Source organism: Convolutriloba macropyga, chromosome 10 (assembly GCF_964194025.1).
Source record: "Convolutriloba macropyga chromosome 10, txConMacr16.3, whole genome shotgun sequence".
In the NCBI taxonomy this organism is placed as follows: Eukaryota; Metazoa; Xenacoelomorpha; order Acoela; family Convolutidae; genus Convolutriloba; species Convolutriloba macropyga.
Genome location: NC_134477.1, coordinates 21491347 through 21729459, shown reverse-complemented (window position 1 = coordinate 21729459; position 238113 = coordinate 21491347). Strand labels below are relative to the sequence as shown.

Here is a 238113-nt window from a genome sequence, read left to right as displayed (position 1 = left end):
CATTAAAATCATTAGCTATTATCTGAATTTTATTTAATTTTATTTCAGTTTACATTTATACTCATTCAGCTAAAATTATAATGAAAGAGAAAAGAAGCTCGTTCATTTGGGCCACATTTGAAAATCATTGGGATCTGTTATTACCTGAATAAGCTAAAAGAAGAGAAAAAAAGAAACACAATTATACCACTCACAATATTTTTTATGAAAATGCATAATGTCCACCAAACAAAACATCAGTTTCGACATAATATTAGTAAACAAATTGTTTTTTGAAATTCAAGGAATTGGAGTGGACTTCTCAATGACGAGAATAAGTTGACGAAAAGAACAAAAAAATTGAAAAGTTTGAAAAATCTTTGAAGATGTATAGTATCATAATTTTTAAGACTATTGGCTTTGAACTGACTGCTTCGGATAACATCACTCACTACAGGTTTACGGGCAACATTACAGGCAACATTACAGGTTTATGAGACCGATCAGAATTTCACGGCTACCTAAAAACAAAAAAAAACAAAAACAGCAAACTCACAAATAAGCGAGAAAAGTTTCAAAGCCAATAGAGAATGAACTTTTCAGTATAAACTCTTTTATTTTCAATTAATTTTTTAACAGCATGGTTTTTGTTTCTATTGTTACAAAATGACTTGAAAAACAACAAATATAAACAAAGATATTAAGACCACGAAGTTTTTGAGAAAAGCCCTAGTATCAAAGACATTAAATTCAATTATTTTCAACGCAGTTAATTAAACACACTAAATTCTGCCTCGATGAAATAGCAATCACAGGTTTCATTCATGTGACATCAATAACTCATCACAATAAGTCGTATGGCAAAGAAAAAATACATCAAAACCACGAAATTTTTGAGGAAACCCATAGTATCAAAGTCATAAAATTCTACAGCTTTCAACGGAAGGCATTTAATACGCTAACTTATGCCAAGATGATGTGACGACTAGGATGTTTGTCATTCAAAATTTATCAATAAGACATTACAACAAGTCATTGACTATGAAAACAACAACAAAAACCGGCAAAATCCAACAGTTCGTTAGAAAATTGAGAGAAGAAAGTGTCGAAGCTATTTAAACCATAAGCTTTTTTCTCTCAAAACTTTTTCAGCGATCTATTGATGGTCTTCACTAAGCCAATGGGAGCTATCAATATTAGGATAATGTAATACGATTTCAAAAGGAACCAAAATTACTAAAAAATATCCAAAAATTATAAAAATTATGAAAACTCCAATAGTTAGAAGTCAAAAAAACCAATGGTTAGAAGACAAAACCGCTAACTAGATAAATTGTTGTTGAAACTGAATAAATTGTTAAAAAAGCGGTTCTGTCATTACCGAGACTGACTTACAATCCACGAAAATAAGCTTAAGATTGATTTATGTTCAAAAAAATTTCAAAAAAAGAATATTTTTAAAGACTTAACAGCCATTAAACTCAAAAGCTTTCATAGGAATTCAATGAATACGCTCAGCTATGCCACGTTTTGAATACAATGATGTTTATCATGCCTAGGTAATCAATAAGACATTACAATATGTCTTAGTCTTATCACTATGAAAAAAAAAAACAACAAATACAGGCAAAAACCAAAATTTCTTTAGAAAAATGGGAGAAGAAAGTGCTGAAGCCATTTAAACCATATTTTTCTCCCAGAAAATTTTATCTACAATCTTTTGGACGTCTTCACTAAAAGAAGATATAGCCATCAATATTAGGATGACGTGATAAGATTTCAAAATGAACCAATAAAACGAAATGTCCAAAAAAATTTTTTTAAAATTTGAAATCTTGTGGCATTGAAGACGTATAACCAATGGTTATTTGATAAAGCCGCCAATGAGATTAACTTATGTTGCAGGGATATGAAGGAGTTCTTACTGAGACGAACCTACAGTTCACAAAAATAAGTTTATGATTTACTAATTTAAAAAAAAATTCGAAAATTAATTTTCAAAGTCTTAACAGCCATTAGCTCTCCACTCACAGCACTAGATAGGTTCACTTAATGCTCATTAGCAAATCTATTTCACCTTTAGGCAACAAGTTTATGCCATAGGATTATAAAACTTTAGTAAAACTTCAAAAAATAAATCAAAATTTCATTTGAAATTACGAAAATTGAGATACGAATCCAAAAAAAAACATGAGCGATCCCTTTGAAACAAATTTTTTGTTCATTGGGCTTCATTTGATCTCAAAAGAGGTTTGTCATTAACGGAACTGCGATATTAAAAGTGTCTAGTAGTCTCTAGGTGACTTGAAAAAACAAAAAAATTGCAAACTTTTCTAAAAAAAAAAAAAGAGCTCCCAAACCTAATTCGAATTTTTTTTATATATTAAACTTCCCTCTAAGACTAGAACTAGTCTTTATTATCTCCTTTCGTCTATTAAAAACCTAAAATTGATTTACTTTTTGGCGTGAAATCTAGTTTTCAATTAAATTTTTCGTAGAAAAACGTTAATTCGAACGAAAATTACGGTAAAAGTGAACAAAAGTGAACCAAATATCAAGTGTTCACATGAAAATTTAAACCTCGATAACTCCTCGAAAAAAACGAAACTCTAAAAAATCTTTTTAATTTTGAATTCTACGCTGGACGAGCTTTTTAATGATACCATGCACATTTCTCTACGATGAATATATCGGTCGGCCAAAATTCACGGAACAAAAAAAAACCCATTTGAGTATATAGTTCCTCCCCCCACAAGTGGGGTCGGAACAATAAATTTGAAAATTTTCTGAATGAATATAATAGAATTGAGACGCCATTAAGTTGCAGTTCGTTGTATTTTTCGCCAGAACAGAGCAAACATTTACCACAGCTTTCTATTTTGCAAGATGAAAGTTCATTTTGCGAGATCTTCAATCTAAAAAAAGTCTTTCAAGAGAGCCGTCAAAAAAGACAAATCTTTATGAAACCTCGCTAGATCTTACAAGGTAGCAAGCTCTCAACTTGAATTGTCTAGAAATGCTATCAAAATGCAAAGAAATTTTGTGAAGCGTTGTACTTTTAACAGGAAATCTTCAAAATTTCATACTATGGTCGAAAAAAGAACTAATATACCTCAAATATAAATTTAAAAATTGTTTCACTGTTCGACAATAATTACAATAAATGATAATAGCAAGATTGCGAGCGGCAATTCAATTCCTGCTATTAATATTAGTATAATTTGCTCATTTGGAGATCTTATGCTTTTTTTCGTTATTTTTGCAATCCAAATACAGTAGGCATTCACGCTTTGCTTTTTGACCCGGTCTCGGCCATGTAGCGGGGAAGTCAGGAAAATTTGCAATGTTATGTCATGTTTTGTCATCCAGTGAGATTGCTAATATGTTAATATAAATTTAAAACATAAAATATAATTATAGTTCATCTCAACCAATGAGCGGGCACATATCCGAGAACAACAAAAAAATACTGCGAAAAAGAGTCGGCTGTTTCACCCTTAACACTTATTGAATGCCTGCTGCTTCCTTCAACCCTCATACGTTTGCCGCTCCGGAAAACTTCTTTTTAAGTCTGCGCTGGCTGGCATCAATAACTGATTGAAAACTGCAGATGTAACAAATTGAGCATTTGGGTGTCCTCTTTAAAAAGTAAATATTTTATATCTTTTCAGCTTCGTCTGCTGAAGTGTTGCCTTATTCATTTCCTAACCCATTAAACTTAACACCTGGATTGACGATTGTAACAAAACTAATCAAAGTTGAATGAAGCGATACCAGTTGGACCGTCGCTTTCCACTGATTTTTGTTTTCAGAGAACTTTTCGTGTTATTTTTCTGAACGCTAAAATTTCATTTTGGTTTTTTTTGTTGTTTAGGTTTATTTTACTTCGGTTTTTCTCAAAGGCGCAATCGGCGATAAGTTTCCAACTGGCGTAATGCTAAAAGTAATTTTATTTTCCAGTTTTGCTTCGTTGAAAATCGTTTTACTTCTACTGTTTCAATTAATTAGTAATTTGACCCAAAATTTACCTTTTGCCAGAAGATCGCTCACATTTAATTGTTTTCGTCCACAATTACAAATTACGACAGTTTCTGGATATTTCATAAATCAACAAGGCGGCTCGTTAATGTGCGTTCGCACATGATGTTCCGACCCGAGCTCATCTACATTTTTGACTAAAATGTCAACCAAATCAAGAGATAACAAAAATAGATGTTTGAGTTTAAAACAATCGTTACACATTCTATCTACTAATTGAATTACTAATGCCATGCTTCATTACAGCACCAACGTGACCTGACATTGAAGAGACTAGAAAAAAAATAGCACCAACAAAATTTTGGCGGCAAAAAATGAATATCTAAATTTAAAAGCACCTGGTAACAACGTCAAAATGCAGTCAGATAAAACCTTAACTACACAAGTTTACCTTTTACTAACTATACAGCAGATGAAAAGTTTTCTTAACGAGACTAGGTAACAAGCCGACAAAAAGAACGAACAGTGAGGCGAAACTTAAAAATTAATCAACATTTTTTGCACCAAGAAAATTCAAAAATCTTAAAAAACATTGGTTTTTAATAAAAAAATCCTTGATAAATTACTAAAAAGTCATTACAAAACCAAAAGCACCCGTCTGTGGTCAGACTATGCCATAGAAACAAACTAAAGAGAAACTCAAAAAATTACAAACGATTTGCGAAAACACAAACCTTTGCTACCATTAAAATCAATACCTATCATCTGAATATGTATTTTTAATTCAGTTGTTATTTCTGCTATTTCAGTTGAAGGATTTATACTGAAAGATTAAATAAGTTTACTTGGGCCACATTTAAAAACCATTGGGATCTGTTATTACGCGATTGTTCTGAAGGAAGAGAAAAAGAAACGCAAAAAATGGCCATTCAATAAACGTTCAGAAAAACGAAACAACAGTGGCACATAATATCAATATATTTGTTATTTCTTGAAATACACGAAATTCGATGGGACATCTGATTGATGAATAGAAGTTAAATTTGACGAAAGGAACCTATTCGCTATATACTGAGTGTTTCGAGCAACATCATTCATTCAGTCCTCAATTACAAGCCTATGAGATCTGTGAGCAATTTACGGCTACCTAAAGAACAAAAACAGCGAATTCAGGAAAAAAAATTGAGCGACAAAAGGGTCGAAGGCATTAAAAAAAATGAACTTTTCACTAAACACTCTTCAATTTTAAATTAATTTTTCAGGAGCAATGGGAAAACCTTTTTTATCAATATAATTTCAAAAAATCAACAAATATAAACAAATACATTAGACGCACGAAAATTGCGGGAAAACACGTATTATCAACGCCATTAAATTCATTAGCCTTCAACGGAAGCCAGTATATACAATAAATGATGCCTCGAGGGGACAATAAGTTTTTTTGCCAATCGTATTTCATCAATAAGACCTTACAACAAGTTAATGACTATGAAAACAACAACAGAGAGAGGCAAAAACCACAAATTCAGTAGAAAAGTGCCTGAAGAAAATGTCGAAGCAACTCAAATCATAAGCTCTTCCCTGAAAACTTTATTTATGATCCGTTGAACTTCTTCCCTAAACCAATAGGGACTCTCAGCAGTAAGATGATGTGATAAGATTTCAAAAGGATCGAAAAACAAAATAAAGTACCCAAAAAAAATATGAATTCTCGTGGCATTGATGTTTTAAAACTAATAGGTAGAAGATAAAACCGCTAACCAGATTAATTTTGGCTATAGTAGAACGGAAATGGATTCTGTTAGAACCAACAATGACCAAGAGTATTCACGAAAAAAAATTAGGAATGGTTGAATTTCAAAAAAGTTTCGAAAAATTATTTTTAAACCCTTAACAGCCAGTAAACTCAATCTTTCATCGGAGCTCAATGACGATGCTCAGATATAACCCATAGGGAGGAAAATGATGTCTGTCATGCATAGATAGTTAAAAAGACATCACAATAAGTCTTATGACAGAAAACAATAACAAAAACAGCAAAAACTAAAATTCAGTAGAAAAATGCGAGAAGAAAGTGTCGAAGACAATTAAACCATTAGCTATTCTCTGAAAACTTTCTCTGTGATCCACTGAACGTCCTCTCTAAGCCAATTGGATTACAATAATCTTTGGATAATGTGATAAAGAGTTCAAAAGTGACCAATAATTCAAAAAATCCAAAAAAAAAATTTAAAAAAATTGAAATCTTTGTCATTGAAGTCATATAACCAATAGCTAGAAGATAAAACAGCTAAACAGAATATTTTTAGTCGCAGTAAAAAGCAAGTGGGTCCAGTCAATACTGAAACTCACTAACAGTTCAAGAAAAATTTAGGAATTGTTATTGTTCAAATAAAATTTTGAAAAATGATTTTTATTTTAACAGACATTAAATTCAATAGCTTTCAACGGAAGTCAATAAAAACGCTCAAAGATGCCCCGGTGGCAGTACATTTATGTTTGTCATGCATAGGTATTCATTATGAGATCACAGTAAGTATAATGACTATTAAAACAACAAAAAAAAAACAGGAGAAAACCAAAAAATCAGTAGAAAAGTGCAAGAAGAACGTGTCGAAGCCACTTAAACCATAAATTTTTGTTTAAAATTTTTATTGGTCATCCACAGAACATCGTTTTTAAGCTAATGGGAACTGTCAATATTTGGATAATGTGATAAGATTTCAAAAGTAACCAATAATACGTAAAAATCCAAAAAAAATTTTAAAAAATTGAAATTTTTTGTCATTGAAGTCATATAACCAATAGATAGAAGATAAAAGCGCTAACCAGTTTAATTTTGGTTGCAGTAGGAAGGAAGAGGGTGCTCTCACCCCTTGACTGACTTACAATTCACTATAATAAGATTATGATTCTTTAATATTCAAAAAAAAATTCGAAAAATTATTTTTTAAGTCTTAACAGCCATTAGCCGCCCCCTCAATGAAATAGACATGTTCACTTAATGCTCATTATGGAAAATATTGCACTGTTAGTCAATGAATCCCTACCATAGGACTCCAAAAAAAATAGTAAAACTTCAAAAAAAAAATCAAAATTTCATTCAAAATTACGAAAACTCAGAATCGAAGCCAAAAAAAAAACATGAGCAATTCCTTGAAAACGACGTTTTTTGTTCATTGCGCTTCATTCGACTATAAAGGAGTTTTGTCATTAATAGAACGTCGATATAAAATGTGACTTGTCTCTAGGTGACTTAAAAAAGCAAAAAAGAGAAAAGTTTTATTAAAAAAAGGGCTCTCAATTAGAGTTCGATTTTTTTTTGATAGTGAACTTCCCTATGAGACCAGAACTAGTCTTTCTATCGCCTTGCATTCAACTTTTACGAACTCAAAATTTATTCTTTTTATAGAAATTTGAATTAATGTTTTCGTAAAAAAGATCTTAGTTTGAAGAAAATTGTACTAAAAGTGAACAATCATGCTAAAGATCCCATTGTTCACACAAAACTTCAATCCTCGATAACTCCTCGAAAAAAAACGAAATTCAAAAAAATCTTTTTACTTTTGAATTCTACGCTGGACCAGCTTTTTAATGATACCACTCACATTTCTCTACGACGAATATATCGATCGGCCAAAATTCACTGAACAAAAAAAAAAACCCATTTGAGTATATAGTTCCTTCCCCCACAAGTGGGGTCGGAACAACAAATACACACCAGAAACCGTCTCCAATGTGCTGTTAAATGCCTGAAGTTGCCAGAATGTAAATCGTACTCTTTTTGTAACAGATACTGTTATTTGAACAGTATTGGCTTGTATGAACTGCAACGAAATGAAAAATACACGTGGTTCATATCTTCAGATCCAAACTGCGGTCTTTTGAACATGAACAGGAGTTTTGTTCCTCAATGCGAACATTTCGGCACCAAACGCTCAATTCGGAACGATTCAGATCCTAACTATTGTAATATTAACAAGAAAAGAGTGGATGGATCATTTTTAGCTCGCGAATATTTCAACGCATCAATTGATTCACCCGAAGAATTCAAAGGCTTCACTACACGGAAATGTTTGCCCGAAACTGCTATCAATGGAGGATTCTGTAAAAACGAAAACGAAACAAAGGCTGTATGGGTCAAATGGATAGACTCTAGGCTTACTTTTGCCCAGTGTTTGAAAGCGTGCGAGGATTTAGGAGGAATTTTGTACCCAGATTTAGACGGAGATAGCAAACAAATCTACTTTTTAACAAGATACACAAATAAGGCGTACTGGGTGGGTGTCACAACCGATGGAAAATGGTATTTATGGAAAAACTTGAGAGGCGAAAGAATGACACCAGATCGATTGGCGTGGAATAAGTTTGAATATAGAGTGGACTCAGAAGCTGTCAGAACTCGATTTATGTATCCTAATGTCGTAATGAGAGAGCTTTCTGACGAAGGGCGTGTTGTTTGTCAAATGCTGGTGTAGAAACTGTTCTTAAACGGTTGAAAATTTTTTTCATGAATGTATGAAAAAATTTTCCTATTAAAAAATTTAAACTGGTTGCGCAAAGCTCATGAAATATGTGGTTAATTTAAATAACGAATATTTTTCACGATTTAATTCTTTTCATTTGTTGAATCAGCCATCTCTTTTAATTGAGTTTTTTTCTAAACTGGTCTCAAATTCCATAAGTATTATTACGATGCCGACAGTACCAATGTTTTGAAGGTTTATAAAGCCTTTCATGGACAACAGTGGCAATACCTCCTTAAATATTTTTATTTTCAGTTATTGTTTACCGAGTTGGAAAAACCAGAAAATGTCTGAGGCAACAGTGCTAAAATCAGAATAGTTTTCATCACTCGTGTTTGTGGTGTATCCTATCCTTTTTGAGAATTTAACTTTAAAAACAACACATCAATTTATCCTGAAAATTTATTGTCAAATTGTCTCTAGTAAAAATTGAAGCCCAGTTAATAGTCTTAATTGCTTTCGTGAGCCGTGATATGGCTAGCTGATGATTGCGTTTTTTATCCAAAATCCGAATTGCAAGAGCCATTCTGTGATTAATAGCCAATTGCCCTTTCAATTACGCTTTTGTCTAGTCGCGATTGATTACTCTCACCGAAAATAAATACTGTCCGGTTGTCTGTATGCTGCATAATATGCTGTTTTTACTAGTGCTTCTATTCTCAGAGCTGTATATTAAATTGTTTATTTACTAAGATTTTGAATTTTTGTTGTAACAAAACTCTGGCTTGTTTTTTCTGAATCACATCTGCAACTTCTTCACACAATTTATTCCAATTGAGTTTTATTGCAGCTGGTAGTGTTGATTATCATTTTTGTGCAGGTCAGCGTATGAAATTTAAGTTTTTCTTTTTACTTTCTACTGATGATGCGATGGTTTAGTAACTGGTTCGTTACAATTAGTAAATATCATTGCAGCTACTAGCCTAGAGAGGTATTCCTCTAAAGTATTATGTGTAATCTTGGACAACAGTGGCGTTGTTGGCAAAAATGACTTAATTTTACTCGAAAACAGACATCTCGGACCAATATGACAGATATTACAAACCTTGAAGCAAATCTGAAATAGGTTCATTTAATTTTGTTGTCCAGGCATACTTACAACGAACGTGCTCGTAAAAACATTGACATTATTGAAAAATTTGCTTGACTTTATTTGGGCGTGTTTCAATACAAAATATATTATTTTCAAACGGAGATGAAAACTGGTTGCTGTTTAAATCTCGTTCTTAACAAGGTGACCTTGTCTACCACACCAATGTAACCTTGTCTAGCCTAAGAAATCTGCCACACCAAAGAAAATATCCATTATGCTCAGCGTTCATTGAGATTTTTCAAAAACGAATTTTTGGTTTCTGTTGGTCGCTGTGGGTTTTTAATAATTCACCCAGTTGAGAGCATCCATTCCATTAAACAGTTTTTCAGCGGATAAATTTTTGTCTGACTATTTTTTCGTTCTGGTTAACTTCACGCGCATAGAATCGTTTTATCTGATTCGGTAGAGATTTCTTGGTGTTATCTGTAATGATATCTCTAGTTTACAGAGCGATTCTTATAATGAGTTGAATTTTTCTTGTTTTCGTTTTATTTTTTTTGTGCCTAATAATACTAGACTTCATACATAGTTTTATCTTCGCATTTGCACGTTTCATCAAAATTTCTGCTAAAGTGACTGAAAGCATTTTTAATTGGAAAAACAATTGGCAAAAAAAATTACGGGTTCGGGTTTTACTCTGTTTTGATACTAGTTGACTCTCCTGGTGAACGACAATTGCAAAAAAACTTAAAAAATGAGACATTGTTAGTTTTAACAGAATTTAAACAAAATTTAAAATTTTAGGAATAACGCTATATTCTCACAACTAGAAATATTTTGTTTTACTGAATTAGTTATATTCTACAATTTCGACCCAAAAAAACAGAGAGATTTCAATTTTTGCTTGTCTAGTTCATCTCTTGCCAGCTTTTATTTATGTTCATAAAAAAGCAACGACCATTTTGCATGTTCATATGTTAACAAATGAAGCTGACTATAAAGTCACATCCTATGAAGTCAGAGCAATTCCATCTCATATATTCACAAGACCTAAAATCAGAGATTTTGATTTAAACTCAGACTTTTACTGACCATGCAAGAAGAAACTTCTTAAGTAAACTGTAAGCTAAGCAGTTTACTTAAATGTTTTCTTACAGATCTGCGCATTTTTACAATTTAAATGGTCCTGCTGATGGTGTTTAGGTCTGTTGGCCATCAACATCTGTTGGTCTTTTATCTTTATTCCAGATTAAGTTCTTTTTAGATCCTGTTGTTTAATCCTATTCTACTAGATTTCTAAAGGTCATTTATGGTTCACATAGAGATTCTTTGTGATTCCCGTGTTTTTAAGTGCTGCTTTCGATAAGTCTGTATCTAAACATCTAATCAATTTAGTGTTCATCACATTGTTTTCACAATCTTCTGTATATTGTTGAATGTGCCAGTTTTACTAATGTTTCTATTCGGAGCTAGAGATTAAATTGTTTCATCACTATTTTTTTGTATTTGTTGTAATAAAACTCTTGCTCGTCTTTTTCTGAATCAAACATATCTGAAAATTCTATACAAAATTGATTCCAATTGAGCTTTTTTTCAGATGGTAGTGCTGATTACCAATTTTGTGCAGGTCCTGTAAGAATTGCAAACATCAAAAAGACACATACAACCTCTGAACTGACTGAGAGATGAAATCTTCTGCTTTTAAGGGAGTCATGGGCCCTAGCTTCCTTTTTTATGTAATTTCAAGCCTCCCTCTAAGTGCTCCGCCAGATGCGCTTTCTTTACATCGGAATTACGAATATTAGTTGAAAATAAAACTCGTCGCTCTGATCTGGATAGCTTAGATCATACTGTTTCGCAGATAAAACTAACGTCAGATTTTAAGTTGTGTGCTTGAACGCTACTTGACTTTGAATTCTCTTTAGCGATCGAGTTGAAGTTATGTTTTCATTACATTGGCTCTGCTCTGCTTTTAGTCGAATAATGAAAGATTAGCTGCAAAATTTTTGCCATTTAGTTTACGTTGTCCACCTTCTGATGATCTAAACAAAATTCGCAAACAAAACAGAGAAGCCCATTTGGAGGTTTTTTGAAGAAACTAAAGAACACCAAAGTGAATTTTCATTTTCTGCCAAAGTAAACGCTTTGAAATACTTGCCTTGGCAAGTTGGAAACTTTGGTCCTGTGTGGACATTTTCCAGTATGATGTTAAAGTCAGCCAAATACCTGCTCAATTGAAAGTTCGCCGGCACAGTGAATCACCTCTCCCTGCTGGTTGAATGATATCATTGTGAAAATTCATCTCAAAAAGCACGCATGCAGGAAAATAATCAATTTTGGGAAATCTGTTTGAGGTCGCGTGGCAAAAAGTTGTTCAAAAAGGAATATTTTTTTCCAGATCAAACGCATCTTGAACTCACAAGAAGGAAAGCATTTTTATCGCTAAAACATTTTTGAAAACTTTGCTTTAGAAGTGCGCAATAAGCTGCGTTTTTCTACGTTGCAAGAACTTCTTTACTCGTGCCTCTGCTCAACCCTTTTGAACATGACTGACATGAGCTACGAACTGTGTCAGATAAACTTTTGAATTTGATTATTATAAACATGACCCTTGTTTATAGCTGATGAAGGCTCAATGAAAAAAGATTAAACTTACTAAGTTTTCATTGTTCATTAATTGGTGTTCTTTGCTATACTGTGTTTTCATCAAGCTATGACCTATGTCAGATGAAATTACAATTTTGACGAATATAAACTTGAAGAGCTGATTGAGGTTTTTGACACAAAATGAAATTTACTATTTTTGTCATTTTTTAATAAGTGGTGTTCATTGCAATCCACTGTTTTGGTGGGGATAACAACTATATCAAAATTATTTTTGAGCTTAATCATGATATTTTTTTTGTTTTTCGAGGCTTGTAACACAAATTTAAACTTATTAGTTTTTTCATTGAATCCTAATCAGTGTTCTTTGCTGTCCAGAGTTTTTGTCAATTGTACAACAGATTGTTTCTTGCGTGTTGAATCGATTTCGTGAGTGTGATCAAAAACTTCGATTGATTCGCGGCCTCTTAAATTGCTAATTTTTTCATAGGTCTCATTTTATTCAGAGCTCAAGAAAAATTTTATTCGTGGTTTCTTACAAGTATTTACAGGGATCATACATTAATTCTTATTTGTCATACAAAGATCACATATGATTACTTTGTAGTACTTAAACGGCTTTCAGCAGTATCAATTCACCGTTGATGAGTTCTCCGACGCTTGCTTTTTACGTACAGTGTTATCGATTATATAGGATTCCTTAGTAGTCATACAAGAATCATAAATGATTTCATACAAGTCGAAGATAAGCTTGCAGCGGTTTCAATTAACCAACTATGCGTTATCGAAAGCTTGTAATCTACGAGCAGTAGTATCTATCAGTTTTGATTTATTGAATTCATACAAGGGTTATGTATTATCAGTCTGATGTCATACAAGGATCATACTAGTAAATACGTTATGATTTGTATGAAATTATATATGATCCTTGTATGACTAGTAAGAAATTTCAACCCGGGAGGTTTCGCTTGTTGGGCTATAATGGGACAGACTTTAAAAATCAATTTGATTTCGAAATTCAATTGAAATAATTTAATTGTAACATGAAACGATTAAAGTAAACTCGCGACTGCATTCATATGTCTGCCAGAATGATTATGCGCCTGTGTTTAACAACCCGGTCACCACTTACAGTATAATGTAGCCAGAGAGTATACTAAGTATATTGCATTTTTTTCATTCGACTGTTTGACTCTCTCCGATATTATTTAAAAAAAACAGTTTGCAGGGTCAAAGGTTCATCGAAAATTCAATCATTAAGGCAACTTCATGTTTCTTCACCTACATGTATCAAAGTTTTTTTTGATGATGAGACAATATGATTTGTTAAGTCAAAGGGACACATAGAGATCTAAACTCTTGACAACCAGACAAGAAAATAGAAATGAATTAATAATTAAAACTTATCGGCTGCGTGTGGCTTTCAGTTCTCATATATTATATCCCGTCAAGCAAAAACTAATAATGTAGCTTTAATCAATTTTTGAACAGTTCATGTTTACATTGGCCTACATCAATAACAGCTGAGAGCAATTCTTCAACTTTGCAGAAAATAATAATCAATTATGAATACTATTCCGCGTGCATGGCTTGTCTGCGAACTTGTCTGACCTCATTTCAGGAAAGCCAATTAATTTGTTTGACATTGCGCATCAAATGTAAATATAACAATAATCAGAATGAAAAAAGCCATTTTTGGAACCATTCTTATTCTGTTATTCGGAAAGAATGTTTGCCTCGCAAGCAGTTCTCCAAAAAGCAGAAGATTTATCACCTTCAACAGCTTAGAGTCAAACATTCAAATTACAGCAACATCAGGGTACGTAATTACAACCATAAAAACCCAAAACAGGCTCCAATGTGCAGATATGTGTCTGCAAAAGTTGGAGTGCAAATCTTACAGTTTTTGCCAGAGATTCTGCTACTTGAACAGTATTGGTTTGCATGAATTACTGCGAAATGAACACCACGCCTGGTTCACAGCTTCAGACCAAAATTGTCATCTTCAGAACATGAACAGGAATTTTGTTCCTGAATGCGAAGAGTTCGGCACCAAACGCTCAATTAGGAACGATTCAGATCCTAACTATTGTAATATTAACAAGAAAAGAGTGGATGGATCATTTTTAGCTCGCGAATATTTCAACGCATCAATTGATTCACCCGAAGAATTCAAAGGCTTCACTACACGGAAATGTTTGCCCGAAACTGCTATCAATGGAGGATTCTGTAAAAACGAAAACGAAACAGAGGCAGTATGGGTGAAATGGAATTACGTAATAGGAAACTTCACAAATGCACTGCAATCCTGTGAAAAAATCGGGGGACTTTTGTACCCAGATTTAGTTGGCGATGGAGAACAAATTGAGTTTTTAAAGAAATATTCAAATAAACAAATGTGGCTGGGTGTAACAGTGGATACAGAATGGTACCTATGGAAAAACTTGAGAGGTGAATACATGAAACCGGATAGAATGCGATGGTTCCATCATCGTCATAAACAGCTGGCAGATGTTGCGCGAACAGCGTTGAGAGATCCATATATCACTATGACGGCTTCTCATCACGGCGGCAGAGCTGTTTGTCAAATGCTGGTTTAGATAATGTTCATATGAAAAAAAAAACAACTGAAGGCAGAAACTTTTCACGCGCAGAAACGATGAAAATTCAAACAGAAAATTTCGGCGAAAAAAAATTTCAATGAAAATTTGCAAACTTAAGGCCACTTTAGTTGCTTAGAAATCTATACAATCTGATTGATAATACAACTTTTACTAACATCCTCGATGAGTGATCCAACCTTTTAAAAAGAAGTTTGATGCTCTTATGTTTTATTCTGTTAACAAATTGTATATTGACATGATTTCCTATTAAGGAAATCTAAGAATCACTGTTTCTTCTATTTTTTCTTTGACGATCGTTGAGTTGAAGCTGGATTAATTATACAGACAGCGGCCCGAAATACTTTGAGATCTTTGTTGTAAAAAATTTTTACTGTCAAATATCAGTGGGAGGCTCAAATAACCCCGAGTGATGGGCTGATTCGAAACTTGCATTGTTGTAAGCTTTGTTGTAACGCCTTAAAATTAACGTTTGATTAAATATATCAACTCAATGCTCTGATTAAACTTTCCTGCAACCCGAAAAATTGCAAGACATTTGCAACCTGATTTTCTGAAAAAATCCCAGGCTGAGATGCAGACCCAAATTGCTTTATGATCAAGCTCTGATCCCAAATTGATTTCCGATAGCTCTGATCAGAAAAAAGGAGTCCAGCTGATAGCAAAGGTCGGTCTTCTTCAGAGGAAATTTTGATTAACTGGAGACCACGATGTTTCTTATGGAAAGCTGTCTAAACTCATCCATTGGGTAAGAAATATACACTAAACGATATACTCAATAAAATTTGTTCTCAACAGTTGGATTTCGGTTTTTATAGCAATACTTTTATAATTGGTTTTTCCTTAGATGAATTAAATACTGGAAACATCAGTTTTTATTAAATAAAATAATTATAGCAAAATTAAAATATTTGTTCAGAAGTAAAACCTTGCTCTGGTCAGACTATATTGAGCACACTTCAATCTGATCATAACCTCTTCGAGCACACTTGAGTCTGATCATAGTTTGATTAAAGTCTGGGCAATGGTCTGTATTTGAGTCTGGACCATGGTCTGAAGATTATCTTATCAGAACGCCTTCAGTCTGAAAAATCTGATCAGACCCTCTGTGTCTGGAAAGTCTGATCAGAGGTAATTTGGGTCTGGAAAGTCTTTTGAGGATTTACTTATGTCTGGAAACTCTGATCAAGGGCTATATGGGTCGGGAAATCTGATCAGACAAAAATTGGGGTCTGGACCTCAATCTGGGATGTAAAAGCATTTTTACTCCATCTTGACCCTATGAAAAAGCTTTACAGGCTTTCAAGGTGAAACGAAACATTCTTAAAAAGAGGTTTTTAAGATATGGCTTAGAGGTTAAGGTCCAGACCCAAAACAAGCTATGATCACACTAGCCAAACTGAATTGACCTCTGATCAGATTTTCCAGACAACATGAACTCAGATAAGAGTTTTCAGACAAAATGATGTCTGATCAGACTTTCCAGACAAAATGAACTCTGATTAGACATTCCTGACCAAGATGACTTCTGATCAGACGGTGTCCAGACTATGGTCCGGAATATAATGCGCTTATCATGAGACTCAAAGTCAAACAATTGCCCAGACTATAAACAGATTAAGATCAGACCTTTCAGAGCGAACTGACTTCTGATCAGACCTTCCAAACCAAGGTGAACTCTGATCAGAGACTATACTTAAATACACACGTGACCATAAGTATCGTTATAATATATGCCTTTCAAAAAAACTGATATCTCCAGCAGAAATTTCTATGAAGTCAATTCAAAATCAAAAGTAATTTTTTGTGAAATAAAAGCCTTACAATAATTCTTAAATTAAAAAACTTTGCACGCCATTGTTTAAGTTTGCCGGCACAATAGATGAAGTTTGACAGCTATTTATAAGAAAAGTTTGAACTTACAGTTGTTTTTCCATTTTGTAAAGGGACCAACCACTTGTTTGCGGTTTGACTCTTTTGTCCTGATCGTTCTGATCTGAGGCTGGGGACTCCAAATATGTTTCTGGTCAAAACAGATATCTTTTTGTGGCTCTTATCACCTACTATAAGAAAAAAGTTAAAAAAAAATGTTAAGACTCAAATGCTCGTGACACGCCCTCTGATAAGTGCGCTGAATGCGGCCTGTGCTCAAACCCAGGTGCGTCAAATCCACCTCTGATCAGATTTTTTTGGACCAAAGTGACCTATAATTACACCTTTCAGACCGAAGTGGCCTCTGACCAGACCTTCAAGACCGAATTGACCTCTGATCAGACCTAAATCAGACCATCGCCCAGGAGCTCAAACTTTCTTGAGCTCAAACTGCTGCCCAAACCCTGTAGTTTTGGTCTGGGAACACATGGGCGTGCGTTCGAGTGCGTCTGAGCATAGCTCACTTTTGGGTCTGAACCTCAACCTGGGTCTGTAGTATCGATAAATGCTTTGTTACTAAAACTGCTCAAGCTATTTCAGTTTGAAAGAAACTGAAATAAAAAACGTGTTTTTTATTGACGATATCGGATCTAAAATTCGAAAAGATCTGTAAAAGAGCAAGCTGGAAACCTTAATAGCAAAGATATTCAGTGACTGAGGTTTATGTCTTGTACCTTCAGCTGCTAGTTTTGTGGAGTTTCATCTCTATCGTATATTTTCAATTGCTTTTTGTCAACTTTATCCGTTAGATTAGGATCGTATGCTGTTTAATTTCATAGATTTGTCTGCGTTTTTTTTTAAATTCATGAAACTACAAGTGTCAAAATCTCTTGTTAAGTAATTGTGTAAGCAAGGAGGCTCGGTAATGTGCGTTTACACATACTGTTCCGAACCCGCTTCAACCACGTTTTTTGAATTCATTGTCAACCAAGTTATGAAGAGATCAATAAATTAATACGACTAAAAAGAACAAGCACACTCAAGAATCAAAAAGGAATTCAATGTTGCGAAAAAAACGCTGTCGATGCCTATAAAATAATAAAATTTTCACAAAAAATTTTCAATTTAATCAATTGCGTCCTTTTCAACTCCAATAAAATCATACATGACCTTTAAATAATGTGACAATGTGACTGGTCGGATAATCGTTTCAGCAAACGAGAACCTCGAAAATTGGAAAATGTGCAATGAATAATATTTAAAAAAAATTATTAGTTTTAGCACCAAAAAAATATTTCAATTATTAAACAACAAAAAGCACCAAAAAAATATTTCAATTATTAAACAACAAAAAGTCTACATTTTATATCACTTAAACGAAAAGGCAATCACTCCGGTTGCTGAAACTACGCTGAAAGGTGACAGAAATAAGATTAAGAGGGGCAAATCCCAAAAAATAGAAACAATTTTTTAAAACAATAAGTCAACGCAACCATAAGCTTTCAGCTAAAAAAAGCATAAATTAACTTTTTTCTGCTTCGGAAGCCAATTGGACAGGCCATTAGTGACAATAATTCAAAAGATTACAAAAAGAACAACGAAATCAGGTAGATCTCAAAATTTCACAAACAATTTTACGCAAACCAATTTATAACCAAAGGAAAACATATCAACATTCGCAGAAACTATCACCCATATTCAGTGGCACCTAACTTTTGCCTGTCACTTTTAGCGTTCTGATTGTAAAATTAACATTAGAGTGTAAAATTTTATAGTGTAAAATTAACATTAAAAAACAAAAAAAGGAAAATTTTTTTTAACGATATGTTCTGAAACCCATTACAATCCAAATAATGATTTACAGTAAAAGCAATAAAAAAGCACTTAAGCGGAGTACACAAATCATAGTAGAATCGTACAGCATTCTGACTAAATTGATGCGCGTGACAAACCAATCGGGTCCTTCATAAACAAAAATACCATATAAGAAATGTTGAGAAACTCAACTGACCATAACAATGTTTTGAATTACAGAGGAAATCAAAAGAGAAGAAAAATGCTTTAAAAAAGCTTTTGCTGATTGTGTAATCTGTTCTAAAGAAAAGTGAAAATCTGTTCAATTAGTGAAAATGGGTGATATTTTTGCAATTTCAAACAGGAGTCAGTGCACTACTCACTTAGCTGGTCTGAAAAACTTTTAACATGCGTTTCACTTGGGATCTTAGACGAAACAGGAATTACAAGTCATTCTCCCGCTCAACCCAGAGAAACATATTGATGTGCCAGTTAATTCCTTGTGAGCTCCACGATAAGGTGCTAAAATCTTCTTACCCATCTATTTTAGTAAACAAAGCATATACAAAATTAATTTTCCTGCTGGTCTAAAAACTTTCTTTACTCTTGTAAACAAGAAAGGCTGAATGAATCATACAGAAAATTACCGATCAACCCCATGAACTTGTGCACTTCCTAAAATTTTTGGAAAACTACTATTCATCCAAATAATTATCGTACAGCTTTCTTGGAAAAGCCACAAATTTTCTCCTGAGCACACTTGTTTTTAATGTATATAATCCACAAAACATGCTTTAATCTATTTAAAGAAAAAGTGCGTTCCAGTATTGATCAGAGAAGAATGTACCAATTGCTGTAGTAGACCTCAAATTTATCTGATTCGTTTACACCAAAAGCTGATATGACAACCCGGGCAGAGGTGTCAACGCTAAAAAACGCAAAACTATGTAAGATTCGCGTTGAATGCGTTGAATTTATGTAAGATCTACGCTTGAGCGTAGAACTTACATAAATTCAACGCATTCAACGCCAACCTTACAAAATTTGCGCTGAATTTTGGCGTAGATCTTACATATTTAGAGTTGAATTTTTGCGTTGATCTTTCATATTTAGCGTTGAATTTAGCGTAGATCTTACATAAATTCAACGCATTCAACGCCAATCTTACATATTTTGTGTTGAAAATTGGCGTAGATCTTACATATTTAGCGTTGAATTTTAGCGTAGATCTTACATATTTAGCGTTGAATTTAGCGTAGATCTTACATAAATGCAACGCATTCAATGCCAATCTTACATATTTTGTGTTGAAAATTGGCGTAGATCTTACATATTTAGCGTTGAATTTTAGCGTAGATCTTACATAATTTGCGTTTAATTTAGCGTAGATCTTACATAAATTCAACGCATTCAACGCCAATCTTACTTAATTTGCGTTGAGTTTTGGCCTAGATCTTACATATTTAGTGTTGAATTTAGCGTTGATCTTACATAAATTCAACGCATTCAACGCCAATCTTGCATATTTAGCGTTGAATTTTAGCGTAGATCTTACATATTTAGCGTTGAATTTAGCGTAGAACTTACATAAATTCAACGCAAAAAACGCCAATCTTACATGTTTTGCGTTGATTTTTGGCGTAGATCTTACATATTTAGCGTTGAATTTAGCGTAGATCTTACATAAATTCAACGCATTCAACGCCAATCTCACTTAATTTGCGTTGAGTTTTGGCGTAGATCTTACATATTTAGTGTTGAATTAAGCGTAGAAGTTACATAAATTCAACAAAGTCAACACCAATCTTACATATTTTGCGTTGAATTTTAGCGCAGATCTTACATATTTAGCGTTGAATTTTTTACATTCCATTTCAGACCACTTTACAATTTCAAAACTTCTCCAAGTTTTTTTTCGAAAAATCAAATTTTTTCACTGTTTCGACCCCTATACTGTAAAGGTGAGAAACATGAAGTCAAAAATCAATTTTTAGTGATCTTTTATAGTGCAAAATCCAATCCAGACCATTTTACAATTTCAAATTTTTCAAGATTTTTTTTTCAAAATTTTTTTTTACTGTTTCGACCCCCTATACTGCACATTTTTTTTACTGTTTCGACCCCCTATTTATTTTAAGATTTCAAACTTTTCAAGATATTTTTTCCAAAATTAGTTTTTATACTGTTTCAACCGCTATACTGAACAGGTGAGATCTTTCATAGTGCAAAATCCATTTCAAATCATTTTACGATTTCAAAACTTTTTTCGAATAGGTAAAAAACATGAAGTCAGAAAAAATTATTTTTTAATGCTCTTTTATAGTGCAAAATCCAACTCAGACCAATTTAAGATTTCAAAATTTTCAAGATATTTTTCAAAAAAATTTTCTTTTCTGTTTCGACCCCCTATACTGCACAGGTGAGAAACGTGAAGTCAGCAAAAATCACTTTTTAGTGCTCTTTTATAGTGCAAAATCCATTTCAAACCATTTTACGATTTCAAAACTTTTTTCAAAAAGGAAATAAAAATGAAGTCAGAAAAAAGCAATTTTTAGTGCTCTTTTATAGTGCGAAATCCAATTCAGACAATTTTACGATTTCAAATTTTTCCAGTTTTTTTTTTCGAAAAATTAATTTTTATACTGTTTCGACTCCTATACTGCACAAGTGAGATAAATGAAGTCAGCAAAAAAACCTTTGAGTGTTCTCTTACGGTGCAAAAACCATTTCAGAGCGTTTTAGGAATTCAAATTTTTTCATAACTTTAAAAAAATTTAAATACGCCTCACATGGTAAATGCGCTGAATACGTTGAATTTATGTAAGATCTCGGCTAAGTTCAACACAAAACGTGTAAGATCTAGGCTAAATTCAACGAAATGTATTCCATTTCTACGCTAAATTCAATGCAAAATATGTAAGATATACGCTAAAATCAACGCAAAATACGCATGATCTACGCTAAATTCAACGCAAAATATGTAAGGTCTACACTTTATAAGGATTGCGGCTCTTAAGGAAACCAAGGTGCTGTGGCACAATGATAGAAGAGGCGACAAGCAAGCAGGAGGTCAGTAGTTCGACTCCCATACGCAATTGGAGGTTAATAGTTCAAATGAACGCATTGATTTTATGTAATATCAACGCTAAATTCAACGCAAAAATATTTTCAACGCTAGATTCAACGCTAAATATGTAAGATCAGCGGCAACTAGCGTTGACAAGTTGGAAAATTCACCGCCATTTCTTACATAATTTTGCGTTGAATCCGTTGAATTTTTGTCTTTAAATTCAACGCATTCAACGCAAAAATTCAGTGAATTTTCCAACTTGTCAACGCTTGTTGCCGCTGATCTTACATAGTTTTGGCCAATTTCCTCGGCCCGGGAAGGTAAACAAAAATAGGTTTTGACAAAAAGGATAGAATTGATTGGATAGTTTTACCAATTGTTCCCCACAACACGTTGCTTGGTCAACTGCTGTTCAACTTTTATATAACTGGCCTTGGTACTCTCTTTAATCAACAAGGAGGCTCGGTAATGTGCCTTTGCACGTAAATTTCCGATCCCGCTCATCACCTTTTTGGCATAATTTTCTACCAAATGAGGAACAGCTAAAAAACCCTAAAATTCACGGATTTTTCAGAACAAAATTTCGTGTACGAACAAAAATATCGCCTCAATCACAAATAATTTGGAGAAGTAAAACATGCTGCGTTAGATTCATAAATTCTGCCACTATAAGGAATGAGAGGCAAGACGAAAAACAAAATAAAAAAACAACAACAACGAACAATAATTACAACAAAAAGTTTATGTCCCTTAAAAAAACTTAATAAAAAGTCAAGATAGCGTCAGATAAAACCAAAACTAAACAAAATATCTTTCTTATACTTAACTAGAAAAGATATGGACCAATACATAATAAGGCTCGGTAACAATTAGACAAAAAAGAACAAAAACAGCAATTTTAAAAAAACATTTCGCTTGTTTTTTATAAAAAAGTATTAATTTGAAAGTAGAAAAACTATTATACATCAACTGAAAACAATCAAATGTTTTAAAATGGCCCTCGCCTCTGTAGGAGGGCATTAAGACTTGTCATTATTCAGTTTTTTATGAGGTTACAAAAAGAACAACGAATAGAAACAACAAACAAAAATTCAATCAAAACTAGCGAGAAAACGCTGTCGAAGCCGTATAGCCACAGTTTGCCCCTCAAAATATATTCCATTGCACATTTTCAAACAAATCCAATAATGTGGTTTTAATTAGACTAGGTAAAAAGAAGACAAAAAGAAAGAAAAAGGCATAAAATTAGGAAATAATTTTGATTTTTTTTGAAAACAATTAGTTTAGAAATCATGAAGGCCAATAGCTACACAATGAAATAACCAAATAGGTTCCTTTATTCGTCCTAGCGAAGTCTTTTTCACATTGTTCTTTACTAAAAACAAATGTTTTCAAAGTCATGAAAGCCATCAAGACTCAAATCATACTATAGGCTAATCTAATGCTCTATACAAAGCCAATGAGACTTGTTTTTCTCCAGGAAATTTTATGCGACAAAAATACAAAGTAAAAACGACATTTAGAGACAAAGTAATAAATTTCAACTAAATTCTTCAAGAAATTGATGTTGAAGCCGTTAAAACCATAATCCATACCTTTAAGGTCTTGATATGGTCAATTTTGACCTATTTTGCGCTCATATTATGATAAGTGGGCTGTTGATAATGTAATGATGTGAAAAAAAAAACAAATGCCTAACAATTAAAAAGAATTGTGATATCTGGTAGTATCAAAGACAGAAAACCATAACTTAACGCCTAGAACTGCAATAAATAATAAGTTTTTACTCAGTAGAAAGATAAAGCATTTTTTCTCTGCTGGCACTAATCTACAAATTGACCAAATAGTGGCAAAGTTGAAAAAAACCTTGGTTTATTAAAAAATCAAATTTTTTGAAAGTCAAAACGATTATAAGCTTTTGAGTAAAAAAATAGATACATTAAATTGGAACTTCTTAGGAAGCCAATTAGACCTATCACTATTGAGCTTTGATTTGAATAGTTCTGGTCTCTAATTACCAAAAAAAGATTGACTTTTTAACAAAAAAGACGGACTGATTACAACCGGGTTTTTGTTGGATTATTATTGGATTGCCACAATCCAAGATTGGACCAAAACGAGCCCTGATATTGCTGTTCATCCATTAAGATCACTTAATTGATTCGAGTGTCATAGGTATAGATAAATTGTTAATTAAAAAGTCAAAAATAAATGCTGCGTTTCTGATAATCATCGATCAAAAATGGCAAAATTTTAATTTCCGGGCAATCTTAAGGGAAGTGGAAGTTTGACTAGCCCCCTTTGGAGTTTACAAAGATTGTTTTAGTGGTTTTTGGGTGTGTACTTCCGGAAAACTTAATCAAAGTGGATTAAAAAAGCATATTTTGTGAAATTTTTGATGAAGTAGGCTAATTTTTGAAAAATTTAGCCGAAATTTTATTAAAAAATGGATCAAAATAGTCAACAATCTTTTTCTGTTTATGAAAATAAAACCAACAACACTATATTAAACAGTTTTAGCAAAAATCACGAAAATTTAGGCAAAACCTCCGGAAAAAGTGAATAGAGATAACGCAAATGGGTCTAAAATTCACAAAAGTTAAACCTCAATAACTCGCTCTACAAAACGAAAACCAAAAAAAAACTTTCCAATTCCATATTTTAAGCTGAACGGGCTTTTAATGATACCACTCACAACTCTCTACGATGAATACATCGATCGGCCAAAATTAACTGAACAAAAGAACCCATTAGAGTGTATAAACCCTCCCCCTCAAGAGGAGTCGGCACAACAAATTTATCTTGTTAGATAGACTAATTGTGAATGTTCTTTTAGCTGCAAATTAAAATCTAAGTAATTCATTAGGTGATCTTGCATATTGTTTTGATACTCTACAGAGGATGAAAAATATTCAAGCAGAAAGGACCCATATCAATTGTGGTGAAGTTCCGGAGCTAATTTTTGGGATTACGTCTTGTAATTGGGACTGTTTCTCAATCATAATCTCAACTATTGGGAGATAGTGAGAAATCTTTCGAGAAAAATTACCTGCGGATTGAATTCGTGAGCTATATTTCGGAGAGAGAGTGAGAGAGTTTTGAGCCAGGTTTTTTACCTAGAGCTCTGCTCAATTCTCCTATAGTTATTCAATGTAACTCCGCCTCTGCCTGTCCCAGCCCGAATGAAAAAGGAGGAAGATAAACAATAGATAATACTCGAGAATCTCAAAAAATCGTTTTCTCAATTTGACATTGAGAGTTTTCCGACAAAATGGTAGCCATATTTTGTTCAAAAAACAAATTTTATGCAACCTATGATCCGACCTTACAGCGACCATTGTCGAGACTTTCGTGCGACTTTTGATGAGACTTTCGTGCGCCCTATGATCAAACTAAAGTTCAACTTTGCCCTCTGATCAGTCGAATTTGCCCTCAAAATAATGTAAGAATTGCTGTGAAAAGCAGTGAAAAAAATTCTCTTCGAAGCGCCCGCATCATTGCGATGAATGCTAAGAAAACTTGGAATTTTTTAAAGATTTGCAGTGAACTTATTGGTGAATTTTTGCAAGATTTGCGGCTCTTGGTGGTATTTTCTTCACCACATTCGAGTGTTAACGGTGTTTTTTTAACCGCTCCTAGGCAAATGCGGTGAAAAAAATTCACCGCTCAGAATCGCAAGTCGTACAAAAATTCACCGCTAAAATCACCCTGAAACTTTAGAAAAATTCACATCTTTCAACGCATTTGTCGGTTAAAGACGCGGGGCTTTTGGGTGAAAATTATATCTTTGACCGCTAATCACGTTATTTCCTACATTATTTTTTTTCACAAATCCTCAACCCGGGAAGGCAACAGACGCCGTTGTTAGCGTTTTCCCTGTTCATCTAAAGTTAAATACTTTGACACCCGGGTCGAGGTTAGGAGGTGAACTTTCGTAAGGAATGCGGTGAAATTTTTCACTTACCGCTTTCACCTCAATCACCGCATTTCATACAAAAATTCAACGCATTCGCCGCATAAATCACAAAAAATCAACTCATTCACCGCAATTTTTTAGCGATATCCACAACAATCACCTCATTTTTTGCAAATAATTAACGTATTCACCAATTTTCTTCCAAAATTTTGCCGCATTCGCCGTTTTTCTCACAAAAATTCAACCAAAATCTCGAACCGAGCAGTATTAGTGCTCAGTGATATACATCATAGTGTCTTTTTAATCTAACCGAGCAGTATTAGTGCTCAGTTATATACATCATAGTGTTTTTTTAATAAATTCCCTCAACCAATCTCTATTACTTTTGATTCTTAACAATGGAATTGGTCTATCAAATCTTGCTTCAGTCAGAAACAAAACGAATCCCATTGTAATTTACGAAGTAATTCCCAAAGAACGTCCCCCTTGAAATGTTTTTAAAGATTGGCAATTTTTTACTGTTGAGCGCACCAATGAAGCGAAAATGATAACACATAACAAATAGAATGTCCAGACAAATTCAAAAATTCATATGGAGACACATAATGGAGAAAATTCAAATTTATCTAATTTAAGTTTAGATTGTGCTCCACTTGACAGATAAAAATCTCGCGTCTCTAATTTACAAATCACCCACTTTCTACCAAGTTTCTTGCTCTGCGCTACTACAATTCAATCTACTATTTCCTAACACAAAATTATGTCTAACTGCAGAGAAAATTGTCCAGACTCTCACGCGACCTATGATCAAACTAAAGTGCGACTTTGGGATCTGATCAGTCGGCTTTGACCTCAGAAGAATGTAAAAATTGCATTAAATAGCGGTGAAAAAAAATTTCCCGCAAAACGCCCGCATATTAGCGATGAACGCGGTGAATGCGTTGAATTTTTGTAAGAATTGCGATGAGTTTAGCGGTGAATTTATGTGAAATTTGCTATCCTTAGCGGCGATTTTTCTCTCGCATTCGACTGGTAGCGGTTAAATCTTTTTTATTCGCTCCTAGCCAAATGCGGTTTAAAAAATTCTCCGCTAAGAATTGCATAACGTACAAAAAATCACCGCTAAATTTAACGCAACTCTTAAAAAAATTCACCGCTTTCACCGCATTTGTTGCTGAAAGCTGCGGGTGCTTTGCCATGAAAAACGTTTTTCACCGCAATTCACCGCATTTCTTACATTTTTTTGACAAATCCTCGACCCGGAAAGCCAACTCAAGCCTTTGTTAGCACGTTCCGTGCTCACCTAAAATTTAATATGTTGACACCTGGTTGATGTTTGGTGGTGAAATTCTATAAGAAATGCGGTGAAATGCAGTGAAAAAAGATACTTTTCACCGATCTTCCTTTCATCTTTCTGCAATGAATACGGAAAAATGCGGTTAATTCTTTGTTTTCGGGGTTAATTTTATTCTTCCAAAAAGAACCTCACGTAAATGGGTTCGAACTTGTCAACTTCTTTATGTCTTCATCTTCTTATTCCACTTACTTCTATGATAGTTTGGTGAAATTAAGTCAGATTCAATAAACGTTGAAAAACAAATAAATTGAATTTTTGTAAGAAATGCGGTAAATGCGGAGAATTTCTGTAAGAAAAGCGGTGATTGCGATGAAAGTGCTTACAGAAAAAAATCACGTCATTACTTTCAAATATTCAACGCAAAATTCAAAGCGATAGTTACAAAAATTCAACGCAAAAATCACCGCATTTCTTACAAAAATTCAAGGCATTTGTTTTTTTAACGTTTATTGAATTTGATTTAATTTCACCAAACTATCACAGAATTAAGTGACAATTGGCGCAGTGGAGTAAAAATTTGAAAACATGAAGGATGTGTGGTGTTCCCGTCCATTTTCGGGAGGATCCTTTTTGTAGGTACACCAAGAATTTGTTAAAAAAGAAAAATTAACCGCGATTCATCGTATTCATCGCAGAAAGATAAAAGCAAAACCCGGTGAAATTATCTTGTTTTCACCGCATTTCTACGCATTTTTTTTTCAACGCATTTCTACGCATTTCTACAAATTTCACTATCAAACATCAGCCCAGGTGTCAAAATAGCAAATTTTATGTGAACACGGAAAGCGCTAACAGCGGCGTGTGTTGGCTTTCCGGGTCGAGGATTTGTCAAAAAATAATGTAAGAAATGCTGTGAATGGCGGTGAAAATACGTTTTTCATGGCTTTCATCGACAAATGCGGTGAAGCGATGAGTTTTTGTAAGAGTTGCGTTGAATTTAGCGGTGAATTTTTGTACGATTTGCAATTCTTAGCGGTGAATTTTTTAAACCGCATTTGGCTAGGAAGGAATAAAAAAAATTACCGCTACCAGTCGAATGCAATGGATAAAAATCACCACTAAGAACCGCAAATATTACAAAAATCCTCGCTAAACTCAGCGCGAATCTTACAAAAAGCTAACTTTCTACGCTATTCTTTTTTCAACGCTATTCACTGCAATTTTCTTTTTTCAACGCTATTCACTGCAATTGTTACACTTTTCTGAAGTCAAAGTCCACTTATCAGATTTCAAAGTCGCACTTTAGTTTGGTCATAGGTCGCGTGAGTGTCTGGACAAAATTCGCATTACCATTTGATCATTGGGTCGTAAGATATGCGTTTTTTGAACATCATATAGCTAACATTATGTCGGAAAAGTCTCAATGTCAAGTTAAAAAACGTCTCTTTGAGATTCTCCAGTACGATATGTTTTTTTCGCTCTCCTCCTTTTCCATTCGGACTTGAACAGGCGGTGGCGGAGATACATTAAATAATTATAGGAGAATTGAGCAGAGCACTAGGTAAAAAAGATGTGGCACATGAAATGACCAGAATTTTGTGAGGAACGTTCAATTTGAAGACCCGGCGATGAACTCAACATAGTCTGAAAGAAAACGCACGCCCCATGGAAGTTTACTTTTCACTGATAAATGTAAAACCCGTATAAATTAAAGAAGCGTTTAAAATCCGTGCCTTTTTCTCAGAGCCTGTAACCACATGCAATTTGGTTTTCTGAGGTAAAATCAATAGAAAATACTTCATATGCTCAATAAAATCCTATATTTAATAATCACGCGTTCAAAGTTTTGAGATTCTCCACTATGATATGTTTTTTTCGCCTTCCTCCATATTCATTCCGGGCTTGCACAGTTTGTGGCGGAGATGCATTAAATAACTATAGGAGAATTGAGCAGAAAACTCGGTAAAAAAAATCTGGCACATGAAAAGACAAGAATTTGGTAACGAAAGTACAACTTGAAGACACGGCGAATAACTCAACATAGACAAAAAGAAAACGCACGCCCCATGGAGTTTGGTTTTTCACAGATAAATATAAAACCGGTATAAATTATGGAAGCATTTAAAAATCTTTGCTTTTTTCTCGGAACCTGTGAACACGTATGCAATTTGGTTTTTCTGATGTAAAAGCAATAGAAAATGGTTTATGTGCTCAGTAAAAAGTCAAATAATTGATAATCACGCGTTCAAAGTTTTATCTGAGATAAACTTTCTAAGAAGCTGCCGTTCCGATATTCATTCACAACAAACGTGGAACAGGAAATAATTTTGATGAATAAGGAAAGTTGACGGAAACACTTCAAAGCCAATTGCGACACCTTTCTCTCAGTTTTTCACAGCTTTTGAAAATAACAATGAACACATTTTTACAATCTTAATCTTTGAAAATAAAATTATACACATTACAACAATTTTTGAAAACAACATTAAAGGTATTTGACTAATTTTTGAGCAATGTTGATCCAAACATAAGCCTCGCATGAGAACGGTGAATCGCGGTTATTTTTTCGTTTTTATCGGGTTCTCGGTATCCTTACAAAAAAGAGCTTCCCGTTCATGGGTTCGAACCCCACATATCTTTCATGTCTTGAACTTTTTATTCCATGGCGCCAACTGTCATCTACCTCTATGATTTTTTGTGTGAAAATAAACTGGATTCAATAAAAATTGAAAAAAAAATGCGATGAACGCTTTTAAGAACCGGAGTTAGTTTCGCTGTGAACTGTTAAAAGAAATGAAATGTAATTTTTCTTTTACCGCTTTCACCTCAATCACCGCAATTCTTATCAAAATTCACCGCATTTACAGCATTTCGTACAAAAAGTCAACGCATTCACCGCATTTCTTACAAAAATTCACCGCATTCAACGCATTTATTACAAAAAATCAACGCATTCACCGCATTTCTTACAGAATTTTACTCCAATAACCGCATTTTTTTGCAAAAATTCAAAGCAATCACCAAATTTTTTCTAGAGTTTTGCCGCATTCAGCGAATTTCTTTTGAAAATTCAACCAAAAAACCTCGACACGGGCAGTATTAGCGCTCAGTGATGTACATCATAGTGTCTTTTAAATAAGTTCCCTCCACCACTCCTTTTTTACTTTTGATTTGAAAAAATTGATTCGGTCTATCAAATCTTGCTTCAGTCATAAACAAAACGAATCACATTGTAATTTTCCAATGTAATTCCCAATGAACTTCATCCTTTAATTCTTTTTAAAGAATGACACGTTCTTTACTGCTGATTGCTCCTATCTATCTGCAACATTGAAACAATTGTCTTTCCTTTTGGCAAATAAAAGAGAAACTTATAACACATAGCAAACAGAATGTCCAGAAAAGTTTTAAAAAAATATATGGAGACCCATCATAGAGAACCTTCAAACTTACTTAATTCCATTTTAGATTGTGCTCCACTTGACGGAAAAAATTGGCATGTCACAAATTTAAAAATCACTCATTTTCCATCATGATTCTTGCTTTGCGCTCCTACAGCTCAATCTATGTTTTTGTAACAAAAAATTATGTCAAAATGCAGAGGCCGTTTTTTTTATTTTGCCTAAACGTTTCGTTATTTTTTCCTCAATTTTTGTCAACTGTTTTTTGCAACATTTGGTCCTTTTTATACATTTATACAAGGCGCTAAGTTTGGATCAATATCGCTCAAAAATCAAACAAGTGCATTTGTTGTTGTTTTCAAAAATTATTGTAATGTGTATAATTTTGTTTTCAAGGATTGAAAAAAAATAAGTTCATTGTTGTTTTCAGAAGCTGTGCAAAATTGAGAGAAAAGTGTCGCAAATAGCCTTGAAGATTTCCCATAACCTTTTATTAATTATCAAAATTATTTCTTGTTCCACTTGTGTTGTGAATGAATGTCGGAACGGCAGTTTCTTAGAAAGTTTTCCTCAGTCAAAATTTTGAACGCCTGATTAATAATTATTTGATTTTTTTAGCTTAAATCTGTGAAAATTAAAACTCCATTGGGCTTGCGTTGTTTTCAGACTATGTTGAGTTCACCGCCGTGTCTTCAAGCTGAACTTTCGTTACCAAATTCTTGTCTTTTCATGTGCCAGATTTTTTTTACCCAGTGCTCTGCTCAATTCTCCTATAGTTATTTAATGCATTTCCAAGCCTGTCCAAGCCCGGAACGAAAATGGAGGAAGGTGAAAAAAACATATCATACAGGATAATCTCAAAATTCGTTTTCTAACTTGACTTTCACACTTTTCCGACAAAATGTTATCTCTATGTTGTTCAAAACATGCATAACATACGAGCTATGGTCAGAACGTAGTGGGACCATTGTCCAGACTTTTACGCGATCTATGATCAGACTAAACTGCAATTTTGGCCTCTGATCAGTCGAGATTGACCTCAAAATAAAGTAACAATTGCAGTGAACAGCGCTGAAAAGAAAATTATTTTGCGCAAAGCGCCCGCATCTTAGCAATGAACGCGGCGAAAGCGTTGAATTTTTGTAAGATTTGCGGTAAGTTAAGCGGTGAATTTAAGTAAGATTTGCGGTTCTTAGCGGTTGTTTTTTTTTATCGCATTCGACTGGTAGCTGTGAATTTTTTTATCCAAATGCGTTTTAAAAAAATCACCACTACGAATTGCAATTCGTACAAAAACCACCGTTAGATTCACCGCAAATTATTCAGAAATCCACCGCTTCAACCGTTTTGTCGCTAAAAGCTGCGGGCGCTTTGCGGTGAAAAAACTTTTGGCATCGCAATTCACTGCATTTCTTACATTTTTTTTTGAAAAATCCGGAATCCGGGAAGGCAACAGACGCAGTTGTTAGCGCTTTCCCTATTCCTCTAAAGCTAAGTCTGTTGACAGCCAAGTCGGGGTTCTTTGGTGAGAATCTTTGGTGGATTCGTTGTAAGAATTGTGGTGAAATGCGGTGAAAAAAGATAATTTTCATTGCGTATTTCTTTTATCTTTCTGTGATGAATACGATGAATCGCGGCTAACTATTCGTTTTTAACGAGTTCTCGGTATCATTACAAAAAAGAGCCTCCCGTACATGGGTTCGAACCCCACACATCCTTCATGACTTCAACTTTTTATTCCATGGCGCCAACTGTCACTTACCCCTACGATAATTCTTTTAATTTGAAATTAAATTTGATTCAATAAACGTTGAAAAACAAATGCGAAGAACGTTTTTAAGAACTGCGGTGAGTTTCGAGGTGATTTTTTGAAAAAAATGACGCGAAATATTTCTGTCACCGCTATCACCTTAATCACCGCATTTCTTACAGAAATTCACCGCATTCGCAGCATTTCGTACAAAAAGTAAACGCATTCACAGCATTTCTTACAAAATTTTATCGAATTCACCGCATTCTTTCCAAAAATTTGCCGCATTCACCGAGTTGCTTCTAAAAATTTGTTGCATTCACCGCATTTCTTACAAAAATTCAACAAAAATCTCGAACCGAGCAGTATTAGTGCTCAGTGATATACATCATAGTGTTTTTTTAATAAATTCCCTCAACCAACCTCTATTACTTTTGATTTTTAACAATTGAATTGGTCTATCAAATCTTGCTTCAGTCAGAAATAAAACGAATCCCATTGTAATTTACGAAGTAATTCCCAATGAACGTCCCCCTTGAAATGTTTTTAAAGAATGGCAATTTTTTACTGTTGAGCGCACCAATGAAGCGAAAATGATTACACATAACAAACAGAATGTCCAGACAAATTCAAAAATTTATATGGAGACCCATCATGGAGAGCCTTCAAACTTACTTAATTTCAAGTTTAGATTGTGCTCCACTTGACAGATGAAAAATGGCATGTCTCTTACTTACAAATCACTCCCTTTCCATCACGTTTCTTGCTTTGCGCCCCTACAATTCAATGTATTATTTATTAACACAAAGATGCAGAGGCCCTTTTTTGATTTTGCCTAAACGTTTTGTTACTTTTTTCCTCAATTCTTGTTAATTATTTTCCGCAAAAATCGTTCCGTTTATTTATACATACATACAAGGTGATAAGTTAGGTTAAACAGCGCTCAAAAATCAATCAAGTGCACATAATTTTGTTGAAATGTGTTCAATGTTGTTTTCAAAAATTGCTATAATGTGTTTTCAAAAGCTTTCAAAAATTGTCAGAAAGGCGTCTCAAATGGTCATCGAGAGTTTCTTTAACGACATTTTTTATTCATCAAAACAATTTCCTGTTCCACGTGTGCTGTGAATGAATATCTGAGCAGCAACTTCTTAGCAAGTTTTCTTCAGTCAATACTTTGAACGCGTGATTATCAATTTATGGACTTTTATTGAGCATTTTTATAAAGCATTTTCTATTGATTATACCTCAGAAAACCAAATTGCATACGTGTTTGAAGGTTCCTAGAAAAAAGGCAGAGATTCTCAACGCTTTTTTAATTCATAAATGTTATTCATTTATTTATTAATACTAAAAATTCGTGGGGCGTGCGTTTTCCTTCAGACTATGTTGAGTTCATCGCCGTTCTTCAAGTTGAACTTTTCTTACCGAATTCTGTTCATTTCATTAATTAGCTTTTCTCTTAGTGCAGAAAATTATCCCAGAGCAAAGAGAGCTATAACATTTAATCATTTCTCGTCACAGTTCAAAATACTCCCAGAATCAGGTTATAATATTGAGAAGTTAGCTACCCAAAACCGGCGTGAATGTGCTATAAAATGCCTTAAGAATTCACAGTGTAAATCGTACAGTTACTGTAGAACCCATTGTTATCTAAACAGCATTGGTTTGTTCGAATTACAAAGAAATGAACAACACAAGTGGTTTACATCTTCAGATAAAAATTGCGATCTTTTCAGCATGGAGAGAAATTTTGTTCCTCAATGTCAGGAATTTGGCTCAGTTCGTTCTATCCGAGACGATTCTGATCCGAACTACTGCGTCATAAACAAGAAACGAGTTGACGGAGCTTTTCTCGAAAGAGAATATTTCAATGCGTCAATTGACGTTATTAAGGAATTCAAAGGCTTTTCGACCAGAAAATGTTTACCCGAAACAGCTCTCAACGGTGGATATTGCAAATCGAAAAACGAAACTGAAGCTGTTTGGATACAGTGGAAAAACACATGGAGGAATTACACGGACTGTGCTAAAGTTTGCGAGGATTATGGAGGAATTCTTTTCCCAGATTTAGACGGAGATAGAAAACAGATTGATTTTTTGAAGAGAGGTCGTACATGGCAGGTTTGGTTTGGTGTAAAAACGGATCAAAAGTGGTACTTGTGGAAAAACTCGAGAGGCGAAAGAATGACTCCCGATAGAATTTTTTGGTACCAGTTCAAAGACAATGGAATTGGTCAAGTTTTAAAAGCTAGAAGAAACGAGTTGTCAATCCAAAGCCGATCACCTTCAGAAAAAGGAAAAGTAGTTTGTCAAATGATTGTGTAGAACAACTAATATGCGGAGGTCTTCTTTTTAATAAATATGATAATAATCCAATTTGCTGTGTGCCTAATAATCTGACCTATCTAAAACATAAGGACCTATAGTTATACCTGGACTTGCTCTCCATATTTGGACAATTCTATGCACAAGTTTTTTTTTGTTCCAATCAGTGTATGATCAGATCAAAACATGCCTAGTTCATTTTTTACACCTTCTTCGGGCCCCTCTCATAGGGGCTGACTTAATATTAGATCTTTCAATTTTTTCACTGTATTTTTTTCTTGTTCGTGAACTTTTCACTGACTAGGCAGGTAAACAGTTGGAAGGACGGCTAAATTTAGCTTATTTCACAAATGAGAGCTTTTCATGTTGAAAGAAGGCTCGGTATAATGTACGTCCGCACATTACATTCCAACCACTCTCATCTTAAAACTTGTTAAACCCAAAAAACTTGAGCCACCATGGCTGAACACTGAATTTGATAGGGTTTTTCAATTTGTCACAAGTTACAATAGAAATTTAAGGCGTCAATTTTACAATATTGTCTCAAATAAATGGTCGCTTAATTGTTGAGCAAAATATTGAAAAGTTTGTCGCAGCAACAACTAAAAAGGAAATAACCCTTAACCTAATGATAAAACTAACAGTAAAAGCTTTATACTCTGTAAAAAGTTTGCGAAAGAAACAGTAGGAAGGCATCTTACATTCGAGAAATCCGTCTTCTAAAGTTCATCATATCAAGCAAAAAAATACAAAACATAGGTTTCAGTTTTTGTTTTTTACAACGAGACTTGAAAAGCTAAACTCTGATATCTAAAAATGTATAGTGCAAACTTACAAAAGACGTAAAGAAAAACGTTTTATGAGAAACCAACGAAATGAACTTGAAACAATCTAAAAAATTTCGTTTTCATTACCTTCGTCAACTTTAACAATGATTTTAAAATAAATCAAACTGTTGAACAAATTTGTCGAAATCAAAAAAAATATCCAAAATAGAATTATATCCGTTGTCTTTTTATGCGCTGAAAACAGAGAAATGTAGATACAAATCAGAGTAATCGTTGCTAGCAACCAAAAATCAAAAACTCACACACTAACAGCGCTTAACACTTTGGTTTGTCTATTGTTTTTGTGTCTGCACAAAAACAATTGGCTCAGATAATTAGAGCTACAATATAAGAATTGGAAAATATATCAAAGCGCTAGAAATCTGCTTAGCACGGTTCAAATGATTTGGCATTGAAATTTGTGGAGTCATTCACAATTTTTTGGAACGTTGGCTAATCGATACATTTGGCATATCTTCTTGGACAAGTCTGTGATTCAGTTTTTGACGAAATAGCTTCAAAGTACTTGGCAATTGAAATACAAACAAATTGAAAAATTCGTAACAATTTGTCTGAGATTACTCCAGAAAATTATTTTTTTATTCCTTAATAAGTAAATTTCTAACAGCCGTAAAACCAAAAATTTTTACTATTATATTATTTTTGCTCTATTCAGCTACACTGTAATGCGCCCGCAATTTCATAAATCTTTCAATAAAACTCTATTACAAATCGTTTGAACCAATTAATTTTTCAAACAAATCTTGGATGCAGATAGCTGAGACAAAAGTTTTTGTGTAGACACAAAACGCAGAGGCAAAACAAAACAGTAAGCGCTGAACTTTCTTTTTTTCATTTACATTTCCTTATTCTTTTCAGCGCTTGAGAACGATTGATATAATTCTATTTCCGCAAAAATTTCTCTTTTAGAAAAATTGTCCTGTTTGTTTTGGCTGTGAAAATTAGAACAAGGATTTTTCTCATTTGAAAAATATCATATTCTTCTTTCGTCAGTAGATTTTACCAAATCTCCCTTACTCCGATTACCAGCAAAAAAATATTAGCTAACTTTACACGTATTAGATGAAGGAATGAGCACAGGAGCAGTAAAACCAGGAAAAAAACTAAAAATGGCCAAACTCAAAGACTTACGTGAGGAGAGATATGTCTGAAAATTCTGTCAAATCGTAATTTACACAGCAATGCAAGAAAACTAGACTAGCTGTTGTTCTATCTAGAAAATGAGACTTGACCTGGCTCTCATAAACTAAAATTCAAAAACAATTTTTGTAAATGTTTTCAAAGCCGCATTGAATTTTACAAAAAAAAAACAATAAAGTTAATTTAAGCTTCACATGATTTTTCTAATTAAACCTTATAAATTGAATGCCATAAATTGAATGGTTTGTTTACCCCATGTTTTTTGCGTTATTCTTGTTTGATGTTTTCTCCTAGAGTCAAATTAAGAAACTAATTAAATTAATAATTTATTCAACTTTCTCATTTTGTGTCTTCGAGCAATTTTTTTTCAAATTTAGCTTTCACAACTTAAATTTTATGTCTCAAGATTCTTGTACGTTTCTTCTAACTTGACAAAAAAGCTACAACGCGAAAGCCATTTGATTCTGTATAGATTAAATGCCATATTAATCTCTTTAAGAAAAGAGATAAACTCAGTCCGTGTTTTCATTGACATTCGTTTCAGTCTCCTAAGAATTACAAAAACAAAACAAGATTGTCATGACAATCGAGAAAATTACACTCGAGAAAATAGTAGCATTTTTGAACTTTTTTGCAGTTTTAATAAAAATCTACAAAGCTCCTAGTGAATCGCCTTATCGTGCATTATTGTATCATCTAATAAATGTGATAAATATATGAGATTTTTTCTGCAGTTCACGACTAAATTTCACAAAATCAACTCAACATGGCTAACGCTATTACATTGCGCGATATTAAACTGCCGGGTGTTGACTGGAGTCTTTTAAATTTTAGAAACTTCTATGCAAAAGCCCTCTTTCAAACTTTGAGAAGATACAGTTTTTGCGCGCTTACACAGGACAGAAACATTAAAAATGACTCCCTGCTTCCATCGTTTTCAGATTCGACTGCTGTTGCATCAAGTCAGGTCTGTTTTTTATCATGATTTGATTAGCACTGACATAAAATTGGGACGCTGTCAACTGGAACCCACTGTATCTTTTTATTATTATTAGCTTTGTTGCAAACAATTTGCGCCGAACAAGACACAAAGGCGAGAAGCACCAATTTATAAATCCTTGCATTACATTCCTGCTGAGAACATTGCAAAAACAGCTGAGCATATTGGAGATGACTTGTATTGTATTTAGGAATTGGAAAAGTTATCAAATTCTCTTTAATTGGAGCGAAAAATTTAATTGAATTCTTTCTTCAGTTTGAGATTTCTACAAGTTATTCAGAAATTCAATACCTTTCATCAAACAGCTGCATAAAATGTTTTCTGAGAATACAGGTATCTCTGTTTTTTGCTTGCTGCAAACCCATTTATTGAGCATTTTGCTTCTGGGTTCAGAAGGGATTTGAATCCATTTAAAAATCGTGATTTGTTAATCGACTCATATATTTGTTTAGAAAACATGGATTTCTCATCAAAAGAGGTACACGCCAAACTTTAAAATGTCATTGGAGATTTGACTTTTTGACGAGATTCACACTAAATTCTAAATTACTGAGAATTTTTGTCAGCGTTATGGCCCCTACTAACACTAAAAAGTTCAACAAATTGAAAGAAGAAGGAAAATTTTCAAATAGCTGGAAGAAAGCAGTAAAAAAGCGGCCACATAAAAAACATGACCAGCTGAAAACTATAGACCAATTTCTACGTTTACGTTACGTTCAATCTCTTTATTCTTTGAAAATCTATGTAAATGAAATTTAGAGATTGTTTATTGAAAAGATTGAATCGGCGACAGCATGGTTTAGTTTATTCTTTTTATCAGTGCAAATGCTAGAATACTGTCGAAACACGTTCAGACGTTTGAATTCGAAAGAGTGCGCAACTATTATTTACTTGGACCACGCAAAAGCGTTTGATACTCTAATACTCAATGCAATCCCTTAAACTTGGGGTCTTGCCTTTGATTGCGGATTTATCAGGTGTTTTCGCTAAGTTTTTGACAGTTGGAACTCAGCGCGTTTTAATCACACACGAAACTTCATCTGAAATAGCTGTAACAAGTGTGTGTCCTCGGGGATTGTCGTTTGCAGTTTCCTCCACTCGATACTCGGTAACTGTTCTCTTCCTTTTTTCAAATGACGCAAAAAATATGGGAAATCAAATTGAATTGTTTTCTGTTCCAATTGATATGAAACAATGAATCTGACGGACCATTGACAGCAAAATGGAATTCAATGTATCCAAGTATGAGGCTATTCGTTTTGACTTAAAGAGATTGACCAAATGGAATTAAAGTTTTGTTCAAAAGAAATTGCATTTCCTTTTACATCGAGTGCATATTATCTGGGTTTATTTCTTGAAAATCAGGCTAATTGGATGAATCGCATCAGCCAGAGATTCTACAAAGCTCAAATGAAACTTTTTTGAACAGAAAAGTTCCCTTTCCTACAAACCTTCATATTAAAGTAAATTAATACAAAAGCTTTTCTTTATTGGTCCTTTTTTGTTTCCAACGTTTAGCTTTTTACTTAACCGAATGGGCGGGCACCAAAAAACTTCAGAAACAAGCTCTGAAATGGGCTTTAAACAAACAATTTGTCAGTGACAACGAATACAAGCAAGGCATTGCTCGATATAAATTGATGTCAATCAGTTTGATGTTGGTTCGAATTGGCCGGCTCATGTTATATAAAACATTCCATTCTGAAACAGTTCTTACGAAAATGATCATTGGCTTATCGTCAGGGGTCTTCTGCAAAATCACTCCTCTGGAAAATGATTCTTAAAGACGAATTTTAAAATTTTAAAAGTTATAATAATTCAGTTTTTTAGTGAAGTCTTTTTTAAAAGGTATATTAATTTAAAGTTTTTTGGTGAATTCTGATCTTTTCCTGTTATAATATGACTATTTGTAATTGAAATTACAAGCTGAAATGTTTATTGATCTAATGATGACATAATAATGGTATTGTAAAAAGAAAAACTCTAACAACTACTACTAACCTTTGATGATTTAAATACCATGGCGTTAAAAATTCAGCTGTGTCAGCAAAAAAGTACAAAAGAAACAGTTTCAATGATTTTTTAGTTTTTAAAAGTCTCTGTTTGTGTGTTCCAAACGTAACCCTTTAACAATATGAATTCAGTTACAATTCAAGCTATATCAATGATAAAAGCTAAACAAACGCTGCGCAACAACCTGACCTACGAATTCAAATTTTCAGCTGCATAAAGGTACAAAGTTTCGCTGTGAAAAAAACCAACAATTTGTTTGCAAACCTCCTAAATATTTAGATGCCAACAAAATGCATAATTTTAATGCATAAAAGAATGCCACACATTTTTCCTTCAATCTAAAAGTTCACAATAAACAAAACCCGAGAACGTAAACGCCATAAAAAGTCGGATGCTTAGACCACACATACTTGGTCTCTTGGTTCACAAATTCACGTCATTGACAGCAAAAAAATTACGTCAACTTACCGAAAATTACATCAAGCCGGTTGTAACTATGATTGGTTCAATTCATTACTGTTATTAGTGTTGTTACAATATTGTTATCTAAGATTAGCAACGCGGACTAAAACTTACCGCTAAATTTACCCAATATCTTGCCAGCCAAAAGGAGTATACGCCAAACTTTAAAATGTCTTTCGAGATTTGACAAGATTTTCCCTATATTACTGACAAATTTTTCCAGCATTATTATCCCTACGATCAAGAAAATTTTCGACAAAATTAAATATGATGGAAATTTTCCAATTTTCTGGAAGGAAGCATTATTAAAACCGCTACATAAAAAACATTCAAAGCTGAAATTTGTAGACCATTTTCTACGTTAAGTGCAACTCCTTTAGTCTTTGAAAATCTATTAACAGGAAATTTAGAGATTGTTTCTTGAAAAGATTGGATCGACGACAGCATGCTTTAGGCGAAAACATTCTTTAGCGGCGTAAAAGATAGAATACTGTGGGAACACGTTCAAACGTTCAAAAAGTGCGAAAAGATTATTTACTTGGACCAAGGAGTAGTGTTCAATACCGAAAATACTCAATTCAAATTTTTTTAATTCAAATTTAAAATATCATAAGTAAATTTGATTAGCAACATTTTTGATATTATCAGATCAACTGGCAGAATTTTTGTCTGTGTTAGAAGATCTCTCGCTTTGTCGTACATTTTTGCGTAGAAAGCACAACTTCATACCCCAGTTATTCTGTCTATTATGGCGTTTTAGGTTTTCTTTCTAGGTAAGTTTTGAAAGAAATTGCTGAAAACCATAAATATGAAAGCACAAGTGATTTTATAAGAAGAATGCGCGTGTTCAGGGGAATTTGATTACTTATTAATTATATTGATTTTATAGCATGAGCCATCTTTTAAAGATTTTATTCAGCAGTTCATCGAACTTAAGTTTCCTGTCAATTTGAAAGCCAAGGTATCTGCAAAAATTTTGTGTTGTGAGATCTTCGTTTTTATAAAAAAGAGATCCGAAATCAGAATTTTTGCGCAAGAAGAAGATTAATTCGGTTTTTTGTAATCAAAGTTAGTTTGTTCATCTCTACATGTTGTTCAGTTTTTGTAAAATTTCCTTGAAATTTCCTTGTAAGATACTTTTCTTTCCACAACAGACAACACTTGTGTCATCTGAGAATAGACTTATGTTCTCCGTTGTGTTTATAAAAGATGACAAAAAAGGTTCACATTTGAAAAAAATGAGTGGTCCTATAAAAGTTCTCTGTGGCGCAACGTGATTCATAATTTCACAATAAGGGAACGTGCCGTTTAAATTTTTGTCTGCGGTTGGCGGGAAATGAAAACAGCAATTCTTTCGCTTCCTGGGAAAACCACATCTTTCAAAAGTTTTCAGAAAATGGTTATGCGAAACAGAGTTACAATTTTTTGCAAGATCTAGAAAAATAGCAACAGTTTTTTCTATATGATCTTTTTTAGACGAAACTGTTTCAACCGTTTGTACAAATGTATCGGTTGCGGATTTTTTTCTCAAATCCAAATTGCTCTTTGTTTATAATTTTGTGCGTATAAATGAAATCAGTCATCTGCGTCAGAAGGAGGCGCTCAAAAAAATGGCAAAATTCTGAGTTACAGAAATTGGTCAATAGTTTGTACTATCCAATTTATCACGTTTTTTGAAAACTGGTGTAACAAAATATTTCAATGCCTGAGCTAACCAGGGCTTAGAATTCTTGAAATTTGCATTACTCATTTTAACAGACTGAATCGGTGCGTATTTTTCAATAATTTTCTCAGAAACATCGATGAATGAATCAAACATACCAATGCCATTCTTACATTTGTACATTTTCCACAACTCTGCAAGGGCAGGATCTCTTTTAATTTTAAGACGTTGGAGGAGTCGAAAACTTCTTGTCGTAATCATGTTTTTACTCTCAGAATCCAATGAGAGTTTTTATTCGAAGATAACAAGAAATTGGACGGAGTTAAAAGGGGTTGTTGTGACCTTGTATGTAGGCAATTATCTGATTGAAACAAAACAGTGATCACTCGAAATGAAACACTGATCAATAAGTGTAAATGTTTTATCAGTGCATCTTGTTCCATCCCCGAAGTTGACAATTTCTAATCGTGAATGTGACGCAAAAATTTCAAGCTTTTTTTTGTCGTACTCAGAGAATTCAAGGTGTAATCTCCAAACAAAATTACTTTGTCTGCTATACCCCCGATAGTTCGTTACCTAACTGATCAAGAAAATATCCCCAAGGTTTTTGTTTGAGCGATAGGAAACGTTAACAAGTAATTGTTATTTCAGAGGGTCTTTTTTTCATCCAACATTTGAATGCTTTATTTAATACTGGCGGTAAAGTTTTTCGGAACAAAAAACCTACTCCTACAACCTTGGATTCCCTTGTTTTGTCTGATCTACATTTCCCAAAAAAATCATGCGCTGACGTCAACAAAATTGTTTCCACTATTTAAATTGGTGTCCAACCAGGTTTCAGTTGCCGCCAAAACGTTAATGGGTGCTGTTTAAACATGTTTTTCAAGCTTTGGTTTTCAATAAAGACAAATAAGGGCAAATTGTCTGAAATTCTGTTTTTTAAGTAACTCTGTTTGAGCGATAGGAAACGTTAACAAGTAATTGTTATTTCAGAGGGTCTTTTTTTTCATCCAACATTTGAATGCTTTATTTAATACTGGCGGTAAAGTTTTTCGGAACAAAAAACCTACTCCTACAACCTTGGATTCCCTTGTTTTGTCTGATCTACATTTCCCAAAAAAATCATGCGTTGACGTCAACAAAATTGTTTCCACTATTTAAATTGGTGTCCAACCAGGTTTCAGTTGCCGCCAAAACGTTAATGGGTGCTGTTTAAACTTGTTTTTCAAGCTTTGGTTTTCAATAAAGACAAATAAGGGCAAATTGTCTGAAATTCTGTTTTTTAAGTAACTGGAATAATCAATTAATTTGACCCTTTGAGGCCCTGGGTTCAATTCAATGACACATGACAGCATGAGACGTACAAGTGAATAAAAAACTAACAATTAACGAACAAAACAAAAATATATGAAACAAAGGTTTTAAAAAAATAACAAACATTAATTTTGCTAGAATAATACTTTTCGAATGTTTGTTGATAAATTTCATTATGATTTTCTTTTCCCACAGGTATAGAGCAATTTAAAAATATCAAGCAAGGCCGCATTGTTCTATATTTCAACAAACCATCAGCCAAATTTATAATGATTTTGAGGTAAAAACCCATGATGAAGGTAGAAATTCCGAACCTTGCCCACAAGTTTAGATATACCATGACTGACTGATGGTTGTGCTCCATCATTGTTGATATCTTTCGTTTTCAGTTTATTTTTCAAAAAAACTATATCAATGGCAAGAACACCACTCAACTCCGTTGCCAGATTCTCTAATGCTTCTTTATATTTGTCTATATTTCCGTTAATTTTGCTGCAACCAAAAAAAACATCTTTAACTGGTTGAATTTTGCAAAGTGCAACATTGAGAGGTGAGAATTTCTTTATAATTTCTGAAACAGGTTCCATTAGGATAATTGCTGTTTCAAAAGCGCTATATCCTAAATCAATATTGTTATGCCCAACATAAGGTAACCGTTGTATTGTTTCAAAATATTTGATATTTCTTGAATTTTTGATGAATTATAGGAGTGTATAGTTGCACTTGGGCTTCTATTTTTTGCGTGAAAATTTTTGTATGTGCAACCCCAGAGAATAAGTGTCTTTGCCGATCTTGTTATAAACTTTGGATAAAAAATCTTGCTTTTTTGTTGATACTGTTCAACATTGTTGTTGTCATGGATTTGTTTCAATTTTTTTTTCGTTTACTTTGTCAATTGATTATCAACCCTTTTGTTGTTTTGTTGTAGGAGGAAAGCATTTTCTTCTTTTAGTTGTAATAAAATATTATTCATTTTAAAACATCAACTTATCAAGTCTTCTTTTGTGTTTTCTCAAAAACTTTCCTCTTTTTCTGTACTTCTATCATTGTTTTCAAAAATGCTTTGTTTGTGTTTAATACAAAAAGCGCATGTGACTGAGTTCTTTGACTTCTATGCTGTCTTTGATTACTTTGCCTTTGATTACCGCCTTATCTAGTGTCTCGCTGAATTTACGATCATTGGATCTCAGCGCATTTTTATTCACACATGAAACTTCATCTGAAAGAGCTGTAACAAATGTGTGCCCCTAGGGATTATCGTTTGCAATTTGCTCCAATCGGTACTCGATAACTGTTCTCTTCCTTTATGCAGATGACGAAAAAATTATGAGAAATCAAACTGAATTGTTTTCAATTCAAATTGATATGAACAGATCAATCTGACGGATCATTGACAACAAAAGGGAATTAAATGCATCCAAGTTGGAGGCTATTTGCTTCGACTTAAAGAGATTGACCAGGTGGAAGTTAAGTTCTGTTGAAAAGATTGCATTTTCTTTTACATTGAGTGCTTTCTATCTGGGTTTAATTCGTGGAATCAGGCTTATTGGATGAGTCGCATTAACCAAAGATTCTACAAGGCTAAACAGAAAATTTTCCCGAACAGAATTGTGCCGTTTCCTACAAACGATGATATTAAACTAAATTAATACAAAAGCTTTCTTTTATTGGTTCTTTTTTGTGTTTCAAGACGAGTTTTAAATTTTAAAAATTATAAAAATTCAAAGTTTTCTAGTGACGTTTTTGTTTAAAAGTTAAATTAATTCAAAGTTTTTTAGTGAATTCTGATCTTTTGCCGTTAGATTACGAATATTTGCAATCGATTTTACGAGCGAAAATTTTAATCAATCTAATAATTGCCTGGTAATGGTATTATAATACGAAAAACTTTAACAACTACTATTAACCTTTGATGATTTAAATACCATGCAATAAAAAGTCAGCTGTGTCAGCGAAACAGTACAAAAGAAACAGTTGAATTGATTTTTTTCAGTTTTAAAATTCTCTGTTTGTGTGTTCAAAACTTAAACCATTAACAATATGAATTCGGTTGCAATTCAAGCTATATCAATGATAAAACTTAACACAAAAACTGAGCAACAATCTGACCTACATACTCAATTTTTCATAAAACTTAAATGCATCGCAGTAAAGAAACAGCTTACTCAAATTTTCGTACAACTGAAATGTTTCGCAGTAAAAAAATTGTTGTATACTGTAACCACAATGTGTTTAAGACTATTACAAAGAGCAGTTCGCTCTCAGATTAGACTATAATTTGATTCTTCAACAACTTCAGTCTTTTTTATTCAGTTTTGCTAGATCTTAAGATTTTCCCAGTTTTAGGTTATTTTAGTTTTCTTCACAAGAAATTAGCAACATAACTAACACTGGCTGAAGCCTTTCAAATATCAGCATTAACACTAAAAATTTTCTTAACTTCAATCAAAATTAATGTTACAGTTTTTGAAAACGTCCGAACGACTAATTGTTTCTATGAGATTATAAGTCGATCGAACCCCGTGAAGAATCAAGCCGGCGTAATACCCGAGAACCAGGCTGCCATAATTCGAATCCGATGAGTTTTTTGAGCAGCCTCGACACATAAACATGAAAAAAAAATTTGCTCCGCTTTGTCTCATCTCTCTAGCGTAAATCAAAACTTTACCAGCTGTTTTTCTAATGCAGTTGTTTGATATGATCTTCCAGAAATGAAATTGATTCAGAATTGGCCGTCCACTAACCAGTTTATTCAAAGGAATGAGATCAGCGAGGAACAATCGGAAGAAGACCTTGGTTAGTCGGATTTAAGACATATTCTGAAAACGCATATATTTAACAAGAACACATTTAACACTCGCTTTTGAGTCAGCAGGCAACACTCGTCAAATACGAGCTAGCTTTAAGTCTTTTCCTTTAAATGAGATTAGAATCCCAATGAAATCTTGGTGAGAAATATACCCCAAGACCTCTTATCGACCTAACCCGTACAGTTTATGTTCTCTTGCCTTAAAAGTCAATTCCTGGTCAGCGCAATTATGTAAAGAAGACTTCATAAATTTGAACTTCTTGAAATTAAAATTCTGATATAGGGTGATATTACTATCAATAACTGTAGAATAGGTTGCTGGGTTACTGGGCCAGCAATTTTAATGTCGACCACATATAAGAAACTTTTCAATCACAAAAACGTCTGGGAAATCATTTATATTAAACGAAAACAGGACGATTGCAAAATTTGACCCTTGCGGTACGCCGCTGATTACCTTTAAAAAATCGACGAAGAACAGGAGAAACTTTTCGTCAAAGACATATTGAGATAATTGGTGAATAAAAATTCTGAACTTAAATATGTCGAACGCTTTCGCTGCATCGAGGAAGACAGATAGTGGTTCCTTTTGAGCCCGTAGCTCAGAATATAGTTTATCGCAAAAAACAAGGAGTTGAGTTATGATGGACCGACCAATGCGAAAACCATGCTCTGTGTTTCCTAGTTGCTTTCGAATCAACTGCTCAAAATGTTTAGTAACCATACTCTAAAGCACTAATGACAAGGACTTGAGCATTGCATTAAGTTGGTAATTTTTAAAAGCAAGCTTACTACCCTTCTGAAAAAGAGTTCTGACATGAATTATTCTCCATATGTCTCGGAACAGGCATTTGTTAATCGAACAACTGAAGTTCAATAAAGTTTTGGTTCATCTTGAATGGTGCAGTTTCTTTTAGGAAACCAGGTGACATCTCGCCAGCATAATTTGGACCCCATTTGATTTTGGAGATTTTGACCCAGGATTCTGTTTTAGAAAAAAGGGATATCATCTAAGCAAATTAAATTTCTAGATGTTTTTAGTACTTCCATTACCGATTACCTCGAATGAGTGATTGTTGAAAGTTTCATATATGTTTGGAAGTCTATTGATTTGTTGCAACTATACATCATCCTCTCTGGAATTGCGCTTTCATTTGAGATACTTTTAAGTACTTTGTAACCTTCAATTGGATTCAGCTTTTTGATTCTTCAACGAACTTTTGTCTATCTGTCTCAAGAGAGCTATTGCGTTCATTAGCTAAAATGCTAAATTTAGATGCATTTTTTGACGTTTGGCAATTTAAAAGTTGTTTTTTTTAAGTGAATGGAACGAGAAGACATTCAAAGAGTTGCCACAGTTCCATGACGAGTTTCAAAAATCTGACTGCCTCAGCATACAGTAATAATCTTTGCACAATTATTACGAACTACAGTTCACAGAATAAAAATCAGTGAACAGTATAAAGCCGGAAGACTTAAAAAATCTACCCGAAGTAAAACTTGACTTTAATCTCAGGCAACAGTAAAAAACTGGATAAATTACTTAGCCATTACAGCCAGTCATTAGAGCCAGTCATTAGAGCAAACGTTGGAGGAGATTAAGTAAAACAGAAGCGAGGACTGATATCTGCTGTTAAGATAGATGGAAAGTTTTTGCTTCAGGATAGAAAGTTTTCGAGAAAAATTAAATTTTGAATATTTTTTTCCCATAACCTGGGCACAACCAATCTGGTTCTAACTACGTTTGGTTCAATTATTTACCATTATAATCATTGTTGTAATGCAGTGAAAAAGTCATTGTGAACAATCGCAAATCCTACACTGCTAAGAATTGCAAATCACCGCGAAATTTATCAAATTTCTCCATCGCAGAGATTATGGCAAAAAATGTAAGGATAGCTGTGAATGCATTGAAAGCGGTTAAAAACAATTGCCCGCTAAAATAGCAAAGCTGACAAAAACTTACCGCTAAATTTACTCAATATCTTCGCCGCAGAAATTTAAAAAATCCATGTAAAAACAGCGGTGAATGAGCTGAGAGAGGTGAACGGAAAACTCAAAACTGAAAACTGCAAACCGTACGAAATTTAACCACTAAGCAAGCATATTTATCAATCGAATCAAAATTTAAAAAAAAACTATGTAAGATTTGAAGTAATTGCGTTGAAAGCGCACATAGCTGCAGTCCACAATCACTGAAACGCGCAATACTAGACAACCTGTGAAACGCGCACAAAGCTCCAGTAGTGGTAGCAAAAGTTGTTTTTCGTAATGATTGATACTAAGTTTTTGATTTCTCATTACTACAGTTAACTTGCCATTTCTATTGCGGACAGCAGATAAGATGGAATCCTTTTTATCCTCTAAAAAATTTTAATTATTAACGCAAAGAGCAAATAAGATGGAATCCTTTCATCCTCTAAAATTTTCTATAAAAACAACCTACAAGATTCACGAAATTGCATGAAAAAATTACGAAAATTTCAATTTAATTTCAAACTCATAATCAAAGATTCCTTTTGTATGGGAGGTCAAAACGTCAACATTTTTTGGTTGAGCATATCTAGAAAGAAGTTAGATTTTCATTGATTTTTAATTGCATTTAAGCAAATAAATTTTTTCAAAAAAAGTTGCTCCTAAATGGGACAAGGATTCATTCAATTCAATTCAAGCTCAGTAGGCGGTACTCAATGTAGGGGGAGTCTAAAATATCAATTGGTTTTGGTGCAGTTTTTCTAGAAAGAATGTTATATTCTGATCGGTGAAAACGGTGAGAAAACATTTCACTCAGCACATCTTACGTCAATTCAACTGTAACAATTTTAATGGTGAAATGCGCTTAAGCGGTGAAAATAAAGTTTTCGATGCTAAAATTACTAATCTTACCAAAATTTGTTTTCCATACAGTTCATTGAATTTGATCTTAAAGTCGAGAGAATCATAGAAAAACTAAGTGATTGATGGCGCAGTTGAAGATAAAGTGGGTGATAGGCAGGAGGTGAGAGGGTCGAACCAGTGTACGGAAATTTTTTTTTTAGAAGAAGTCAGGCGAATGCGATGAAAAGCTCTTTCCGCTTGAAACTGAATATCTTACATAAATTCATTGCTTTCAAAATATTCGTCGCTGAAAATTGCAGGAGCTTTGCTAAGAAAATTTTTTTCCATCGCTGTTCACCGCAATTCTTGCATTATTTTTCGACAAAACCCGAACTTGGGTTCTCCTAAAACCTGAAACTTTAAAAAGGTAATTTGTGACAGCTTTAGTTGTGGAGTTACTTTTTGTCCAATCAGATATGTACGACATGAGAAGCAAAATAATCAATATTATATATTACGGGAAATAAGATATGAAGAATTGAAAGTTAGAAATATGTGTTTTTAAAGAAAAAACCAACAGATGTTGCGACATCTCAAAAACTGTTATCTCGAAAACTGGCAAAAGCTCGTCTGCTCAGTAAATAACAGATCAAACACTTTAAACGACAGCGAACAAAGAAAAAACACAAAAGCAAAATGAAGCCTTGGGAAATAAAAATGAATCCGAAAAATCAATAATAATCAAAATTTTCTGCCGCCTATGAACAATCAGAAAAAGGATTCATTCAATTCAATTCAAGCTCAGTAGGCGGTACTCAATGTAGGGGGAGTCTAAAATATCAATTGGTTTTGGTGCAGTTTTTCTAGAAAGAATGTTATATTCTGATCGGTGAAAACGGTGAGAAAACATTTCACTCAGCACATCTTACGTCAATTCAACTGTAACAATTTTAATGGTGAAATGCGCTTAAGCGGTGAAAATAAAGTTTTCGATGCTAAAATTACTAATCTTACCAAAATTTGTTTTCCATACAGTTCATTGAATTTGATCTTAAAGTCGAGAGAATCATAGAAAAACTAAGTGATTGATGGCGCAGTTGAAGATAAAGTGGGTGATAGGCAGGAGGTGAGAGGGTCGAACCAGTGTACGGAAATTTTTTTTTTAGAAGAAGTCAGGCGAATGCGATGAAAAGCTCTTTCCGCTTGAAACTGAATATCTTACATAAATTCATTGCTTTCAAAATATTCGTCGCTGAAAATTGCAGGAGCTTTGCTAAGAAAATTTTTTTCCATCGCTGTTCACCGCAATTCTTGCATTATTTTTCGACAAAACCCGAACTTGGGTTCTCCTAAAACCTGAAACTTTAAAAAGGTAATTTGTGACAGCTTTAGTTGTGGAGTTACTTTTTGTCCAATCAGATATGTACGACATGAGAAGCAAAATAATCAATATTATATATTACGGGAAATAAGATATGAAGAATTGAAAGTTAGAAATATGTGTTTTTAAAGAAAAAACCAACAGATGTTGCGACATCTCAAAAACTGTTATCTCGAAAACTGGCAAAAGCTCGTCTGCTCAGTAAATAACAGATCAAACACTTTAAACGACAGCGAACAAAGAAAAAACACAAAAGCAAAATGAAGCCTTGGGAAATAAAAATGAATCCGAAAAATCAATAATAATCAAAATTTTCTGCCGCCTATGAACAATCAGAAAAATACAACAGTTCTAGATAATTTAATGGACTAGACAATACCTTGAAGCAAAAAAATATAGAAAAACATCAAATTTTCACAAATAGACAAAAACTGGCCAAAATATAGCTTAAATTACTTAAAAGTTAGAAATTTAATTTGAATTAGGAAAATTTATTTCAGATCTACGCTTAAAAAAGCCAAATTTAAGTAAGAAGGCGCATAATTATGTAATTCTGTTTTTAGAAACGCAAAAAAAATGAAAGATCTATGTTGTCGAAAACCAAAATTATGTCAGATCTACGCTTAGAAAAGCAAAACTATGCAAAGTCAGACAAACACAAAACTAAGTAAGACTGTCGTTGTTGAGATACGCAGAATTATATACGATCTAGGCTTACAAGCGCAAATTTAACTGTAGATAACCGCTCAGAAACCTGAAAATTATACAAATCTTACGCTTAGAAATGCCATATTTTTCGCTTAAGATATACGCTTAAAAATGCAAAACTATGAAAATGTCAAAAACATAATAGATATGCACCTCTAAACGCAAAATTATTTAAAATCTACGCTTAGAGACGCAAATTAAAATAATATCTACCCTGAAAAACGTCAAAATTATGTAGTATCTACGATTAGTAGCGGAAAATTAGGTAAAATCTCCGTTTTGGAACGCCAAAATTAAGTAAGATCTACGCTTAGAAACAAAAATTTATGTACTATCTGCCGTCAGAGTTGTCATAAGTATAATCTACCCTTAGAAACGGAAAATTTTGCTAGATCTAAGCTTCGAAAGGCAAAATATGGAAAATCTACGCTTAGAAAAGGACAATTTTGTCAGATCTACGCTTCCAAAACGCAAATTATGTATTTTTTGCTTAGGAAAGCAAAGATTCTTTAAGACAAGTGGAAATTAGCAGACAAGTGGAAAAGACAGAAAATTTGCCGATATTTTCATATAAATAGAACGCTGAGAACGTTGACTTTTTGTCTCTAAAGTCAACGCAATCATCGCAAAATTTTATACGCAATTTGCAGTAATTTTTCTAGCTTGTCAACACTAGTTGCCGCTTGTCTTACATAACGTAAATTACTCGGCCCGGGGAGGAGTATAAATTGAGGAGATAAAATATCGGAGTGTTCACTTTTTTACAACAACCACAAGAAGATGCGTCTACTCAGTAAATTACTGTCTAAACCACGGAGAATAACAATTGAAACACAACCTTACAGAATTAAAACTAAATCAAAACGTCAGAAGACAGATCAAATATTCTTTCGCCTCCTCTAAGGGGACTCAGGTTGAGGTCCAAATTTGTGTCTGGACCTCAACCTGGGGACACATGCAACAGTTCTCAATGATCAATAGAACCATAGAACTATTTCGAAGCCATAGAAAATAAGGAAAAACTTTAAATTTTAAAATACAAAAATTGACCGAAAAGTTACCTAAGATTTTTCAAAATTAATTCTTAATTTACATTTGTTAAAACAACTACAACTAGAACTACAAACACAACTACAGGATTATAACCAATCAATTCAATTGGAAAACACCCCTCATTAAACTAATAATAACTGATAAATATCCAGATGAATGTCAATCTGAAATCGAAAAAATTCTTTAAAATAATTCTTAAATGATACTAATAAATGATTCAAACGGTCAAGTGCTAGTAAACGCATTATGCCTTCATAGTGTGCCTGAAGCAAACCAATTTGGCCATAACAGTTTGCATTGCGACTAAAAGTGAGAGGCTTTTCACACACGTATAACACAGCTTTAAACACAGCTGACGTAAAATCTCAATCGAACGTTCGAAACAACAAATTTAAATAGCTTCACACTAAACAGGGAGCTTTTGCTTTTTTAATGCTACTCTTTGTCCTAGAAAAAAATAATCATTAATCCTTAAAAAAACATCATGTTATCTGAAGAAGAATGCATGTCCCTTACGAAAACCCAAACTTGGAAAATACGAAGAACTTGATAGAATGAAAAAAATTTGACAATTATGTTTCCTTGGTTTAAGACAAGCTATCAAGTGAAGTCAATGGATATTCAACGTCATCATTGTCATCAACAACAGAAACAAAATAGGTTGAGGCTGAATCGGTAAGGGAGAATGAATTAATCGGTTTTCAGGACAATTGCACAAATTTAATTTTGGTCAGCAGTATAAAAGAACCTTTGAGCAGTAAGACTACAAACTAATAATACGTTTCCTAGTGATAATGCTATTCAACCGTACCATGGGTCAACAACAAAGGAATAAACTGCTACTGTCGAAAAAAGAGTGAACGAAAAATGAATTCTGTAGTTCTGCAGCACGTTGCTAATAGTTTCATAAAATATGACAGAAAACCTGCAGAAGTCTTTGAGTCCTTCAAAAACATGTCAACACATGCCTTTAAAAGTTCAAGCAGCACCAATTTATCATTTGCCAAGTCATTCCAATGACAAACGGAAGCCAATATACTACCGAAAAGGTTGCACTGGTGAGTTCAGTGCAATGATTCATTGTCAATCTGGAGGGAATAGCGACAAAATTAAGATCTTGAAACTGAATCGAAAGACCAAAAACGTTGAAAACTACAGCTCAGCTTATCATGGGATGTGCATCTCATTTTTCGGACACGTGTACCATTTCTCAAAAATAAATTATTAGCGCAAGTTCTACTGTTTTTGAAAGTACTCATTACTAGTAAACAAGACAATATTAAACGAACTTTTGCAGAAGGAATCAAAAGGGGCCACAGTTATCAACGGCAAAATTATCAGGCTACAGCACAAGTACATAGATTGTCCTCTCGTAACCAACTTTTTGGCAACCATTTTAACACGAATGGACAGGACTATCAAAAGACAACAGAACCATACAACCAAGTTGTCGGTCAAAGGAACAACAGAAACTGCTCTTATTAAGGTTCGTTTTGACAAATTGTGTCTCATTTTATTTTCTTCTAGACTTAGTTGTTCACAAAAAGCAAAACTAAAACTTTTTCTTTCTGATTTTATTGAATCCCTATGAGAAAAATGTTCTTGTTGCTTGCAATTCTACTGCTGCTGGTCAGCAATCGTCCTGCGTCCGCAGCAGCAATCTTGCCGGTAATTTTTAAGGTAGCAGAAATTTATCTCAAAGATGAGTTCTTCTATTTGGTGAAAAAAAATTTTTTAAATCTAAATATTGAACTTTTGTTTACAAAATGGAAAATGCAGGAAAAATGTATTCACAATTCAAATCAGCGATCTCTTTATGAATCGTATATCAAGAAATAAAGAATGGCGTGTCATAAAGGATATTCGAAACGAAACAGTCTCTAACAACAAGAATTTTAGCCTATTAAAATTTATTTGGTAAAATCCTGTATGACAACAAACAATTAGCAAGTTTATTCAATTATCATTTCTTTAAATTAGCTGATTAATTCGGCAAGGTCAAGCCTTACGAAAAATAAGATCAAACGAATGACGGAAAAACATTTTGTTTCCGATTTGTCGCAATGAAAGAAGTTTTGCTTCATCTTAAAACACTGAATACCTCAAAACGGTTTGAAACCACACAGATACCCGTTTGGGCTCTCGAAGAGGGCAAAGGCTTTTCAATGCAACCCATCTCCTATATGTTTAAAATTTTTTGAGAGACAAAAAACTTTACGGTGATCTCTAAAAAGCCAACAATATCCCGCTTTTTGAAAACGCACCATGTGAGCCACAGGCAGATATCAATAACTAGATCACAATCCAAAACAATTGACAGATTAATTAGAAATTAAATAGCTGAGATTCTAATGAAAAAAGGAAAAAAAAGATTAGTTTCCAACCAAAAAATGTCCACAAAGAATGCACTAGTTTTCAGCGCTGAAAGTTTCAGATATATGATTGAAAAAATATGAAACATATTAACAACACAACAAGATCTGTGTAAAGCGTTTGACTCAATCAATCACATCATTTTCATCCAAAAACTTGACAAATCAGGATTCCGCACCAGTGCTCAAATGTTAATATTTGACTATTTGTCTAATCGTCTTCAGAAACAAAGACCGAAAGCACCGAATGAACTTAGATTCAATTTTTGTAGGGTTTGCCCCCCAAGAACCTTAATGGGCTATTTCTATACAATTTTTACATCAACGACCTAAAATCAAAAATTTAAAAAGGTTTTTAACAAGTACAACATGCAATGACACACTGTTCTTTGTGTCCAACCATGATTCGCTAGATGCAAAAAACGAACAAGAAAAAGCCTTGACTTTAATCATTGCATATTAAAAATGCATAGTCTAAAACTGAAAGCAACAAAAACACAGTACAAAACCATTACTTTAAAAAAATACTGATGTAAAACTCCAAAAGAAAACTGTTGCATTTGTAAATCTAAAAAATAAATCAATAAAATACTTGGATTTTACATAGATTAAGTGTTCAGATGAAGTGCAAAATATACTGCGTTAAATGGCATGTGATTTAAAAACCCTGTTTTCATTACGAGAGCTAATGTCAGATAACTACAAAATTCTGACACTGAATGCATTCAATAATGCTCTTCGTTACTCTGTGGTTCTCTTGAATGGAATCAACAACAGTCTAATATCATCACTCGAAAAACAATTACCCTGGGGCGTGAAAGCTTGTTTTCATAGAAAGAAATAAGATAGAACTCTAGATCTCAAACTAAAGACAAAATTTTATCGATCACGCTTTTTAGTTTTTTAGATCAAAAATCACTTGCTTTTTTAGAAAAAGTCTCAAAAAATTTCTAGTATATCAAATGTTAGAATATACTACACTAAATATAACAAAACAAGAACGGACAAAAACACTTTTAATATCAAAACTCAATCCACCTACTTAGAGGTACAAAAATTTATTACAAATATTTAATGAATGAGCAATATACTCAATATCTCAAAAATGATCGTAATTGTGATACAGCTACGGCAATTTTAAAACATTACTTCTTTCAATTGTTTTTATAGAAGCCAATTGTAACATCAAAATCTCCATCTTGGAAAGGCATTAAGTTTGAGTAAAAATTTTTCTCTTTTGTAAAAAGGCTCTACACTAACTCTGATATTTGATCCAAATGATTAAAAACAGATGGAACAGCGTTCTATCTTTATTAAATTAGTTTAAAAAGCCACTCGTAAACAAAAAATTTTGCTCGCCTAGAGAAAAAAAACCTTTTACTCCCACTTTTTAAGACCACTGAGTCATAAAATCTTCGTTTTTACGGGTCGTACAAAAACATAAAACATCCAATACCAAGTTACAATCGAACTATCATCAAAATTGGTACACAATAGCAAACAAAATTTTCAATCTGGTATAAATTTGTGCCTAAAGCTTTTCCGCTCTTCGCTGTTTCCGTCAAGTAAAGTTGACCTGTACAACAAAACACAAAATTTCGTTTCGACTACAAACAGGAATCAAAATGCGTGGCAATTAAATGTTAATGTAGAATATTATTTTTTTTTCAAAAGCCGTTATTTCGAGTTGGGCTCAGTTTGTTCCAAAATGCTTTATTTTTCTTTAAAATGTCGTTTATTTGAGGCTCTTTTAGGTCACAAATTAAATGTAGCTGTCACAAAATTGTGGAATCGAAGTTGTTGAAGCGTCAATGTTTTCTCATACTATAGAGACCAATATAAAGAATTCACAACTGTCAAACAACCATTAGATACTTCCATTATTAATTTACTCCTCCAAGCTTAGAAATTCAATTGTTTCAAATCCAATCATAGGAGCAACTGAATAAACAAAAATCAACAGAGGATCAGCGTTGATTTGAAGCTGCCAAAATTTCTACAGGGGAAATTTTTTTAATCTTTTATTCAAATCATTTGGCTGAAGAAAAGAAACGGACTGCTGATATTTGATTAATTGAACTGCTAATCTGCTGTGTTGATGAGAATATCATGTTAACCAAGTTAATTGTCAGTTGATTTTGAACTAAGATTTTGTTGCAATTTATGACTTGTAACGATTTTTGGCTATTAGCTCGCAGATGTTACCAAACCATCAATATGCTTAAGTTTTTTGTTTTTCTATATAACTCAGCTTCAAATGTTTTTGTTTTATTATCTCTCACTGAATTAGCCTCTACAAACAATATGGAGAGAGCCAAGCGGGTGGTAGCATTTTCCGACATCACAAATCAATTTAAATTAAGGTTACCTTCGGGATACGTAATTTCTGAATTGCCAATAAAAAGACAACTCGATTGTGCGATGAAGTGTCTAAAAACGCCAGAATGCAAATCATACAGTTTTTGCCACCGGTTCTGTTCTCTGAACAGTATTGGTTTCAGTGAATTACAGCAAAAGAAACCGCATATCGTAGCAAGATCTTCAAATGAGATTTGCGATCTTTTCAGCATGGAGAGAAATTTTATTCCTCAATGTCAGGAATTTGGCTCAGTTCGTTCTATCCGAGACGATTCTGATCCGAACTATTGCGCAATCAACAAGAAACGAGTTGACGGAGCTTTTCTCGAAAGAGAGTATTTCAATGCGTCAATTGACACCGATGAAGAATTTAAAGGATTCACAACTAAAAAATGTTTGCCCGATACAACACTAAATGGCGGTTTCTGTAAAAGTGAAAATGAAACGCAGGAAGTTTGGGTAAAATGGAAAGATGAATGGCTGAATTATTCTCAGAGCGCTGAAGTTTGCAAAAACTTCGGAGGAATTCTTTTTCCCGATCTTGATGGTGATGGAAAACAGATTGAATTCTTAAAGCGATTTACAGATAGATTTGCATGGCTGGGCGTCGAAGTTGACACAAAATGGTTTATTTGGAAAAATTTGAGGGGTGAAAGGCTTTACCCTGATCGAGTTCGTTGGGAAATTTTTGAAGATGAAGGATTTGGGAACGTTGCTCGAACACACCGATTTGAACCGTTCATCAAGAATATATCACCTTCGCTTGGTGGAAAGCCCGTTTGTCAAATGATCGTCTAGAAAACATTTTGCTGTAAGACACGATTAATGAAATACTGGACTAAAACGGATAGTTCATTCATTTACTGATAGATGGCATTTTTTTCTTATTCAGTTGCTATTGTAGTGTACATTCTTATGATGAGCCATCTTTTTCGCTACTAAAAGTTAAATTTTCGGTGGTATACAGCGTTCCGAAATAACGTTAAACGCGCTCATCAACTCTTTCAATTTTGCTTCTCCGAAAGTTGGTGGCAACCGCTTTTAAACCAGCATAATTCTTCAGTCAAAAAATTGTAAGAGAGAGAGAGAGAGACTGAGTAAAATTGTTTATTTTTATTGCTCCGACCCCACTTGTGGTTTTTTATACTCAAATGGGTTTTTTTGTTCAGACAATTTCGGCCGATCGATATATTCATCGTAGAGAAATGTGAGTGGTATCATTAAAAAGCTCGTCCAGCGTGAAATTCGAAATTAAAAAGATTTTTTTGAATTTAGATTTTTTCCGTGGTTAGGTTTTTTAGATTTTCGAGTTATCGAGGTTTAAAATTTTGTTGTGATATTTTGTTCACTTTTAGCATAATTTTGTTCAATTTATTGCAACTTTTGTTCAAATTAAGGCTTTTTGATAAAATATTATTCCAAAATTACATTTCAAGCTACAAAAGGAAATAATTTTGTGTTACCAGTAGACCGATAAATTGGTTTTATCATAAAAACTATTGGTTTTATGACTTCGATGCCACGAGTTTTCATATTTTCTTTTAATTTTTGAATTTTTTTGTAATTTTGGTTTCTTTTGAAATCTTATCTCATTATCGTAATATTGATAGTTCCCATTGGCTTAATGAAGACGTCCAATGGGTCCTAGATAAAGTTTTCGGAGAAAAGCTTCTGGTTTAAATGGCTTCGACACTTTCTTCACGCATTTTCTTCTGAATTTTTGGTTTTTGCGTGTAATTGTTGTTGTTTTCATAAACATAAGTCTTACTCGGATGTTCTTTTGATGACTTATATGCTTGCTTTCTCATTGAGGCATAACAGCGTATTTTTTGTCTTCCGTTGAAAGCTATTGAATTTAGCGTTGTTGATATAACGGGTTATCTCAAAAATTTCGTGGTTATATTATAAATGTTCATACTTGTTGATTTCTTGAAGTCAAATTGTTAAAAATAAAAGAACCATTTTGCTGCTAAAAGTTTATATGAAATTAGAAAACTTTTTACCCAAAATTCCTTTTTTATTGGCTTTGGCACTTTTTCTCGCTCAAGTTTTTTTGAATTTGCTGTTTTTGCCTTTTTTTAATTCTTCAAGCAGTCGTACAATGCTGACTGGTATCAAAGGCTTCTAATTGAGAAGTGAATGAATGATGTTGTTCAATGCACTCATTTTATTGCAAATAGTATAAAAGTTTACGATATTGTTTGTTCGCAATGATTTTTTATACTTTTCAGTTTTTGCTCTTTTCGTCAGCTTGTAATTTATTCTCATCATTGAAAGGTTCCATCCAATTTTTTGTAATTCAAACTTATTTCCATTGATGTCGTGTCGCAACTCATGTTTTTTTGTTGGGCAAAATGCGTTTTCATAAAATATTGTGAGCGGTCAATATTTGTGTTTTCTCTTCTTTTAGCACATTCTCTTCTTTTTCTCTTCTTTTAGCACATTTGCTGAAAAATTTTCGTTTTTGCTTACTTTCGTGTTTGTTTTTTCTCGTAGTTAGATCTTGCGAGCGCTGTCACAAGGCATGGTATTATGCAATTCAATTAGTAGTTCGGTTTAGTAACGATTTTTCAAAACTCAAACATCCATTTTTATTTATCTCATCATTAGGTTGACAATTAAGTCAAAAATGTAGATGAGCTCGGGTCGGAACATCATGTGCAAACGCGCATTAACGAGCATTCTCTGTTTCTCACTGATTGTTTAACTTCCATTGTTGTTATTGGTCAATTGCCGTTACTAACTCACTTCATTAATTTATGGCGTAAATTAGAAATTTTTCTCAGAAAAAATTTTGCCAAATTGAAGTCGTTTTTATATCTGGCCTTCCTTGTTTTTCGCACTCATTTTATTTTTGATCTCCATTGCATAACTTTTGAAATAAACATCAAACAATTCCTCTCCCGATTATGAGACGCTTGAAAATGGACTTTGTGGTCTAATGGCGATCTATCTGGCACTCTGCTTTTATAAGATTTGAAGTGTGTAAGTGCTATTTATTCTTTAAATACAACACTAAATAATTTATTATTAATATGCATGGTTGTTTGCGACAACAATGGTGCAATTCCTTTAGAAGCTTCTATTTTACATACCTTTACTTCTTTGTTGTGCATGTTAATTTTTTTCAACCACATTTAAATATGGTGAGCCAAATCAAACCAAAGTTTTTAAGTTTGACACAATCGAGTTCGTTTTTTGCATGAGATAAAATCTGCTCTGCTTATATTTACTGAACCGGACTTTATTACACAGCTGCCGTCCAATTGAATAAAAAATCTGCGTAAAATCAATCCACAGGTAAAACTGAATTTTCTATTAGCTTAATAATCTCAGCAGCAAAAATGTTTCTTGATGAGGGACATTTATTGAAATCTAACTGAATAAGGACGGACGACTAGCTCTGAAGCATAACCGAATTGGTGCTAATTTAAAGGCTGCTTCAGCTTTTATTATTTCAAACTTCATAAGAGCAGTTGCGCTTTCTTTCTGTCAAATTGAACTTTAATTGCACATTAAGCGTGCCGTTTTGCGTAACAAGTTGAACGTTTAGAATCAACTCAAGAGTGAATATATCTGGACTCCAAAGAATTTTATGCAATTACATAGCGAAACAAGCAACGGAACAGTTCATCAAATGCTTTCCAGTCACCATATTGATACATGAAAAGACCGCTGTCATATTTCAAATGTCTTTAGTTGCGGAATTTTCATCTTTTGCAAATTTTGATTTGATTTTTTTTGCTGGTGTTTGTGTATCATCTTAATTTACTTGTGAACAATTCAAATACAGGGGAGATTGGAAATCGAAGGGGATGTAAGTCAGCTCAAGAAACAAGTGGAATAATTGCGATGATCGGCATCAGGTTTAATTGCAAAAAAATCAAGAGGGAGACGGTAACACTCAAAAAACAGGAAAAAAAGCTATTCGATCTGAGCAGTCAACTTAGAGCACAAGAAAGGTAAACGAGTCGCGATTTTCTGATACTATGCAACCTGCCTTTGACCCAATGGAAAGCAAATACGTTCTAAAAAACACTTTGAGATTTCTTAATGACTATCTTTAATACCCTAAGATAAATCTTACAGAAAGCCCTATTAAAACATGTCACACATTACCAGTGATAGCTACTAATAAACAGTTTGATTCAGTTATTTATAAGTTCGTCTGTTTTAAAGAATAAGTCCAAATTTTGTTGCTCCATTTCGTTGCTAAAAAGTGCGCCGTTTCGGTGCTAGTAAAATGAAACAACAAGGATACGGGATTTTAGTATTTTAATCCTTATAGAAATCTGGAAACGGAAAACCAAAAAAAAATAGTATAATATTAGTGAGAGGAAAACTGACGGTGAACTGGTGACATCACATGGCTTCAAGAAACTTTTCAGTCCTTAAAATTTAAATAAAATTGATAAACTGTTGAGATAAACTCAGCTCTGCTTATATTTACTGAATCGAACTTCATAACACAGCTCCCGACCAACTGAAAAAAAAATTGGCGTAAAATCAAACTACAGGTTAACTGAATTTTCGATTAGCTCAATAATCTCAGCAGCAAAAATGTTTGTTGACGAGGGAAACTTATTGAAACCTAATTGAATAACGTCGGGCGACCTGCTCTGAAAAATATAAACGGATATGTGCCAATTTAAAAGCTGCTTCAGCTATTATTATTTCAAAACTTATAAGAGCAGTCGCGCTTTCTTTCTGTAAAGTTGAACTTCAATAGCACATTAAGCGTGCTGTTTTGCGTAACAAGTTGAACGTTTAGAGTCAACTCAAGAGTGAAACATATCTAGACTTCGAAGATTTTTCTGCAATTTTATCAAATCTAGCAAAGGAACAGTTCATCAGATGCTTTCCGGTCACTAAAAAGATCGCTGTCATATTTCATATTTTTCTAGTGGCGGAAATTTCATCTTTTGCAACTTTTGATTTGATTATTTTTTGCTGGTGCTTCTATATCATCCTAATTTACCTGTGAACAATTCAAATACAGAGGAGATTGGAATTCTAAGGGGATGCAAGTCAGCTCAAGAAGCAAGTGGAATAATTGCGATGCTCGGCATCAGGTTTAATTGCAATAAATCAAGAGCGAGACGGTAAAACTCAAAAACTGAAAAAAGCTTTTCGATCTGAAAAGTCAACTTAGAACACAAGAAGAGTAAACGAGTCACGATTGTCTGATACTATGCAACCCGCCTTTGACCCAATGGAAAGCAAATTCGTTCTAAAAAACACTTTGAGATTTCTTAATGACTATCTTTAATACCTTAAAATAAATCTTACAGAAGGTCCTATTAAAGCATGTCCCATATTATCAGTGACAGCTACCATAAATCAGTTCGGTTCAGTTATTTATAAGTTTGTCTTTTTTGAAGAAAATGTCCAAATTTTGTGGCTCCATTTCGGTGCTAGTAAAATGCGGTTTCAGTGCTAGTAAAAAGAAACAACAATGATACGAGATTTTAGTATATTAATCATGATAGCAATCTGGAAACGGAAAACCAAAAAAGAAAATAGTATAATGTCAGTGAGCGCAAAACTGACGGTGAAGAAGTGACATCACATGGCCTCAAGAAACGTTTCATTGGCTAAAATTTAAATAAAACTGATAAACTGTTGATAAAACCTTTTAAATAACTACTTGAGTTTTTCGTGTGTTTTGTTCCTACAATCTTCAATATCTGTTCAAGCTTGGGAAGCAGTTGTCCTTCAGAACTTTCCTTCCAGAATATCTCAAATAAAATAATAAAGCTTTACGGATTTTTTTTCTCTTTTGAAGTTTTGACTAAGCTGTCAGGCAGCAATGACAAATTTTCAGCTCTTGCTGAACAGCTGTTTTGAAAAAATTAGATCTGAAAAAGGTTCTGAGAGAATAAACAACAAAAGTCATTAGCGCAAAATGGAATAAAACATTTTGCACTCAAAAACGACAGATATCAACTGTTTCTGACGAAAAAAGACATAAAATATTCATCTGATTTTCAATGCACTGAAAAACAAACCCCAAATTTTGCTTGAAAGGAGAAAGAAGGAAATCGTAAACTTCCGTCAATTAAGTCAATCTGCTTGAAATTCTTTAAGAGCTGTTTTATTTTCCAGAATACCGAATTCCAAGTGAAAAAATAACCTGGAGAAAATTTAGTCAGAAGAAAGCGGCCAAAAGAAAACTTTGTTGCACAAAAAATTGCACAGAAAAATCAAGAGCAAGAAAGTAAAAATCAAAATCCAGAAAAAAGCTATTCTATCTAAACAGGCAACTTAGAACACAAGAAAAGTATACGAGTCACAATCGTTTGATAATATGCAACCCGCGTTTCGACTCAATGGAAAGCAAATACGTTCTGAAAAACACTAACTTTTTTAATGAATATCGTTTCTATGTTAAGATAAATGTTAGGGAAGGACGTATTAAAACGTGGCACGTGTTAACAAGAACAGCTACTAATAATCAGTTCGACTCAAATATTTATAAGTTTGTCTTCATTGAACAAAAAGACCAATTTTTGTTGCTGAACGCAAACTAAAAACTGCAAAAAATTACCCTGAACAGTAAGCCATTTTTCTTACACAAACGATTGCAAAAATTGAAACAGAGCAGAGAACGGAAGCCAATAAAGGGTTTCAATTCTAAAAAATTGCGCCGGTTCAGTGCTAGTAAAAAGAAACAATTGATGCGGAATTTTAGTATATTATTCAAGATAGCAACCTGCAAACGTTAAGAAACCCAATTGAGAGAGACAACCAAAAGAAATGTCATAATGACAGTCAGGTTAAAACTGACGGTGAACAAGAGACACCACATGGCCTCAAAAAGCTTTTCAGCAGCAAAAAAATTTTTTTAAAAAAGATAAACTATTGATAAAATCTTTTAAAGAACAATTTGAATTTTTTCGTGTATTTTGTTGCTACAATATTCAATTTGCGTTCAAGCCGGGTAAGCATTTGTACTTTAGAGCTATCCTTCCTAAATATGTCAAGTGAAAAAAAGTGTAAAAGAAATCCGTAAAAAGTAAAAAAATTTTACGGATTTCTTTTACTTTTTTGAAGTTTTGACTGAATCTTAAGAAAATCGTGTCTCCGATTACGCGTCACAATCAGACAAAACAGACAAAGCTTTTTTGAAAACAAAAATTGATTGCGATTAGGCGTCACAATTACAGAAATAAAAAAGACACTTTCTTCAATCATCAAAAACCGGTGACTACGAATCACTAAGCGTCACTTTTTTAATTAGAAGATTAAATGGTGACTGTAGTTACGCGTCAGAGTTTTTCTCATTAAAAAATCTGGTAAATTTCTGTAATTAGAAATAACTGGTTTTTATTCTCTGCAAAATCCTCTTCGAATAGCTTGGATAACAAATGTTTCTTGTCCCCTGTTTCATTTTTAAAAAAAGAAATTTATTACGATAGTAATTGCAGGAGATTTTCAGAGCTGCCTTGTTGATGAATTACTAAGACATTACCACTTAGAAGAAAACTCTCAGTGCCCTCTGATTTCAATAATGAAATTTCAAAACTTAGGAATAACATTTCATTTTTGAAATCAGACGGCACTGATTTTTTTTCTAAGTGGTAATGTCTCAGTTAGAAAAAACAGCGCAACTTAACAGCTAATTCTCCTAAGGTCGAGCAGTCAATCATTACAGAAAAAGCATCCAAAAATGGAATAAACTTCCGCGTGAATTCCGGACCAACAGATCACGATCAAAGTTTAAATGCATGTCAAAGCAGCATCTGCTCCAACAATTCAAATTTGTACTGTTGGAAAGGAACGTTGGTGGCTTCAAAAGTTATTTTTACTTTTAAAAAAACGAAACCACTAATTTTGATTTTTAACATTGTACTTATTTTGTATATAACATTTCAAATTTGTAATACTTAACCACTGGGTTATATTTTCAATTTACTTGTTTAAAAAAACTTAAAAAAAAACAGCAAAGTCGAAGAAAAAGTTAAAATCGTTAACTAAGTAAAACAAAAGATAATAGTTCAACAATTAAAACAGCACTTTACGGTAGCAACGCTGCGTCACGATTTGCGAGCAACAAAAAGAGGCCAAATGCTAAAATGTGAAGCTAACCAAAAATATTGTAAAAACAAAGTAGCCAGAATTTAAAAACAAATTGAAAGAAATCAAGAAAAAAAATAATTAATTATACAACATCCAAGTTTGTAAAATTACTTTCCGTCCTTCTGTCAAAACAAAAAACAGTAGTCTAAACCGAACTCAAAAAATTGAAACAGCAGAAAAATTTTTCAAAAAACCTTAACAAACTGAAAACAAAACTGAGACCACAACTGAGACTTCCTTAACTTTAGATCAAACGTCTGAACATACTATTCAAATAAACAAAAAATAACAAAATAAAACCAGTAGAAAATTGAAAGTGCTGTTCATAAAGACTACTAAAAGTCTAAAACAGCTGCTCAACGTTTTATTGCCAAAAAGGTCAAGAACATTCAGACAATAAATCGCATTAAACAACCCATAGAATAGCGAAAAATCTCGAAGACTTGTGCAACATGATATTCTAGCCAGCCTGATCTAAATCACAAATGTCAAAACAACACTTTACTTGCCTAATAAAACTATAGCAAGTGTTTTAAAAAAGGCAGAAGATAATTTAAATGGGCATGATGGTGGGTGTCGGCCACGTTGCTGTGTGTGCGGGGAGGGGATTCCAACTGTTATGGCTGTGGCAGTTTCGCCACTGTTATGTGACTTAAGTCTTTGTTGGCGACTCGAAGACGTATCTGTTATGATCAAAAAACGATTTAACTGCTTAATAAAATTATTAAGAGGTTTTTAAGAAATTCAGACACAAATTAATCGACTGGAGGTTAGAGTATGTTAGGCGGTGGGGGCTAAAATTTTAGTTCAGATGTCGGAATGCGTAGCTGGGTTTGGGGATAGGTATGTAGCTTGGGAGTGGGGTTAGATGGATTCGGATGTTTGTCTGTAAGTTGGATATTGGCACTAATATGGGATCAAAACTACTTCTGACCTTGATTTTCAACATCATCTCCTATTTACTATATATTCGAAAATAATTTACTTTAGAGGCCCATTTTGAAAGTAGAAAAAAAACGTTCTAAGGGGGGAGGGTTTTCCCCAACTGTTATGGCTGTGGCAGTTTCGCCACTGTTATGTGACCTAAATCTCTGTTGGCGACTCCGAGAAGTATCCGTTATAAAGTAGCAGTTATCCTCTCCTGAATCAAATTTCAAAGAAAAAATTGCATTAACTGCTTAATAAAATTATTAAGATGTTTTTAAATTTTCAGACACAAATTAATCGACTGGAGGTTAGAGTATGTTAGGCTGTGGGGGGAAAAATTTTAGTTCAGATGACGGAATGCGCAGTTAGGTTTGGGGATGAGTATGTAGCTTGGGCGTGGTGGTAGATGGAGCGGGATATAAAACTGAAGATATAGCAAATAATAACCTAAATTTATCTCGGTGTCAAACGGAAATTGTTCTTTTTCCAAAACAAAAACAGGGGACAAGAATCATTTATTACCAAAGCTATTCGAACAGGATTCTGCAGAGAATAAAAACCAGTTACTGCAGTCAAATAAATCAGTCAAAATTACGATAGTATTTGCAGGAGATTTTCAGAGCTGCCTTGTTGATGAATTTCGACATTACCACTTAGAAAAAAACTCTCAGTGCCCTCTGATTTCAATAATGAAATTTCAAAACTTAGGAATGATATTTCATTATTGAAATCATACGGCACTGATATTTTTTAAGTGGTAATGTCTTAGTAAGAAAAAACAACAGAACTGAACAGCTAATTCTCCTAATGTCGAGCAGTCGATCATTACAAATAAGAAGCAAACAAAAATGGAATAAACTTCCGCGTGAATTCCGGACCAACAGATCACGCTCAGTTTAAACGCATGTTAAAACAGCATATGCTCCAAAAATTCAAACTGGTACCGTTAGAAAGGAACGTTGGTGGCTTCAAAAAAATATTTTTACCTTTAAAGAATGGAACCACTAATTTTGATTATTAACATTGTACTAATTTTGTATATAACAAATTAACTTGTAATAGTTAACCCCTGGGTTATTTTTTCATTTTACTTGTATAAAAAAATTTAAACAAAAAAACAGCGAAGTCCAAGACAAAGTTAAAATCGTTAACTAAGTAAAACAAACGATTATGGTTCAACAAGTGAAACAACACTTTACGGCACCAACTCAGCGTCACGATTTGCGAGCAACAAAAAGATGCCCAAATGCTAAAATGTGAAGCTTACCAAATATATTGTAAAATCAAAGTAACGAGAATTTAAAAACAAATTGAAAGAAATCAAGAAAAAAATAATTCATTATTCAACATCCGAGGTTGTAAAATTACTTTCCGTCCTTATGTCAAAACGAAAAACAGTAATCCAAACCGAATTCAAAAAGTTTAAACAGCAGAAAATTTCACAAAAAAACTCAACAAACTGAAAACAAAACTGAGACCACAACTGAAACTTCCTTAACTTTAGATCAAACGTCTGAACATACGGTTCGTGTAAACAAAAAAAAAACAAAATAAAAGCAGTAGAAAATTGAAAGGGTTATTCATAAAGACAACTAAAAGTCTAAAAGAGCTGCTCAACGCTTTATTGCCAAAAACGTCAAGAAGAGTCAGACAAAAAATCGCATTAAACAACCCCTAGAATGGCGAAAAATCTCGAAGTGTTGTGCATTATGATATTCTAGCCAACCTGATCTAAATCACAAATGTCAAAACAACATTTTACTTGCCTAATAAATCTATAGCACGTGTTTTAAAAAAGGCAGAAAATAATTTAATTAGGCATGATGGTGGGTGTCGGCCACGTTGCTGTGTGTGTGGGGTGGAGGGGATTCCCAACTATTATGGCTGTGGCAGTTTCGCTACTGCTATGTGACTTAAGTCTTTGTTGGCGACTCCACGAAGTATCTGTTATAATCAAAGAAAAAAACGATTTAACTGCTTAATAAAATTATTAAGAGGTTTTTAAGAAATTCAGACACAAATTAATCGACTGGAGGTTAGAGTATGTTAGGCGGTGGGGGCTAAAATTTTAGTTCAGATGTCGGAATGCGTAGCTGGGTTTGGGGATAGGTATGTAGCTTGGGAGTGGGGTTAGATGGATTGGGATGTTTGTCTGTAAGTTGGATATTGGCACTAATATGGGATCAAAACTACTTCTGACCTTGATTTTCAACATCATCTCCTATTTACTATATATTCGAAAATAATTTACTTTAGAGGCCCATTTTGAAAGTAGAAAAAAAACGTTCTAAGGGGGGAGGGTTTTCCCCAACTGTTATGGCTGTGGCAGTTTCGCCACTGTTATGTGACCTAAATCCCTGTTGGCGACTCCGAGAAGTATCCGTTATAAAGTAGCAGTTATCCTCTCCTGAATCAAATTTCAAAGAAAAAATTGCTTTAACTGCTTAATAAAATTATTAAGATGTTTTTAAATTTTCAGACACAAATTAATCGACTGGAGGTTAGAGTATGTTAGGCTGTGGGGGGAAAAATTTTAGTTCAGATGACGGAATGCGCAGTTAGGTTTGGAGATGAGTATGTAGATTGGGCGTGGTGGTAGATGGAGCGGGATATTTGTCTGTAAGTTGGATAAAACTGAAGATATAGCAAATAATAACCTAAATTTATCTCAGTGTCAAACGGAAATTGTTCTTTTTCCAAAACAAAAACAGGGGACAAGAATCATTTATTACCAAAGCTATTCGAACAGGATTCTGCAGAGAATAAAAACCAGTTACTGCAGTCAAATAAATCAGTCAAAATTACGATAGTATTTGCAGGAGATTTTCAGAGCTGCCTTGTTGATGAATTTCGACATTACCACTTAGAAAAAAACTCTCAGTGCCCTCTGATTTCAATAATGAAATTTCAAAACTTAGGAATGATATTTCATTATTGAAATCATACGGCACTGATATTTTTTAAGTGGTAATGTCTTAGTAAGAAAAAACAACAGAACTGAACAGCTAATTCTCCTAATGTCGAGCAGTCGATCATTACAAATAAGAAGCAAACAAAAATGGAATAAACTTCCGCGTGAATTCCGGACCAACAGATCACGCTCAGTTTAAACGCATGTTAAAACAGCATATGCTCCAAAAATTCAAACTGGTACCGTTAGAAAGGAACGTTGGTGGCTTCAAAAAAATATTTTTACCTTTAAAGAATGGAACCACTAATTTTGATTATTAACATTGTACTAATTTTGTATATAACAATTTAACTTGTAATAGTTAACCCCTGGGTTATTTTTTCATTTTACTTGTATAAAAAAATTTAAACAAAAAAACAGCGAAGTCCAAGACAAAGTTAAAATCGTTAACTAAGAAAAACAAACGATTATGGTTCAACAAGTGAAACAAAACTTTACGGCACCAACTCAGCGTCACGATTTGCGAGCAACAAAAAGATGCCCAAAAGCTAAAATGTGAAGCTTACCAAATATATTGTAAAATCAAAGTAACGAGAATTTAAAAACAAATTGAAAGAAATCAAGAAAAAAATAATTCATTATTCAACATCCGAGGTTGTAAAATTACTTTCCGTCCTTATGTCAAAACGAAAAACAGTAATCCAAACCGAATTCAAAAAGTTTAAACAGCAGAAAATTTCACAAAAAAACTCAACAAACTGAAAACAAAACTGAGACCACAACTGAAACTTCCTTAACTTTAGATCAAACGTCTGAACATACGGTTCGTGTAAACAAAAAAAAAACAAAATAAAAGCAGTAGAAAATTGAAAGGGTTATTCATAAAGACAACTAAAAGTCTAAAAGAGCTGCTCAACGCTTTATTGCCAAAAACGTCGAGAAGAGTCAGACAAAAAATCGCATTAAACAACCCCTAGAATGGCGAAAAATCTCGAAGTGTTGTGCATTATGATATTCTAGCCAACCTGATCTAAATCACAAATGTCAAAACAACATTTTACTTGCCTAATAAATCTATAGCACGTGTTTTAAAAAAGGCAGAAAATAATTTAATTAGGCATGATGGTGGGTGTCGGCCACGTTGCTGTGTGTGTGGGGTGGAGGGGATTCCCAACTATTATGGCTGTGGCAGTTTCGCTACTGCTATGTGACTTAAGTCTTTGTTGGCGACTCCAAGAAGTATCTGTTATAATCAAAGAAAAAAACGATTTAACTGCTTAATAAAATTATTAAGAGGTTTTTAAGAAATTCAGACACAAATTAATCGACTGGAGGTTAGAGTATGTTAGGCGGTGGGGGCTAAAATTTTAGTTCAGATGTCGGAATGCGTAGCTGGGTTTGGGGATAGGTATGTAGCTTGGGAGTGGGGTTAGATGGATTGGGATGTTTGTCTGTAAGTTGGATATTGGCACTAATATGGGATCAAAACTACTTCTGACCTTGATTTTCAACATCATCTCCTGATTACTATGTATTCGATAATAATCTAGTTCAGAGGCCCATTTTGAAAGTAGAAAAAAATGTTCTAAGGGGGAGGGTTTTCCCCAACTTCTATGGCTGTGGCAGTTTCGCCACTGATATGTGACTTAAATCTTTGTTGGCGACTCGAAGAAGTATCCGTTATAAAGTAGCAGTTATCCTCTCCTGAAGCAAATTTCAAAAGATAAAAACGATTTAACTGCTTAATAAAATTATTAAGAGGTTTTTAATTTTTCAGACACAAATTAATCGACTGGAGATTAGAGTATGTTAAGCAGCGGGGGGTAAAATTTTAATTCAGATGTCGGAATGCGTAGTTAGGTTTGGGGATGGGTATCTAGCTGGGGAGTGGGGGTAGATGGAGCGGGATATTTGTCTGTAAGTTGGATAAAGCTGAAGCTATAGCAAATAATAACCTAAATTTATCTCGGTGTCAAACAAAAATTGTTTTTTTTAATTAAAACAGGGGACAAGAATCATTTGTTGCCAAAGCTATCGAAGAGGATTTTGCAGAGAATAAAAACTAGTTATTGCAGTCAAATATATCAGTCAAAATTACGATAGTATTTGCAGGAAATTTTCAGAGCTGCCATGTTGATGAATTTTGACAGTACTAAGACATTACCACTTAGAAAAAACTCTCAGTGCCCTCTGATTTCAATGAAATTCAAAAAAAAAAATAGGAATAATATTTCATTATTGAAATCATACGGCACGGATATTTTTTTAAGTGGTAATGCCTTAGTAAGAAAAAAATACAGAACTGAACAGCTAATTCTTATGTCGAGCAGTCGATCATTACAAAAAAAGAAGCACCCAAAATTGGAAAAAACTTTTGCGTGAAGTCCGGACTATCAGATTACGCTCACAGTTTAAACGCATGTTGAAGCAGCATCTGCTCCAAAAATTCAAACTTGTACCGTTGGAAAGGAACGTTGGTAGCTGCAAAAGTTATTTTTACCTTAAAAAAACGGAACCACTAACTTTGATTATTAACATTGTACTAATTTTGTATATAACATTTTAATTAATAATAGTAACCCCTGGGTTATATTCTCAATTTACTTGTTTAAAAAAACTTAAACAAAAAAACAGCAAAGTCGAAGAAAAAGTTAAAATCTTTAACTAAGTAAAACAAACGATTATGGTTCAACAAGTGAAACAACACTTTACGGCACCAACTCAGCGTCACGATTTGCGAGCAACAAAAAGATGCCCAAATGCTAAAATGTGAAGCTTACCAAATATATTGTAAAATCAAAGTAACGAGAATTTAAAAACAAATTGAAAGAAATCAAGAAAATAATTCGTTATTCAACATCCGAGGTTGTAAAATTACCTCCGTCCTTCTGTCAAAACAAAAAACAGTAGTCTAAACCGAATTCAAAAAATTGAAACAGCAGAAAATTTAACAAAAAATTTCAACAAACTGAAAACAAAACTGAAACCAAAACTGAGACTTTCTTAACTTTAGATCAAACGTCTGAACATACGATTCTTGTAAACAAAAAATAGCAAAATAAAACCAGTAGAAAATTGAAAGTGCTGTGCATAAAGACTACTAAAAGTCTAAAAGAGCTGCTCAACGCCTTATTGCCAAAAAAAGTCAAAAATAGTCAGACAAAAAATCGCATTAAACAAACCCTAGAATACCGGAAAAAACTCAAAGAGTTGTGCAATATGATATTCTAGCTAGCCTGATCTAAATCACAAATGTCAAAACAACACACTTTACATGCCTAATAAAACTATAGCAAGTGTTTCAAAAAAAGCAGAAGATAATTTAATTAGGCATGATGGTGGTTGTCGGCCACGTTGCTGTGTTTGTGGGGAGGGGATTCCAACTGTTATGGCTGTGGCAGTTTCGCCACTGTTATGTGACTTAAATCTTTGTTGGCGACTCGAAGTATCCGTTATAATTTAGCAGTTATCCTCTCCTAAATCAGAAATTTGAAAGGAAAAAACAATTAACTGCTTAATAAAATTATAGAGGTTTTTAAACAAATTAAGACACAAATTAATCGACTGGAGGTTAGAGTATGTTAGGCGGTGGGGGCTAAAATTTTAGTTCAGATGTCGGAATGCGTAGCTGGGTTTGGGGATAGGTATGTAGCTTGGGAGTGGGGTTAGATGGATTGGGATGTTTGTCTGTAAGTTGGATATTGGCACTAATATGGGATCAAAACTACTTCTGACCTTGATTTTCAACATCATCTCCTATTTACTATATATTCGAAAATAATTTACTTTAGAGGCCCATTTTTAAAGTAGAAAAAAAAACGTTTTAAGGGGGGAGGGTTTTCCCCAACTGTTATGGCTGTGGCAGTTTCGCCACTGTTATGTGACCTAAATCTCTGTTGGGGACTCGGAGAAGTATCCGTTATAAAGTAGCAGTTATCCTCTCCTGAATCAAATTTCAAAAAAAATTGCATTAACTGCTTAATAAAAATTATTAAGATGTTTTTAAATGTTCAGACACAAATTAATCGACTGGAGGTTAGAGTATGTTAGGCAGCGGGGGGTAAAATTTTAATTCAGATGTCGGAATGCGTAGTTAGGTTTGGGGATGGGTTATTAGCTGGGGAGTGGGGGTAGATGGAGCGGGATATTTGTCTGTAAGTTGGATAAAACTGAAGCTATAGCAAATAATAACCTAAATTTCTCTCGGTGTCAAACATAAATTGTTTTTTTTTAATTAAAACAGGGGACAAGAATCATTTGTTACCAAAGCTATTCGAAGAGGATTCTGCAGAGAATAAAAACTAGTTATTGCAGTCAAATATATCAGTCAAAATTACGATAGTATTTGCAGGAATTTTTCAGAGCTGCCATGTTGATGAATTTTGACAGTACTAAGACATTACCACTTAGAAAAAAACTCTCAGTGCCCTCTGATTTCAATGAAGTTTCAAAACTTAGGAATGATATTTCATTATTGAAATCATACGGCACGATATTTTTTTAAGTGGTAATGCCTTAGTAAGAAAAAGATACAGAACTGAACAGCTAATTCTTATGTAGAGCAGTCGATCATTACAAAAAAAGAAGCATCCAAAATTGGAGTAAACTTTTGCGTGAAGTCCGGACTATCAGATTACGCTCACAGTTTAAACGCATGTTAAAACAGCATATGCTCCAAAAATTCAAACTGGTACCGTTAGAAAGGAACGTTGGTGGCTTCAAAAGTTATTTTTACCTTTAAAGAATGGAACCACTAATTTTGATTATTAACATTGTACTAATTTTGTATATAACATTTTAATTTATAATAGTTAACCCCTGGGTTATTTTTTCATTTTACTTGTTTAAAAAAATTTAAACAAAAAAACAGCGAAGTCCAAGACAAAGTTAAAATCGTTAACTAAGTAAAACAAACGATTTTGGTTCAACAAGTGAAACAACACTTTACGGCACCAACTCAGCGTCACGATTTGCGAGCAACAAAAAGATGCCCAAATGCTAAAATGTGAAGCTTACCAAATATATTGTAAAATCAAAGTAACGAGAATTTAAAAACAAATTGAAAGAAATCAAGAAAAAAATAATTAATTATACAACATCCGAGGTTGTAAAATTACTTTCCGTCCTTCTGTCAAAACAAAAAACAGTAGTCTAAACCGAACTCAAAAAATTGAAACAGCAGAAACATTTTTCAAAAAATTTTAACAAACTGAAAACAAAACTGAGACCACAACTGAAACTTCCTTAACTTTAGATCAAACGTCTGAACATACGATTCTTGTAAACAAAAAAAAACAAAATAAAACCAGCGAAAATTGAAAGGGTTATTCATAAAGACAACTAAAAGTCTAAAAGAGCTGCTCAACGCTTTATTGCCAAAAAGGTCAAGAAGAGTCAGACAAAAAATCGCATTAAACAACCCCTAGAATAGCGAAAAATCTCGAAGTGTTGTGCATTATGATATTCTAGCCAACCTGATCTAAATCACAAATGTCAAAACAACACTTTACTTGCCTAATAAATCTATAGCACGTGTTTTAAAAAAGGCAGAATATAATTTAATTAGGCATGATGGTGGGTGTCGGCCACGTTGCTGTGTGTGTGGGGTGGAGGGGATTCCCAACTATTATGGCTGTGGCAGTTTCGCTACTGCTATGTGACTTAAGTTTTTGTTGGCGACTCCAAGAAGTATCTGTTATAATCAAAGGAAAAAACGATTTACCTGCTTGTTAAAATTATAGAGGTTTTTGAAGAAATTCAGACACAAATTATCAGACTGGAGGTTAGAGTATGTTAGGCGGCGGGGGGTAAAATTTTAGTTCAAATGTCGGAATGCGTAGTTAGGTTTGGGAATGGGTATGTAGCTTGGGAGTGGGGCTAGATGAAGCGGGATGTGGATTGTGGCACTAATATGGGATCAAAACTACTTTTGACCCTGCTTTTCAACAGCATCTCCTAATTACTATATATTCGAAAATAATTTACTTTGAGAGGCCCATTTTTGAAAGTAGAAAAAAACGTTCTAAAGCAGAATTTACGATCTAAACGAAAGTTTTAGTCATTAACAAAATTGCTGTAGGCTTAAAAAATCCTCAACAATTCCTGTACTCCTCGATTCGCAAAAAGATCACAGGGCTAATTTAATTTCAACAAATTGCGTTTGAGAGCAATTAAAAAGAAAAACCAGTAGTGCATGTAATTGCAAAAACTAGTAGATAATTCCTTAGACAAAGTTGTAAGAGTGCAAATAAATTTTTGCTCTTTTAACAACAATGTTGGGCGGTGCCTCACGAGGTAGATGTGGAATCGGCAAATTGTGGGTTGGGGAGCAAGAGTTGTTCTGTTGGCGGGCGGGGTACGGTTTCGAGGGGAGGGGCGATTTACTTCCGAGTTGTCAAAATTCAATGACTCACGTTTTAAATTATCCGCCAGTACTGCAAACTGCATTAGCAACCAACTGCGTTTGCTCCAAAAAGTAAGTTTATACCAGAAGGTAAAAAAGAAGTCGTTGGCAGATGTAGTTGAAAAACACACGCGCAACGCCAATAATCATTTTTAAAATAATAACACTCAAGTTATTTGGTTGATCGCTATCATGACTGGTTCATCTCCATGATCAACTAACTGCGATTTTAAGTTATCGTTCGCACAGATTATGTCTCGCTTTTTCTTTCTGCATTGATACCTTCAGTTTTAAGCAAATTTTGCTACTCACCTCTAGTGAATAAATAAATGCACTCTGGGAGATTTGCTGGAAGAAGTTTTCACAATTCGATCAAATGTAAATCTGATCAGTTTTGGAGAGTAAATTTAAACGTTCATCAAGTTTCCTCGTTTGGGTGGCAAGGAGGATCTCCGTTCAACAATTCAAAACAAAATATTCCATTACCTCTTGAACAAAGGCAATTTTTCAAATTGAACTCACCGCCTTTTCCATCCAGTTCTTCCAATGATAGGTTTGTTTTCTTGTAAAGTGAAAACCAAAATTTTATTTTGGAACAATTCATGGTTGCTGCTGCGAAAAGTTTCCTCCATTTTCACGACAATCTGCTAGCTAGTCTTATGCAGAAAATTTTGACTATCTCCAACCGTTGTCCTTTACACTGATTATCGGTGCGAAAAAGAATTGTTTCCCCGAGATATGCTTTCAACCTTTTCCGCCGCGCAGCTTTTCCGCCCTTTTAGTGTTTTTGTTGCAATAAGAACTGGCCTCATTGTTGGTGACAAGGATATCGAAAATACGTGCTGCTCTCTGAAAGTTCACTAATTACAGGTTCTCATTGAGTTTAGGGCCGGGCATTTCTAGGTGTCTCCTAGTACGTATTCTATTTTCTTTTGACTTTAATTGTATACCTAGACCCAGTTTCACTGGTAAGCTATATTAATCACGCTTCCTGTTGCTGATCCTTTGAATCCGGACCGTCACCGGGATAAACTTTTCATGTTTCTCCTAATTACTCTAATTCTTCATTACAGGCATAAGAGAAACCTATGAGAACACATTGGCAAAGGATCACCTTTGTGTTCTACCCTGTTGTTTATTTTGGTACTTTGGAGTTACTACGCACAATGTGTGCCTCTTCCTGATAAACAGATAAACAGTTCACACAAGTCCTGGCCGGTTAAATCAAGTGACAGCTTTGCCAAGTAGGCCAAGTTTTTTTTCCAGTTGCCTTAAGGCTTCTTTGAACTTTATGGTACAAATTCCTTATCAATGAAATTACCAATTCAATAAACTATTCAAGTTTGAACTAAAAAAAGAACAAACATAACCAAAGCATTGAACCAAAGATGTACACCTGCACCAGATGTCTTTGAGCTTCGGAACAATTTTCAATAGTGGTACAGGTACTATTCAGTTTCTCCGCCAAACATGGATCGGAAACATTGACGATACCTAGCCAGAGTTGCAGGTTTTGGATGCTTCTCTTGACAATTTTTAGCAACTGTACGATTTTGTATGATTTAGGACTAAATTTGTACGATTGCAAAATGGATGCAAAGTTCTCAACCGACCACTCATTCAGCATAGTTTGCTTTGTGTACTTCACATCAACTTTTTGTCTTTGCGAAAAACGATTTTAGTCTTTCAAAAACAGCTTCAATATCTGCTTGTCACTTTGTTAGAGAACAAATAAAAATTTGCTTCGATTTACGCATTCACATAACGGTTCATTAGAAAAGTTATGTCAATTAATAATTTGACAGAAATTTACAAGACCAATTTGGATTACATAAAAGAATAACAAGTGCATTTCACATTTGTACAAATATTGAGCAGTAATCTTTCACAACATTAAGATGCTGAATATACAAATACACTGTTAGGTTGATGCTAGATTCTGCATGGTTAAATATGTCGCACAATTTGACACTCAAGACAAAACTTATTAGCAATATTGAGAATGATAAATTCAAAAAGTTCCCTAATATGATACTTCCACACAAAACTAACACATCAGCTTGAAAACGCGAAGCAGTAATGAAAGTTTTGATACAACAGTGCTGTTAATTAACGAATTGCACCACAAAAACTATGTACCAACATAAACATACCCGGCAGATTGCCGGAAAATAGCCGCCGTTGATTCCAATAAGCATGATTGGGATTGAAATAACAGAAGATATTGAAAAAGAAAGATTTTTGTACAAAAACATTTTTTTAAGTCCGATTTATTTTGAAGGCATTTCGTAGTTGAACATACTTCTGTTTCTTAGAGAGAGGCTACAGGGGCTCCTATCAATAACAATAAGCATTAGAGATGGTAAATAAGACTTATAGGAACGACGTTCAAATAGCGGGCATCTAAAATTGGGCTTTATGGGTTTATCCCGTTTCTATTTCTGACATCCATTTTTGTACTAACTCTGTTCATTTTGAATTGCTTTGCTGAGCAACTGATGTTCAAAATCACTTTTAGCAGAATGAGAGAAGAGAGAAACTAGCCTAGAGAAGTCAAAAAGATTTCACGCAAAATGTTGAAAAGGCGGCAAAATGAGGTAAAGCGAAACATTTTTTTATTCGACGAAGTAAAAAAAACATAGCAGGACAAGTCCTGACGTACAATTCAAAGAATTTTCATTGACTAAACAGAAAACTAGACCTAGAACGGACTATGAATGGTTTGGAAAAACCATTTAGAAAAAAATCCGATCCAAAAAATCGAAAAAACAGTAAAAATCAAAGTGAAATTGCCGCATGTGAACAAAAAACCACTACCGATAAAGCGAATTTTTGTTCAAACACCGTATTCTCACTCTACTTTAAAATTAGAGCGAAAAAATTTCACGCCGCAAAACCACTCGCTTTTTCGCTCCATTTCCTGTTTCGGCGTGACCAAAATCACTACTCCAATTTGACTTCAAAAATCATGAAAATGTGTGAACAGACCTTAAAAAAAAAAAAAAGACAGCGCCCCAATACAATTCAAATTCTTTGAATTGTAAAAAAAAAATAGGAGCGCTATAATAGCCGGCTGAATAGATGAGGGCGGCTATTAACAACTATTCGTTCTATGTGGGAAAACTTTTCCAGAAGATCTCACGCACCAGTTTAGTACACCTCGCTTGTGATAGCACAGTAAATATAAATGACATTTTTTTCTAAAGATTCGAGGAACTTGATTGGATTTCAGAATAAACAATTAATGAGATAAAGCCATTTGATATCAAAAATAATGTTTGCTCATTAATATATAAGTTAGCGAGACAGTTATTTATACAAATTATTACAAAATTTAGCTTCAGTACATTTGCTGGTAATTATTTGGCCCGCCCCTTTGAGGCGTATTGTTATACTGCTGCGGAAAGTTTCCGCCTTGTGAGCTAGGATAGTACCCTTGTTGATTGTAGCCGACATTTCCGGCCCCGCTTTGTTGATTCATCATGTACTGTTGTTGATTACCTCCCACACTTGGCTGGTATCCACCACCTGAATATTTAAAATTGGGATCATGTTATTAAACATAGCCGACAGATAGTCTCAATAGCTGCGAGATGGACTTGTGTTCCGTAGAATAAAGATTAAAACAAATACAGAAATGAATTGATGAAGTTATAGACACCGCTTAAAAAATTACGGAAACTTCAAGCGAAAAATTTACATTGCTTGCTCAAATTAATTCCCCAGAAGCCGTTTCATTGGTGACTTCTATTATAAAAATTCTTAGAAAAACTTCGTACCAGTGCTTTATCGGTTTAAACCGTTTTTTTTTCGATTTGTCTATTTTCGACCTCATCAGTATTTGCTAAATTGCATAACTCAATGAGTGATAAAATTGAAAATCGACTACATTGATACAGTGCAACTGTTTCAATCAAGCGTGAAGTTTTGACTTGTGTAAAACAAAAAAAAAGTCAAACTAGGACGAATTAAATAAACACAGCAAGACAAGTATGGAAAAACAATCCAAAGAATTAAACGAACTTAAGACCTACATCATTCGAAGAACAGCCATCCTTAGTCCAAAGAGCATATAAAAAGGGTATACAAAAAGAAACAAGAAACAACTAATGTCGGAAGAATTGCTCTCGAACAACAGGCGGGTCAAAAACGTTTGACCCCTCTGAATTCGAACTACTGACCTCCCGATCCATAACCAGTTGCACTGACCACTCGGCTATCAGGCCATCATTTTCCTTTGCTGTAACCGACTTTATATATATTATCAAACATAAACCGACTAATGTCGAAAGAATTGCTCTCGAAAGACAGGCGGGTCGAAAAACATTTGACCCCGCCGGGATTCGAACCATTGACATCCGATTTCCTTATCATAAGCACTGCTGACTTTGCTATTTGGCCCTTAATTTTGCCTTACTGTAACCAACTTTATATTAGCAACAAGCTTTACTTCGGAGTGAGAGCAATAGAGATCACTCAAAAATGAAGAAATAAAGCGCGAATAAGTCACTTGAGAAGTCAAAGAATGTTCTTAAAGAAAAGCGCAAAACGATGAAGCGAAAAACTTGCATGAAAAGATCAAAACATTTACAAAAATAATCGACTAACGTCATGCGTATCGCTCTCAAATGACCGGCGGGCGATTGCTTCAACAGTAGCTAGCCGCGTTTAGTGAGGCTAGCTTTAGCTTGATTCGACTATGTAACTTTGTTTTCTAGCTTTGTTAGTACATAAATCAAATAAAATACTGATATTTTAAAAATTTGCAATATTGCAACATTTTAAAAAAGCTTCCACATTTCGCAGTAAAAATATCCACAACTGTCTCTGGAGTTATGTCAAGTAACCCATCTGCTAAATCTTCAAAACAATTTCATTGTCTCAAGAGACTTTCCAGTGTCCGTATTTCAAGCTTTAAATAGTTTCAATGGCTCACAAAGATCCACAAACTTGGAACATGATAATGATTTTCCGAAAATTTGAAAAATAAATTTTATCAAAAAATTGCTTAAGCTGGAGTCATTAAAACATTGATACCCATTCCATTAACTCTAGAAACTATGCGACAGCTTATCATCAAACTTTGGAGGAGGTCTCTAAGACCCTGGTGCCGGAAGAAATGTTAAAAAAATTCAAAAAGATTCAAAAAACTTTGCAGATATTTTTAGAAATTGATTAAAATATTGAAAAACATTTCATTACACCTAGAAGCTACGCAGTAACCTATAATCAAACCCTAGAGGAGGCTATGTGGATCTTGAGGCTGAAGAAACCTAAAAAATGACCAATTTTCAACAGAAATGCAAGTTTTATAAAAAAAAATCGATAAAATTTGTGATATTAAAGAGTTGAAAACTAATTCATAGACAAAAATAACTTACCAGTAAATTATTATCAAATCCTAACCAAGATTTTGTGTTAGCCTGAAAAACCTGAATAATGAATATAAATGTCGATAAAATTGAAAATAGCAAGTTTTGTAAAAAAAAAATGCTATAATATATAAAACCCTACACACCAAGGGCTGAAAGAATTCAAAATAACAAAAATTTTTTTAAAAAATCTTGAAAAAAAAAATGTGAAAATTAGTATAAAATTGCGTGCTTTTATCAATAGATTGTTCGTCAGTAGCCAGGGGGGATTGCACGGATGGGCTGATGGGAAGGGGGAACAGAGCTGTGGGGGGTTAGGGCAATAGTGGGGGCTCAACAGTGGGGCAGTCTTCAACCTCTAAGAACCGCCCTTCACACCATAAGTATAAGTCTCTAGAACAGCTTGAGCTGAAACAGAGCTGAAAGGATCTAAGAGCACTTAATGCTCGCCCGGCGCTAAATGTTTATCCAGTTTTTAAGGAGGAAAAGTCAAAGCGTCAGACGAATGGTCAAGCGAAAAATTTGCATGAGAGACCAACACGTTTACAAAAATTTTTATGAACTTCAATCAAGAGCAATTAAAAACCTTTGATAGTAAACGAAACAGTTTAAAACAAACGTATGAAAACAATATTCAAAAAGAGAATGCCATTAATAAGACCATTAAGCTATTTAAAAAATCTTGAATAATTCTCAGAAACTTTATGCAAAAAGTCTCTGAACATTAAATCCTAGTGTTCGCGTTTTATTGGTTTAACCTGTTTTTTATTTTGGATTTTGACATTGATAAAATTTGCGTAAATATACTGAAGGAATTCTAAATTCAATTCCGCCGAAACAGTGAGGGGTAAGACAGAAGTCAAGCGTGAAAGTGGCGGCTGATGTAAATCGAAGTCCTGAAACACAATCCAAAGAAATAAAAAAATAATAATCTGACAATTACTACAAAACTAGCCTTTGTTAGTCAACAAAGCATATGACGAAGTGCTGACACTTGGATATGAGAGCGAAATTTAAAGCATGCAAAACGAAAAAGTCGAAGGCTAAAAAGTCACTCGAAAATCAAACCGGTCAAGCAAAAATTTTGCATTCAAAAGACCACCACGTTTACAATAGTTGCTTCAAACTTCGTCAGATAGCAATTAAACGGGAAATAGAAACGTCGCAACAGAAAAATTTTAAATGAAATTTTTTAAGTCAATAAAACAGGTAACTTTTTATCTTTTACCCCCAATCCATTTAGCACATCATACTTTTTAACCTATGAAAGCACACACGTTCTTTTAATAAATAGACCAAGGGACAACCTCACAAAAACATAGCCGGCAGATTGCCGGAATAGCTGCGGAAGAAAAGACTTGCGTGCCATATAATAGAGATAGAAACAGATACAGATCTAAATCGAAAAAAAAATCGGCGCAACTCAAAAAACTAGGTAAAAAACAGTCAGCGATAAATTAATTAAGCTTGTTGAAATTCATTCCACAGAAGCCTCTTATACGGGACCTTTACTACACAAATGAGTTCCTTTGACCTTAAACAAATTTAAACTAAACTTAAGTTTTAAAGTGCAAAAGTCATTTTATTGAGTGATGTAAGTCACCTATGATCAAAATCTAATCACGCAAATAACCTAAAAACTTTTGCTAAAGCGAGTGAGAAATGACGTCACGCGCGCAAATTCCTTTAGTGAGAGGAAGAAGTCACTCAGAAAATTTGACTTTTTCAGCTTTGCTGCATGAACAAATGTAAAACGAAAAAAGAGCGTCAGACGACGAAACAAAAAAAAACATAGCCAGAGAATTCCGGAAGCGACTCGAAGCTTCAAAACTTCGCTAACAAAACCTCAATTGCAGCGCAAGCCTCTACCTTTTGTATTAAACCATTAACTCACTACCTCTCCAGGTCTGCTCTATACGACGAAACAAAAAAAAACATAGCCGGAGAATTCCGGAAGCGACTCGAAGCTTCAAAACTTCGCTAACAAAACCTCAATTGCAGCGCAAGCCTCTACCTTTTGTATTAAACCATTAACTCACTACCTCTCCAGGTCTGCTCTAAAAATTGGTGAAACTTAAACCACTGTCAACAAGAGAAACAAAATGCAGCAAAATTTTATATTATTGAAAACGTTTGATAAAGTTAAAAAATCCAAAATAATTAAGGTGTTCAAAAACCTGATAGTCTGAAAAAGCTGACAAGGTTATCAATAGCCCTCAAATAATTTATGATTCCAACCTTAAAAAGATCGCGAAAGCAAACGGCGGATAATAATCTTCGAAACTAAGTTAAATCTTTTCAAAAAAGAAAGCTCAAATTTAAGAACCAGAAAACACATACAATTACACTTCCACTCACTGCGATTAAAACAATAAACAACACACAAATACTGTTCCTTTTTGTACATAAGCTAGACAACATGATTTCCAACTAAATCAAAAATAAAATTGATCATAGAAAAGACATAAGCAGCAGAAGAATATTCAAAAGCAAAAAATCGTTTAAATTAACACCAAGGCCGGAAGAAAGCTGCAGTAAATAGTCATAAAGGGAAACTTCGGAAGAAGCTTGCTACCAAACTCTCAGTACTGCCTTTTTTTGAATGAAATCAATTGCACACCAAAAAAATGACGAAAATCTAAGAAAAAGCTGAAATCGTTCATTTTTTAAAACTAAAAAAAAAATCAATATACCGAAAAAAAAATTAGGTAACAGGACAAAGCTAGAATGATACTAACTAGAATGAGATGAATATGGGCACAATGTAAGCAACACCGTAACAAAAAGACTTTCTTGATTTTGAAAGTTTAAAATCAATTTAAAAAATTCAAGAACGAATACATTTCATTGTTCAGCATTCAAGACAGAGAAAAAAAACTAGTCATCCGATACAAAGATCTATCCTCCTGAAGAGACCAAAAAATAGGAAAAAGCAGAATTCATAAATCAGAAACATTGAAACATTTTGCAAAAAAAAATTGGTCAAAGAACTTTTAAGTTAAGACTGCATTTATGAAAGTTTTAAATGTTTTCTAAAAACTTAATACCAAAAAATGATTGAATTTTTATTGAAACAAAATAAAAGTCCCTCAAGTTACACAAAAAACTATTTCTAGCAATTACAACCAAAATACAAACGAAAAACTGACGAAAATCGGAAAAAACTACCAAAATCGGATTAGCATATGTACAATTTTATGGAACAAAATTACATCGAGGTACAAAGAGGCGTTGAGTATAGGAGTTATCAAAGCCAAATTGCCATATTAACTAATTTTTGACAAAAACACGGTTAAAAGATCCAAAAAAGCAGAAATTAAAAGAAAAAAGCCAAAAATTAAATAAAAAATCAAGAATTATGTGCCAATGTTCAACTTGGAACGCATTTTCAGGCTCTGCAAAACACTGTGGCATCAATTTCCGAGGTTGACATTTCAATATAGTATCGCATAAAATTTAGTTCTACAAGGAACCAAATTAAAAGCAAAAAATTGGGCCACTTAGACAAAAAAAACGGCTAAAAACAGTTATCTATATGTGCAATTCAGTCAAAAACTACTTTTCAAAGTCAAAAAAACATTCACTAAACGCAGCGCATGATCAAAAAACTTCTCTCGCTTAGTGAAAATCGGATCACCAAGACAGCTTTTCCCACTTTCGCTTTTAGGTCAAAATGCCGCGTGAACAAATCTACTTCCTGTAAAAAAAACATAGCCGGAAGAATTCCGGAAACGACTCGAAGTGAAAATGTATTTAACGCCATCCAGAAAAAAATTTGCCTCCACTAGTTTATGATTCTCTCGAAACCAAACCATACAACAAAAAAGTAAAAACAAAAAAATCAAATCTGTTGAAATATGATAAAAAATCTGATCAAATTTTGTCATAACTTGAGATCCCGAAATAACTATCTCTGCCACAAATACTTCAACAAAACAACTAGTACTTACTAAAACCACTTAAGTGAAGGTTTTAAAATACTTGAGGCCAAATTATGAAAAAAAGCTCTTAAAAACAACTTGCACTAAAAAGCTGGAAAAAGTTAGTAAATTTTTTAATATTACAAAAGCATATAAATCCAAAGAAAAATTCTTTTCAGCCAATAGGGAATCGAGATGCTCGCAAAACAAAAGACAAGTCATAATAGTCTATGAAACTTGTCTCAAAAAAACAGAAAAAAAACCCGAAAAAAAATTAAGAAAAATAGTTTCAATGTTCGCCATTATTTGTCATATTTCTCAACAAAATGATTCATATCCAAAATTGCCCATTCTTTACTAAACAACTAGAACAACTATTATAAACCCTAAACCTCCACAAATGCCATAAAAAATTAAGGAACAGAAACGGCATTCAAAAACAAATTCAACAAAAAAACTACAAAAACTAAATGATTTTTTTAATAGTACAAGGAAACATAAAGCCAAATAAGGTTCATTTGCAATTAGAGCAATGAAAAACTCGCAAAATAATGGGCAAATTCATAATAGGGTGGGTACGACACTTGTGTAAGATTAAAAAAAAGAAAACTGCAAAAAATGAGAAAAATGGTTTAAAATTTCTCAATTTTTCGGTCATTTTTCCTTAGAAAAAAATGATTTATACCAACAAAACTTTAGTCAATTGGTATCGGACAATTCCTTAAGTAACAAGCTTCTATTCAAATCCAACTTAAAGCAGTAAAACAAAAAAAAAACAGGTAAAAAATCATTAAATTTCGTCTAAAAATCAGCAAACTGATCAAAAACCTCCAAATTAGCATTAAAAATTAAATTAACTACTTGAAACCTTCAATTCCTATCAAAACAAACCTAAAACTAATACAATATCATAATCAAACCTCATAACCATCAAAAGTTGCAAAAAAACCTGCTTTTAAAAGCCGCACGTGAACAAAAAAAAATTCGCTCGCTTAGAAAAAATTTTTTCACACATCAATTTCTCGCTCTCTCAAAAACAGCGGTATGAACAAAAACCACTCTCTTTTCGCTCCGCTCTTCACTTTTGTTCAGCACCAAAATCACTCCAAATTTTTTCACGCGTTTCATTTCCCGCTTCAAAATTCACTCCAAAAATTGATTTAAAAAAAGGACTTCTCCAATACTCCTCTTCGAGTCGTAATAAAAACCGAGAGAAAACCAATACTCCTCTTCGAGTCGTAAAAAACCAAGAGCACCGCAATATAGCTACGCTCAGCTTACAGCTTCGCAGCTATAATCAACAAAGTGACAAAATCAACAGAATAAGCAGGGAAAATCCGCGCTGTTATTATAATTTCAATTCACAAGTTTCAAAAAATCGACATTACCCATTGAGTAGTCTGTTCCTCCACCTTGATTCACTGGTTGGTTGTTCTCCATGGACTGGAGAGCGTCATATCCAGATGAAGCCCCTCCTGGACCAGACTGTGGACCCGCAGATAGTTTGTTCAGCAGTTCACCTCCCTTCTGCTTATCACTAGATGGGGCCTGGGCACTAGACCAGATTCCATAGCCAAAGTAAATCGCAAAGCCTAGAAAAATCAAGTTCTAATTCGTCCAAGTAATTTGTACTCGAGTACACTGGAATTAAGAAATTATTTGTCCGGATGCATAGCCACTTCAGGTGCAAGAAATTATACATGGAATGGTTCGCATTTCACGCTTTTGTAACTATACCATACATTCTACATCTCAAAACAAAATTTTAGAGTTCACGCTTTTGTAACTATAACATACATTCTACATCGCAAAATAAAATTGGGTTTTGGAGATTAGTACAAAAAAATCTGTTACCAGTGGGCATGATATAACTATGTAGAGAATTTGACATCTTCAATAGCAATGCAACATCACCTGATTATTATTTTTCTTTCAATGATGCTTTATTGCATTAAAAAAAAATCCGACTGATTTTAATTTTTCTTTAAATGCATGCTGATGTTCTCACACAGAAAAAGCATTCAATAGAATTAGACAGAACAAATTGGGCAAGCATTTGAAACAGCCGCCATAGCTCATCTATCATACATGGAAACACGCTCACTTTGCAGCACATTCCTCGGCAAGGAGGCGGGGTGAACTAGGGAAGCATTTAATCTCAAGGGCATTGAAATTATAAATTCAGAAGTTCAATTTCCCTTTTAAGCTCCATGGCTGAGGTTCAAATTAGAGCACATCATACCATCGCCGCATTTTATGGATCTTTAGTCTTTAATGTAACTGGTATTCTAGAAACCAAAATTCATAATCAAAATACGTTAGATTTAAAACGTAACCTTTAAATCGAAATGCACTTTTGCCACGCGCCATTTAAACAGCCTATTTGGCACAAGATAGATTGTTCATTCTTATGCTGCATTAAAGATTTTCTTCGATTTTTCATCTCTTTCTCTCGCTTCTTAATTGGATCGAAATGACTTCTTGTCATTATTAACGCAGAAGGTTAAAAACTTAACTTGATATTTTGACAACATCATTGGCTAAAACAAATTAAAGATCAAATTTTCGTGCCTACTGATAACAATTTTTAAGACTTCTGAGCCAACCCACTACAGTTCTTACTAATCAGCATAAGCCAAAAAAAATCAATAATGCTAAATTCTGACAATGTTAACCTTCAAACAAATTGCTCCCTAACTGTACAAGGTCGAAATAACTTTCGAGGTCTCAATAAAAATGTAACCAAGAAATACCACGTGCCTTAACAAAGTCACAAGAATTTTAACTTTCACAACGACAAGTTTGTTTCCGTTTGGATTCAAAAAGCTATACATAAGTAAAAAAGCCTTGAAGCAGAGCTTCTTTTGAAATCAAAATTATTGAAATGAACTTGTATTCACAAACTCAAGCTTGGAGCTGTTTCCGTGCCGCCAAATTCCCTCTTTAGAAAACTAAACATAGCCGGAAAATTGCCGAAAAATAGCCGCCGTTGACCCGCTTGACGCACATTGAGATTGAAACAGAAAAAGAGAAAAATAAGAGATAAAAATTGCCAAAATTTTCTCCATATTTCAATTTTTTTATTTGGTGTGCGAATACACCTAATTTCAGCTTCTAAACTGAACGCTATTCAGCGTAAAAATAATGTTTAATGAATTTTGATAACCTAATGCACTATGACTTAATGACCGGGCATTATATGATTATCCTGTATTTTGATCTTTTGAATTTGCTCTTTTGACTTTGAACGTACTCACTACATTCCATAATTTAATGCGTCAAATTGTTGAAACAGTGAGTGAGGTAAGTGAGAGGTCAAACGTGAAAATGTAAAGCGAAAAACGTGATCAAAAGGTAAAGCGAATTTTAACAAGGAGAGCGCCGAAATAATAGCCCTTGAGAGGCTGACGTTGGCTATTAAAAATAACCGACTGACGTGGAGAGAATTGCTCTCAAACGATAGGCGAGCGGTTAGCTTCTGTAGTACCAGTTCGGGCTTGGGGATGCTACCATTAGGATGGAGGAGCGTTGGGGGGAGTGGGTAGGGTTGCGAAGGCTAGATAAGCGGGGGGTTCAAATCGACCGCAGGAGGAGGGTGTACAAGGCGAGTGTTGGGGGGGGGGGCTGAGGTGACTGAAGGGGGTGGTCAAACTTTTAAGATTACGAACCACCCTTCACACCATGAAATTGTGTCCTGAATACAGTTTTGATGAATTGCATTCTTCCAGTATAATAAGGCTTTAGGCTCTAAGAGAACTTAATGCCCTCCGAGCGTACCTGTTTATCCCGTTTTTATAGGAGAAAAGCTAAATGGGTCTGTCAAAAAATCGGTCAATTGAAAAATCACACTAAAAAATTAAAAAAAAGTTCAAAGAACAAATATAAGTGCTAGAAACTTCGACTTAGAATAAATAAACATTCAGGTTCCCGCTCCAATTAAGGAGCACGTGTCATTGAATAATAAATCTAAGAAAAAATATGGCATGTGCTATTGGCGAAAGCAAATGAACGATCTATTCTGTTTCATAGAGGATCGGTAGAAATCATTTGCACATTAACCTCTTAGCCAACCCAGTCTTTAAACTCTACGTCTCTTCCATGATTGGAATCCAAAACAAATACAGTAGATTACCGAAAAACAGCCGCCTCTGACCCCTGATAGCCATCAAAATATAGAAAATTCAGCTGAAATTTGGAGGGAAATAAGCTCTATACTAATACCTGTCAGCATTAATTTTAAAACATTTGGCGGCGCAACAATGTCTTAATGACTGGGCAATAACTTATCAGTACAGGAAAAAAAGCAACTGTTACTTAAACAAGAAGGCTCGCTTGTTCTGGGCGTGCCACAGGATGTTACCACATACGCATTTGGAAGCATAAGATATATCAATATATCTGAAATGGTATCGGCGAAACATTTGTTGTAACGCTAAAAATGTTTTTATCAAGCTGCTGCCAAAAAAGTCAATATAATTTAGCTGACTCTTGGGAAAAACAACAGAAAAAAATTGAGTTTTACAGAGGAACCAAAAGCCTAAATAACCTTCAAATTCGAAAAAAATATTTAGTTGCAGTTAACTTATTGATAAATACTAACATGGTTTTCCTCAAACGTGTTTTTTGTATAAAAAACATTTAAGTTCCAAGTTTCATCAGTTTGTCTAAAATCATTGTGAAAATGATTCCTGGCTTGCGGTCCAGCAATTACTAATTTCAATACGCTCTTTTTTGGCGTAGGAAGAAGCATCATGGACAAAAAGCTTGGCAAATTTAGCTGTATAAGTCAAAAAAAATTCGATTTACATACGTTTGCATGTTTTTTCTAGAGAATCGAAAGCGAAACCAAAATCATCGACGAAAAAAGGATTCAAATCACCTGTATTCATTGAAACACGTCTCATTTCAACTTATTCGTAGCCATGAGATTTTGTTTCCGAACACAAAATTTCTGGGAGCTGAAACATTTGTATTTGTATTAACTGCCATAATTAGTTCGAATAGTTGGCTAACATTATAAACGAGACAGAAATGTCTCCACTTTTCGCAAGTTGATATTAGTAACGTCTCTTTAAATGAGTCTTCGGTAAAACAAACGGAAAAAAACGCATCAAAAGTGGAAATGAACTTAGGCACTTGGGATTTTTGTGTTTGTTCTTCCACCTCAGTTAGAGCATATTATTTGCAGCCCCAGAAGCACGTGCGAAATTTTTAATAATGATTTACTACGTAATACCAAAGGCTGGGTGACCGGGGCTCGAAAACGTACTGGGGGCACAAACGGAAAGAATCCGGCAATTACAAAAAAAATCAGCAAAAGTAAACAAAATGAAATGAATCAAACTGTGTACGAAAAAGAAAAACAAGTAGAAGTGGAAAACCCGAAATAGAAGTGGAAAAAACCAGAAAAACGCCATTTTTACTATCTAGTTGATCTTAAAACTATTAAATTGCTAAGGATAAAGCAAATGAAGCTGCACAATTTAAAAAAAAAGTCAAATAAAAGTATTATTTCAAACTTCGTTTTGCATTAAAGGTATCTCAATGCGAGTTAGGACACAGGTTAACAATGGCACAATAATGAAGCACACACCATGAGGCAATCAATAAATTCTTTGGAATAAAAAAATGGCAACCTCAAATGAGATTTTCAGTAGCTTATATACCTCTGAAGTTAAATACAAGCTGCTTTTTGAGTCAAGCTTGAAAAATAGAAGTAGGTCTATGGTGTACTTTTGGTTTTAAAACTCCATGCCAAACTTTATCATTTTTATAAAAGAGTATCATAGCCTAAAAATATTCTCAATTCTTAAAATTGAAAGAATCTTAAGCTACGTACACGAAGCATCCAAACTAGGATCATATTTATTATTAGAGAGCAATTGAGACCTTTCATTTATTTTTTGGAAGCAGGGACAAATTGCGCATTATCAGTGAATTAATGCTGATTCATTAGGGATAATAGTACTTTGTACAAAAAATTTTGGGCTGACAGTAAAAGCAGTCACAGCACCACACATCAAAACTCGCAATTTTTTTCACAGCAAAAAAGCCACTCGGACCATAAGCTCATTTTTTTCCAACCTGTTAAGACCCAGTGCAATTAAAATCGCGCTGCAAAAATTGTCAATTGATCTCAAGGTCATGATAATGTATGAAGTGTTCTTTAAAAAGTTTGCACCCAAAAACAATATAAACTATATGAAATGGTAAATCATTAACAACTGACTCAGTACATCAAGCTCCTCGTAACTACTAATACTGGTTGTTTTTTTAATGATGGACAAAAATAAGAAATAAAGAACTTGAAAATTGTTCAAAATGTGATAAAATTTTTTGAAAAATTATAAGTTTTTATTCAAATCAGTGTAGCCCAAAAAATGACGCAATGCATAATCAGTCAGTGCTGGTCCATTTTCAGTCAAGGGTGCATGCAGAAAAAGTGCGCGATTTTGCTATTGCTCAACTTTCCCAAGCTGTTTTCATGGCCGATTTGAAATAAAATCATAATTTTTTTTTTTTTTTCAAAAATCCGTATTGACAATTAACCAACAATAGACAGATCTCAGATAATTTTCTAGCTAATTTTCAAGAATATTACAGCTTACCCAACTGAAGAAACATTGGACAGAGAATTATGTTAGAAGGTGGTGAGAAACAATCCAAAATTCGAAAATTTCTAAAAGTTGACATTTGTCAAATTTAAAAAAAATATATTTCTAATGTTTTTGTGCATTTTTTGTTTTTCCTCTAGATGGGAACATTGAAAAAACCGTAAGATATATGTTTCAGGATACCGTTAGAAAACCGCTCGTTGTCTCAGATTACTGAATTTTGACCGAATTTTGGCCAAATCTGATCAAAAAAGAGGCTAAATTGCGTAACTGTTCTCACCTTTTTTTTGGGAAAAAAATTGGAAACTTTATGCTAGCCCCACTTTTTTTGCTCAGATATTCTTTTGTTTTTCAATGCATCCCAGACCAACATAATTGGTATCAATTTCAAGCTACAAAAAGAAATTTAAGGAATTTTAATTGTTTGAAAAAATGTCAACAGTTTTGACTCACAGTCAAAACTGTTGACATTTTTTCAAACAATTAAAATTCCTTAAATTTCTTTTTCTAGCTTGAAATTGATACCAATTATGTTGGTCTGGGATGTCCTGAAAAAAACAAAGAATATCTGAGCAAAAAAGTGGGGCTAGCATAAAGTTCTCCAATATTTATCAAAAAAAGGTGGGAACAATTACAACAGAAAAGTTAGCCAAAGAAAAAAAATATACGAAATCAGTCAATTCAATTATTTGCCAGATAACAACCGTTTATTTTTTCTGCCTCGAAAACATAGCCAGCAGATTGTCGAATACGAGCCAACGAATAATAGATATCATACTTTTTAACCTATGAAAGGACAAAAGTGCTTTTTATAACCAACAAGGGAAGGAAAGATTTAAAATTAACTGCAACGTTTTGGAAACTAACTAAGCGTAGAAACTATTAGCTGCTTTACTAACGTTACGAACGAAACAGTCAGAGAAAAGACCAAATCTTCTTAAGATTAAAACGAATTTGAAATTGCTCCCCAGTTTCATAAGATTTGATAGCTTCTAAATTCAGACAAAAATCTAATATTAATAACAGTTAGATGTATACTCTTAGAAAATTCATGCAAGAAGTCTTTAAATATTAACTCCTAGTTCACACGCTTGATTGGTTTATCCCGTTTCATTTTACTTGGATTCTGACCTTGATAGAAATTCAGTTGAAACAGTGAGTGAGGTAACCCAGAAGTCAAACTTGAAAGTGGTGACTTGTATAAAACGAAAAAAAAATTAATTTAAGAACAGAATCCTAAAAAAACTAATAACTTCATTTTGAACATTACTTAAAGCATAGCATTTGATTGTAAACAAAGCAAATAACCAAAACAAACACGAAATAGAAACAAAGGAACATAAAAACGATTTTAGAAAGTTTTTTCCCATAAAAGTCAATAATACCCCAACCATTTAGAACATCATACGTTTTAACCTATGAAGGCACAAAAGTTCTTTTTATAACAGCGCAAACGAACAGTGAAAAACCGACAATGGAAGGAACGATTTATAATTCACTGCAACGTTTTGGAAACAAACTAAGCGTAGAAACTATTAGCTGCTTTACTGACGTTACGAATGAAACAGTCAGAGAAAAGACCAAATCTTCTTAAGATTAAAAAAAATTGAAATTGCTCCCCAGTTTCATAAGATTTGATAGCTTCTAAATTCAGACAAAAATCTAATATTAATAACAGTTAGATGTATGCTCTTAGGAAATTCATGCAAGAAGTCTTTAAATATTAACTCCTAGTTCACACGCTTGATTGGTTTATCCCGTTTCATTTTACTTCGATTCTGACCTTGATAGAAATTCAGTTGAAACAGTGAGTGAGGTAACCCAGAAGTCAAACTTGAAAGTGGTGACTTGTATAAAATGAAAAAAAAATTAATTTAAGAACAGAATCCTAAAAAAACTAATAACTTCATTTTGAACATTACTTAAAGCATAGCATTTGATTGTAAACAAAGCAAATAACCAAAACAAACACGAAATAGAAACAAAGGAACATAAAAACGATTTTAGAAAGTTTTTTCCCATAAAAGTCAATAATACCCCAACCATTTAGAACATCATACGTTTTAACCTATGAAGGCACAAAAGTTCTTTTTATAACAGCGCAAACGAACAGTGAAAAACCGACAATGGAAGGAACGATTTATAATTCACTGCAACGTTTTGGAAACAAACTAAGCGTAGAAACTATTAGCTGCTTTACTGACGTTACGAATGAAACAGTCAGAGAAAAGACCAAATCTTCTTAAGATTAAAAAAAATTGAAATTGCTCCCCAGTTTCATAAGATTTGATAGCTTCTAAATTCAGACAAAAATCTAATATTAATAACAGTTAGATGTATGCTCTTAGGAAATTCATGCAAGAAGTCTTTAAATATTAACTCCTAGTTCACACGCTTGATTGGTTTATCCCGTTTCATTTTACTTCGATTCTGACCTTGATAGAAATTCAGTTGAAACAGTGAGTGAGGTAACCCAGAAGTCAAACTTGAAAGTGGTGACTTGTATAAAACGAAAAAAAAATTAATTTAAGAACAGAATCCTAAAAAAACTAATAACTTCATTTTGAACATTACTTAAAGCATAGCATTTGATTGTAAACAAAGCAAATAACCAAAACAAACACGAAATAGAAACAAAGGAACATAAAAACGATTTTAGAAAGTTTTTTCCCATAAAAGTCAATAATACCCCAACCATTTAGAACATCATACGTTTTAACCTATGAAGGCACAAAAGTTCTTTTTATAACAGCGCAAACGAACAGTGAAAAACCGACAATGGAAGGAACGATTTATAATTCACTGCAACGTTTTGGAAACAAACTAAGCGTAGAAACTATTAGCTGCTTTACTGACGTTACGAATGAAACAGTCAGAGAAAAGACCAAATCTTCTTAAGATTAAAAAAAATTGAAATTGCTCCCCAGTTTCATAAGATTTGATAGCTTCTAAATTCAGACAAAAATCTAATATTAATAACAGTTAGATGTATGCTCTTAGGAAATTCATGCAAGAAGTCTTTAAATATTAACTCCTAGTTCACACGCTTGATTGGTTTATCCCGTTTCATTTTACTTCGATTCTGACCTTGATAGAAATTCAGTTGAAACAGTGAGTGAGGTAACCCAGAAGTCAAACTTGAAAGTGGTGACTTGTATAAAACGAAAAAAAAATTAATTTAAGAACAGAATCCTAAAAAAACTAATAACTTCATTTTGAACATTACTTAAAGCATAGCATTTGATTGTAAACAAAGCAAATAACCAAAACAAACACGAAATAGAAACAAAGGAACATAAAAACGATTTTAGAAAGTTTTTTCCCATAAAAGTCAATAATACCCCAACCATTTAGAACATCATACGTTTTAACCTATGAAGGCACAAAAGTTTTTTTTATAACAGCGCAAATGAACAGTGAAAAACCGACAATGGAAGGAACGATTTATAATTCACTGCAACGTTTTGGAAACAAACTAAGCGTAGAAACTATTAGCTGCTTTACTGACGTTACGAATGAAACAGTCAGAGAAAAGACCAAATCTTCTTAAGATTAAAAAAAATTGAAATTGCTCCCCAGTTTCATAAGATTTGATAGCTTCTAAATTCAGACAAAAATCTAATATTAATAACAGTTAGATGTATGCTCTTAGGAAATTCATGCAAGAAGTCTTTAAATATTAACTCCTAGTTCACACGCTTGATTGGTTTATCCCGTTTCATTTTACTTCGATTCTGACCTTGATAGAAATTCAGTTGAAACAGTGAGTGAGGTAACCCAGAAGTCAAACTTGAAAGTGGTGACTTGTATAAAACGAAAAAAAAAATTAATTTAAGAACAGAATCCTAAAAAAACTAATAACTTCATTTTGAACATTACTTAAAGCATAGCATTTGATTGTAAACAAAGCAAATAACCAAAACAAACACGAAATAGAAACAAAGGAACATAAAAACGATTTTAGAAAGTTTTTTCCCATAAAAGTCAATAATACCCCAACCATTTAGAACATCATACGTTTTAACCTATGAAGGCACAAAAGTTCTTTTTATAACAGCGCAAACGAACAGTGAAAAACCGACAATGGAAGGAACGATTTATAATTCACTGCAACGTTTTGGAAACAAACTAAGCGTAGAAACTATTAGCTGCTTTACTGACGTTACGAATGAAACAGTCAGAGAAAAGACCAAATCTTCTTAAGATTAAAAAAAATTGAAATTGCTCCCCAGTTTCATAAGATTTGATAGCTTCTAAATTCAGACAAAAATCTAATATTAATAACAGTTAGATGTATGCTCTTAGGAAATTCATGCAAGAAGTCTTTAAATATTAACTCCTAGTTCACACGCTTGATTGGTTTATCCCGTTTCATTTTACTTCGATTCTGACCTTGATAGAAATTCAGTTGAAACAGTGAGTGAGGTAACCCAGAAGTCAAACTTGAAAGTGGTGACTTGTATAAAACAAAAAAAAAATTAATTTAAGAACAGAATCCTAAAAAAAATAATAACTTCATTTTGAACATTACTTAAAGCATAGCATTTGATTGTAAACAAAGCAAATAACCAAAACAAACACGAAATAGAAACAAAGGAACATAAAAACGATTTTAGAAAGTTTTTTCCCATAAAAGTCAATAATACCCCAACCATTTAGAACATCATACGTTTTAACCTATGAAGGCACAAAAGTTCTTTTTATAACAGCGCAAACGAACAGTGAAAAACCGACAATGGAAGGAACGATTTATAATTCACTGCAACGTTTTGGAAACAAACTAAGCGTAGAAACTATTAGCTGCTTTACTGACGTTACGAATGAAACAGTCAGAGAAAAGACCAAATCTTCTTAAGATTAAAAAAAATTGAAATTGCTCCCCAGTTTCATAAGATTTGATAGCTTCTAAATTCAGACAAAAATCTAATATTAATAACAGTTAGATGTATGCTCTTAGGAAATTCATGCAAGAAGTCTTTAAATATTAACTCCTAGTTCACACGCTTGATTGGTTTATCCCGTTTCATTTTACTTGGATTCTGACCTTGATAGAAATTCAGTTGAAACAGTGAGTGAGGTAACCCAGAAGTCAAACTTGAAAGTGGTGACTTGTATAAAACGAAAAAAAAAATTAATTTAAGAACCGAATCCTAAAAAAAACAAATAACTTCATTTTGAACATTACTTAAAGCATAGCATTTGATTGTAAACAAAGCAAATAACCAAAACACACACGAAATAGAAACAAAGGAACATAAAAACGATTTTAGAAAGTTTTTTCCCATAAAAGTCAATAATACCCCAACCATTTAGAACATCATACGTTTTAACCTATGAAGGCACAAAAGTTCTTTTTATAACAGCGCAAACGAACAGTGAAAAACCGACAATGGAAGGAACGATTTATAATTCACTGCAACGTTTTGGAAACAAACTAAGCGTAGAAACTATTAGCTGCTTTACTGACGTTACGAATGAAACAGTCAGAGAAAAGACCAAATCTTATTAAGATTAAAAAAATTGAAATTGCTCCCCAGTTTCATAAGATTTGATAGCTTCTAAATTCAGACAAAAATCTAATATTAATAACAGTTAGATGTATGCTCTTAGGAAATTCATGCAAGAAGTCTTTAAATATTAACTCCTAGTTCACACGCTTGATTGGTTTATCCCGTTTCATTTTACTTCGATTCTGACCTTGATAGAAATTCAGTTGAAACAGTGAGTGAGGTAACCCAGAAGTCAAACTTGAAAGTGGTGACTTGTATAAAACAAAAAAAAATTAATTTAAGAACAGAATCCTAAAAAAAATAATAACTTCATTTTGAACATTACTTAAAGCATAGCATTTGATTGTAAACAAAGCAAATAACCAAAAAAAACACGAAATAGAAACAAAGGAACATAAAAACGATTTTAGAAAGTTTTTTCCCATAAAAGTCAATAATACCCCAACCATTTAGAACATCATACGTTTTAACCTATGAAGGCACAAAAGTTCTTTTTATAACAGCGCAAACGAACAGTGAAAAACCGACAATGGAAGGAACGATTTATAATTCACTGCAACGTTTTGGAAACAAACTAAGCGTAGAAACTATTAGCTGCTTTACTGACGTTACGAATGAAACAGTCAGAGAAAAGACCAAATCTTCTTAAGATTAAAAAAAATTGAAATTGCTCCCCAGTTTCATAAGATTTGATAGCTTCTAAATTCAGACAAAAATCTAATATTAATAACAGTTAGATGTATGCTCTTAGGAAATTCATGCAAGAAGTCTTTAAATATTAACTCCTAGTTCACACGCTTGATTGGTTTATCCCCGTTTCATTTTACTTGGATTCTGACCTTGATAGAAATTCAGTTGAAACAGTGAGTGAGGTAACCCAGAAGTCAAACTTGAAAGTGGTGACTTGTATAAAACGAAAAAAAAAATTAATTTAAGAACCGAATCCTAAAAAAAACAAATAACTTCATTTTGAACATTACTTAAAGCATAGCATTTGATTGTAAACAAAGCAAATAACCAAAAAAAACACGAAATAGAAACAAAGGAACATAAAAACGATTTTAGAAAGTTTTTTCCCATAAAAGTCAATAATACCCCAACCATTTAGAACATCATACGTTTTAACCTATGAAGGCACAAAAGTTCTTTTTATAACAGCGCAAACGAACAGTGAAAAACCGACAATGGAAGGAACGATTTATAATTCACTGCAACGTTTTGGAAACAAACTAAGCGTAGAAACTATTAGCTGCTTTACTGACGTTACGAATGAAACAGTCAGAGAAAAGACCAAATCTTCTTAAGATTAAAAAAAATTGAAATTGCTCCCCAGTTTCATAAGATTTGATAGCTTCTAAATTCAGACAAAAATCTAATATTAATAACAGTTAGATGTATGCTCTTAGGAAATTCATGCAAGAAGTCTTTAAATATTAACTCCTAGTTCACACGCTTGATTGGTTTATCCCCGTTTCATTTTACTTGGATTCTGACCTTGATAGAAATTCAGTTGAAACAGTGAGTGAGGTAACCCAGAAGTCAAACTTGAAAGTGGTGACTTGTATAAAACGAAAAAAAAAATTAATTTAAGAACCGAATCCTAAAAAAAACAAATAACTTCATTTTGAACATTACTTAAAGCATAGCATTTGATTGTAAACAAAGCAAATAACCAAAACAAACACGAAATAGAAACAAAGGAACATAAAAACGATTTTAGAAAGTTTTTTCCCATAAAAGTCAATAATACCCCAACCATTTAGAACATCATACGTTTTAACCTATGAAGGCACAAAAGTTCTTTTTATAACAGCGCAAACGAACAGTGAAAAACCGACAATGGAAGGAACGATTTATAATTCACTGCAACGTTTTGGAAACAAACTAAGCGTAAAAACTATTAGCTGCTTTACTGACGTTACGAATGAAACAGTCAGAGAAAAGACCAAATCTTCTTAAGATTAAAAAAAACTGAAATTGCTCCCCAGTTTCATAAGATTTGATAGCTTCTAAATTCAGACAAAAATCTAATATTAATAACAGTTAGATGTATGCTCTTAGGAAATTCATGCAAGAAGTCTTTAAATATTAACTCCTAGTTCACACGCTTGATTGGTTTATCCCGTTTCATTTTACTTCGATTCTGACCTTGATAGAAATTCAGTTGAAACAGTGAGTGAGGTAACCCAGAAGTCAAACTTGAAAGTGATGACTTGTATAAAACGAAAAAAAAATTTATTTAAGAACAGAATCCTAAAAAAACTAAAAACTTCATTTTGAACATTACTTAAAGCATAGCATTTGATTGTAAACAAAGCAAATAACCAAAACAAACACGAAATAGAAACAAAGGAACATAAAAACGATTTTAGAAAGTTTTTTCCCATAAAAGTCAATAATACCCCAACCATTTAGAACATCATACGTTTTAACCTATGAAGGCACAAAAGTTCTTTTTATAACAGCGCAAACGAACAGTGAAAAACCGACAATGGAAGGAACGATTTATAATTCACTGCAACGTTTTGGAAACAAACTAAGCGTAGAAACTATTAGCTGCTTTACTGACGTTACGAATGAAACAGTCAGAGAAAAGACCAAATCTTCTTAAGATTAAAAAAAACTGAAATTGCTCCCCAGTTTCATAAGATTTGATAGCTTCTAAATTCAGACAAAAATCTAATATTAATAACAGTTAGATGTATGCTCTTAGGAAATTCATGCAAGAAGTCTTTAAATATTAACTCCTAGTTCACACGCTTGATTGGTTTATCCCGTTTCATTTTACTTCGATTCTGACCTTGATAGAAATTCAGTTGAAACAGTGAGTGAGGTAACCCAGAAGTCAAACTTGAAAGTGATGACTTGTATAAAACGAAAAAAAAATTTATTTAAGAACAGAATCCTAAAAAAACTAAAAACTTCATTTTGAACATTACTTAAAGCATAGCATTTGATTGTAAACAAAGCAAATAACCAAAACAAACACGAAATAGAAACAAAGGAACATAAAAACGATTTTAGAAAGTTTTTTCCCATAAAAGTCAATAATACCCCAACCATTTAGAACATCATACTTTTTAACCTATGAAGGCACAAAAGTTCTTTTTATAACAGCGCAAACGAACAGTGAAAAACCGACAATGGAACGAAATATTTGTAATTCACTGCAAGGTTTTGGAAACAAACTAAGTGTGAAAACTATTAGCTACAAACTGAACAAAATGATGACACAAATTGTGGCAAGAGGGAAAATGAAAACAATAAACACTGTGGGCAAATTTAAAAAACGCCAATAATTAACCGAAACACGGTTGCAAAAACAACTAACTATCACCTGAATTAATTAATAACATCAATCGGGTTTCATCCCGATATTGTCTGTCATAAAGGAGCCAAAATTCTAACACAAAGAATAAACATAACCGACTAACTTCGGGCGAATTGCTCTCAAACGACCGGCGAGCGGTTGGCTTCGGCGGTAGCTAGGTTTAGTGAGGCTAGCATTCGCTTAATTCAAGGGGCGTAAGTGAGCGCAGCGGGGGAGTACCGGGGGCTGTTGGGGTAGTAACAGTATGGGGGGGGGGGGTCAATCTCTAAAAACCGCCCTTCGCACCATAAGTATAAGTCTCCAAAACAGATTCTGTGAATCGCATACTTGAAGATTAGTGAGCCCAAAGGCTCCGAGAGCACTTAATACCCGCTGGGCGCCAACTGTTTATCCCGTTATTGAGGATGAAAAGTCAAATGGGCCAGACGAAAAATCGGTCAAGCGAAAAATTGCATAAAAAAGACCGACAGGACTAATATAATTGCTACAAACTTCGCTTGACAGCAATTAACAAATTCCGCTAACACTTTCCAAAAAATTAAAGAATTCTAAAATCAAAAACACAAAAACCTTTGTTGTTTTTGATGTTTTAAAACTCCAAAAAACAGAAAAAGGAAAATTTCCTCATATACGGATCAATTCAACTGAAAAAGTTAAAACGATATCCACATATGCTTCAAAAAATCCAATTAAATGTTTCATTATTGAGACTGACTAAATGATAAAACAAACGAGCAAAATTGAAAAAAAATCACTATTGTTTCATGTAAAGTCATAAAAATATTTGACAATCAAACATTAAAGAGATTCATTACTGGTTTTAGGAAGGCACTTAGTAGCGTTACTAAAAAACTACAGAAGAATCAGTAGAAAAAAAGTCAAACTGCAACCCGTGTAGCAAAAAGTCTCAACAGCCGAAAATAAATTTAAATTTCTCATTTCACTTTGAAAGCTGATTGAAAAACCAAAAAACCCAACTCTACATTTTGCTCTATTTTATATCCCCATTCAACTAAAATTAATACTCATTTGACTTATCATTCACATCAAAAAGTCGACAAAGTCTAAGGCCTAAATGGGACTAAGAAGTTCAATAGTGGGCTTCGAATAACCACATTAGAGGTTAAGATATACCACTATTAAAAAAAACTATACCACTAAGTGAAAAATGGTACCAGTTTCGGCGCACATTTCGTTTGACTTTTAGTCTTAAATTGCCGCCAATTGAGTTCAGCTGCTTGAAATTGTGATTGAGAGAATTTTAGACCACGCGAAACGCAAAAAGTCAAGGGCGTAAAAGTCACTCGAAAATTCAAAACCGAAAAGCAAAAATTTTGCATAAAAAGGACACACGTTTACAATAACTGCTAAACTGCTATGAACTTCGTCCAAGAGCAATTGGAAACTTACAGAAGCTGCCATATCTTAAAATCAAGTGCTTTTTCGTAGTCGAAAAACTCGCAGAAATGTTAACAGCGCTGGGATGAGCTGAGTCGGGGGGCGGGGGGGGGGGGGCTAATCAAGCGATGGGGGTGTCAGTGGCGGGGATGGTAAGTGGGGTCGATTGAGTGGGCGGCGGGGGTGACTTCGTCCAAAATTCAAGATTAAGAACAGCCCTTCAGACCATAAATTTGTATCATCAAAAGTTTTGGTTGAATTACATTCCTAGGAGACTGTTTAGGCTTAAGGCGTGTCTATCACGTTTTTTAAGCACGAAAGTCGAATGGTTCACCCAAAAAATTGGACAATAAAAAAATCGCCTATAAGACCACAGGACTAATATAATTGCCACAAACTTCGTTTGAGAGCAATTAATTACTGGTAAATGTTAGTCAAGAAAAACCACGGACTGACAAAAACCCTGGTAAATGTTAGTCAAGAAAAATGGCTCTCACGGTAAAAAAAATCGCTCAGTTGGCAGAAATTTTTCCACGCCAGCTTTTCCTGCTCGCTCTCTCTCTCTCTCTCTCTCTCTCTCTCTCTCTCTACAACCTGTGTAAATTAAATCCACCAACTTTAAAATACACGTCACCATTACTCTTCGAGTCGCAAGAAACAGCGCCTCCATTACAAATCAAATGCTTTGGATTAAAACAAAAAAAATAGATCGCCTAAATAATAGCATCTGAGAGGCTTACAATGGCATTAATGAACATGAACATAACGGAGAAACGTCAGCGGAATTGCCCTCAAACGCCGGGTGAGAGGTTGAAGTTGGTAGTACCCAGCTTGGGCTTAGGGAGGATAGCAGCAGGTGGCGCATTAGGAAGGGTTTGTAGCGGGGATCCAACCAACGAAAAACTGCTTTTGCGCTATGTCTTCTCAGAAGATTCAATTCTTCTCAGCAATTCAATAGTAGATAGTAGAGCTCTAACAGAGCTGCCCAGTGACTTAATACCTCAGGATTTTAGCACTTTCGCGTTTTAGTGGACAAAAGAAAAGTTGGAGTTGTCAGAGGGAAAATTGGTCCAGCGAAAAATCGAATAAAAACTACTGTAGGATGGCTACAAAAATTTTTACACACTTTGTAAAGAGAAAGTAATAACTGTTCAGCTACAAACTTAGCCTGCTTTGTTTTAAAATCACAAAAAATTTATTTGAAGAAAACCCTTTCATTACTCATCTTTGGGCCGTGAAAACAACAGTTTGTAAAGTCAACTTGGTTTGTAACAGTACAGCACCCCAATAAGATTCAATTTTTCTGAGCCATAAAACGTAGCCGGCAGTTTGAGGAATAGCTGCAAAATAGACTTGCGTGCCGTACAATACAGATAAATACAGAAATGCGTTGGGAAAGTTCAAAAACTTAATCACGCAAATGACGTCACGAACTGAATCACGCAAAACTAGTCACGAAATGAGTGCAAAATGACGTCACCTACGCAATTGAGTTCCCGTTGCCTGAATGCATGAACAAAAAAAGCAAATTTGAACTGATCGCGACGTCATATTGTTTCAAGAAAAATCTTGACGACGAAAATGAAACCGAATTACAATCCAAAGAAATTAATCAACTAAGGACTTGACAAGAAAAATTTTTCAAGCGAAATTTGTCAAACTATGACATTCAAAAAAACATGTCATCTTATGCTGAAACAATAAAAAAAAATCTTAAAACAATTGTAATTTGTCTTTAAAATCAATTAACTCATTACATTAAATAAACACTGACACTACCCGTCCTTAAAATTATAACAACAGTATTTAAAATCCAATTCAATCCAATTAATGCTTGGTAACGCAAATATGATAATTACCCGATTCGCCTAACTAATGACAACAGATGCTTGTCCCTGATTAGTGCAGTTTTCTCATTAAATGCACCCTTCTCACCCAACTGGAGGGGAGTAAGGGTTTCTTTTCTCCATAAATGAGTGGTGACCATAACCGATTGTGTGGTTATGTGAGCGGAAATACTTGTATAAACCAATTAGATTTATGTTACAAAACTCTGCAAAATACGATAGATATCAAATGAAGAACGGGAAATGTCCAAAGCAGTGATATGCTGCCCAATTACTTTGACTGATTATTTGCCCGTTTACCCAAGATTCAATTGTCCAATTAAGATACATGCCAAAATTAACTAGGATCCAGCCTGAATACAGACAAAAACGTCAACAGCAACAGAAAATTGGCAAAAATCAGAAATTAGCGGAAATCGGTGCCGACAAACTGAGAATAACACAAAACAACACTTAATCACATGAAAACATGCAACTTTAGAAGTCACACAACAGCATTAGCAGTCCTTTTAGGTAAAAACGGTACCAAAATTCACCAGAAACCTTTCCAAAAAATGTAACCTAAGTCAATGAAAAGGATAGGTAAAAGTTGAAGCCAATGAAATCGAGGAAAAATATTCCACACTAGAGGACCATTGGGAACTATTTTAGGACTAAGCAACAAAACCACAAAAAAGCAAAAAAAGACTCAAAAATCTACTACTATTAAATTGAACATGAATTCGTGAAAACCAACGCTATGAACTCCAGTCACTAAATAGGTTGAATAACTCCTCATTATAAACCGGTGACAATAGTTATTACTGAAACTAAGCTATATGACTACAAAACGAACAATAAAAAGGGCAAAAACTGGAAAAAAAATTAAAAATGCGTCAGAGTCAAAGAAAGCATTAGCTACAAACAGAAACAATTGAATCGATTAAAGCAGCGAAAAAAATGGCCCGCAAAATTTTGGAGAAAAGTCGCCGCTGACGCGTTTGACTCTCATCAGGATTTAAAATTTAATTGCCGAAAAATAGCCGCCGTTGACTCCCAAAAACAGGATTGCGATTGATAGAAGAGAAAACACTAACAAAAAAAAAGATTTTTGCTGCGAACTAGTTTGATGTCACTTTTGAGCTGAACATACTCCTGTTTCAAAGTGAGACAACATAGGGGCTAGTATGAATACCAATAAGCATCAGAAATGGTAACTAAGAACAAAACTCGAGTAACGGGCATCTAAAGTTGGGCTTTATGGATTAATCCCGTTCCTATTTGATTTCGCTTTAAAAAAAAACTGACGCTGTTCATTTGAATTGCTTTGCTGAGCAACTGCTGTCTAAAACACTTTAAAAAGAATGAGAGAAAATGAAACTAGCCTAGAGAAGCCAAAACGAATTCACGCAGAATGTTTAACAAGCTATGAACTAAGGTAAAGCGAAAAAAAATTACAAATAGTACAAAGAAGTAAAAAAGGACCCCTAATATAGCCGGCTGAGAAGCTGAGGCCGGTTATTAAAAATGAAAATAGAGAATTTTTTTATAAGAGACAAAGTGTTCTAATTTGGTGCGCAGTTTCAGATTCTCAGATTATACTTAATTCGGTCGGCTTCAAAACTGATGGCTTTAAGCTTAATACTGATGCCAGCGAATTGGCAATCACTCAAACGAACATTGATAACCTAACACACAATGACCGGGCTCTATCGGTTTATCCTGTGTCTTTTTATTCCTCTCATTTGAAATTGAGCATTCACTACATTGCGTATTTCTGTGAGTGAAAGAAACTTAAATTCGTTTAGTTGAAACAGTGAGTGCCGTAAGTCAGGAGTCAAACTTGAGCAGCAAGTTATGTAAAACGAAAAACCTGAAAGAAAAGTAATGCCAACTAAAAACTGAAGGCACCTAAATAATAGCGACTGAGGCTTTCTTTTGATTCTTAAAATTTGCAAATAGTTTTTGAAAACGCAGTGTCAAAGTCATGAAAAACATTAACTATGAACCCAAACCGTCAATTATCTTTAAGTTTACTCAACTATCCAGCTATCAGAACTGTCATTATTGAGACTAAAAGATAGGACATCAAAAAAACTTAAAAACAGAGCAAGACCCAAACATAGACTGCAAATTGCTGGAAAATAGCCACCGTTGACCCGCTTGACGCATATTAAGATTGAAACAGAAAAAGAAAAAATAAGAGATTTTTAAACTTAACGCTAATTAACTTACGCAGAATACCAATTCCAGCTAGCAATCGCTTCAATGAACTTTGATTACCTAAAGCACTATGAGTTAATGACCGGGCTTTATATGCTTACCCTGTTTCTTTCGATCATGTTCTTTTCCACTTTTACAGTATTCACGACATTGCGTAATTCAAAGCACGAAAGAATTTAAAATCCGTTCAGTTGAAACAGCGAGTGAAGTACGTCAGAAGTCAGGCGTAAAAATCGTGACTTATGTAAAAAGAAAAACTTGATCAAAAGCTGAAGCGAATATTAAAAAAGAGCGCCTAAATAGTAGCCGTTTAGAGGCTGACGGCGTCTATTCAAAAATACTGATACTTTTTGAAAACAAGTTGTGACAAAGTAGTTAAAACCTTTAGATATCATTTGAAACAATTACATAGCTTCGATTGCGCCTCATTAGTGACCGTAGTGACCGTCATTGTTGATTAAAGAAACAGGACAAAAAGTTACAAAAAACGTGCAATTTAATTTTAAAAAAGGTCTAAGTCATATAAACCACTGATGAAATAAAAACATTATGCAAGAATAAAACACATGTATGAGCATTTCAAACCGATAGTTGAAAACAAACCGACAAACATTGGACAAATTCTTCTCCACCGATAGGCGCGGCAATTCAATTCAGAATTTTATTCTGGAGAATTTTTTATGAATGCAAAAACATTCTGACCACGTCGGGGTCCGAACCCCCAAGCTCTGGCGTAAAAGACCGAAGCATAAACCACTCAGATTTGAGGGCCTTATGATAATGGATCTTAATTTCTCCTTTGTTTTAGCAACAGGCCTAATTTTTGAAGAAGAGCAATCTTGGTCCCTCAAAAATCAAGCACTCAAGCGCGAAAAAGCACTCGAGAAGTGAAATCGAAAGAATGTTCTCGAAAACTGTCCAGCACAAAAATTGCATAAAAAGACTCGTTTACAATAATTGCTTCCAACTTCGTTCGAGAGCAATTAAAAACATACCCGGCAGATTGCAGGAAAATAGCCTGCATTTATTCCCATAACACCAATTGTTTCCCCATTGTGCGCCATTTATCCCCATAATACCAATTTGATTGGATTTCGTTGTTATGCATACCCGTTTCCTAATGAGAGGACGCAGGGGCTAGTAGCAATGCCAAAACGAATTAGAGAAGTTAAATAAGACCTATAGGAACAAAGATCAAGTGGCTGGCATCTAAAATTGGGCTTTATGGGTTTATTCTGTTTCTATTATGAAACGTTTTTCGATACTGATTCTTGTTCACTTTAGATTGCTTTGTTGAGAAACTGCATTTTAAAAGCACTTGGAGCACAAAGATTTTATGCAAAATGTTGAACAAGCTGTGAGCCAAGATAAAGCGAAAAAATTTAGTACAAAGAAGTAAAAAAAGGAACGCTAATATAGCCGGCTGGGAAGCTGAGAGTGGCTATTAAAAATGAGTATTCACTACATAGCGTATTTCTGTGAGTGAGAAACTTAAATTCCATTAGTTAAAACAGTGAGTGCCGTAAGTCAGGGGTCAAACGTGAGTAGCAACTTATGTAAAACGAAAAACCTGAAAGAAAAGTAATGCGAACTAAAAACTGAACGCACCTAAATAATAGCGGCTGAGGCTATCTTGTGATTTTTAAAATTTGCATATAGTTTTTGAAAACGCAGTGTCAAAGTCATGAAGACACACACTAATTATCCAGCTATCAGAACTGTCATTATTGAGACTAAATGATAGGATTCTTGTTTTTTCGATACAAATTCTTCTTCACTTTATATTGGTTTGTTGAGAAACTGCATTTTAAAAGGACTTTGAGCACAAAGAAGATTTTATGCAAAATGTTGAACAAGCTGTGAACTAAGATAAACCGAAACAAGGTTTTGTTCAACGAATAAAACAGAGCATGCTACGTCTGAAACGTACCCGGCAGATTGCCGGAAAAAAGCCGCCGTTGATTTCCATAACTCTATGGGGATTGAAGGAAAAGAAAATATCAACAAAAATTGATTTTTGTATAAAAACATTTTTAAGTGCGATTTATTTTGATGTCATTTTGTAATTGACATCCTGTCTCTCAGTGAGAGGCTACAGGGTCTAGTATCAATACCAATAATATTATAGATAGTAACTAAAACTCATGAGAACGAAGTTCAAGTATCGGGCATCTAAAAATGGGCGTTATGGGTTTATCCGTTTCTATTTTTGACTTTGATTTTTTTATACTGACTCTCTTCATTTTGAATTGCTTTGCTGAGAAGCTGTTGTTTAAAAGGATTTTTTAAATAGTTTAAGGAAACGTAAAGTCAAATAACGTTCTTTTGCAATTAGAGCAATGAAAAACTCGCAAAATAATGGGCAAGTCATAATAAGCAAAGAAACTTGTCTAAGATTTTAAAAAAAAGTGCGAAAAAAATAAGAAAAATGGTTTAAAATTTCTCAATTTTTCTGTCAATTTTCAAAGAAAAAAATGATATATACCAAGAAAACTTTAGCCAATTGGTATCGGAATATTTTAAGTAACAAGCTTCTATTCAAATCCCACTTGAAGCATTAAAACAAAAAACAGCCAAAAAATCTTTAAAAAATTCCTCTAAAAATCAGCAAAACTAATCAAAAACCTCCAAATTAGCGTTAAACTCAAATTAACTACTTGAAAACTTCAATTCCTATCGAAAACATAGCCGGCAGATTGCCGGAAAATAGCCGCGATAGACGCTTGTGGCCTTCCATGAATTGAAACAACTAAAGAAATAAGATAGACCAGCAGTTCTTTAATAGACCACTAGACTTTTTAGGTTAGATTCGGCCTGTCAATTTTATGACAAATACGGTCTATAAGGGGAGCTTTTTCAAAATTGATATTCGAAACCAAAAACTCAAGACTGATATTAAAGAATTAGGGCATATAAGTTTGCAACTACTTAGATGCACACTTGATTTTTAATTAAAATGTTCATAAAATTTAAAGTTTCATAAGTGAGTTCAGAAGTCATTTTTTCGAGTGAGGTAAGTCACGCAATTGACCTAAAAGCAGAAATGACGTCACGTACACAAATTTTAATTGCAAAGGAATAGAAGTCAATTCCAAGAAGTCAGGTCGTAAGAATCATCGATGGAGACGACGAATTAAATAAAAACATACCCGGCAGATTGCCGGAAAAAAGCCGCGATAGACGCTCGTGGCCTTCCATGAATTGAAACACCTAAAGAAATAAGATAGACAGATCGACCACCAGTCCTTTAATAGACCACAAGACTTTTTGGGTTAGCTTTGGACTGTCAATTTTTTGACATACGTTCTATAAGGAAAAAGCCCTTAAATAGCTATTTCAAAATTGATATTCGAAATCAAAAACTCAAGACTAATAATCACGAATTAGGGCATACAAGATTGGCACTACTTAGATGCACACTATTAACTAGTAAATCTTCATAAAAAATTAAAGTTCCATAAGTGAGTTCAGAAGTCATTTTTTGAGTGAGGTAAGTCACGCAATTGACCTAAAAGCAGAAACGACGTCACGTACATAAATTTTAACTGCAAAGCAATAGAAGTCACTGAAGTCAATTCCAAGAAGTCAATTCAAAGAAGTCAGGTCGTAAGAATCATCGATGGAGACGACGAATTAAAAACATAGCCGGTAGAATACCGGAAACGACTCGAATCGTCGTGCAAAATAATCTCTACCATAAATTGGCCAAAATTAGAATATCGAAAAAAACACTAGAAATAACAAAAATAGCAGACCAATATAACATAAAAATCGTTAAAATTTTTTCAGTTCAGGGGTGTGGGTAGGTGCTGTTGGGGGGGGGGGGGTGTTGGTAGGTGGGGGCAGGTAGGTGGTGGTAAAGGGTGAAGGGTTGGACTGTCAATTTTTTGACATACGTTCTATAAGGAAAAAGCCCTAAATAGCTATTTCAAAATTGATATTCGAAATCAAAAACTCAAGACTAATAATCACGAATTAGGGCATACAAGATTGGCACTACTTAGATGCACACTATTAACTAGTAAATCTTCATAAAAAATTAAAGTTCCATAAGTGAGTTCAGAAGTCATTTTTTGAGTGAGGTAAAATTTCGCTCGCTTAGAGAAAATTTTTTCACACATCAATTTCTCACTCTCTCAAAAACAGCGGTATGAACAAAAACCACTTTTTTCGCTCCGCTCCTCACTTTTGTTCAGCACCAAAATCACTCCAAATTTTTTCACGCGTTTCATTTCCCGCTTCAAAATTCACTCCAATTGAAATTCACTCCACTTCAAAATTGATTTTAAAAAAACGACTTCAATACTCCTCTTCGAGACGTAATAATTAAAATAGGAGCGCTATAATAGCTGGCTGAGAAGATAAGGGCGGTTATTAATAACAATCGAAGAGATTGAAAACTCTCTCAGCAAAGCATATAGACTCACCTATAGCCATCCAGATGACGAATCGAAGCCAGGTGAGGGGAGAGAGTTTGAGCATGAGATAGATGTTGGCAAAAACTGCCATGACTGGAAGGAAAGGAACCCACGGGGTCATGAAGCGCAACTTGGTCTTGTTCTGGGGTTCACGCATGATCAGATACAGCAGGAAGATTCTAAAATATCACAAACATTGTCAACTTGAGAGCCATCTGTTAATATCACAGCTGCGATCTAACCTTGTTCGGAACGTCCAGTTACAAATTACGCGTTGTTATATACTACATTACAATGTAAACGAAAGCACGTGCCGATGGGCGTAAAAGTTTTATGCCCATGAAACGGGTGGGGAGTCCGAAATCGATCCGACATACAAAAAAAGAACACTGAATTCCGAACCATGCCAAGGAGTATACAACTGGTGTTAGTCCGGTATTTACAAATTAATAATTACTTTAACACTTTAACATTAAAACAGAAAATCTAAGTGAATTGCATTTTCGTGGCATATTAAATGAACAAAAAAAACGTTTCAAAATTTATACGTTTTATTACGTCAACCCAAAAACAGTAAGTCTAGTTCATAATTCCAAATTTAAAGTCACGCCATGTTGAACACGTAATCTTCCACAAACAGGGGGTTCAATTAAAAACTGAGCAGAAGAAGATTCTAAGCAGCTTAGGGAATTTTTTGTCTTGTTTGATTTTAATTTCACTGAGTAGTTCATTCAAATCTTACAAACGATTTCTGCATTTTGCTGGAAACAAATTTCAGGTTCAACAACAATTTTTTTGTACTGTTAGACTCATGAAGACTCCAAGTGACTAACGGACATCCAGTTGGTGGTGTACAAGCAGGTCGTAACTATTTTTTTATTTTACAAAAAAATAATCTTTCGCAAAAATAGTTTAACGTGGAGTAGGTTCCGACTGTGTTATCTTGAACAGATTCGCAGTTTTGTCTAAAATATGTTGCCCTTAACGCCCCGTTTAGCTGTTTCTCCAAGAATACTATTAGATTCTGCTCAATTGCGTGAAAGACAACTGTAGCGTAGTGCAAATGACAAAACCAGTGCATTTAGGACGAGTCTCATTAGTTTTTGTGGGACAATTTTTCTAATAGCGCAAAATATTTTTATTCCTTGGGCTATTTTTAGTAGATGTTTAACTTCCCCTTGAAATGTTTAATTGCTGTCTATATAAACCCCCTAATACTTTACCGCATGTTTCTCGTCAATTGGAATTGAATTTATAAGGATCTGTTCATTAAAGTCTTTCCTTTTGCATTTACCAAATATCATGAATTCAGTTTGTGAGTTGTTTACTGTGAATTGTTGTTCATGAAAATATTGAACTAGTTTGTTGGCATTATATTCTCTTTTCGCCTTGCTTCCGTCAATGGATGTACCAGAAGTTAAAATAACAGTATCGTCAGCATATTGTATAAGTTCAGTTTCTTCGTCAACTCGTGTTGCCATATCTTAAAAATAGATATAAAAAAGTGGTACAAGTACTGTTGCTTGTGGTACAACTCTAAGAAGCGTTATTTCTTCTGATTTACAGTCATGTAGAATAACAGATTGGCGACGGTTTGTACGGAAACTTATTGGATTCTTTGAGCTTTCATCAAACCCTCTCAACTTGATATTAAAAAATTGGTAATTGATTTAGTAAAAAGCTTTTGAAAGATCAAAGAAAGTGGCTATGACGAAATTCCTTATGTCAATTTTGCTTTTGATGAATTCTGTGAAAAAAAATAGGGAAGCAAGTGTTGAGTAATTTCTCCGAAAATGATATCGATTTTTACAAGTAAGTTGTTGTAGTTAAGGTACCGCCGAATTTGATTCCTCAACATGGTTTCAATAATCTATGATAGTTATTAGGCTCTTCAAGGTCCTCTTTCTTGTACAGTAGAACAACGTAAGCATGTTCAAGTTCTTTGGGAAAGCAAGATAAAAATTTAGATGAACACTTACAGAACTTGAGTCTTTAATGCCCATGCTGGTATGTGCGACGATCCGATTGGTTTATTTCTTCCCCGTGCTTTAATGGCATGACAGTCTTTTCCGTAGCAAAGTTTTTTGGTTTAGAATTGCACGCGCTTGACATCTGTAGTGGAAACTAGGGGTCATGAAACTTTCCAAGTGTCGAGAAACGATAGTTTAGTAGAGTAGCATTTTTTTCTTTGCGCTACGTAATCACCAATACATTTCTATTACTGAAAGTTCTGAGTTTTATTTTTTTCAGAGTTTCTTAACTCATTTATCAGCATCCACTTCTTCCTGTCATTTTCTGCTGCTTCAATAAGATTTCTCAGAAATTTATTGAAATCCTTGTCATTAGAAATACTGAATTTGTTTTTAAGATCGAAGAACTTTTCGTAGTCTTTATCATTAAAAAAACCTATCTCGATCAAACATCAATTGTCTTGATTAACCATTTGTCTACTAATGAAAAAGATTTGTCATTTCTAATCAAAACAATTTTCAGTGGAGCACTTTGTGACAATGCTGCCCTATAAGTTAAAGTAAGAACATTTAGCATGGAATCCAAGCTGCTCTGAACGTAATATTTTTCTGCCAGTTTTGTTCTAGGCAATTTTTAAAATCAGATAGATAGTAGATCTTTTTATCGTAGAAAATTTTCTGAGCTGGCATCTTTATAGTTTCTAGACGAAGCCCCAACATACTTAAAGAAGCAACTTGATCACTTTTTACAATGCTATCACAAATTAGAGTGTCGTATAAGTGAGCAGTCAGTGGAAAAGTAATCAATAAAGCTTTCGGTATTGTTCGCCTGGCTTAAACGAGTAGGAATGGTTTTGTTCTTGACATACAAGTCATACGGAAGTACTACTGTTTCGAGCTGAGATCTTTCCAATTTATAAGTAGTTACTGTTATAATCAGCCAGAAGAATTAATTTTCCTTTTTTCGTAATTGCATTATCGATGTTATTTATTTGCTAGTTGGTCCAAAAAAGCATCGCTATTTTGTTTATTGGGATTATAGGTAACATTCAATAATACAGACGCGCAAGTTGGTAATTTCAATGAGACCCAAAAACTCAAATTCATCCGTGAAAACAATCAAATCATTATGAACTTTTGGAGAAAAAATTTTTGGTACAAGCATTATAACTCCAACTTTTTTGTTTTTCATTCCAACCGAAGAAATAAGGTCAGTTCTAAAACAACAGAGTCGTTCTTTGTCAGGATTGAGAAGATAGAACCAGGTTTCTGTGAAACAAAAATTGCAGTTTCGTCCTAGATCGTGCACAAGCGTGAATTGTTCTTTCTTGCTGAAAATGCTTTGTACATTTAGGTGAAAAATTTTCATTTCCGACCCTCTTCTCTGAGTCATTCTGATAGATTCACTGTATGTTACCACAGGTCCTGGAATTATTTCTATGTCACAATCCCTTAGCAGCAGTGTTAAGCTAATGAAAAGATGAATTAGAATAACAAAAAACTCAAAACCTATAATTACTAACCTTGCTTGAGGAAGGCACCTTAAAGATTTATCAAGGCTTTTGATAAAAGTGTTGTTTTTTAGGTAGTAATATTGCCACTGTTGCCTCGGGAATTCTTGAGGCCAAAAGTAGCAAAACCAAAATACATTTAGATTGGGTTGACGAACAGAAAATATCCAATGCCATTTATTATGAATAATTGCAACAACAGATCCCAAAATCATCAGTATTACAATAATAAATCTTTGATAGGATTGGGTATAATAGTTTGAAGCACCCCTATAGTTTAGCGCAGAGTATATTATTGGAAGTTTCTCATCTGTTTGTGGGTAGTGTAAACTGAAACTGTAAGTTTATGAAGGAGCTTTATTAGTTAAGTTATTGTTTTGGTAGAGTCCCTTGGGACTGATGCTCACATTTGATGTTAATAGATGAGAAAACTACAAGATTTTTAGAAGAGGCACTCCATGCTGGTAGTTTAAATACACTATCAAAAAACAACGGATTAATCCATTGGTATCACTATCTTTGTTTAAAGTATTATTTACATTTCTGATATTAGCCGTCAGAAATGATATCTTGAAGTAGGGTTGATTATTGATTTCGTCATTTTTTAAATTTTTATCCCGATTTTTATCCCTGTCGGTTGGGGAGCAGCAATATACAAACCGGACTCCATCTTGCTAAATTTTGTAATTGTTCCCTCCATAAATTTCTCCTTTTCCTCCAATTTTTTGGAAGTTTTAACATTGGTAAATATCTTGCGTTGCAAATATCTTAACGTTGGTAAATATCTCGCTTGTTTAGAGAGGAATACTGCTTTTCATCAATCATTTTGGTTTACTAAAGGTTTATATTGCTTTACAGTGTGATTAGAGAGCTGTTAATAGTTTAGAAATGCATCAATAGTGTTAAGATTCAAGTGTTTTCAAAAACAATTCTTTAAGCTCAAAAAGGAGATTTGTTCTAAAGTTCAGAGAAACCTGTTAAACTGAGAAAAAAAATCTGTTGTTATATATACATTTTCCTTTTCCCATTAGTTGCGACTGGAGTTGACGTCAAGTCAGTTCACTTAAAACCCGTTGAAATAAAATTGATCACCTAAAAACCGTTGAAATAAAAACACGCTGCATGAAAACTCAGCATTGAGTAAGTTGCCTGAATAACAAAATACGGACACCTACTGGTAATAAATTTTCATTATATTGCGGGAAAAATTGTACTGACCCAATTGCCAGGAAGACGAGCGCCGAAATTGAGAAGTACCATGTCCAGCTAGGGCTAAACACTGTGACTAGATGCAGGAAAAGGAAGTCGATTGAGATCAACAACATCAGCGTCGCAACTCTGCTGCTGGATTCCTTAGTCGGAACCACAGTATCATCAGGCAACCCAATGAACACCCTCGCAACCCTCCACTTGGGCTCTATTAGGGCAACTAAGGAATCGTAGCACATTGCCAGAGGTCTGGGCAGAAGTCCAATATCGCCTTCATCAAAATTTCCAGGACCCGATTCGTAGTCCCCGGATCCAACAAGGTTTTCTCGGGAGCCCCCTAGGCCTCCAGATGAATCGTGGTATCCTCCCGCAGGTCCATAAGACTGCTGATTGGTTCCAGGTTGGCCGTTTTGAGTAGTTGTTGAGCCGTATCCTTGCGAAGGCAGTTTTCCATTTTGTTGGTCCTCAATTTGAGGTGCTGGACTGAAGGGCGAAGAGGGCTCGTATCTATAATAGCAAATCAGAAATTTAATAATATTAAAAATTTGACCTCTCTACTAATACACCTGAAAAATTCAAGTCCGGTAAAGCTTGGCTGATCACAACAAACACCTGTTTTCATCAAGTTACTTCATCAAACGAAATTAAGGTAAATGTACAGGTGGAACAAACGAAAGGCAGATAAAATAGCAGCGAACTAGATTTAAGTCCAGTCGCACTGCGGTAGCAACAAATATTGCGACTTGATTGCTATTGAGTTAATCATGCAACCCAAAAAAACTATTAAAGATTTGCTCGTTGAAGCAAAGCTTTTTTTGCTTAAAATCAAAATTCCTTGTATCGTTTCACTCATGAGGCTTTAATTTTACCAGCCTTTATTAGATAGCTTGACGCAAATCGGGATTGAAACAGAAAACAAAAAGAAGGGATAAAAATTGACCAGGAGTTTAAAAAAGCTCTAATTTGGCGTGCAGTTTCAGTTAGATTCTACAATTAAACGTAATTTAGCTTCTAAACTGAGGCTATTTAGCTTACTCCTAATGCCAGCTAGCAATCACTAATGAACTTTGATAACATAATGCACTATGACACAATTACAGGGCTTTATCGATGTATCCCGTTTCTTCAGACCCTGACAGTCTTCACTACATTGCGTAACTCAATGAAAAATTTAGAATCCATTTGAAACAGTTGAAACAGTGAGTGAAGTAAATCAGTAGTCAAACATGGACGTCTTGACTCGTTGCTCAAAATGAAAAACGCTATCGAAAAATTAAACAAAACAAGAATATAGCAGGACCATTCGTGAATAACATTTCAAAGAATTGAAGACAACACAATTAACCTCGTCAAAAAGACAGCCTCCAACAGTAAACAAATATACGACGACGTCGACCGAAATCTAAAAACATAGCAGGCAAAGTGCCGGAAAATAACCGCCGTTGAGGCACATCGAGATTGAAACAGAAAAAGAAAACATGAGAGAGAAAGTGACCGATTTTTTTTTATCTATAAGTCAAGAAATCGTCTAATTTGGCGTGCCGTTTCAGCTAGAGTCTAAAATTATACTTAACTGAGCTTCTCAACTGAAAACTATTTAGCTTAATACTAAAGTCAGCTAGAAATCACTCTGATGAACTTTGATTACCTAATGCACTAAGACTTGATGGCCGGTCTTTATTGGTTTATCCCTGCTTTTTGATTTTGCTATTCTGACATTGACCTTATTCACTACATTACGTATTACAATGCGTGAAAGGCCTAATGTTTGGAATTTATGTTCGGTTCATACCGTTTCATTTGATTTTTCTTTCACCTCAGCAGTATTCACTATATTGCGTAATTCGATTGGTGAATAGAAATAAAATCCATTCAGTTAAAACAATGAGTGAGGAAAGTCACGAGTCAAACAAGAAAATCGTGACTTATGTAAAACCAAAAACGTGATCCAAAATGTAAAGCCAATTTAAAAAAGAGCGTCTAAATATTAATCATTGAAAAGCTGACAGCGGTTGTTAAACAAATTTATTTCATATCCCTTTCAGGAAAAAAAAGAGTTATCGAGTTCATTATGTCCAACAACGTCAAAACATAGTTGCACGATGTGGTTTAGACAGCAAAGGCCAACATTCTAAGAACCCCTGAGAGACAAAGTAAAAGGAATATAGCAGATTGCCAGAAAAAAGCCCAACAGATTTTTTTTAAACGCGATATTTTAAATCAGAATCTGTTTAACGTATTGCTGCTTCTATTAGCTGCCCCTAAATACCCTTCAGAGTGACAGACAATTTGACCTTATCTCTGACTTAAAGTAACGAAAACTCAATTTCACAGCGAGGAAGTCTTTTTTGAGAGTCAGGATAGTCACGTGTGACCAAAACCAAAAATTTAATCATGCGAATGAACAAAACAGCACTCTCTACTAAGAGTGAAAACGAGGTCACGCATGCAATTCAATGAAATTTCATGAACAAATGAACAGAAAGCAGTTTTGAAGTGGTGAATGCGACGTCATACGGTTTTAACAAAGAACCTATTGATAAAATGAAAATTCAAGAGAAGGCCAATAATAGTCTCAGCTATCGCTTTGCGGCTATAAATAACAAGCATTTGGCAAAATCTGTTTTTACAATGTCACTGAAAACAAGTGGCAACAAACTCATTGAAATAATTAAAATTGAACTCATCAAAATTCATCGCACGATTTATAGACAGGAAACACATGTCGACATTAATCAAAAATGAGGTACAACCAATAAATCGTAGCAACAAACGCGCGCAAAAATCACAAGTTCTTAAATTTTCGAAAAAAACATGATGTCGAAGTCAAAAAACTAATCAGCAATGAACTGAAAAACTTGAGCGGATTCAATTATGATTAAGCAGAGAGCAAATGCGAATCATTAATGCGAATCATCATTTAGTCTCAATAGAGGGGCATTGAGACTAAATGAGATTAAATAACAAAACAAAAAATCTACAAAAAAACGCACAACTCAAAAGATCACCGATTTTTCATGAAGACAAGAAGTCTTGAAAAACCATTAGTTACACTTTAAGAATTTTTTAAAAATTGCAACTGTGCATTATTAGAACACAACCGAGTAACGTCGCGCGAATTGCTCTAAAGCGAACAGCGAGCGGTTGGCTTCGTCAGTGGATAGCCACGGTTTAGTGAGGCTAGATTTAGCTTTATTGAGGAGCGCGAGGTGAGTGTAGCGGAAGGGGGCAACGGTGGGAAGAGGATCTTTGGCTGCATGGGGCCCTTACGGCCTGAATGATGTGCAATGGTGGGGATTGAGGGGAGACTGTTGTGGGGGTGTGTGATCATTTTCTAAGAGCCGCCCTTCATGCCATAAGTATAAGTCTCCAAAACAGTTTCTGTGAGACGCACACTTGGAGACTAGTGAGCTGAAACGCTCAACGATATTTTAATGCCCACTGACCGCTACCTCTTTATCCAGTTTCTGAGACGAAAAGTCAAATGGGTCAGACGAAGAATGAGTCAAGCAAAAAATCGCATAAAAAAGACCGACAGGACTAGTATAAATGCTACAAACTTCATTTAAGAGCAATTAATAAACAAATTGACGCTCAAGTGCATGTTTTGACGTTTTTCGGCCGTCCGCTGATTTCAACTTATTTCACTTTCAAAAATTTGAAACTGCAAATTCGAACGAAAAGTTTCCTCATTTCGCAGTGATGCTCAAACCAATTTTCATCTCTGAACTCCTATCAAGTAACCCATCTGCAAGAACTAAAGAGTTTCGTTGGCATATAATGATCGTTAAACATTGAATAGGACAAAAATCAAAAAATTTAGAAACAATAGCAAATTTGAACAAATTCTGCTAAAACATGTGATATTTACATCTTCAGAACCATTTCATTGACTCAAGAGACTATCCAGTATCCCTATTTCAAGCCTTAAATAGTTTTACTGGCTCAAAAATCCGTAAATTTGGAAGATGATAATAATTTTCCAAAAATTTGAAAAAACTAAATTCTATCAATAAATTGGTAAAACTTGAGTCAATGAAATCTTGATAAACATGCCTATACAGCAGCTTATTATCAAAATTTGGAGGAGGTCCCTGAGCTCCTGGTGCCAGAGAAATAAAAAATAAGAGAAGTTGAAATTGAAAATATTTTTAAAAATGCAAAAATTCGTGATATTAAAAATCTTGAAAAACATTGCACTAAAACTAGAAATTATACATTGACCTGTTATCAAACACTAGAAAGGTTCCTTGACTCTTCAGGCTGGAGAAACCTAAAAATAACAAATTTTGAAAGACTTGAAAAAAATGCAAAAAAATGCTAAACCTTGTGATATTAAGAAGTTGAAAACTAATCCATGGCCAAAAAAAATGTTCCAGTAACTTATTATCAAACTCTAACGGAGGTTTTCTCAAACCCGAGGCTGAAAAACCTTAATAATTACAATAAACATCAAAAAATGAAAAATTGCAATTTTGTCAAAAAAGTGCTAAAATTTGTGATGTTTGAATCATTGAAAACATTCCTTTACATCAAGTAACTAAACAGTAAACTAATATCAAACCCTAGAGGAGATTCGTTGACTCTTGAGGCAGGAGAAAACCAAAAAGGACAAAAAATCGAAAGACAAAAAATTGCAATTTTTATCAAAAAATTGCTACAATTTGTGATTAATTTGTGATTAAAAAGCTGAAAATTATTACCTGGCCAAAAAAAATTCAACACTTATTATCAAACTTTTAAGAAGCTTCCATGGCCCTGGGTCTGGAAAATCTTGAATAATGACGGTGTCAAAAAAATGAACAAAATTGCAAGTTTTGTCAAAACATGCTAAAACTTGTGATGTTAAAATGTTGAAAACCATTCCATTACCCCTAGAAACTATGTAGTAACCTATTGTCAAACCTTAGGAGGTTCTGGGCTTTTGAGTCTGGAGAAACCTAAAAAGTGACGGGAGTTTTTCAAAATAAACTGAAAAAAATTGCAATTTTTATCAAAAAAATTGCTAAAAATTGTGATATTAAAAAGTTGAAAGTTATTACATGGCGGATAAAAAATTTTTATAACTTAATATCAAGCCTTTAAGGAGGTTCTCTGGCCTTGCTTCTGTAAAAACTTGAATAATGACAACAAAGGTAAAATACTATTCCATTACCACCAGAAAATATGTAACCTATTATCAAATCCTAGATGAGGTTCCTTTACACCTACGGCTAAAAAACTCAAATAAAAAAACTTCCAAAAAGCGTGAAAAAGATCAGCATAAATTGAAAATACTTAAAATATTGACAATTACTATAAATTTTTGGTGTTTTTGTTTGAATTATAAAAAAATGGAGCTCTCAAAAGGTCCTAAAAAGTACTGATGTCTTGCAAAAGACCTTTATCAACTTTAAACCGCCTTAATTTTAGACTGGTCCAACAAAAAAAAAACTGAAAGAAAAAAAACCAAAAATTGCAACATTTTGGGCTCAAAACTTCCTAAAAATGACCTTCAAACCCTAAACTACGGCCTTCCCAGGAGCTTCACCACACTAAGCACTTGAAAGAAAAGTAAACGCGGCTAGGGGCCTCTGATGAAACTTCATGCCCGCTGGGCGCTACCTGTTTATCCCATTTTTAAGGACGAAAAGTCAAATGGGTCAGACGAAAAATCGGACATTCAAAAAAATCGCATGAAAAGACGAACATGACTAATATAATTGCTGCAAACTTTGTTTGAGAGCAATTTAACACACGTATCATCTTTTAAAAGAATTCCTCAAAATAAACAACAATCAGCAAAACCAGAGTTCAAATTGACACACCTAAAAAACACTCGCTCTCAAACATGAAAAGTTGAAAATACAATTCGCATTCTAACCAATACAAATCATATTCTTTGAAATGAAATGAAAAATAAAGTCAAATTGCCGCATGGTAACAGAAAATCACAACCAAGAATGCGAATTTTTGTTCAAACACCGATCTTTCACTATTGTATTGTCACTATTGTCCACAAAAGGCCTCAAATTACAAAATTTAGTATTTGAACTACAAATTCTAAACTTTTCTGGGATCTCTTCTGTTTCGGCCCCCAGCTTAGCGGGAATATATGTTTTATGACCCCCACGCGCACGTGCATTACTTTTACATAGTAATGTGCTATAAACCAACACAATTTGTAAGTGGGGGTCATAAAAACATTGGGGGCCGAAACAGAATAGATCCCTTTTCTGAAATATATGCACTCCTTTGTCAACTGACCCATTGAAGTTTGCGAAAGAGTAAAATGTATGACCTGAGAAGAAGGACGGAGATAGAGACAAGACTGTAAGCGAGGAGAGTGCCAATGGACATCATCTCTACAAGTGCTTGGAGAGGCAGAAGAAGTGCGAGTAGAGCAGCACACAGTCCACTCACAAGGGTGGCTATGATTGGAGTGTTGGTCCACGCACTCACGTTGTCAAAGTAGCTGAAACAATTACAAACAGAAATGAACTACGGCAATTTCAAGATTGATTTTTCATTGACAAAGATAAATTCAAAGATAATTGCACTAACAAAGAAACGTATTACACTGATGTCCGACGTAACGACGATTCTCTTGTAATGACGTCATTAGGGGTCGTTATTGCTCAATAAGTCAATATATTGTAGCTTTGTAGAACTCTAGTCTCAAATTACCAATGAAAAGAATATGGCCTAAGGAATCTTTAAAATAATTTTTCTATTAAATGTTGAGATATATTTGATAGATTTAGACTTATGTACAGAAAAGCTGCCTTCAAATGCCCTTCAGTTTGTGATATATCCTTACTTGTCTTCAAATCAACCAATTACAGTTAGAAAAAGAAGAAAAGTGGAAGTTGAGATGAGTTTGGGAGTAAGGCAAGCATGACCAAAGTTTATTCACGCTAATGAACAGAAATATTGCTTCAAAATGTGTGAAAAATGACCTCACGAAATGCTGCCGAATTGCATAAATGAATAAATAGAAACTTGTTTTGAAGTGAGCTTGACGTTACTCGTCGCAGAACATTGACTACGAAATAATAACAGCAGCACGAGTCCTGGAAAAAAGAATTAGTGTCCCAGCTTAGTGGGTGCTAACTATTCGCATCCCTAAAGTGCATATGAAATATTTTTATCAGACGCTTCATATGTAATGGCATGTGCTCTGTACTGGCGGTCAAAAACGTACTGAGGGGCACCAAAAAGATGCAAATTTTCACTGAGAAAACCAATACACTAAACCTAGAAATGACTAGGAATGAAATTTGATAGAAAACAGAACAGATAAACATATCCGGCAGATTGCCGGAAAATATCCGCCGTTGATTCCAATAAGCATGATTGGGATTGAAAGAATAGAAGACATCGAAAAAAAAAGATTTTGTACAAAAAGATTTTTTTAAGTCCGATTTATTTTGATGGCATTTTGTAGTTGAACATACTTCTGTTTCTTAGAGAGAGGCCACAGGGGCTACTATCAATACCAATAAGCATAAGAGATGGTAACTAAGACCTATAGGAACGACGTTCAAATGGCGGGCATCTAAAATTGGGCTTTATGGGTTTATCCCGTTTCTACTTCTGACTTCAATTTTTTATACTGACTCTGTTCATTTTGAATTGCTTTGCTGAGCAATTGATGTTCAAATTAACTTCTAGCGAAAGAAGAGAGAAACTAGCCTAGAGAATTCAAAAAGAATTCATGCAAATTGTCGAAAAAGTTGCAAAATGGTAAAGCGAAAAAAAGTTCGACGAAGTAAAAAACATAGCAGTACAAGTCCTGAAATACAATTCAAAGAATTGAATGAAAAACTCAGACGTACTCTACCTGGCCAGCAGATCAATTGAACAATGCCAGCCAGAACACAAACAAAATCATCACAAAAGCTTGAGAAATTAAAAGAATCAAAACCAAACAAAAATATACTCATTTCTCAAACTCTTGAAGCTTTTCGACTTAAGGCGAAATTTTTTCCCTTTAATAATACCTATTTCACAAATATGTTCAAAACCCATTTTGTTTCTGAAATACGTCACATATTATACCTGCAAGACCTGAAAAATATTCATTTGCCCTAGAAGATTGATTAACTCGAAAATGAACACAATTTAGAAAAAATCAATTGCAAATGATAGGGAAATGCTGCTGAAAATCGCAATATAAATATCTTCAGAATCATTTTTGTGTCTCTAGAGGCTATCCAGTAACCCAATTCCAAGCTTTAAAAGATCATTGGCTCATAGATCGATAAGTAATAATTTTGAAAGGCCTGAAAAAATCATTGGCCCTTAAAGATCGATTAACACGAAAATGACCGATTTTTAAAATGAAATCATTTGCAAATTTTATTGAAATGTTGCTGAAAATCGTGATATTAATATTTTATGAATCTCTTCTGTGTCTCTTGAGGCTATCCAATAACCCATTTCCTTAAAACCCATAAGCCTTAAAAATTTATCGGTTCAAAGATTGATCGGCAATAATTTTTGTAAAAAATTTCAAGTTTCGAAAAATAGAAATTCGTTCTCCTAAAATGTTGAAAGCCATTCAATTGCCCCCTAGCAACTATTTAATAGCATACTATCGAACCCTGGATGAGGTTACCTGGCTACTGAGGCAAGAAAAATAAATAAAAGGCAAATGTTTTGAAAAAACTTGAAAAACCAAATTTTATAAAAAAAACTTCTAGTCGAAAGGTTAAATTGTTGAAAACAAATCCATTGAAACTCAAAACCATGCATTAACTTTTTAACAGAACGTGGAAAATGTTTTCTTGCACTTGAGAACGGAGTAATATCAACAAATGACAAAAACTTACGGAAGCCTTAAAAAAATTGAAGAGTTTATCAAAAAAAAAATGCTAAAATTCGAGACACTAAAATGTTAAAAACCATTCCATTGTCACTAAAAACTATGCAGTGCCCTATTAACAAACCTCAAAGGAGAAGGCCTGGTCCTTGAAGCTTGAAAAACTAAAAAAAAATGAAGAAAGTTTTCAAAAACCTGAAAAAATGCAAATTTAAAAAAAAAATGCTAAAATTTGTAACATTCAAAAGTTGAAACCTATTCCATGGCAACTAAAAAATTTTCAATACCTTATTATCAAACTCCTGATGAAATTTTCTGGACCCTGGGAATCAAACAACTTGAATAATGCCAACAAATGTCAAAAAATATGAAAAAATATGAAAAGTTTCGTCAAAAAATGCTAAAATTCAGGATGGCAAACACTAAAAACCATTCCATTACCACTAGAAAATATACAGCAATCAATCATCAAACCCTTTATCGCACCCTAGAGGAGGTTTCGTGACACCTAGGGCCAAAAAACCTCAAAAAATGACAAAAATTTTCAAAAAACCTGAAAAAAATTGCAAAAATTAGTATCATTTTTCGTGTTTGTGTTTGTAGTAACAAAACATATAGCTCATAAAATGGTCATAACAAGCTATTTTTTCTCGCAAAAGACCTTCATCAAAAACTTCAACCTAAGACTCATCAAGACAAAAAATCACAAAAAACATGAAAAATTGCACCATTTTGAGCCCAAAAACTTCTAAAAATGACCTTTTAACCGTAAATTAAGGCCATCCCAGCAGCTGCACCACTATATGAAAGACTACTAAAGCACACTTTGGGCCTCTAATGAAACTTAATGCCCGCTGGGCTTTACCTGTTTATCCCGTTTTGAAAGATCAAAGTCATTGAAAAATGTGTGAACACATCTTAAAAAAGCACAGCGCACCAATACAATTCAAATTCTTTGAATTGTAAAAAAATAGGAGCGCTATAATAGCCGCCTGAGAAGTTGAGGGCGGCTATTAAAAAATACTAACTAACAGTGAAATTAAAATCAAATTGACGGACGGTAACAAAAAATCTCTGCAAGGAAAACGAGTTTTTTCTTCAAACACTGTTCTTTCGTTCTACTTAAAAAAAGAGAATTTACACCAATAACTACACTTTTCAGCTCCATATCTTTACGGCCCAGCCAAATTAATACTTAAGTCGAGTTCAAAAATCAACAAAAAAGTTTATCAGATCATAAAAACCAATCAGGACAAGTCATGAACTACAATTGAAAAAAAAATGACTTATAAAATTTCCTACAAAGGGCTATGATTAGATATAAAAATCCATTGAGAAAAACTCAAACATAGAATGAAAACGTTAAATACTTTCACTTATTAAAAACCAAATGTGGCCTGTCATTCCTTCCTGTGAATATATGCAGAGACGAAAAGAACAAACTCGAACAAACTATATATAGGTTAAATTAGGCTTTATTAACAACCAATGCGCCTGTCATTACTGACACTAGGTTATAAGACCACAAAAAGAACAAAAACGTGCAAAAATGAAAAATCTACTAAAGCTTTAGGAAAATGGGAAAATTATAACTAACAACTACAAACGAAAAAGAGATTCTATTTGTCTCAAAAGAACCCAGTTCGACCAGCTATTAAGGCGACTAAAAAGACGACAACGAAAAAGACACGAGCGAAACAAAAAAGCACTAATGCTTTTTGGAACAAAAATACTGTTGAAAAGCCCATTTGGGAATTCACGAAAACTCAACCGACCACGATTTGAACACATGTATCTCTTTTAATATTAACTCCCAGAAAATCTAGAGAAAGACCAGTAAAACAGAAGTCAAAGTACGTCACGCAAAAAAAATCTCTAACAAAAAAACCTCGGGTTAAAAACCAATTTCTCGCTAATTTAAAAACAGACCCATAAAATCACGCTTTCATACACTCGCTTTTTCACTCTTATTACTACTTCAGTATGACGACAATAGAAACCCTACTTTCACTTCTCCTTGACAAGAAAAGTCAAAATGTTACCAGATCATGGAAAAATCAGCGCTCCAATTCAATCCTGACCCCTTGGACTGTAAAAGAGGAGCGCCTAAAAATAGCCTTAAAATTCCATTCAGTTGGAAAAATAGCCTACAAATTTCCATTCAGTGAAAAAAACAGCCTACAATATTCCATTCAGTTGTAACATTGAGTGAGGTAAGTCAGAAATCGAACGCGAAAGTCGTGACTGACCTGTGTAATCAAAAGGTAAAACTAAAAACAAAACAAGACAAGTTAATTTGAACTAAAATAAATTAACCAACTTGAGAAAAATTCTCAACACAGGATTGTAAACAAATCATATTCCACGACGACCAACAAAACAATACAAAATCTCAAAAATCTAAAAAAAATATTTTCAACTCTCTTTTTTGTTGTGCTATAAAAAGTTATTAGATCGAACCACGTAATAAAAAAACCTGTACACAATGGTGGCTCAGACAGCAAACACAAACATTGTAAAAAACAGACAAAGTAAAAGGACAACACACATTTGGCAAAACCAAATTTTTACTAGTGTTTTTGAAAAAAACGTGACATCAAATTCATTCAAACGCACAACTAAAAGCAATAGAAATTACAAACCAAGCTTAACGGATGCAATTCAGGGAGCACGTAGCAAAAATGGCAAATGCAGCCAACAACCTAAAATTCGAAAATTTTGATGAACAAGGGATGTCACAACTCCCATAAAATGATTGGCAATAACTAAATCTTAAAATGATTTTATTTTGCCTCATTAGATGTCAAATGGGAATTGCCATTAACGAGACTAGCGACAGAAAAACAGTATCAACTTCAAAAAAAAAAAATTGCACATTTTTCAAAAACTAGTGTCAAAATTTTTCAAAATCACTTGATGCAAAAAAAATTAGATTTCAATATGTCTCAATTGAGAGACCAATAACTTTTCCAATCAATTACCAAAAACAACAAACACTAAGAACTGGCAAAATTCAGAAACTCAGACCTTAAATACAAGTCGAGAAAACTTAGATATGATAAGAAGCGATTAAGTATATTCAAAAACTGCTAAGCAGAGAGCCTAGAGACCTGTGATACACGAGATTGCGAATTTTTAGAAAAAAAAATAAAACAAACGGGCAAAATCGAAACAGCGCCCTATTCGTTAAAATCGTTGATTTCAATTCATATCATTACATTAGTTTAAATATGCCTCATTAGAAAACCACTGGGAATTATCGTTAAGGAGACTAAGTAATAGCACAGTTAAAACTACTGAAAACAGGCAATCTCCAAAAAATAAAAATTGTTTCATGAAAAACATACCCGGAAAATAGCCGCCATTGGTTCCCATAACCCATATTGGGATTGAATGAAGAGAAAAAAAACTAGTGGTAATTGATTTTTGTAAAAAACAATTTTAAAGTGCGAACTATTTTGATGTCATTTCGGAGCTGAACATACTCCTTTTTCGTAGTGAGACCACACAGGGGCTAGTATCAACAGCAATAAGCATTAGAGATGGTAAGGAAGATCGAAGTTCGAGTAACGGGCATCTAAAGTTGGGCTTTATGGATTAAGCCCGTTTATATTTGATTTCGTTTTTTTAAAAACTGACGCTGTTCATTTTGAGTTGCTTTGCTGAGCAACTGCTGTCTAAAAGATTGAGAACAAAGTTCAAGTACCGGGCATCTAAAATCGGGCTTTATGGGTTTATCCCGTTTCTATTTCTGACTTCGTTTTTTCGATACTGACTCGATACGAGAGAAAAGTGAAATCAGCCTAGAGAAGTCAAAAAGATTTCACGCAAAATGTCGAAAAGGCGGCAAAAAGAGGTAAAGCGAAAAAATTTTATCCGACAAAGTTAAAAAACATAGCAAAACAAGTCCTGAAAAACAATTCAAAGAATTGAATGAAAAACTTAAAAGAACTCTACCTGCCCAGCAGATCAATTAAACGATGCCAGCCAAAACACAAACAAAATCATCTAAAAAATTGAGAAACAAACAAACTAAACAAAAATATAATCATTGATAAAAGTTTGAAGCATTTACCCCTAAATTTGATCACTTCAAATATACCAATTTCAAAAATATGTTCAAAACCAATTTTTGTTTCTGAAATTGGTGCAGTATTATATCTGAACGGCCTGAAAAAATTCATTGGCCCTTGAAGATCGATTAACACGAAAATGACCAATTTTTTTTAATGAAATCAATTGCAAACTTTATTGGAAAGTTGCTGAAAATTGTGATATTAATATTTTAGGAATCTCTTCTGTGTCTCTTGAGGCTATCCAATAACCCATTTCCTTAAAACCCATAAGCCTTAAAAAATTAATTGGTTCAAAGATTGATAGGCAATAATTTTTATAAAAATTTTCAAGTTTCAAAAAATAGATATTCGTTCTTTTAAAATGTTGAAAACCATTCAATTGCCCCCTAGGAACTATTAAATAACATACTATCAATTTTTGTATGATGTTATCTGTCCACTTAGGCAAGAAAAACTGAAAAAAAAGACAAATGTTTTGAAAAAACTCAAAATTGCAAACTTTATCATAAAATTTTTAAAATTCGAAAAGTTGAATTGTTGAAAACAAATTCATTGGAACTAAGAACCATGCAGTCACTTTTTTCAGACCGTGGAATAGGTTTCCTGGCACTTGAGAATGAACAAAAACCAAAAATTGACAAAAACTTTAGGAAACGTTAAAAAAAATTGCAGATTTTATCAAAAAATAATCCTAAAATTCGAGACATTAAAAAGTTGAAAACCATGCCATAGTTACAAAAAACAATGCAGTGCCCTATTATCAAACCTTAAAGGATATTCACTGGCCCCGCAGCCTGAAAAACTCAAAAATTGACAAAAATTTCCAAAAAAAAAATTTAAAAAAGTCCAAAAATTAGTATTATTTTGCGTGTTTGTGTTTGTAGTACCAAAACACATAACTCATAAAATGGTCATAACATGTAATTTTGTCTCACAAAATGCCTTCATCAACTTTTAAAAACTTTAACCTAAGACTAATCAAACAAAACTCTAAACAATTCGCAAAGAACATGAAATTTTGCACCATTTTCAGCCCAAAAACTCCTAAAAATGACCTTTTAGCCTTTAATTGAGGCCATCCCAGCAGCTCCACCACTCTAAGCACTTGACGGACTACTTTGTTCCTATAATGAAACTTAATGCCCGCCGGGCTTTACTTGTTTAAGTCTTTTGAAAGATCAAAGTCATTGAAAAATGTGTGAACCTATCTTGAAAAAAAAACGCAGCGCCCCAATACAATTCAAATTTTTTGAACTGTAAAAAAAGGAGCACTAAAATAGCCGAATGAGATACTGAGGCGGCTATTAATAAAGAAACAAAACTGTCGCGACTGAAATTTCACTCAACAAAACTGTTTAAACACCAATTTTTCAAAGCTTTAGATGCAGTTTCAAACAATTTATTGCCCTAAAACTACTTGCTTTACGTTCTTCTTACTCCTCCGGCATGTTTAGAATCACTACGCTAACTTGCCTTCTCATTAACAAGAAAAAAGGTGTAAACAGATCTTAAAAAACTGAGCCAGAAAAATCCAAAAACGACTCATGTAATACAACTTAAGCCCCAGCCAAACATTAACTGAACTAATCAAACATTTAAACCTTTACGCCATTCAATTTGAAACGGCAAACGAAGCAAACAAATTAGACGGAAAAAGATATTAGGCTCTTGGCGACTTTTCACTCGACTGTTGTCTATATAGTTATTTTAAGTTCGCCACATAAGAAATCGTGGAGTATGCTTCAAGGAAGGCATAAAACCATACAAAAAGGGGAATTGAAAATGAATATAAACAATTTAAATTTTTTACGACATTCACTTGAGCACTCACACGACACGCATTGCCACCCGAAAACCCTTCAAACATGAGAAAATTGCAGATATTTTCAATTATTTTACGTCAATCTGGAGTATCAAACCTCTAATTCTTTTTCAATTAATAACACCGCTCATAGGAAAATAATAAAGATACAATTGAATATTAACAACTATTCCGAAAGGCGGGATTAGACAAATTCAAAAATAGAAATGAGCAAAATAATGACTGAATTTAGCAAACTAAAATTGATAAAATAGCTCAAGATTGCACATAAAAGTCTAATAATACATTATTGAGAGGTCAAAAACACTCCCAAATGTAAATCTATGTTAAAATAGTTGGAAAAAACCGCGTTACGCAAGAAGATTAGGTTAAAATCGTTCAGAGCTTTGCCTTAAAGACTTAGTTTTCACGCACGGCATTGATATTTTCATCTTTTTCAATATGCTCAATAAAATTATCGCTCAAAAAAGACAGATCAACTCTTGAGTCGTTAAAAGATACCACGCCAATTTAATTCAAATTCCTTGAACTGTAAAAACGGAGAGCGCCTAAATAATAGCATTTGAGACGACTAACGTCGGACGATATGTTCTCAAACGACTGACGAAGGAAAGGCTTTGGTAATCGCTAGTTTAGGGTCTTCACTGGTTGAGGGTGACTTGGGGAAGAAAATGGTAGTGAGTTGCAAAAAATGGCAGGGGCATAAAAGGGAGAGGTATCCAAAATTTATTTTTTTTGTACCGTGAAACTACTACACAGTTCTTGTGGGGGGGCTCTTTATTTTCGTTTCCCATCGCTTACAAATTGTCACAATCTGTGCACAAATTCGTTAATTTAATACACTTAATCTAAAAAGAACTGCGCATATTATGAATGATAGCGAATTAAAATATTTCTATAATGCGTGAATCAATTTGGAAAAGAAAATAAGAAAAAACCAGAACCAAATGGCATACAGTACCGTATTACCGTGTTATGTCATACAGAAATGTCTACCTGAAGAGAAGTCCGTCGTGTGACATGGCGTAAATGATTCTAGCCATGGGGAACTGGCTGCCTAAGAGACTCGCAGTCAAGGAAGAGATAGCACCAAAAGCCACAAAGTACTTGGCAGCATTGGCACCTCTGTACACAAAGCTAGTAGTCAATGCACTCTCTGGGTCTATCTGGTCATAAGGCACCTGAAATAAAAAAATTTTATAATGATTGATTTCATTATGAGAACGACTGTTTTTGCCTAGCTAAAACCAATTTACAATTATATTCATTTTTACGTTCAGTAAGTTAGTTGTCTTATAAAATAGCTCATTTAGTACAATTCTTATTCAAATTGAACATTATTTTGGCGTTTTAGAACGATCTTCACCTCTGAAGTAAAAATTGAAAAATATTTAATAACTACCCTCTCATTAGACAAGTTAGAAGTAACATGAACTTTGACAGTTGTCTCCTCTCTTTGGTAGCAGGAGTTGCCAATTTTTGATGATCGTAAATAAAAAGTCAGTTGACTTAGTTTGCTTAAGTCAAAATCACATGATAAATTCTCTGAGAACGGGTTAAATAAATTTACATCTTTCTCTATAGCGTATTCTGATCAAATGACTAAAATGTGGTCCCAATGGGTGCCTAAGAATCCTGCTGCTCCTCAAGGAAGTCTTAGCAATTCAAAGAAAAAGTATAAAATTAGTCAAATTCTGCTTGCTCCAAGAAAAATTCTGCCTAAGAAAACATAGCTGAGTTGGAAAAAAAAACAGAAAAGAGAGTAATCTCAGAAAACGAGAACGGCATTTTGAACGAGAACGGCAGATTGGTTGATGAAACAGCAGCAACAAGCGCTACTGTTCTCCGGGGTGACAAAATGTTGAAAAATATTTGCGCAGTTTTTTAGAATCTGTATTACAGGGAAATTTACGTATGAACCTGCAAAAAACAGAGGAATACAAGTTTGCGTCAAAACAAAAAATATGCGGTAACGCGTGATCTAATGAAATCAGATATACTACCATTGAAAATTTAAACAATTAATATTTAAAAATTTAGACAATAGAATGTTTCGCCAATTTCAAACAAAAGTTTGAAGAATATCAAATTAAAAAAGCAAATTCCATTGGTTAGGTATAGTGAGGTTTCATTTGTTTACCAGAATCTTTACATTGATTTCGAGTATCAGGAAAAAAAATGTGGAATGGTGAAAAATTTGCCTTCCAAAACGTAACCCCCGAAGGGTTTTTAAAAAAAACCCTCAGCTATCGCAGCTATCAACAAAAATCTTGAAAGACAGAAATTTCTTCGAAATCCAATGCTCTTACAAAATTCGCGAGCAGCGGATACTGAAACATAGCCAACAAAAACTGCCAAGAATAGCCACTCTTGGCCACACTAACCAAGGTTGGGACTAAAACAGAGCAAAACACAGCTGCAGATTGCAAGAAAATAGCCTGCAGATCACCAGAAAAAAAAAGATAATAAACAGACAAAAAAAACTTTTCTTATAAATTGTCGAGATGTAAAATTTTGATTTGAAATCTGTAAAATTTATTATCACTTCTATTAGCAGCTCTCAGATAACCTTCAATTAGATTGACACATGCTCAGTTGAACTTATTTCCTTGAATTTGATCGTGAGAAGAACCATTTGAGAGCGACATAACGCGTGTGACTTACGCGAAACCTGACTGCACCAAAAACTCGCCCCAAGAAGAGTGAAAAAAGACAACATGCACGCATTTCATTCAAAATTGCATGAATGAACGAACAGGAAGCAGATTTGAAGTGATCGTGACATCATGTGGTCGGGACAAAAAACTTAACAATAAAGACATAGCAGGAGGACACATTTTAAACTTAAAGTTAAGTTAAATTTAAGTTTTTGACAGAAAAATCGCACTGTAAAATCTTGATACCGCAAATTCTCGTATTATTAAAATACCACCTGGTAGCGTTGAAAAAGGGCCCAAGTTCTTAGATTGGACAAATGCTGAGTGACTCAAACGGACCCAGCTAAAAATTATCATAAAAAACTAGTGATAATGGTTTCGAATTTTGCAGCTCTGCAATAAGCTCTGCGATCCAAAGGACACATTGTGATAGGCTAAGGCAGATAATATTCTTCGACACTTAAAAATTCGAGAACTGAAAAACTCTTGATTCAAAAAAAGAAAGAATATATTTTAAAAATTTTTGGCTTCACGGCCATTAAGACAATATCAGATATACTTCTCACTTGTTGGAGATATCAATGACAAAAAAGAAATCACACTATAGCAAAATCAAAGATAAGAAAGACAAAGAAGACAGAAAAATTCTCAAAGGCTAAAAATGCTTTATTACCAACGCCTAGCTCCAAAAAAATTGCAGAAAATAAAAATCGGTCAAAGAATTCAAAAGTAATTCCAGCAATTTCTCAGCGCAGAATTGTATTATACGAAATCCATAGCAAACAAAAAATTGAACCAATTGCAAGAAAAAGGCTAGAATCTTGGAATCTGTTCGAAAACGGATAAAATCAAAGTGAAAACAGCCTTTGGTCATAGTATAATATAGCAGTACTAACCATTAATATCTGTTACCAGCCAAATTTACACTCTTGCTATTTTGAATAGTACTAACCATGAGAGTGACTATGAGACTGCAGCTCTCGTATGCCACGAAGCAGATGACCAGAGTGAGAACTATGGCCAGGGGGATGGAGCGAGAGGGGTTCCTGGACTCTTCTCCGGTTGTGGCTATTATGTCGAAGCCTATGAACGCGTAGAAACACGTAGCTGCACCCGCAAACACCTGCATGGAATAAAACATACTATTAGAATAGCACAAAATAGAAGCCAAAAGTTACCAGCCATAAAAGTTTCCTAGATTACATGTGTACAACAGCGTTACGAACAAAATGATCGTGGTAAACTATTGATGCCTCAGGCCATTTGATAAATGAAGTAATAATTTGTCTCTCTTTGGTGCCCCCTCCAGCTTAGAAGGGGTACATTAATTTCAAGCCACCAAGTGCACGTGCCGTATTTTAAAATAATGTTTAATATATATATGAAATGTCACATGTTTTATAAGGGGACTAGTGCTTCGTCTAAATTATTAATTGTTTCTAAAAGCTCTACAAGCCCTCAAATAACCATCAATTACAGCGAGATATCCTAAGAGGATATCAAACCTCAAGTAGCAAAACTCATGTTGAGATTGAGGTTCACGTGTGTGACCAAAAAAAAACATTCAAGCCAATGAACAAAAAATTAATCCAATAAGAGTGTAAAAGAATAAAAGAATAAGAGCACGCCGCAATTAGTAGAAAAATATAACCGTCTTCAATGAAAATACCATCCAAAATCAAAGACAATTTACTGACAAAACAAAAGATGGTTTGATATGCCAAGGAGTATCCCTTACAAAACAATGTAAAAGAGAGAACGATTCAGCTGCGTTATTGAGAAATACATCAACAAAAAGCGAGGACAGATAACGAGATCAACTTAGCAGCCCGTGGGACTAGATATGAACCTATCAGAGCCGAACACGTTGTCATTTTATAAGCTGTATAATAAATGAGCGCTCAAATCTGATTAGCCAATAGGCACATCAAATTCTATTTTGATCCCCAATTTTTGCTTTTGATCTAGTGTCATAGCACCTGTTTGTTAGTTATCAGTTGGCTCGTTTAGAGCGCTTTTAGACACACAGTATTCACGTTATGGCTACTAATTATGCTAAATAATAACTTTGTTCTAAAATAGTAAATATCCATTCAATCATAACATTATTTTATTGAATTGAAAAAAAAACTCAACAAAAATAGAGACCATTGTTCAAAGCGGTCAAAACAGCATGTGTATGTACAAAATGATAAATACCATTTGGCAAAAATTTTTTTAAAAAACGCAAATTTAATCTGAGAGATTTAATCTTGATAAATACATTTTAGCAATTTTTTTTTAAAAAACGCAAAAATAATCTGAGATCCGTTGCTATTGAACTGCTCACTAAAACAGTCGATTTAAGATAAACATAAATTTTAGTAGGAAATGGTTTAAAATTTTGTCATTGAAAACTTTAATGGGTTCTCCAAAACAAATATTCAATCAAATCTTTGTTGGGATAGCTCTGAGGACTCAAATTTCAGATTTAAGAAATCAACGTTAACAACTGAAAAATGACCAGTGGAAATAAACGCTTGGTAGGTCTAATTTATTCATTTATCTAACAAAGAGCATTTTTGGAAAGAAAAAAATACATTGAAATGAATCGCAGCAAGTTATTTACCTTCAGCTTTAGGTCAGACAACCGTTAAGAAAAAAAACTTCCGCTTTCAATGAACCTGAAGGAAAACAATGCACCATTTCAAGTCGTAAAAACACAGAAAAGGTCAATTATGGCACTCCTCGGCTATCGCAGCTATTAAAACCAAACGGAGTAAACTGTACGCCGCGCGCATCATGTAGAGTCAGAAATCTGCCACCGTTCAACCGCAAACAACAAAACCAACTTCTGTCAAAGTTTTCTATAAAACTATTTGAGCGAACTTCGTTATTTTAAAAAACTTATTTCTCTCAAAGTGCTGGCGGTGACAAGTCATTTGTTGCCTGCTTCTTCCAAAACCTGTACTTCAGCTTTGAAAAGCTACAAGCGTATTCTAAGTCACATATAGCACGAGTTAACGTAAAAATATTGCCGGCAAACAGCCACCATTGAACCCTTTGAAACACATCGGGATTGACACAAAAAAGAACAAGTCATTGATAGAATTTTACCAAGTTTCAAGAAGTGTTCCAATTTGCTGTCCAGTTTGTTAGATCCTAAAACTATACTTAATTTAGATTCTAAACTGATGGTTATTAAAATTAATACTAATGCACGTTAGCAACCACCCTGATGAACCTGACACTATTTGTTTTAACTCCTGAACTGCATTCCAAAGAAATGAGCAAACCGAAGAAATCACTACAAGACCCTTTGTAAAAACAGCAATATACAGCAAGTAAAACGTAAATAAACAGAACACCAGAAAATTATTTAAAAATTTATTCCATTTCTCTTTTTAGAATAACAAGGTCAACAAATCAATTATGTGTCAAATAACGTGAATCCCAAAAAACGTTTACACAATGCGAGTATTCTTACTAACAATGTAAAAAGGAAAATTCAATTGCGTCATTGAGAAACATCAACAAAAAGCGAGGTCAGGTAACAAAATCACCTTAGCAGCCCGTGGGACTTGATATGAACCTATCACAGCCGAACAACTATCAAGATTGAACATGTTAAACGCTCGAATCTGATTAGCCAATACGCACTTGATAGATTTTATATTTGATCTATTGTCCTCAATTTTTGCTCAAATAACTTGTGTGTACATATTGATCAATACATTTAAGCAATTTAAAAAAAAACGCAAAAATAATCTGAGATACGTTGCTAGTAAACTGCTCACAAAAACAGTCGATTTAAGATAAACATAAATTATAGAAGGAAATGGTTTAAAATTTTGTCATTGAAAACTTAAATGGGTTCTTCAAAACAATTATTCAATCAAATCCTAGTTGAGATAGCTCTGAAATAAATCAACGTAACTAAAAACTGAAAAAATGACCAGTGGAAGTAAACGCTTGGTACGTCTAATTCATTTATTTATCTGTTAAAGAGAATTTGTCGAAAGCAAAAACACACTGAAACGAACCGCGGCAGATTATTTACTTTTAGCTTCAGGCCAGACAATCGCCAAAAAATACTTCCGGTTTCAATGAACCTGCAGGAAAACCTTTTCAAGTCGTAAAAACAGAAGAGGTCATTTATGTCACTCCTCGCTTGTCGAAGCTATTAAAACCAAACGGAGTAAACTGTAATCGGCGCCCATCATGTAAAGTCAGAAATCTGCCACCGTTCAACTGCAAACAACAAAACCAACTTTTTCAAAATTATTTGAGTGAACCTCGCTATTATAAAAAAACTAATTTCTTTCAAACTGCTGGCGCTGACAAGTCATTTGTCGTCTGCTTTTGCCAGTACCTTTTTGAGCCTTTAAAAAGCTACACGCGTATTCTAAGTAATATATATCACGAGTTAAAGCAAAAACATAGCCGATAAATTGCCGGAAAACAGCCAGCGTTGATCCCCTTAAAACACATCGGGATTGAAAAAAAGAATCAACTGCTCTGATAAAACTAACTATTTTTTCAGAGTGTTAAAAGGGGTGTTCTGATATGCAGTGCGGTTTCAGTTAGATTCTGAAATTATGCTTAACTCAACAAAAATGAAGGCCATTAAGCTTAATAGCCTTCCAACATACGCTCCAATCAACTCTGACAAACCAATGCTCTCACTTTATGATCAGGCTTTATTGGTTCACCCCGTTGTATTTGATTTTTCGTCTTTCACCTCGGCAGCATTGGCTATACTACTTATTTCAAAAGATGATTAGAAATAAAATAGATTCAGTTGAATCAGTGAGTGAGGTAAGTAAGGAACTATACGTGAAAGCAGTGACTAAAGTAAAACAAAAGGCTATCAAAAGGTAAAACGTAGCATTTAAAAAAGTAACAAGACAACTCCTGAACTGCATTCCAAAGAAATGAGCAAACCGAAGAAATCACTATCAGTCCCTTTGAAAAAAAACAACATTTTACAGCAAAAAAAACGTAAATTAACAGAACACTAAAAAAACCTTTAAAAACGTATTCCTTTTGTCTTTTGAAAGTAACAAGGTCACTAAAGCAATTATGTGTCAAACAACGTGAGCCTCGAAAAACGTTTACACAATGGGAGTATCCCTTACAAAAATGTAAAAAAAAATTCAATTGCGTTATTGAGAAACTCATCAACAAAAAGCAAAGACAGATAACGAGATCAACTTAGCAGCCCATGGGACTTGATATGAACCTATCACAGCCGAACAACTATCAAGATTGAACATGTTAAACTCTCGAATCTGATTAGACAATACGCACTTGATAGATTATATATTTGATATTTTCTCCTCAATTTTTGCTCAAATAACTTGTGTGTACATATTGATAAATACATTTAAGCAATTTAAAAAAAACGCAAAAATAATCTGAGATCCGTTGCTATTAAACTGCTCACAAAAACAGTCGATTTAGGATAAACATAAATTATAGAAGGAAATGGTTTAAAATTTTGTCATTGAAAACTTAAATGGGTTCTTCAAAACAATTATTCAATCAAATCCTAGTTGAGATAGCTCTGAAATAAATCAACTTAACTAAAAACTGAAAAAATGACCAGTGGAAGTAAACGCTTGGTACGTCTAATTCATTTATTTATCTGTAAAAGAGAATTTGTCGAAAGCAAAAACACATTGAAACGAACCGCGGCAGATTATTTACTTTTAGCTTCAGGCCAGACAATCGCCAAAAAATACTTCCGGTTTCAATGAACCTGCAGGAAAACCTTTTCAAGTCGTAAAAACAGAAGAGGTCATTTATGTCAATCCTCGCTTGTCGAAGCTATTAAAACCAAACGGAGTAAACTGTAATCGGCGCCCATCAAGTAAAGTCAGAAATCTGCCACCGTTCAACTGCAAACAACAAAACCAACTTTTTCAAAACTATTTGAGTGAACCTCGCTATTTTTAAAAAACTAATTTCTCTCAAACTGCTGGCGCTGACAAGTCATTTGTTGTCTGCTTTTGCCAGTACCTTTTTGAGCCTTTAAAAAGCTACACGCGTATTCTAAGTAGTATATATCACGAGTTAAAGCAAAAACATAGCCGATAAATTGCCGGAAAACAGCCACCGTTGATCCCTTTAAAACAGCTCGGGATTGAAAAAAAAGAATCAATAGAAATTGATGGACTTTTACTAAGTGCCAAGAAGTTTTCCAAATTGCTGTCCAGTTTGTTAAATTCTAAAGCTATACTTAATTTAGATTCTAAACTGATGTTTATTAAACTTTATACTAATGCACGCTAGCAACTGCCCTGATAAAACTAACTATTTTTTCAGAGTGTCAAAAGGGGTGTTCTGATATGCAGTGCGGTTTCAGTTAGATTCTGAAATTATGCTTAACTCAACAAAAATGAAGGCCATTAAGCTTAATAGCCTTCCAACATACGCTCCAATCAACTCTGACAAACCAATGCTCTCACTTTATGATCAGGCTTTATTGGTTCACCCCGTTGTATTTGATTTTTCGTCTTTCACCTCGGCAGCATTGGCTATACTACTTATTTCAAAAGATGATTAGAAATAAAATAGATTCAGTTGAATCAGTGAGTGAGGTAAGTAAGGAACTATACGTGAAAGCAGTGACTAAAGTAAAACAAAAGGCTATCAAAAGGTAAAACGTAGCATTTAAAAAAGTAACAAGACAACTCCTGAACTGCACTCCAAAGAAATGAGCAAACCGAAGAAATCACTATCAGTCCCTTTGAAAAAAAACAACATTTTACAGCAAATAAAACGTAAATTAACAGAACACTAAAAAAATCTTTAAAAACGTATTCCTTTTGTCTTTTGAAAGTAACAATGTCACTAAAGCAATTATGTGTCAAACAACGTGAGCCTCGAAAAACGTTTACACAATGGGAGTATCCCTTACAAAAATGTAAAAAAAAAATTCAATTGCGTTATTGAGAAACTCATCAACAAAAAGCAAAGACAGATAACGAGATCAACTTAGCAGCCCGTGGGACTTGATATGAACCTATCACAGCCGAACAACTATCAAGATTGAACATGTTAAACTCTCGAATCTGATTAGACAATACGCACTTGATAGATTTTATATTTGATCTATTGTCCTAAATTTTTGCTCAAATAACTTGTGTGTACATATTGATCAATACATTTAAGCAATTTAAAAAAAAACGCAAAAATAATCTGAGATACTTTGCTATTAAACTGCTCACAAAAACAGTCGATTTAAGATAAACATAAATTATAGAAGGAAATGGTTTAAAATTTTGTCATTGAAAACTTAAATGGGTTCTTCAAAACAATTATTCAATCAAATCCTAGTTGAGATAGCTCTGAAATAAATCAACGTAACTAAAAACTGAAAAAATGACCAGTGGAAGTAAACGCTTGGTACGTCTAATTCATTTACTTAAGTCAAAGAGCATTTGTCCAAAGTAAAAAACATTGAAATGAACCACGGTAGATTATTTACCTTCAACTTTAGGTCAGACAATCGCCAAGAAAAAGTATTTCAGGTTTCAATGAACCTGCAGGAAAACCTTTTCAAGTCGTAAAAACAGAAGAGGTCATTTATGTCACTCCTCGCTTGTCGAAGCTATTAAAACCAAACGGAGTAAACTGTAATCGGCGCCCATCATGTAAAGTCAGAAATCTGCCACCGTTCAACTGCAAACAACAAAACCAACTTTTTCAAAACTATTTGAGTGAACCTTGCTATTTTTAAAAAAACTAATTTCTTTCAAACTGCTGGCGCTGACAAGTCATTTGTCGTCTGCTTTTGCCAGTACCTTTTTGAGCCTTTAAAAAGCTACACGCGTATTCTAAGTAATATATATCACGAGTTAAAGCAAAAACATAGCCGATAAATTGCCGGAAAACAGCCACCGCTGATCCCTTTAAAACACATCGGAATTGAAAAAAAGGAATCAATAGAAATTGATGGACTTTTACTAAATGCCAAGAAGTTTTCCAAATTAATGTCCAGTTTGTTAAATTCTAAAACTATACTTAATTTAGATTCTAAACTGATGTTTATTAAACTTTATACTAATGCACGCCAGCAACCGCTCTGATAAAAATAACTATTTTTTCAGAGTGTCAAAAGGGGTGTTCTGATACGCAGTGCGGTTTCAGTTAGATTCTGAAATTATGCTTAGCTCAACAAAAATGAAGGCCATTAAGCTTAATAGCCTTCCAGCATACGCTCCAATCAACTCTGACAAACTAATGCTCTCACTTTATGATCGGGCTTTATTGGTTCACCCCGTTGTATTTGACTTTTCGTCTTTCACCTCGGCAGCATTGGCTATACTACTTATTTCAAAAGATGATTAGAAATAAAATAGATTCAGTTGAATCAGTGAGTGAGGTAAGTAAGGAACTATACGTGAAAGCAGTGACTAAAGTAAAACAAAAGGCTATCAAAAGGTAAAACGTAGCATTTAAAAAAGTAACAAGACAACTCCTGAACTGCATTCCAAAGAAATGAGCAAACCGAAGAAATCACTATCAGTCCCTTTGAAAAAAAACAACATTATACAGCAAATAAAACGTAAATTAACAGAACACTAAAAAAATCTTTAAAAACGTATTCCTTTTGTCTTTTTAAAGTAACAAGGTCACTAAAGCAATTATGTGTCAAACAACGTGAGCCTCGAAAAACGTTTACACAATGGGAGTATCCCTTACAAAAAATATTTAAAAAAAATTCAATTGCGTTATTGAGAAATTCATCAACAAAAAGCAAATACAGATAACGACATCACCTTAGCAGACCGTGGGACTTGATATGAACCTATCACAGCCGAACAAACTATCACGATTGAACATGTTATACGCTGTATAATAAATGAGCGCTCAAATCTGATTAGCTAATACGCACTTGAAAAATTTCATTGTTGATCTACTGTCCCCAATTTTTGCCTTCGATCTATTGTCCTAGCAACGGCATTTTGGTTATCAGTCAGCTTGTTTAGAGCGGTTTCAGATACGCAGTATCCACGTTATGGCTACTAAATATTCTAAATAATTTTTTTGTTCTAATATAGTAAATATGCATTCAACCATAACATTTTTCATTGAATTAAAACAGAACAACAAAATTAGAGACCACTGTTCAGAAACAGTCAAAACAGCATGTTAATGTACACATTGATAAATACCATTGAACACAAACCACGCAAATTTAATCTGAGATCCTTTGCTATTTAACTGAATACAAGAACAGTCGATTTAAGATAAACAAATTATAAAAAATTGGTTGGAAATTTTCTCTTTGAAAACTTTAATGCGTTCTCCAAAAACAGTATTCAATCAAATACTTGTTGAGATAGCTCTGAAGACTCAAGAAATCAACGTAACTAACTGAAATGACCAGTGGAAATAGACGCTTGGTACGTCTAACTCATTTACTTATGTCAAAGAGCATTTGTCCAAAGTAAAAAACATTGAAATGAACCACGGTAGATTATTTACCTTCAACTTTAGGTCAGACAATCGCCAAGAAAAAGTATTTCAGGTTTCAAGGAACCTGCAGGAAAACAATTTTAAATTTCAGGTCGTAAAAAACACAGAAGAGGTCAATTATGGCACTCCTCGCCTATCGCAGCTATTAAAAACCAAACGGAGTAAACTGTACTCCGCGCCCATTATGTAAAGTCAGAAATCTGCCACCGTTCAACCGCAAACAACAAAACCCACTTTTGTCAGTTTTCTTTGAAACTATTTGAGTGCACCTCGCTATTTTAAAAAACTTATTTCTTTCAAACTGCTGGCGGTGACGAGTCATTTGTCTGCTTCTGCCAATACTTGTACTTGAATCCTTAAAAAGCTACACGCGTATTCTAAGTCACATATAAAACGAGTTAAAGCAAAAACATAGCCGGTAATTTGCTGGAAAACAGCCGCCGTTGACCCCTTTGATACACATAGGGATTGAAAAAAAGAATAAATACAAAGATGAAATTTTACTAAGTGCCAAGTTGCTGTTCTCTTTGTTAGATCCTAAAACTATAATCAATTTAGATCCTTAAGTAATGGTTATTAAACTTAATACTAAGGCACGCTAGCAACGGCTCTGCTGAAATTGATACCATTTGTTGTAAGTGTCAAAAGTGGTGTTCTGATATGCAGTGCAGTTTCAGTTTCAACTCATCTTCGAAAATGAAGGCTATTAAGCTTAATAGCCTTCCAGCATACGCTCCAATGAACTCTGACAACCTAATGCACTGACTTTATGATCGGGCTTTATCGGTTCACAGCATTTCATTTGATTTTTCGTCTTTCACCTCGTCAGTATTCGCTATATTGTTCAACTCAATAGATGAATAGAAACAAAATCGATTCAGTTGAAACTGTGATTGAGGTAAGTCAGGAATCAAACGTGAAAGTACCGACTAAAGTAAAACAAAAAACGTAATCAAAAGCTAAAACGTAGCACAATAAAACAGACAACTCCTAAACTGCTTTTCAAAAAAATGAGCAAACCAAAATCACTATCAGTCCCTTTGAAAGAACAGCATAATACACCAAAAACGCAAATTAAAAGAACACTAGAAAATTCTTTAAAAACTTTTTCCATTTCCCTTTTTAGAATAATAACGTCAACAAAGTAATTTTGTGTCAAACAACGTGAGCCTCAAAAAACGTTTAAACAATGTCATTATAAAACTTAACTAAAAATTTTATCTTTATGATCTACCGCACTTTCCATCAATAGAAAACATATGTCCAAAACAATTAAAGCAATTTAGTGACCACATAACAAAAGTAACAAACTCAGGTAACAATCAAAAGTTCAAAAATGTTAAAAATCTCTGAAAGCCAAAAAATTAGAACTAAAAAAAAATCCTTAACTGCATTAATTTTTTCCCATTAGAGATCAATTGAGACCTGTCATTAATGGCATTAGCAACAGGACAATAACGGGCGAATATCATTAACTTTCAAAAACGGGCCAATTCTAAAAATTGCTAATTTTAAATAAATTGGGCCAAAAATCTGCAAATTGTTATCTCTGAAAAGATATAAAAAAGCCAAACATGGGTCATGAGATAGCCCATGACACCTGTATTGTGCGAGAATAAGTAAAGACAACAAACAAAAATGCAAGAAAGACCCAATCTTGAAAATCTTGTCCATTTTGATAGCCTTTACATAGATGATTAAAAGCTTAAAACAGATGCAAAATTGGTTCAGAAGGGGGGCGGGGGTTTGAAAGATAAACAACAACTGACAGATCAACAAAGACAACTACAACTGGCATAACACAAAAATCACTATGTTTTTTGAAAACAATTGGTCAGAATCGTGAAAACACGTCCATATAAGCAAAAACCATTTTATAAAGTCAAAAAAAACTCATCAAAGAGCCTAGAGGACTGTCATTAGGTTATAGTTGTGTCGGGGTCAATAAAACAGTTACTTTTTCAATGAAATCATTAGACAAACTCAAAAATGCCGAATAAAAGGGCCAATGAGACCTATCAATTTTGAAACTAAGTGACAGAACAAAGGAAAAAAGGCAAACATATTTTTTAAAAAAAAAGTCGTGGAGAAACATTTATATATGAAGAAAAACCTTCAAACAGATCAAAAAGTCTCAAAAACCATTAGGTTCTTTTTGAGGGATTTAAAAAACTAAAACTACGCATAATTGGAACACACTTATCACCTTTTAAAGAGTTCGTCAGTAAAGAAAAAAATTGCGGCACGTTGAAATTTGCTCTGAAAAACAAAAGCTGTTTGAATACCGATTTCTCAAATCAATGTAAAAGGAGTTTGAAAAAATTTCATGTTATAAAACTTCTCGCTTCCTGCTTTTACTACTACCCTAGCTTGATTAAATCACAACTCAAATTTGACTTCTCATTGACAAGAAAGGCTCGAAAAAAGTGTGAACAGATCTCAAAAATACATAACCGGAAAAATCCGGAATCTACTCGCAGTAGATGTTCAATTAGGCCCCAGCCAGCTACTCACTAAACAAAATGTGCCTCTAACCATTGTTGATATTTTCAAAGAATAATAGTAAAAAAAACATTAGAAAAACAAAATTTGTTTGTTTTGTTTTTCAAAACAAAAACAAAAAAAAACAGAAAAAAACAAAACAAAAAAAAATCTGATAAACTATCAGCTTAAGTTGAGACCACCGAAACAAAATTTTGTAAAAAAATCTTGCAATAAAAACAGTTCTCATTCAATAAAGAATAACCAACTGTAAATAAAAATACAAAATGGTACACACTGTGAAACGAAAAAGAAACAACACAAATTTTACAAATTTCCCAATAAAATGCTGCTCCCCGATAACTATTCTAGGAAAGCATTTGATTTTTTTTCTGCTCAATCACTGTCATACAATTTGTCTCTTACATACATCCTGACCAACAATTTAAAAAAGGTGAAAAAAACTAAAAAAAAACAACAAAGTTGTACTATTTATAATATTTAAAATTCGCTGTATAACACTAAAGTGTGAAAATGAAAAAGAAATACCTATTAAATAGCTCTTGATTAAATATTGAAACAAAAAACCTATTGAAAAAAGCTCAAGTGGACGAAAAAAAAAGAAAAAATCTTGAAACAGACGAAAATGAAACAGAGTTTGATCAAAATTACTCCATTTTCTGCAACAAACACAACACAAAATCAAAATCAATCAAATTAGATCATCAAATACACTATAACAACTAACGTCAACCTAAGAAAGACCCCAAAATTCAAAGAAATTTGCAAAGTTTCAAAAATTTATTAAAAAGGGCAAAAAATAGCAGGTAGAAGTCTTAACATTTTCCTCAGATGGTCAAAAATGCTTCCAAACATACCATTACTCGCCGAAATAATAGAGACAAACACTTTTAGCTAAAAAAAATTAGATTTAAACAAAATGGTTTGAAGCCACGCGTGATCAAAAAATATTGCTCACTTAGCAAAGAAAAAAATTACACTAAATTGGTCTGACGCTCTTAGTATGCTGCATGAAAAACACTCTTCGCTCTGATTTTGACTTTTATTTAGCGGATTACCACAAACACATAAATTACCGCGCGGAATTTGACTTTGCATCATACGAAACGAAAAGTGACCGATTTCAAAACAATATATGCAGGAATTTCATGAAAACATAACTAGCGTCGGGCGAATTGCTCTTCCGTAATACCCAGCTGAGGTTGAGATGCTAGATTAAGAACCGCCATTCACAGCAAGATATTGTCGCCTCCAGTTTTGGTGAATCGAGAAATTTGGTGTTTTGAGGACGTCAAGTCAAATGGATCAGAGGAAAGAGGTCAAGCGAAAAATCGCACAAAAAGGCCGCAAAACTAATATAATTGTTACAAACGTCGTTTGAGAGCAAATAGAAACAAGCTTGTAAACAACTTCAACCAAAAAAAAATAGATTAATTCTATGCTATTACAAAGGCACATAAAACCAAAGAAAGATCTTTTAAGCAAGTATGGGTATTAAAAGGCAAGTCATAAAAGGCTACAAAATTAGTCTAAATTTAATGAAACACAGCAAAAAAAATGAGAAAATAGTTTAAAATTTCTGTTTGTCATATTTGCCAGCAAAAAAAAGTTTTATACCAACGAAAATAATATCAATTGTTATCTAAACACTCCTTAAGTAATAGGTTTCATTTCAAATCCGAATTAAAGCAGTAAAACAAAAGGCAAAAAATCGCTACGATTCGCGTAAAAATCAGCAAATTAGCTGAAACACCACATTAGCATAAATCTCTGCCAAAAATTTAAAAAATATCATAATCAAACCTCTAAACCAAAAAAAAAATAAAAAACTCTTTTTTAAGAGGCCGCATAAACTGTTCTTCGAGTCGTAATAAATCACTAACTCCTAACTTGACTTTTAAGAAAAACCACCACGTCCTAACTTAACTTTTTATGAACATTAATAGCCTTAAAAAGAGTTCAAAAACTATGCTCGGTCCATAAACTGTTCCAATGCTTAATATTTCGAGGTTTTCAAGTACAGAAAGCAAGTAATTTGAAAAAAAATAACATTCCGCGCACACAAAAATGAGAGATCAAAAGACTCCACAGAAATGAGTGACCACAAAACCAGCCAAACCTTCTTTTTGATAAGTTTAAGAAAACGCTACATTGTGACATCACGTAATCTGATAAATCTTACCCCTGATGCTCCGTAGGGCAAAACTCCTTCCGTCTTCCAAATCTCTGGCTCGACATAGAACAACCCACAGATGACTACAAACACCCAGGCAGCAAAGTTCACCAGATTGAGTGCGTTGTTGAACCAAACAGAAGATTTGACGCCTGCCGCTAGAAGGATGGTCATTGCGATTACTATGATGAACGCCACCACATCAGGAAAGCCACGACCTGAAAATAGTCAATCAGATAAGTTCAAACCGCAGTAACAAAACATAACCGACTAACGTCGGGCGAATTGCTCTCAAACGACCCGCGAGCGGTTGGCTTCGTCAGTAGCTAGCCACGGGGGGGTGCACTTGATGGGCTGGGGCAACAGTAGGGCGGGGGGCAACAGCGGGGGTTCTTCGACCTCTAAGAACCGCCCTTCACACCATAAGTATAAGTCTCCAAAACAGTTTCTGTGCATAGCATACTTGGAGACTAGTGAGCTGAAAGGCTCTAAGAGCACTTAATACCCGCTGGGCGCTAAATCTTTATCCCGTTTTTAAGGATGAAAAGTCAAATGGGTCAGACGAAAAATCGGTCAAGCGAAAAATTGCATAGAAAAGGCCGACATTACCAATATAATTGCTACAAACTTCGTTTGAGAGCAATTAAATAACTGTACAACGTTATCGGCACGCTGCTATCAAGAGCGTTCCTTTAGGCATTTCTTCTTAAAGTAGAAAATCTATTGCACTTCAGGTACATTCGCATTTAAAACAAGAAAATAAACCAACTAATGTCGGACGAATTGCTCTTTAATGACTGGCGCGTCAAACATTTCAGAACGTGGGAAATGCTAGAGAAACTTCTATGTTGCAAAAACTTCTAACGTCGGAGGGTTTGAAGCACCGACCTGTCGCCTGAGAGCCAGTGACAATACCCACTATCAACAAAAATTGATTTTTGTATAAAAACTTTTTAAGTGCGATTTATTTTCATGTCATTTCGTAATTGAACATATTCCTGTCTCTCCGTGAGAGGCTACAGGGTCTAGTATCAAAACCAATAAGCATTATAGATAGTAACTAAAACTTATGAGAACAAAGCTCAAGTACCGGGCATCTAAAAATGGGCTTTATGGGTTTATCCCGTTTCTAATTCTGACATAAATGGAATTTGCACACCAAATAGTACAGATCCCGAAATTGGACAACCACAATGAAGACAGATGTCAAATTGTTGCACGTACACAAAAAACACAATCGAGAAAACAAAATTTTGTTTTTGTTCAAATAGCGTTTTCTCACTAAAATTTAAATTTGAGTGGGAAAATTTCACGCCAAAAGACCATTTGCTTTTTTGATGTTAATAATAACTCGACTCATATTAGGGTCCTAAATGATAGATTAACTCAACATGTGCTGCCCCAAGAAGCTGTGTCAAGCCAAAAATTGGTCAACTAGCCTGAAAATATGCAAAAATAACATAGCTGGCAGATTGCCAGAAAATAGCCGCAATAGATTCGTAGATCTGCAGTCTCAAAAAAAACAATAAAAAAGACAGACCAAAAAAATTCGTCTTTTCATTGAAGGCTGATATGTTATATTTTGTTTAAAAATCTGTATACGGTTTTGCTGCTTCTATTAGCGGCTCTCAAATAACCTTCATTTAGAGTGGCACACACCCATTTGACCTTATCTCTTTGAAATAAAGTAAATAAAAGTCAACTTCAAAGTGAGGAAGTCATTTTTGAGAGTGAGGTAAGTCAAGTGTGACCAAAAATTTAATCACGCGAATGAACAAAAAAACTCGCTCCACTAAGAGCGAAAAATGACGTCACACATGCATTTCAGTTGAAATTGCATGAACGAATGAAAAAAAGTGGCTGTGACGTCATATGGTCGTAACAAAAATCGCGACGACGAAATAAAAAACATAGCAGGACAAGTACTGACGTACAATTCAAAGAATTTTCATTGACTAAACAGAAAACTAGACCTAGAAAGGACTGAATGGATTGCGAAAAAAATCCGATCCAAAAAATCGAAAAAACAGAAAAAATCAAAGCGAAATTGCCGCATGTGAACAAAAAACCACTAGCGAGAAAGCGAATTTTTGTTCAAACACCGTTTTCTCACTCTACTTTAAATGTAGAGCGAAAAAATCACTACTCCAATTTGACTTCAAAAATCATGAAAATGTGTGAACAGATCTTAACAAAAAAAGACAGCGCCCCAATACAATTCAAATTCTTTGAATTGTAAAAAACCAAGAGAAGGCCAATAATAGCCCCAGCTATCGCTGTGCGGCTATTAATAACTCCAAATTGGTATACAACTCTTTTAAATGTCAGAAAATCTTCAAATTGGCTATTTAAAAACAATATCGTAAAAAAACCTATCGCTAACAAACCTTTAGAACACGATAACAAACAAAGAAAGCCGCACATAAAAACAACTATGTCTTCACTCCTTTAAATTTAGCCATCAGCGAAACCCCATTATTAATTATCTTTACATCCTGTTCCAATAATACTTCAGAGAGCATTTTTTCTAAAAAGACATTTCTCCAATACTAAAAACCACGATGAGACCGATAATAACCTTGCTATCGCTAAGCCGCAAGTAAAAATAAAAACGTCTTTGTGCCAGTTATGTGACGAATTGGCAGCCCACGTATTTCGAAAATTGTCAGAAAACTGATGCGATAGTTTTGCTCCGCAAGCTTAGAGACAAAATAAATCTAAAAACAGGAATTGAAACTGGACAAAATCTTCTTTTCGCTTGCCTTATTGTTAGATTGAATGAAGGAGTTAATTTCACGTTAAAATATGTATAATTTGCCCCCTTTACCTTTAGCTGATACAATATACAATCAAAACAACGGAAAGCCAACGGAGGAATTAAAGATAACTCATACAGCCCTAGTATCAGAACAGTGTCTAGTAACGCTAGACAATTACAAAAATCAATAAAAACAGCAAGTAGCGTTCAAAAACAGCAAACGCCCAATCTGAATCAAAACTACTTGCAAAAACTAGTAAAAACCTTCTTGCATTTGATGAAAGCTATGACGATGCTAAATTTTGATTGGTTGAAAAAGACTTTTATAAATTCATACAGCACGCATTTTATTATCTTGAAATTCAGACAGACGATTGTGCTCAGTACAGTTCAGTTGCTTTCCATATTACTTGAATTGAAAAACTTTTAGCAGAAAAAGAGCGTTTTTACCGAACCCGCGCTTCGAATAGCACTTAGCAAAAACTTGCAATTAAAAGCCTTTATTAGAAAGGATATTGCAACGATAACTCTGTCTTCATACAATATAGTACTTGGCACTAGCACCTACATAGCTGCTTCTAAAAAGATAAAAAAGGAAGAAGCAAACAATAAGAAGAGAGTTATCATATGGCGACAGAGATGTTGAACGCTTACTTCTGTTAAAAAGAAAGAAAAATTTGAAACTCATGGAATTAGCCATTAACGGAAAAACTTACAATCTTCGAATCATTAGAAAAACAAACAGCGGAATTAGCCTTTATTTTATCGCACAAGAAGACAATCAAACCGACATCAAACGGATCCGTATTACAAAAAACTCAGAACTTTACAATTTCTTTCAAAACTACCGAATTCGAGAAATTAACCAAACCACAAGCACAAACCAACTTTACCCATTCAAAATTATTTGAGCATCAACCTCTTTGTTTTGCTAGCAAAGAAAAAAATACAACGCAAGCCACAACAGTCCTTCTATGACACTATTGGAAGGCTATCATCCTAGAAACCCGTTCGTATTCTTCAACGACAAAACAATCGACAGAAAAGTAAGTAAAAAACTTGCAGCGAAGAAAAAAAAAGACCAACCAAATAGCCTAAACTGCAAACTCTGTGACACAGCTAAATTGGAGAAGCGCACAAATTGCTCTTTCCACAGAAACACTTCAACAACAAACTGACTAAAAGAAAATGGCAGATCCAAGTCCGCCTCACGTACATCTGAAAAGGTTCTCAGGATTACCAAACGAAAACTGGCCTGAATTTGAAGGACTACTGAGAGCAAGCATTGCTGTATCTAGAATTCCTGAAGCGAACCACCAACGTGCAAGATATCTTCACCTACACTTAGCCGGTAATGCACTCAACTATTACCTTCGACTCGCCGAAAACACAAGAAACGATCTAGACGATTCGCTTGAACAACTACGCAACCGATATGCAGGAGCAGACCAAAGAAGAAACTTTGAGCTCGATCTGCAATCGAGAAAGTTTGATCCAGTGAAAGAACAACCAGATGACTTCCTCACAGATCTGCAACGCCTCGCCAACCTCGCAATTGTGGACGATCCTGCAGCTCACATAGACCGCACTGACGAAAGAACAAGACGAATAAGAGAACAATTCATTCAAGGCATGCCCTTCAAGTACAAGAAAGTGTTGCTGAAAGAGAATGACAACATCACTGTAAACGAACTATGCGCTATCATCAAACGACGAGTCAGAATTGATCAGATAAACCCCGAACCACAATACACCACGGCATTCAATACACTAAACGCATCGGGAAACCCTGCTGTGGCCCAAGCCATAGAAAGCATAATGGCGGCAGGCATAGCATCAATGCAAGTAGCACAGCCACCGCATCAACGCGTGGAGAGTACTCAGTACCCTAGCTACAGAAGAGCAAATAACTACAGAGGCTACAACTACAACAGACAAACATACTAGTACAATGGAAACCAAAATGGCCGAGGATACAGTAACAACTACAACAGCAGAGGACGTAACCGTGGAAGCTTTCAGAGAGGTCGAGGAAATTATTCGAGAGGAAGGTCAAACTTCCAACAAAACGACCGAAGTAATGGACGTACCGAAAGATCTCCTACACCAATGAGGACATTTTGCAGAACATGTGCTAGCAATGAGCACACTGCCCGAGATTGTCCAGAACGTCAACCAGCATACCGCGATGGAAATATGCCATTCAATCACCAATCAAAATTTAGCATCGTCATAAAAGCTAAAACTGCAAGCCATACCAGTAAGGCTCTACACAATCAGTCATCCGAATCAACCACTTTCTTGGATAAAAGAAGTGACAAAACACAAAATTCAGATAGTTGCTTATGCTCTGTAAATAAACAAACCAGAAAAAAGTGTCACTTGCTTCTCTTCATGGCAAGCACATAGTGGTAACTGATACCATGATCTCTCAGAGATATATCATTCAACAAGCAGCCACCTTTCATGCCTAAGCAACATCGTTTGGGAATTCCCGATGCCACCAGTTCCAGCTAGCAAGCTGATTGAAATCTACAAGGACAATCCTCTCTTGCAGCTCACTTGCAGAAGATCGTCATCTCACTTCCGACCATCAGTCACAAACGACTCGAATTTTGATTGATGTGACGCAGTGACATTAACAGTTATTGGCACACTAAACACCCTCTATATTAATTGACTGCAATCATGACAGGTCTCATTCTGCAGTACATGCAAAAATGAGAGAGGAGAATTTCGAACGAGAACATGACATTGTCCAAATACATCAAAAGGCAAAAGAGTTGATCTTTAGTGATTTGGACATTAGAGAAAGGAAAATACAGCCGAAGTGCCTCTAACGTACAGTCCACAGACGACAAATGAGCAGTGTTTATACTAAATAAATCAGAAAAGGCACACTGGTGTCAGAACAGATTGATCTACAGTGGACGAAGGATTTGAACCTTTCTTTGGTGAAGATCTAAGCTCTCGTCTCGTCCTGGTGTTCCGGTTGTGACTCTCCGGAGCACTGCTTCTAATGATCAGCTGGGGCGCATTTTCCTTGCCGCTGGTCAATGCAAAGGAAACCCTGGTTTTCTGAGGAGGCCCAGTTTCTCCTTGGCAAGTTTACGTCGCACCCTCTCTGCTATCTGCCGGAGCACGAGACCCTGGTTTGGCGTTGAGAGACCGAGTATCTCTCTATATCCCCCGAGTTTAAAAAGTTCACTGCTTCATTCGGATTGTTCCAGAGGTCTGCAATTTTCAGGCTAGTTGTATTCTTTGGACATTCAAAATGCTGTTTCACAGTGTGTTCTTCGTTGTTACAGAGGGTGCAGCTGTTCTGGATTTCTTCATCTATTGGACTCAGATAGCTGTTCAGAAGTGGGCAGTAGCCGGATCTTAGTTGGGCTAATCTGGTGCGTTCGAGCCTTGATAATTTCTCTTCTTCAACTTGGTTGATTTCGGGGGGAATCTCTCCCAGCAGCTTCAATTTTACGGCTGCTGCTTTCTTCACTTCTCTGTAATGCAACACCTTTAGTCCACTTTTTTATTGTTCTGCCGTTACTGTCTTGATTCCATTTGTCACTTCAACTTCTCCAAATTCACTATAAAGGCTGGCCCTGATGTTTCTGTTGTTATCATCATTGGCAACAGTATGATGGTCTACTGTGGTTTGTTGAAAGCTGCCCAGGAGAAACTGTTTTGACAACAGTTGGTTATGCTCCTTCTCAGGTATCATCTTCATTTCTTCGTGAAGGTGCTCCACTGGGGTCATTCAAACGCAACCAGTTACTGTGCGCAACGCTGCATTTTGTTTTGCTTGAAGAGAGTTCCTGTTGCTTTGGCTCAAGTCTGGTGTCCAGATTGGTGGAGCGTAGTTGGTAACAGATCTTCCTATTGCTTTATAGCTGGTACTTAACGTTTCATTGGTGCACCCCCAGCTAGTACCAGCCAGCTTCTTCGGGACATGGTTTCGATTCTGGACTTTTTCCGCATGTTGAGTGAACGTAAGCACAATGCCAGAGACATCTACAAGAACTTTTAGTGTTTTTGTGACTGGGATTTTCTCTTCGTTTATGTAAACCTCTGACTCAAAACCGACTTCTTTTGACCAAGTTGTGAAGATGGTGGCTGTTGACTTCCCCGCTGAGAGCACTAACTTCCTGCTTTTCAGCCAATCGCTGACCTTCACTGCCAACTTTTTGACATCTGGTCCCGAAGTGTTTATTGGTATGTCTGCATAGGTGATGATCTTGACATCTTCCGGTGGACTGGGAAGTGATCTCAAAAACAGGTTGAACAAGAACGGTGAAAGTACTCGACCTTGAGCAACTCCTTGCTTCACTTTCCTTCTTTTGATTTAATCTCTCTGAATTCTGTATCCGTAGATCCATCTTGCATGTACGACAGTAGCCATCGTTTGAGGTAGTTTGATAGACATGTATTGAGGATATCCGTGAGAATTGAACCATGGCAAGCCGTATCGAACGCCGCTTTAAGGTCCAGCGCTACCATCAAGGTTTGATGACATGGTTTGCACTTATTGAGTCCATTCTTGATGTTATGACTCAGACAGTTCAGTGCTGTCGTAGTGGATCTCAATTTCCTGAATCCATGTTGGTGACCTTCTAGTTGAAGGGACTTCTCAAAGTCTGGCAGTATCAACTTTTCAATAAGTTTTGCCACTGGGGAAAGTAGAGCAATTGGCCTGTAGCTCCAGGTCCTTGCCTGGTTTAGGCAGTGGGATCACTTTCGACTTCCCATAGAGCTGGGATCACCAATGGGTTTAAGGACAGGTTGATCAGTTTCGTGAAAGCTAACTGCAGCTGGACCAATGTAATGCAGGAGGATGGGGGCTATGCGATCTGGCCCTAGGGCCTTACTTTTCTTGGATGCCTTAATCGCTTCTGTACCATCTTCGGAGTTAGCTCGACCTTTGCTTTCCTTAGTTGTCTGATATTCCTAACTGCTGCTCAACGTTCGATATCGCCTACGCTGAGGTGGGGCGTAAACTGTTGCTTGAACCAATTTACGCACTTCATCGGTTTGTATGCAATCTTCCCTTCAAACTCGATTGGCCTGTTTCCTAGTTTCTGCTTCGATCCATTTAGCGATTGGATGGTGGACCATAACTTGCTTGTTCCTCTTTTATGGTCAACACCTTCTAGAAACTTGACCCAGGTTTCGCGCTCATGGTTCTGAACGACTTTGTCAGTTTGTCAATTTCACTGGTGAGATCAGCTATTTTAGGGTCTCCGGGTTGATGTTCTTGTAGCACGTCTTTCTTTGATCAACTTAATGGTTTCAGTAGGGAAGTTTGGAATTACACTTTTTACTCTACCTTGCGGGATATGTCTGCTCGCGGCCTTGGTTACGAGCTAACGAAAGGTTTCCTGACCTTTTCCTGCTGATTTGAAGCTCGCCTTTGCAAGAGTGAAACCCAGTTCTTCCCTGAAGCTGGGCCAGTCTGCCTTCTTGAAGTAGATGAAAGTCCTCTTTGGTGCCTCAATTAGGGGGATCTCTCTTTCCAAAGCAATGAAGATTGGTCTGTGGTCAGAACCGAGTGCCGCCTCAGTTGTCCATTCAAGGTTCATCGCTAGATAGTTGCTGGCTAGCGAGATATCTGGTGAGCTCTTGGTTTCCTTCAAAACTCTTGTTAGGCAGTCTTCGATCAAAACCATCAGGTTTGATTCATCAATCTCCTCCGCAAGCTTTTGTTCTCGTGGGTTGACTCGGCAGAACCACAGGTTGCTGTGAGCATTGAAGTCACCTAGTATTATTCCATCTTTTAGGGATACTAGGTGTTTAATCGAGGATGTAAATCCTGCTTGAAAACTGGATTGAGCTGGAATTTAGATGTTGACCACCTTAATGGCCGATGTTCCAGAAGTCACTTCAATTGCTTTCTGTTAGATGTGAGAGCCGATTGCCTTTGGGAGTTGAAAAGTTCGGAATTGGACAGAATTGTCGACAAGAAAGGCTACTCCACCGCATTTCCCGCGTTCCCTGGGTTGGTTTTCTGCTATCAGCGAAATGCCCATGGGGACATTGACGGTGTTGCTGAAGATCGTTTCTTAGATAGTTGCGATCTTCACATTTCTGTCTCTCATGAACTTGACAACAGAATCCATTTTCGCTTTGAGGCCATTCGCATTGAATTTGAGGATTGCGAAGGCTTGGTTACGGTTGATGTTCTTGTTTGTTTATTGATCTTCTTTGTTCTTCTCGATTCCAATCTTCTTCTTGGTTCCATTAAAATTCTTCTTGGTTGGTAAAACAGTGTCAGTTGCAACTGGCACTGAGGGAGCTTTTGCCTGGGTGCAGAACAAGCAATTGTTGCAAAACTCATTGGTCCACTGTTAAACTGATTTCAGAGAGCTGCATTTCAGGTGAATCCATTTGCCACTGTGGCACCATATTGCCGTTTGTCTTTTGGTACACAGGCTATCGCAAAGGCCACAAAAATCATCTGGCTTTGGCCCTGGGTTCAATTCAATGCCGCCTCTCATCAGAAGAATCTTGATGGTCAGTCCAGCCAGCACTTTGGGAGGCAAGTGGGCTGGTTCATCTTGTCTCCACTTCGAAAACCCGCTCGGATTGCTTTTGGGGTGATTGGATCTTGGGCCCGGCCGTAAGGCAGGGTGTGGGTTCCGCTGCATAGAAGCGTCGAATCCAAGAACCCATTTCGTTGGTTTTTCGCGTGTTAGAAAAGTGCCAGAATCAGCGACAGTGGGAATGTCACCGACCAAAATCTCATTCCTTCGTGGCTTATTTCCAGAGCGAATTCTAGCGAGGGATCACTTCAGTTCATTTTTGAGGAATGATAACGAGTCACAGACAACTCAAAGGCTGGGTCTATTTTTCAAGCCAGATACTCACACATGTGAAACATAGTGCGCAGCAGACAAAAATTAACAAAAGCTATATTTGTTCACTCAGATTCTGCAGATTCTACATGGATGACTTCTACATGCATAGGTCTCGCTGTAGATTGAGCACACAAAAGTGTTAAAGAGATCAATAAGGCTCACAAGACAGATGAGAAAAAAAACTTTCTTTCGATCGAGAAACTACCAGAAGACAGCACTGTGACACTTGGATGTATTAGATCTAAAAGCCGAAATTCGACAGTTACCCATCTCTTGGCCGAAATTTATCGGTAGACAGTTGCTGGCTAGCGAGATATCTGGTGAGCTCTTGGTTTCCTTCAAAACTCTTGTTGGGCGGTCTTCGTTCAAAACCATCAGGTTTGATTCATCAATCTCCTCCGCAAGCTTTTGTTCTCGTGGGTCCTCGTTGACTCGGGAGAACCACAGGTTGCTCTGAGCATTGAAGTCACCTAGTATTATTACATCTTCCAGGGTTACTACGTGTTTAATCGAGGATGTAAATCCTGCTTGAAAACTGGATTTAGGTGGAATTTAGATGTTGACCACCTTAATGGCCGATGTTCCAGAAGTCACTTCAATTCCTTTCTGTTCGATGTGAGAGTCGATTGCCTTTGGGAGTTGAAAAGTTTGAAATCGGACAGAATTGTCGACAAGAAAGGCTACTCCACCGCATTTCCCGCGTTCCTTGGGTCGGTTTTCTGCTATCAGCGAGATGCCCATGGGGACCTTCACGGTGTTGCTGAAGATCGTTTCTTAGATAGTTGCGATCTTCACATTTCTGTCTCTCATGAACTTGACAACAGAATCCATTTTCGCTTTGAGGCCATTCGCATTGAATTTGAGGATTGCGAAGGCTTGGTTACGGTTGATGTTCTTGTTTGTTTATTGATCTTCTTTGTTCTTCTCGATTCCAATCTTCTTCTTGGTTCCATTAAAATTCTTCTTGGTTGGTAAAACAGTGTCAGTTGCAACTGGCACTGAGGGAGCTTTTGCCTGGGTGCAGAACAAGCAATTGTTGCAAAACTCATTGGTCCACTGTTAAACTGATTTCAGAGAGCTGCATTTCAGGTGAATCCATTTGCCACTGTGGCACCATATTGCCGTTTGTCTTTTGGTACACAGGCTATCGCATAGGCCACAAAAATCATCTGGCTTTGGCCCTGGGTTCAATTCAATGCCGCCTCTCATCAGAAGAATCTTGATGGTCAGTCCAGCCAGCACTTTGGGAGGCAAGTGGGCTGGTTCATCTTGTCTCCACTTCGAAAACCCGCTCGGATTGCTTTTGGGGTGATTGGATCTTGGGCCCGGCCGTAAGGCAGGGTGTGGGTTCCGCTGCATAGAAGCGTCGAATCCAAGAACCCATTTCGTTGGTTTTTCGCGTGTTAGAAAAGTGCCAGAATCAGCGACAGTGGGAATGTCACCGACCAAAATCTCATTCCTTCGTGGCTTATTTCCAGAGCGAATTCTAGCGAGGGATCACTTCAGTTCATTTTTGAGGAATGATAACGAGTCACAGACAATTCAAAGGCTGGATCTATCTTTCAAGCCAGATACTCACACATGTGAAACATAGTGCGCAGCAGACAAAAATCAACAAAAGCTAGATTTGTTCACTCAGATTCTGCAGATTCTCTACATGCATAGGTCTCGCTGTAGATTGAGCACACAAAAGTGTTTAAGAGATCAATAAGGCTCACAAGACAGATGAGAAAAAAACTTTCTTTCGCTCGAGAAATTACCTGAAGACAGCACTGTGACACTTGGATGTATTCGATCTAAAAGCCGAAATTCGACAGTTGCCAATCTCTTGGCCGAAATTTGTCAAATTTCAAACTGATAAGTGGAATGAACCACGTGCAGATCATGGCACACGATTCTGAGCACCTCGCACATTTCCGATATTCTTGAACACACTACAGAATTCAGGGAGTTTCTCAGAAAAGAACACGAATCAAATCTGTAAATGACACAGCAACCATCGAAAGTCACTGCATAAACAAGACTGCGAATATCACTGCATAAACAAGACGACTCACTCAAAATCGGAAAAATCAGAAAATAAATGTTCATTTAAAATAGCTTTGACTTGCAAGACCTCAGCCGAGGAGCATAACCAACAAAAACGTCTCAACTGAGCACGAAAATTTTCAAAATTTTTTTAAATAATGTTATTATAAAATTTAAATAACAGAGCAAATCAAACCTAGATAACATATAACCATAAAACTTTGAACCTGGTTCATTGAACCAAGTGTGTTTTTAAGAAGCTGAAAACTAAACTTTAAAATTTAATTTTGAGGTGTTTGAAATGGGGCTTTTGTCACTCCTTGCACAAAAGGTGAAAAAGTCAAAATTTGGGGAGGAACTAACTAATAACGAAAAAATTGAAAAACAAAAGTATATGTCCAATGACTTCAATATATGAGAATATATGACACCAATCTTAAATATGAAACCAATGCAATAAATCTCAATTATTTCCAAAATCAAATTTTGGCCTTTGTTTTTAAGGAAACTTCTGATAAAGTGACTATCGATTTCGTAGAAAAGACTTTGATAGCCTCGGATAATTCGGCTTCTTGTTTATGAAATCGCCAGTCTCTATTTAATAAGGGTCCTTCCCGTGTTACCTTCCTGTTTCACTTCGCTCAACTCACCTTCTTGTGTTCCCGCACCTATGCTGTGCATGAAACTGCTAATCGCATGGTGTGACAGAGAGTCAAAGCACGAGCTTAGTGCGCTAGCTCCTGCAGCTGTGCCTATCATGTACTCCAAAATAAGGTTCCATCCAATGATGAAGGCAAAGAACTCGCCCACTGTGACATAACTGTACATGTAAGCCGATCCGGTGGTCTTCGGAGCCCGGACTCCAAATTCGGCGTAACATATGCCTAGAATAAAGACTAATGTAAGATATAAAAAAATTGGTTGCGCCGTTTAGCCAAATGAATCTTTAATACCAAGGACGCTGGAATTAAGGTTTGAAGGCTGTTTCGAGGGTGAAATCAAAAATGTTTCTCAGCGAATTAGTTCTTTACTTGTTTATACTTCTTTCGTACCTGACAAAAGAGAGGCGACAGCTGCAATTAGGAATGAGAATATGACACCCGGACCAGCCATCTGCCTTGCTACCATACCCGCCACTACATACATCCCCGTACCGACGCAACTTCCCACTCCAAGAGAAACCAAGTCGAGAGTTGTCAGACATCTGAAATATAATTGTCAGAGGGTAAAAATAAGTGAGAAATTGGTGCCAGGAAAATTAGCCGACAGCGCGTTCAGTCGACAAGGAAAAAATGAGAAATTTAGCCGATAGTTTTATAATTTTTCTTCAAAAAAGTCTTCCTTGTGAAACTTGGATGGAACTCAACTTTATATTTTTTATACAGTACATTATGAACCCCCAAATACAGAGCACGTGCCATTACATAGTAAATCATTATGTAAAAATATGGCACGTGCGTCTGGGGGGACGCAAATAATAAGCACCCACTAAGCTGGGGGACACAAACGGACTAGATCTCAACTTTATATTGGGATGCCTGGTAAGTTACCAAAGATGTCTATTTATCAGACCACCGTGCGCAATAAACGTTATGTCCTCTATTGAGCGCTGTACCTAATGAAAAAAATAAATAATAATAGGTAGTAACATCTTGGAAGGAAGGTACAATTTCGACTTTTCGAAAGAATTCAACATCACCAACAGCGGTAGAAGGAGACGTGTTGTGCTTCCAGACACTAGATTTGAAATACAGAGGCAAAATTTTTGGTATAGGACTGGATTCAGAATAAACGTCGTGCAAAGAGCTCTTGATTTCTTTAACCCGGAGAATCTGAAGAACAAACTTATTGAACACATGTGGAGTTATTTTAATAGACATTGGACTGAAAACAATCCCTGTACTTGGATTTTTATTTGTTTATGTACAAACTGTCGTGCCAATCCTAGATTGTAAACGCGGGGTGTGATTCCCCAGTGGCATATCCACGAATTCATAATAATAATAATAATAATAATAATAATAGGTAGTTTAAGTACTAAAAAGGTAGTTTAAGCACCAAAAATCAAACGAACGATACCCAGAAGTCATTAATTTTTATCCGTACCCGTGTCAGCTTCAGTCTTCTAAATAGCACTATTTTATGCATTCGTGGATGTAGAGGTCAAAAGTCCAAAACGCCAGGAGACATCAGCATACACTCTCAACGTAGAAGTCAGATCCTAATTATCCCAAATTTTTATTTCATTGCAACCATATGACCTCTAATGACAGACGCAGTATTCGCATTCAATGCCAAAACGACCTCTAAATGACCTCATGTTGACCTCTAAAGACTGAAGCCAAGCTGCTTGTTCCAAAACCATATCATAAATTACTTATACTTTTCATGGTTGGTGCTGCTGCGCGCACATTATTCTTTTTATTTGCTTTTGCTCTCGCCTCAACCGTCTCGCATTCATTGCCATTCCGTTTGATCTTTGTTTCTTTCATGTTATTCTGAAATTTGTTAGCCATTATGACATTCATAATTCAAGTTTTTCCACAATACGGTAGTTTAAGTAGAGAGAAGATTTTGACAAACTAAAAAGATTTAAGTCAGCGCTTTAATCAGATGGTAAGAATGGTTGATAATGACTGCAAAAAAAAAATATTTTGATTCTGTTACAATGTCAAAATGTCGGTTCTATCACCAAAGAAAATTACCTAAGTCAACACTAATATCAGTTTTGTTTACAAAGTCTAAGTTAACTTTTCTTTCATTTGTCAACCTTTTGCAAGCCGTAAATCAGATTATAAGTTATCAATTGATCTTTATCTTTGACATTGAAGAGCAAGATTCCATGTTTAATCTTATACCATTAAGCTCTTATGCAGCTCTTATGAAGCTCTTATGCTGTCACGCATGGGGGGCGCAGGACCGTCCGCAACGCGCACTATAAATCAACTAGCTAGCAAAATTGCTGCAAAGACGAATCATACTCGGAAGTAATAACGTACATACGCACGAGAATAAATTTTGCTCTTCTGCGCAGCGATAACATATGCCTCAGAGGGAATCACCAACTGAAAATGGTTCGCAATCGCCAACTGAAAATGATAGTTCGTGCAGTTGTAATATCCGTGCACTGTGTACGGTTACGGCTTGGGTTGAGGATTTTTCTAAAGCACTTTAAAACCTCGTGGTTACCTTTGAAAATCTTCTAAGTCTAAGACTTTAATTAATTATGAAGCTGTAAATATAAAAGCTGTTCAATATAGAGTTAGACTTATTGGTCGAAAATGCAATAAGTTTCAAAAGATTACAAGGTGTAAAGCTAAAAAGAGAAAGGCAGCTTAATTTTAAGAGGTTTAGTTTTGAATATGGTCTTTGGTTTTGGTCCTATCAATGGTTGATTAATCTTAGGTTATTTTTACCCGTTTTCTTTAATCTCTTTGGGATTTTCTCAAAGTTATTTTCTACCGCACGGGTCCCTGTTAGTTAAAATAACAGATAACAGGTGTACCTGCCTGACCAATCCCGTCAAGAACAAACATTCCTTGACAACTCCCGTCAAGATGACACTTCGTGATGATTCCCATCATTATTTATGATGCTTTCTTTATGTTGTTAAAATCCAGTTTACTCTTAGTAACCATATCTTTTTGTTCTCCCATTTATTGTGAAAATTTCGAATTGTGCGTTCACTATGCATTTTATGAGCATGTCATACATTAAATTTTATGGTGTACTACACTGCCTCCCTCTCAGAAAATTTGAGTGTTCCACTCACTCACAAGCAAGAGTTTCAAATGTGCATTTCATTTTCGAGTTCATATATTCCTCTGCTTTTTCAATCCCGTGCTTGTCATAAATATTGCAGGCCTCCCCATCTTCCATAATTTTCTTTGCCTGAAGAATAATTTTGAACAGGTCCTCCCGACCACCCTAGTCCGGATGACAGAGCATTGCCAACGTTTTGAAATGTTTCTGGGTAGTACTCGTTGTGGCCCCCTTTGGCAGGAATAGAAGCTCAAAAAAGTTTGGAGGTCGACTGAACGGGCTCTGCGCGTTGATCGCCTCCAGTCTCCTCTGGATGACCTTCTTTGAGGTCTGTTCTGTTCTTACCCTAGTCCTTAGTTTTCTAATATCTATCTCGGCATTCTCCAACTCCCAAGCTAAACACTCCCGCTCATCCACCAGAGCGATACATTCTCTTGTCTTTGTTTCGGCTACATTCGTAACCTCCGCCAACTTTTTCTTCAATGTTTCCACCTGCCTCCTGCAGGACTCCCGCTGATTCCCAGCGTATTCAAGCAGTCGTTTGGTCTCAAGCAATTGATCGCGTAAACTTTGACTTTCAAGTTTTAACTGCCGGACATAGTGCAAGAGGTGAGAATCGATTCAAAGTGAGACTCGTTTCAAACAAATTAGTTCAAATAGAAATCAAATTCTCAGGACGCAGCTCTAAAGGAGTTATAGTGCCGCACCTTTTAAACATTACACGGTGCAGTGATGACTCATACTAGGGGATCACTACTCATCCGTTGGATTGTCCTACGAGGCTTTAGAGCAAACCCCTTTCTTTTAAAAATTTTTAGTTTCGAAACCCGGGTCTTTCCCATTATAGCCCCCCCCCGCTTAGTGGTCAGATGTCCTATAACCCATCCAATTAGGCTAAAATACCATAATGGGGGACTATATTTTTGTGGGGGGGGGGCTAAAATGGTAAAGATTAGATAATATAAGATGTCAACAATATGGATTAGAAAAACTAGGAATTAGCAATAAAAGTTTAGGAGTGGAACCAAAAAAAAACTCAGTTTCGTCCAGTTTGTCTCACTAAAATTAGTATTTTAATTTCTGTTGGGCGAAATGCGCTTTTATTTGGGCATTCCGGATTTTTTGAAATTTCGTATTCCATAAAACAAAGTTTTTTCAGAGTATGCGGTCCAGAGTTTTCAGATTAAGCTCTAAAGTAAAAAAAATTGTGCGTTGGTTGTGCGAGGAAGAATTTAAGGACGATAGGGACAATCTCAGAAAAGATGTGAAAAAGAACTTCTACAATCAATTGAGTACATTTGAATAAAAATCAAAAATATAGAAAAGGTTTTCTCTTAAGCCGTGCAGGTCAATCCAAGGCGACGAATACTTATCGCCTACTATTAGAAATTAGTCCATCATATATAATTTTAAAGAAAAGCCTTGATAACCATTTCGAGCTTTGTCATGAGAATTTAAATTCTATATGAACTAAATTGTTATGAATCTGGTCTCCTTTCCCGCACTATTGAACTGCATGAGCTATCAATCTCAATTGGCCCCTATCAATGGAAACACGGCAGCTTTTGAGGCATTTGATAGCGCTAAGCAGGTTAGCAGAACTTATTCTGGTGCGTGTCTATGTTTTTGCGTCCAAGTATGGTTCGTCTTTCTTTTCAGCAATCTTGCTCGCCAGTTGTTCTACAATGCGCGTTGCAGAAGCTCCTGCGCCCCCTTGCGGAAAAACACGAGCGGAACGAAGTTACTGTTCTCGACGAAAAGTATTTTTGCTCCTGCATGTAGCACTTCGACGACCCATGATATTTGCACGCTACAACGCAATTTTTTTGCGCATGATTTGGCGAGTGGGTATATATCTTCACGTCGAAGAAATAACGGCTAAACCAACACCCCCACAGGCCATTCGCTTTAATGTATAGTCCCGCTTTATCATCAATGCTAGTAGTTTTGGGTAAAAAAGACTCGCCTTGAAGCAACTGAAACGTAGGCTCAACCTCGACATCATACAACAGCCATGCATGATCTTAGCAAAAATGTCTCGGGTTTCACTATGTCTCATGTGCGCATACGCAACTTCTGCACAGTGGAGAGCATTGTGTTATGGTGAACTTTTCACCGCATGGAAAATTAAGGGGCGTCTTTTTGGTCTGGATATATCTAATGCAAAGCTGGGCTCTAAAATCGGACATTGTTAGCGTGAAACCCTAACGTTTAATCGGTAGAACGGTAAGCCAGTTCGAGACTCCCTTATTCGAAGCCAGATCTAATGCGTGGCATTGCTTCATCTGAAGGCTGCGGCTCGTTGGTCTTGTGTTAAGCGGTCTTGGGTGAGATGAGCAGTTTATCGATCCTCATCTTCAAGAGGAGCGCATGCGTTCAGCGATGCGGCATACTCCGTTTCGTAATCCATTGGCACCATGATGATAACTCCGCTCTTCAGGGATGGAAATCAATACAATCGCCGTTCTAATTGAGACACCGGATAGTCCAAAAAGGACTGTAGGACGTGCGTTTGGATATTGGCTTTCGCGTCCGTGAAGCTGTTTCATGAGTTTTGCGTTGTCTTAGAAATGAATATTAATTTTTATTAAGCGCCATTTGTGAAGCATGCGTAAGCGTCTTGAGAGGATGCTTTTGTCACTTGCTCTAATATTTTAAACGAGTTGGCATAATTGCCAGCTGTGGCTACCATATATTAAAAGAATCATAGGCTTTGTAGTTGCCTATTACAGATCTTAGAACGCGGCAGCCGTCAACACCTTCAACTCCTATCCCAGAAACTGTTGATCTTTGAAGGTTCTTTTCTTCTAATTGACACTTTGAGGCATTCACGTTATAGCCAATATAGCTAACATAACGTTCTACGGTGCTGCCATCGTCCGCATCCCATTTTTGCGACACGGGCGTGCTCAAGAAAAGCCTGAGGAAGTGAAGGGTTGCAACTTCATGCGTAGCCAAAGCAATGGGGTCCCTTTGAATTGTTCCCTCTAGAGACTGCAGTTTTTTGCCTGCGATGGATAAATTGGAGGGACTGACATTGAATTTTGAATAATATAATGAAAGACGGGGCAGATTTGCCTGACATTTCTAGCTGCTAATTTACCGTTGAGAAAGTTGAAGGCGTTTTTTTGCGTCTATTATGAGAACAACTTCATTTTCATTATTTAATATTGTGAATGCAGAGAGTGAATTTTATGTTCAATCCGGCACTTTTGGCCGAAGCCAAGTTATGTGTTGATCCCTATGAAGAGTAGGTTGTTTTCTCTACTCTTGGTGGTGGTTTTCTTGCGATGCCAAGAAGAGCTTCTTCTACGCCAATAGGTGGAAAACTGGATTTTGTTTAAGGGCTACAGTCTGCATGATTTTTACGCTTCGAGAGATTTTTCAGATACTTTTTTAGTTGCCAGATGAATAGCAATTTCAGCTACCATTTTAACTATATTTGGTGAAAATTTTTTAAAAGAAAGGAAAATTCGTCTCCAGTTGTTTGCGTCTAAACCGGACGATCTGTGGCTACCATGTGTTTTCCATACTACCTTTTCAACTGCCGATGCTTCTATGAAGGGAGATTTCGGGGTGGTACTGGATTGACTCAAATGAGTTATTGTCAACTATGTAATTGAGGTTTACGTAGGAATAAATAGGGTTTCTCTCTGTGAGGAGCTCATATTAAGAGTTTTTCTGCCAATTGTATTGTTTGGTGATATTATCCCGGATGATATGTCTCCAGTGAGATACGGGATGGCGTTCAAAACTTTTTCCAGCCTCCATGAAATTGTTGCATTGTTTCATGTCTTCAGTTTTTTGTTTTCATGGGTCTTACGCAGTATAAACTCCAGCTTCCAGATAAGTTAAAACAGCTTTGGATAAGTAAAACAATGACTGCATTCAATTTGATCTTCAAAAAAATTGCAAGAAGTGTCACATCCATAGACGAGGGACAGTAGGAGAGAAGAAATTGAAATTAGTAAGATCAAAGCTATAAATCACGAAATGGAGCATTCGAGCAAATGACTGCCATAGTATGCGTAGTGTACACCCTCTGCAGAGAAGAAAAAAAGTCCTAGATATTGTCAAAGCTAAATGTGATTACACAGAAATAAAAGTTAAAATGCACAAATTCCAGAGAACTATGTAGAGCAATGAGCTTTTTGTTGATATGGTGTTGAGTAACTGAAGAAAAGTTTTCCGCACAATTAAAGTTGAGGTATTGATTTTCAAATATATTATATCTCTGAGATTTTGCCAATCATTAGCAAACTGTTGTGAAGTACTTCGATCATCGATAAACCCGGCAAAACAACATTAGAAAGAAAATGAGATATCATTCCGAATTGATTGATAAGAGACTTACCAACAAAATGGCAAAGCTGTCCGCGAGACAGAGGACAGGCCAATGCCGAATGAATCTCAAAATAATGTTGTTGAATATGACGGTGTGGAACTGCCAAAATTTGTCCTGGACATCTTATCATTAGGTCCAAAGCATTCAATGAGAGACAGATCTGATGAAGTGCACCTCCTTGCGAACGAAGACAGATTAGTGCGTGAGTTTCGGGACAACAACACCGACCGTGAACGGTTACGTGAAATAGAATTGTCGGTAAAGTGGTACTCCGAAATTTTAAGTGAAAACCAATGAATAGAGAGGTTTAAAAATTCATGCACTTTTGAAGGATGAAAAACTTTTAGGTGTAACAATTGAAAAAAGTTTGGTTGTTGTCTGACGAAGGGTACAACACAATCGGATAAACTAAATGAAATCTTTAGTGCCGGTCAGACTCGAAAAACTCACGATCTCACCAGAATTACTTAGAAACAGATAAATAGCAGTTTGCATCAGCTAATGAAGCAAAGACAGGTAAGTAGAACGATTCATCACAAGCTCAGAACAACTCAATTGCAACTGGTCAAGCTTTATCGTCTTGCTAAAATACGTAACAACGGTACTCTGCTTCGACCTGTTCTGTCGATAACCAGTAGTAGTTAAAAGTACCTCAATAAACTTTTGTCTCGCTGTCTGCAGGCGTTATCAGGTAAGAAAAATTGATGCCACCTCGAAAGATGCCAGAGCCGCTTTGGAGGTTACAAATTTGGAGGAGGACGAGTTAATGGTGTCCCCCGATGATAAAGCTTGTACAACAATGTAACAGTTGAGGAGGCAAATAAAATTGCGCTTAAAGAATCTTACTACAGTGACAAGAGTCCTGATATTCCGACGTCAGCTACGAAGAGTCTTTTGCGACTAACTGTAACGAATATTTACTTAAAGTGTAAAAAAAATAGACTCAATGGGATGTTCTAGCGATGAGTGCTTCGCTGGCGGTATTTTGGTAAACTTGCCGATCAAAGGTTTGAAAAATACTTGCAGAAACCAAATGAAGAGAATGAGAACATAACTCCTGACATAAACGGAATGTGCTTTGATTGTAACAACGCACCACTTTCCCGGAACAATATCCCAATCCTGTAAAAACAGATTCCATGCAAAATGCCAAGGTATTACTGACACGGAGTACAAAAAACTTGCACAAAATTGATTGGATCTGTTGTTACTGTGCAGAAAAACGATCAACGGATGACGCACAGGGATTTAAACTATTCTAGAAGTACGTGGATGACATAGTGTGCAATGAAGGGGAATCCTCTAGGGTACCTTGAGTATGCAAATTCTCTTCACAAAAACTTACAATTCACTTTTGAGACACGCAACCGTAATGGAAACCTGGCGTTCCAAGATCTGATCATAAACGTAGCCGATTAAAGAAAAAGATTAGCTGTCATTGTATCAGAAATCTACTGATACTGGCATAATCATACTTTTCAGTAGCTTTGCACCGTTACACGCTACAACACACAAAAATGTCTCTCACTTGTTTGTACATAGGTTTTTCAATGCAACCAGTGTTTGGCAATTTTTGGTGTAGCTCTTAAGAAAAATCAAGAAATTTGGACTGAAAATCAGCATGCAACTTCAAGTATTGATAATGAGACGTTGAATAAAATGGTCACAAAAGAAAAGGTTACAAGAAAACGCCAAAAATCAACAAAATCCCAAAACAAATAGAAGTCTTAACAAAATTTCTCTTAAACCGAAGTTGTTTTTTTTTGTTCAACACATAAAAAATAACGCAAACTTTTGCTAGTAGAATAAAAAAACTGTGTGATATTCAAATAGTTTTCACAACAAGACAATTAAGAACTTGCTTGCCCACACCGAAATCAAAACTTTTTGATAAAACCTCAAATAGCATGTGGTATATAAAAATAGATGTAATGGATGCAATTGCGTCTATGTCAACCAAACCAGCCGACATGTTAGCACTAGAAATTCGATACATAAAAAACTGTGGGACCTGTGGGAAAACACCTCGTTGAATGTTGTGGTATAGAGTATAATACTAAATGACACATTCCCGACGAATGCTGCGGGGTTGAAAAACTCATGACAATAGAAGCGATCTACATCAAAAAGCGGAAACCGCAACTAAATACGCGCAAAGAGTACTGGGGTGGATTTAACATGGAAGTTTTGGTTCAAATACAAAAAAAATGACTTTTGAAAGCAAAATTTATTCCTATACAAGCTAACTCGAAATTTTGTTAACCCCAACAAGCAACGGAAAAATACAGATCGAAAAGGAAGTAAAGGATCTTTCCAGGATTTGAAAACAAAATACCCGGGAATTCCAAATCTCAGGAAAAAAGATTTTAAATTTTTTTTGGTGTATTAAATGTAACTAAAATGTTTTCTAACTGTGAATAAATTCAAAAATTGGTTGTTATATTGTGTAATACTAGAAGGAAAAAACACCCATTATAGTGAAGAGTCTCCTCAACACCGGAATATTGGAGCTCTAGGTGACGGATTACATAATCTTCAGGAGAAAGCAGAAGTTGATTTTTGTCCTGGAGCATTATCGACAACTCCATCACGATCCGAATCAAGAACTGTACTCCCTGGATGTCATTTGGCGAAACAAGGAGAATTTTGAGAAGCATGCTCAGCAAAAAATAGGAAAAACAAAAATATACTGTGTAAGATTTATTCACTATTGCGCAAACTTTTACTCTTCGCCGTAATATCTGTAGTCGGTTCTTTTTTCGGAGGTGTCTTTAACGTTTTTTTTGAAGGTTCCTCGGACCACGTTGTATTTTTTTAGGATAAGCGCATAGCTACAATATTTAAGATACTGTCTCACCCGGCCCTCCCGGCACATTATGAGCCCCCATTTACAGAGCACATGCCATTACTTAGTAAATTATAGTTGCTGTTGTAGCTGTCACAAAGAGCTTTCATGTCGTAGGTAATTAAGGCGGAATACCGATGCTTATTGGCGTTTTTAACTGGTAACTCAGTTGCACTGTACCTCTAGTAGTATTGTGACTGCCTATCCACAACCTGCTTATGGTGCGGCGACCTTTCTGTATCTACGATAATAATGAAAGACATCCAGTATGAAGTTCATGGGGCCAGGAGGGGAATCGTCAACATCGCAAGAAAAATGCAAAGAATGCGAATTATTCTGTGCAGCGTGGTCGTGTTGGACTTATGGCATTAGCATGTTGGCTACATTTATTCCTCTTTCCCACAGAACAATTGCTTTCAGATGAAAATGTGTTTTACTACATGTGTTGTGTTGCTTCACATTTGAGACAGCGGTTAACAACATTGTTACAGATCCGACTCAAGTAAGAGTTTAGCAGACGCAAGTGTCAGTTCTCAGTTGTGCTAATCGGATACTTGCAGTTTGTGGCAGCGTCAGTTCTTCTTATGCTATCTCAGGTGGAGGTGTGCCAAGTTGCTTGCTGTCTTTGTTCAAGTGAGTGCGGACCGTGTGTCGGTGGATGTTTTAGAGCAAATTGTTGTATTCTTTGCGACTTATTTGCTCCGTTTTGTTTGTGGGTTGTTTCATGCGGTTTTCATGAGTAACATTTAGCATCTGTCTTATAGGACAAAAACTGGTTGTAGAGGCTGTTTTATGATGAACACGCTGGCTCTGATAACTGCCGGCTAGAAATTGCTCTCTTAATAGTTCTGTGGGAGCATTTCACACTCGTTTTTCAGCCATTGATGACAGACATTTTTTCAACGCAGGTAGTTGTGCAAAAATCAATGTTTGAAGCTTGCAGGTTGTTACAGTTCGTATTCCTGACGCTTCCCTTGGGATTGTGGAAGCACAAATGGGAGCACCTACCGTTAGGTTCAGGACGCTCCTACCGATAGCTTTGTAAGTCACTGCGAGTCGCTCTTTTGCGCAGCCCCAGTGGCTACCAGCAATCGTTTTTAATATATCGTTGCGCTTTATTAGTGTATCATTGGTGCTCCATACATGTTAACCAACATTGAGCTTACTGTCGAAGATGACAACAGGTACTTTGATTTTGGACCTTACTGGTATTGGTGAATTGTTGATAGTGAAATGTGAATCAAACGCTTCTGGATGTGAACTCATTTGTACTGGATTTATCAACTGATGCTTCAGTTCTCGAGTATGGACGACGCGGTTGAACTACGAAAGGACAACCGCTCCCAGGATCCATAAACTTTGCAAACAGATTGTGACAAAAGGGTTTTCGCGGAGGGACCAGACAAGCCCAGTCTCTTTGGTCCCCCGTAAATCATTATCTCAAACCAGGGCATGTATGTCAGGGTGCAAATAATATGCACCCAATAATTTGAGGGGGAACAAACCGAAAGTATCCGATTATTTATAACGAGCGCATTTTTTCTCAACACTCTTTGTTTCTTTTCAACAATAGCCTAATCCTTAAAAAACCTGTTTGTCAAAAATAAAACTCCAATAGACATTCAAGTAATGCCTCTGTCCAACTACGATATCAAAGTCAATTTGCAGCCCAAGAATTTTTATGCATGTCTTTTCTGTTTTCTATAGCAAACTAGAATGCCTAACTTGCTAGAATTTGAGCAAATTTAGGGTGTTGATCAAGAAATCCTCCAGTTAAGGGGATCAAACGCAACAACTAAACAATTAGTTATGACTAGTTTTCAAAAAACCAGTAACAACAAGTTATTGGTAACAAAGATTAGAAGAACCACTGGAAAGGCAAAGCAATGAAAATTTTAGAATCCATTTCAAAGAAAATTTTCACGCTTTTACCTACATCTTTTATAACAATAAGCGGGGTGTGCTGTTCCATATCATTACGGTACCAGGACAAAATTTAAATACGTTTTCGATTGAAAAACATCCCATATTTTGTGCATTTAAGCAGCTCACTAAAGACAAGAAGAGATCTGGTACTCTGGCATGATGCAATCAACAACACTCTGACACAACACAAATCGAACTCGAAACCCTGCAGCACCAACGAACTCTGAGTATTTGACAACAAATAATTTCCAGTTTTGAGCGATTGTGTAATAGTAGAAGGAAAAAACACACATTATAGTGAAGAGTCTCCTCAAAACCGGAATATTGGAGCTCTAGGTGACGGAATACATAATCTTCAGGAGAAAGCAGAAGTTGAATTTTGTCCTGGGGCATTATCGCCAACTCCATCACGATCCGAATCAAGAACTGTACTCCCTGGATGTCATTAGGCGAAACAAGGACAATTTGAGAAGCTTGCTCAGCAAAAAATAGGAAAAACAAAATTGGGCAAGAATCCAGGCAGAGGGACACAGAACCGTCTTGTGAGGGAAGCAAACTTGCTACTTAGGGACGTGAATTTCCGTAATTCGAGCGACCTTCCCAAACATAGTGCTTTTGTCCAGCATAGACCTATCCCCCCGCTGGCTACGCCACAAGTTGAGTCGGAGTAATGGTGAATGGGAAGTCCATATCATAATATAAATTTTGTACTCCATTATTTGAAAAATTACTGGGAGTTAATGCCGAAACTTCGCGACTGATGGCATGTCAAAAAATTTTGAGCTTAAGGCAGTTTTACAAGATGTCTTTATTACTTGCTATCAAATTTTTATAGGCTACTGTTCCCGTCTCGTAAGCCAACGAAATTGCCCTGCGGTGTCTCTACTCCAATGCCACCACTCCCTATTTTGAAGATCAACACTTAAGTTCCTACACACAGGCTGTCACAAATGTTTATTTTAAAATTAATATTAGCTGATACTGCCAAAGTTTGGCAAGGGGCTTTCCTGGGCGTCATCTTGTCCTAAATCTGGATAAAGGAATTGGAGACAAAAAATGCGGGGAACAAGATGATCTCCGGAGAAACAAAATCTGCGAAACAAAGATCTCCTGAATGTTTTCGAAAAATTGAGTTGAAACAGCAATGTCGTTGAATGCGAGAAAAGTGAAACTTGGTATCAAATAAAATATCAAGATAAAATTGAGGAGCAGTAAGAACAATTAGAGGTTTTGTTCGGAAATGTTGTAATATGAAAAAAATTCAACTGAAAAAAAACTAGATTAAATTTATTTGAAAGATTTGTAGACAAAAATTTTTTCAGCCTAGTAAAGGACGACCCGAAAAACTGGGGAATAATTTCCCAAAAAATTTGGAGTTCACAAGGGAAAAAATGAATGGAGAAAGTGAACCAGCTTTTCTCGATATAGCAGTCTACTTTGACGAACAGAGAAAAATCTTTTAAACATTACCAAAAGCCAACAGAAACCGGAAGAATTCTCAAATTTCTGTAGCTGCGCACCACTCCAGCATAAAAAAATACTGTAGAGGGTACTATTTATAGGCTTTTTCAATCTACAACCAACTGACTTACTTTGATGATGCCCTTAAAGTCAGCAAAAACTTATGGCGCAAAAAAAATCTATATCCAGAAATTGGTAGTCAAGCATTGTAAATCGGACAATTTGAAAAAATTTAGTGACTCTAAAAATAACTCGAAAACTGTAGCGGAAAACAATTCGAAAGTTAAATTCGATTAAATCAGTAAAAAGATGACTTCAACGAGTTTAAATCAGTGAAAATAATGACTTCGAGTTTTGACATTTTTTAAAAACAAAGTTACTTTGACATCAATAGAACCAAAGGGGCACCAAAATATTTGAAGTCTCATTTTGTCACAAAAAGTACCACAGACATTATAAATTTGAAAAACATACGAAACTGCTAAAATATAGGAAAAAGAGAATATCCCAGATAGCTCATTATTGCATTTAGTAGTGGAATATGCAATTGCTCCCATTGGTACAAATGCTTGCTAAAAAGATTTAAAAACTCTTGTAGAGTAAATTAATAAAAACAATTAAAACAAAATACTGCTTCGAAAAACCGTAAGTGGTCATAAGGATCTTTTCCCCCGTTTGCGCCCCTCCTCAAGATTATTGGGTCGATATTATTTGAACCCAAGATGCACGTGCTATATTGTACATAATGATTTACTATATAATGACACGAGCTCTGTAATAAGGGGATGCCTAACGTGCTGGGGGGACAGAAAAGATCCTATCAAAAAATCATTTATTTTACACCGACTTTTTCCGCTCTCTTTCCGAAATGAGGTTTGATTTAAAAAGCTGCTCTCTTATCTCTGCTCTTCAATCTATTCAGTCAGTTGAACTAAACAATTCGGTTTTGCGGGCGAGATTAACTTTTTGATTCTTTTAGATATGAAATTATCGCTAAAAAAGACGCTCCACCAATACTCTCTCCGAGTCATAAAAACGACAAAGCCCCAATACCTTCCAATTTCTTTGGGTTGTGAAACAAATGGTTGCACCTCACATTGGGTGACCGGAATATCCAACAATTCTTGGTGAACAACTAATTAAGTTGGATCCTATCGGTCTTTTTAAAAGTGCCTAAAATCTTACATGTCTTGCAATCACTATTATTCTAAGCATGGTATTGCAGTCGAATTAAGGCTACCAAGGTGGAGGTCCGCGTCCCAAGATAGATATTAACCAGAACTTTGACATTATTAAAAAAAGGAACATTGTTAATTTCCTCTGGTACACATAAGTATAAAAAGCAAATGGTAAAAGAGGCAATGTAAAGTTAAGAATATAACATTATGCAAAATTATAAAATCATTAAATTACTTAATTAAAAATTTGACCTTACATTATTAAAAAAACGGCCTAAAATGCGAGCATAAAATGTTCTCACAATTTTATATGTACATCGTGAAGATTAAAAATTAAAATTAAAATCTAATGCTCTCAATGTCATCTTTTATATCTGTTACTTTTGGGTCCTTCAAAAATTCTTTCCAAAAATATTCTTTAAGTTCTTCTTCTAAGGAAGCTTTCGATGTTGTTTTCAGTCTAATATTAGAAGGCAGACTATTAAAAATTGGAATGGCTTGTGCAATAAAAGAATCAGTTAAAAACTTATTGTTCTTTCTTATATCGAACGTTACTTTTTTTGACCTGTCATGTTGTTTTATTCTCATGGTAGAGAGAGGTTCAATTTTATATGCTGGAAGATCGTTGCTGAGTAAGCGAATAAAATATTTGAGCAATGATATTTCAAGAGAAAAGAAACTGGTAGTATTTTATTGCAAAGTTTGAGATCTGTAGACCGATCGTATTTTCTCCTATCAAAAAAGGATTTTATTCTCCAATTCAATTGTTTTTCTAAAGTTGTGAGTAATGACTTTTGCAACCCTATTAGAATTAGCGCGGAATAATGTAGATGACTTATTACCATTGCATTAACTAATAAGACTTTCGTTTTCTCTGGTAAACTTTTACTTAGTGTATTCAAAATTTTTATTCCACCAGCCATTCTCTGAAGAATCTTTTTCACTTCTCCATCAAATTTTAGTTTTCTGTCTATAATTACGCCAAGATACTTCACACTATTTTATTCTGCTATTCTTTCATTGTCAACATTCAGAACAGTATTTGTTAACCTCTTCCTGGTGCTGAACACAATATATTCTGTTTTTTGTTTGTTCACTACTAACTGGGACTTTGCAAAAAAATCAATAATTTTTGAGATGTTATGTTCAAGTTTTGTTTTTGCCAATATTTCATCAGTGTCGGATGTAAAAAGAAAAGTATCTTCTGCGTACTGGACAACCGTGCAATCCTCTTCAACAATCTTTGCTACATCGTTGACGTAAATGTTAAATAATAGAGGTCCTAAAATAGTACCTTGTGGAACTCCCCTCTTCAAATTTATCCAGTCCGATTCAATTCCATTCAGAACAACTCTTTGCGTTCTTTTACTCAAATAATTTTCTATTAAATTGGTATCATGTTCATCGAAACCTATATTTTCAAGTCTCCGTAACAGTATTTTGTGGTTTATAGAATCAAAAGCCTTTGAAAGATCTAAAAACGCCCCTGTAACATTTTTTTGTTGTTGAGTTCTAAACTTATTTGTTCTGTCGATTTCAGGATAACATCAATTGTTGAAATTTGTTTTCTATAACCAAATTGACTGGCCGACAATAATTGCTCCCTTTCTAGGAAACTTGTGATTTGTGAACTGAACGCCTTTTCAAAAATTTTTGACAAAGCAGAAGTGACAGAAATAGGTCTGTAATTGAGTGGGTCTTCGGGATTCCCTTTTTTGAAGAGTGGAGTTACACAAGCTTTTTTAAGATCTTCTGGAAATTTTCCTTCTGTAATGAATTGATTAATGAGATAACATAGTGGTTCCGCTAGCGCTGCTTTAGCATCTTTTATCGCCCAGGCTGGTATTTTTGAAGGACCGACCGGTTTACTTGTATTCAATGAATCTATGAGCACATTTGTTTCCTTGGTTGTTATATATCGGAAATTGAAACACTTTCTCGGAGCAGTTTTAGGAGGAATGTGGTTAGTCTGTTGCAAGCCAATAAACTCTCCTAGAGTTGAAAATCTGTAATTTAGAAGATTTGCGATTTCCATGGGAATTGTTATCTTATCACCCAAACTGTTTAATAAAGATTGAATTCTTGCTTGAGTCTTTTCTTTATTACGAAGATCTTGAATGAATTTCCATCTGGCTTTTTCACTGTTTAACTCCATAAAACTTGAAAAAAGTTGTTTTTCTTTTTGACGGATTAAATCGTTTTTAGTTTCATCTTCGCTAATTCTTGAAAACTGTCTTTTTGTTTCCTCACATAACCATTTTTCTTGAAGCAAGAATTTTGGTTTATCTGTTCTAATATAACAGGCTTTAATTGGAGCATGTAGTGCTAAAGCTCTTTCAATAATTCTTTGAAATTCTAATAACATCATATCTCCTGTCACTGCACCGTAAAAGTGTCTCCAGTCTGAATTTTCAATAAAATTTTGGAATGCTATGGCTGAAATTTTTTTTTTGTCAAAAAACTTTTTCTTTGTTGTTTTTGACTTTAGCATCACAGATTTAAGAACTGCGATTGTTGCAAAATGATCAGTTTTCAAAATCGTATCCGCAACTATGCCAGTTTTGTAATCGTCTGTTATGATATAATCGATAAGTGTTGAAGAAGAGGTAGTCATTCTTGTAGCTGTATTATTATTCGTTGGTTTAAGATCATATGGAGAAATTACAGATTGCAGCAGACTTCTGTCGCGCTTTGCAAAATAGTTTAAGTTGTAGTCTCCAGCAAGTATGTCAGATTTTCCTTCAGCCATAGCAAGATCAATTCCCAGGACCAATTTTTCCAAAAACATCTTAACAATTTTTTTTTAGGACGGTATGATAAATTCAAAACGCATTTCTTTTTTTGTATGCACAACTCAACCCATAAACGTTCAAAATTTGTATCCGGAAAGCAGTTGAAATCATCGCGGAGACGAGGTTTTAACGATTTCGGAATGTACATGATAATACCACCACCTTTTGTTTTTGTTGTTTGGATGCGATCTTTTCGAAAACAGTCAAAGTTTTGCTTATCTACATGCCAAAATTCTTCCGGATGATTTTGTGACAACCATGTTTCACTTAACGCATATATGCAGTTGTAACCAATGTCTTGATTGAGTTCTTTCAACAGCAGATGTTGTCCTGCTAAACTTCTGGCGTTTTTATGTAGAATTTTTATTCTGGAATCAAATAATTTTATTTATTTCATCATAATCGCATATGGTAAAACTTGTCCAGGGTTTATTTCGATATTACCACTTTTTAGTAGAAGATACCATATAACAACCAAGAAAAAGGAAAGGTTGAATTTGGATGGTAAAGCACATTGTTTGAGGTTAAATCATTACACGTTGCAAAATAGCTTAAAAACAGCAGAAACTGGAGCTAAAATCCATTTGTATAACGATATGTTTGTCTCCATGGTTTATAAGTGTTAGCCCTACTCACGTATGCGCTTTGAGAATTTTGCAAAGGTTGTAAACGAACAAGATTACAAGAAGTTAAAAGAAAATGACTTAAAACTGCATTTTTAATGAACGGAATTCCCTGCCGAAAGTTAAAATGTATGTCATCGTAAAAGAGAGCATTGTAATTTGCCATTTGACTCAACATGTTGCACACAGGAATTATTTTGATCTTTTCAGTGTTTTCTTGTGTAATATACTCTCGCAGTTTTTCATTGAATTCGTAAATTTTGTTGTTTGTCTGTTCGTTTTTCGGCGTTAAGGGAGGCACTTCCATCAATACTAATGTTTCTGGGCTGAACTTTTTCTTTATTGCAGAGACAAGAACTTTGTAATCTGAGAATATTGTTTCTAAATGATCACTTTTTTGTTTTAGAATAGCATTGGTCCCATCCTGTAAAATGACTGTTTTCATCTTTTTTTGATCGTAACCCTGTAATAATTGCAGTTTTTCCTTTGTCGTCGAGCCTGGGTAAGCATGTATACTGCAGTCCTGAGGAAATGTCCGATCTCTTGCCAGGTGTTTGATGATACTACTACCAATTAAAAAATTTTCTGGTTTTCCCTCGATCTTTAATGTTTCAAACTTTCGAATAAAAACGTCATTTTTTGCACTCGTGTTAATCTTTGGTGTTATAATAGCTGAAGTACCTGTGCCGATTTTTTAAGGAATTCACTCACGGTTACCACATGCTCGGCGATGAGATTGTCCTTCTCTTCTAATTTTTGATAAAGTTCGCAATAAATTTTATAAAGATCCGCTTTTGAATAACTATTAAACTTTTCTGCAGTCATCATCATGATTGGAATATATTACAGGAGGATATTTACAGGAGTAATTTACAATTATTGATATTTACAATTAGAACTTTGTTACAGAATCTGTCGCTTAAAAAGAACTATTGTGCTAACGTTATAAGAACTATTGTGCTAACGTTATTAGAACTATTGTGCTAACCTTACACAAAATTGAGAACTTTTCTCAACTCATAATTTTCAAAATGTGTTTTTGTACGTTTTGTTTTTCTTTTGCACCGGAAGTTTTTTTTGATAATTTTGATCTTTTCAATCCTTTGGGATCTTTTCCATCGTTATTTCATCTACGCATTCTTACAACGCAACCGTTGAGAAACGAAAGTGAAAAATTGTCTGCAAACGTGTCTATACGAGAAATATTTGATAAAAGATGATTGCTGAAAAAAAAGTTTGTCGCTAAAAAAATGTTCATGAATTTACAGTGGAAGCGATACCTTTTTGCTAGAAGCAAAATTGTGTGCACTTAACGCCACTTCGAGGTGCAAAACGTTGATCCTTCGATTTCCCTTTTTTACCACTTTTTGCTACTTTTTTTCAAATCCTTGCCAACGATGAATGAAACTGCACTAGCAGGAATAGCGTTAAAAGTACACATAACAGACCATGTAATTCTAGCGCACCTAGAACATATGTGCACTCGAAGATGGTCTGATCAGAGGTCACTTTGGTCTGGCCACCTCGACCTTGGCCTGGTTAGAGACACATTCACCGCAAATTCTTGAAAATGTTTTTCTTGAAAAATCCAATTTATTGCCGCTAGTTATCCCAGGTTGAGATCTCAACTTACGAAAAGACCATGCTGGACCGAAAAGACCATGATCGACCCAAACAAACCATGAAAAAAACTTTAGCTCGCCTTTATTGAACCGGGACGTCTTAATTCGGATATTTTAGCGATTACTCTCTAGCCCATTTGAGATTTCACTTTATCAAAGCAGATTGACTAGAAAATTGCCATAAAACTTAAGGAGAAAAGTAAGTCAGTCTAATGTTCTGAAATTAATGACAGAATGGCTGAGCTGTCTGTGGGCACTGGGCATCTAAAACGTCACTGGCATAATTTTGATCATGACCCGGTTATCCGCGCGATAAATTTAGGCGATTAAACTGTAAGAGTCGATTGTAGTTAATGGAAATCTTAATAATCATCAGACGATTATTAAGATATATGCATTCGGGTCATCCATAATTTGACACTTTTTCCGATCACTTAATGACATTTTCACACCTCCGCCTTGTGGGAACCCGCGCTGTTTTTGACAAACAATTTTTTTGTTACTTTTATTTCTCATTTCCATATCTGGAAACCTACTTGTTTCATTTTTCAACTAATGTCTGAATTTTTATGACTAATTGCACATGTTTTTAAGATCTTCTGGAAATTTTCCTTCTGTAATGAATTGATTAATGAGATAACATAGTGGTTCCGCTAGCGCTGCTTTAGCATCTTTTATCGCCCAGGCTGGTATTTTTGAAGGACCGACTGGTTTACTTGTATTCAATGAATCTATGAGCACATTTGTTTCCTTGGTTGTTATATATCGGAAATTGAAACACTTTCTCGGAGCAGTTTTAGGAGGAATGTGGTTAGTCTGTTGCAAGCCAATAAACTCTCCTAGAGTTGAAAATCTGTAATTTAGAAGATTTGCGATTTCCATGGGCTTTGTTATCTTATCACCCAAACTGTTTAATAAAGATTGAATTCTTGCTTGAGTCTTTTCTTTATTACGAAGATCTTGAATGAATTTCCATCTGGCTTTTTCACTGTTTAACTCCATAAAACTTGAAAAAAGTTGTTTTTCTTTTTGACGGATTAAATCGTTTTTAGTTTCATCTTCGCTAATTCTTGAAAACTGTCTTTTTGTTTCCTCACATAACCATTTTTCTTGAAGCAAGAATTTTGGTTTATCTGTTCTAATATAACAGGCTTTAATTGGAGCATGTAGTGCTAAAGCTCTTTCAATAATTCTTTGAAATTCTAATAACATCATATCTCCTGTCACTGCACCGTAAAAGTGTCTCCAGTCTGAATTTTCAATAAAATTTTGGAATGCTATGGCTGAATAGTTTTTTTTGTCAAAAAACTTTTTCTTTGTTGTTTTTGACTTTAGCATCACAGATTTAAGAACTGCGATTGTTGCAAAATGATGAGTTTTCAAAATCGTATCCGCAACTATGCCAGTTTTGTAATCGTCTGTTATAATATAATCGAAAAGTGTTGAAGAAGAGGTAGTCATTCTTGTAGCTGTATTATTATTCGTTGGTTTAAGATCATATGGAGAAATTACAGATTGCAGCAGACTTCTGTCGCGCTTTGCAAAATAGTTTAAGTTGTAGTCTCCAGCAAGTATGTCAGATTTTCCTTCAGCCATAGCAAGATCAATTCCTAGGACCAATTTTTCCAAAAACATCTTAACAATTTTTTTTAGGACGGTATGATAAATTCAAAACGCATTTCTTTTTTTGTATGCACAACTCAACCCATAAACGTTCAAAATTTGTATCCGGAAAGCAGTTGAAATCATCGCGGAGACGAGGTTTTAACGATTTTGGAATGTACATGATAATACCACCACCTTTTGTTTTTGTTGTTTGGATGCGATCTTTTCGAAAACAGTCAAAGTTTTGCTTATCTACATGCCAAAATTCTTCCGGATGATTTTGTGACAACCATGTTTCACTTAACGCATATATGCAGTTGTAACCAATGTCTTGATTGAGTCCTTTCAACAGCAGATGTTGTCCTGCTAAACTTCTGGCGTTTTTATGTAGAATTTTTATTCTGGAATCAAATAATTTTATTTATTTCATCATAATCGCATATGGTAAAACTTGTCCAGAGTTTATTTCGATATTACCACTTTTTAGGAGAAGATACCATATAACAACCAAGAAAAAGGAAAGGTTGAATTTGGATGGTAAAGCACATTGTTTGAGGTTAAATCATTACACGTTGCAAAATAGCTTAAAAACAGCAGAAACTGGAGCTAAAATCCATTTGTATAACGATATGTTTGTCTCCATGGTTTGTAAGTGTTAGCCCTACTCACGTATGCGCTTTGAGAATTTTGCAAAGGTTGTAAACGAACAAGATTACAAGAAGTTAAAAGAAAATGACTTAAAACTGCATTTTTAATGAACGGAATTCCCTGCCGAAAGTTAAAATGTATGTCATCGTAAAAGAGAGCATTGTAATTTGCCATTTGACTCAACATGTTGCACACAGGAATTATTTTGATTTTTTCAGTGTTTTCTTGTGTAATATACTCTCGCAGTTTTTCATTGAATTCGTAAATTTTGTTGTTTGTCTGTTCGTTTTTCGGCATTTTTTTAAGGGAGGCACTTCCATCAATACTAATGTTTCTGGGCTGAACTTTTTCTTTATTGCAGAGACAAGAACTTTGTAATCTGAGAATATTGTTTCTAAATGATCACTTTTTTGTTTTAGAATAGCATTGGTTCCATCCTGTAAAATGACTGTTTTCATCTTTTTTTGATCGTAACCCTGTAATAATTGCAGTTTTTCCTTTGTCGTCGAGCCTGGGTAAGCATGTATACTGCAGTCCTGAGGAAATGTCCGATCTCTTGCCAGGTGTTTGATGATACTACTACCAATTAAAAAATTTTCTGTTTTTCCCTCGATCTTTAATGTTTCAAACTTTCGAATAAAAACGTCATTTTTTGCACTCGTGTTAATCTTTGGTGTTATAATAGCTGAAGTACCTGTGCCGATTTTTTAAGGAATTCACTCACGGTTACCACATGCTCGGCGATGAGATTGTCCTTCTCTTCTAATTTTTGATAAAGTTCGCAATAAATTTTATAAAGATCCGCTTTTGAATAACTATTAAACTTTTCTGCAGTCATCATCATGATTGGAATATATTACAGGAGGATATTTACAGGAGTAATTTACAATTATTGATATTTACAATTAGAACTTTGTTACAGAATCTGTCGCTTAAAAAGAACTATTGTGCTAACGTTATAAGAACTATTGTGCTAACGTTATTAGAACTATTGTGCTAACCTTACACAAAATTGAGAACTTTTCTCAACTCATAATTTTCAAAATGTGTTTTTGTCCGTTTTGTTTTTCTTTTGCACCGGAAGTTTTTTTTGATAATTTTGATCTTTTCAATCCTTTGGGATCTTTTCCATCGTTATTTCATCTACGCATTCTTACAACGCAACCGTTGAGAAACGAAAGTGAAAAATTGTCTGCAAACGTGTCTATACGAGAAATATTTGATAAAAGATGATTGCTGAAAAAAAAGTTTGTCGCTAAAAAAATGTTCATGAATTTACAGTGGAAGCGATACCTTTTTGCTAGAAGCAAAATTGTGTGCACTTAACGCCACTTCGAGGTGCAAAACGTTGATCCTTCGATTTCCCTTTTTTACCACTTTTTGCTACTTTTTTTCAAATCCTTGCCAACGATGAATGAAACTGCACTAGCAGGAATAGCGTTAAAAGTACACATAACAGACCATGTAATTCTAGCGCACCTAGAACATATGTGCACTCGAAGATGGTCTGATCAGAGGTCACTTTGGTCTGGCCACCTCGACCTTGGCCTGGTTAGAGACACATTCACCGCAAATTCTTGAAAATGTTTTTCTTGAAAAATCCAATTTATTGCCGCTAGTTATCCCAGGTTGAGATCTCAACTTACGAAAAGACCATGCTGGACCGAAAAGACCATGATCGACCCAAACAAACCATGAAAAAACTTTAGCTCGCCTTTATTGAACCGGGACGTCTTAATTCGGATATTTTAGCGATTACTCTCTAGCCCATTTGAGATTTCACTTTATCAAAGCAGATTGACTAGAAAATTGCCATAAAACTTAAGGAGAAAAGTAAGTCAGTCTAATGTTCTGAAATTAATGACAGAATGGCTGAGCTGTCTGTGGGCACTGGGCATCTAAAACGTCACTGGCATAATTTTGATCATGACCCGGTTATCCGCGCGATAAATTTAGGCGATTAAACTGTAAGAGTCGATTGTAGTTAATGGAAATCTTAATAATCATCAGACGATTATTAAGATATATGCATTCGGGTCATCCATAATTTGACACTTTTTCCGATCACTTAATGACATTTTCACACCTCCGCCTTGTGGGAACCCGCGCTGTTTTTGACAAACAATTTTTTTGTTACTTTTATTTCTCATTTCCATATCTGGAAACCTACTTGTTTCATTTTTCAACTAATGTCTGAATTTTTATGACTAATTGCACATGTTTCATGCGTGTCCGGACAAAACAGTCCCAGACAAAACAGTCCCAGACAAAACAGTCCCAAATTGCAAAATCTTACCAGACAAAACAGTCCCAGACAAAATAGTCCCAAGAAACCAGACAAAACAGTCCCAGACAAAATAGTCCCAACTAAAATGTACCCAATGCCATTATACCCAATGTACTTTGAAATGTTCGTTCAATAATCCGACAACAAATTAGCAGTCGCTATTACCCGCATGTTTTAACATACTTAATGGCCATGGCCATGCCTCAGCGGCCCGTGGGACTTGATATGAAACTATCACAACCGAACATGGGATTAAATTATCCGCTTGTTAAATCATACGTGTGAGAGCTATTATAATGGCCTTGGGACTATTTTGTCTGGGACTGTTTTGTCTGGTTTCTGGGACTATTTTGTCTGGGACTGTTTTGTCTGGGAATATTTTGCTATTTGGGACTGTTTTGTCCGGGACTGTTTTGTCTGGGACTGTTTTGTCTGTTCACCGTTTCATGGCATATTTTTCTTAAAATTATCTGAATCCTAAAATTGTGAAAAATTAATCAGCTCGTAACTTTTGCCCAATGCCTTCTATTTGATGCGCAACTTTTTTTTACATTTCCAAGAGAGTGAGAAAAGCTAAATTTTTGAAACTAGCTGCTGTTGATGAACACGGATAGAAGTTCGATCACTTTCATTTACAGTTTTTGGGTCATTAACTTTTTAGCCGGTCAGTTTTTGAGTAATTTTGGTTTTATTATATTTTTGTCATTTCCTACTTTTAAAGCTATTCATATCCCGTCTTTCCTGCCATATTTACAATAGTTGGTTTTGGACCGCAATTGTTCCAAATTAATATGCAGAGTAGACATCGGAATAAACGTTCATGTCCTTTTCTGCAGAGGCATTTGAGTTGGATAAAACACAGAGTTGAATTTATAACTATGTCTTAATATCACGGCTAAAAGAAATAATTTGCAATTAAAAGTTATCAGAAAATTTAGAAAAAGAATCACACACGCCGAGATGACCTCAACATTTCCCGTGAGCAAAATCTGAAAGTTTTATGCGAATTTGTAGTTTTTTTGAGTTTGTTCATTCCTTCAACCATGGTTAAAAGGAAACCAATACGATAAGAGCTTACGGAATCTTAAAGCACATCCGAGAATATATTTGTACTTTTTTTCGATCTGGCATTGAAAAGGTAGAAAAAATCGGTCAGACACTATGATTTTCTACGTGTAAATAACTGTCATCAAAAATTGTAATGCCAGTCATAAAATGCGTAAGAATTTTTTCCATTTTCCCATTGAAATTTCTCTCAAAAAGAGACAATTCCAAAATTTCAACTGGTGATGCAAACAAGTGGCCTATATTTTCAGTACCAAAAAAAAACATTTTCGTCCTCAGATTCCTAGAGTCAAAAACCCATAGTAGATAGAAAGTGGCCTAAAGTGCCACTATATCATTTATGCATGGGCGCTCAAACACAATTTTATTACAACCGCCATGCTTAGATTCACATGCTTAAATTGAAAGCGTTTTCTTAATTGAGTTACAGCTTATCCCGCACCCTTCGTGCCGTGCGAAATTTTATAACCTTCAACAGCTCAATTTGCGACAGTCTCAAAATCAATTACGCAATTGTGCACCCATCTCAAGTAATGCCGCCGCACTGGGAAGTAATCTATTACGCAACACAATGTGATTACGTAATCGAAGAAGAAAAGGAGACTTGAACACATGAAAGAATTGTAGCCAGCAGGCTGATAAGTGAACATCAAATCTGTAGTCGCTTTTATCTCTTTGGCTGTTACCTTGTTGAAGGCTACAAAGTCCCAACACCCCCCCCCCCCCCCATCACCCCCACCACCATCAACCCCTTTCTGATTCCTAATTTTCCCAAGAGGGCTGTTGCGTGGAGGAGAGGTTGTCGGGTACACCTGGTCTTGATTGGAGGGTGAGATGACAGTTAGAATAGGATGCTGTGTGTTGTATACAGAATTTGAACTTGTGCCTTTATAGCCTGGGAAAGATTATACGCATACTTGACGCAGACGATAAAATATTTTGTATCACATGCGGAGTATTAGGGGAAACGCAGCTACGCTAAAAATAACAAAAATTGTTCTCTAAGGTCTGCATAGGTCAAGAGTGACGAATTTGATCACTTAAAAAAGGGCAGGTGTTTGGTCTGGATAATTACACACGTCTGTCTATATATTCCCTAGCTTTAGCAACTAAGTTACACGTGTATACGATCGCATTTTATTGTGACATAGCAATTTGAGAATAAACGAAGAGAATTTTAATAACAATAATATGAGTTAACAGGTTGATAGCTTGTCAACAACCACAACATATTATTCATCTTGTAGCGTATTTTCGTCCGATTCAAATGAGCACTTTCATATGCAGATAAATTTAATGAATCCCGATTAGAAATTCATAAAGCAAAACTAAAAAATTGTAAAGAAAAACATAAATGGAAAGGATACCATTTATGTTTTACATAAAAAGCGTTAACCAGTCAAGTATGGCCAGGCCTCTAAATGCATTTCAGTACCGGGCCAGTATAAATTTAATTCCTCGTCATTACTGAATTATAGACTGACTCATGTCACTTTTTTTTACTTCTCAGACTCGAGTTCAGTCTGATTTTACAATGGTTAGACTTGGGTCAAGTGCAAAAACAAATTTCCATGCGGGGAGCAACCCCACGATCTACCACTCTCTAGACGTTTGCTCTCCTTTCTGCGCCACCATGACTGTTGAAAGTTTCTCTTTTGCGCCGTTAATATGCATTTGAAAGAAACAAATTTCAAGCGAGAAAGCGGGCAAAAAATATTACATGGGAGACTTGCATTTACAATCACTCAGTACTGATTTACAGTTGGAGTCCGGTACGGGTAGTCAAAGGTTATGACAGAGCTCTATTTTCAGCAAACTTAATTAGATTTACACAACTTTTTTGAAAGAATTCGCAAAACGGTTGAAGCTTCTTATTTTGCTCGTTGACAAAAAAGTTCATCAAACATGATTTTTCATTTAAATTTGCATTTAAAAATGTACCAGACTTATTCAACAATGACAGGAATTTGTTTCATTATTTTGCCTTCACAGATGTTTGGAAAAATGAGGAAAAACGATGTACCTAACTAAATTTCTCGTGGTTTAACATTGTGACCATTTTTGTACCTGCAACCGAAAATACCAATAAATTTCTACGTTTTCTACGTCATTGACAATATCAAAAAGAAACGCGTGGGCTTTGCGCAACACTTCTAAATTATTTATCGGCAAAAACTTAAACAGAAAAATTTTTGGATATTTTTGCAAAATGTTTAATCAGTTACCATTGCGCCACTTATTTCTTTCATAAGGAAATCCTCAAGAACTTAGCGCAAAATCTTTCTCTAAAAATTGTGTGACATGATAAGTGAGCCTGTAAAAAACTTCATTTCTTTTTTCATGTAGCAGCACTGTTGTAAATTGCGGTATTGATTTCTTAGCATTTCTTCAAAAATTGATTGATTTTTATGCAATTAATATTTTAGGAGATAAGATCAAAAGTTTTTCACAATTATATTGGGTCCCTCCGTTGTTGAATAAAAAACAGAGTATCTGAAAATATCTTGATCGCATCGACAAAATTGACTTGATTTGATCTTCAGATTTTATGAATTAAATGTAAAAGAATCCATCAACAAATGCTGGTTCGTTCTGCGAGCAGAAAATGCTTGCAGGAAAAATAATTTGCATGTGTCCGATAAGTGTAAAAAAAACTCATATTCTTCGGAGGAAAAAATTTGATAGTAATGAAGAGTGAACTCACTCAAATTATCAAAAAAATGCCAAGTCTGCAACCTGATTGCTGATAAATATTTTTAAATATTCGTTTCCACCAGTCAACGTGTTCGATCGAAATAATTGGATTTAGGATCACCAGTAGTCAGTTTTAAAGTTTTTCAAATACACATGCTCGCTTCAAAAAATAATTACTTTTTGTTTTTTTTATTACTATTCTCATTGAAACACAATATTTTGCGTCAAACACTCGATGTATAAATTTTGCTCCCACGATAACACAACATGATGACGCAGAAGCCATGTCGTTTGTGACACAAGAATAAAAAAATCGACGGTCAAAATGTGTTTATACTTTTAAACATTAGCTAAAACAAATGATGCACTTTATTCGATTATCTGATATCGTCTTGCTTTTATGGCCTCAGTTTTCTGCAGAAATCTTCGTAAATTTTGGTCAAAGATCAAAAGTTTTTTAAAATGAGCAAATAAAAAGCGCAAAAATCTTTATAAAACCCATTTCATTTTTTCCTGATTAATGGACAATAAAGTCAAATTGTATTTAACTGAAGTTTTGGAGCCCCTTGAGCATTTTTAGTGACAAAATTTTATCATTGAAAAAGTAATACCAACGTTTTTTTTTTCGAGAACTGTAGAAGCTGGATTTGAGTTGACAAATTACTTGGTTATTGTACTCATGGTCACAAAAAAGAAAGAAACCTGTTTTGAAATCACCGAACAAAACCCTTCTCAAGATGCTTTTAGTTATGACATCAAAAATAATTATAAATGTTCGGGTTTCAGATGTTTTGTTCAGAAATTTAGGTAAAAATGTCAGCTAACGCAAAAAAAAGGGGCTAAGGGGGCAAAAAAGTGTGGGAATAAATTCAGTGCAGTTTAAAAATGGCCGTACACATTTTAACCGTTCTTTTATCAATTGAACAGAAAAATAATTATCGGCTTTTGTGATGAAAAATAAGTTTGTCTGAACACGGGTTGCAGTTCGTACAGGAATCATGCTAATCATACAACGAGATATATCGTTTGTATCATTTGTAAGCAGCGATCATAACAGGATTATAAAAGTGAGAGGTGATGTGATATATTTTGAGTTAATTTAGCTCGACCAGGGTATTGTAAAGATTATAAGATTAAACAGGGGTTGCTAACTTGTTGAACTTAGTACTGGCATTCAATGGAGCTTCCTCAGCAACATCATTCATCGGTTTCTTCCTCAGAAGTCGACTTCTGATTGCACGCACTCCCTCAGAGTTCAAAGCAGAAGTCACAGCAGCCATTCTCTAATTGGCCTTTTCTTTGTTTGCTTGCTTGTTGTTTGTTTGTTTTTTTATGCTCCTGACGTCACACTGTGATCAAACTAAAATCAGCAAACGTTACCCGTATAAAGTGTTACTGGTTCAAACAAAAGGCCGTATTAGAATATTGAATTCTGAAAATTTCGTTGAAAATGAGACAGAAGCAAATCATGAAATAGGGTTTTGATATTGTCAGATATCTAATAGTTAAAACAAGTAAACAGCCTTGTTATTGGTAACGGCTCAAGTGAATGAAACAACGTGAGGTTAACAGGGTCGATTTCTCTCATTTATAGACATCATGATTTACTAAATGAAAATCATTTTATTTACCATCATTTAATTGCCATCTTAATCGCCTTAACCTCTGTATGGCTATTTTTGTCTAGAATTTCACTGCAAAGAGAATTTTCAGGAAGTTGCCTTTTTGGAAAAATAGTTCCATCCTTTTCTACCCACAATTTCAGGCAAATTAGCCTAATTTTTGATCAAATTTAGTTAAATTGTTGGTTGGAATTCAACATTAACGATAACTAGCAGGCTTTTTTGTGTGTAACTCTGAAAACCAAGTACCTTGCCTTTTTTCCATGGCTCTATATCGTACAGAAAACAAAAAAAAAGTTAACGTCTTTTGTGAAAAAATTTGCGAATAGTTTTCAGCAAATTTCTACACATTTTTTAATGAATTTTTAACCCTTCACTCTCATCAAACTTTCACAAATGTCCATTTTGCTTTAAATATTTGTTTAAGTCTAGATAAAAAGCGAGAGAAACATTTGAGATCTGTCTATTGATAGTTAATGGTAAAAATTTTTATATTCAAATTAATTACAAAGATTTTTAATTATCGAACCTGATAAAATAAGATAAACTTTAGAGAAAACTTAAACAACAGAAATTCAATTGTTCTCAACTAAAAAGCAGATAAAAACTGTTAAAAATGGAACTTATTCAGCAGTCGAAAAGAGCAAAACAAAAAGAAAAAAAGCGGCAACGTTCAAAAAACCATAGAATTATTTAAAACAAATAAATTCAAAGGTAAAAAAAACCATTAGCTTTAAATAAAATTTCTTTATACACATACCTAAAGGTCTTCAAAGGATTCATTTTTGATAACACTAAACTATAAGACAGGACAAAAACAACTAAAGGTAAAAAAGTACAGAAAAATTTACAAACTCTTTAAAAAAGCAAAGTATCGAAGCCATTAACGTCATCTGCAATTATCTGAAAATAATAATAAATATTCTTCTAATTTTTATAAATATTATTGCCGTTAAAATATGACAGAATATTTGCAGCTATGCATTTCGGCCTCATTTGAAATCAATTGGACTTGTTATTAAGCGGAATATTTTAAAAGACAACAAAAAAACTTAATTTTACCACTGACAAAGTTTTTGAGAAAACGCTTGGTGTTCAAGATCTAAAATATCACCTGTAACATAAATTCTATAAAAAGGTTGACGTTTAAACCTTAGGAAAGCAGATAGCACAACTCAATGGTGAGACTAATATTTAGGTTGACAAAACAAACAAAAAAGGAAAAGTTCGAAGAGTTTTCTAATAATCATGAAAATCAGAATGCGAGAGGAAAGTGTCGAATACAATAAAAAATTAGAGTATTCATCATCACCATTGTATAAATCTCTCAGTGTTGTGATAATGTAACCTAAAACAAAAATTTAGAGACAACTCGAAGTATAAAAACAGTCAAAACCAGTAGCTCTCAACAAAAACCATTAAACACGTTAAACTAGAAATTGATTGAAAGCCAATGCGATCATTCATTGATCGGAAAAGATTTAATGACTCAAAAAACTTCAAATAAAGAAAAAACACAAAAACTTAATATAGTAGTGCCAGAAGAAAGCGGCAAGGCCTTAAAACCATAAGCTGATCGCTGACAACATTTTGTATATTCTCATATAATAACTCTCAATATTGTTATAAGGGTAAAATTCATATTGTTTTACGGTAAAAAAAGATTTCAAAAGAGAACCACAATTCTGAACAATTATCAGAAAATCACAAAAAATTTGTGAAAACTCGTGGCACCAAAGTAAAAAGCAACAATCAGAAGATAATATCTCTAACCAAACCATTACTGAGTCACTAAGCAAACTCAGCCTGTCGTTAGTGATACAGGCCTACAAGTTCACAGAAAAGAGTTTTAAAACGGTCAACGTTCAAAATTTGCTTTCATAATTTTGGAGGCTGAAGAACCAATAGGTATGCCTTCAAAGCACTAGGTAGGTTCTATTATTTTTTTCAAGATAATAATTGCAATTTTAACTATGTTGTTTTATAGGACTATAAATGCAGCAAATATAGGCAAGAAAAAAACAAAAAGCAGATAAACATTATAAAAACCCTGAGCAATGATTCCTTGAAAACAAAATAAATGTTCATCGGGACCCATTGCGTAGAAATATGGTTTTCATTAATAGAACTTTGGCTCTAAATGTCACAAGAAAAACGAAAAAAAATGTTAACATAAATTCAAAAATCAGCTCGCCAATAGAAATTGGGTCATTTAGATATAATAATTCCCCATGATGACAAAAATAGATTTTTTGCCTCTCGGAACACAAAATTATTCCTTGCTTTATTGTATAATACAATTTCTTAAGTTTTTGACACCAAAAAATCAGAAATTTTGCAAAAGTTACAGTGAGATTGAACAAGATCATACCCAATTTTTATCTGTTTTAAAAAAAGTTAAACCTGGATAACTCTTCAAAAAAAACAGGAAATTCGAAAAAAATTCCAGTTTCAAATCACCCTTTCACGAATTAATGTTTTGATATTTCTTAATAATAATCAAATTGAGGAGTTATACTGTAATCAATCCGCCGCACATTTTTTTCTGGAATGTTCTTCCACAAAACGTATTTAGCGGCGGAAAGTAGATTCCACTTTTGAACTTCGAGTTTAAAATTGAAAAACTTTGACTGAATTTTCCATTGTGGTCCCACCTTTTCATCCTCGAAGTTTGTAAGTTTGAAGTTTGTTACAAGAAGTCATTAATTTCTCAAAGGGTTATCAAAAACTTTTGGAATCAAAATTGTCACTAATGCAAAATAATTTGGACTTATAGGGCCCGTGTGTATTTACAACACGTCTCAGGAAATCATTTGATAACAGTAATCATATATTATGTACGTATATTATGTAAATTGTGTTTCGTACTTAAAAGTGACTCAAGTTTTCCGCGTCCGGTGAAAACTCAAGTACTCAATTACTTCCCTGTTGTTTCTGTTTCAGACTTCAGCTAAATAACTTGATCTCTTTCGCAATAGCTTGATAAAAACAATGTTTGGTGCGAAAACAAACATTTCTGAAATATCATTTTTGACATATTGATTTCTGTTATGTTTTCAAGTGCAAAGGTAGAATTATTCTGTACCACGCACAGAACAAGCGAGCCTACTTGTTGTTTCCCTTATATGTTAACAACGGCTCAACGGACACAAAAATACAAGCTTAGGCGATATCCGGTTTCGAATACTCTCATGCAAGTTGCAGGATATTAAAACCGATTACACTTATTAATCCAAGTAAAACTACTAATCTACCATGACTTTTAAAGAAATAGCTTCAATTTGTTTAATAAGATGAAAAAAAGTTTGCCTGGACCCATTTACCTCCATGAAAAAGAATTTGTGTCGGGAGTGAGTTCAGAGTGAGTTAAAAAAAATATGGTTGAAGTTACAAAAGTACACCAAATTGGCCGACTTTATTTCCCCTAGTGATGAGCGCCCCGTCAGTTCTGAAATTTATCTTGTGTAAGATCTGACAACTTTCTTAAGGAATTGTCTTATAAGAACTGATAAGATGATGCATCCCCCTTACAAGATCTTTTCAGACGGCAGATCTTACACGACTAAAATTCTGAGTAAGCATCTTATCAGATCTTACATGATAAAAGTTCCGCCCTTTTTGTGGGCGGAATTTTTATAAAGTAAGATTTGATAAGATGCTTATTATGAATTTGTATCGTGTTAGATCTTATAAGATTTCGTAAGATCATGCAATGTCCTATAAAATCATATTACAGAATGCATATTCTGAAGGAATCTTATAAAATCTTACACTAAAAATTCTTAGTAAGCATTGTTTCCGATCCTACACGATAACAATTCCATCTTATAGGACCTTACGCAATAAAAATTCTTAGTAACCATCTTTTCAGATCTTACAAGATAAAAATTCATACTTAAAAGATCTTACAATTAAACACACACACACACACACACACACACACGCAGTTACACACAATTAAGCACATCAAGACACAAACACAAAAATTTACACCAGCCTTCAAATAGACAAACGATTGCGCACACACTAAAAACATACTGACGGAATATTTATCTTATAAGTTTCCAATAAGATTCTTTTAAATCATAAATTCTTAGTAAACAGCTTATCAGGTTTTACACGATAAAATTCGGTTTATCAGAACCTCTACCTTTTAAGGCCTGTTTATATTTTTTCATGAGGCCTGCTAAGCGTCTTATCATATCTTGTGCAATGAAAGCTCAAACTTGTCAGAACTGTTATCGTGTAAGATCTGATCTGATGCCTACTACGAAATTTAGTGTCAGATGATACCAGATCTAACACGATAAAACTTCTTTGTAAACATCATATCGAATTTTACCAAATAAAATTTCCAGAATCACTGGGCTGGAATCAAAAATTGGAAAATACATGTAAAATGATTCGAAATATGCAAGAATCCTTCGAGAAATGTGTCTTATAAAAAAAATTAAAAGAAACTTATTCCATCAGGACATGATAAATATACGAGTTTGTGACTTCAATACATTTTGCGAAATTCATAGGAAACTAGGAACTTTTAGCAACATTGCAAGATTCTTGCCAAGTTTTTAGGGCCCCTACTACGATGAAATGCAATGAAAACAAGACAATCACTAATGCAGCAGCTCAAAAAGTCAGAATCTTTATCGGGTAAGATCTGATAAGTTGCCTAATGAGATTTTCTGGTGAGTACAATCTTAGAAAAATCTTAAATAATTGAAGTTCTCCGTAACCATTTTATCAGATCTTACACGATAAAATTTCAGAATCACTTAGGAGAAATCAAGAGTTTATTGCATTCGATAAACATACGATTTTGTGAATTCAAGACATTTTCCAAGCTTCGTAAGAAATTAGAATCTTGTAAGAACATTGTAAGCTGGTAATTATTTCTATTCTAAATCGTGAAATTCTTGATGTTGCTATCTTTTAAGAAACATTCACAACAAACATTGATTCATTCCTGCTTTAGATTCAATTCCTGTTGTATTAGTTTTACGGGACTCCCTCTGAGATTAAATGCAATGAAAACAAGACAATCATAAAAGGAATAAACTAAAGAATCAGAAATTTTATTGTGTGAGATCTGATAAGATTATCACTAAGAAATTCTGTCCTGTAGAATCTTACAAGATCTTACAGGATAGAGGATCTTCGTTGTCATTTTAACAGATATTACACAATCAAAATTCCGCAATCACTTAGCCGGGATCAAAACTTGGAAAAACAATGCAAAATGATTCGACAATTGCAAGACCCACGCAAGAATCCTTAGAAAAATCTATCTTATCTAAAAAAATTAAGCGGAGTTCATTGCATTAGGATATGATAAACATATGAGTGTGTGACTTCTAGACATTTCTCAAAACTCTTAGAAACTTGTAAGACCATTGCAGATTCTTGCCAACCTTTCTATTAATAATTGTCGAATTCTAGTTGTTGCTCGATTTTAACAATCATTCAGAACAAACAGTCTTTCATGGCTGCTTAAGATTCATCCCCTGTTGTATTAGTTTTCACGACTTCTTTTACAAAGAAATGCAATGAAAAAAAAACAGTCATAAATGGAGTAGCTCAAGAAGTCAGAAATTTAACCGGGTAAGATATGATAACATGAGAAATTCTGTTGAGTAAAATCTTACAAGATCTTAAACGATAAAAACTCTTCGTAGTCATTTTATTAGATCTGACGCAAAAAAAAAACAGAATAACTGAGGCGGAATCAAAATTTGTAAGAATAATGCAAAATTATCAGAAAAATGCAAGATCGACGCAAGAGCCTTTTAGGAAATGTATCTTATTTAAAAAAATTAAATAGAGTTTATTGCATTAGGACATGATAAACACACAAGTGTGTGACCCAAGGACATTTCTCAAATTTCTTAGGAACTTAGATTCTTGAAAGTAAATTGCATGATCCTAGTCAGATTTTCTATTCTAAATCGTGTAATTCTTGATCTTGCTAATTCTTAAGAAACACTCACATTAAAATTTCATTCATAACTCATTGAGACTTACCACTGTAATATTAATTTTAAGGAAATCCCTCTACGATGAAAAGCAAAGAAACCAAGAACATCTAAAAAGTAATGGCTCAAATGTCAGAATTTTTTTCGAGCAAGATCTGATAAGATGCTTACTAAAAAATTCTGTCGAGTAGTATCTTACAAAATTTAAAAGGATAAATATAAGTTCCTCGTTAACAGTTTAACAGATATTATACAATAAAGATTTCGCAATCACTTAGCCAGAATCAAAACTTATGCAAAGAGTTTCGAAAATTGCAAGACCCACGAGAGATACTTTCAAGAAATGTATCGTATCTATAAAAACTAACCGGAGTTTAATGCATTAGGACATGATAAAGATACAAGTGTGTAATTTTAAGGCATTTCTAAAAATTCTTAGGAACTTTTAAGAGCATTGCAAGAATCTTGCCAAATTTTCTATTCTGATTTGTGAAATTCTTGCTGCTGCTCAATTTTAACAATCATTCACAACAAACATTTACTCATGGCTCCGTAAGCTTCATACACTGTTGAATTAGTTTTAAGGACTCCTTCTACAATAAAATGCAATGAAAACAAGACAATTATAAAACGAATAACTCAAAAAGTCAGAAATTTTATCGTGTAAGGTCTGATAAGATTCTTACTAAAAAATTCTGTCCTGTAGAACCTTACAAGATCTTACACGATAGAAGTTTTTTGTTAGCATTTTAACATATCTAAAACAATAAAAATTTCAAAGTCACTTAGGCAGAATCAAAACTTTAAAGAATAATGCAAAATGATTCGAAAATCGCAAGATCCACGCAAGAATCCTTTAGGAAATGTATATTATCTAAAAATATTAAACAGGATTTGTTGCATTAGGACATGATCAACTCAACATACGGGTGTGTGATTTAAAGACATTTTTCAAAACTCTTAGGAACTTAGAATCTTGTAAGAACACAGCAAGATTCTGGTCAAATTTTCTATTCTAAATCGTGAAATTCTTGATGTTGCTCATTTTTAAGAAACATTCACTGCAAACATTCATTCATGGATGCTTGAGATTCATCCACTGTTGTATTATTTTTTCAATACTCCCTCTACGACGAAAAAAAACATGACAATCATAAAAGAAGGCTGGTATCGATTTTATATTTCAGCTGTACTGCAACGTTTTGCACGAATCTTAGAACCCCAGTCAACAAACATTCACAATAGCATGTGTTTTTTTTTAATTGAACATATGGAAGAATTAGCATTTGAATTTTTTTCGCTGCATTCAAGCAATTCTCTAAAAAAGCGTCCCATTAACTGCATATTTGATGCGATCTCTTTGTTGTGAAATATATTTATTCTCTCCTCTATTAACTGAATTTTTTGCCCATTTATTCCGCTTCCCCGGTGAATCATTTTAATTTTATTGTGTGAAACAAACAGTTTGTTCAGGACTCATTCTCTGTGCAGAAGTATGCTATTTTGAACGCAAAAAGTTGACGCAATCGCTTTTTGTAAGAATTACTCAAATCGAATGAAACATGAAAAAAACCTCGCTGGTTCTAAGTAAACTTAGTGGCATTTTTTTTTACATGCGGTGAAGCACATGCGGTGAATATTGTGCGGTGGATAGCATCAGTGTACGCTACCCTGAGGTTGCCTTTATCATTATTTAGCTTATTATGTCATGTATCTAGTTCAATTATGTAACTTCACAGCAAGTACTAAATTTAGATAACATAATGACGGGTTGAGAGCGGATTGTTTCCTAAAACGCATGTATTTATTATTCCGACCCACTTTAGGGGGGGGGGGGACTATATACCCCAACGGTTTTTTTGTTCAATCTGTTTTTGCCGATCGAGATATTTATCGAGGGTTTTGTGTGGTGTCTTTATAAAGCCCGTCCGGCGTAGAATAAATAAGAAACAAACTTTTTAATTGAGTTTTTTCAACAGAGTTATCGTGGTTTAAAATTCTGTGAACATTGAACATTTGACTGAATTTCGTTCATTTTGATCACATTTTCCGTAGTTTTGCGCATTTTTTGCCCATATTTGCTAAGCAATTTGTCAAAATTGGTAACGAAAGTGCTGCTGGGCTTACTAAAAAAACAAACGAGTGTTGTTGAACTGCTTTATTCAATTTTTTGGCTAAAATTTTTGCTGATTTTCCTTCAAATTCAGACTTTTTTATCAAAAACGAAACGAAATAAACTTCTTTAGTCCAATATAATTGCGTTTACTGGATTAACAACTCCAAAAAAATGCTGACACAATGCTCCTTATCTAGTTTTTTGTGGATTCTTTGAGACTGTTCTTGAATTAAAGTGCTGTTTTTTTGCCAACCTTAATTGATAATTATGCAAAATGCATCCATTGCTTTAGATATTTTGACTTTTTGTCGACATATTCATATGGTAATTGGAACAATTAGGTAGTGCTAAAAGAGGAATGGCCACTACCAATGCTGGTTTTGGCTTGTTTATTAAAGTCCAAAAACTTCTGATTGTAATCAGTCGTTATTTTTTAAATCGTTTTCCCATTATTCGCATTTTCTTATATTAAAAACAGAATAGAACATTTCAAATTAAAGCGTACTAATGGCAAGCCCAATTGGCGTCTTATGGAGTTTAATGGAGAACTTTCTAGTGTTTTAGTCGGAAATTTATGGCGCTTTTCAATTCTAAAATACATTAAAAAAAATAAGGGATTCTTGAGCTTCGCAGCTTTGTTCTACTTCGGCCAACTTTTAGTTTAAGTTAGGTAAAGACTGGTCGCAATTTGTTTCTGGTTTTGCTGCTTCGATACAACGAGTTTTCGTAAAGATTTTCGATGCTTGGACTCTTTCCCATTATTGAGCTTCATTATCTTCTCTTTTTACATTATTGGCAGATCAGATATCACATCTTTGGCTTAAAAAAGACGGCACAATTGAATACAGCAGTCTTTCCGTGAATACATTATGTTATTAACTGTTTCGACACCGCAAAAGTTTACTTTAATTTTCGACTGTTTGTCGTTACTTTTCTAATCGAATAATAAATTCTGGATAATTGCAGGTCTTAGCGGCTTCCTATGCTGAAACACAGAAGCCAATTTACTGAGTTCAATGGATAGCTGAAATTTTTCAAGACTTTAGATGCAAATGTTTTTTTTATAAAAAACTTAGGCTTTTTTAAAATTTGCACTCGGCAGTTCTTTTGTGTCTACTTGTTACCTTGTCTCAATGATAGCAAGTCGCACATCAAACTACTGATGTCAAAAAAGACGCTATATAAACTTATTTTAGTTTTTCTGTGCATTGATTAATTTTTTAACGGCTTCCTTGACCAATTTTTGGCAAAGCGTTTCTTTAATTTTATTCTTTTCTTCCTATTTATCGTTCTTTTTGTAGACGTATGACATATTCTCAAAAATTACAGATCGCAAGGTTTTTTTGGGAAACACAAAACCTGTTTATTTATTTAGTTGCTAGCTCTTTTTTATGTCTTTGAAATTAATTGTTTTAGAAAACAAAACAAATTTCTTTTTTTTTAATATTTGTCACTAGTCTCATTATTCAAATTTCACACATCTCATTACTGTTGTTCAGAGTAGGAGGAGCTGGTCATTTATTATATTTTACGGATTAGAACATGGTTTTAACAACTTCAGAGTCATTTTCTCACAAAATTATTTTTTTTTGTTTGAATTTGTCGTTTATTTTTGTAGACATATTCCGTTTAATAAAGACAGGTCTCGAAGTCTTCATTTTGACGTATGAATGAATAGAAATCTGTTTGAAGATTTAAATTGATCTCTAATGATATTCGTTATTTGAAATTTTTTCGTCTGGTCTCGTAGTCTTAATAATGGTGGCAGGTCTCATTGGCCCACTAATGTGGAATTATTTACATTATTAAGTGAGTGGAGCTGGAAGCGTTTTTAACTCACACATCAATTAGTTTTGATCAAATTTTGAGATTTTTTAAAAGCATTCTATCTCCTCAATTGATAGACATTTAAGCCAAACTTTTGGATAAGTGGTCTGAACATTATGTGCGAACGCACAATACCGAGTCTCCTTGTTTGCCACACAGTAAATTTTTGGAAGATTTAAACACATTACTTGAAAAAAAATTATATATAAATACGCTATTAAATTCTAAACGGGAAAACTCGAGATGAGTGGGCAATTTTTTTGTAAGACAATATTGTAGATATATTTTCCCGTCAGCTCGCAAATAATCTAAACGCTGAACCGAACAACAACAGAAATTAAAATCTAGATTTTTGAGAGACCTCGGGTCATTCCAATGATAACCCCGCCCTCCAGCGCAGTGGTCATATAACCTATAGCCCTCCATCATGGTAAACATACCATAATGGGTGCTATAATTTCGTGTGAAGGGGGCTATAATGGGAAAGAGCCGAGACCTCTGGGTGTCAGAGCTGAGCAAGTTTGCTTAACTTAGCATTTGTTTAAACTCGGCGAGAGCTGAGTAATTTTGTTCTATAGCTATAAATCAATCTGCTCATTGATATAAAAATGTCACTATAAGAATTTCTTATATTTCCTATTCAGCAGCAGTAAGCCAGTATTTCATTGAAGTTGTTTCTTAGTACAGAAAATGCGAATTTGTGCGACTATAATTCATGAACCAGAAATAGTTTTCCAAGGAAAAAAAAACATTTGAAGTGTTCTTGACTTCGTTTTGGAAAAACAAAAATTGCAGGTTTTTGATGCGACGCAACCTGAAAGTTGACAGCATTTATTAATTTTATATTTAGCTTATTTGTTGTGATATGAATATCAGGAGCAAAGCGTAGCATACTATCGGCATTAGTTGAATAAAGGGCTCCCTCTTTTATGTTATCTTATTTCTATTTTCAGTTCACAAGATCGCCGAAATTTGTAGCGACTTTATTTAATTAAAAAACTGAAAATTGCAGATCTTTTCTATAAGATAAATACTCTTACAAATAGTAACTTTGCATGACTGAAAAACTATCCGTTAACAAAAGTCACTGATAAAAATTGTTTTACTGATTTAAAGTGTTTGTTTGCGAGTAAAACTGTTGTTCGTTTCACTTACTTACCCCTCAGCTAAATAAGTTAGAAACAATTATACAAATGATAATACCTGTGCTTGAAGAATGTTGAGGTTTTTTGTTTGTATAGTTTATTGCGATAAACAAAGAGCGGAGGAAAATGTAAACAAACAAGTACTGGAAAAAATTGTTAACAAATGGTAAGGAAAAGCTTAATTGATATCTGAGCTAGGTAGTTACAACTAGATGACAAATTAGCTGCATTAAGGTTTATTTTTCACGCTCAGTGACGTAACAGGAACAAGTAAAACAGGTATACAGTGTATAAACTTGTTGAAAAAAACGGTTGGGGGAAATTGTAAAAACTTGTTTGGTTGTATTTATAATTTCACGTGTGGAGTATTTTTAATAGCGTAGATTAGAAAACAAGCCAGGCGTTGCGGGGGGAAATTTAGCCGGGGATTAAAAAGTGCGGCTCCTTCAAGATGAAATTTGGAATTTTGGAATTGAGCGGAAGAGCTGGTCAATGCTGCTTACTACCTTTTCTGTAACTGCCGATTTTGGTTATAACTTTTTTGTATCAGACTAATAACAAATAATAATACTGAGCAATAAGCCGAAAAATGCTGAAGTATAAAACAATTAAAATGGAAGTTTTAGACTTGTGGGAATTGCTCAAAGGAATCGTCTCGGCTAAGTGGGACTTTTAATTTGGTTTCGGTTAATGGAACTAAGCGGGAAAAGTAGAAATAGAAAGAGGGGAGAGATAAAGTAAGATGTTTGCCCCCACCTTCTATTCACGTTTTCTCCTGTTATTTTCCTGTATTTTTCGGATGGATAAATTATAGCAGGAGATACAAAAAGGAAGATCGCTTTTTCCCTCGTGTTGTGTTTTTACTACTCTCGCTTTTTGTTATATCTAGCTAACTAACCAAGCTAACTTAACAACTAAACCAGGCCTCAAAAGACAGTCTGGGCGCCGTTTTAACTCTTTACCCTCTTTTCTCCCACAATTTTTCCACTCACCTCAAAAATAACGCCCCTCCCCTTAGTTCCATCTGTCATACCCCCCCCCCCCTCCCCTCCCCCAATAGGTCACCTCTCACAAACAGCCCTCCCTCTAAATTTGTTCTACAGGCATTTCAGCGAGAGACGCACGCATACAACCTGGCAATTGTAATAGAAAGAAAGAGAAAAAGAGTCGACGTCTATCACCCCCCCCCCCTCTGTCCCGATTCCAACATACACCACTTACATATCCGTATAAATTCCCAAATTTTTCTCCACTTGTAGACAATTAGTTTTAAGTGTGCCTGCATAACTTTTTGGTATGCGTGTTTGGAACAGAATTGTATGGGCAGGTTTTGGGTATATTGAGGGCGTCTTTTATTAGCTTACATATATACTTTCATATATCTATGTATACACAAGAAAAACGCTCCACAATAAAAGGTGCCTTTTTCTGTAGCCATAATTCCTCTTGGCTGATTGTGTGAAAAAAATTGCAAAAAAATATTGTCATTTTTGTACTGAGGCTCTATGTAAGAGGAGTGGGGAGAATTTTGGGGACATTATAACTTTATTGTTTCACAGCAAAATCACTTCGGCATATTCACTCTTAAAAGTTGGAAAAACAAATATATAAACATGATAAAGCAAACAGGACATCAAATGTTTATTATCTATCGTTGAAATCACTGAAAATCAAAGCCTTCTTATAAAGAGTTTCTTTATATGCCAGTAATTTTTTATCGATATTTATTTCACAAAGAGCCTGTTTCCGGAAGCTAAATTATAAAACATTTGAGGATGTGTAGGATATCTTGATGCATATTTTCTGAAGCAAACCAGTTTGTTGAAGCAAGTGCAAAACTGTCAAACTATCGTTTTGCTATCGACAACGCGAGAATTCAATAAATTTACTTATTGAATTCAATATATTTACTGGTTTTTTTTAATCAACCGTTGTGATTGGAGTAAGAATTAACAGTAGTAACGAGAGAACTAGATGGTTGATATAGCGAAAGACGACATTCGCGCATGACATCCTTTGGTTATATTCTGCAAAAAGACAATTACGTGACGTAAATCGGTTCTTGGTTATTATTAGCCACGATCTTGGAAGGTGAACGACCAGGTCTTTCAAAAAAGCAAACAGTTACAGACAAAATCCCTTGCAATATCCTGTAAACTGAAAGGCTATCATGAAAAGTTTTGCGAAGCATAAGAGTTTATTGCAAGTTTGCTATCAGGTGCTTCCAATCGAGCTCAGCTGCTGCTGTTTTTTGTCCCGTTGTGTTTCACCTGACACTGAATTTTAAAAGAATTAATATTTTCCATATAAAAGTTTTGATCTTTTCCGTTTCTGCCCCCCAGCTTTGTGGATGCATTTTATTTTCAACCCCCAGAGGCAAGTGCAATATTTTCACATAATGGTTTACCATGTAATGACACGTGCTCTGTAATTGGGGGGAGCATAACGTACTGGGGGGGGGGGCAAACGGAAAAGATCCAAAAAATTTCCCTGAGTTTTCCATGAATAATATTTTTTGGAAAAATAAAATTAGTTTATTGTGCTTAACATTGGTTGCTGTTGATCATAATTACATAATACGGAGGAATCAAAAATGCCAATATGTTTCAACTAGGGGATCCTTTGGGGCCGCTTTTGCATTCACTAGCTCTGAGGCCAATCATTAAAGAAATTGAAACAAAAATACCAAATCTAGTACAGCATAATTGGCATTTGGATGATGGCATCCTTGCTGGTGCCCACCAACAACTTTGCACAGCATTGAAATTGTTGACAAATTTGGGTGATGGATGCGGTTTAGAGCTCAGAATAGAAAAATGTGAGCTTTGGTCAACCGTTGATCTGACCACTATAGATAAAAGAGTAAAGAGAAATAGCGAAGAAGGACTTGAGATTTTGGGCGCTGCCATCGGCAATCCCAGCTTTGTTGCTGCATCTTTGAGAAAAAGAGTCAACAAAATAGAAAAACTGCTCGACAACCTGGCGTATCTAGACGACCCACATTGTGCGCTTGGAATTCTTCGACGCTGTCTTGGTGCCCCAAAGATGGTATATTCCCTGCGATGTAGCACTCCATCTGACGAATCCTCTGTTAATTTGCAGGATTTTGACAACCTTCAGAGAACAACATTCGATAGTTATTGCTGTGCGCGAATTTGTTTGTCACCCAATGAATGGGGACAATGCTTATTTTTTCCGTTCAACCCGATTTTGCGGGTTGATGATGACGAAATTTTGAAGACCCGATTGTGGGGGTTTCTGAGAACAAATAAAAGGCAAATACTCAATTGCGTGGACACCATGGTGATATGTGGGCACAAGGTTGATCGCAAGAAAACTTTCTGAGAATCGACTGAACTTAGAAATGATTTCAACCAAGATTTCCCCAACCAAGCATACCCTAAATTTATGTTTTGGTTGCTAAAAAAATATGTTTCATTGAGCTAAAATATTGTTTTGCGCTGATCTGGAAATCATGTTTGGAGAACAAAAAACAATATACGCTCTGTCAATTTTTTTCTACTCCATGTCAATTGTTTCCAATTATGATTTCAAATCGGTTTCATGAGAAAACATATTGGTTATTATCGTTTTCACCATATTTTGGTGCTGTTCAAGCGTGTTTTTGTTCTCTGAATCTTTTAAAGATAAAAAGTTATCCTGTAAATTACTTCGCAAAAAATTATCTCCATTTAAGTTAGCCAGGGCAGTTATTCCTCCGCATGAAAATTTAAGCTCACTTTAATTAGAGGGTTGACGTCAGCTCTCATCTAAATACGATGATGATGAGTAAAACACGAGGAGCAGAACTAAGTCCCAACAAACATTTTCTGCTTGAAAGCTTTGTAAATTTTTCGTTTTTTTGGTGACATTTTTTGTTTCCGCATGGGCTTTATAAGGCATCAGGAAAAATAAAAGAATGGGAAATGAGGGGCGGAGTTTTGGCTAGTTGTGTGGGTACATAGATCAGTTGACCCTGTTACGCGGTCAAGAATTCTTCCCAAAAAATTTATATCAACGCGTTGGAAGGAGGTGAAGCGGCGTGCTTTCTTTCTTAAGAAGATGCCATAAAGATAAATAAGTGAAAAGTGTTCACACCTGATACTGCCATTACTACTACTACTACCTCTACTTGCTTGAAGGGACAAGATTGTATACCTTGACAAAAAACAATGTTGTTTTTCCCCACTCAGCTTCGGGATAGGGGTTTGCTGTGGGGTGTTTATAGCAGAGTTGGAATAGGAAAATAGGAAAATTATGGCACTCAACAACCGCAGACGAGATAAAATTTCGTATGATTTTTTCAAAAATTTTTGAAGTGGTAAGGTGCACAGGGAGAAATGACGGGTGGTATCCTTTAATGTATCTTTTGTATGGCGCTGTAAGAATGTAGTTTGATTGGGGCTACATGGTTTGTTCCAGCCATAACACGCAACACAGACGACTATAGCCATTAAGAATAGGGGAGATAGATAGATAGGTAGATCGTTTCAAGTTGAAAGGGTGTGAAATAATTGGTATGGTCCTTTTCCCGGCGTTTTCCCCGGGTATTAGGAATAATAGGAACCCATCTATGCGGATGTTACGTCATCTGAATCTATAGGAAATTGGGTGTGAATTATACCTCGCAATTTGGGATATTTCCCTCTACTATTTCCACCCTTTCTGTTCATTTCGCACAAATTTTTCACCATATCGTTATACGATAATTGCGCGCATCCCCCATTCGATAGCCCCCGCCCCCTCCGATTTGGGGCAACAACAATGAGGTTAACGTTCAGATTACAGGTATAAACTGTAGATCGAATATTTCCTCAAGTTGTTTTTATTTATGATAAATAATGAGCATTGTTAAAAAACAAACTATACGTAAATTTTACGCGCATACAGTCAAACACGCATGCGCACGTAACCGATGATAAAATGGGAGGTTTTCACAGAAAGCGTTGCGGTGTTTTCTTCAATAAAGGAAAAGAGAAATATGCAAATCAAAGTGCAGGAAAAATTGATAAGTTCTTCACACTCTCAATGAGTTCACTCGTTTATCAAAACTGGAAAAAGTATCGATTAGATGTGAACTGATGTGAGCTGAACATACAAAAGTATATTCAGCACAATTTTAAATCGATTCAGATGCGCTCAGTACACGAAGAAATTAGCAAAGAAATCAATTAGTTTCAAAACAAAGATAATCGGAGTTTACAAAGCTTGCGACGAAATTAATAGTTGTCTCTTTAAATAACTTTCCTGTTTATTTCAAATATTTTTTTTGGACTCCAATCATGTGAATTCAAAAATACAATTATACAATCAAATGGTTAAAGATTCATATGTAATGAATTTATTCAACATAGCTGGCAGGTTTCCAATAAATAGCCGCAACTGCTTCGTAGATCTACGTTCTCAAAAAGATAGTAGAAAAAACAGACCAAAGGAGAACTTCTTTATATTGAATGCTGAGATGTCATATTTTGATTTAAAAATCTGTTTAACTTATTGCAGCTTCTATTAGCTGCCCTCAAATACCCTTCAATTAGAGTGACACGTACTCAATTGACCTCTTTGAATTAAAGAAAACCAATTAAAGAAAAAAACACGTGTGACCAAAAATTTAAAAACACAAATGAATAAAAAAAAGAACAAAAAGCAGAATTAAATTTATTGTGACGTCATATGGTAAAAACAAAAACTTGACGACGAAAAAAACAGCCGGTAGAATACTGGAAACAACTCTATGACTCGTGCAATGAAAACTCGTAACTAAACATAATTTTTCAAACCCTATCCAAAAAGAAAAAAACTGCAATATATAGCAAGACAAACCAATTTAAGTAAAGAATATGATTCCGTGTGGAAGATAGGAGGCAAAAATACTTTTGGTAATAATTTGGGGAAGTTAGAAACGGTGGAGGGGTGGGGTAGGTAGGGGCACGAGAGGCAAGTGTGAGCAGTTAGGTAGGTGTAGGGGAGTTGTTGGTGGGGGATATATAGTAGCAGGGGGAGATGGAGGGTAATGGAGATGAAGCTAGGGATTTAATGAGTTAGGTAGGGAGTAATTTGGGGGGGGGGTATATTTTCTAAGATAGATGTTCTCGGAGTTCCTGGTAACTTCCCGACAGGAAATGACATTTCTGGGAGGAAATAGCAGATTTTGATTTTTTTACTCTCATTGCTGATTCCTGTTAGTTTCCCGACAGGAAGTTGGCAATTTCACCTGGAAATACCAGGAATGGTAACTTTCCCGGATTTCCTGTTTAAATTTTCCGGGAAACGTTGAACTAGGTAGCTGGAGGGGGTAGGTAAGTTGTGGAAGGCAGTGAAACATTGGGGAGGCAGAGGGGTCTGAAAAATGTGGGGGGAGGTTATGTTTTATACGGGATCGAACTTCTCATTAACAAATTTTCACCTTAAAAATCACCAGCAGTTCCTAATTAATATACATTTCAAACTAAGCTACTGTTAAAGTCCATTGTTTGAAAACAGAATTAAACGTTCTAAAATGGAAGCAAAGGTTGGAAAAACAAAAGTAAAAAAAAAAACAAGTCACGAACAAACTTCCTTCAGCTGAAAAAATAGCCGGTAGAATACCGGAAACGACTCGAAGCGTCGTGCATTATAACTCTAACCTTATGTTACGGAAACAGGAACATCAGGGTTTTATACGGAAACCAGAACATCAAGGGGGTAGGCCGTTGGGGGGGGGGGGGGTAGACGGGTTTAAGAGAGGTAGGTAGGTGGGAGCAAGTAGGAAGGGGGTCTGTAGTTCAGATAAATGCTCGAAGACAGAAGTCATCAAACAAAAACAGAGGTAAATGTTCGAAACGAAAAAAAGTCAAAACTCAACTCATGAAAAAACTTGCTATAGCTAAAAAAACTGTAGAATCTGAATACTCCTCTTCTAGTCTTAAAAACCTGTAGAATACCAATATTCTCCTGTTCGAGTTGTAAAATCTGTAGAATATCAATACTCCATTCGCGTTTAGCAAAACTGTGGAATCTCATTGCTCCTCTTCGAGTCGTAAAAAGCAAGAGAAGGCCAATAAAAGCCCCAGCTTTTGATTTGCGGTCAACAAAAACAAACGATACAACTGTTTTGATTAAAAACATTAATTTGCATATAATCTTAAGTATTTTAAAGCAAATTTCGAGAAACCAAGTTTTAGGTTAATTGAATTATTTGTCGGCGCATAATTGGTCGGAAATTATTGCGAAAAAATCTGTGCACGAGTGACAAAATTTTCAGCATTTTTTTAATTCTTTGCAAATGGTGCATTTTGGTTTTTAGGGTGTCTGGACATTTGTGGACAACAGTGAGTGATTTTAAGTTATCAGATATTGTCACCTTAAGTAGCTGTTTTCCATCGATTTATCATTGACAAAAATTTTTTAAGTGAAAATGTGTGCTGATGTCATAAAATTACAAAAAGAATTATTTTCAATCTAATCGCAGCCTGCCAAAAATCACAAAAGGTTACAATTCTTATTTAGAATTGCATATTAACAAACTTTATTCAAAGTTTGCAATAGAATGACGTAACATTATGTATGGCTTGACTTTTCAAACTAGCCGTTAATTTATTTCTCTAATTTCTTTTCATTTATTCGACTTATGCTAGAATTTTGGAACACGTCGTCTAATATGGATTGAAAATCCAATGCCACTAACAGACAGAAGTAAAAAGCTATTAGACCTTTGTTTAAAGTCAGATATAATTAATCTTGACTTTGAAAACTTATTCACAATATCTAATTGTTTTAAAACGTATTCATGGGTTTAATCTCTTTTAAGGTTTTCCTGTAAAGCTGGAAAATGCTGCTTTAAAAAATTGGTTAAGCAGAAATCAAAGAGGTGACTAAAAATGGTAAGACCTTTTTAAGTTTTCTCCGCACTCCAATTGTTGAAAAAGAAGTTGCGAATACAAAGTAACGTAATTTTTATCTGTTTTCAAAGAACACAAATTCAACACTTATGAATGCAATTCTTAAGGTTTTGATGACCAGTTAAACGGTAATGATTATGACTCGACGCAACTCTGTCATCTCATGACGTAACAAAATTTTTAGAAAATGGAATGAGCCGTCTGGTACATCTTACCCCAATAGTACTCTTTTAAATTTATCTCAACATATGTGCACGGGATCTTGAGTTGTGGGCATCCGTTACAATTAAACTATTTCAATAGTTTATAGCAAAATTGAAAACCAATAGTCCACAGTAGCTGAGTCAAGTGAGTATTTTCATCAGGAGCGTCAAAGTGCCAAAGAAATGCGTTGTTCTTCAACTAAAAAGACAGACTAACTTTTCAAATCAAAAGTCAATATTTCTAAATAATTTTAATTTCAATACGTATTTTTGTGTCGTACTCAATTAATGTGTATGAGAAAAATGTGTTAACTTGCAGCGCGAAGCAAGCTATTTTACTATTTTACAGTTTTCGTTAGGCAAATCAATGCTTTTTACTTTCAATACTTAATTTCATTGGCGGTTGGCCAAATAGAGGGAACCAACAGATGAAGACTTGAATTTCAACCGGATATCGAGAAAGGTCGTTAAAAAATGAAAACTCGGTTAATAAGATTACAACTATCACCTGACATGACAAAAAACAGTTGAACAGATGATTTGTTTGCACTCAATAAGTGAATAGACAGAAGATCAGAACTAAAAGTTTGAATAAAGAAGATTGGAGATGAGTGAACAATTAAAAGTAAACATAAACAAAAGGAAAGAGAGGTCAAAGGAAAAACGGCTAATAAAGGTAACCACAATGATGAGGGTACTAATGTACAATATTTCCTCCTGTGCGGAAAGAAAATTTAGCTTGGCTTATTTCAATTTCATTAAAAAGTATGGAGATGACACAAAAAAATTAAAAAAACAACATTTACCGGTTAAATACTAATAATAGGCTTCTGACTCGCGGATTGAAATTGGTCGAAATGTATTATTGCACCACTGGTGGTGGTTGTAAATGAGTGGTTGGGGTACGGTTTTACTGCGAGAGAGATTGAACTCCCTCAATGGGTGTCCTTTGTCGAACGTTTGGTTTAAATGCTGTTGAGCTGGGGCGACTGGTTGGTGTCGAATGGGACGGCATCGTTGCCTTTTAGTCAGTGCTTTCATTGGTTCAACAATTTTTGGTGGGTAGAATACTACGAACCATCAGATTCGTTGTCTATTAGACAGTGTTTCCTGCGGTGTGGATGGCTAATGTTGGTGGTCTCCTTTTAGTTCTCTTGCGGCGCCTTATTGCGTGGTTTGCTCGGTAGAAGTGCTGGTTTGACCACCATGCGTAATTGAAATGCTCTTGATGCAGTTGATGGAGGAGATCTGATGGAGGAGATTCCACTAGAATCGTCAGCTGGGCCTCGTCTGTATATTTTTTCACCCATGATTGTGTGTCGCATATCGTTGGCGTGTTTTTGATCTTTTCCTCAGTTGTTTATCATCATACGAGCTGTTGACTGAGATAAAGATTGTGTTTCACTTTTGTTGGGTTATGGACTTTCGCAAGCGGAATAAAAAGCGTTTTTAACTAAGTAAAAGAATTAATTTATCAAAAATGAGAGAATAACAAAATGATATTTTACAGTAGAATTTAGAGATTTACAGGAGAGATCTGATTATTAGATCAAGAAGGTGATTTGAATTTGGGGGTGAAAAAAGGAAAAAGGACTCAAAAATCGGCTGTATATATACCCATTATCAGTGTGAAAAAGTCAAGATACAAAACTAATCTTAGCACCGTGATTTATAGTGGGGGGCGCAAAGGTTACCCAAAATGGTTTGCTTCTGCAAATCAGTCGCAAAGGGAACCATAAATGGAATGCATTTGCACTTTTCTAAGAATTCATTCACAATTCCGGAGATATCATCATCATTTAATACATGCTGGGAAGATTTTACATCAATTAATCTAACTCTAATAATAGTTATATAGATTCACCAATTTGAACCGAATATTGATTCTAAGCACCATTTCTTGACGATTCATTTATATAATTTCTTCGATCGAAGTCATATTGCTTGTCTTTCTGATCTGGTAAGTCAAACTTTCTTTCTAATTCTCACTAAGTTTAAGACTATAGTTTGATCGATATTCTAACACCCCCACTCAGACTTGAGCTGATTGCGTAGAGTCTGTTCCCATAAAAACTGCTCTGAATGTTTCCACTTTCGAAACGGGTAAGGACTTTGTGAAGATGTCCACAGCCATTTTGTCTGTACGGACGTAATGAATTGAAATAGTCCCATCTTCCGTCTTGTCCCGGATGAAGTGAAACTTTTTTTCGATGTGCTTGCTTCTTTTGTGCATGACTGGGTTTTGGCAGAGTCTGATACAACTTTGGTTGTCTTCTCCTATTGAACGTTTCTATTGGATGCCAAAATCCTCTAGAAGTTGTTTCCGGTAGAGTGCTTCCTGAACTGCTGCTGCCATGCCCTGATATTCTGCTTCTGATGAAGAAAGAGCAACTGTGGCCTGCTTCTCGACACCCCAGCTGAGTGCTGCGCCACGTCCGTTGAGCTTGAAGTAATAGCCCGTTGTTAATTTTCTGACGTTCACGTCTCCAGACCAGTCTGCATCACTTTCCCCCACTAAATCATAAGTAGCCTCTTTTGTGTAAGTAAGTTTTAAACCTTTTGAACCTTGAAGATATCGAAGAAGTCGTTTTCCGCACATCCAGTGTTGATTGGTAGGTGCATTCATATGTCTGGACAGAATGTTGACTGTGAACATGATGTCTGGCCTCGTCTGTTTGGCCAGATACAGAAGTGATCCAACCAAGCTTCTGTAGATCCTCTGGTCCACTTCTTCGTCTCCGTTCTGTGCTGTCTGAAGTTTCAAATTCAAATCAGCCGGAGTTCTTCAGGGTTTGCATTGATCCATTTGAAACCGCTCAAGCATTGTTTCTATGTAGCGTTCTTGGTCGACTGTGACTTTGCCTTCTTCTCGTCTGATTCCTAGACCCGGAAACCAGTCTAGTCTCCCTCTGTCTTCCATGTGAAAGGTTGCTCCTAGTGCCTTCTTGACATCAGAGACCACTGTCATACTTCATGATGCAACTATGATGTCGTCAACCCAGACCAAGATGAAGGTCTGATCCTCTGCCTCTGATCTTGCGAACAAGCAGTGATCGTTCCTCTTTCTGGTGAACCCTTGTCTCAGTAGGAAGTTTGCCAGCTCTTTGTACCAGTTGTTAGCAGCCTGTTTCAAACCATAAATTGATTTATTTAGTCGACATACTAACTTCTCCCCATCTGATCTGCGTTTTAAAAACTTTTGTGGCTGTTCCAGATACACTTCTTCCTCGATTGGTGAGTGCAGGAAAGCAGTCTTGACATCAAATTGGTGCATCACATGGCCCTGCTTCGCTGTTAGCTGAAGTAGAATCCTGAATGTCTCTGGCTTACAGGCAGGCGCAAAGGTCTCAAAGTAGTCTAGTCCTTCCACTTGATTGAAGCCTTTTGCCACATAGCGTGCTTTGTATTTGTCGACTTGACCACTGTGTTCCAATTTCACTTTGTAGACCCATTTGCCCGGTTTGACGTCCCTGTCTGTGGGTGGTCTCACTAGGTCCCAAGTCTCGTTGTCTTGGAGTGCCTTGACCTCGTCATTTATTGCCCGGTGCCACTGGTCCCAATCGTCACCTTGCTTGGCTTCGTAGACTGTTTTGGGTTCCATATAGTCGCCCTCAGCGGGTCCTAAGATGGGTCCTGACTTCTCCAAAAAATTGCGGAACATTCCTCGCTCGTGTCCCTCGTCTGGGCTCTGCTCTGTCCGCGTGTTCCAGTGCATCTTCATTGAAACCAACTGTCTCTAACTGTGAGAAGTCTTCTGTGTCACTGTCTTCCAGTGACTCTGAGTCTCCGTGACTCCCTCTTATTGCAGTAGATCCTTCATCTAGTTCTGTTTCTCCAACATCCGAGGCCTCTTGTCTCAGTGTTGTTTCTTGAGTATTCACGCTCCCTGCGTCATGCCACTCCTCCTTTATTGCAGTAGATGTTTCCTGTCGTTCTCTGTTGTCATCGTCTTGATGACCATCATCTGGGTGCCAGATTCCCAGTTCCGACCCATCATCTAGTAGGTAAGCCGTTTCTTTGTTGTCAGGGATTGAGCCCACTTCAGACTCCTTGATGATCACATCTCGAACTACCATCACCTTGCGTGTGTTGGGTATGTACACCAGGTATCCGTTTTCTCCTTCAGTGTAACCCACAAACTTTCCTTCCAGTGCCTTGGGTTCAAGTTTGCTGACTTATCTGTCCCTCTTTCTCATGAAGACTGTGCAACCAAAAATAGATAATTTACTAATTGGAAGCTTAGGTTTTATACCTCTCATCAGCTCTGCTGGGCATTTTTCTTCTCCTCGTCTCACAGCCAAGTTTCTGATCCTTGCTGCGTGAAGAATTGCTGCTCCCCACATCATCTTGGGAAGTCCTGAGTCAATGAGCAAACATCTTGCCATCTCCAGCAGTGTCCTGTTGCACCTCTCAGCTAACCCATTCTGTTGTGGCGTCTCTGGTATGTTCTTCTCCTGTGGAATGCCTGCATCTAAGCAGTACGTCTTGAACTGCTCTGAGAGAAACTCCTTCGCATTGTCTTGCCTCAGCTTCTTGGGCATCCCCACACTGAGAACAATTTTCTTCAGGCTTGCCAATGCTTCACTCTTTGCCTTAAGCAAATCCACAAACACAAACTTCGTGTACTGGTCTGCAAACACTATGCAGAACCGGAACCCTGACAATGACTCTACTCTGAAAGGTCCCATCACGTCTGTGAACACCCTCTCCAGCTTCTCTTCTGCTTGGGTCTCTGCCACTCTTGGTACTGGAGTCTTTGTGATCTTGGCCAATGCACAAACATTGCATACATCACCGAGTTCCCCCACTGTCTCTGGTGCATTCCTGACCACATCCGCTTGATTCAAATGACCCAATCGTCTGTGCCACTTCCTTGCACTGTCAAGTTTCACGCTGTTGGAACTCATCTTGAATTCTAGAACGCTGCAGGGTAAGTAAAACAAATTATTTTCTTGTGTTGGTTTTACCCGAGTTCCCTTCTGGAGTTTCATGCAGCTGTTTCCTCTCTCGAAAGTGAAGCTATGTCCCCACTCCGTGCATCTTGAGACTGATAGGAGGTTTGAAGAATAGTCCGGCATACACAGAACACTTCTGAGTTCGCATTGGAATTCCCATTTGTTTGAGGGTATGCTGATCCTCACACAGCCTCTGCCCACCACTCTGGAAGCCTCTCCGTTGGGATTTCTGACCACTGATGGAATGGGCACAAAGTCCAGGAACGCATCGATGTTCGTCACTATGTGATCTGTACAACCACTGTCCACTAGCATGCCTGCTCTCTTCCACAGCGTAAGAGCTGGCCATCATTCCTCGTCTGGTGTAGCCAATGTTGGACCCATTGCCACTCACTCATGTTTGCCTCCATCTTTTTGTCTCTTGCATGCCCTGTCTAGGTGACCCTTCTCACCACACTTGCTGCATTGTGCTGTCTCCTTCTTCCTGCAGTCCTTGGCAAAGTGTCCAGGGATCCCACACACAAAGCAGTTTCTTTTCTTGGGTCCCTTTTTGAAGTCACACTTCACTGCCAGTGCCACTGAACCACTTTGTCCCTTGTGTCTCTGCACCGTGCTCTCATAAAAATTCTGCAGCCTTATCCTCAACTCTGTGAAGTTCGTTGCCTGATTGAAGCTTTTCTGTATAACAAAACTTTCATACCTCATTGGCAGACCATTGAGGACCAAGGCGTTGAAGAGGGTCTCTGAGACTGCTTCCCCCGCTTCTTTCAGCCTTGTGAGCAACTCCTGTCCTCTGATGAAGAAGCTGTGCAAATCCTCAGAATCCTCGAGCTTCAGTCGAGCAAGCTGTGCCACTAAAGTCACCACTGTCGGCGTCTCCACACTCTGAAATCTCTCTTGCAAAAACTTCCAAGCCTTTGCTCCATCTCCAATGCCATGATCTCCCACACAGTCATGTCTCATCAGCATGAGGGTTGTTGCATCTAGAGTCAGTGCCAGATGGCACCACACATTGTTCCGTTTCTCCTTGATGTCTGCAACTTCCTTCTCATATGCATCCTTCAGCACCTTGTGGTTCTTCTTCTCATCATTGGTTGCCCCATTGGTCAGTGGCGCAGGCTCATGGGGTTGCTCATCTGTCCTCAGTAGTGATTTGTAGAGTCACTTCGTCTGCATCATCGCCACAAATCTTGTGCTCCAGAGTGGAAAGTCCTGTGCCTTTCCTGTGTAGGTCAGCAGCTTCACTGTCTATTGATCCATTGGAGTTTGAGCTGGCAAAACAGTTGTGAAAAGAAAAGGTACTGAGCAGAAAAGGATTATGACTGTCAACAACAAATTAGTTTTGTTTTGGAAAATAATTTTATAATTTAGAAAATTGCTGGGCCCATAACCTGTTGAGTTATGGACTTTCGCAAGCGGAATAAAAAGCGTTTTTAACTAAGTAAAAGAATTAATTTCTCAAAAATGAGAGAATAACAAAATGATATTTTACAGTAGAATTTAGAGATTTACAGGAGAGATCTGATTATTAGATCAAGAAGGTGATTTGAATTTGGGGGTGAAAAAGGGAAAAAGGACTCAAAAATCGGCTGTATATATACCCGTTATCAGTGTGAAAAAGTCAAGATACAAAACTAATCTTAGCACCGTGATTTATAGTGGGGGGCGGAAAGGTTACCCAATATGGTTTGCTTCTGCAAATCAGTCGCAAAGGGAACCATAAATGGAATGCATTTGCACTTTTCTAAGAATTCATTCACAATTCCGGAGATATCATCATCATTTAATACATGCTGGGAAGATTTTACATCAATTAATCTAACTCTAATAATAGTTATATAGATTCACCAATTTGAACCGAATATTGATTCTAAGCACCATTTCTTGACGATTCATTTATATAATTTCTTTGATCGAAGTCATATTGCTTGTCTTTCTAATCTGGTAAGTCAAACTTTCTTTCTAATTCTCACTAAGTTTAAGACTATAGTTTGATCGATATTCTAACACCCCCACTCAGACTTGAGCTGATTGCGTAGAGTCTGTTCCCATAAAAACTGCTCTGAATGTTTCCACTTTCGAAACGGGTAAGGACTTTGTGAAGATGTCCACAGCCATGTCTGTTTTGAATATGTCAGGCATAGTCTTCAAAAATGCAATTTTCCGTCAGTTCTTTTAAAATTTGTATTTTTGATCGACATTTTCTTTTTCTCTCCCTTGAAAAGAAAGCTGTCTGTCTAAGAAAATATTTCGGGGACTTAAGAAGCTTCTTCTATTACAGTCCACAGGTCCAAAGTTTAAGTTTTGTTAGCTTGTATATTATAGCATGAGTATGTGTTCAGTTTAAGATCTGTCTGCCTTCATTGCTATAATATATTTTTGATCGCATACTTGACGTGACCTTTGGAACAAAAATTTCCTGCTTCTCTAGCATTTTCATACCACGGCTCACATGACAGATTTTCTTCCTGTTACGTGTTTCTCATTCTCTCGCCATTGTTTCCGACGGATCTTCGGTTTGTTCATCGGATAGAAGTTTGGGCTGCATTGGCAAAGGCGGTTGATTTAATCTGGAGGATCACATCCAATGTTAGGTTTTCCTTAGCAGGTTAGCTAGTTTCACTTGGGTACCCCCCCCCCCCCCCTCTGCCATGGAAGAATTGGTTTGCTAGTTGTTCCCGAAAGGGCTTAACGCAAATTGGTGTTTTTCGGGATTCACGTGCTGACTGCGCCATATCGTATATGGCTATTTCGTGAAAAGTTAGTTATTTTATTGATAAAAGTTAGCTATTTTATTGCATGTGAAAATGGTTGATTCGCGGCGCGAATTAAATTCTTGTTCTAAATATTTTGGGTAAGATCAATTTGCAGGCAAGCATTGCTGAATGCTTTATTTGGTCGGCGACTGGAAAATAGAGAGACAACAACATATTAAGCTTTGATTTTCAGCGGGACATCGAGACAGCTCGTTAAGAAATTGAACAATTCTTTAAATAGAATTATAATAAACACACGTTATGATGAGTAGCAGTTGAAAAAAAAAAAGATTTGTTCAGGTTCAATAAGTGAACAGAGAAGATCAGAACTGAAGATATGAATAAAGATGAATGGAGATGAGTAATGATTAAAAGCAGACATAAACAAACTGAAGAAATAGAGTTCAAGCTAACAGAGGAAACAAGACACATACAAGTAAGCGGCAATGATGAGGATACTACAAAACCAAATCTTGAAAAAAATTAAAGAATAATTTCTTTTTACAGAATTGTAGACCAAATTTGATTTAAAGTTCAGTTTTTAGAGAAAAAATTAAAACGAAGTGATTACTGCTGTACAGGCAACAAAAGTCACATTGTGAAATGAAGTATTTTCCAAAAAACCGGTAATTAAATGAAATAAAATATTTGTTTACATTGATCAAAGATAAAACCAAACCTATCGTTTTATCTCAACAAGATCAGTCACTCATTGGGGAATTTAATTATTCAATCATCATAAAACCATAGGTCAGTTGACGTCATCTGGGCCGAATAATTGTTCCGACCACTCTTGAGGGGGAGGAAATATATACTCAAATGGGTTTTTTTTTGTTCAATCAATTTTCGCCGATCGATATATTCATCGTAGAGAGTTGAGACTGGTATCATTAGAAAGCTCGTCCAGCGTAGAAAATGGAATTAAAAAGATTTTTTTAATTTTCGTTTTCTACAGCGAGTTATCGAGGTTTAAACTTCTGAAAAAAGTAGAGTGAATTCACGTTGTTTTATTCACATTTTCCGAAATTTTTGCCTAATTTTTTGTCAATTTTGATAAAATTTGTTGAAATTTTTAAGAATAGTGTCGTTGATTTTATTTTTAAGGACAAACAAGCCTTGTTGATTATTCTGATTTAATTTTTTTGGTCAAAAACTCAAAATTTCAAAATTCAGCCTTTTTCATCAAAAACAGCACGAAATATGCTACTTTAGTCCACTTTGATAAAATTTGCCGGCACTACAAAACCAAACAACACTAATAAAATCTTTGTAGACTCAGAAGGGGGCTACTCCTACTTCAACTTCCGCTGAGAGTGCTCTGTAATTAAAACTTTGCCGTTATTTGCTAGCTTTACTCGTTTATTATCAAAAATGCAGTATTTTTGAGTTTTCAACTAACAATTTATCTATATCTACAATATTCGAGAAAATCAATAGTTCCTAACGGCCAATAAGCATTAGAAGGGCTATTTTTGGGACAATTTTGGACTGTTACTATACAAATAGAATTCGGATTGCAATCAGTCGGTCTTCTTTTTGAAAAAAGCTCTTTTATTAATAAAGAACAGAACATATCAAATGAAAGCTCAGGAGTGATAGGTCCAATTGGCTTCCTAAGCAGCTCCAAGCTAATGCATTTAGTTCTTTACTTGAAAGTTTATGATCGTTTCGACTTTTGATTTTTAAATAAATAATGGCCTAATGAACTTTTCCTCCTTTTTTTCTTAGTTTAGTCAATTTGCAGCTTTGTGTCAGCAAAAAAAGAATGCTTCTTCATTCTATTGAATTGACATTTAGTCTGGATTAAGTTTTTAAGCCTGAAGTTATTGTTTTCTGGCTTTGATACTACTGGATTTCATATTTTTTGTTTCTAGTTTTTATTTTTTTCTCTCATATCACATTATTAGCGTTCAAAATTTTTAAAGAAAATGATTATATTAAAATCCTTAAAGATATAAATTATCGTTTTAACGGCCTCGACACATCTTCCTTCAGGAAATTATTTGAATTTTTTAATTTGTCTTAAACCGTCATTTTTATTTTGTCATTTCAGTTGTATGAAATTTCCTGTATAGTGATAGGTTTCACTGGCTTCTTATGGAAGAATAGATGAGCCAGTATTCTGATATTAGTAGATAGCTGATGGCTTTCAAGACTTTGAAAACAATCGTTTTCCAAAACTAAAAACAAAAAACTTTTTAACTTCCCAATTTTGTTCTTTTAATTTTTCTTTTTGGCACCTAATCTCGTTTACAGGTCAATTATGACATCATAGGTGTCATGGGAAGGCTTCGAAGGGGATTGATGTCTCAAAATCTAATTTTTAAAAGAAAATGTTATGACCTTACTGACTTCGACACCGGTTTTTCACAAAAAAATAAATTATTTTGATTTTTGTCATGTTTGACGTTCTTTTTGAAGACGCAAGAATTATTCTGGATAATTGCAGGTCTCAAAGAATTCGTTTGGATGAATAAACGACCCTATTTAAATATTTCATTTTGTAATTTTTGTTTTTTATGACTTTGGATATAATTTCGTTTCGAGAAAAAAATCAAAATTATTACATACTTTTGCCCTTTTCTCTTTTTTGTCTACTTGTTACCTAGTCTCACTGATAAATGGCCAAATACTACAATATTTGTTTTGGAGAAGGTGCAAACGAATATATTTTGAGGGCCCAAATATGGTTTGACGGCTTTGGCAGCGTTTTCTGGCAAGTTTCAATTGAAATTTTAATTGTTGTTTTTTATTGTTCTTTTTTAGCAACTTAAGAAATGAATAAGGACAGGTCCTAATGCCCTTCTATAGATAAATGGGTTATTTCAAAACTTTGGGATATTTTACGTGATTTCTAATGGTTTTAATTACTTTGAAGTTAATTGTTTGAAAAAAATAAGCGAATTTGTTAACTTTACTGTTTTTGTTCTTTTTTGTCTAATTGTTACCAAACCTTTTTCTGGACTGGTCCATATCTTTTCTGGTGACGACTTTGTTATTAAATTTTGTTTTTTAAAACGGATAAAAAGTTTTTGATATAATTAATGTTTGTTGTTGTTGTTAATTGATTTTGCTGTTCTTCTTGACTCCCTTTCTTAATATTGGCATCTCACAGCAATTTAATGCTCCAATTTTACTCCTTTGAATTATTCGCTTTGGAGGCTATCTTATTGTTCATTCACATTTTTTTTGAAAAATACTTGGGCTTTTTTGGGATTTTTGGGATTCCCAAAAAATAATTTTTGGGTTTTCTATCTGTTCCTCGTTTGGTAGACAATTATGCCAAAATTGTGATCGGGCGGGGTCGGATCCTTATTTGCCATCGCACATTGCTGAGCCGCCTTGTTGAAAATATAAATATAATATAGAGCTAAATAAAATTTTGAAAAAAGTCAAGTGCTAATAGATCAGTCTAATTAGTTTGACATCCAGTAGTAATGTTAAAAGCAACAATTGAACTTTTCTAACAGCTCGTCTGATCACGTTTCATTTTCATTTCAATTTCTCTCCAGTCTTTGCCAGCTTCGACATTCAGAGAACAAATGGACAGAAAAAAATGAAAAATTAAAATTTGATAGAGCGACGAATCATAATATAAGGGAGAAAATTTTGCATGCAGAAGGCGTCAATAATAAAGTTTTCTTCAAGTTCTCTGAGTTCTTTAAACATTTCAAAAATGCAATAAAAATATTCGAGAAAACGTCGTAAAAAATTTTCAAAACATGAAATGAGAGAAAATTCGGCAACTGTACAGTTTTTTTCGAACAATATGAGTCAGTCCAAGTGGAGTGACCGAACAGTAATCAGAAATGTATGGAGAAACTGGAAACTTTCCATTAGAAATGTGAAACAGAGAACAAGAAAAAAAATTAAGGGGACATTAGATAGCAAAAAAAAATCAATTTACGTGAACGTCAATTTCCCTTCTATTTGTAGATTAGGGCACCAACAATTTATATGATTATAATAGATTCCTAAAGTGTAAATGTCTGAAAAAACTTTTCAGTTATTGTTAAAAATATTGGGATTTACTTTTTATAGATTTAAATAAATATATATATATATATATATATATATATATATATATATATATATATATATATATATATGAGTCGCAAGATAAGGAAAAGATTTATTCCAATACAAAGTTCTGTTTTCCATTTCTTGTTTAACTGAATTATTTCTCCTCTAACGTTCAAATTTCGAATAACAGCTTTAACAGATCAGAAAAAATTGAAAAATAGTTTGACTGAAGGGGAAGAATATGTCACAGCAAATTCAACAAAAATTAAGAGCTGAGAAATTTTGTAGTTGTGGATGACTAGAAGTATAATATAAAGTTATTTGAAGGAAACTTTTGAAAGAAGGCGTTGCTTGATTTTTTTTCCAGACAGAAAAATATTAAAAGTTTCTTGTCTCAACCTTCAATCGCATACTTCACAAGTCATAGTATCAAGTTTCAGAGCAAGTAGCCAATTGTTTTAATATAGTTGACTGAGAAATTTAAAGTAATATTGGCTTTAAATCGCTTACGATTGGATCAAATTTATACGAAAACCTAGTTTTCCTTCAAAAAACAATCAACTGAAAAAAATCAGTTGCATATTCACGATAAAGTTTTCGTCAAAAAAGCAGTCTCATTAAAATCGAACCAAGATCTTGCAACTCGGAGACGCTACTCGACCAAGCATTTTCAACTAACTGTTTGATACTTTCGTTCGTCGCACTAACTTGTTTCGTTTTTCTGAGACTTGAAGTTTCGGTTTTATGTTTTAAAAATTAGTTTAAACTGCTTGAAAAAGGTTTTGTCAGATTAATTGTTTGCTTGGGGCTTAATCAAATTTTCCAAGAAAAACTTAAATAATGGAATCAGAAAAGAGAAAAAGAAACGTTTGAACCAAGGAAATTGCCAATAATCTTTGTTGATAGCATTGTTTATTACAAATGCTGTTTTTACAGATTTATGAAATTTTATTTTACCCATCTACTTTTTAATAATCCAAACAAATTATTGCTCTAGTTGAACTCCTAGATAAAAGTGATCGCGAAGGTTTTTGATCAAAATTCTTGAGAGCTCATTTCCTCCAAAGCTCTTCTGATCTCAGAACTTCTTCAGAGTATCGATTTTTATTCGAGGCACAAATCTTCTGACGAGCAATCGTGCTTTTTCAAGCAACCAAGTTAAAACAAACTATCTGTCTCGGAAACCGACTTTCGATATATTTTTTAACTCAAACTTTTTTTTAACTCAGCGGAGTATACAATTTTAATGTAGTATTAAATTGTTTTATTTGTTATGTGAAACAAAATTGAAAAATTTTGTTGCAAAAAGCGGTTAGGAGTTTGGACTGGAACTGTCGCTAGAGACCTAATAGCTGCCCTTTTTTAAGCCAATACTGCCTGATTGATATGTTTTTTTATGGTTTCCGTCTAACTCTGCTAACATTTTTTTGGAACGTACCTCTGATTCAATTGCGTATTTGGAAGTCTGTTTTGGGATTTTACTACTGTTAGAAATCAACCAAAAAATTTATGGGCCCGTTGATGCTGAAATAATTAATTGTAATTTTTTACGCTCATTTCAAATCAGCATTTGTTCGTTCATCAAGTAATATTTGGATTTACTTGAGTTTGTGGCCTCATTTAAAATTTCATAGGACCATCAGAATTTGTGTTTTTTTAAGAAAACGATAAATTTTCAGTCACTAATGACTTAACCAACTGACCATACGACTGTTTCCGTTCTTTCAAATTGATTGTTGTTTGAATCAACAGGAGAAGTGCAGGTCAAATGCGGATATCTTAAAGTAATTCAAATTTACTTGCCGGCATTTCAGAGTTCTTAATTTTATATAGGTTGCAGACACCACGGCAATTTTCTATTTAAAAATTTTTAAGGTAATTTTTAAGTATCAATTTGTAGTTTGAGACTATGAAAGTATGAAGTTATCGCTTATATTATCATATTTTGACAATCTTCAAGCTGTGTTTAAAAATTGATATTATGATAAGAGATGTGTGACGCTTCTAACGGCAAGAGAAGAAGATTTTTCAGGTATTAAGTACCAGGCTTAAAAAACAAAGTTTGAGAAAAAATGGATATAAAAATCTTCAAATTTCTTTTCAAAAATCATGTTATCCATTCACAATGCTTTTCCTAAACTGACGCTGCATCAAACTTTGCAAGCGTTCACGACTGTGAAACTGAGGATACGCCCAAAGTGTGTAATTTCGTTTTGGTGACAACTACAGAAAAGTATGAAAAGAAATGTAATAAAAATATCTCTAATTTAAGCAGAAAAACAGTTTCAAACATTTTGTTTGAACTTTACCACAAGCGTACTTAAAATTTCAAGTTTGTTTCTACTCTATAATGCATTATAACTAAAATAGCTTCAAATGACATCCAGTTTATTGCAGATATAGAAGCTCTCGACAAAATTGCATCAGTTGTTCTTACACATATCCTAGATTGTTCTACGCGTGTTAACTTACTTATTCCTTTGAACTTAAAAACTTAATTGTTTCTACATAATTATTCCATCTTTATTTTTTCATAATTTTTCATACAGTTAAGAGAGGATGTGTTGTGATACAATTGGCAGCAAAAGACAATTCATCATAAATAGCAAATTGTTGAAAAAATGATGTCACTTTTTTGTGAAAACATAAAAATAATAGTCTACAAATACTTTTGTGATAATCCTGTGTAGTAGTAATCAAATTTTTGATATTAACTGAGCATAACATTGAGGACGAGGGTAAATTATATATTTTTTGAGTTATACGTTATTTATCATTTGAAAGGTACAAAGTTTGCTATTATTTGGTCTATATTTTTAGAAGAGAAAATTAGCGGAGACATTAATGGCACAAGGGCTAGATGCATTACAGTAGAACCACAAAAATAAATAGTAGATAAAGTAGTGATAAAGAACACAGATGAACTTAAATAGATTATAAATATAATATTATAGAAGACGTAGAACAAAATTGCCAGGGTGCTAAAAAATGACATGAGTTCATTCTGTCAAATGCGGGCAGCTTTGATGTAATATGTATCATTAGTTTTGCTTGTGTTAAAATTCGGCTCACCTGTTTAAAGGCTGAGGTGTACAGAGCCAATATATCTCCGCATAAATTACTCCTGTAGAAATTTTCAAGCGCTAAGTTGAGAAAAGTAAGTGAGCTGTGGTAACGCATATAGTAAGCTGAAGGCAGCAGGAATGTGTTGTTGTTTGTTGTTTACTCAAACTAATAGCCAAACAGCACAATGGAATTAATACGGGAAGCAAAACTCTCCTGCTTTTGGGGCTCTGCTGATCAGGATTGAAATCCGTCACTATTTATATGGGGGACTTTGGGAAAACAATAATAAGTAAACAAAATTTGGAAAGCTCCAATGTGCTTCAGGGGGAATATATCTGAAGAGGGAATTTTACCAGATTTTATTTAAATTATATTCAAATGTCGCCGAATTTATCTGGTAGTTTTTTGTTCGTTTTTTCTTGTTTTTCAACAAAGTATGAAATTTATTCAATCCTCGAAGCAAGGTTGTTCATATGTGCACTTCATCTGTAAACAATCATCACTCCGAAAGTAATCTTAACCGAAAACAGACAGTATCTTCTGCCTCCCTAAATTCAAATTCGAGCAATTATTGTAAAATTGAGTTCGTGACTAAGTTCTGTCTTTCTTTTATGCACAAAATTTCGAGAAGTTTCAAAGAATTCATATTTGCAAAACGTTTTATTCCTTACCTGTATTACTAACGGCTGTGTCGAGTCATCATGACGTAATACATTGTGTATTGAAAAAAGTGGTGCAATTATTCTATAATTTGGGCCATTTCGGCTTCAAAATCGTTGTGACTAAGAATAAAACATGCAGCGGTGGTATATAGATAGATGATAGATAGATAGGTAAAGAGAGACATATATTAGAGGGGAGTTTTTATGTACTTGGTGGTTCTTTTCTCTCTTTTATTTGTGTCACGCTCTCAGCTAAGATTTTACGGAGGACGCAGGAAAAAGATTATAAATAATTCATCAACATATACTTAGATACGCACTACTAGCTGCGAAAACAACAACAGCTCAGTTCACTTCGAACTGAAGAAACAAAACAAAAATAACTGAAAAATAGAACACAGAAAGAGAATGGTAAAATCAGAATCAGCTTTCTCTGAAATGAATTTCATTGTTGGACTTGAAAAGAAGTTGTCAAATTGTCAAAATACATCAATGTTTCACACAACACTTGAGGCATTCGTATCAGCAGAAATGAACAATCCCTTCTAATTTTGTCACAAATGAAATAGCTATTTTAAAAAATTTCACTTTGACTTTTCCTTCAATATAAGTTCAGGCAACATTGGCCAGAAACTGAATTAGTTAACGGAAAAGTGAACACGAACGGATATTACGTAAGCTGATGAAAAAGTAACGCCCGTAATGGCTTATATTGATTGATGCGAGATTAATGAGGAAATTTGACAGTTTTTATTGCCGAATGAAGGCGAATTATGAAGTATAGAATTCCAGTGGTGTAATTTGAGATCAAGGAATCTGTTTTAGAAACTTGATTGAAATGAATTTAAAAATAGGTTAAGAATACAAATTTACATATAAACAAAAGATAATGCAACAATGATCACCTATTTCAAATTAAAAAACAACCGCCTTTTCCACTCTGTATACTTACAATATTAGCAATGCAATGTGTATACTTACATTGTAAATTAAGTATGATTACCAGGTTAACGTATGTGGCCCAATCCAACTCTAATCAGACCAACTTGGGTCGCACAAAGGGGGTAAAACGAGGCCCAGCCACAGAGATTGGAAGCTACTTCACAGTCTCTAAGATCTTGTCAAGAGTTTTCCAGGTCTGATCAGAGGTTTACCTACGGTCTGGATACCGCAAACAGAGCAAAGTCTATTCTGGATAGTCAAGTGACGTCACCTGGATAGACTGAACGGAGCCCTTTTCAGAGCTATACCGTCTCATTACATAATTTTCTATAGTCTGGAGTGCAATGAGAATAAGGAAATCCAGCCTTAGAAGACAGTTAGCCCCTCGAAAAATTGTTTTAATGAAGCGTTGACGAAGTTGCTCTCCATAAGATACTATACAATTTAAGTCGTTGAGAAGAAACAATCACTCTAAAAATTGCGTTCAGTTAAATATTTTTCTTTGCTACAAGTTCAATGGTTTTTTTAACTGATGGTATGCTGTATACGAGGAAGTAATTTCAAAACATAGCTGTATACTTATTGTGTAAATGCTAGATGTTCAAAAGCATATTATTGAACCACTGCGTAAGCCCACCCGGTTTTATTGAGTTTATCGAATTTGTTTGTGTCTCAGATCAAGGCATCATCTGGCTTGTTGGCGGCAGCACAGATGCTTAGAGATAAAGAACATCTGCATTTTTTTAAAAGTAAATCGCGACAGAACGTCTTTCTCTTCGCTACCGAGTTTTATGTACCTCTAAGCTGATTTCTTTCTTAAATTAATCGAGTTTGAAGAATCTCGAATCTTTTGTTGATATACTTCACTTTGCTGTTTTCACCCACTTATTCAGATAGGCTATAGAATAAATGCGGTGTCCACACATATATGTTTAAGTTGTTATTAATAATTTTTTTATTGATAGTTGTGTCCTGTGAAAGATTATAACATCGTAAAATATCAACTTGGTTCCTTTTTTAGTTTCCGCGATACTTCGAAAAAATCATCCAATTTAGAAGTAAACTTCGGGTAAAATTTTACATTGAACTTTCTGTACAATTGAAGCAGGTTTACTTGGGTTTATTTGCCACATTGTCTAAAAATTAGTGCTTTTAATAATAATAATAATGAATTTTTCTGAATGATCAAATACTGACAATATACAAAACAACTTCTTTCGTAACAACAAATTGTGATCATTCGAGAGAGAGCACCAAAAAAGCCGTTGGCCTGTCAAGTGGTGCCTCCAGAGCAAAATATGAACTAGCTAGTGTAAAGACTGACTGCATATTCAAGTTTTAATATATATAAGAATTGTCAACTAAGCCTATTTTTTTTCACCAAAATGCATTCAATAATTCTTTATTTAGTAAAATATAATTATCTCGAAACATATGTAAGAAACATTCCGTTTCTTCTGTTTTTAAATTTACAATTTCTTGAATAAATGAAAAATCAAGTCTTGCGATTATGTTGAAAAGATTTCTTACACGTTCAGTTATTGATTTTCTTACATGTGTAGTGTTTTTGTTTATTGTTTTCAATTTCTTAATTCTATGTTCTGTTGAAAGTACTGCATTCAATTCGTTATCCGACATTATTCGCGTTTTTAAATTTTTTTCTTCTGACATACTTATGTTTTTTACTAGTTGTTTCAATAGCTCATATACATGGAGCTCAAAAACTGAGAAGATTTTGAAGTTCTGCCTAATTTCTGACAAATCAACCCCCTTTTTAAATGAGAAAATTAACCGTAATATCCTGTTTTGTGCCCAATCAATTTTCTTAAGATCTGTCTCGTTGCCACAGCCGTAAACTAAGACACCATTTTGCACAATGGGCTGGACATAAGTTTTATATAACTTCACAAGTGTTGGTCGTCGAAAAAATTTTTTGAATTGGAACATAGCGGCTGAGACTTGAGTTAATTTGATCTTAACTTGTTTAATGTATTCCTTAAAGTTTAGCTGGTTGTCTAAATAAATCCCTAAATATTTCAAATTTTCACTAATCTTCAATTTGTGGTTAAGTATTTCTAGATGATCACATGTGTTCTTTTCATTGGTCATCATTAAAGACGATTTTTCATCATTAATTGTTAATTTTTTTTGCTGTCATCCATTCAAAAACTCTTGTTAGGCAATTTTTGTAGTTTTCGTTTCCATTTTTTAGCGATCCATAAATGTTAGTGTCATCAGCAAATAAGGTAACTTTGTTATCATTGCAAACTGATGGAAGGTCGTTAATATATATCAAAAACAGTAGAGGACCCAGTACTGAGCCTTGTGGGACGCCACAGTTTACCAGTAGTTTATCCGATTTCTTATTTCCAATTTCAACATGTTGTTTCCTATCTTCTAGAAAAGACTTCAGAATGTTGTGAGCAGGTCTGCGCAATCCATATTTGTAACATTTGGTTAGTAGGTAACTGTGATTCACTGTATCAAAAACCTTTGTCAGATCAATGAAAGCACAGCACGTCGGTTCTTGTTTATTCATGTTATTCTTTAAATATTCAACAACTTCCATTACAGCATCAATTGTACTTTTCTTTGATTGAAACCCAAATTGTTCTTTTGATAAAACGTCATATTTTATAAGAAAACCAATAAATCTTCTGTATAAAATTTTTTCAAGAACTTTCCCGAAGACTGGCAATAGTGATATAGGTCTATAATTCGATGGATTCAATTTGTTGCCTTTGGTTTTGTAGAGAGGGAAAACTTTTGCTACTTTTAAGCATTTTGGAAAATCTTGCTGTTGTAAGCATCTGTTGAATAAAATTGTTAGTGGTTCACAAACTGCATGATTTACTGACTTTAGGAGAACATTACTTAATTTGTAGCAATCAGTTGATTTTTTGCTTTTCAAATTTTTAATGATATTGAAAACTTCTGTGCTTGACGTCTTTTCGAGAACTATACTGCTTTGAATGGTTTTCACTGTCTTCAGGTAATCAACTTCTTTGTGACGTTTTTCCAATTCTCTGCCAATAGTAACAAAAAAATAATTCAACTCATCCACATCAACCTGGCAAGTATGGTTTTGCTTTTCTTCTTTGATATCTTTCACTAAGGTAAAAAGTGTTTTCGAGTTTTTCTGACTGCTTACTTTTTGCTCAAAAAAGTTTGTTTTATGCAACCTGCATAGAGCTTTAAGTCTATTACTCAGCACATGATGTTGTTCTTTCACTTCCGCTCTGCCTGTTGCAATGTATTTCTGCCAAAGTTTACGTTTCTTTGTAGCTAAATTCTTCACATGATTGTCGACCCATTGTTTATCCCTTTTAAAATTGTTAGTGATTACTTCCTTAGCGCGAATAATTTTTTCTTTCGCTTCATAAACAATTTCTTGAATTAAAGAAAAGCACTCATCAATTGCTACAGATTCCAAATCATTTTTTTTCGGCAGTTTTTGAAAACTTCAAAATTGACATCTATTCTAACTTCCTCGTCAGACAGTTTGTGTAGCTGATTCAAAACGAAGGTTTTTTCTTTATTTACTTCCAAAAACAATTTTTGAGAAGTAAAGATACCAGTATAGTGGTCAGTTAAGTCGCTTTTGATAATTTTAGTTTCACTTTCAATGTTTGAAAAAACAAGTCAATTGCTGTTTTAGATTGTCTGGTTTCACGTGTACAAACACCCTGATTAAAACAAAGTTCCAGACCTAGTAAACGAAAATAATCGCAAACTTTTTCAGCGTTTCGACTTGATACTAACATGTCTACGTTAAAATCACCACAAACTATGTGTGTATAATCAAGAATTTAGATCAGTAAATTGAGTATCTAGTACTTCTACAAAATTTTCAATTGCGTAATTGGGTGCCTTATACAGTACAGTCACATAAATTCTCTCTTTCTCTGAGTGCAATTGCGTGGTCAAAACCTGTACATGTTTGTTTGTTGTTTTCTTTACTTCGTTACTTTCATACTTATTACCAACATAAAGAGCTACACCCCCTCCTCTCGTTTCTCTGTCACATCGAAGCAATTTTCCATACCCATTTGGTGCATTTGGTGAACAATTTTCTTTGCACCATGTTTCAGTGAGAGCTATAACAGTAGGTTTGGATTGTACACTTTCAATCAAAACTTCTAGCAGTTCAAAGTTTTTGTGTATCGACCGTACATTTTGAAGAAAAATTGTAAACTCCATGAGCATTAAGAATCTTCGCGCGCTGAGATTTGATGAAGATTTACGTTCTTCAATTTTTAAGGTTTGTTATCATTTCACTTAATAAGTTTACTTTTCGACACTTCGTCTTATCACAAAAGGATGTCAGAAATTGCGTCAGTCGCAACATCCGAATCTCTAAATAAAATTGAAATAAACTGGTTATTTCTTTTTCTTGAAAAAAAAATGCTAGCAGACTGCGGAAATCGCAGTAGCTGGACACTTTTTATGGATACTGGCTGCTCATTTGAACTATCTATACCTCTTGTCTTACATCATTGTAAATACCAAGCGCTAAACCAAGTCTAACCAAGTTTAATTCGTTGTTAGAGCGATTTTGTCTTCCTTCAAGTTACTTTTCATTTTCAGGCTTTTTATCAATTTTCATTGGCTAAAAACAGTATGTTTAACTTTTCTCAACTCTAATACTTCAAGTGACAACACTGTAACGGTTGCTCTCCTTATGTTTTACAAAGAAAGTTTTACAGCGCCCAGTTCGTTCTGAAGGGCTACAAAATCTGTCCCGAAACTTCGTTTATGCAGTTTGCTTTTGTACTGTATATCCGTTCTGCTGTACTTATCAATGCATTAACTAGTTTATCTAACTTAGTTTTGGATTTTTCCTTCAATTGAACTGGGTTCACAGATCACACAATACGAGATCTCTATTTGTTTACCAGTTCATTGTTTTGATGAAACAAATAAAAGGCAAAAATATATGGCTAAGAAATATTATGAAAAATTGATTTTTAACCTAATCCTAGGTGTGTGTATCGCGATTTTCGCTAAGTACTCACGAGTTGAAGATTGGAAATCAGGACACAGAAAATTGAACTCACTGTTCAAGACGTTTTCGATAAACGACACAAAATTAGATAAAACAAAGCTCAAGACCAATTTTGGTTACAAATTACAGTAACAATTTAACAATTATACTGCTCAATGGTTTGGTGTTGACAAGACGCAGTAACAAATACACTGCTCAAGACTATATTATTTCAACACTTTTTTGATGTTTATGTGCAGGCTCGAGTTGCTAGGCTGACAATTTCTGTTGCTAGTTCACTTGTTTATTTGTTGAACTTGTGAGTTTTTATTTTTGTTCAGTTTGTTAACAATTTTCCTGCTTACATAGCATTCGCGACTGTTTCTGATTTGCTATACACATTTTTTAGGGGAAGGATAATCCCGATAAAATTATAACACAGTAATGGTTATTGTCCTAGGCAATTTAATTAGCTCTGTTTTAAATCTGCTTTGAGTTTTTTACTTCCGACGCAACTTTGTTGTGACTTAAGCTCAGCTCCATTATCGCTGGCCCTGTTTTCCTTCGTGAACACATCATCGCCACTTGGTAGTACTGGAGCGAGCTTCGCTGCTGGGCTCTTGTAGTATCCATCTTTCTTTCGGATTTTCGTTGATCAAATCACTCCGTCGGAACCTTCAAAGGTTTCGATTACTCGACCCAGATCCTAAAATCCACTTTTGTCACTGTCTCCACTAACCACACAAAATAATCCTGCTGCAGACTTCTGTCCGTTGTGGTCTGCCATTTAATTCGACTGTTCAACGTTTACAATAACTCTTTAGGGAATGTGACCCAGATGAGGCCTTCGTAAGCTAGTGTTCTGCGTAAGGTTGTGTTTGTCGGAAGAGCTTTTAATGATCATCAAATTGCTCTGCATCTGATAGATACGGTGAACAAAGGTTCTTGTTGCCAAGCAGGAAATGGTTTAGAGCAATAGATTCTAATATGGTAGCATCAAAAGTGACTGGTGTCAGTAGTCTAGCATTCAGCGCCTGTTCAACGAGACACATCGTGGTCGACAGAACATCTTCCGTGACTGATCGATTGCCCAGCATTGCGTACACTGGCTTCCAACCAATCTTTCACACACTCCTCTAAAGTTTGGTGCTGCAGTTGGGTTGAACTTCTATCTGATGTCTTGTTGAATCAGATGTTCTTCGATTGGCTCTTTGTTCCATGTTGCTATATACTCTGCCAATTCTTTTTCAGTTTCAACGAAGTTTGTCACGTTATCGTTAACAATTTTGACCGGTCGGCCACTTTGAGCAATAAATCGCATAATTGCGCTCAGTGAGCTATCAGTGCCTAGTTTTGGTACAATCTCTATACATACCGCTCGTACAGTAAGGCATTTGAGTAGACAGCACCAACGCTTTTCTTTTCTTCGAATAATTTTTTACAGTGAATGGTCCGAAATAATCTACGCCCACATTCGAGAACAACGTTGATTCGACTAATCGTTCTCCAGGTAGATCTGTCATTACTGGGTCCTTTGTTTGGTCTTGCCCCTTTCGACATCTAACGCATTTGCTTTTGATCGATCTCAAAGCATTTCGGATGCCTAGGATCCAGAGTTTCTGATGAACTATGTTTCTGACATGTTCAGTAGCTTCGTGATGACTCTTCTTATGTTCATTTCGCAAGAGAAACTCAACTACACGGCAAATCCAATGCAACAGTATTGGATGCTTGGTTTTGAAGTTTAAATGACTTTTTTCTATTCTGCCTTGGTGACATTTATCTATTTCCTTGCTGGTCAATGAAAGGTGAAAACTGGAGGTTTTGCTTTTCGTTGATTTTCCTTTTCAGCCTTGAGAGATTTTATATCTTCAGCAAAAAGTTCTTGCTGTAATATTCAAAAGTTGCTTGCTTGTGCACCCTCTCTTTCTTCAACACTTAGTGTTTTTGTTGCCCTTTCGTTTTTTTAAATACGCGCTGCACGCTTACCATTTTAATTACTAAAATTGTTCCCACTGAATCATCGGATTCTTCTCAACCGTTGCTGAGAAGACAGTTTAGTCGTTTTGTTCGTGTGAAGCAAATGATAAATTCACCTGTTCAGGCCATTCGTACTCCAGTTAATACTCACATTTTTCCACTGTGAAACTTCAGTTCTATTCAAAACCTCAGCTACTCTGTTTGCAACAGACACTTGTTGCTTACGGTGGAGCTGTGAATCCATTTCAGAACAGTAAGGGAGTCTGTCCAAAAATTACAACTGAATCTTCCGATTCGCGTTCCTTCATTATCTGTTCCTTAAAGTCTCACCGCGATCACTGCTGCTTGTAGTTCCAAGCGTGGTATGGAAAGGTGTCGCTTCGGTGCGACTGCACTTTCCCATTACAAAAGCTAAGTCTGCTGAGTATTCTGTGGGCTTTTTTTATTGGTTGTTTTTATTTTTTTAAATTTTGGTTGTAGGTCTGCCACTGCGCACATTGTGTCTTCAGATGTGTCGGCGAACACATGAAGTTCCATTTTGTCCTTGGCTGTGCTGAAGTATCTTCTATCAATGGTTTCTGCTACTTCAGAAACCGTTTTTCGTCGTTAGATCCTACTGAGTTCTTCATTAATCAAATGAAACACCGAATAATGCAAACAGTGGTTCAAACTAGGAGCCATAAGATCATTTGTAACTTTTTCTTCAAGTACCTCATTTGAGATTATCACATGTATAGAGCAATTGATATATGTATATAGTGCAATCCAGCCAACTGGTCCACACTGCGAGAGCCTATGCTCTCGGTGTATACTCAACACATTGAAAGAAATAAACACATCCCGAGTTCACCTTTCTTTTTCGCTTTTCCCATCTGATTGGGGGGAGGGGTTTATGTGTGGTTCTTTGGCGACGCCGTTACACTTAGAGCATAATGGGATTTAACGGCTCATCAACTCGACGGCTTAAAAAGTATTGCTTAAAAACCGTTAAATTTAGTCATAGTTCAAAAAGCGATTAAACTTAGTTGTGAACATGAAAGACTTTGCTTCTGGGTGTCTTCCACCCAACTCAGTTCCCACATCATCCGGTCATTCGGAATCCCTTGCCATCGTCCCTCTGTGGTGATGGAGGCTTCACAGGGGGATCAGTTGGCTTCAGTGTCCTCACTGTGCTAAAAAGGGTGGTTTGTGGTAGTTTCAGCCCAATTGTGGTAGTCTCAGGTGTCGTAGAATTGACGGACTGATAACTGGTCACTATGGGACCCTGATCAACAGCACTTCCCACTAAAGTTCTTGCATCAACAGAGGGGGTACATAGAAACATCAGTAAGGAAACATACACAAACAAACAAAAGGCTTTGCTCACACTGTTCATCTCTTCGTTTCTGTTTTAATCAAAACCTATCACTGTTCAAACGATAATGTACTCAAGGAACTAAGTTGAGTGAGTTGGCGAATCTGCTTGTATACATAAGTATGTTTTCCCGCATTATCAATTCCTTCAGGTGACCTGATCTTTCATATCTGAGATTTGATTTCTCTCTCAATGGCTCTTCACTGTATTTTGTCAATGTGACATCTAAGAGAAAGTGGCGTTCATCTAAAGCGGTTACTGAGAAGATTTGAGTCTTTCCCATTTTAGTCACCCCCCCCCCCCCCCCGCAAAAAAAAAACAAATTAATTTGATGATTTAGAATAAAATGGCACATGCTTTGTATCTGGGGGCGCATCTCGTAGTGGGGGGAACAAACGGAAAAGACCCCAAAACTAAGTTATGACCCTCTATTATGCTATGTTTACCGTAATGGGAAGGTGCACGTTATATGACCACTAATAAGCCGGGGGATAATGGGAAATGCTCCAAAGTCTATTAGGTCTTTCTCGTTATAGCCCTTCAGCTCCCTTTTAGGCATAATTGGATCTTTTACGTTAAGCACCCCCAGTTACAGAGCACGTGATTAATTGCTCTCAAACGAAGTTTGTAGCAATTATGGATCGTCCGTTTGTGCCCCCCGTACCTTTTGCACCCCCCCCCCCCCAATTACAGAGCACTTGTCATTAGACAGTAAATCATTATTTAAAAATATTGCACGTTCTTTTGGGTTGTGCAAATAATATGCACCCAATAAGATGGGGGGACACAAAAGGAAAAGGTCCGCAATTATATCAGTCCTGTTGGTCTTTTTGATGCAATTTTCTGCTTGACCGATTTTTCGTAGGACCCATTTAACTTTTGGTCCTCAAAAAGGGATAAGGTAGCGCTCAGTGAGCATTATGTCCTCTCAGAGCCTTTCAACTCAATAGTCTCCAAGCATGCAATTCACGGAAACTCTTTTGGAGACTTACACTAATGGTGTGAAGGGCGGTTCTTTGAGTTTGACCCCTCAGACATCCCCACATGAGCCCCCCATCCCTACACCTGCAGATTGTTCAGGCCGTATGGCAAAGACTTCTCTTCCACGGTGCCCTCCCCCCCACAGATGCCCAACCCCACAGTTGCCCGCCAGCCCCCTAAGTCTCCCCCATCGATGCATCTGTAGCAGCTGAAATACTGGATGTGCACCTCCAACCAATCCGAGACTGAGAAGACACTTTTCTCTTTTATATAGCTAACTTAGACTCCACTAACTGTAGTCAGTCTATTAGAGTAGTTGCACGATGCGTATACATCTGACTCCAGTGTTACTCTTTATACCACCATTATAGTTGAAGTTTACCTTCAGTCTTTCACAGACTCGGTTACTCAGAGATATTGGTAAGCCTACTTCGTGCGCAGAAAGCAGTGCCCTTATAATTTTATACCTAGGTTGTATAAGGAGACCATATAGGTTCTATTTTAACTGGTGCGACCAGTGAGTTAACAAACTCTAACCGCAAAAAGAGCTCACACAAAACACAACCATTTCTGTTAAAGAGAAACTTAGGGCTAGCCTTTATATTTTTATATTCATATATACCCTTAAATTTACAGAAAAAGTGAATTATAATCCCATAAAAGTTAAAACAAAACGACTTATATTAATATAAACTAACAATATGAGCCCTCACGCTTGCCAAACATCATCAGAATCGAATTCACTTTCCGAGGAACTACAATTAGCAGTTCCTACACAACAGAACAAATGCCTTATACGCCAAATTCAACATTCCAAAGTTTCACAGTAGCAAAATGAAGATGATCTAAACTTTCTCTTAAATACGGGGCAACAACTTTAACATCATTTATTTCTAATAGAGCAACAGCCTCTTCTCTTTTTACCCGAAAAGGCTTCACAAGTCTCTCGGATAGCTTTTCTTTCATATTTAATCGAGATCTGTGAAACTAAACTCACTGGCACAATTCTTTTTTATCGCTGACCCCCTCAATGATGTTTATACTTCACTTAAACATGATACTTTTTTTAATTCACTATCAACTATCAGACATTTTTTTTTATTTTCTCAACGGATTATACACAGAATTACAATCGTCTGATAGAATAGGTGCATTTAGAAAGTCGTCATTTGAGTTTCTTAAACAACTAGCATCAACACTTTTTAAACACTGCTGCTGTACAATTACGAAAAAAGCCTACTTAAAAAATCGCTAGACACTAAATGGCGGGTTTAACTCACATTATAAAACCGCATATTAGCTCAGTAAAAGATGCAGATCTACCAGAAGAAGAGATATTAGATTATCTCACTCTCTTATTGTGGTATATACATAGATTCTGGACGATTCTTGTATGCAATATTTTTTCAGCTACAAATTTAATAACAGAGACATACCCTCAGTTAATGGATAAAATACCAGAAGCGTTACAACACAAAAACGCTTCAAAATGGTTTCCGGACAATTTTGTAACCATTACAGAAGCACAATTCTGAAATTAAGCAAAAAGTAAAGATCGATCTTTAACTAATTCAACTGCGGAACCATAATGCTGAAAACTTATCATTCACATTTACCAAAATCACAGAAATTATAAAAACAACTCTCGAAGCATCAACAATTTAACAAAATATGGACACTATCATACATTCAATACCAGTGGTTTCAGTTATAATTGAAATTAGAGAAACTGACTTTAATTCTACACTGTTAGATGACGGAACACTTTTTTGTCACATATTATGAAAACTCTATAAAACTGATAGAATTGGATAATAAAAACAAAAAACCACAATAATAGTAATAACCCTAATAGTAACAATAATAATAATAATTTTAATAATAATAATAATAATAATAATAATAATAATAATAATAATAATAATAATATTAATAATAATAATAATAATAATAATCACAATAATAATAATAATAATAATAATAATAATAATAATAATAATAATAATAATAATAATAACAATAATAATAATAATAATAATAATAATAATAATAATAATAATAATAATAATAATTGTTGTGTGCACAAATTTCTTTGTGCAGATTATTGGTTTGCTAGGCTTGAGGCTGTAAAAGGCTAGCGCGATAAGAATTAATTCTCTTCTTCACTTTTGCTTTTCGATCTATCTTGACACCAAGTGCGCTTCTCACTTGCGCTCCGTTTGGAGCATACGAATGATGGCTGGTAAAACCAGCAAATGAACTAACAAAGCGTGCAACATATTTACAACTACGAACAGTAAGATATAGTAACATAAGGAGTCTTTATACGAGTTTATATTAATACTGGTAGAACTTGGTTACGGTGTGAGGAGTTGGCTCACCACATTCCCCCCCTTTTGGAGGAACTAGTGTTACAGTCCTTTACTCTTGTTCTCGTTAGCAACAATTATTGCGGTGTCTTGAGTGTTTGTGTCCCGTTCGGGTTCTAGTGGGTCAGGAGTCCAGTCCATGGGTTCGGATAGTTGTGCATTTCGAGTGGGGGCAGAGTTGACGGATGCTGTATCGAAGGAGTCTTGCGAGTCTGAGGATAGTATGATTATGTCCTGTCCGAATGTAGTACAGTTAGGGTTAATGCTTAGTGCGACTTGTGGGGGAGTGTCGTCGGAGGTATCGAGGAGGTCGATTATGGTAGTGTCCCTGCGTTTCAGTTCTTGTGTGGAGTCATCCGTTGTTGGGGATAATGAGATGTTGGCTATGGCTTTCTCTACGTTCAGTTTTTTTACTGTGGCTTCTGCCTTGGACTCGCCAATATTGCGCATCGGAGGTGATCTTGCGATTGTCGACACGGTGCTCCGTTTGGGGGTGAGCATGAAGTCGGCGGCAGATGACGACGTGGCAATTATAAACGGTTTGGCATGCCCTGGGGATCGTTCCTTGAACACGCGCGCCGTGGGTTTTTTGCTGAGTTCGTTGATGTTGACTGGGCTCTGGCTTATGTGGAAGGCGTAAGTTTGTTTCAGGGCCGCAAGTTTGGCTTTTGTTAGTTTATTGTTGGCCGTCTTTCTGACTGCTGATACTGTCGCCTTTTTTCGTATGCACGTTCGTTTTCCCTTTTGTGTTGTCCCTGGGGATTTCTTTTTCAACTTTTTTTTCCTCCTGTTGTTTTTGTGAAGATTGGGGAGACATTTAATGATGAGCTTGGCATTGTATTGATTGCGTGTTCGTCATCAATGGGTGTCGACATTTCTTGTTGTTGCGTCTTTGGTTGGGGTCCCGTTTCTTCCGTTGTGGCTTTTCGCTTGCGGGCTTGTTGAGTGTTGGGTTGCCCTTGTTGCGCTGAGTTCTTTGAGCTTTTGCCCATTTGGAATGTCTTTGCCAGCTGTGCTTTTTCCGCTAAACAGAATTTTTCTATTTTACGTTTGTTACGATTATACTCTCCAACTGTTTTACAGGCTACGAAATTTATTAGGCGGAGTTTTGGTTCTTGTGGTAATGGGCGTGTTTTTGGTGATATGGCTATGTCATTGTTGCGTATCACGGTGTTTTTACAATTATGAGTGTCTATCGTTATGGTGTGAGGTGAGTAGTCAACTATGGTTCCATCTGGTATTATTGACCAAAGGGGTTTTAGTGTTTCTCGTGGTTCGGGGTTTTTTATTCTTATAGTTTTTCGTGCTAGGTTACGGCGTGTTTGGTCAATAATTGTGGTCATATCTCCTATTTGGAATTTAAATTTAGACGGAATTATTGTACCCTTTTGGGAAGGCAACAGTGTAGCATTGTCCGATTCCGAAGTGTCCGACACCTAGGATTCGTCCGATTGGGATTCCTGATGGGTCTGGTCGTCCTGTTTGTACTGAATGTCCAGGTTTACTTCCGAGTTGGTGTCCCGGTCCCATTGGCGGCCGGCGTCAGGCTTGGGTTCTGGAGTGGTCGTTTGTCTAAGTAAAATCATTTTATATTGTTGTATGATAGTTTTGTTGTGCTAGGTGTTGTAAGGATGTTAGATAGTTCAATTTTTTTTGGTCTGCCAAAATGTGCTTGGAAAGGAGGAATTTTAGTGATTCTATTTGGTATTAGTCTAATTAATTCTGTTATTTTTTCGGCTATGGTTGTGTTGTCCCATATGGGGTCAATGTTCATAGTTGCCAATCTTCGTTTTAATGTTTGTATCAAGCGTTCTACCATTCCTGAGGATCGGTGGTCGTTTGTGGGGGAGAATATTAGTTTTATGTTTTTTTCTTTACAGTATATTTCGAATGCTCTCGATTTGAACGCCTGTGCTTGATCGCAGCGGATGCTGTGTGTGATTCCGTGGAACTTTCAGTATTGGTTGAGAAATTCTATTGCAGTTTGCGTGTCACAGTTTGTGTGAACTAGTGCGAATGGATAACGTGAAAATCTATCTACAGCGGCAAGTATATAGTGTTCGATATTATTGTTTTTTGTGTCTACAATAGGTCCAGCGAAGTCTATTTGTAGTTCTTCATTGGATTCGCTTAACTTAGGTAGTGTTCCTAGTTCTGATTTAGTGATTATTGGTTTTAGGTTCTTACCTTGGTCTAGGCATTGCTTGCAATTTTCTGCCCTGAGGGCAATTGTTCTATGTATCTGGGGAAACTAAATCAAATTTGCCAATCTGATCATTCCCACTTGGCCCGGGTGGGTTCGGTGTACTGCGTTGATGACCAGATTTTGGAGTTGGTGAGGAATAACTAGTTTGCCGTCGTATAACAGGCATCCCGATCGGGCCACGGCTAGGTCGTTTCGCAAGTTGTAATAGTATTTTGAAACTAGCTTTAATTCTTCCCAATCGTGGTTTTTTACTAGTCGGATAATAGTTTGTAAATTTTTATCTTTCAGGGTAGCCTCCGCTAAGAATTCTTCACCGAATACACGGGAAAGGTTAAGACGATAATTGGGGGCAGTTTCGTTTTCAAATTCAAATAAGGGTGCATGTTTATTTTCGTCTATCGGTTCTCGGCCTTGTCCTATGTTCGAGGTTGGTGGGGGTTTTGGGTAGCTACTGAGATTGGAGTGTTTAGGGTGGGGGGGGGGGGGTTGTCGGGATTACTATGGGACATTGTTTTCATGTTTGGTCTTCTAGCTCCTTTTATGATTTTTCTGTCCAATTTGTTGAGGTTCGGTCTATTTCTTGTAACAACGTTTATCTTAGGGTTGGATTGCAAGTAGTAATTGTTGGGGTAAATGAGTAGGGGTGTCTTCTGTTTGTCCGGTAAGTTAGGATAGTTTGGGTTGGAATAATTTTTGATGTTTTTGAGATTCGAAATGTTTTTGCACGAGGAACCATGAAATTTTGAATTTGGATGTAAATTTGAATTAACTAGCGAGAAAGAGTGTGACTGTTTATGGCAAGAGAAATGGCAAAAAAGCGTTCGGTTTATTTTGTTCGCACTGAGCGTTGTTAATTACGTCATGTGATTTGTGTGCTTGTCCGAATGGAGCGATCTGATTGGTAAAAATGTTGTGTTTTCGTTCTTCATTCAAAAGTATGAAAGTAAATTCTCTATTTCTATTAATTACGAATAGTTCATCGTCTGGGCTTATTGGGGGAGGTTTTTGGTGTGGGTTTCTGCTTAGATAATCGGTGAAGCCCATATCTTTCCCTGGTATATGTTGTATTGAAAAAGTAAATGGTAGTAATTTGTCCACCCAGCGTATCAGTCGGCTTTGTCGCGATTTATTGGCCCGGTTGGGTTTAAGTGCCGAAAGTAGAGCTGTATGATCTGTTAATAGTTCAAATCTTGAGCCTATTAAGTAATACTTAAAATGATTTGTTGCCCAAACCACTGATAATAGCTCTAGTTCGTTGGTGCTGTATTTCATTTCTGCCTCGTTTAGGAATCGGCTGGCATAAGCTATGGGGAACCAGCCTTCTGGGTATTGTTGTTCTAAAACCGCTCCAAG

The 238113-nt window shown here is 35.0% G+C and overlaps 1 protein-coding gene across 4 annotated transcripts; it reads right to left on the bottom strand.

Moving 5' to 3' along the window:
• Positions 1–77490: 77490 nt before the first annotated feature.
• Positions 77491–222350, bottom strand: LOC142348821 (solute carrier family 7 member 14-like). 4 transcript variants are annotated; one of them, XM_075400346.1, is made up of 13 exons: positions 221954–222350; positions 221289–221797; positions 186870–187077; positions 157917–158068; positions 157515–157748; positions 145237–145445; positions 132040–132210; positions 129427–129611; positions 120010–120183; positions 113739–114236; positions 109049–109218; positions 85108–85311; positions 77491–77955 (listed from the first exon to the last, which is right to left on the bottom strand). In XM_075400346.1, the coding sequence occupies exons 3-13, from the start codon at positions 186995–186997 to the stop codon at positions 77768–77770; spliced, it is 2313 nt and encodes a 770-aa protein (XP_075256461.1). In that variant the 5' UTR covers positions 186998–187077; positions 221289–221797; positions 221954–222350; the 3' UTR covers positions 77491–77767. The 4 variants fall into 4 exon arrangements, with proteins under 4 accessions (XP_075256461.1, XP_075256462.1, XP_075256463.1 ...); XM_075400347.1 differs by having other exon boundaries at positions 221289–221768; XM_075400348.1 differs by lacking the exon at positions 221289–221797.
• Positions 222351–238113: the final 15763 nt, after the last annotated feature.

Bases quoted from the DNA above. Each gene is read 5' to 3' on its own strand.
- LOC142348821 (XM_075400346.1), bottom strand. From the start codon at position 186,997: ATGGCTGCTGTGACTTCTGCTTTGAACTCTGAGGGAGTGCGTGCAATC. The intron at 158,069-186,869 runs GTTAGCAACCCC...ATTATATTTCAG, and splicing joins GCCAGTACTAAGTTCAACAA to ATGTCTGACAACTCTCGACT. The intron at 77,956-85,107 runs GTAATGTCGATT...TTAAATATTCAG, and splicing joins AGGAACAGACTACTCAATGG to GTGGTGGATACCAGCCAAGT.